This window comes from Fundulus heteroclitus, chromosome 2, assembly GCF_011125445.2.
Source record: "Fundulus heteroclitus isolate FHET01 chromosome 2, MU-UCD_Fhet_4.1, whole genome shotgun sequence".
Lineage (NCBI taxonomy): Eukaryota > Metazoa > Chordata > Actinopteri > Cyprinodontiformes > Fundulidae > Fundulus > Fundulus heteroclitus.
The window spans coordinates 7,648,647-7,881,990 of NC_046362.1; the positions used below are offsets into that span (position 1 = coordinate 7,648,647).

The 233,344-nt window shown below is 41.4% G+C and overlaps 4 protein-coding genes across 21 annotated transcripts; 2 read left to right on the forward strand and 2 right to left on the reverse strand.

Annotated features, from left to right (window-relative positions):
• The first annotated feature begins 5,794 nt into the window (after nucleotides 1-5,794).
• Nucleotides 5,795-15,111, forward strand: hapln3 (hyaluronan and proteoglycan link protein 3). Of its 2 annotated transcripts, none has more exons than XM_036146909.1 (5): nucleotides 5,795-5,901; nucleotides 6,622-6,761; nucleotides 9,117-9,506; nucleotides 13,834-14,136; nucleotides 14,208-15,111. In XM_036146909.1, exons 2-5 carry the CDS (start codon nucleotides 6,635-6,637, stop codon nucleotides 14,483-14,485), a joined length of 1,098 nt encoding a protein of 365 aa, XP_036002802.1. In that variant the 5' UTR covers nucleotides 5,795-5,901; nucleotides 6,622-6,634; the 3' UTR covers nucleotides 14,486-15,111. The 2 variants fall into 2 exon arrangements, with proteins under 2 accessions (XP_036002802.1, XP_036002804.1); XM_036146911.1 differs by having other exon boundaries at nucleotides 13,864-14,136.
• Nucleotides 15,112-21,610: 6,499 nt separating this feature from the next.
• Nucleotides 21,611-43,073, reverse strand: acanb (aggrecan b). The gene is made up of 18 exons (XM_036144905.1): nucleotides 42,968-43,073; nucleotides 36,861-36,936; nucleotides 35,544-35,918; nucleotides 35,150-35,324; nucleotides 34,853-34,980; nucleotides 34,447-34,740; nucleotides 34,042-34,224; nucleotides 32,032-32,206; nucleotides 31,758-31,885; nucleotides 30,696-30,989; nucleotides 29,362-29,547; nucleotides 29,184-29,273; nucleotides 27,510-28,487; nucleotides 27,215-27,373; nucleotides 25,611-25,693; nucleotides 25,357-25,501; nucleotides 24,104-24,286; nucleotides 21,611-23,663 (listed from the first exon to the last, which is right to left on the reverse strand). Exons 2-18 carry the CDS (start codon nucleotides 36,928-36,930, stop codon nucleotides 23,572-23,574), a joined length of 3,738 nt encoding a protein of 1,245 aa, XP_036000798.1. The 5' UTR covers nucleotides 36,931-36,936; nucleotides 42,968-43,073; the 3' UTR covers nucleotides 21,611-23,571.
• Nucleotides 43,074-56,741: 13,668 nt separating this feature from the next.
• ppip5k1b (diphosphoinositol pentakisphosphate kinase 1b) lies at nucleotides 56,742-131,973 on the forward strand. Of its 16 annotated transcripts, none has more exons than XM_036146917.1 (33): nucleotides 56,742-56,971; nucleotides 67,801-68,274; nucleotides 70,169-70,364; nucleotides 73,344-73,434; nucleotides 73,932-74,017; nucleotides 74,593-74,747; nucleotides 75,246-75,347; nucleotides 75,517-75,678; nucleotides 77,146-77,267; nucleotides 77,727-77,828; nucleotides 78,374-78,460; nucleotides 78,794-78,869; nucleotides 81,586-81,695; nucleotides 81,987-82,010; nucleotides 84,347-84,432; nucleotides 86,656-86,781; nucleotides 93,136-93,257; nucleotides 98,675-98,857; nucleotides 98,961-99,102; nucleotides 100,082-100,305; nucleotides 100,439-100,566; nucleotides 101,026-101,140; nucleotides 101,392-101,403; nucleotides 102,106-102,213; nucleotides 102,315-102,431; nucleotides 102,588-102,728; nucleotides 102,822-102,930; nucleotides 108,343-108,486; nucleotides 115,138-115,200; nucleotides 119,679-119,834; nucleotides 125,906-126,043; nucleotides 126,647-126,751; nucleotides 129,367-131,973. In XM_036146917.1, the coding sequence occupies exons 2-33, from the start codon at nucleotides 68,098-68,100 to the stop codon at nucleotides 129,462-129,464; spliced, it is 3,807 nt and encodes a 1,268-aa protein (XP_036002810.1). In that variant the 5' UTR covers nucleotides 56,742-56,971; nucleotides 67,801-68,097; the 3' UTR covers nucleotides 129,465-131,973. The 16 variants fall into 16 exon arrangements, with proteins under 16 accessions (XP_036002810.1, XP_036002851.1, XP_036002809.1 ...); XM_036146916.1 differs by lacking the exon at nucleotides 56,742-56,971 and adding an exon at nucleotides 65,208-65,504; XM_036146920.1 differs by lacking the exons at nucleotides 56,742-56,971; nucleotides 101,392-101,403 and adding an exon at nucleotides 65,208-65,504.
• A 25,570-nt stretch (nucleotides 131,974-157,543) lies between these two features.
• Nucleotides 157,544-232,711, reverse strand: map1ab (microtubule-associated protein 1Ab). 2 transcript variants are annotated; one of them, XM_036146984.1, is made up of 5 exons: nucleotides 232,379-232,711; nucleotides 225,088-225,189; nucleotides 166,055-166,137; nucleotides 165,643-165,780; nucleotides 157,544-164,009 (listed from the first exon to the last, which is right to left on the reverse strand). In XM_036146984.1, exons 1-5 carry the CDS (start codon nucleotides 232,635-232,637, stop codon nucleotides 157,719-157,721), a joined length of 6,873 nt encoding a protein of 2,290 aa, XP_036002877.1. In that variant the 5' UTR covers nucleotides 232,638-232,711; the 3' UTR covers nucleotides 157,544-157,718. The 2 variants fall into 2 exon arrangements, with proteins under 2 accessions (XP_036002877.1, XP_021172067.2); XM_021316392.2 differs by lacking the exons at nucleotides 225,088-225,189; nucleotides 232,379-232,711 and adding an exon at nucleotides 194,950-195,078.
• Between the last annotated feature and the right edge of the window lie 633 nt (nucleotides 232,712-233,344).

The window sequence follows — 233,344 nt, forward strand, 5'->3', positions numbered from 1 at the left end:
CTTTGAATGTCTTGTTACTGAAAAGTGATAAATAAATAAACCTTACCTTACCTCTCAGCATCCCACAATTTAACATGGTAGCATCTGCAAAAATTCCTCAAATCTGTGAAATTTAATCCACGGTATAGTTTTGGCGTAACACACCTGTTACAGTCATGGCTCAAAAATTCCAGTTTGGCTCCATAAAGCCATAAAACATTTTTTTTAAATGTTTCAGAAGATTGTAGATACAGGGGACTGATGTCACATGTAAAATACCACCAGTGCTCACCAGAAATACCTGCAACTCTTTAGCTTCCCTGTTATCTTTTCATGCATTTTGGAGAATCATCCAGATTTTCTAATGTTACTGTTGTCCCTTATATTCTCTGATTAATATAGACTGATTTCACTGTGCCTTGGTATTTATTTACTCACTCACTCAGTCAAAATTAACATCAAAAGACATAAATAAGACAGAGGCAACATAATACAGGAACAAAGTCTACCTCAAAGCTATGTGCACGTGTGCTGTGTATTCTGGTTGTATGTCTGAATTTTTTTCCACTTTACGTTTTTGTTCTGTGGAATTGTACATGATACACACCTCCACTCCCCCCCTCCCCCTAACACTGGTGGGCTGTTTTGCTGACAGGGTTCCAGTACCGTTAGAAGGAAAACGTGGCCGAATGCAGACACGGAGTCATGCTGGGACGGCCTTATAAATTTAACAGCAGGGGAAGATTTTTATGACCTTATTGCTCGCGAAACACACTAAAATTTATGTTTATGTTCAGTTCTTTAATTACATTTGGAAAGATATACCTCTATTAGATAAGAAATGCATGTTTCTTATCTAAGTCAAGGAAAAAAGCTAAGAAGCTCTCTTGTGGGATTGTGAAATTTTTTTACTACTACTGATGGGCTTCAACATAGTAAAACATAATATCCTTTATCTAAACAGAGGCATTTCAGTGATATACACTTAAGTCTGTATTAAGGACCTGTACATTCAGAGCCCACACAAACTGTTCAGGTCGGCGCCATCCTGAAGGTAGAAGTCTAACACCAGACCACAGACCACAGGCAGAGTTTCTTCCCCCTAGGCCGTCTCTCTGATGAATACCTCACAGTCTGATTAGTCCACCACATGGCTCTGAAACTAAACGGGTATATATTACTTTCACAACCTCTTTTTATTTTCTCTACACATAAAAATATATATTTTATGTTGTGTACCAAATGTCTGTACATTGTGAGCGTGGCACAAAGTCAAAATCCTTGAATGTGCAGGTAATCCCGGCCAGATAAAGATGATTCTGATTCTATGTAGCTAAACAAAATCAGTGGTTGTATGTCTAGCTGATACACCCCCCCCCCCCGAACAGGATTATAAAGAGAACACCAGTCAGGTGTTGGCCAAACGTTTTGTGTGGTGAGCAAAAGGTCAAAAAAGGGGTCAAGTGGGCAGACCAGACTGCCATAAATTCTACTAAAATGTGGAGAGCAGCTTCCATCTGCGTGAAAGGGGGCAGGAAATGCTGCACGTGTTGAGGTATTTGTATTGATTTGACTGGACTCAAAATGTAGAGTTGTTGTAAGTTTTGGAAAAAGATAAAGCTTTAGTGAACTTCCAGTGATGGAGAAAGCAGTCCCAAGACACTGTCTCTAGTTCTAGGTTGAGCCAATGTGTTGCACTGCAGGAAGAGAAATTTACTCTGCCCTGTGAGCTCTGGGTCTGCTCTGGTATCTGCTCCCTGTGGAACATACTAAGAAAACCTCCATAGGGGAGCGCATGGGAGGCATCCTAATCAAAGACCTGAACCACCTCAACTGACGCCTTTCGATGTGGAGGAGCAGCAGCTCTACTTCAAGGTCCTCCTGGATGATGCAACTCCTTGCCCTTGCCTCTTAGGCCTTATCCAGACAGAGATGGGTTTGGCTGTATCCGGCTAGCCTCTTGGTTTGGGTAGGTGGTCCCATCCAGACGAAGTGGACGCAAAACCGATTACATTTTAAACCTGCTAGTATAGTGGATGAGTCTGAAGTTTCCAGCCATGTCAGTCTGGACACCCCTATCTGCATAACAGGCAACAAACCGATGTGTTTGTGCATGCGATCCAATGTAGACACAAACAGCAACAATGGCGAACTTTTTGAGTTGCAGTTGTGTGTTAGACACAATTTATTGTGGATTTTAGGCGAACACATTTAGCTCCACTTTTTTCTCTCTCCTGCCTTGATTGTTTTCGCCCTGCTCTTCTTCCTTCTTTACTGCTGTAGGAGCGTTACCACCCCACTCACTGGTGTCATCCATCCATCCATCAATCCATCCATCCATCCATCCATCCATCCATCCATCCATCTTCCTACTCGCTTTATCCCTCATGGGGTTGTGAGGGGTGCTGGTGCCTATCTCCAGCATTTCCACTCACTCGGTGTGGCATAGGTATTACAACTCCCCCAGCTTTGTGCATTTTCATCTTTATGCTCAAACTTTGCAGATATAATATATTCTCTGCTCTGTGTGACTCTAGCCTTAAGTCGAGTCCAGCCTATGGAGAAAGCTGATTCCAGCTACTTGCATATGGGAGCTAGGTGTTTCGGTCAGGAGCCATGTCTCATGACAGTATTTAATGTCTGGAAGGTGGGTGAACTGGTACATCAACAGTTGTGATTGTAGCTATAGACAATCCCACAACATGTCTATAAATCCCTTGCTCCATACTATGATCATTCATGAACAACAGCCCAAGACATCTGAACTCTTTCTTATCAGGTAGCGATTGACCCCCCAACACCAAGGGGCCTACCTACATTTTCCCAGACCAGCTGATGCTCATCCTAGCCACTTGGCACTAAGCTTTAAACCACTCCAGTGCATGTTTAAGGACATGGCTTAACGACACCAGCAGAACTACGAACTACTATCTAAGAACTACTATCTTCAAAAGCCACTGTGCCTTAAGATCCCGTTCAACGCCCCAAACTGGATCTGTGACAAGAAATCATCAACCCACGCAGGGAACAAAATCGACTTTCTGCCAAAAATGTAGACACAGTTTTTGCTTTGGCTTTACACGGACTGGACAGCCTTTGAAAGAAAATGACCTGCATCCCTGACTCCTGTGGAACCCCCCCACAAAATGCCTCAAGGGAAATTGGTTGGAAGCCACAAATCCACAAAAGAAATTCAGGAGGATTATGGAGATCCTCAGTGCTTCTTTCACCGCCTGATAACATCTTCTGTCTTTGTCAGCAGACTCCACCCAAACTGAACACACCCTGGATGGTCTTGCGTATCCTTCAATGAGTTGAAGGATACGCAATGGTTTTCTAGAACTGTCTTGAGGCCAACCCAAAAATCCACATTGTAAGTCCCTGACTGCCCTCGGAACATGAGAGAAACTCTCCTGCAGGTATGACTTCAGAATGGGAACCTCTGTCAGACGTTCCCAGTTCACCACTCATTTGACTATCAACCTTTGGTTCAAAGTGATGTTGTACCAATTGAGACTTACTGACCACGTTAAGCTTGAACATAGTGTTAGTTATGGGAATCCAATGCCTAGGACAGAAGTCCATCATCACACAAATGAGCCCTAAAGTCCCTTGGAAGCACGACAGAAGCCCTTGGTGGCACCCTGTCCAGAACACCATCCAGAGACTCCAAGAAGGCTGGGTAACCCATTCTGCTGTTTGGTGTATACGCTATAATTTTACAATACACACTTAAAGGTTTAGAGTAAATTTTATGTAATTTGCTGAATGGATATTTAGGGCACTGCATCTTTTCACTTCTTCACTCTACCGTTAACCTTTCTAAATATTACATGTTCCTTTTTACTATGAGACATGTTCTTGGTGTTGGTTTTCACAATACTTTTAGCAACTGCAACTTAAATCTGTACAAGCTATTGTTGTCAATTCAATGTGTGAGCAAACAAAAACAAAACAACCAAAAAAAACAAAAAAAAAACAAGATAGCTTTCATTACTGTTGTAGATGTCCTAAATGCTTGACTGAAGATTCCCACGAGTCTGATATCTTTGTTGACACTTTGTCATTTTTTTGTCTAGAACAAAATATCTGGTCCATTTGAGCTCAAACAAATGTACTGCTCTGAAATCGAAATGCCACCACCCCTCCCCTTTTTGCTAATATAATCCTAAAAATGGGTAAGATGACAAAGAATAGATCATCAGCATTTCACTTGGTGTCAATGTAAGACTTCATTGAAACTGACTCTAAATAGAAAAGTAGATTTCTACACAGTTCTTTGTTTTATGTGTTTGTCTCTGCTTCCCTCTGAGGGATTGATGACTTGTCCAGCGTGTACTCGACTTTTCTAGGGTGTGCTCAGCCTGTGATCATGAATGAATGAATGAATAGGTGGGCTTATCCTGTTGTTCTTGGGGTCAGGCTAAGGTCGTAAATGACCCCACTCTCTTGACCTCTCTGCTTAATGTGACGGGTCTGGAAATACTCTGCAAGCAAGAAACTTTTAACACTGACACATAACGCCACAGTGCTTGGAAAAGGTCTTTGCCCCTCACAGATTTATTCTTTATTATTGTTATTATTATTATTACTACACTTAAGTGATTCAGATCATCAAATAAATCTAATTATAGACCGTCCACTTGCAGATGATTGTTGTGCTGCATAAACAAAATCCCTGCGTTAGCTTTAAAACAGGTTTAGCTGGCCACGCTTTTCCAAAATTTTCCACTTTTGTCTGTTTCACCCACAGTATTTACTTGCCAACATTCTTGAGGATCCCCAGATTTTTTATTTTTATTTTTTTTTTTTTTGTCAATTTGAGACAGACCTTTAGGGCTTCTTACTTTGGACAACAATGGGTTTTGGACTCAGAACTTACCCCATAGGTGCAACATTTTCCTAATTTCTTTGTTGTTGTGGGATCATAAACCTCTTAGACTACTTTTGGGAAGCTGCTCACTTCTGGAAAGGTTCACAGATTTCCCATTGTTTCTCCTTTTAATTCCCATATGCCTCGAAAATGGCTTTCTTGCGCTTTCTATGTGTATTGACGCCAATAACTTTGTTTCTCACCAGTCCTCAAACTTCTTTATTTTGGGCAAGACGGGCCCTTTTTTATTTATTTATTTTTGCCTACTTCAGATTGTCAGATAGGTTCTATATGAGGCACTTCTTCTGCAGTCCATGCATTGGTCAAACTGTGTCTAGAGAAACTGAACCAAAAGATACGGTTAATCATAATAAATCATTAAATACACAGATCAACTGTATTTTCACACTTGGTTAAATTGGTTCTGAAATGTAGCTTATTCGGATTTTCCATGTTTTGTACAAGCCAATTCTTCAATTCAATTTTATTTACGAAACATGTCATCTCAAGGCACTTTCCAAAGTCAAATTTAATCAGATTATACAGCTTGGAATACAATTGTTAATCTGAAACATTTAAGTGTGACTAAGAGAGAAAAAAAACTTGTTTTACCGGGCTGTTTTTTAAATGCTAGGTCACTTAATATGCTTAACAAAAAAAAAAAAAAAAAAACCTAGACATTTACAGTAACCTAATTTGTTTACAAGTTGAATCTTAAATTAGCTACCCTCAGGGTGCACTTTATGCACCTTAACTCCAGAAGGTTGACTGTTTATGGATTTTGTTCAGACTCGTTGTGTCAGCAACGAGATTTAAGGTGCAAAAAAACGTTTAGAGAAGTTGCCCCTGTGGGTTTCGTTCAACGCTTCTGAACGTGCACGGGCGCGTGAACGATGAGGTGTCCTCACTTCAAAAGGGGATGCCTGGGCTCGTGACGTCGGCGCGCGCTCCTGCTCCTGCGAGATGGCAGGACGGTAGCGGAGACTCAGCAGAGGATGAAGAGGACATGAAGTGAGCTGAAGTCGCTCAGGACGGACTGCTCCTTACCTGTGAGTGACATTTTCCCGCGGGAGGGACTTTGTTTTACGTTCTTCCTTTCATGGTTGGTACCTTTATGTGTTTTGAACTAGCTTTAATGTGGTTTATTACACCATTGAGGACTCAGGTAGGACATACCACTATTGCGTTACAAAAGCAAAATTTTATCTGTAGAAATAAAATGTTTATAGCCCTTACATTTGCGAGATATTTCTAGTATGTGTCCTGCAACAATAAATATATCCACCTTAAACCACCTTGAGCTGCGGCGTCTTTAAAGCATCCTTCTGTCTTGTAGTTTCACGAGCGTTACCTTTTTATTCCCGTTTATATCACAAATATATATTTACAAATCCTTATTTTGTCATTTGGGGAAAAAAAAATCTAAATAACCAATGCTGCTGTTTTTCTTTATAGTTACAAATTTGTTATCATATTTACGTTTTCCTTTTGGATTTTATTTTACTCACACAAATCGCTGTTGATCGACTGATAACCCCAGAGAACACAAATACGCATATTTATGTTGTTTCACTGTTTTTGGCAGTTTAACAAGCAAGACTGGCAACTTTGACCCTCGTTTTATTTAATTGTGCATGTTTGTTTTATCTGCGTGTCTGTTTCTATTGCATTGAATGTATGGTTAGCTAATGTCATGAAAATTATAAATATTAATCTGAGTTGAACCAGGAGGAATGCTTTTTTTTTTTTTTTGCCCATCTTCACCTCAGCGCAGACGGCGTCATGCTGGATCTTTCACGCCCCCTACTGGCCGCCTGCCTGTACCTGCTGCTGCCCTGCACCCAGAGCGGGATATTTGGGTACAACAACGGGTTTCACTACCAAAGCAACGGGAATGGAAACGGAGAGAGTACGTGTTTTTTTTTTTTTTTTTTTTACGAGTCTTTGATTAAATTAAATGACAAGGCTTGGCAGATTTTCGTCTATGTGCGGCTGGGAGTCAGATGAGCCGCAAGCAACCCTTGATTACATTATGAGAAAGCTGGCTGGTAATCACCTGGATGTGGGAAGAGGAGCGCTCTATAATTTATGGTGTTCAGGCAGTCAGTCAGCCAGTGTTATCAAAACAGAATTTTCCAGTGAGTGATGTTGGTGTCCTGTATGTTAGTGTGTGTCTAGGATGTTTTATGCTGCTTTCGCCTTAATTAGTGCCTGAGTTCACGTTTCTGCAACTTTTCAAGAGACATCGAAACAATTATTTTATGGCTTTGTGCAGTATCAACAGTCAACAAAAAGTTGAACTAATCATAAATATGTCAGACCATTCTAATAATTTCCAAATCACTGTAAGTATAGCATAAAATTGGAAACAGCTAAACACCTGGCAGCAAAGCAGGAAGTCAAAATCCAGATAGACTTTATTGTCCCGGAGGGGCGATTTGTTTTTGCAGCCAGCAATGAACAAATGCAAAGAAAATGTAAACAACAAAGTAATTCAGTACAATTCAGCACTGCAAATAAAAAATCAACCAACTACTTGTTATCAAATTGCAAACAACTAAATTTGGCTACCATTTAATACGTATTTACCAGTTTTACTAGTTGCAAGAACTAGCTCAAAGTTGAAAGAACACAGGTTTAACTACATTAGTTCATATTTTTTACCCCATTCTATAAGCTTCTCTAAATCAACTTTTTTACTAGAGATCTAGCCTTTTGCTGGTTTAACTCAACAACAGAGCAGAAGTCACATGATGGCAGCCTCATCGATATTTAGCTGTTTCCACTGCATGGACTATATTAAATCATTTAATAATGGCTTCAAACTCTTGCAAACGTGTTGCTTAGTAGACTCTACATGCATTGTTCTTCAAAGAAAATAGGATCTTCTTGAAAACTTTTTGAAAGCCTTTCTCATCAAAGGTTTAGCTGAAGCCATTTCTTTGCTTTAGCTATGTTATAGCTATGTTTTAGTATGCAGAGTCCTGGTAGTTTTTCCTCTTTTATCAGTTTCTTCCTTTATGGGTCACCATAACAGATCTTCTACCTCACTGTCACGCTGCCCATCAGCTTCCTCCCAAATATAACGACTTCATATGCTCTGTCGCTACCATTAACTTTTTTGTGATCTCCCTTTCTCCTTCCGCTCCGGCAGCTTTATATTGGCCCTTCTTCACCCCAGCATAACCCCGATGTCTCCTCTGCACATACCCAAACCATCTCAGTCCTGAGTCTCTGACTCCGGCCTTCAAACCACTCTACCTGAGATGTCCCTCAGAAGCCCCCCATTTCTAAACCCGTCTAATTTTGGTCAATTGAAAAAACTGAAAATCTCAACATCTCTTGTTCCTCCATCTCCATCTCAGCCTTGTTATCTTTCCGACTGTGCAATAATCCCTAAACCATACGTCCTAGCAGGTCTTCCAGGCAACTTGTCAACCTTCCCTTTTTACTGTCACAGATCACCACTGACAACTCTCTCTGCACTTCCCATTGCTTCCATTGGTTGAACCCAGGCGCTTGATCTCATCTACCTTTATGACCCTTATGACCTGTATGCCTTGCAGCTTCCATGTTCCACCTCTCCCACTCACTGACCTAAATTCCTCGTCTCTCTACCTCACCTTTCATCTTACTCCCCTCTCTCACTGCAGATCCCAGTCTCTTGGTGGTTCCTGGGGATGTCAGGAGTCAAGGCTACATTAGCACAAACAAGAGGGGGCTCAGAGCTGATCTCCACCATAATCACAGTCCAACTTTCAATCTGTCGCTTCTACAACACCGCTGTCTCGCTGTTCTCGTACATGTCCTCTATCTTCCCATTCCTTTTTCCCACACCTAACGTCCTCATACATTACTATAGTTTCTTTGTCTGCACTGATACATTATACGCAGATACGCAGAGGAGATCCTTCTCTATATTTCTCCGTCAAAGGCCACCAAATGAACATTGCATCTGCTGCATACTTTTTCTATTTTCTTGATCTAACTTCAGCATCTCCTTCCACTGTTTTCATGGGATGGCTCATAAAAAATCTGACTCTTTGCTTTGCTTACCGCTGTTGACTGCCACTACCAGCTGGATCTGTAATTCCCTTCGGTTAACCTTATACCTTTTTTCTGGTTATTTGATGGTAACTAGTTTAAAAAAAAGTGAATTTAGTTTAAAGTTACAGAATTTTGAATGCTGTCCATGAACGCAAACACATCCATTCCTTGTCCCTGAAGAACTCTCACGTTTCTGGTGTTATGAATCTTTTTGTAGTATATTTCAATGGGATTCGTCTCCTTGTGGACTCGCCCCAGCCTTCGGTGTCGGCCACCCGGGGGAGCAGTGTCACCCTCCCCTGCCACTACCGCTACGAACCCGAGCTGAGCGCACCACGCAGGACCCGGGTCAAATGGACCTGGTTGCCCGCCAACACTATCACCACGAACGAAGCCTTCGCCGAGGAGACTCAAGTTATGGTCGCCATGGGCAATCGTCATCGCAGCTACGGCAGCTTCAAAGGCCGCGTGCGCTTGCGTCGCTCAGCTCCGGGGGACATGTCCCTGGTGATCAGTGAGCTGCAGCTGAATGACACTGGGCGCTACCGCTGTGAAGTGATCGATGGCCTGGAGGACGTCAGCGTGACGGTGGAGCTGGAGCTGAGGGGTGAGATGCACCGGAGCTTTGGACTTACAGTTTTTCTTCTGATTGATTAGGCACAGTTTTTTGAAACCTTTGACTATTGTTGCAAAACTCCTCACCCAATTCACAAAACATCACAGATTACTTTGCTAAACTGTTAGCACTCTTTTCAAAATGATATTTTATGTACACGACAGTACACACAACCCATAATAAGAAGCAACAACTGAACGCTGACAGTAAGAATGGAAAACACGTCTGGCTTTTGCTTTCTCTGTGCACAAAGGTAGTCTGTCCGTTTGAGGTCATACTTTTTGTTGCAGTTCTGTAAACACACAGGGATCCAAATTCAGTAGTTCAACAACTGTTTTTATTCAAGGCGTTTTATGTATTTACTGTAAACACATCAAGATAGACACAAGTGTTTTTACACTGCATAATGAGAGAGAGAGAGAGAGAGAGAGAGAGAGAGAGAGAGAGAGAGAGAGAGAGAGAGAGAACATTCAATGTCTTCAAGCCCAAGGCACCAGGGAAAATACCTCCTGGAGAGCCGTATCCAGGCCTGACATGACGGCTGGTCAACATTCCCACATGCCTCCTCCATTGCCTGTAAAAGGGCTATACGTTGATGGGGATGACGGTCATAGACCTTCCAGCTGCAGGAAGAGAATAACTCTTCAATAGGGTTCAAGAAGGGTGAGTATGGGGGGGAATATGTTGAACAATGAAGAGTGGGTGATCTGTAAACCAGTCGCGGACTAAAGCAGCCCTATGGAAACGAATATTGTCCCATATCATGAACATTAGTGAACATGTCATGTAAGGTGTCCAGGAATGTCATAATGTGTGCAGTGTTATATGGGCCCAGGGTTGCATGGTGGTGAACAACAGCATTCTGAGTTATAGCAGAGTTATGTTGTCACTGCTTTATCCTGGGATATTGAATATGTCCAAAAATGTTCCTGCCACATCTCCTTGGTTTAGTGAGGTCGAAACAGACCAAGTCACTGTTTTGCAAGTCCCAAGTAAGTCTTAAATCTTAATCCTCATATCCCGAATCAAGTCTCAAGTCAAAACAGGTATTTCTCAAGTAAAGTCCCAAAAATGAAACTTCTTATTCCAAGTCGTTTCGAGTCTTTAATAATGTTGAGGTACATGTTAAATGTAAATAATAGAGCATGTGTTCTTTTTTAAATTAGTATTTATATCAAAATGTGATGGAACCAGTGCAACTGACCTTATAAAACAGTCAAATTAAACTTCGCTTCAAGAATAGTCCAGAATATCAATGCAAAATGCAGCAGCAGAACTTCATATTCAGACCCAAACAAAATTACCATTGGGTGTAATGGTCAGAGGAAGCGGACCCAGAATTCAGTCAGACCAGCAGAGGTTTCTTTAAAAAGAAGGATCTTTAATAACAGAAATCAAAAACAGAGACAAAATCCAAAAAGCTTGTTGCAACAAAAACGGCAGAAAAACAAACAGTCCAGTTGGGCAGGCAGGGCAGGAACAGACAAAAACAGGATGGCTCTGATCACTGGAGACAAGGGGTCAAAAATCCTAACGCAACCCAATAAACAGAAACTTTGCAGGAGGAGACTCACCCTCTTTACAACACCCCAGAGGAGGCAGTTCTCAGGCAAAATGCTCTTATGGAAAGACTTCAACATGAAGTGGATATGGAGAAGAACCACCCGATTCAAAGGCTACCTATCTTCAGCACAGACGACTTTGACGCGCTTCTACAGAAAATAGCTGTTATGGAACTGAAAATCCGCCGACCTAAAGTGAATTATGATGTAAACGCCGCGTATGGAAATGAAACAACGCTGCCTGTGATTCTGAACGGTGAGCACCAGCCCAGCTACTCAGTGAACAAACAGTTCCCTGAGGAAAATGAGAATCCCTGGACCACTCTGGGTGCAAGGCCAAAGGATCAACGAACCCCCCACCCAGACAAAGAAAACTGTCCGAAACTACAGAGAGGTTTCCCAAGACAAGTGAAACAACAACGGGCTGTTCTCACAACCAATGATAGGAGTAAACCTGCTGGAAATGTTGGAATTCCATTACGAAACAGATTCGCTCTGCTCCAAGATGTGACCCAGGAGGATCATGACAACAATCAAAGGTATGTCAACAACCTTCACTCTAACCCACCAGAGAAAAAACATGCCACAGGGCCAAGGACCCTGATATTATGCAATGGATCTGTAAGTGGGATTAAACATCTCTGTACAAGAAAAACACAGAGGTGTTGATTTATAACCCTTTAAACTATGGACTGGTGTCTAATGTATCAGACATCCTTCCAAAGATCATGAAAAAAACCCGCCCGACCCTGGAAAAACTCATCATACAAGCTGAAGCCCTGGGTGACGCCAACCGGAGAAAACCAGAAGTATTGAAAGAGGATTACATTCGTCTGCTGAATTTAGTTGATGGCTTTAATATCAAGGTATTTCTCAGCGGCCCTCATGTGCCCATTAAGTGTGGAGATGAGATTTTTTCCAGAGTTCTGATGCTAAACAAATGGCTGAAAAAAACATGCAAACAAACAACTGTAACCTTCATTGACAACTTTAACATCTTTTGGAGACATCTGTTCAACAGAGATGGTTTCTCTCTAAATAGGTCAGGTGCAAAACGGCTGATTTCAAACATCTTCTATTCTGTGAACCATGCACCATCAGCTTTGTCCCAAAACAAAGCTCAACCAGTGCCAAAACACATGATAGGCCCAGTACAGCCCGAACAAGCCAAGATAAAGATGGCCAGAAAGATGACACAGAAAGAGGCTACGTCAGAGCTCCAGGAGGATTCATCCCAGATCTCAAAAGGAGGACAAAAAGAGCACTCCCCTTTATCTTCCAAAGAGAACCAAAAATCTCCATCCCCACGAACACCGATCTCCCTCGCTTCTCCACAAAGCCCAGATGTTCCTTTTCTGGAATTTTCTCACAACATGAACAAAGTTTTTAGGATTGGCCTACAGCGGACATCCTCTCCACATAGCCTTTCTGACAACCGCAGCTCTGTGACTAAAACAGCATCTTCCAAAGGCCTCAGAGCCCCAGATCCTCCTCTACGTATCACGGAACATTTTGGTGCTCAGAACCTCCAGATAACTTCGCTGTGATACAGACCGGGCCCTGACAGCACGTTTATCAGACATGACAGTTTTCAGCACCAGCCTGAGCCTCTTGTCAGAGAATATGGAATATATGTGATGATACGTGGCAGAAATAAGAAAAACAAAAGCTTAACAAACAGGACCAAACACTTAAAAGTCATAAACAGTCAAATGCAACCTGCCACAGAGACATCATCAACCACTAAGTCATGTAAACTGGGTTTATTAAACATTAGATCTCTGTCAGGAAAATCCCTTTTAATTAATGACTTAATTGTTGACAATAATCTTGATGTAATGTTTTTAACAGAAACATGGTTACATGAATCTAATGAAGCAGTTATTCTGTTGGAGTCAACTCCTCCAAACTATAATTTTCTTTGTGAGAGCAGACAACAAAGGAAAGGTGGAGGAGTGGCAACATTGTTCAATGATTCACTAAAGTGTAAAAAGGTGTTTTTGGGAAAATTTGACTCTTTTGAACATTTGGCCCTCCAGGTAAAGAGCCCGATACAAACTGTTTCTGAATGTTTACAGGCCTCCTAAGTCCACATCAAACGTTTTTAATGATTTTAGTGACCTCTTGTCTGTGATATGTGTTGATTATGACTGTTTAATTATTGTGGGAGACTTCAACTTTCACGTTGACAACCCTGAAGACAGAAGTACAAAAGAACTGTGTGACACACTTAAAAACTTTGGTTTAACTCAACATGTTAAACAGCCAACGCACAAACAGGGACATATTTTAGGCTTGATCATCACTAAAGATTTAAAGATGTCTAACGTCAAGGTAACTGATGTTGCCCTATCTGATCACTTTTCTGATACCATTGAAAGCATAATTACCAGTGACTCATTTAGTCAAAGGGACATCCGAAGAAAACACAACTTTAAGGACAATGCCATGGAAACTTTTATTCAAGCTTACTCTGCTACCTCAACCTTGGGCTGCAACTCAGTAGATGCAAACACCTTTTTAAACAAACCTACTCCTCACTACATCGTTTGGGATAATCTTATTCTATGGGGTGTCAATATCGTTTGCTTCAGGTCTATTAACTTGAGAAAGTCAGAGACTCAGGAGGCTGTGTTAGTAAAAAATAAAAAGTAAACGTTTTTTTGCTAAAATTATTGCTTATTGTTAAAGTCAGATTGTTTTAGACTGCTTTGAATTGTAAGATTTCTTTGCTGTAAACTCCTTTTCCTTTGCAGGTGTCGTATTTCCCTATTACGCTCAAAAAGGACGCTACCATTTCAACTTCTTCGGAGCCCAACAAGCCTGCCTGGATCAAGATGGCACTCTGGCTACATTTGAACAGCTCCTCACGGCGTGGGAGGAGGGGCTGGACTGGTGCAACGCTGGTTGGTTGGCCGATGGCACAGTACAGTATCCCATCACGGTCCCGCGGCATGGATGTGGAGGGGAAAATTTAGCTCCTGGTCTTCGCAACTATGGACAGAAACAGCGTCTCTTGCACCGATATGATGCTTTCTGCTTCTCAGCCTCCATCAAGGGTCAGTATGAGTACCTGACTGGATTAAACCTGAAGATATCTTTGTTTACTGATCACTCTTCTCTGCTTTAGGGACCGTGTACTATTTAAACTATCCAGGAAAGCTGAACTTCACCGAAGCATCCCGTGCTTGTGCCAGAGATGGAGGTCAGATTGCCAGAGTGGGCCAGCTGTTTGCTGCATGGAAGCTAAAGGGATTGGACCGCTGTGATGCGGGCTGGTTGGCGGATGGAAGTGTTCGTTATCCCATCACAAATCCCCGGGCCAACTGTGGTCCTCCACAGCCAGGGGTGCGTAGCTTTGGGTTCCCGGCTCCACACATGAAATTTGGTGTTTACTGTTACCAGTAGATGCCGTGACTCAGAGAATCCAGACGGACAGAAAGACAGTTTGCTTATTTTTTTATTTTTAATTTTTTTTTAAACAGACATTGCATCTTTCAAAGATTATTTTATTAGCATTGACCCTGACTGTCGGTCAACTGTCGTGCTAAACAATGCGCACCCAGTTTGTGAAGCCTCTCCAATTTGATACAACGCCGCATGATAGAAAGGATGTGGACCCGCTGGAACATTGCAGGCTGAGGTTACAGCTAATCATCGGAGCCCGAAGGATAAGAATTGTTTTGCTACTGTTCAAAACAACTATGTGAAGATTTCCATCACAGCTTGAGCAACATGAGCACACATACTTGCTTTTATCCTTCATATTATTACCAGTCAGGGATAGCCGTTCAGTAGGATACTACTTACACTACTTTGCAAAAGTATGAAGAGTCTTTGAACTGTTGTTCACAGACACATTTTGTCACAATACAACCATGAACTCCTGTAATTTGTATGGCCTTTTTTGTGATAGATTGATGTAAAGTTGTGCATAATAGTGAAGTTAAACAACAACTATTAATGTTTTGCATTTTATATTTTCCATCCATTCATTTTCTGACTCACTAATCCCTCATGGGGTTGCCAGGGGTGCTGGTTCCTATCTCCAGCTGTCAATGGGCGAGAGGCGGGGTACACCCTGGACAGGTCGCCTGTCTGTCGCAGGGCAAAACAGAGACAGACAGGACAAACAACCATTCTCACACACTCTCACACCTAAGGAGAATTTTAGAGAGACCAATTAACCTAACATTCATGTTTTTGGACTGTGGGAGGAAGCCGGAGTACCTGGAGAGAACCCATGCATGCACAAAGAGAACACACAAACTCCATGCAGAAAGACCCAGAGTTGGACTTGAACCCAGAACCTTCTTGCTGCAAGGCAACTGTGCTACCCACTGCGCAGTGGCACATTTTATCTTTACCAATTGTGGCATGCGTTTGTATTTGTATGCATTTTGTTTTAGTCTGTAATTTTTCGAACTATCTTTTGCTGCAAGTATGTTTGTTTGCACATCTAGAGATTTTTTTGCCCATTTATTTTGGCAAAATCACTCAAGCTCAGTCAGACTGGGTGGAGAGCATCATTCAAGCTCTGCTGCTGATGCTGAATTGCTTTGGATTTTGACAATACCAACACAGGATTTAAGTATATGACACACTCCAGTCCTCTAGGACCAGTTTCCTGCAACTGATAGAAGTATCTCTGCTCCAACACACTTGACTCAAATATTTAGATCATAAGCAGGACTCAGTACAACTTGGCTACATTTTGAGGAAGCAAATTAGCTAATTGATTCAGATTTAAAGTTTGAGCACAGCAGCCCTTGAGGACTGGAGTTTGAAACCCCTGATCTGAACCATTCAATCGTTGCTCTGACTGTGGGTTTGGTATTGGTAAACCTCTATCCTAGTTTTCACATCTTATGGTGCCTCTACAACTCTTTCTTCCAGAATCGTCCTGTAAACTGGCCAGCTTCCCTGTTCCTTGCAGCATGATGCTGCCACCACCATGTTTTACAGGGTGGCAGCATCAGTATGTGCAGCAAGTGTGTTCCACCCCATATAGTGTTCATCTGATTGGAGAACTTTCTCCTACATGGTTACTGTGTTCCCTACATAGTGTGTTGTAAACTACACATGTTTTTCTCTTGCCTCTCCTCCATTAAAGCTAAATCCATGTCGTGCAGAGCTAAGATTCGCTGGGTCAACAGATTGTTCCGCTTAAGTTGTGCATCTCTTTCCTGCATCTTTCAGATTTGTAAAACAACTGTCTAACCCATGTGTCAGTTTTCTTACACTTTAAACTTATAAGCTACTTTGTTGGTCTATCACAGGAATTTCCGAAATGTAAAATAAATGTATTGAAGTTAGTGGCTATGACAGGACAAATGCAAACTAGTTTGAATACTTTTACAAGGTGCTGTGTATTATGTGTTTGCTCTAAACCGTCACAGGAGGGAGACAGAGAGGTCATCTCTCTGCAGGCCAGTCAGGTTCTTTGCACTAAGATTTGAAATCTTCTTGCTTTTTGCTAGGTTTAAGTATAAACTTGTTGCCTTATTGCTGGATGTTCTCTAAGTAATATAATACTAATGTTTGTCTCTGAAACACTGATGCTTCATCATTCAGTCGTTCATTTTTGTTCAGCAATCAGACTAAAGATGGTATTAAGACATCAAGCAGTTTTCTTCTTAGATTCCAGTTTTTGGACACTAAAGAAAATTTTCATGAAAAATGACTCTGAAAACTGGCGGACAGTTTTGATTCAGATCCGGCATCATTAACCACTCAGTTTCTCAGTTTAGTCTGGAAGATCAGTTGATTTCATTCAAATTCCATTCAAGGCTAAACCAGTGTGTAACAAAATAATAGCGAAACATTTTTTTTATCTACGTAAACTCATTAAGCAGTAACTTCTTCTACATTGTGGTCAACTGATAAATATCTAACATTCAGTCTTGGATCTCTCAGAGTTTTCTGGGTTTCTTGAAGGGTGACTTAATAATTTGGAAAGCTGATGAATTTCTGATCATTTTTGTCTTTCATCAGACGTCTACACTGTGATTGTCCTGTACGAAGCTGACGTGAGCGTTGTCTTTTAACAAAAGTCAAATTGACTGTTTATGAGTTGGTTACTGTGATGTATGTCTGTTGTAACGGTGTTAATGAATGGAGCTCAGCGAATGACAAAACAAAAAGGCTGTGAGCTATTGCTGTATATAAGACTACCATGTAAAAGAAGAATCAGTGTTCTTGTCAAATGCATGCCTTTTCTCTGATGTGTCTATGCATTTGTATTATTAATATTTTATATGAATTAAAACACTTCTGTACATATTTAAAGATTCTGCCAAACTCATTTGTCATACTTATGTTAATTTTGCATGCTTATTGCTTAGTGTGTTTGTTTTTGCTAGGAAACAAAGCAGCAAAGCAGAGATTTAGATAGATTGGTGCACATTACAGCATAAAGGTGCTTAATTCAATTTTATTTATATAGCGCCAATTCACTTATAATTCCTTATTTTGAAAATTTTACCTACAGGTTTTTACAATTAGCTGTTTGCTGTTTGAAAATGCTCCTCTATGTAGATGAGTGATTGTTTTTCAGATTTAAACATTCACGGTGTCAAACACACAGCCTTTTTTTGTCTTGGTGTTAGACATTAAATCAAACTAAATGTTTACTGTTTTAGGCCAATTAGGATTACCAAAGATATTTCTATTTGCCAAATTCCAGAATAATCAGAGAGATTTTTTTCTGCTTTCTTCAAAATCAAGTTTACATATATTTCCTTGGTATTTAGTAAAATTACTTTTTTTCCCGCATGGTTTGGGTCAAACATTTTGGATATCCTTCAACAACCTTTTCATAGTAATTTGCAGGAATTTTGGTTCATTGGTGCAGCTGAGTCCAGTTTGTGGCTCACCTTGGTCGCACACACCATTTCAACTCTGCCCTCAAATATTCTACGAGGCTAAGATCAGGACTCTGTGATTCCCACTCCAAAAACATGTTGACCTTCACCTTTTTAGCTAATCCAGCAGTGTGTTTGAGGTCGTGGAAGACCAATCTGCACCCAGGTTTACTCAGTTTTCTTAGTAGCTCAGGTCTTGAAAAAAGCAATTCCTCATGATGCCATCTATTTTGTGCAGCAAAACACCCACACAACATGATACTACCGCCCCCTTATTTAATATTTGGATGATTTTCTTAAGCTTTCAGGTGTTACCATTTTTCTTCCTCATTTGTTGATGGTCAATATGGCCACTGCAACTTGAGTTTCATAAGACCAAAAATCAAGGTCTTTATCTATGAGTTCCTAATTTTAATCTGGCTTTTTTGTTGCTTTTGAAGTGATGACATCTTCCTCTCCGATTGACCTTTCAGCCCATGTTGGTACAGGACTAGTTTCAGTGTTGATATCTGCGCCGTCTCATCAGCTTCAGCCAACGTCTTCACAAGATGCTTTGCTTTTGATCTAACTCTGTTCAAACTTGCACAGAATGATTTGAACCGATGAACGTTTGGAAATTGTTCCCTAAGAATAAACCAGACTTGAGTAGGTCCTCAGTTTTCCTTTTTCTTCACTGTTTGACCTGTTTTCCAAATATGGTTTTAGCCAATTAGAGGGAAGTCAACTTGGTAGAGCTGCATATCATTACTACTTCTTTAGAGAATTAACATATGCAGCAATATCAACTACATGAAATGGTTTATACAGTGATGTCATGGCACCTTTAACTATTATGTCACAGTATTTGCTGCAGAGCCGCTAAACAAGGTCCAGGAGGTTCGACTTACCAATGAATCCGCTGTTTTAGTTTTTTGCTGCAAGTATTTAGTCCAAGCTGAAGGATGCCTTCAAGTGGATGAGTCAAAATATTTGGTTGTTGGGTGTATTAACTCACACTATTCATTACATCGTCCCCCAGCATAATACAAAACCGTTTTATATACACCACAACTTAATCATTTCAATGTGAAAAGGAAGAACTTAAAATCAAGATATTTCCCCTTAAAACACTGGGAATTATCAATGATCAAATCCTCGGCTTCACCATTTGGACTTTCTCAAATGGTTTAATGGAATAGCAATCTTAGTACTCTTCTGAATTGGAATACAGTAGTAAAAAATTTCTTTATTCTGGAGTTTCACAAACAAAAATCTATTTGCTAACCCTTGCCGACCTAAAATGGGACAAAATTAATATGTTGTAATGTCAGACAGTGAGGAAAACAGCTTACGTTTTTTATATGATTTCTGTAGTTGTTCAGCTGAAACTGCCTAAACTTAAATTATATATCTGGGAGATACCATTGTTATCTGTAATGGCCACTGGGAGTGGTATGTAAATGAGACAGAGGGTGGTGGAAGCTGCAAGATGTACTTGCAGTATTGAGGGTTAACCTGAGCAACAGGCAGTGCACAGGAGACAGGAAGAGGTTTTGTGCTGTTAAGTGGTGAAGATGAATGGCAGCGGCGGTGGCGTCTCTGCATTTGGGGCCAGTGGGGCCTGGCCCCACCAGATGTCGCTGTAGAGCTCTATGTTCACATTATCAGTGGGAATTTTGGGTTGTGAGACTTGATAAAGTGCTATACAAGTACAAGCCATTTACCATTTTCTGATGAAAGTTTTGAATTTATTAAAGAGGCAGAGGTCTGAGAACTACTCAGATCAAAAATTACACTTTTTACATTATAGTTTTATAGTTTCCAGATGCTCATGGTATCTCTGGAGGAGCTGTAGAGATCCACAGCTCAGGTGTGAGAATCTGTTGCCTGGACAACTATTCTTTAAGGAAATTTTGTTTGGAAGACCTAAATGCAGAACATTCATATAGAAAAGCATTTCTATCCAAATGATGGCCAGCAAAACACAAAGACAGGAACTGGACCATGAAGGGATGGTCAAAGACTGAGCGAACCAAAGGGGGATTCATACTTAGTGGTGAACGGTGGACTAAGAGGCAGGGAGGAATCTCATAACCAGAGTGAGAGAGACACCAGAGAACAGAGAGAGGGGGGAATGACTAAACCGAAACAAACCCACAGAGACCAGAACCTAGGGAAAGAACAAACACAAAACACGAGACTAAAGTACAAATACATAAGAAGATAAAGGCTCCATCTGAAAACGTCTAATTATAGCCCCAGGCTCCTCTTCCTAGCTCAAGTTCTTTTACCTTCCATGGGGTCAACAGTAAGAACGCTGTCATGGGGAAGAAGGGAGCTTCAGACTGTTGTGCCGATTTCAGACAGCCTTTAACTCTGACATCATTACGAGATGGAAATTCACATGGATGATGAAGTCATCATCCATGTTCTGAAAATTAACTACAAAGTGCGCGCTCTATTCTCTCCGGACATTTTTCATTCATTTCTGTGAGGTGGGCTGTGCTTATGCTTCATGTCACGCAAAGGATTGTGGGATTGCTTATAGCTCCTTAGCGCCGGTAAGGGACATCGCAAGGTTTCTCTGGTAAAGTAGCTATGCGAGGAAGCATACAGGCTCCTTTTCCTACCTCCTTCCTTATTAACTGCGCAATTCAGACAGCAGTCATTGTAGCGAAAGCTGACGCACTTCCGCTTTGGCTAAAGAGTCCTTACCAAAAAGACGCATTCGGATGGAGCCCAGAAGAAAAAAAACAGAGACTGGAACAACAGGAAACAGGAAGTAAAGAGGACACAGACTTTCCAAAACAAAACAGGCAGCAAAAGACTGCAACTCAAAAACCTAAATCCGTTAGAACTCCACAACAGAAAGAAGAAGGTGCTCTAGTCACATGAGACCAAAGCTGAACGTTCTGGCTTACGTACCAAACTCTGATTCTGCACAGGACTCTGAACACATCATCCCGATGATGAAACCTGGTGGTGGCAGCATCATGCTGCGGGGATGCTTTCTGCAGCTGGGACATTGAAGCTGGTCAGAGTTGATGGAAAGATGACGGAAGTGTGAAAGGTGGGGTCCTTTCCAGTTTACAACCATGCGCTACTTTCTGTGAGTCTATCACACAATATTCCAAAGAAATACGCTGAGGTTTGTGATTGTAACGTTACAACCCGTCGGCTAATAAGGTGTTATTAGTTTTCCATGGCTCAGAGCAGAAACACCACAGACCTGTACAGCGTAGCCCTTCTTTTGCCCTTCAGATTACTGCGTTTAGCCCTCTGACGAGAAAGATGAATAAACGGCACAGATTGGTGTAAACATGCCACCACGCATGACCTCATCCTCTCAGCACAGCAGCACAAACGCACAGAGCGGCTCTGTTGAGGGCCGCTGCAGCCATCAAGGTAGTCACTGTAGCTGCCGATGAAGGAGCTATTTATTACGTGTTTTTTCACGGTTAAGTTGCGCAGGAAAGGCAAAAACAAACTAAAAGTCAGGGTTGGGCTTCTGTTTACCCGAAATGCTGCGACTTCAAGGGAAAAAAAAACGTTTCCAGGAAATGACAGAAAGTAAATAAAAACCTCGCGCGTGTCTCTCGCGGTTTCGGCCGCGCGCGGTCGGAAACGCTCCCCCTGTGACGGGGATTGAGTTGAAGTGTCGTGTGGAAACGTGAACAATAAGGCCACTGAGACAAATGAGGCCAACGTTTTATTTGGTGAACAGAGCTGTGGGGTCACATCAGGGGTCAACATCTGGACAAGGTCCCAACAGTAGTTAATCTATGTTTAGTTTGTTATGGTCTTTTATTTTATTAAAAACCAGGAAATGTCAAAACACGGACGCATACTTATTTTATGACCTCCAAATCCTCAGGGCATCCTCTACCCTAACCTTAACCCCCACCTTGGCTGCCCCTGGTGAAATTTCGCCATATTCTAAACAGACTTGTAAACCTCAGCTACATCAGAATAGACACTTGTCTTTTCTTTATTTCAAGCTGTGTCCCTGAAACACTGAAAGGTTTAGAGCTCCACTGTAGGAAACATGGATCAAATTATTGGTTTTCTCTGAGAGCTGACCTTAAAAGCCTCATCAAACCCACTTTTATGATGTGTACTTGCTCAACTTCTCCCACCTTCACAAGTGATCAAGAAGAAATGAACATTGGTGATTTCTCTAAAATACAGCACAAAGCCATGAAAACATGAAATTCTGCCCGTCCTCCGCTGCACAGCTGGCTCTTAAGGAATCAACCACTCAGCAAACTCGTCAATGATAAATACCGGAAGTCTAAAAAAAAGTTCAAACTGCCTGCGCTGTTACGGACAGATCCTGCTGTTCAGACAATTACAGAGAGGATATTTACAGGGAGAAACTCACTTCCACAGCAAACACTGATGGAGACAGAAACAAAGGCACCGGTTTGCACTTGGGATGTGATAAATAAGGATCAAGTGTGCAAAAGCAGATGCTCACCTTTTACGCTATTAGAATACCCTCCAAGGTGTAGTTCAGGGATATACAGTGCCTTGCAAAAACATCCGGTCCCCTTGAAGTTTTTTCACATTTTGTCACAATCCCAAACTTCCATGTATTTTGCTGGGGCTTCTCTGCCAGACCTAGACAAAGCAGTGCATCATTTTCCGGTGAACATCAGTTTTCTCGAGGCAAATGAATGGCTCATCTTCAGAGCTTTATTTGGAAATCATGAAAACACCTATCATGCTTTTTCCTTTTTCACAATTATGCACTGTTTTGTGTTAGTCTGACACAAAAAGTCACAATAAATACACTGAAGTTTGTCGTTTAGAGGGTTATAAGCGCTTTTGCAAGGTCCTGTTTTCCTGCCACTTCTCACTTGATGTGTAAAAAAAAAAAAAAAAAACAGCTACAGAAAAGTTATTCTTGCTTTTCGAACAGTTTTTAAGGTGCACTGGATTCAAATGATTAGCACAGACATGACAGAAGTCTCCAAAGTGCATACGTGCCCATTATTTCAATCCAGGTTGGCTGAGTCGTGTTTTCATAACGTATCAGTCTGGCAGCACGGTGGATGCCAAGCTTACTGTTGTGACAAGACAAAGTGTAACGTTTGTTTCCCCTTCATCTCTCAGAAAACAGATGAAACAACCATTCGGCACCGGTCGTCTGCGACGCAACCAGAGAGCTCGGTATCCACTGTGTCGCACCTAAAAGGAAGAAGCTAACACCTAAAACAATTCTAAGCAACACAGATCTAGAAAAAAAAAATATGGTAGAATATAATAAAAGTCAGTTTGAACTGAAAACACTTCCTAAGCTCTTTGCATGTTACTCTTCAGCCTCTTGAAAAAAACGAGCGTTGCATAGTTTCTACTTTGCGAACAGTGGCAACAGAAACAGAACAGGTTTAGCTGCAGGATGCAGAATCATAAATTAGGTTTATGTCAGAGGAAAACTGCCTTCAGAGGTTGCAGGGTGACATTCAAAGATCAGGGACATCCCTCGTTGTTTATTTATTTTAATCACTGTCTAAATGTGCTTTAGTGTGTGTGTGTGTATATACAGGGTAGGGCATGCTATCTTTTTGGTCTGGCATTTGTATTAGTGTCCATGCTTCTTTAGAAGAAGGCTCTTTTGTGGCTCTCTGTTGTATGTCCTTTCAGTCCTGCTCAGAGCAGTTCCCTCTGTTCCTGTTGGCTGCTGACACCTTTACTTCTTCTCCTCAAGGACCTTTTGTGTAGCCTGTTGCTGTTGGCTCCAGCTGGGGGGAGAAAAGGTACGCATACTGATGATATCATGCAAAAAAACAGAAAAGAAAGAGGAAAGAAAAAAAAAAGGTGGCAAGACAAAAATTGAAGCACCAAAACACTTTCAAATGACTTAGCAGCAACTTGTGGCTGCAGAGAGTGCAGCACAGAAGCCGCGGGATCAGAAGTGCAATACAGAAGGTGCTTTTTCCAAATCATAGCTGCATTTTCGATCCTGCTCATTTATAATTTGCATCCGATATGTTTCATCATCGTTGGGTTTCTAATCTACAATGACACCTCTGATCCGTGAGAATTAAGCCAAACCTGAAATGTTTCCGGCAGGGTCATGCACTCATTTTCAGTCACTGGCTTCTGTCGGCTTATATCTACATGTACAGATGGGATAAAATGTTCTAAACTTGTATTTTCCGGAAGTTCCTTTAAAACTCACCCTCTATGCACTGGACTTGTGGCTCTTCCCACTCTCCGTTTGCCATACAGTGTATGACCGACAGGTGGCGCTGTGTGAAGCCTGGGTTACACTGGTAGCGGATCATAGAGTTGACAGGGTAGCGATCCCTGCTGCCGCCCATCGGAATGCCGTGTTCCACCTCGGGGGGAGCTCCACACATGACTGACATAAGATGGAGACCAATGTTAAGTGTTTTCATATCAATACATACATACATGCATACATGCTTCCCTAGTAAAGATTAGTAACAAAACAAAACCTTAAGAAACTTTCATGCCAGATCCACCTGGACTGTTTGTTGCTAAAAGGCTCAAATTTAGGCACGACTTTAGCGAACGCTGCCGATTTAAGATTTTGATGGCAGGAAAGAAAAAATGCAAAAAAACAAAAACAAACAAATAAAATCAGTTAGCATGTAGACAGAAAATAATGGTTCTTGGATGCTGATCTTTGCTGCCGTTCTAAATCAGCTACTTTTTTTTTAACATATTTTTATAATAATTTGTCTGATTATTTATAGACAAGTTTAGTCAAGTAGGTATTTTCCTGTTGGCACAGAGAACAAACACACATCTTGAACCAAAACATGGCATGCTCTCTTGTCTTCCCTATTTTGTAGAGTAGTTAAAGGCCTCTCTGCGTCAGGTCATACAGGAAAGAAAACAGGCATTTGTGGATTACTGGTTTAAAATCAGTTTGAAAAAGTAAATTAGGCCTATACATTCCCTAAATGTTTCAGCTACTTCTAATTTAAATAGATTTTTTTTATTTTGGAGTGCAAGCAAATGTGTCAACAGGGATTTGGTCACAACGTAATTCAAATAAAATATGTTTTCTTTTAACTGTGTGAGATTATGGTGCTGCAGTGAAAGATTAATTTATTTTATGGCTATATACACATCTTTACCAAAAGGTGCTGATAAGTGTAAAGGGTGCTTTTAATGTAACATCAAAATTTCCTTAAGGAAAGTAGAGAATGGCGGCATTATGTTTAAACAGGTGTGCAAAAATATATTAAACAATAGTTGAAAAACTGGGAGGAAAATAATAACCAAGAAAGAATATGGCAACTCTAGATGAAATGGAGAAAAGTAAAGACTTATATATTTCCAGCAATGTTCAAAAACTTACTTGTGCAGCACATCTTTATACATAGATATAAAAACTAAAGAGCAGCTCTTAATCTAATAAATCTCAGCTTGTTCTGTGCCTGGGGGATTGTGGGAGCATACCAGGTGCCATTTTGCAGGTGAAAGGAAGGTGGTAGTTGCAGGGGACGTCGTTCCACTGGCCCTCTTCATGCCAGATCATCACCACACAATCCTCCCCAGAACCGAAGTAGTTGTCCGGCTGGTTGGGCCTCCAGTTCTCGAAGGACTGATCAAAGCGGCAGAAAGAGAGCTGCTGTTTTCTCAACGTTTACAGAAGTAAAGCTGATGAGCCAGCTAACAGTTTTCACGTGACGCAGCGGAGCAGCCGAACTCACCAGAGGACTCCCGTCTGTCCAGTGGAACTCACTCTGCACGTCTTTGTCATTGAGTCCGATCCACTGATAGTTCTCTCCATTGGCTGCAAAGCAATAAGCTGGTGAAAATCAGAACAAATGAAATATTGCATCCGTACAAAGTGCCTGAACTGAGTTTTATTTTTCCTGGTAGTGTTGCAGCCACAAAGTTCTTGTAGTGCTTAGTCTTAGAGTGGACGGAAAGGCATACGTGGTTTTCAAAATGTTTTAATGAACAAAAATCTGGGGCATGTGTTTGTGTTCCACTACTCTCAGGCAATACTTTAGATGGGGTTCCAGCTGCAAGGCCTCCTGGGTACTAGCTTTGCACATTTAGAGACAGACTTTGGTGACCGGATTGAGAGCATTTGGAAACTTCGATTTTTAAGTCGTGCCACAAATTCTCATTTGGATTGAGCCGCTATGTGATTTTCTACCCAGACTGCCCTGGAAACCGGCCAGCTTCCCTGTCTTCGCCTGAGCAAAGCATCCCCACAGCATGATGCTGCCATCACCATGTTTTATGCTGTCTGGGGAGATGTGCAGGGTTTGTTTTCTGTTTCACCCGTAGGCTAAAATGTTCATTTTGGGTCTCATCTTACCAGAGCTCCTTGCTCCAGATGTTTTGCTGGTTCCCCTACATGGCTTGTAGCAGACTGCATAACTTTCCTTGAACAATAGCTTTTTTTCTTCCCACATTTCCACAAGGGAGCGAAGTGAAGTGCACAGCTGACAGTTGTCCCGTCAACAGATTCTCCCACCTGAGCTGCGGATCTCTGCAGCTCCTTCACAGTAACCGTTGACCTCTGCTGTTGTGCCATACTGTCTCCATTTTTAGATGAATGACTAAACAGTGATATGTGAGCTGTTCATTGCTTCAGATATGTTTTTTTTAGAACCTAGCTATGCTTTAAACTTCTCCTCAACTTTATATGTGAACAGCTGTGTTCCTTACACTGCAAAAACGGATCTGAAAATAAGTAAAATGTTCTTAAAATGTGTGCTTTTGTCCTAGATTTGAGCAGGTAAATAAGATTATCTGCCAATGGAATGAGTATTTTGACCCGTAAAATAAGATAATTAGACATACCTGCACTTGAAATAAAACGATGGAGGTGAGTTGTTCCTATTTTAAGTGCAAAAGTCTTATTCCATTGGCAGATCATCTTATTTACCTGCTCAAATCAAGGAACATACACTCATTTGAGGAAAATATTACTTATTTTTAGTTGTGTTTTTGCAGTGTAGTACTTGTGTTTCTTCATCAAGGTCCTCTAATGCAGCTCTGAGGCCTCCGCAGAACAGCTGGAATTGTGCAGAGATTTATCAACAAGGTAACTTCTGAAGGCTATTCGTTTTATTTTGGAGTAAAAGTGCCTCAACATATTGAGGTTTTTTTTTTTTTTTTTTTTAAAATGTGGCCAATTTTAAGGGTTAGGAATACTTCTGAGAGGCACTACAAATGACACTGGGGCCTTATTAGCTTTGATGTACAATCTGGATTCAGACCCCTCTAGATTGCCCCGCCTCCAGACATCTTATGTGAAGGCTACGCTGATAGCTTATACTTTCTAAGAGCTACTCACAGTTGACAAAGTGCTGCTCTTCCAGCGAGCCGATGCTGACCAGGTGGCCGCCGAGCTCCCCGCAGCGCTGCTCTGCCTCGGACCAAGTCAGCCTCTCGTCAGAGTGGAGGTAACAGCTGCTGCCGAACTCCACCCAGTCACCAGGGCAGCCCTCCTTGGCTACACACATTTGGGGAAAAGGGTTGTTTAATGGAACACACCGTGACCGACGATGTGATGAGAGTTTATTTCAGCTGGTGTAGCAGTGCTCAGTTTTGCATGAACATGTAGGAAGTGTGACTCCCTGAGTACGTACCTTCATCCACTTCAGGATGGTCCTCAACGGCTGGAGTTACTAATGATGCTACTGGAGCCACGGTTGGCCTGGCGTAGATGGTGTCTGGGGTGAGGGAATAAGCTGCGGTTGCAGAGTAGCTCTCCTCAGTAGAACCTCCTGATCCTGACTGGTCAACAGTGGGGATGTACTCTGTATAGGCCTTCACAGTAGGCGCTCCGCTTCCCGACGATTGTCCTGAACTGCCACTGTATTGGTGGTGGATCCCTGACCCGCTGCCTTCACCGCTGATCTCTACCACACCCCGGCCTTCTTCGGCGATGTCTATGATCGCTTTAGCCTTTTCATCCTTAGTTATGAAGATGACTTTGTCATACTTTGGGAAAGGGTCTCCAGAGGAAGAGCCGCTGCCTGAAGCACCAGATGGATAACCGCTGGGAAAACCGCTGGGAAAACCGCTGGGAAGACCGCTGGGAAGACCGCTGGGAAGACCGCTGGGAAAACCACTGCTGTACCCCGATCCAGAAAACTGAGATCCAGATGCTTCTTGCTCCCCGGATTGCTGGGGCGTCATGTCAATGCCGCTGGGGTCGACAAACACGATGCCAGAAAACCCACCAGAGCCGGAAGCAGACATATCTCCTGATCCAGAGACACTTCCATCCACCAGGGGGACCTCCTTGCCATCGCCACTACCACTGATGTCCCCGCTTCCACTGCTGAAGCCTGACCCTGACGTAATGGTGCCAGATCCAGATTCAGCTCCAGATGTGCTACCCAAATCTCCAGGGGGGATGAAAACACCACTGCCCTCCTTCCCCTCCTGTGGGCTTCCAGAGGCGGACGGCTCGCCGGAAAGCACATCAGGGAGCCCGCTGAAGGTGACGGTCTGTCCTGAACCGGATGTGTCACCGCTGGAGGTGGATGTGGAAGAGTCCCCTGAGATGTCGCCGCTGGCCGAATGCTCAGCTGAACCGGAGCCCGACGCATCGACTGGTACTGGAAGGAAGACCGTTCAATGTATGAAGGGGTAGAAAGACAACAAAGATAAGATTAGGAGCTTGGCTTCTCAGAAGATTTCAGTTTTATCTTTAATAAGGTCAAACACGTTTTCAAAGTGGATCGGTTCAAAGCTTTGAAGAGCAGAGTTCAGTTTATCGGCATGTAAGCCTGAGATGCATGCTGGTATCGTGGTGTATAAAGGCTTCAGAAAACTCCAAACAATGATCAAATTCTGCAAAATATACACATACATTTTTAGCGAATGCTTATTGTATATTTTGGCTTAAGTTAATCCATCCAAAACAAAATACTAATAAATAACTGTTGAAGATAGCAATACCAGAACCGCAACAATCAGTGGGTTTAGTTCATCGGAACAGCAGTATGAATCCTCTTTAATGAAGAAAGTCTTAGGTATAAAATAATTAAGCCATTTAGTGTCAAATCTTATGCAGCTCTCGAAAAAAAAAAAGGGGCAAATCAATTATCAAAAAGAAATCTGATGATGCAAAATGCATATGGTAGCAGAACGGATCTAAAAAGTACTGCAATTCATGATCCTGTTACAATAATGCCTTTTGGAAGTAGTGTTGAGTTGTTGTGTCACCATGTCTTCTCTGACATTAAAAACATTCACTACGAGTATTTCAACCTCTTACCTGAATAAGGCTTTGTCATTTGCAGCCATCTTACCTGTAGTTTCATATGTATTGCTTGTTTTGTTGATAACCTCAAAGTCGATCGTTTTCACAGTCGTTTCATTGTAGCTGGCAGTAGGTTGAACTAAAAGCGAAAACAAAACAATACCAAAAGCGATGTAAAATTTCCAGCATAAACACCCGTGCTCATGAACATCACTGCAGTGCCGTGATAATCAGCAGGACAGTGAAAAGGCCAAACAGGTCAACATTATAAGCACAGATCAAAAATCCTTGTTTTTTCTCACCAGGGGGAGCAACGTGAATCGGTCTGACGGTTATACTCTCAATGGCATCTGTAATCTCTATCGTCTGATTGTCGGAGGTGACATTTTCGGAATGAACAACAGGAATGTGAGCTGCACAAGACAAAAACGAGGAAACATGTTATTTCTAAGAAGAATGACAGTTTTGAGTCAAACTACCTAAAAACAGCATATTTGTAACAGGATCCCCAGGGGTTTGATTACTTAATTTTAGCTTCCCTGGGGATGACTTTGGTATTGTTCATATGTCAGTTTGTCTGATGTGGGTCCCGTCATTAGTCAGTTTCTGTTGATTATTATTTCAGTAGTTCTGTTGGATCCTTATTCTCCTACCAACCTACACTGCATCCTGCACCACTTCCAGCACCCAGGAACAGTCACCAGGATCCTGTTTGTAGAGTTCAACATGATCAACCCAGACATCATCCACCAGAAGCTCGCCGAGCTCACAGTGCACCCCCCAGGGGTGTGTTTTATCTCCCTACTCATCTCTGTACACAAATGGCTGCCCCTCAACGAACCGGTCTGAGAAACTCACGAAGTTCGCACACTACGCCGCTGTCATTGGTCCAGGATGACGATGAGTCTGCATACAGACAGCCGGTGGATCCGCTGGTCCACTGGTACGGTCAGAACCACCTGGAGCTTAAGGCGCTAGAGACAGTGGAGACTACGGTGGACTTCCGGAGAACTCCCCGTACACTGCCTCCCCTCACCACCCTCAGTCCATCCTATGTTCATCCATCACTGTGTGGTTTGGCACCAAACACACAACAGGACAAGTCCAGACGTCAACAAACAATCATGTCTACACAGAGGATTGTTGGGGCTGTCCTTCCCTCCATTCAGAACTTGTGCCAGTGTCAGAAAGAGGGCCACTAACATCTCCGCACACACACACACACACACACACACACACACATGGTTTAGACTCTTATTATTAGGTCAGCACCACAGAGCGCTGCAGAGACAGTCTCTTTCCCCAGGCTGTCACTGTGATAAACACTCAATAGTCAGAGTACCCAGATCAATATCATGCTCATTTGCACTACTCCAGTCCACTAGCCACAGCCCTGGCTGATAAACCTAATTAGTGTTTAACCAGGAGGGGAAATGATGCTTTCTCTTTAGGCTGGGTAGTTTTGCATAGCCTTTTCCCATTATCAAATGAAGTCAACATTTGAAAGCAGTTTTATGTTTTTACTCAAGTTATCTTTGTCTGTTATTAAAGTCATTCCCACCTCTAAAGCAGTAGGCATCGTAGCGTGAGTGCTCATCAGGAAATCCCGTCTGGTTGGGGAACTGGTAAATGGTGTGCACCCCAGCCTGGCCGCCTCCGCAGTAAGACTTGGGGGTTGTGATGGGGTAGCGGACGCTGCGATCCATGAGCCAGCCAGGGGTGCATTTGTCTAGTCCCAGTTTCCAGGCGGCGTACAGCTGCCCGGGGTTGGCCAGGGTGCTGTTGAGTTTCTGGCAGTGCTGCACGGCGTCATCGTAGGCGAAGCTGTCATAGTCGGTGGTGAAGAAGACCTCGCCTGGCAGACAGAGGGATGCATGAGTATATTCAAAGGGGTTTAGGATGAGCTGAGTGGATTATTTTCTTCTAATTTTAAAACTGGTATATTGGTTTTCTAACCTTTTCAATAGTAAATTTGAACTTTTAAAAGTACCACCCACCATACTGGGAGACATTAATAAATAGAAGCACAACAGGATTTAGATTTTTTTAGTTCGAAAAAAAGTTATTTTCCGTAAGCGCCGATGGATTAAAGGAGGCTGTTTAGTTATGCGTTTCACTTTTATCTCAGAAATTAATATTTTCAAGTTTTGGGTTAAAACAATAACACCTTGGTGCCCCTTAAGGCAGATTTCTAAGTGTCAACGTTTGAGAGACCTCACCAACCTCATCCTCAAAATTTAACATGGCTGCCGCCTTGCATGTGATACATTGTGAAATACACTTTGAATTTATGATGGCAGGTTTGCCTGTTTACAGAGCATATCCAACCCACTGGTTCCTGAAGTGGGATCTGGAACAGTTGAATCCAGAAGCAGCGTCAACCTTCTGAGCTGCATGCAACCCAGTAGGGGTCGTCAGTTTTGAACGGATGCTGATGAAGCAATTAGCTTATTATGTCTGCTTTAGTCTTTGCTTCATTTTAATCTTGACTTTTTTCATATTTACCCGGGAATCAACACAGCTACTATTTTCCTCTGAGAACCCCTACATGCAGAGTGTTAGAACCATGGTGCTATTCCATTAATTGTTCATTTCTTTTCAGGATTTAAGCATTTGGGTTCACCTTTTAAACCATCCACGTAACAAAAGACATCGTAGCGTTCGATGGCTGGTCTCAGGCCGTACGATCTCACTCCCGGAAGGTTGAGCAGGTTACCAGCGCAGTTTTCTCTGGGTGACACAATCGGATACCTAAGCAAAAGAAGCAGGCGTCACATTTAAATCATGAAGCAGTTTTGTGAAAAAAAAAAAAAGAACATCATCACTGGCTACGCTGCCACTGATCAGGTCAAAGTAAACAATATAAATCAGTTTTGTGGACGCCTTGTCAAGCTCACCGCACGGTTTGGTCGCGCAGCCAGCCAGCGTCGCATTGGTGCAGGCCTCTCTCAAAGGCGGCATGCAGCTGCTGGGGGCTGGCGATGACGGCTCCGACACTCCGGCAAGCCTGCTGGGCCTCCGAGAAGGTCAGAGTATACCGGCCAGTGATGGGCCTGTAGTGGAACACCACACCTAGGACAGCAGAGGGAGGGAAGAAAGAAAGATAAAAGGCGTCTCACAAAGGACTGTGAAGTCAATTTATTTAGGAAGCACATTTAGAAACAAGATCTGATAGCAGAGTGCTGTACAACTTGTAGAATGTAGAAGAAAAAAAACAAAGAACGACTTAACAGACAGGGAAGACCACAATTTAGACAGGTTTGAAAGCCTGTGCATAAAAATGGCTTTTGAAATGAAATTAAAAAAACTATTTAATGTGGGGGCAGTCCTAATGTGCAAGGTCAGTCTATTACTCGGTTTGGAGCAGCTTCTGCAAAAGCCCAATGTTCTCTGCTTTAAACAGGATTCGCAACAATTATAAGATATTTTTCATCAGACCTTTGTGATCTAGCGGGAATATGTGGATATAGTTAAGAGATCACTGAGATAATGTGGTGCCACCTGTTTAAAGATTTAAAAACAAACAATCAAATCTTAAAATCACACAGGCAGCCAGTGCAAAGAAGCCAGCAGGGGAGTCATTTGGCCTTTTGCGTGTGCCAGATAAATTCTTGCTGCAGCAATTGTAGTCAGCCAACCTGCAACGCTCTAATGCCAACATAAAGACTGTGGCAATAGTCCGGGTGTGATGAAATTAGGACGTGGATGACAATTCAAGGTCACCCAAAAAGCAGAAGCAGATTTAAACTTTGTTATAATTCTTCACTGAAAGTCACATGACAGCATTTATCTGTTTGTTAAAGTTTAAAATGTAATCCAGGATGACTCCCAGATTTCTGCAAGAGGCTCTTATGTAATTTCTTAAAGGGAAAAGTACTATGCAGTGAGAAGCTCCAAAATGTAGTTTATTTATATGATGGAAAATGACAATAGATTTCCTCTCAAGGCACGACACAAATTAGGCCAAATGACATCCAGTTGTATATGCTACAGGTTGATTCAAATTCAGTAAGAAAAAAAATGAGAACTCCAATCCCTCGAATATACAGTATGTTATCAAAATGGCTTTCAGTGCAATTTAATCTTAGTTATGGTATGGTGCATTCAGTCAGTTAATCCTATGATGACAATTGGTAGAAAATTATCTAAAGTTTAGTCCATTGCTCTGTCAGTAATTTAGTAACAATCCCAAGCAAGCACTAGCAACAGTGGACAGGAACCACTTTAAGAGATCTACAGCAGAAACATACTCAATATGAGCGGCCATCTGCTGAAACCAACTGGGGGCTAAGAGGACAGAGCAGGCACAGGAAAAACACAAAGGCACCGTTTTATGATAAAGGGGGAAAAATAGAGTCAGCAACGCCTCTCTCAATGGCTTCAGCTGGGAGACAAATCAGTAAAATATAGAAGCTCTGCAGTTCGTAATGTCATTCAGTGGTGTATTTCACTGCCCATTAAGATATTTTTTGATATTGTTTGATCCAAGTTAATAATTTATTGTTTTCAAGTGAAATGGAAAAAGCAGAGAAAGCTGTCAAATAAAGTCCCTGCTTTAGTGCACATACAATTTACCTTAAAAAAAGTGTCTTGTCTCAGATGGACTGTTGCTTGTGCAAATTCCTAATACTGTTATAAATTTAGATCAAGTGACCATGGAAATCAGATCTCTGTCTGTCTGTCTATCTATCTATCTATCTATCTATCTATCTATCTATCTATCTATCTATCTATCTATCTATCTATCTATCTATCTATCTATCTATCTATCTATCTATCTCTCCATGAAACTTCACTACATCAGCTTGCGCCCTTGTTTTGCACACTTTGTGTTTTTTTTTCTTCTACAAAATATCTTGAAAATGATCAAAGGTTGTTTTCATTCATTAGCCATTTAAAAATGTTACCTGTGGGACTCATCTCCACATCTTCACCTGGCAGTGGGGAGAGAGTTACTACTCCTCCAGTCTTGATCTCTTTTGTCCCAGGGGGAGGCGTTGTGGCTGGGTACTGCTCAGGGGGCGTTACATACTGGATGAAGACTGGGAAAGGTGTGGTCCTCCCAGGCACAGCATCTTCATCTCCACTCTCTGAGGAGTCAGGATGGTATGATGTTTACACTTTTATGACTGACCCTTACCACACAATTAAAGACATAGAGTCAAATTTCTCATTAGTAAAGACAACTAACCTTTCAAAAATTATATAATATCCTACTATATATTTGATAGTATTTAATATACTCTTGTTAGATTATTTTATTTTCAGGCTCAGGACTCTTGAATATCGGAAGTTCTCAATCAACCACCGACCTTGGAAGCAGATCGCATCATAGCGAGAGTCTGGGTGGGGGTATCCAGTTTGGTTGGGGAACAACCAAACAGTTCTTACTCCTACAAGCCCCCCTCCACATTGAGGCCTGGGGATGTTGATTGGGTAGCGCACACTGCGGTCTGCCAGCCAACCGGCGTTACACACATCCATGCCGTTCTTCCATGAAAGGTACAGCTCTCCGGTGGTGGCCAGCCTCGCACCCAGTTTGACGCACTGGTCTTGGGCTTCTTGGAAGCTAAACTTGTCAACAGACATGGAGTAGAAGACTCTGCCTGGGAGGAGAGAGAGCAATGAAGAACAAAAATGAAAAAAAATAAATAAAACGCAGGTCTGTTTACACCGAAAAAGGTCACAGGTTACACTGTCATTGTTCACTGTGAGTACCTGACATCTTTTCAGCAAAGCAGTACACGTCATACGTTTCGTTAACGTCTCTAACGCCATAGGTTCTCACTCCAGGAAAGTTTTCCTTATCTCCAAAGCAAGGTTCCCGAGGTTCATGAATGGGGTACCTTGAGAAAAGAACAGAAAGTTTGGTCTCCTTGGTCGTCATATTTAACATTCTAAACATTTCTTTTTCTGATCTTTAATGCATTGAACAACTTAGTGGGCATTCTGAAGGCAGAGTATCGAACTAATCTCTCAAGCTCTGGTAATGGGACGATGGATGTTCTCCTCTACCTGACAGTTTGATCTGAAAGCCATCCAGCATCACACTGGTGGTATCCGTCGTCGTAAGCAGCTTGAAGCTGTGCGGGGGTAGCGATGGTGGCATTGTTCTGGATACAGGCCTTTTTGGCTTTTTCAAATGTTAGAGTGTAGCGGGTGGAGATGGCACGATAGTGAAATACAATACCTGTGAAAAAAACATGAATTAAGTCAATGTTATCGTTTTTGGTAAAACCTTCTATGACAAATCTTTTTTTTCTCTTTCTCTTCTTTCCCTGTTTCATTATAGCCAACAATCAAACACAAGTCAGTATCTAGAAGCATGCGGAGGGGTACAGAAAGGCCATCTGTGGAGTAATCAGAGTTTACGTTGTAATAAACAAAGCTGAATAAATATGAAGCATACCTTGAACCTGGATGTTTACAGAGTCCTTGCTTCCCTCAATGCCATGGACCACCTCACAGAGGTAGGTCCCAGAGTCTTTGGACCTTAGCTCTGTTATCTCAATGGTAGCGTCAGTAGGAACCTGCGGGTAGTTGACCAATGTCACCCTGTCCAAATACTCTGTCTCAACATGGACCTTCCCCTCCGACGCCACCAGGATTTGGGAGACCTTCTCCTTGGTGACATAGGACCATTTGATTCGATGGGATAGCGGGTTGATGATGGTTGCCTTGGGATCTTTCATGGTGAAGTAGCATGGCACCTCTACCTTGCCTCCCAGCAGAGGACGGAAAGGAATCATCACAGGGATGCTGACGTGCAATGAGCCGTCTTCATCTGCAGTGAAAATAGATTGATGATGATGCAATTCATGCAGTGATAGGCACGTAGTCATATGCACCATTAAAATGAAATGTTTTTGCAAGGGAAAAACTGCCACGGTGCCATTGGCCATGTGAAATAAAAAGTCAAGTTCAATCCACTTCCACTTTATGAAAAACTATCTTGATGGGTTATGGTTATAGGGGTGTATAGCCTTGGTTTCAACATATATAAAACCTTTCCAAATACTGTACTTGTCATAGACGAATACCTACCACAACTTTATTGATAGCTATGCGGATCTCCAATATACTTGAATATGTGCTGGCCACAATTCAAGGCTATACAAATATGGCCCAGCCAACACTGGCGGTGATGTCTATGAAAGCTTTAGAAACATTTTTAGGGTGAGATTTATTACTGACATATTAAAATCTTCCAAAAAATGGAAATGTGAGGTACAACACAAAGTATTCATGGTTTGTCAACCATGTAGCCTTAATTTTTATTAGATTTTTTAATTATTATTATTGCTCTTACGTTAATTTCATAGTACATTGGATCTCAAACCTCCAGCAACGTGTACTCTGAAGCAGACCTGGGCACACCCATTTATCATACTTGGCTAAATACAGCCACTTTTGATGGAGTGACCAATATCGCTAGACAAACACATTTTCTAGACTAAAAAAAACAAACAATCGCACCAAAAAAGTTTGCAAACATATAAAGGGTGAGACCTTTGATAAGTTTTGTCAAATGGAAATTGCTAGCTGACTGTATCGTAATGTATACTTATGTTTGTGAAAGGCTGATCTCATGAAGCACCTTGCAACCAAGACAGAAACACTTGATCCACTCTGCGTGGACCTCTTTAACTGTCTGGCAGAATTACATGCATGATTCACAGGCGATATATTGTTTGTTTCTTTTCTCCTTTTACAAAGGGTCTCTCACCATAAGGGCCTTTCACTGTTGTTCCAAAGATGACGGGCAGAGACACACACAGCAGAAGCAAGGTTGTCATTTTCACCTGGGAAAACAGAAAAAATAGTCCATAATGATTGTGTTTTTCAAAAGTGACAAAAAAGAAAAAAAGGTTTAACACATTCAAGGTTTTCGGTGATCTAACCTGTTATTTTTTCTCACAGGTCTCTCAATTGTCAAGGTAAAAATGAATTTAAGAACTTTTTAAAACCAATACAATCTTCCCAACTTTTCTATACAAATATAAAAATGTGTTCAAATGAACAATGACATTTTAAGGGTGTTTTTTTATATATATGCTTTCCTTCTGCCTCACTGTTTTTCCATTTCCTGTGTGCTCACCTAATATTTTCCTTTTGATCCAGAACATACTGTACAGTGTATTTGGATATTACATCAGGCAAATTATGGAAAATGGAAATAAGGCTTCAAGTATCCGTTGAAACGTTTGGAACGGTTTGTTATGGGATCAATGTCTCTTCTTTGTTTCTGGACATAGGAAAATACGTGCACTGTATTAAAGGACATTAAACCTTTATTCCCTCAGGTTGACATTAAATCAGACTAAACTTTTCCTGTTTTAGGTCAGTTAGGATAACCACAATTACTTCTATTTGCAGAAAGCCAAAAATAATGAGAGAGAGGTAATTGTATCACTTTCTTCAAAGTCAGAAGTTTACATACATTTTATTGGTTGATTGCTGTTTAAACTCTATGACTTTGGTTCTACTTCCACAAGCTTCTCTCAATACTTTACTTCTATTTTTGCCCAAATCTTCTGACAAAACTGACCTGAGTGAGTCAAGTTTTTGACCCACCTTGCCTGCGAATAACTTTTTTCACCTTTGCCTGCAAATTTGTTGCTCTTGAGCCACATAGTAACTAATTTGACAGCTTGCTTAGGATGCTTTGTGCATTGAGGGAGCCATTTTGTGCCCAAATTTTAACTTCTTGGCTGAAATCCTGAGATGTTGGTACAGTATTTGCACATGATGTTCTTTTCTCATGATGCCATTTATTTTGTGAAGCGCACCAGTCCCTCTTGCAACCATATACCCACAGAGCATAATCTGGCCACCCCGTACCTCAAAGTTCACCTGGTCTTCTCAGCTGCATTGCTTTTGAAGTACTGACTTATTTTTCTTTGAATGACTTTTCTGCCCATATGGGTGCCACAGTGGTGGATAATGATGCTCCCTACCAATTCAGCCAGCATTTTCACAAGGTCCGTTTGCTTTTGTTCTGGTGTTGATTTCCCGAATTTAACACCCAAAACACAGTCTTCTCTGGAACGTAGGACTATGATGGCTGAACATGTCCATGCTGTGTATACTTCTTTTATAGAGTCTACTGCCTATGAACGGACGGTTGAAAAGGATAGACACAAGGAAAAACTCTTGTGTCTCCATGTGGTTTACTCCATGTGATTTACATTTACAAATGCAGTTTTAAATTTACAAAGTTTGTCAAAACAATTTAAATAATAGCAGAACCTACTCCAATTTGACCTAATTTTCTGCTTTTATTCTCAGCTAATTAGCACACCTGAGCTAGCTTGTTCCCAGCTTACTGTCGATATGCTAATATCATGATTTGAATGGACTGTATTCAATAGGAGGTTCTAGTTTGTCTTGCTACTTTTTTGTGTTTCTTTACATTTAAAACTTAGCAGTCAGTTTAAAATTTCCATAAGAAAAGATTCCTGCTTATTTATCGTTCTCCTTTTCCGTTTTTATTGGAGGTGTTACAACAATCTGTCAACATGGCCGCCAGCTGACACTCCAGTAAACCTCCGTACCATGTGCCTGGTTGCCACACAGCTTATTTTCTCTCAACTTTCCACAGCGCTGGCGTGCAGCACACTCAAATATATTAAAACCGTTGAAGGTCCCAACTGAACACTCATTGTGCTGTGTTCACAAGGCCGCCGAAGGCTCCCAGTTCATTAACAGGCTCAGAGAGAGGTGTAAAAATCAACGAACCTGAAGCTAACATTCGAAGGGTGTTTGCCAAGATTGGCAAAGTGAGCCAAGAGGCAGCCATAGTGACCTGTCAAGGCTCATAGTACTTTAGTTCAATCATATACGTGACATTTAGCATGAATAAGTGTGTGTGTGTATCTGTGGGACACTAAGCATTCCCATGGTTCAACAGATCCAGCACATCCAGTGGAGTAGGACTAATATTTGCCCTGCAGTCTAAGTTTCTACCTGAGAGGGAATGTTGACCCTGTTTGGCAGAAAACTCTAAATACCACTTAGGACAAGGTAGACATATTAAGAACACGAGAACATTATCCCCCCCCCCCCCCCCCCCCCAGGAATAATTTAACTATTAAATTCTTTAACAAATCTCTGATTGTTGACACATCTATGACACATCAAGTCTGACGAACACTTTGGAATATCTGCCATCCTTTCCATGCACGCATCCAGCTCTGTGTGACTACTGCAAATCTACAAAAAAGTATGTTAGACCAGATGTTATAGATCAACATTCATATTTTGTAGTGGAAGGAAAATGTTGGCTTTCAAAAGCTTTTAAAAAAATAAAAATCTAAAAGGTGTGGTTTGCATTTGCAAGAGTGACTTGCCTCCCTGAATAAATACTTTGTGGAGCCATCTTCTTTGCAATATTGCTCATGTTTCATCAGATCAAATGGTTAGGCATGTGTGAACAGAGCCGGCATTCTTTATCAACTTGTTGACTTAAAAAAAAAAACTCAACCAGCTGTTGAAGAAGTCTGGTTCTGTTCTGGCGACTGCTCCAGAACCTCTGGAGTTGATTGAAAAGAAAGATTGTTCATAAAATGAAGAACATTGCGGAGAACCCTGGGCATCCTCTTTGTCAGACTATCCCACAACAACAGTGTCTTCACTCAGAGGCTTCTTCAGATAGACTGTAGTGCTAACAGCTACAAGAGAGCCTTCCTGCCATCAACATCTAAAACAACTTTTTGTTGTATAATATGAGTTACAACACCTGTTTTCCCTTTGGGATTAAAAAAGTATTTTTTAATTGGACTGGAACTGAGGGCTTGCCTCAGATTTCCATTTTAATTTAAGTCTGGACTTTGACTAGGCCACACACACTTTGATCTAAACCCAGGTGATCTATCTGAGGCTGGGTGTTTGACGTCCTTTACAGCCTCTAACAGATTTCACCGTTGTCTAATAAACAGATAAGCTTCTCCGTCCGTGCTGAAGCAAAAAATTATGCTGCCGCCACCATTTATCGCTATGGGAACGGTGCGTATGTGCGGTGCTAGCTTTCTGACACACAAACTGCTCTAATCTGACAAAAAAATGGCATATTTGAGGAGTGCTGAATTAATATTTATCATGTTAACAGACTCTCCCACCTGAGCTTTGGATCTCTGCTATCTGATTATGGCCCTTCTTGAAAGCCTGTCCCTTCAGGAGGACAGCTCTGCCTCTATAGGTTTCCCGTTTAGCCATTTATAAACTGACACCATTTTAAACCTTTCGACAGCTTTCTCCCTGACCTCCCCGTCTCGTGCAGAACTCGGTTCTTTAAGAGTCTGTTTGTTCACTAATGTTCTCTAACAAACCTCTGGAGCCTTCACAGCACAACTGGACCTATGATGAGACCCAAAAAAGACACGGTGAAGTTAAAGGCTATTCTCTGTATTTTATTTAAGGGTATCTGATTAAATGGAGCTTCATACAAATCAACAACATACTTTTTTTAATGTTGAGACCCAATAATTGCATTCCTTTGCACTGGTCACAAAGAAAATCCCAACTAAATACACGTGTGAAGGTTTTAAGGGGGTATTGCTAGTTTTAATACCTACGTTTGCATAAAACACAACAGACAATATGTCACAGTCAGAGTGGAGAACTAGCAGAGGTCGCCCAACCATCAAAGCTGTCTTTCCCGCATTCAGTAGCCAACTCCACCAAAAACCTTTGCCTCTACGGCTCCCGTAGCTGCTCGTTTACCACAGCTCGCAATGCTTTTTAAATGCATCATTTAAACTGAGACCACTGTGTGACATGCACCAGCATCCGTGGGCAAGTCTCCCCAGGTCAGGGCAAGCCAATCAGCTGCCGCCGCACACTGTGCCCATTCAGTCACCAGGGTGGCTGCTGCTGCTCCCCAGGTCCGCCACGGTGGTATGTTCTGTTCCCGACCGACCTGCAGGGCAATAAGGCCCCGGTCTGTTTCAGGAGCGAGCAGGGCGGGGCCTCGGGATGGCGTGACCCTGCCAAGGTAAACACAAGGCGGGCATCCAGAGACCCCCACACCCCACGTCCACTCGCCCTCCTCTCACCCTCCTGCATCCGACAGGCAGCAGAAACAGAGCGGACATTGATATGCGCGCACACAGAGCGGCACTCATTAGGTTGTCGAGGGGATGTGAGGGAGCTCACGTCTGATGCCTCTGGTTAGGAGAACGCCTGGAAATGTTTGTGCACACGCCGGAGCCGCTGACACATACTGTACGCGCTGTGTTCGGGAGCACACACAGACTGTTGTACAGTGAGACGGGCGGAAAACTCACACCGACCCTTAGGTGTGTCGGTACATGACAGAGCACTCCGCTGCATGTGTCAGGCGTGCGACACAAGCCTCGCCTTACGAGCTTAACTCTTTAAAGTCAGCTTATTTCAAGAGTTCAAAAGAGAAGAGGCGTCTGCTTTTTCACCCATCTCAGTCAAACTCAAGAGCGCGCGCTGTGAATTACAATTCAGCGCGCGCGCTCGTCCGGTTTAACGTAACCACGGCGACGGGACGTCGGTCCCTGCCAGTTGTGCAGCATTGCCCAAGTTAAAGAAATAAAAAAAAAAAAGGAAAGGAGACGCAGTTATCAGACAGAGAACCCCAAACACGGTCTGGGTCGGCTCAAAAGTTGCTGTGCAGAAGGAATGCGTCACCGACGTGGGGGTTCATGGGATAACAATGGGAGAGGAAAAAAAAGCACAACAAAAGCATCTTTAAGACACTTATATTTCTGAAGACTTTCCCTTTCTGGTTCTCAGTAATATATATTCATGTCTCAAGTAAGAGTTTTACTTTGAAACCAACTGTATAGAAAGTGTGCTTCCTGTAGCAAAAAAAAATGGTTAGTTTTACAGCCGCATAAGTCATGCAGGGAAGACAAACAGGGGAAAGGAGAAGAGATGACTGCGGGCGCTGACAGCTTTGTATGCAGTGCCACAGATGGTGCTCACATCGACACATCAGCACAGCATCAAGCCCAAAACCATTAGTGCCCCTGGCAGATTCAGACGCAAAATGTTTTTTTTTTATTTAACCAAAGTGTATGCTATTGACAGGAAATCTCTCAAGAGACAATAACACAAGTAAAAGAGTATCAATTCACATTAGTTGTTTTAAGTTAGATGAATTAAGGAATTTAGTTTTGATATTAAAATGTCATGCCAGAAATATTTTAATAACCTTCTTAATAATCTGTGGGGAAATCTTTATTATCATTCCAGCAATCAAGCTATTCTAATAATTGCTGATAGACGTTTTGCACGTTTCCATTCATGTTCTGATGACTTTTCTTCGGAGTTCCAAGTTTTTTAAGGTTGCGGGGGGCCTTCCTCGCCTTCGCCCCCATCTTTAGCTCCCTTGACTGCCTCTCCTTCAGATTCAAGTCAGGGCTCTGGCTGGGCCGCTCCAAATCATTAACTTTACTTCCAGTCAGAGGAAACATGCTGGTAAAATTAAAAGATTTCTATAAAACCTAAATCTGCCAGGGGTATGACTAATTTTGGCCTTAACTATAACCCTTATTGAGAATGAGGTGATGCTTGGAATAGAAAACTTTCACAAAAAAATCTAACCAATATAATTTTAAACTATCAACGAAACATAGATTATAAATGATAAAAACCTGCCTCCTCACAGAAACTCTAAAATGACCAAATGATTGAGCAGACCTCTCTGAACGAAGAAGCACAAAACTCTTCCTAACTATATGCAACATTTGTGTTATTTATGGTAATTATTCAAATTTAAAAATGCAAAAAATTACTTATAAGGGAGAATAACTCCCAATTAACCCTTTCCGAGGTGTCCGGTGAGGAGGACTGGAAACGTACCGTATATGCTGCCGCGCTCCCAGTGCCGGTGACTCCAGGGGCCTCTCACTCCTTCCTGTGTAGGAGTACAGAAAGAAGCTCTATCCAGCTACCACACATTTAGATGCTGGAGGAAGAGGGAGGGAGAGAAAGAAAAAAAGGGGGGGGGGAGAGATAGTCCTCAGCCAGTTAGTGAGGTCATGCAAACTGCCCCGAATTTCAGGGCAGGCGCTCAGAAAAAAAAGCCACCGAAGAAGAACATTTAAATGTATACACGCAGGAGTGGTTGTGAATTTAGCCCAAGATGGGGAGGTGGTAGGTTTATATGGTTCTGCACTTTGCAGGAAATCAGGAGCCGTCATAAATTATCCTTTAGATTGTGAAGGAATTAGACTGCCCTGCAAAAAGATTCATGACCCCTGAACTTCTTCCCATTTTCTGAAATGAAATTTTCAATCCTTTCTATGGCCTAACCCTAACCTTGAACCTAACCCTACATCTAAGGTTACGGGTACATACCTAACCCTAACCCTGACCTAAACTCAATTCACACTTAACCCTAAACCTAAGCATTAGCCCAGTTTGTAGTTTCGTTTACTTGTCAAAGATATAGAAAAAGTGAATGAAACTTTCATTACAGCATAGCTCTGGATTCCCACAATGCTTTGCAATTGCATTGCAATCACAAAGCAGACAGAGACTTTTAAAGCATTTTGATTTATTTTACTGCATTTCTGTCTTTCAGTTTTTTTTGTTTTAACTTGACACCAGCACACTTCGAGCAACCTTGGTTGTTTTTAGGTACGTCCTAAAAGAATAAATCCGATACTGACTGTGACAACCGCCACTGTGTAGATGGTGTATTTAGGGTGATGTGCAGTATTTACTTTTCCAGCTCTCATAGCGGTCTGCATGTTGCTCAAAATGTTCATTTTTGCTCTCATCGGACCAGATCACCTTCTACATATTTGCTGTGTTCCCTATAGAAGCATGCCTACAGAGATAGCTCAGGGTAACCTAAGCCACTCTAACCATAAGCTTTGTCAAAACGGAAAGTTTTAAGATTAGTCTTAAAAGTAGACAGGGTGTCTGCCTCACGGACCAAAACTGGGAGTTGGTTCCACAGGAGAGGAGCCTGATAGCTAAAGGATCTGCCTCCCATTCTACTTTTAGAGACTCTAGGAACCACCAGCAGACCTGCAGTCTGAGAGCGAAGTGCTCTGTTAGGAACATATGAAGTAATCAGAGCTCTGATATATGATGGAGCCTGATTATTAAGGGCTTTATACGTTAGAAGAAGAATTTTAAATTATATTCTTGATTTAACAGGAAGCCAATGAAGGGAAGCTAAAATAGGAGAAATATGATCCCGCTTGTTGATTTTCATCAGCACTGCCGCAGTTTTGGATCAGCTGAAGGCTTCAAACTGCTTTCTTGACTCTTGGTTTCTTCTCTCTGATTGATGCTCTCCTTGCCTGGCCTGTCCATTTCTATGGACTACCATGTCTTCCAAGGTCTGCGGTTTCTCTGTACCATTTCCATTTCATATAACGGATACAATAGTTATACACGTGAGACGTAACCCCCCTTTAAAGTTCTCTGCACGTTTTCCCTGACCTGTCTGCAGGGTTCCTCGGATCCGACGACGTTGCTATTCACATAATTTCTCTAACAAACCTCAGAGGCTTTTAAAAGTGCCTTAATTCCAAGAGAGGTCATCATAAGAAAGTGTTGATGGTTTCACCAGAACACATGCTTTGCGCTGGACAACGTAATTTTTTTGACTCCCACGCCTCTTGCATTGTACTGCAAATAAATCAAATTAAGACGTTCTGAATTAACACTGCCTAAACATGGCAGAGAAAATCAAAAGGCATTTGCAAACATGGGGGCCGTGATTGTGTTATGCCGATCAAAATGGAAAGAGTCACTGGGTTTATTTGTTTTAGCATCTTTTTGGATGCACGTGGGCGCCCCGTTCCTGCACGCATACACAGCGCACACTGTGTCCTGCCGCTGGTGTCTGTGTGCATTTAGTTTAAACTCAAACAGGCTAATGTTGGCCTGAGGTTGCGGAAAGGTGTGTCTCCCCCCTCGTCTCCCACCCAGGCTCTATTCAAAGGTGTAAATGCCCGGCTGTGTGCGCCGACGCACTGACACACGCCCAGCGTCGGCCGTCTTCAAAGGAGAAAAGATTTAACAGCTGATTTGCTGCCGTTTTGGGCTTGTTTTGAGGGCTGGGTGTTTTTCCTCCGCTGCTTGCAGATGAAACAGGAACATGAGGTTTACTCACCATCGCTCATGTCAGTCAGCTGTTGCATGGTGGCATATTTGAGGAAGGTAGGCGTCCCGGTAAATCACATTATGGTTTATGTTTGAGCTTTTTAATCGCCTTGGTTCTCGGTTCATATACTTTCTATAAGATCTGTCCCAAACAAAGAGCAATTATAGCTTCCTTTTGCGCGGCAGCAGGTATTGTTTGACGGCAGCGGGCCTGTCTGCAGCCTTTCTTTCTCCTGAAAAGTTTATTTTTCACTCGGTGAGCTGCAATTAAGTGTTTTTACTCTGTTCTTAATGACGATAAGATAAAACATCAATGACGTATGCACTCAGCAGAAATGTTGTCAGGCATTCCGTTCAAACACTGAGTTGCCCACCTTTTTCTTTCAAAACAACGTTACTGTTCATGGCATTGGTGTTGGAAACATTCCTCTGAGATTTTGGTCCATTTCGCATTACGTAGCTGTTGCAGATTGGTTGGTTGTACGTCTAGGATACAAATCTCCTGTTCCAACAACGTCCCAAAGGTGCTCTGTGTTAGATTTATGTCGGGGGGGCTGCACTGCACAAAACAAACCAACAGTAAATAAAATCTTCTTGAAATATTTGTCCTTGATTTGAGTAGGCAAGTTTAAAGGATCTGCCGATGGAATAAGATGTTTGTACTTTAAATAGGAACAACTCATCTTATTTCAAGTGCAGTGTATCTAATTATCTTATTTTAGGGGTAAAAATGCTCATTCCATTGGCAGATAATCTTATTTACCTGCTCAAATCAAGGACAAATAAACTCATTTCAAGAAAATCTTACATACTGTTAGTTCCATTTTTGCAGTGAGAGGCCATTGCAGTGCCGTGAACTCTGCGATATACAAGAGATCATTTTGAAATGATCTGAGCTTTGTGACATGGTGCACAATCCCAGCTGGAAGCAACCATAAAGGACTGCTTACTGACAAGATTAGCCATAATTCCCTAGTAGGCTGCGGTCTTTAAATGACACTAAGTTGACAATGAGGAGTCCAAAGTGTGCCAAGAAAGTATTCCCCACACCATGACACTTTTACCACCAGCCCGTTAATAAGACAGGATAGATCTATACATTCATGTGGCTCACATCAAATTTCTTCCCGTCTGCCTGTCGCAACTGGAATCAAGACTCCGCTGCTCATCTGCTACAAAGCCGGACATGTTGTACTGTCAGAGATGGCATTTTGAATACCTTGGTGTAGGAAGTGGTTATATGAGCTTCTGTTGCCTTGAATCAGTCTGCTCATTTCTCTCTAACCCCGAACATCTAAAAGGCATTTCCATCCACACAACTGCTGCTCTCTGGATATTTTCTCCTTTGGAGACAGTTTGTCTGTTAACCTGAGAGACGATGGTGCATGAAGCAGAACAGCAGTTTCTGAAGCGGTCAGAGCAGTCTGCCACCAACAACCAAACACGTTCAAAGTCACCTAAATCCTCTCAATTCTCAGTATTGGTTTGATCTTCAGCAAGTTTAGATGCCTAAATGCATTTGGTAGCTACGATGTGATTGGCTGAATTGTTCTCTTCTCCCCATTTTTTTTTGTGGACAACCTGTTGTAGGGGAGAGGCTGCATGGCTGAGAGGACAGACACCCTGAGTGGATTAAATGCAGATAAAAAAAATCTAAACTGAGATTTATTTCAACCATCATTGCAATTTAATTTAGACTTTTCTCTGCATTAACCACGAGCCACACAAATGGCCCGTAGATAAAGATTTTTGTAAACAAGGACTATTTAAAAAAAGAAATGTTTTTATTAACCAGAATATTCTTATTCAAGAGAATAGCTTTTAATTGACTTGGACATCAATCCTTGTTGAACATAAAGTGCAACCAACAAACAAGTCTAGGTAATAAACAGTTTGACCGCTACTTAACACTATGGTGAGATTCATGAAAGTTATTGATAAAAAAGTATGATTATATAAACGCTAATTCCCATCCATCCATCCATCGTTGCCAAATGGATGGATTACATTGTTGCAACTCCCTTCCCTTCCATGTGGAGGCAAACCCAAATTAAACATATTAAAAACACCTAAAGGTTAATCTTATCCATTAATTGTTACACAGCCAAAAGTTACAGACCTCTGTGATTTTGAAGCTGCGTTTTTAAAAATGTATAATATTGCAGATGCAATGAATTGTGCAGCCCTAGCGGTGTGCTTGGGGAGGGATGCTGGGCAGCCTAGTGCTGAGCTCCAGGTAACAAATACATCACTGCCTCTTCCAGCTGATACTCCATGCTACTTTATGCTCACAATGGTCCAAGCAACCACCCCTTGTGGTTAGGGTTGGGCATTTACCTTTCTTGCAACACTGATTACTAAAATGAAACCCCTGTGGACCTGGTCAGGCCCTTGCCTTCAGCTTTTTTAAACCCTGGGTGCCAACTAATCTCTCTCTGCTCTCCTCCACAGATAAGCCGCTGCTTTTTGCTTTGTAGTTCTTTGCAACTCTTCCACAGACATTCGCCACTCATGCACACCATACACCACTGATTTTACTCACTTCCTAGCTTCATAACAACAGTTTTGGGTTTACCCTTAATAAGATTTAAATAATTTGCTATTCTATTTGCTATTTGCTATTATACAATTCTTTAGATGGAGTGTCTCCCTTTTTTGTTATGACCCTTAAGCTAAGTCGTAACAACACGTTTAAAATGTTGTTTCCATCAAATCTGCAGGTTTCTGCTTGCTGATCCACTTAGAGAAAGCTAACTCTGAAATCATGAAATGTGTTTTTATTTCTCTTTTGAGCACATTTGTTTGGAATATTTCATGCTTGCTAAAGAAATGTGTTTTATACATTAAAAGCAAAGCTTGCTAAATTTCCACCACTTCATGCCTTATGAATGTCTTATTTGATGTCTCACATCAACACTGTTTCAGCTGGTGTGTAATGTTGAAACTCTGACAAAGTCAGGTCACTGAACCTTAAATAATTCAGTCCTGTGAACCGAGAAAGTAAACCATTTGCGTCTTTTCCCATAGTAGAAAGACCCTCCCTGGTATGTTATAGTGCCAGCTGTCTGAAATTGGTCTGGGTGTGTTAAAATTTCTTTGTAAATGTTTTTTTTTTATTCTGGAAGGAGTCTGCATTAAAGTCCATAGGGGCTCTGCAGAAGCAGAGAGGTGGTGTGTTTTCATAGTCTGGGTAATAAAACAAATGTATGTTTTTGAACGTGGTGTCGAGCTGACTCACAAAATCAATGCTATATTTACAAAGCGCTAAAAAACTAGGTTCCTTCTGTTTCTTCCCTTTGCCTAAAGCTTTCAGATCCTCAATCAAATTTAACCTGAGAAATTACAAAATGTAATTTTTAAATGGTGATTTCCCTTTTAAAGTAAAAAAAAAAAAAAAAAAGCAATCCAAACCACCCAGTCTTTATGTCAAAAGTAATTTCCCCCTGAACGTAATAATTGGTTGTGCTACCCTTGGTGGTGTCTTTAAAGTCACGCTACACCATCGCAATCTGTCCAAACTTTGTGGTGGACGTGTTGGTTTGCTTTGGGTCATTTTCTAAGTGAATAACTCAAGAGGTCTTTATCCTAAAGTCACAAACTGATGGCTGGGCGTGAGCGCCTACAGTGTTATCTGGCAGGGAGCAGAATTCATGGTTCCTTCAAATACAGCATGGGTACCTTGTCCTTGAGAGCTACCATCTTGCAACCTTTAGATGCATTCCTTCTTAAATACACCTGAATCAAATGCATGGCTCATTGGCAGGTCTCTGCAGCGCTGAATGACAGAATGCTGATGAGGGGATTCAGCCACTGGATTCAGGAGTGGGTACAGAAGAGACGCGTCTCCGGACGACTGGGCACCCCTGAAACACAGTAAAGTCACTCAGGCCCTGAAGCAGAAAAGCAGCAACAAATCGTCTCACTGTGGGGACAACCTCAGCATAATGGGAAGAGAACGGTGTCATGATTTGCTATTGAACCCAAACACACCACAACAGAGTAAATTTAAGTTCATTGAAATAGTGGATTGTGGAGGATGGAACCAAGAGTCCGTACAGAGCTGAAGCAGGAGGATGGTGAAGGCAGGCACTGGCAAGCAGGTAGGAACCAGAGCACGGAGGCAGCAGAACCAGCAGACAGGAGACCTTGAACCAGGCTTGACCAGCAGCACGACAGAGTGGAGACTAGAACCAGAACGACAACAGGATTAACAGCACGACTGGTGAATACTTGCAGGACCGGAAAGAGAGCAGGACCAGAACCACAGCAGGCGGGCGGAGATGACAGGAACTCGGGCTGGACAAGAACAGGTGAGCAGTTGTGAGCAGAAACCAACAGAACGAACCGACAGGTGGAGGACTGAATGCAGGGAGCTAAAATAGGGAGGCTGACAGGTGTGCTGAGTGCTGGCTGATTAGTGACTGACAGGTGTAGATGATTACTGAGGTGGAGAGGAGACTGAGGTATATGGAAGGTAAAAAGTGCCTAGAGTCTGTGCATGGTGCAGCAGACAGGCTGCATCATGACAAACGGCAGTTGTCTTGCATCCAGAAAGTCGCCGGTTTGATTCCAGCGCCATCACTTGTCAATGTGCCGCTGTGTCCTGATAATCAGGTGACATGAGCCTGTTTATCTGTCGGTTTTATGTTGGTTTTACTGAAATGCACTGTTAGTTTTACGCCACATTTAGTTGGAAAAGCCTCTTCAAAAAGTTCCTCCTTTTTTCCCCAATATCCAGAAAATATTTTCCTAAATGTTTTGGGATCAGCCAGATGTTTTTGGCAAAAAGTGAGATCAGCCACTGTGTTCTTTTAGTTAGCAATGGTTTTTACTTTGGAAATCTCCCATGCTGTAAAAGGATCAAAGGTCTGATCACCTTTCATGGGAACCTTTTATTGAACAGCTGCCGTTGCCATTACATGAATAGACGCATCATTCTCTTCTAGTATGTTCTTCCCAATCAACCCGCCTTCCTGACCTAGGTCCGTAAAGTAGTCCAGTGTCGTAAATCAGTGTGTCGTAACACTGCAGAAACAACCTGAACGGTAAATTCTTTGCAAGCGACATCTTTCCCCATTTCTTCAGTTTCTTTTTTGTGGAATTAAAGTTCAACATACTGGGTAATTTTTTTTAATATGCCCAGCTTTCTGGAAAATGGGCTTTTCCAAGGTGGGTGTTATTCATTTTTGCCATGCCAGGTTGCTTTGAATGGCTGTTTTTGTCCTTAAATGAAAATCCCTTTTGTATTTACTCAGGTAATCTTTGTCTGATATTAAAGTTTATGTGATAAACTAAAACATTTCTGTGTGCAAAAATCCAAGAACATAAGAAATCTGGAAGGAAAAGATATTCCAACAGCACTGCTAGTGACTGTACAAATCTGTGGCCCAATATTGTCAAGATTTCAAGAAAGTTCTATGATAATTATCAGGATTTTTTTCCCACCTAAAAACAAATGAAACAATGAGTTAACGTTAGTTGTCAAGTCAGGTTCTGTTGAGTTCTTTGTCGTCCAACCCAGGCTGTTTGGGAGTAGCGTTGGTTGATTTCAGGTCTCCGTTAGTACAGACTGTATCTGTTATAAAGACATATTAAAATGTCCAGGTTCCATGTGAAAGAGCTCTCTGAGTGGACGAGCTGGCCTGCACAGAGTTGCCTGTGTTCCTCAGCTCAAATGATCCAAGTATGAGAAGCCGCACGCTGGAAACAAGCTGGAAAATTGCTGACACGGGTTTTGAAAAAAGGATCATCTGTAAGCAGACTGAGGCTTTTTCTTGGGGGTGACAAATTTCAAGCATTCAGAAAGTGCTGAGGCATCTCTTTTCCTTATATTTGAGCTGATGGGCTTTCTGTGGTGATACAAGGATGCACACACAACTCTGAGCCCTCGCACATGCCCAAACGCCCCCCCCCCCAAACACACACACACACTTGCATGCTTGCTCACACACTGTGTGCTTAAGCATGTGGTGCGACATGGACTCTGCTGTTGCTCGACACATGGGAGTTTTCATTCCCATGCTCAGTTCTTAATTCCCACGTACACAGTGCATTGTAAAATATTCAAATCCCTTCAAATTAGTTATACATTGTCGTGTTGTTATCTAAGTGGGAAGAAAATAACACAGGACTGTCAACACTTGTACTACTAAAGATCTTAGTGTTGTGTACATTTGTATACTCTTCAAGGACTAGATCAGCAGACCATGCTGCTGAAAGTAAGCATTTCTACAGCATGATGCTGCCCCCGCCGTGCTTCATTATGGGATGGTGTGTCCAGGGTTATTGGCATTGCTACTTTTATGCTTCTCTCACTATGTTTTGCAATGAGTTTAAGTTTGGCCTCAACGATGCAGAGCACCTTCTTCCTCATGTTTGCTGTGTCCTCCACATGGAACACAGCAAACAGGACTTTTTATGACTTTTTGCCTCAATGGCCAGATGTGTGGCCTTGATTATCCCTTATTAGAATGAGACACTTTTATAACTTAATAATGTTGCTCATTAAACGAGTAATGAGGGGAAAAAAAACATCTTCCCCCATCCACCCCACTCATTCCCCTGGGTGGTTATATTTCTAAGCTTGGGTCCTCTGTCAGCGGCCTGGGAGCTAGATGGTCCTTTGTACTTTCTTTGCTGTTCCCTGGACTGCGTCTTTCTGGACTCTGATGTTTCTCCAGGTATCTATTGGAGTCACTTCTCCTGTGTGGAGGTCACTGTCCCGAGAGCTCCAGTGATCACGAGCACTGATGTACCCGTCACCTGCCAGGCTCTCGCTAGCTTTTCCCCGAGCCAAGAAGAGGGCATCCTATCAATTTCACATGGTCTGGCTGCAGAGTTTTGATTTGAAAAGGTGATCTTATTGAAACACATATCTATATGGATTATATTACCAAAGGTGTTCACTTATCTGCCTCCACAGAAACCTTGGTTGTCCAGCCATTCTTAATGGCTTAATGACGTCGCCCCACCTATTGCAGCTATAACAGCTTTAACTCTTCTGGGAAGATTTACTGTAAGGTTGTGGAGTGTTTCTACACATTTTAACCCCTCTTTTAGGAGCATATTTGTGAGATCAGACCCTGGCGATGGACAAAAAGGCATGGCTCTCAGACTCCACTCTAACTCATCCTAAAGGTGTTCTTTCGGGTTAAGGTCAGGGCTCTATGCAGGCCAGTCAGGTCCGTCCATACTAAACTCACTCATCCACGCCCTTATAGACCTTGCTTTACGATCTGGTGGGCAGCCATGTTGGAATCAGAGCGCCCAAACTCTTCCCACCGTGTTAGCAGCATGGCGCAACCCAAAATGCAGTAGACTGTTAGCGTATGACTGAAACCTGTAACTATGTGACTTTCATCCCGCCTCAAAGTCACATGGTTACAATGCAATGAAATTGCACAAAGAGTTTTCAGGCATAGGAGCTTTTTTGTTTGTTGCTTCTTCTTTTTTTTTTTTTCTTTTTTTTTTACAAATGATATAAAGATAAAGGTTGCTCTAATCCTGTGCCTAATATCCAATGCATTACAAGCAGGCCCCAGGGTGTCCATTGGTGTGTGTAAGTGTGTGTGTAAGTGTGTGTGTGTGTGTGTGTGTGTGTGTGTGTGTGTGTGTGTGTGTGTGTGTGTGTGTGTATGTGATACAGAATGTTGACACAGTCCCTTGCAGCCTATTGAGTAGCAGAGCAACATGTCTCACAAGCTCTGCTTAAATGTGAAGGGCTGCTTCATATCTGTCAAGGCTTGCAAGTTAAACACGTACTCATTTTATAAGCCACACAACCGAAAAATAAAAAATAGAAAAAATAAGATAAAGTCCAAAACCGGTGAAAAATATGGGGGAAATATCAGAGTAATCCTTGTTTTCTGACTCCCTTTAACTCTGAGCATTTCATCTAAAAATAGACCATGAGTGCAAAGAAATTTCACACTAAAATGCGAAATGTACAAATGCTTAGCTTATGTACAAGAGACTCAAAGAAAAAAATAAAACATTAGTGAAATAATCTGTGACTCAAGCTTCTATGGTGTACTTAAACAGCCTGTCCTGGGAAAAAATACAACATCTTAGACCTTCTGTATCTCACTCTCATTTAAAAAACAAAAACATCTTTGACCTTTCAACACTTGTATTTAATTGAACCATGAATTCTTCTCTGTACTAGAAAACCACAAGGACTTTGAGACCCTAAACTCGAGCAAGCCTGGGTTATGCAGCAGGACCGTGATCCGAAGCACGTCAGCAAGTCCATCTCTGAATGGTTCTAAAACAAACACAGCATAGGTTTTGGAGTGGCTCAGCCAACACCTGGATCCAAGTCCAATTGAGATTCTGTGGTACAACCTTAAGCGGACTGTTCATGGTTGAAACCCTTCCAGTGTGGCTGAATGAATTAATTCTGCAAAGAAGAGCGGGCCAAAACCCCACCACCGTGATAGAAAAGACCCATTACCAGCTATTGCGAGCATGGCACAACCAGTTACTGTATTTAGGTTAGGTATTTAAGATAGGGCCAGGACGCTTTGGATAGTTGGTTTTCTGTCATGATCTGAGATTTGAAAACAGCTTTTAGTTTTTATCAAGGGTACTTTGTCTGGCTTTCAAATGTAGTGGCTGATCTGAAACATGCAAGTGTGCCAAAAACAAATCTACGAGGAAGCAGAGGCCACCTATGAAATGGAATCATTCGAAAAGCTGTCTCAGAGATAAACATTTTTGGACAAAAGTTAATTTTCGTCAAGGGGTTTCCCTAAATGGCATTACTTTTGTTTTCAGTATCGGTATGGGGAGCTTTTGTTGTTTTTCACCAAGACATGTAGATTAACTCCTATATGTAACAGATGGTCGTATTTTCTTTATCTACAAAATACAACACAATGTCTTCAGATTATCCAAAGGATTTGGGAAACAACTGGGATGTAAATTAAAATGAGATAAATTGTTTTAGCTTCATTGCAGCCAGGGCTAAAACAAGTTAACCATGCTGTCGGAGAGCATTGATGTGTTCCTGAGGACCGGTTGGACTGGGCTTGACTCGCCCCCCCCCCCCCCCCCTTGATCTTTATCATAAAGTACATCTAAAATGTAAATTGTGAGTTTATGTGTCTACTGTAAATACAACCGATCCTTTTTTCCCCCCCCTTGCAAGTCTTTGGAAGAAAGCAGCAGCGACAAAGGAAAAAGAGTGAAAGCAGAACAGAGAAGACCTGAAATCTTAGTTTAGAATTGGCCTCCATATGGGGGACAGATTTCCTTGTTCTATATGTAATCATAAATGGTTTTGTAATAAAATGACAGCTGGTCCTTTTGCAATGTTTAGATTCTGCATAATTTACACATAATTCCTCCGTCTGTTTCAATCGCCTTGTGAAGTGAATGCAAAAAGGAGCTTTATTGGATGCTGCATATCTTGGGTGAATGAGAGAGGAGGAGGAGGGCGAGTTGGTTGCTGGCTTTTAGCGAACACTGCCTCCTTATGCTGCAGCACAGGCAGACTTCTCTGCTCCTGTTGCATGATGGGAAAGAGGAGCTCCACAGTTACCTGACAGGCTTCCAGCATCAAATGGGCTAAAAACCAGCTGTGTGGCAGCAGCCAGTTCTGACTTCATAGAGATCTGAGTGAGGCGCACCTGGACGCGAGGAAAAAGACGACAAAAGATAAAAGATACACAACTCTGCCTGTTGCAGAGGCAGGGTTGTGGCTATGAATTTGGATCAGAGAACGGGTCCTTTGCTGGTCTCTGCCTTACCTCTGAAAGCAGGTTATATTCTAACTCATATAAAGATAAATCACTGACCCTACAAAATCAGGAAAATTATAAAAAATAAAGTGAAGAGAAATATATGTAAAGAGTATTTTACACTGTTCACAGAGGGCTGAAATGTTCTACTTCTTGGTTTATTAAAGTGACTATTAGATTGGGCTTTGATGTGACAGGCCAGCAAAGAGCATTGTGCATCTGCTGGGCCTAACTACATGGGTGCAAAACCTTTAAACTGGAGCAAAGGTTCACCTTCCAGCAAGAAAACGATCCTCAAGATACAGACAGAGCTAAAGTGTGATGGTTTGAAATAAAACGTATTTATGTCTTAGAATGGCCTAGTCAAAGTCTGGAAGCAATCACAGTTAAGAGGACTTGAACATTGACGTTCACAGACATTCTCCATTTGAGATTGAGGTTAGTGTTTATGTTTAAAACCAAACTGTTGTAGTAATTGCACCAAAAAGTGCTTTTACAAAGATACAACACACTTTTTGGACTTTTGCTTGTACTTCTTTTTAAAAACTATCTATAATTTTCCATTAACGTAACATTTAGGCAAAAATTTAATTTGGTCTATTGTATAAAATCCTAAAACAATGTTTGTATTTTGAAAAAAAAAATAATTTTCCAATATAATTTAAAGTATTTTTATGTACCTGTAAGCCTAAATTATTCATGCCTATTAAACCTTTTTTTTTTTATTTTGTTCGGGTTACAACCGCAAATGCATGTGCATTTTATTGGGATTTAATGTGACTGATCAACAAAAAGGAAATCAGATTCTAAAGAGAGAGGTGTTCTTTTCTTCTCTTGTTTTAACAGAAATCTGAAAAGTGTGGCCTCAACATGTTCTCAGCCACTTGAATCAACATTTGCTAGAAACGGTTATGTGACATATTCTCAGCTGAATATGCTTTAAAAAAAAAAGAAAAAACTGAAAACAATTTCTGAATGTTTCATTTTTTATTTTTACTTTTTCAACAATAAGCATACTAAATTTTAGTGAAAGAAATAAAGTACTCTTATTTTTTTCTGGGAAAGGGATCTGTAAATCATTGTAGATCCAAAACATAAAGAGGCTTTTAGGTTTGCACTATTAAAAGAAAGGTCCAATACATTTATAACAGTGCTTCCCTCATAAGACTTTGCAACGTCCCATACCGGCGCTAATAAGCCTTTAGGTATCCCATAATCCTTTGCGTGACATGACGTATCAGCACAGCCCACTCATGGAAATCAACGAAAATGTCCAGAGAGAAGAAAGCTAGCGCTTCGTAGTTCATTTTCGGATGGGTGTAGGCCCGGATTTGATTTGCATCGTCCATGAGTGTTTTCGTCACGTAATGATGGAGTTAAAGACTGTCCGAATTAGGAACAGCACTCATTTCTTCCCCATGATAGAGTTACTGTTGACCCCGTGAAATGTCAAGGAAGAGGAGCTAGGAATAGGAGCTAGGAGGATGGAGCCTAAGTGAATGTGCAGTTGAATGACGAAGTCTGTCTCTAATTTGAAGAAAAAAATAAGTCAAAATCTATTGTTACATTTTATTTTAAATTCGGAACTATTCACCCGTAAAACACGTTTGTGTTTGTAATTTGTGAGATTGTGGGAAACGGAAGTAATAAAGCAGTAAAGTCCCCCTCTCGGAGGGCCGTGTGTTTCAACCACACGCAGCCGTCCTGTAACGCCGCCAGGTGGCCGCTAGATGGCAGCCACGATGCTGCTTTCATGAAACTTTCTGTTCGGGGGAAAAAAAAAGACAACAAAAGGGGAAGGAAGCAGCGCGCAGCGACAGCAGCAGTGACCGGACATGAACTTCGAGGAGCTGCGGAGAAGTTTACGGAGAGTTTAGCGAGACTGCAGCCAGACGGAGGCGACAGCCGCTGCGCTGTCAGCGGGAACGAGGAAGTGAGGAGCAGCAGACTCCCGGTTGTTCTCCCCGCCGGTGACTTATAGGCTCTGTGAGCCCCTCTCACGGTAAGGCTTGCTGGTCCCGACAAGGAAACGGGGGTTTGCTTTATTTGCTCCTGCAGGAGGGAACCAGACAAAGGCGGTGCAGCCTGTGCGCCTCTCTGAGCCGGAGTGGCTCTATGGGGAGTTGAGTGAAAGCGGACAGGCCGCGCTCTGCTTTCTTATGTTTGGGAGCTTTTGAGCCCATCCACCGGGCTATGGAGCCACCTGAGCGGTGACACACCTGTGACGGTGGGCTCTGATGGGCATGGAGGGATGAGCAGATGGACCCCTCCATGCAGATCAGGGGGACGGAGGACCTCCGCGTTCCCCGTTTGTTTCGATGTGTCCGAGTGCTTTTGTATTTGGAAATAATCGATCGTGACGTGTCTGCATCTGTGTTGGTCTTAGTGTGGAATGAGGATCGCTGGAGGCAGCGAGGCTGTAGCCAGGTTCACCTGTAGCTCCTCCACGTGTAGAAAGTTGCCTCTCAACCTCCTTTACATGTTGCATCCAGAGGCGGTGCTTGCATGACTGGCGTCCTGGGCGAGCCTCTCTTCCTGCCCCCCCCCCACCCCCCCCACCCCACACACACACACCCAGACGATGCATTTTAGACATTTAGTGCAGAAAAAAAAATCTATGGGTAGATTTCAACAATATGTTTATACAAACCAAGAATCCCCCCCACCCCCCTTTACATATAGTAGAATTACATCTGTAATTACTATAGAGTAACTCAGTCAAGGTCTCACTAGTCTCTAAATTTAAAGAAAGTGTTTACATTAAGCTTTTTGTGCGTCTATACAAATTGTATAAAGGTTTAATGAATCCAAAACTGTATTTTAATTTCTATCCTATTTTGTGGGACAAATGTAGTCTGCACTCCTTGTGAGAAAACACCCAAAATAGCCCTTTAATTCTCTACCATATCATAAGCTGAGACTGAGGTTTAGCTTCATCAGCCCAGTTACAGTGCATATATTGTGCACAAAACAACGATTGCCTCCTTCCCATTGACTGAACAAATAATTACCGTATTTTCCGGACTATAAGTCGCAGTTTTCTTTATAGTTTGGCCGGGGGTGCGACTTATACTCTGGAGCAACTTATGTGTGAAATTATTACACATTTTATATCATTACACCTGTTATTTTCACATCAAACCGCAAGAGGGCGCTCTAGGCCTGTGTTGAATCAGATGTAAGCGACGTAGAAGTGGAAGTGCCGCATCTTCTACCTCCGTAGTTAACGGAGTTATTTAAAATTGACACCGAGGATGAAGATTTCACTGGATTTTAGTTATTTGGAGTGACACGGGCGCTTTGGTTAACTTCTTCCCATGTTATTTATGCTATAATTATCTCAATAGCTTTTAATATGTTATGTTAACATACCAGACACGTTCTCAGTTGTGTCATGTAACGTAAGCTAACCGTACAATTATTCAGCCTGTTGTTGCCTCCGTTCTATTTTTATTTAAAATTGCCTTTCAAGATGACATGTCTGTTCTTGATGTTGTATATTATCAAATAAATTTCCCCCAAAAATGCAAATTATACTCCAGTGCGACTTATATATGTTTTTTCCTTCTTTATTATGCATTTTATGGCTGGTGCGACTTGTACTCCGGAGCGACTTCTAGTCCGGAAAATACGGTAATAGATTGGTTCTATATATAGATGAGATTTTTTCTTTCCTTTGTTTCGTCTTGTTTTTTTGTTTTTTTTTTTTGCCTCAAGATTCGCCCTGGACATCAAGCTGTGTCACCCAGATCAAAAACAACAACCAGTGGCATTTTAGAATTTCAGAAAACAATGACGGTGCCTAAATATGTGGACTCTTCTGGGTAGGGAGAATTATTCAAAATCTAGAGGAAGAGATAAAGAACCAATGGCGTCTCATAGAACGGCAACATTGGTAAACATGGCAAAAAGGTATTTTTATTTTGAGATTCACAGCAACTTTTAGGCCGATTTGTCATCTCCAATTTTTCTTTCTCTTGGATACAGATTTTAGCTGTCCTGCTCAGTGGGCTCAGTCAATATCGATAAAAAAGAAAAAAACAAGATCAGAATATATGGTTTATATCGATATGTTCTTTACTGTTAGGGTTATGGTTTTATGTATTCCACTAGGTTATTTTTCCGCTGTTTCTCATATTTATCTACAGCTGTGCCTGTGAGACATTTTGGATAAAGCTTTGCTTCAGCGATGTCTTTTTCTCCTTACTTTGTAAAAAAAAAAAAAAACATACTGAGATAAATATCGTATATTCAGCTTAAAATATCGCAATTTGTCTTTGCTCCATATCGCCCAGCCCGAGTAGTTGTTGTTTTAAAACGATGTCGTAGATCTGTGCCTCATCTGCCCTCATTTTAAAGGGGCCTAGTCACATATTTTGACCATAAAAACATAATCTTCAATAGAAATTCCTAAAGCCGTATTCTGTGACTCGGCTGCTTTCAGCATTTCACTGATACTGAAGAGCTGGAAGAACTTCCCCACCAAACACGGCAGCTGTCAGCGCAGCCTGCTAGCGCTTAGCGTGGCGCGCGCCCTGATGGAAGAAGATTCGGTTTTTCAGATCAGCTTGTAGCCGGCAGTCGTGTTCTCACTGCACGTCAACTTCTTTTATTTGTAATGTTTCTGTTGTATTTAGTTTGGAGCCGGATGATGATAAACCACTGATTAATTCCCCATTTTTCTGCCGTCTGACGTATTTACAGCCGTTGACCTGTTCTTGTCATAAAATTGTCTCCTTTGTACCACATGAGTGTTTTTTTTTTTATCTTTTTAGATTTTAATCCTGTTTGTTCTGGGCTCTGCGTTGCACAATCCTGACATTATGTGCTGGTCCTCCCAAAAGACCCGTATGCATTAGTCTCATTGTAACCTTGGAAGGCGTGAAAATGTGCAAAGTTAAAAGCTTCAAATGTTTTATGTATAAAAAAAAAGAGTTTATCCTGTAAGCTATTTCTGTGTATAAGCTAAAGCCTACCAGCTCATGTCATATAGGAGGTGTCTGTTGCTGACGTTAGCATCCTGATAAGCAGCAACTTATCATGGAGTTTGCTCACTTGCTTTTCTACTGCATCTAATTATTAACCGCTTTTTTATATAAATTGGCCTTTAATTAGAAGAAGATATAACAGTAGTAATATAATAATTCTGACTTTTCCCCCCCGGATTATTACCTAACCTTGTTGTGATGAATGTCCATTATGCTTCTGTTTCTATTTCTAAGAAGTTACCCCCATTTACTCGCAGCCATCCACTAAATTTTATGGTGGTCCACTGATGGGGATGAGGGCTAATGGCCGGCTCCTCCCAGTCATAACCCCGACACAAGCGAGCCGTGGCAGACGGTGTCAAAGGTTAAAAGCTTTTTACCGGTGCGGCGCGGTGACCGAGACATGGAAGCGTCTCTGGAGACGGACGCGCAGATGGCAGCTGGGGACGGCGTTGATCAGGCCTCCTGATTTATTCACGAGTGATTAAACAAGGGTTTTTGTTTTTCACAGGGACCGATCTGCCCGGCAGAGGAGAGCGGTAATGCGTTTGATTTTTCTCCGGCTACGTTTTCTCTTATTTTGCTCATCTCATTAAGGCGCATTGAAGTTGTTTATGACTTGGGTCGAGCTAACAGGTGTCAGAATGTTCTAGCATCTCCATTAAGCTGCTAATGCAGCTCATGTCGGTCCCTAATGGGGGAAAAATGACCAGCTATTTGGGATTTACTTCCTCCTGAGGCCACAGAATGAGCCTTTCTTCTGTTTTATTGACGTGAACTGAGTCGTTTCTGTGCATTTTAATCAACACACACACACACACACACACACACACACACACACACACACACACACACACACACACACACACACACACACACACACACACACACACACACACACAGAGATCATTTCCAGTTTAATAATCAAGCTTCAAAGCCATAACGTGTCTCCTGTTTGCTTTAGTAAGGCAATATAACGCCGAGGGCATGAGGGCACGGTTTAACACCATGCTCAGCCGTGTTCACACTGCCGAGCTTCTGAAGAACATACCAGGGTTCCCACGGGTCCTTGAAATCCTTGAAAGTTTGTGAATCTGGAAAAAATAAATTCAAGGTCCTTGAAAGTTCTTGAAAACAGCCAAAAAAAACACCTTGTCCTTGAAAGTCCTTGAATGCACTAAAATTGTCTTTAACAGAGGTAACAAAATCCTGAGAATGATTTAAATATATCTCTTAGCAGCTTTCTGGCAACCGTGGCACTTTAAAAAGAAGTCAAAAAATAGCTTAATCAAAGATGAAAGTAAGTGAAACAAATTGATATAATTCTCAATGCTGCACTTTTTTCCATAAAATTCCATGAAACGGTAGGCTAATGTACATCTTATATGTAATGTAGTATGGCATAGCCATGTACTGTGGATATAAATGTAGACTATGAATATGATCAATATCAATGTAGGCTATAAATTAAGTCCACTTTCTTGCATTGCTTTTGACCCAACAACTTCTATGCCGTTTAGTCTTTTATTGAATTTGCATTGTATTAAAATATGATAACCTATTCAGCGGTCACAGTAGGTAAATGCCGCCACGTGTGGTCCTTGAATTTGAGGAAATTGGTCCTGGAAAGTCCTTGAAAGGTCCTTGAATTTGATGTTCACCAAGGTGTGGGAACCCTGACATACAGAACAGGTCCAAGCTTTCTCCGCTGCTACTGTTCACACACGTACCTACCTGCAGGACCAATGTTCCTGGATCTCTCCTCCTGCTGTGGCAAAAAGCACAAAGAGCAGCAGGACAGACCGTCATGCATAAAAGGTAACGAAATTAGCTCGCCGTCTTGACACCACCCGCTTGCCGGGAATGTTCTGGCAGCGTGTGCAGCAGGCCAACATTTCACTCACTTTTTAATGCATCTTAACCTTAGTAAGTGAAGTGTTTGCATCAGTGTCCCAGATTCTTAGAGGTATGTATACCCACATACTAGAAATGTACTCATTTCTGGTATGTGGGTATACATTCTCTGATTTTTCTGGACAACTTTACGACTGCAAGAGGTCAGAAGGAAATGTTTGGGATTCAGATGTGTTTAAGTATGCATCCCCTGTGGAAGACATTATTTTATTTTATTTTTTTAGGACTAAAGTCCTGGCTTTCAGTGGCTGTCGTGCAACATTTACCGTTTCAGGTGCAGGAATTTGCAGCCGCAGGCAAACCCAGTGACCAACACGATGCTCTGGCTGCTTACTTTCAGCCGGAGGTAACCAGGTTTTTGCAGGACGTCTCTTGGAAACTAAATTTAGGTGCTGCGTAGCTCGACGTGTGTGATCGCAGACGCTTCACAGTATGCCAGTTTAGTAACGTGCGATGTTTGTCTTTGTTTCAGGAGCACTGTGCATTCTTTGCTGCTTGCTCACTGGTTTAACAGAAATGCTCAGGGGGACGGATGAGCTGTTGCATTGCTGTTAACTCGGTGATTCTTCAGAAAAACTGCTTCAGATGTTGACACGATTTCTGCAGGAAGTGTGAAGGAACTGCTATAGAGTCAGACATCTGTGTTTTCATTAGGCTCCCATTTGGAAAATGTCAGGAATTGTTTTTAGGGCTGAGGTAATTGTGCATCAGTTCCTGTGTTCTTTAGTTATATGGGCTGTTTGCTTGTTGTGTTCAGTGTCGAGGGGTGAGCTACTTACGTGTCATGTGCGGATGGGTCTGTAACAGCCTCACTGGGTGTAGGGGTGTACTGATGCATAAAAATCCTAAGACAAATGTTTAGTTCCTGACAACCTGATGAGACGAAGTTTAAGTAATACTTTCTGGAAATCCCAGTTGCCATTGATGATGTGAGCTGTGATTGTGATGTAGGTCACCGGAGCCGTAGACGGCCAGCCACCGGTCGTTAGTGATGCTTTCTGCCTCCATCAGTGTCTGAACAACTTTAGCCTTGGGCTCCTCACAGACATTTGGGGCCACTGTGCGAGCAAAATGCACACGTGGTGCGAGGCTGTACTTTGCTTCTAGGCTGTTAGAGCTCCTAAATCCCAGATTTTCAGGTATCAGTTGCAAGAAAAATGCCTCAGTCTCTGGTTGCTGCAGCTCTAGCACACAGATGTGGAAGCTGGAGTGCAAAGGCGTGTTTCAGCAGTTTTCTTCCTGTTGGTCTAGTCTGAACAGCTGCTGCTGATTCAAGCACTTTGCTGCGGCGGTTCTGTACGCGTCGTTGCACGGGGCTGGCATTAGCCGCAATGTACGGAAATGTACGTGTAAACTCTATTTTGCAGCGCTGGCGTATCGTTTGTGTCTTGTCTGTCACTCTGTCGCCACTTATTGTCTCTACTGGAAACCCCAAAACGCTGCTAAACGAATGATTTAAGAGGAGACTAGACTTCACTGTTGGGAGAAACAATTGATTCAGAAATTTCACCCCAGTAGCTGTGAGTCCATGATTTCTGCAAGAGGTCTATAGGAATTGTTTTTGGATTCATTCAGCCATGTCCTCATGTGCAACCACCTCTGAAATTGTCTAGATTTTACCATGGTGGTTATTGACATGTTTAAAAAAGTGTAGCTTTTGATTAGCTTTTCTAGTCATATTCCAGGTGTAGCGCGTTTTGATGCTGTAAGTAAGGTGTGTATATATGCTGATCAAAATCTTAAGACCCGTTAAAATATTGCATAAATTTACATTTTTGCGCTGTTGGATCTTAAGAAGTAGAGCTTCAAAATAAAAAAAGAAGAAATGGGAACAAGAGACAAAAAGTTGTGATCAAGCAATTTATTGAAAACAGCGATTTAAATCAATTAAGCTGTTCGTCAGCTGATCAAAGGTTTAACACCACAGCTTTTAAAAGCCAAAATCTGTGCAAACATTTGGATTTCACGTCATTTCCTGCCAAGCGATCACACTGAAGAGCTCACCGTCTTTTAACGCGGTAGGATTGTTGAGCTGCATAAACGAGGCCTCTCACAACGTGCCGTCGCTGCTGAGGTTGTACGCAGGGAGACAGTCATTTTGCATTTCTTAAAAGATACTCAGGGTTATGGAACAAAAGTGGTAGACCCAAAAAAAAATCTCTCCGGCGCTGAGCCAGAGGATCCAAATGGCTGTACGTCAAGATAAATTAAGGCCATTACTGATGCTGACTCAGCACAATAACCATCAGACGGTATCAACGAAGGAAGAGATTCAAAAACAAGAAACGTCTTAGAAGGCCACATCTCCTCCAACGTCACAAAAGTGTCCACTTGGAGCAACGTTCCCACTAGCTTTTTGGAAACACTAGCATCAAGCATGCCAAAATTAATTTTTAAAGTAATCAGCAACAGTGGTGGAGCTGCTCATTACTGAGTCTGTTTTTGACACTTTTTAATTTCTGTTTTAAGAGATTTTTTTTCTTAGCTGTAGTCTTAAACTTTTGATCAGCTGATGTACAGTCTACTTGAGTGAAATTGTTGTTTTCAATAAATTGCTTGCTCACAACCCTTGGTCTCTTCTTCCTAATTCTTCTTTTTGCATTTTGAAGCTCAACTTTATAATCTTTTTAACATCCAACAGTAGTACTTTTTAAGCGGGTCTTTTTGATCAGCAGTGTATGTTGTTTGTACCACCGAGCACTGCTTTGTCAGTTTGTCATGCGCTGTAGTAATGAACAATCGGTCCTCCCCTATCACGTTCTTGATCCTCTCTAAATATTATGCTGGGCTGCCACAGAACTACCCGTAGCGCTTCAGAGCGTGTAAAGGATCCCTAAATGTTTTGGTAGGAGTGCTGATGAGGTAACGAGCAAATGAAAGCTGAGAGCTTTTTCAGCAGCAGCTCTTCTCACTGGACAGTCGCTCCTGGTCCCATTCATTATCACAAGGAAGACAATGGCCCGGTGCAGGAGAGTAAACGCCGTTCTTCTTGGGTATCTTTCATGCGGCATTTGGCCGCTAGCGTTGCCTGACCTTTCGGCGTCTACTGTTGCATCTGCTTGGTTCGGTCCTGTCTGGGTTCGCTCTGGCTCCGTGTTCACATCAAGCTTAGGTATGTAATTTACGAGTTTATCTCTGCTAGGGTTCGGTGACCCCAGTCCTGCAACAAGCATCGGTACTTGAGTGTGGTCTGTCGTCGCCTGAGAGGCTGGTAGTGATGAGTTATGTTTGGGGGGGGCGTCGGTGACATCCAACACACCCCGGCTCGGGCTCCACCTCCTTGTTCCTGTCCTGCAGAGGACACGGTTATTTCTGGGTATCAAGGTTAGGCAGAGTGGCGTGTGAGACCCAGATTAGGTATGTCCGACCAGAAAGTTCAGAACACGGGGAGACTGCGTCTGCTCTTTAGCTGCCAGAATCTCTACTCGGCCCTGTAAAGTAATCTCCATGCGCCGTATGTGAGTGGATCCTTGCCACGCTCGCCTGCTCTGCTGTTTGAGGGGTTTTCATCGAAGCGGATGTACGCGTTTTGAAGCTCTTATTTATCTTTATGGCACTATGGCTTTGGCTCAGTGAGAAGAGATCAAGGCAACAATTAGCATTTATTTGTGCTGGAATCAGATTGTACAGCAGGTAAGCAGTTCCCCACTCTCACCTTTTTAATATCCTGATAAATGTTCCTATACAGCTAAATATTCCTCACTTCAGAGTTTTTGAAAGTAAGACTTTAGATGGTGAAATCTGTCGCACGCGACAGTGTGTAGTATAATTTGCCAGCTAAGCCTTTCGGTTTCTTTTTTTAGTTGTTCTATTGGATCAGTGCCAGTTCGTATATGTCTGTCTGTATGTTTATAGGTCTTACATGTCTCTTGGGGTTAGATATTGTAGTTGTCGTTGTTAATCTAGAATTTTGTTTAGAACCAGTAATCAAACATTAATCTGTATTATTACCTTCTTTGCAAAATGTGTCGTCTAACTAAAATGGGTTAATTTTGGGAATATTGGATGTATTTTCATTTCGCAATAGTAGACACATGCACACTATGTTGCCAAAAGTATTCGTTTCCCAGCCTTGATCCATAGGGTTCAATGTGTCGACCGTTCACCCTTTGCAACTAGAACCGCTCTCTGGGACGGCTGTCCACAAGGTTCTGGGTGTTTGTGGGAATGTTTGACCGTTGTTCCAGGAGCCCATTTGTAAGGGCATACACTGATGTTGGACGAGAAGGCTTTACACCACTGCATCCGCTGCTTTGCGTAGCGTTTGGTGATGTATGGTTTGGCTGCAGATGCTTAGCCAATGAAACCTGATCCATGAAGCTCTATAGGCACTGTTCTTCTGTAGGTCTGCAGTGATTGACTCAAAGCTGAAAGTTGGCGACCTCTGCACACTATACGCCTCAGCATCTGCTCCCCCTGCTTCATCAGTTTAAAGCTGCAGTGGGTAACTTTTGTGTAAATGTATTTTTTTTTAAATATATAGATATTTTGCTTAAACTCCCAATGTCCTGATGGTAAAATCAGGAGACACTTAATCTGTTGAAAAAACCAAGGGCCTCTGGCTCCTCCAGTGGTCTTACTGCCATATGCAGAAATGCACCGCTCCCGGTCAGAAACAACCAATCAGAGCAGGGAGGAATATCTGGCTCTGATTGGTAGTTAGTAGTGTCAATCACTCTTGTGTACGTGCTGCCAATTTCTGGAGTGGCACCAGGTCACAAAACAAGGACAGATAAACAGTGGAGCAGCAGGGCAGGCTCCGCTTCGTAGGGAGGCCTGTAGCGCAGCGGGGAAAGTAGGCTAACTTAATTTACCACAGATCAGTCTTTTACGTTGGAGGAGTTTTCACCTCCCTCATTACCGGAGGTTGAGAGTCCCTGTGGAGCCCAGTAGGTCTGAACTTCTTAAGTTTTCAGTTTGAGCTGCTGACATAGCTGGCTCAGGTATGTTTGAAGTGGGTGCTGCTGAGGCAGTGGAGGACTGGATTGGTCCAGATATAGATTATATTAATTTCCCGTTTTGTAATCCAGGACGGGATCACCGGCAGCTTTGTGCATGCAGACTAATCCCACAGTTTTCTCAAAACTCCCTACAGCAGCTTTAAGTGGCCACTCACTTTGTGGCCGAGTGTCAATCCCAATCCCTTCCACTTAGTTTTGAAACCACCAACAGTGGACTGGGGAATATTTAGGATGGAGGATATTTCACAACCGCACTTATTGCACAGGTGGCATCCTGTCACAGAACCACGCTGAGGTTCCCTGAGCTCCCGTTCTCTCACAAATGTTTGTAGAAACAGTCTGCAGGTCTAGATGCTTGATTTCACACACCTGCAGCCATGAAAGTGACTGGAACACCTGGTGTGACTGTTTGGATGGGTGAGCGAATACGTTGGCCCATTTAGTGCATCTTCAGGTTGAACTGGTGTTTTTGTCGAGGTGGATGAAACTATGAACAGCTCCAAACAGCAGTCAGTTTAAATCCCAAAAGGTCTTGGACTTGTCTCTAGATCTAAATCTGCATGCTTTAGCAAACCGAGTCAAATGGCTGCATTACCTCCTCAGCATTTTTCCAGAGGCCCTTTAGTGACCCATTCAGTCTGATTTAATATGGGATGAACCAGGAGAACATCTAAAACAATCAGGAGACCGTCCCTTGAGAACTGCCGTTGGACATCACTGATATAAATTATAATTAGTTGGAAGTATTTGGCTTGTTGGACCGCTGGATTTCATTCTAGTCATAATTCTGATCAAGTAAAACGTTTCCCGACCTCAGCGGTATCCTGGCCATATTTCAGGCGGTCTTGGGCTTCTTTCCTGCTGATCAAGTGTAGCAACCCAGTGGTTTCAGGGATGTTTGTTCAGCTGAATTGTTATTCAACCAGTTGCTTAACAAGTTTCTCTTTTGTCATTTTGTTTCCCTGCAGCACGATCTCGTGTGGCGAGCAAATGTTGACCTAAAGGAGGAATTCCTAGGCTGAATTTCCCTTCCAAAAACCTTTCTGCTGACGATCTACCTCAACGGTTCTCGTTCTCGACTTCCCCGACTACCTCAGCCTGTACTGCGCTACGTCAGCCATCATCAGCGTCCTCCTGCTTCAGCAGCAGCTCTCTGGTGTCCGTCAGCCGTCCGTCGTGTTCCTATGGTAGACTAGCCTGGCATCATCAGGTCCTGGTGAGGAGGGTGCCCCCCCTGAAGGAGTCATGTTTCGCACCCGTTTGTGATGTCCGAGCCCCACAACGGGCCAGGACCAGCGGAAGAACGAGGGAGGATTCGTGGAGGTGTGCCCTGCTCTGTGATTGGCTGTGAAGAGGATGAGCAAGACATGGGCCAAATGGAAGCCGGTATGAAGAACGAGATGCTTCGACAGGAGGACATGGAGGACGATGAAAATGAGTCGGTAAGTAAGAGGGGGAGCAAAATGGGGATTTTAGGGATTATCGGCATGATTAAATGGAAAAAGTCTTTATAAAGTTTCCAAAACAACGTAACATTGTTGTACGGTGTTAGTGACCTCATCATGCTGCTTCATTAAAACACAGAGGACTGCGTACATTTAGCAGTAATAAATCACTGGAAAAAGTAAAAAATGCATTTTGAAAAGGAGCTAGTTCTGTGAAAAGGAGGCAAAGAGCTTTAAAAACCAACAGAACTGTTCAAACAGGAGACTTGAGATAGAAATGGAAACGATAATGGATTTAACGTAGGAAACAGAGCAGTAGATGGATTATTGTAAAGCTACGGAGGGCCGTCTGTATTCGTCTTATACGTTCAGTCATAGACAGCAGTCTGCTTTCAGCATGACTTTTTTTTTTTTTAAACGAGTTGCAGAATTACATCAACAACAACCAGCACTTAAAAAAGGTCGGATCAGTGAAACAGTGGACCTTTCACCCAGTTACACTTAGAGTCGTGACATTTTCAGGCCTGACAAAAGAAAAACTGCTTCGTTAATGATTGGATAATAGCCAGTCTCCATTCTTCAGCAGCCGTGACACAGGGGATGACTAGATGAGAATGTTCTCATCAGATGAGAAGAAACTTATTTAACGTTTGGCCTCAGAGAAGGGTCACGTCTTGTGACCGGCTCCACTTTATGGTTTACTGCAGAAGGTCCAAAACCTACCAGACCGTCGCCATATTTAACCCTTACCTATTCTGACTGATCCCTACAATATGAGTTATTGCTGCCATGTTAATAAGTCTCTCTTGATAAATAAATTCAATGATTCTGCTCCACCAGTGCATTATTATTGTTGCAGCTGCAACCTTCAAATATGGACGCATTTCTAAGCAACACTGGTGATCACTGGCTGCAGCATAATCTCACATGGGAAAACGCAGAGCAAATCCTTTGTTTATTTAAATACATTTTGTCACTGAGGAAAGAAATCTAATAAACGTTTTTATAACAACATCACCAGTGCAGCACTCCACAAGTTTATATTTGTGATAGTGGGAAAGAAATCCTTTTCCTGGTATCACCGCAAAATACATAGTAGCCAAAGTCCAGTTCTGTTTTTCCCAACGATGATGAAAATGATGAAGAGCAATTAGCCAGCACCAGTATGAGCACAAACACATCTTTATATGATTGACATTAATGTTCATTGTCTATTGAGTTAAAAATTAAGTTAAAAAAAAGAGAGCGAGAGAGCTTTGAGTAATTAAAAATCTCAAAGTACAACTAAAGGATATTTAAAATGATTTTAAAGGATCCTCATGTAACAGTAACTGCCCTCTAGTGGTCACATTGGATATAGCAACCATTTCACATGAACTATCATCATAAAACTAATTTGTAAAGTCATAAATCATCTGACCTGAAAACATTTTGTTCTTTTAATATTAATTTGTGTTTTAAAATGTCACACTGTTTTTTATTGTATGATGAGGAATACACCTCTGCAGGCTCTTTATATAAAATAAAAGTAACAGAATCCACAAAACAAATGTCCTCCACTTTATAGTTTCTTTACTGGCTTTTGAACTGTAGTCGTCTTGCAGGTGTGTCTTTGCTGGTGATACGGCCATTTTCAGGTTTGTTAAAAAATTGCACAAAAGCGTGGAAATTGTTCATGATTAATAAACAAAATGTATTTTATATTGATGTTTTTCGTAGATCTTTATTACCATTACACACGTCTTAATGTAATTATCCATTCAAAATTAACCCTGAAAGCCATGAATGATGAACAACTTTTGATTGTATCTCTGCCAAATGATGCGTCGTCTTTTGTGTTTTATTTTACAAAGTTGTTTTTGACTATTATTTCCCTCATCCTCCCCACCAGCCATCCGAGCGGCAGATCCTCGTGGGCATATGTGCAATGATGAAAAAGTCCAAGTCAAAGCCCATGACAGAGATCCTGGAGAGACTTTGTAAATTTGACTACATCGACGTCGTCATCTTTCCCGAGGAGGTGATTCTGGAGGAACCTGTGGAGAAATGGCCGCTCTGCGACTGCCTCATCTCCTTCCATTCCAAAGGTAAAGTTTAGGATTGTTAGAACTTTCTCTAGTCTGAGTTTTGGGTTTTCAGAAGGATGAAAACGGTTAACTTCCTACAAGGCAATATTCAAGGCAACTAATGCTGGAAACCCTTTCCAGACTGGGGATCACAAGTGTAAATAAAAAAATAAATAAACTAGAGATCCCTGTAAAAACTTGGAAAGAAGCTTGATTAAGCGATGAATGTCTTTGTTTTACATTATTAGTTATTCTTAGAACCGAAGTGGTTTCAATAGAGAACAGTCGCAAAGAAAACAGGATTTTACTGTTATCTTAATATCAGGATTCAGGACAAATTAGTAGCAGACAGCACTGTTGGTAGCATCTCATTTAAGGGAATAGCTTGGCTAACTGTAAAAAAGCAGTCTCTGTGTATGAGAGAATGTATATATCGTAGGATATATAAGGATTATTATAATTTTTGAGAAAACTTTTTGAGAAAATGTAAGTATTTTAAGTGCGGCTTATAGTTTGAAAAATACAGTAAGTATACTTCTGTCTCATCATCTTCCACCTATGCTGACGTGTTATAAATCCATCCATCCATTTTCTAACACGTCTATCCCTATTGGAGTGGTGAGGGGTGCTGGTGCCTATCTCCAGCTGTCAATGGGCGAGAGGTTGGGTACAACCTGGACAGGTAGCCAGTCTATCACAGGGCGACAGAGACAGACAGGACAAACAACCATTCTCGCACCTAAGGAGAATTTAGAGACCTAACAGTCGTGTTTTTGCACTGTGGGAGGAAGCTGGATTACCTGGAGAGAACCCACGCATGCACAGGTAGAACAGTGCTACCCACTGGACCACTGTGTCGTCATAAATCCTGTCATGTCCAAATGTGAGGAAATGAGGGAGGTTTGGTTGGACATCATGTACAGTCACATCTTCTGAAGTATGTATGCTGTTTTTAATGTGCTTCGTTCTAAATAGTACGTGTGTAATGAGCTGAGTGGTTTGGTAATCCAGGTTCAACTGTGTCAGCACAGGGTGCTGGTACATCTGAAAAATACATGTGAATGTTGTAAGAAAATGTTTCTTCCTGTCACTCATTTCTGAAGGTGAAAGTATATTCCTTATGCATAGAGTGAAATATTTATATTTATTTATTGTAATCTTGATAGCTATGGCTTGCGCCTCACAGAGAAGTCTTGAGAGGATTCTCAAACGAAATGAATTCAAACATTTAGGGGAGCCTCACAAGGACCGAGGCTGGAGTCAGCGCAGCAAGAGCCGCCACGCACAGACCAATCTAACACACAGACTGCAACTGCTGCAAGTCATACCTGTACCAGGGACTGGACTGCTCGGTGGTCCAAAGTCCTCCCTTCAGAGTTTGTTTTTTTTTTTTTTTTTTGAGATCAAGGTCCCAGAGTCTGGAGGAAGAGAGGAGAGGCACAGCATCCATGTTGCTTGAGGTCCAGAGTGAAGTTTCCACAGTCTGTGATGATTCAGGATGCCATGTCATCTGCTGGTTCTGGTCCACTGGGTTTTCTGAGGTCCACAGTCAATGCAGCCGTCTACCAGGACGCTTTAGAGCACTTCATGCTTTCTTAAGCTGACAAACTTTATACAGACTTTATTTTCCAGCAGGACTTGGTACTGGTCCACACAGCCAAAGGTACCTAAAAGCTGGTTCAATGACCACGGTGTTCCTGTTCTCACCTGACCTGAAGCCCATAGAAAACCTATTGAGTATTGTCAAGAGGAAGATGAAATTAACAGACTACACAAGCCTGACATTTCCGTTTCAAATGTCCTATTTTAACAAACAAACAAAAATGATCATATTTGATGTTCTAATAATTTTTTATATGAAATAAAGGCTTGTTATATTTTACTATATATGTAATGAATCTATATAATGCAACTTTTACTTTCTGATAGTAAGATACAAGAAATATTGGATCTTTTCACAATATTAACATTTTTTGAGATATTCCTGTATGTTATTTTTCGTCTTGTATCACAGTCTAATCATGTTAATGATTAGCTCTGATCTTTCAGAGAGCAAGTCATACTATCAGGTTGTTTCAAGCCTGCTGAGCTGAGCATGGCGCTGCAACATTTAAGCCGTGTTTATCTGTAACGGTAACGCACATATGCAGCAAACATGGGAGAGCTGCAGCACTCACAAGGTGGGAATATTTCAACAAATCCTAAAGAAAATCTCTGCTAGCCTTTTAATGACCTGTTCAGTTTGTTTGCCACAGTGTCAAATGTATAGGAAGGCAAAATGCTATGAGACGGTATCATGTCTTCCTACACCATTAAAGCAAAAAGGCAGATTCATAATAGTGTGCCGGCGTTATTAGCTTAACTCTGTTTATGATGGCGGTAGAAAGCTCAAAGGGATCAAACAATGCTGGTATTCAGCCTTACTGTTATCTGCTGAAACTCTCACCCTCCCTGAATGAAATCAGGCACGTGTCAGAAAACACTTATTTAAAATGCTGTCTGCAGCATCTGTGCTAACTCTGACTTCACTTTAAACATCCCACTGACATGGAAAATGTCTAAATCAGTTTTCATGTTTATCCTATTTTTATTTCCTCATTTTTTTTGTGTTGATATAAAAGTGTTTACATAAGAGTTGCGTGACTCCCAGCCAGCCTTTACATACAGGTCCTGGTAATAATCCATAACTCATGTTGCAGTTTGTCACATGCAATGTTTTTCCACTCTATTTTTAACAACGCTTTGAACGATCATGTTCCCTTATCGCTGAGCTACACTCAGAAGTTATTTTTTCCAGGAAAGAGGGAAGCCAATATTTACCCAAAACATCTTCAGTACTCACAGGGTCAGAACCACATAATGGAGTGTGTTTTTTTTTTTTTATGGAGCTCTAGAAAAATGGAAAATGAAACCGTTAAATGCTGCTTCTGTTTATTTTAGCAAACATTCAATACAGCAACCTAAGTCAAACTGAAATATGAGTATTTTTGGGTTTTCCAGGTTTTCCTCTTGATAAAGCTGTGGAATATGTGAAGCTCAGGAATCCAATGCTCATCAATGATCTCAACATGCAGTATTTCATTCAAGACAGGTAAGACGGGCTCAAAATCAGTGATCTTCATATGTTTAGTTGCTAAATGTGTGTATTTGAACCAGGCTTACAGTGTTTTACTGGATTACAGTGATAGCTAGCTCAGTGTGGCCACCAGATGTGTGTATATCTATCTATCTATCTCTATCTATCTACCTCTCTATCTATCCATCTCTGCCCCCTCCTCCAGGCTAAGTGTCGTTTGTTTATCTTAAATGCCTCGATCTTTGAATGCAACATAAACCAGTAAATTTCCCATCTAGGAGAAAACCTCCTGGTCAACGTAAGCTAACGTTAGCTGTTATTAGCTTGACGCACACTATGGTACCAGATTACTTACCTGTGCCCCTCCTTAGAGCTGCATCACGCAGCGCTCATGTTACAGACATTGGTTCTTCTTTTTTTTTAATTTACCCCGTAGTCTTGGTAACTCAATGCATCACCACACAAATGTACTATATTATGGTATGATTGTCATGACTGTATTTTTATGACAGGAGGGAAGTGTATCGGATCCTTCAAGAAGAGGGCATCGATCTGCCTCGTTACGCCGTGTTAAACCGAGACCCTGACAATCCTGAAGGTGAGAATTGTATTTTAAAAAGAAAATCCCCGTTTCAGTGTCCATTGAACATGAAATAGTCCCAGCATAAAATCTAATAAAGCTTCTTGCGTGTATAAATCAAGAAGAGAACTATGGCGAAAGCAGTAAGGCTCCACTTGTGAAAGTAAAATCTGTTGGGCTCTTTTTGGCATTAAAACAACTATTCTTATTGCCACATTGCCAGATAGGAGAAGCTCAAAAAATAAATAAAAAGAACAGCCCTTTAAGTAAAAAAAAACTTAATAACAACTTGTCTAACGATTCACCAGATAGATTCTCAAGGCACCTTATTTAACATAAATTAGTTTTGTCTAAAAAAAACTCCAGCCTACAAGTCGTCACTGTTTCAACTAAAATGGATGTTTGCTGCTTACCAATAAAAATACACCATACTGTATAAAAAAAAATCATTAACAGATGTTGTAGCTAAATATGAATTAACTTCTTTCTAAGACTAATACGTTAGCATGGGTTATAACTTTCCATTCTGTTAGTTTCTGTCATGCATGCATTCCTGGTGCGCTGCTTTTAACTCTCCAGCTTGCCTTGTGCAGAGTGCAACCTGGTGGAGGGGGAGGACCATGTCGAGGTTAGCGGGGAGGTGTTCCCTAAACCCTTTGTGGAGAAACCGGTGTGCGCAGAGGACCACAATGTCTACATCTACTACCCGACATCTGCCGGAGGAGGCAGCCAGAGGCTCTTCAGAAAGGTAGCTGCTTTCAGGAAAAGAAGACAACGGAGCTAGCTAACAACTTTAGCGTTGTTAGCTAGCTCCGGTATTCTAATAGTCTGTCTATATTTCATTTTTTTTCTCCTGATTATTCAATATAATGAAACGAAAGTAGCTGAGACTTGTTCTGTTTTAATGTTAACAAGTGTGGACCAGACAGTCTGATGAAAAGCAGGGCAACTCAAGAACTGCTTCCTGTCTTACTTCAAAATAAGAGTCTTAAACATAGAGGGTGTGACGGTTAAAGCACTCCCCTTCATAACCAGGAATAATATAAGCAGCTTAGCTTTACCTTTCCAGATGAAGCCGCATTTTAACAGCTACCAGATGAGGCTTCCTGTGGTGTTTTATTATCACGAGTTCTTCTCATATGCTCTGTTACACTTTTGTATTATCAACCCAATAAACTTACAGGAAACTCCATTTGGGGTTCTCTGCTTTTTGATGAAACTCTCTTTATCGCCTTGTTTGCTTTAGATCGGGAGTCGCAGCAGCGTGTACTCCCCAGAAAGCAATGTGCGAAAAACTGGATCCTACATCTATGAGGAGTTCATGCCCACAGATGGCACCGATGTTAAGGTACTGTGGACGTTCCTCTGCCTTTTTAATTGCTGTACAGTGTTAGATCCACTACATTTATTCTCTGTCCTCAACATCAAATCCGCATCTGTCAGCTGTTAAGGATTAAAATAGCATCTCAGATATTTAAAGTGATTCTCTCGCCTCGTGGTTTCCCTGCTGGTCTCAGGTTTACACCGTGGGCCCGGACTACGCCCACGCCGAGGCCAGGAAGTCTCCGGCCCTCGACGGTAAGGTGGAGAGAGACAGCGAGGGCAAGGAGATCCGTTACCCCGTCATGCTGACCGCCATGGAGAAACTGGTGGCTCGCAAGGTCTGCCTTGCCTTCAAGGTACCTGGAAATGATTTCTCACTTTGTTACAACCCTTTAAAGTGGGGGTGTCCAGTGTGTGACCCGGGGGCCATTTGTGGCCCCTGTGCTGATTTTGTCCAACAGAATTTTAAGAAAGATTTGGTTGATCAGATGGAAACTTTTTATTTTTAATTAGTGTAAATTTATCATAGACAAGTTAAAATCTTACAATAGCATTTTTAATTGAATGTTCGGTACAACACTAAACATTTGTCTTTTAATAAGCATACTTTTTACATTTGCTTTAATTTCATAAATAGGGCGACTTTTACTCAAATGCAGATTTTGATGCCTTTAAAATCTGATTGGAATTCATTTAATAAAATAGGCTAAATAAAGTTTAATATCTTTTCTTAAAATTATGATATTTTGTTGGGCAGTGTTAGTATTTTTGGTTCTGTTTATTTTTATTCATTTTCTGGCCCTGGAGCGCTTTCGATTGAACGATTTTGGTCCAATAGTCGAAAAGTTTGGACACAGCTGCTTTAAACATTTGTCTTTTAATAAGCATACTTTTTACATTTGCTTTAATTTCATAGTATAAATAGGGCGACTTTTACTCCGGTTCTGCCGGAGGTTTTCCCTTCCCGTTAATGGGTGGTTTTTCTTCCCACTGTCGCTTCATGCTTGCTCAGTATGAGGGATTGCAGCAAAGCCATTTACAATGCAGATGACTCTCCCTGTGGCTCTACGCTTCCCCAGGAGTGAATGCTGCTTGTCGGGACTTTGATGCAATCAACTGGTTTCCTTATATAGGACATTTTTGACCAATCTGTATAATCTGACCCAATCTGTATAATATGATTGAACTTGACTTTGTAAAGTGCCTTGAGATGACATGTTTCATGATTTGGCGCTATATAAATAAAATTGAATTGAATTGAATTAAAGTGAAATCTTAGTGGCACAAGTTGTAACACTTTTTTTTTTTTTTTTTTTGTAAAGACAGCACTTTCTGTGAACCTTTTTCTGGGCAGCAGCCAATCTCAGTGAGTGCAGCTTCATCTGGGGCCTCATTTATTAAGCTTGCATATGTAGAAAATGGGGCCTGAAACTTGCGTTCATCACTTTGGTGGACGCATTGGTCCTGCCGGAGGACCTAACAAACGGAGAATTAGAAGGGAATGCAGTTTCACGGATCACAGATTTTTTGGCCAATGACGATGACTGGCGAATATGCAGCTTTAAACTCCAAGCGTTGCATTCTGAGTAGGGGTGGGCGATATGAAGAAAATCTAATATCACCATATCTTTGGGCTAAATCGCGATACACGATATATGAACAACAAATGTTTTTAGCCAAATAGTGCCTAAAGTTGCATTGGCATATCTCATATTGACGTGTCAAATTTCTTTTAGTTTTTTTGTTTGAAAGATTTATTATAAACGCTTGTCAGAAGTCAATAGTTGATGTACAGATGAGCGTGATCTTTTCTTTTTTTAAAGCAAACGGTGTGTGGGTTTGATCTGCTGCGAGCCAACGGCCATTCCTATGTGTGCGACGTGAACGGCTTCAGCTTTGTGAAAAACTCCATGAAGTACTACGATGACTGTGCCAAAGTCCTGGGGTAGGTGACGGTTTATTGAATTATGACTCGCATCAAGTAATAAAAGAAGACTGAACAAACTGAACATGTTCCCACAAGAAGCGATCTGGGGTGATCTGCAGCTCTGCCTGGTCTGTGTGTGTCTTCATCTTGCAGTGCGCCGTTTGAAACTGTCCCATCAGCATGCATTACTGAACAAACAAAGACGTATAATAAGCATTGTGTAAGCAGCAAGCTGCATCATAATAAAACAACATCTGCCATTGTTCTTCTTAGTGAAAGTGACTGTCTGAGGGATTTTATTCTCAAGGCCTTCTGAGTGTCAGACCCTACAGTTATTAGAAATCTTTGCTCTGCTTGCTGTGTTTTTATTATTTTTATTACAGTTTTCTGCTGCTTGGTGTAATTGTGAAGCGCTCTGGTCAGCAGTTGTATTTAAATGTGCTATGTGAATAAATTTGACGTGGGCATTGTGACCAGGAACATGGTGATGAGAGAGTTGGCCCCCCAGCTGCACATCCCCTGGTCCATCCCCATGGAGGCTGAAGACATCCCCATCGTCCCGACAACCTCAGGAACCATGTATGCATGCTACACAAAACACTGCAAAACCGGTGGCCAGCATCCTCTGATGCGTATAATTTAATCTTAACTAAGTGTCTTGAATCGCTTCGAGAAACATCAAAATCTCCTCTCTCATGTTAGAGGGGCTGATGTCTCATTAGTGTGCAATTATCCCATCTTGCTTCCACTTTCAGAAGATGAGCGAAACAGTCCTGGAGATGTTTAAAAGCATGGCACATTATTTTAAAACGATTACTTTCTTTGTCCTTCACAATTGCGTCTCATTTTCGTTAATCTGATGCATAAAATCGTCTTTTTAAGGCCGTAGTTGGACTTAAATGGAAAACGTACATATTTTTCCCCTGCTGTTAATTTTACAGACAATAATTCAGATTTGACAAATGGTCTAAAATAATATCACCTTTTTTAAAAATGTCTAAGATCGACATAACACAATCTTAGATTCACATAATATTTTATGTGACCTTTCCTGACCTTACTACTGACCTTACTACAAAATGTTTTGTGACATATTGTCTTTTTCTCCCCCTCTGTTTTGTAAGGATGGAGCTGCGCTGTGTTATTGCCATCATTCGTCATGGAGACCGAACACCAAAGCAGAAGATGAAGATGGAGGTCCGCCACCCTCTGTAAGTCTGTTTCTTTCCAACTTAAGAGCTCTGTTTTTTTTCTAATAGTTAGGCCCTGTGTTCAGTTTGTTGTTAAATGTCCTCTTGAGACTATGCTCTATAATTTACATAATTGCTCAACATCCGGTTTGAGAAATTTCCACAGAGAAACAGACTGAAGGATTTAGTCAGTTTTACCACAGAAATGTGATATTAGGGTCAGTTTCTGTGGTTCCTACTTTTAATTACTGACACTAACTTGCATTTAATTGAGTAGATATTCATTCTGAAGCTCTTTAAAAAACCAATCTGCGTTCCTTCATCCCAATATTTTGCTTTTCCTATCTTGAACAGCTTCTTTGAGTTGTTTAAGAAGTATGGAGGATACAAGACGGGCAAGCTAAAGCTCAAAAAGCCAAAACAGCTGCAGGTGAGTCAGTCTCTTCTGGCTGATTAGTTCTCTCTTTTTAGTTACATTATTCGTCAATACTTTTATTTAATGTTTTTGGCTTTTTATACACACTTCCTCTCTTGTGAGTCTACACATCCAGTCAAAAGTTTTTTATATACCTTCATCATGAGCATGACTGGCCTTTTGGTGTTTGGCCTTTTTAATGATTTATTTCAACTTTTACCTCTTGCAGGGTGGATGAATCAAACTTTTGATGAAGTTTTAAAAAACAGAATTAGGCTTACAACCGAGAATTATTTTGTAATTACTTTCAGACACACACATCTGAAGATATAAATATGTGGTCAAATGTAGGCATACGCTGACTAATATCGCTTTTTCTGACACATTCAGCATTATTCTGTGTTGATATTTGGCCACTTTTTTTGTTGCAGAATTGGTAGAGTTCACTTGATCTGGTTGTAATAATAACTATTTTTATCATAGTCTATGGTTTTTTAATAGGATTGAGGCTGGAGCCATCCAGTAGCATTGTGGCACTCTCCACTCCTAAATAGTTTTTAAAGCACCTTTGGGGTCCTTGTCTTGGTGAAACAGCGAGGCACGTCTGTAATTCAAAGTCACCTTAAGCAAGTCCACAGCAAAACTTTATTTTCTATCATGTCGAAAGTTTATTAGCAGCGGCAGCTTTTAGGTATTATGCATGCACATGGTGAGTTTCAAACAGCACAGCGAGGAAATTACACGATTTTCACGTTTCTACTTTTGCAATGTAAACAGAGATTGTAATTGGAACGTTGTCATGTAAATGTGTTAACAGGAACAGAAAAAAAAAATCCCATGTTCAGTGTATTGTCATGTAAACAGGGCCTAAGTTTCAACCAAAAAGGTGTTTAGGAGAAGAAGAATTTGGAGCCTGTCCTCTGTCTCCATTATTCCATCTACTGTGATGAACAACAACCCTCTTAACCTAAACTCATAAAAAAAACAATAATAATTGTGGCATGGTCAAATAAGCAATAAATGGCATAATGCCAGAGGCTGGCTAATCACTCCAAAAAAAACTTGTTTTCTCCTCAACTTGCTTATGGAGATTTCACCCAACATAGGTAAAGTTCATGTAATACAGCTAAAAATACAAATACTCCAGTTAATACGTCAAGTTAAGTCCCACAAGATTGTCGGGACGTTTCTCGTCTGCAGCCCTCTTCAAAATCTAAAACATTTTGTCAGATTTAGTTCTGGACTCTATCGAGGCCACTCCAAAACATTTTCCTTTCTGACGCCAATCTTTTGTTGATTTTTAAAGTATGCTTGGGCTGACAGTGATGCTGAGAAGTGAAATTGTTCTTTGTCTTGAGCTTTCTAGCAGACGCCTGAAGGTTTTGGCTGAAAAGTTAATGGTTAATTGATTAACTGGTAACAGAACATCATCCACCTTGATTAAAAACCATGTTTCCATTTTGAAAAAGCAACCCCAGGGCATGATGCTGCCACCACCATGTATGATTGTGAGTATGGCTTTCTTTTAGTGATGTGCTAAAACATACCATTTGCAATTATAGCCTTAAACTTTGGTTGGCTCCATCAGACTGTAACATGTTATCACACAAGAACTTAGGAGATTTTAATCAGGCCTGGTTGTTTTCTGTAGAAGGAAAAAATGTGTCTTGCAACTCTATTACTTAGTCCAAAATATGGAAAGTGCAGGAGAGCAAACAAACTAGTCCTTGTTGGAAATGTCTGGAGCTTCCTGAGTGTTTCGAGCAGACTCCTGGCAACTTCCCTGACCAGTGCGGCTCATCAGTCTATAGCTGCGTCTCCATTGACCATCAAATTGCGCAAATTGTAATTCTGGAAATATATTTGCTTAATAGAAACAGGAAAATGTAGGAGAAAAAAAATATATATATTTTTTTGATAAAACGTTTTTCTGCTAGGATGAGGTGGTTTTCCGGCCGCCTCGAATTGGTGTATTGCGCAAAACTGTAATGGAAAATACTTTTTTCGAATCGCCAGAGTCACGTGATCAACAACCGGATGATGCTACTGGCGGAAAAGACGACAGGAAGTAGTGGGAGGATGATGGTGCAGAATGTTTAGATTCATGAGGAGACGGCGTATTTTTCACATTCGGTCCGTGACGTGGTGTATTACCAACATATTAGATTCAAGATGGCAACGAAATGGTAGCATTTACCAAGATCTTGAAGTGGCCGATGGATGCTGGCGTTTCGTCTAACAGCTGATTGTTGGCACTAGTGCCGTGGCTGAAATGTGAATACATCTCATCTGAGGTTTTACATCAGTTTAACAGTAATTGATGGCTTGTGATTAAAATTATTCATCAAAGTCTTTATTTTTTTACATTACAGAAATGTGCAGTTTTAACAGGATTGTGTACACTTTAGAGAGTTACTGTATATATTTATATGTATGTATACGTGTATACCTACATTTGGATCCAGTTGTTTTTAATACGACTATTGAAGTCGTAGATGAGTTTGTGTTGGATGATGGTCATTTGTCAGAAATCAGATGGAAAATATTACTTGGGTATCCACATTTACAGATTTCAGCATTCTTTCTGTGTTTGTATCAGAGTTCTCCTGTGTTCTCCCATGAGAACATGCTATCTAATCGCAGTCAGGACCTGTGCAGAGGCGATGTTTGTTCTGGGCAGAGAACTCAGAGATAAGTCTTCAGTTACGGACAAAGGCCTCTGTGATTCCAGGAAGTGCTGGATATCGCCCGCCTGCTGCTGCTTGAACTTGGCCAGCACAACGACTGTGAGATCGAGGAGAAGAAATCCAAACTGGAGCAACTCAAGACGGTGCTGGAAATGTGAGTGACGTTTCACCTGAGACCCGGGCTCGCAGCGAAACACACACCATCCATCATCACCCTGCTGTTTTCTGGGAACACGGTTCATTAGACGGCTCTTCCACGTCTGCGGAGCACCATTTAACACGTCAGCAGGGCCCATCCATCTTCTTCATACTCACTACCAAACACGTATTTCACCATGAAAACACCATCCTCTCGTCTTGACTTTAACTGTCTGTTTTTTCTTCTCCTCCCCCTTTGCCCCTTTTTTCTCCGGTCTTCCCATCCGTCCTTGTCTTTCTCCACAAGGGAATCCAGCTTGAATGTGAATCAGTACGCACCCTCTCCCTTCTTACTTCAAAGGACGGGGTTTTATTACCCTCATGTCCTTTCGTCAACATAGACTGAGTGTACAAAGTATTAGGAACAGTGAAACAGTTGCTTTACCAGAGACCAGTTTGGCCAGTCTTGGCAAAAGCTGGATTGAGTTTAGATTCCACCCATTAAATCCCTTTTTTAAGTCTATATAGTTATAATTAGAATAAGGTCAAAGTGTCGTGATAAAATGTGGAGGGCATTCCTAATGTTTTGTACACTTTACTGTACCATTTTCTCTAATCTCCATTTATATTAGGCTTCAATAATTGACTCATACACAGTCAAATGATGATTTCACTGTGTTCCTGTGTGTGTAGACCAGTGTGTTTTTAGTCGTTAATGTGCATGCTGTCCTCACCACACATCAGCTGGACTCTAAATCTCCTAATGCGCTCTTCTTCCTGCCTATTATCTGCCTTCATACTGGTTTTGGTCTTCCATTGCTGGGCTTCTTATAGGCTCAAAATGTGGCAATGAATTTGGATTGAATGCCCGGTTTCAAAGAAATTAAAGAAAGTAGCATGAAGTCAATGATAATTTCTAAACTATTTAAAAACCATGAATTTGTTCTCCTCTCCGTCACTTTCATGTGCAGCTTTGGGGTCCATCACATTGAGTAGTAAGTGGTTGTAACATAAAAATGAGGAAGAGTCACCGGGATGTAAATACTTCTGCAAGGCACTGTGATATATGCATGTTCTTTTATGTAAATTACTGATGGAGGGGGGCATCCAATTCTCAAAGGCCAAAGTGTTGGTGAGACACGGTCCCTGTTCAGCATCTACATATTTCCTGGCTGACCAGGAAATATGTAGACCAGCTTAATGAGTTAGTGAAGGGTGCCAGAATCTGTCCTTAGCGATCAGATCAAATCATGCCACAGAATAGGGATTTAAGCTGAGCAACCAACAAGTCTGCAGATGTTTAACGGAACACGTTGGTTAAATTGTGAGAGAACAAGATGTCTGAGAATCAGCTGTGTGTCCGGGGATGGCTTGTGTTCAGACTGCTAAACTAATGCAGACATTGGCGTCTCAGGCCACCTCTGCAGAAGCTCTGAAGAAAAGCATCCTCAGTGCATCTTTACTGCCATCAGACCTGTATTTAGCGCTGTCTGGGTGAGTTTAGATCACTCAGGATGCACGTTAGTGGCAGGGGTTAATGAGGCAGTATTAGGACATATTTAACCTTTACATTAAAGCAAGTCGTAAACCACAAGAAAAACACTGGAAGAGGAGCAACTCAAGCCTCCCCACAAAGAGAGCCTTGAGTTAAAGAAGCAGTTTTTTCATTTATGAAGCAAACGGGTACTGGATGGTTGTCAAGAAATGACTGAAAGTTAGTTCTGTCTATAAATGGCAGCGAGCTCCAGCAGAAATAAACACATTTCCGCATAAAAAAAACATCCATATGACTTAATTAAACAGAAATGCTCTCCTGAACTTGATTCCTCTCTGATTCACTGAAATGGTTTTAGGGGCAACTTAACGAAAAACAATAACTGCATGGGTCCCCTTTGTGCCAGTTGTCTCTGCATCAGAGGCCATTAGTGACCTGATGTAATAAAAAGGCAAACTGCTCACACTGGCAGATCCTGATAGGCACGTTTTCACCAGCACACCTTTAGTGCCATTTCCTCTGCGCTCCTTTTGACTTTCTATCCAACATCTCGTTCACAAAATCTGGAGCTAATTTATTTATCTGTTCCAAGGTTGTTGGAGATTAAACGCCACAGTAGATTCCTGTTAAAAGGTGTCCCTTAGTTACAATGTAGTGCACATCTAAGTTGGCTGATTCACTTGTGTTCGAGATCGCACTTCTAATCTTCTTTACCTTTTTTTTCCTTACAAAAATCCCATTTTTCCATTAAAACCCAGCTTTATCTTTTGGCCTGCAGCGTTCTGAGATCCCTGCCCAGCTGCCTGACCTCTTAGCCAACACCAAGTAGTCCTCCAGCAGAACGTGCTAGAGTCTTAATACAAGCTTAACTCGGTTTGACTCACTGAGGCCACGACTGCAGTTCAGCTGGATCTACTTGGCCACAAATGTTTAACTCTGAAAGACCCAATGAGTAACTGAATTCCCATTAAACCAGCTGCTAATACCGGTGTTAGCCCTGCGTACCATCGGCTTGTTACATCTGCTCCTTTTATTGTTTTAAGCTTGTTTTGTAAGAAACCTGGAATGGAGCCTAGACGTGTGTTTAGTGTTGCACATTTAAACAAAGCTTGTAAAGCCTCTCCTCTCTGCGGGCAAAGCCAACGTTCTGCTCTGTTTCATGTTTGTTTCAGGTATGGTCACTTCTCTGGTATCAACAGGAAGGTCCAGCTGACATACCTCCGAAACGGCCAGCCTAAAGCGTCCAGCGAGGAAGAAGGTAGAAAACAAGCTGTTTATTGCTGGGTTTCTGTTGGCTGCATGATAAAGACACATTTTGAATGGACCACTATAAATGTTTTGTCAAAGTTGAAAAAGGATTTTAACCGACTAGTCAGACTTTTCTGTGAACTCAATCTAAATCTCTATAATTAGATAATTAGGTTGTCACCTACAGAACAAAACGTGTCTTTTCATTCGGCGTTTTTGCTGTGAATCATAGTTTAATGGTGAGTTAGTGGTCCGAGCAGGGCGCTTGCACCCTAGGAAGGCTGCGAGTTCCCTGGTTCGAATCCCACAGACTGCCGCTCAGGGTTCCTGAGCAAGACCCTTTGCCCAAACTGTTCCCTGAGGGGCGGGTCTAATGCAGAGGACATATTTCATGTACAAAATGAATATGACAGAGGAGGATGATTGCTATTTATTGCTCTGTCGCCTACTTGCTGAAAAGGCAACTTTTCATTTTGTATTTTTGTTTTTTTCTCTTTTTGGTTACAAAGTCCTTCTTCAAAAGTGTTTATTTGTGTCCAGCCGCAACAAAATTTTGGAGCTGTAAGTGAGGGAAGATTTCAGGGAAATTTGGCAACAGTAAAACTAATAAATCAGGTGTGTGAGGGAGGACCAGGGCAGGTTGAAATGCTCAGTGTTCACTTTTTAAAGGGATCATTTTTGAGCCAAACTGTTATGAGAACCATATAGTCCGGGCTCTGCGTCTTTTGTACGACCTTACTATTCTTCCTGATGGGCTGCTGCGCTAACCTGACCCTAGCCAAATGTATTTTGCTATGCTTAGCTCCACTCATCCATCTGGGACAGATCCACAGGAATGGCGTTTCAGAAGGCTGGGCCTAATCAAAAATCCTTGCATATGATTGGATAAGCCACTTGTCTGTCATCTTTATCGAGGTGCTATTTCAACCACTCACACCAAAGCTAACCCGTGACGCTGATGAGAGCGACGCAGGAAAAAAAAAACTTGCCAAATCCGGTCGGGAGAAGGGCGAAAACATCGTTTCCACCAACAAAAGCCTTCAGAGGCGTTCTCTGATGTTCTTTTAATGAAACAATATTAGGTAGATTGGACAACACGGACGAAATAGCAGCATCAATGTTAACGCTTGCTTCCTCGACGAGCCGCCATTGCTATCAAAACAGTCTCACGGTTGCTTCTCTACTATGTTACATCTATGAAACTCCAGCCCTGCGTCCTGATTGGCTGGACAATAAAATTGGTTGGAGAAATCACTTTCTATGGAAGATGGATGTAAGTGAAGCTAGGCGGAGCTAAGCAAAACGAAATTCATCTGGCTCGTCAGGTTACTGCAGCACCACAATAAATGATACTTATAATAAGTCCAGTCTTACCTGGAAGCTCCTGCCATGAACAAGCAGTTCAAGCTGTGACATCACCATCATTAAAGTTAACACTAGAACGGAGGTGAAGGGGGGGGGGGGGGGGGGGGTTGTTATCGCTGGGCACTTGCATAGAGCCAGTTAATTGGGGAACTTCAAACAGCAATTAAAGCAGATTTGTACCAGTCCAAGTTCAGAAGATGCTCATTGCCATTTTTACCATTTTGCTTTAGTTTGCCAATAAAGTTAATTTATTTCTCCAACTCAGTTCATTAAGGAAAACACAGTCTCTAGATTAACACTGAAAATGTTTTAAAGCTCTTATGTTATGTCTCTTAGAAATGCATATTCTAATTTATTGTATATGATGGTATGATTAAAAACCAACCCCTCACTTCAGGGAATCATGTTGATCAAATTAACTGGTAATGTTATTTAAAGGAGAGCTGCTGCATCAGCATAAAGCAGACATCCTTCAGAGCCATGTTATGAGTGATACTGTTTGTATTAATGATGATAATACATTGTATTTACAAGTGTCTTTGCATCTCATGGTGGTAAGGCGGCAGATAAAACAGAGAGGAGGAGGCTGTTGGTGGGGAAGGAGAGCCGTAGGTCAGATAAATATGGAGGGGCGAGATTGTGAACGACTTTAAAAGCAAGTAGAAGATTTATGAAGATGACGCGCGATTTAAGCGGGAGCCAGAGAGGCTGCTGCAGAACTGGAGAGATGTGACGCACTCAGGAACATGTTGATGCGCTCAAGGCAGCTCCATGCAACTTCATTACGTTGTCAGGTGATGCCGTGAAAAGGTTTTGCTAAACAACGATCATTTTCTAAGACGAAGCTTTCTGCTGCTGCTCCTTGCAGACTGTAAGAAGGACGGCCCGTCTCTGCTGCTGGTGCTGAAGTGGGGCGGCGAGCTGACGCCTGCTGGCCGGGTCCAGGCCGAGGAGCTGGGCCGGGCCTTCCGCTGCATGTACCCTGGAGGTCAAGGTAGCGAACAGACACACTTCATGTGCCGTCACACAGAAAAGGCCTCTTTTCTTGATAACTGTGTGTGTGGATCAAGTCCTCTGACCTGTGTGAAACGCTTCTCAAAATAATAGTTATTAGAGGTATACAAGTCGAGATCAGAGGATTTTTACCTACAGCTGCACATTCAGGTACAGCTGGGACTCTGGGTTGTTTCAATATCAAACCAACTATAAAGTGATTTAAACATGTTCTGTTCTCCAAAATGGCCACTATATTATTTAATATTTTTAATTCAATATTCAATATTATTTATTTCTAAACCTTAACGTTGAGAGTTTTCATTGTGACAACACTTTCCACCTTTTTTAAGCTTTAGAACACAACATCGAATTATTTTAAAAATTGAAAAAGATTTTTGTTTACTGCTGACTCAACTAAAAAGAAAATCATGTTGTTGTTTTTTTGTGTAGTGCTGCACTGAAAGGCAATTTTTATGCTGAGCTGACCAAAACAATACTGTCACAGTAGGGCTGGGCAATATATCAAGATTTTTAAAATATTGATATATATATTTTTTAAATATATATTAGAGGAGACTATATCGTTAATATCAAGGTGCTCAATGTTGCGTTTATATAAAATGAAACTTTTATGTATTCCAGTTGGTTATTTTTCAGCCGTTTCTCATGATGATCTGTAGCTGTTTCTTAAAATGTTTTGGGGTAAAGCTTTGATCCAGAGATGCCCATTTTTTATAACTACTTTATGAAAAGAGCTTCACAGCAATTCTTTTCCTTCTCCTCAATTACAGCCATAATATATATTTTTTAATTTTGTAGGCCTCTTAAAAAGTAATTTGAGGATGCTCTTTAGCTTATTTGGAACAACAAAAGATAGATAATAAAAATAATCAGATATTTGCGGCAGTACGGTGCAAATCCAGGAAAAGAAAACTTTTAATTCAAGTCGTTCACTGTACTTCATTTCTAACATTTCAGATATAAACAGATTGAAACTTAGGACCTGGCATAAAGTTTAACACATTTCAAGTTAAATCGCTATGATGCAGACTAATTTGTTGAATTATGTTGTATGAGGAATTATTACGGTAATTAAAATAACTGCATTAGAATAATGTAGGAGATAATTGATGGAAGGCGAGAACAAATTGGAAATGGTTTCACTTCACTAGAAGGTTTATTTTTTTCTCTTAAGTTATTACAGTTAAACACAATCGGTAAATAAAACCTGCCTCTTCTGATGTAAGTGTAGCTGTTTAGTGCTTTAATAACTCTACAGTAGAAACATGCAGTCTGTCGACGGAGAGGTGAACCTCGAGTTAAGTTTGCTTTGTCAACTCTGGCTTTAGCATCCTAATGTGCAAGATAAAGTAAAAAAAAGGTGCAATGTGAAAACTAAATTAAACATGTCCCTCCCTAAGAAAGAATTCATGCCCCTTAAACATTGTTGTCTTGTTGCAGCTGCAGGCCTTAATGGTTCTTATTGAGATTTCACGTGGCAGACCAACGCACTGTAAAAAGATAACTAAAAGGAAGTAAAAGTGTCTTGAAATGAGAGCATTTGCCCTTGAAAAAAGGCAAGTTTAAATGATCTGCCAACCGAATAGAATATTTGCACTTAAAATAGGAACAATTCATTTCCATCATCTTAGTGCAGTATATCTAATTATCTTATTTTAGGGGTCAAAATATTCAGTCCGTTGGCAGATAATCTTATTTCCCTGTTCAAATTGAGGACAAATGCATTAATTTTCACTTTTAGTTCCCTTTTTGCGGTGTACAAGCGGTGCATAATTTTAAAGACAAACGAAACAAGGTTTCATTTTCATTATTGATTCTGTTTTGTTTATCTCTATATAATACTCATATAGATTCATTACCACGTTTATTTATGAACAGCCTATTGAGATGAAGCTGATAAATCACTTAAGTTATCCATAAAATGACTTCTCTGGCAGATCAACCATCTCGAACGGTTCTGTGAATGCTTAAAGTTTCCCCAGAGTTCAACCTGTTGATGATCGGCTAAGGCAGAGGCCGGTGGCTGGGCTGGCCTAGAAAGTTTCAGGTTGCACGTATGTTTACAGTTTCACCGTCAAACTGCAAGCGAGCGTAAAGCTTGACGGTTTGCCTTCAGGCCAACTTCTGAAGGCACTTGATTTTATTTAGGGGCATCAAAGCAAAGGAGGCACACCGCACTTTTAACGTTATTGTTTGTAAACAACAAATGTAGAAATTGCTGCATCAATACCCTTCCACTCCTTTGTGTCTGTCATATATAATCTCATTCACTGACACCGCGGTCGGTGGCTGGGACACTTGCCAGGCAAAGTGCTTTATAAGGAAATCCACACTATGAGTTGCTACCGTATTAGTTAGACATGTTTTATTTGATGCTGCCCACTGCTTTGTCTTATTCTTACCTTTCGTAGAGGTAAGGATTGGTTTATATTTGATGCTGTGGTTTATTTGTCTGAGTTTATTCCTGTAAAGTTGCCAGTAGAAACACGTTGCAATTATCAGGAACAATCCATCTCAGTTCTAATTGTGTTTTGCCATACATTGAAGTGTATTGCAGTTGCTAATTTACTATTATTCCCCTGATGGAATTAGCACAAGAGCTATTATTGAGGATAAATAAGCTTACTTGCTGATGCAAACATACGCGTTGGTCATAATTGTAAGGAAAACTGGGGTGTTTCTCTATTATTGGTTGTCAGCCTGTACATGTTGCCCATGTGGGTAACTAGCTGCATCCCATGTGGTGGTGGGCGTGTAGCCTAGCACACTAAATAAGCCCTACGTTGTGGAGAAAATAGAAATATTGGGTTTTAAAAAGTCTTCCTCCGCATGAAGGGTTTTCTCTGGCCTTGATCCTTTTAGGGGTCGTTCACCGACCTGTCCTGCTCTCTTCTTTGCTTCGACTCGTCTTCCTAATGCGTTACTATAGTGCACGCAGAACGCTACCAGTACTCCTGAAACAGGACTAAAAGCGTAGGCAGTGGAACGTGATCTCCCCGTGTTGCCTCCTTTTGTTCCCACTGGGAGGAGGACACACTTCATCCCAGCCGCTGTTGTCATACCTCTTCTGTTCACCACGACTTCTTGTCAATTAACTCTGCTCTTCTCTTCTTACCTGTTGTTGCTATGTGTGCGCCGCTAGCCGGTAACCGCCGTTCCCTTGGCTGCGAGTCCCCTGTTGACTTTGGTAAGACGAGGGCTTACTGGCTGTCAGCGCTCCTCCTCCATTAAGCGCGTCCGTCCCGCCGTCCTCTCACATGCTCTGATTCCTTCTCACCTCATTGTGGTTCTGGTTGATCTCGCTTGGCAGCTTTTGGTTTGTTTTCTACTGAGATTGCTGTGGATTTTTTTGTGCCATTGTTAATGTGCCATTGAGGCTGTCCGCCACACACTTCATTTATTTTCTATGTAATTTGTTTGAGGGCTGGTCTATACTCTGCCCTGCAATAAAGGTTAGGACAAGACGGCAACATGCTCAAAGTCTTTTCAGGCATGAAAACACAAAATCTCTCATATTATCATGCTACTGGGCTGTACAAAACAGGAAAATGCATGAAGGATCTGCACCATGCAGACATGCAGTGCCTTACAAAAGTACCCAGAACGGCTGAATTCTGCATCATTTGTGTTGCTGCAGACACAAACCTGAATGCATTTTATCAGGATTAAGTAGTGCATAAATATAAAGCGAAAGGAAAATGATACATGGTTGTCAAAATGTTCTAGTTTGGACACAGATTCTCAGTTGTATTGAAGTCTGGACTTTGACTAGGCCGTTCTAACACCTGGCAATGCACAGCTCCACAACATTAGATCTTAGCTCGGGTTGTGTGTTCATGGTTGCTGTTCTGCTGGAGGTAAGTTGACTCTCAGCCACAGGATCAAGCCTTTTGCAGCTTCTAACAGGTTTTCTCCCTCTGGATTTAGCTCCATCCATCATCCCACTATCTCTGACCAGACTCCCTGCTTTTGCCAAAGAAAGGCATCCCCACAGCATCATTCTGCCACCAAGTGTCACTGTGGGGGATTGTTGGGAAGGGATCTGGGAGACGTGCCGCGTTTGTTTGCCATCAGCTGTAGCGTTTTTGTCTGCTGCTCACAAATATCTCGCTGCACGACATCAGGAAAACCCGCGATATGTGATTTTCGAGCTGGTATAAACAAAGCGCCCATGCCTTGCTGCTTTGGGTCCACAGATCATTAGTAGTCGATCCAGCTACTGAAAGAATAAAAAGTTTATTGTTTAAGTCTCAAAGTTCTATTGAAAAATTTGCTTGTGGCTGACGTCTGCTGTCAAAACTACTTAGTTGTAGTTTAATGGCTTCACCAACTTTATCAGCTCTTTACCTTCTAAAACCTGTCAAGCTGCGCTAAAGAAGTCATTAAGGCCTGGGCGCTATTTCATTTTTGGTAGATCTAGATTTTATTTTGCCAATGCACTCATTGGGCTGCCATGAAGAGAACAGCATGCTATGCTGGCTATGTTTAGGAGAATATATTGTCAAAATATTGTAAACATGAAACAATTTTTTTTACTATAAGATGAGGCACTTTCATTTACTCATTTACTTATTTATTTAAGTTACATAAGTGAAACCTGTTCTTAGCTCATTGTGTAAAACCACTAGCAGCAAACCTTTTGTTATATTTTCATGGTTTTCTGTGGCAGGGCCGCCATCTTGTTTTACAAGCATGTTTCAAAGCTTGTTTTTAGTTGCACTTTGAATTCAGGTCAACTCCAATACCAAATGCTTGAAATAAAAGCTACTTTTCAAATAATATCTTTAATTTCTTTTTGTGAAACAAAAAGGAGGAAAAATAATCAATTAATTTGGTTTGGTATAATAAAATCAGAGATTTTATTTTTAAGCTAAATTGGCCAACCTAAACAATACTGTAAAAGTAAAATTTCTAACCTCATGTGACCAGATCACCTTTTGCTCTGTTCCCATATGGCTTGTAACAGACTGTAAATTGGTCTTATTTGATTTTTTTCTTGCCACTCTTCCATGAAGACTAACCTTCCCTGCAAGACGAATTATTGCTGTATTTGTTGCGTTCACAAACACACGAGAACCCGTCTCGTACCGCTCCGGCTTCAACTGTTTGTGTCAAACCCAAAAACGGTTCTGGCCAATCACGTTGCAGTATTGAGTTTTAAGGCGGGACATACCAGTGCAACGACAGTAAGAGCTGCTGAGCCCACAGCCGAAACAACACAAACATGGCAGCGCAGGAGGACGCATGCATAGCTGCTGCTATCACATCTGATTTATCAGAATCCATGATTTCCTCCTTGTATAGTAGAACGGCAAGAAATGCCTTGACCAGCTTAGCTTGTGGTTTCTCATGACGTATGCTGCTAAAATTTGAATTTGATGCCAAGCTTTGGCAGGCGGGCAGTAGGTGCTGCTTCTCCCAATCAACTTGGAGAGTTCTGCCTAATGTGTTTCCCCAAATGGGTTTAATGGGAGGAGATTGATAACGAACAGAACTAGAGTGCTACACATAATTAATCTGCTGGTCAGGATACATGATGACCAGATTAGTGGGGTCTACTACTAATAGCCGTCTTGTCAAGAGTTTCTCGCTTCTCTGTGTTTAAAGGGATGTGCAGTGTTGGTCTAGGGTGCAGGTTTTTTGTACGCAGGCTAAAAAAAAACAAAAAAAAAAACATTTTGACCAAGTGACCTCAGAGGCCTTCACAGGATAGATGGATTTATGATGAGAAGGACTTCTAGAGGCAATAGGTTGCACTTGATTTTATTATTTTATTACGATTATTATAAGAGTAAATGCATCATTTTCCTTCCACTTTACAAGTGTGCTGCTTGTGTTGGTCTATCACAAAAAGCAGCAAATTTACATAAGTTTGTAGTTGTAAAAGAGACAAAATTGGGAAAAAGTTCAGAGATGATGACATTTTTGTCAAGGCACTGTAGTACATTAATGCATTTTAAGCATGAAAAGCTGTCTTTGCAAAAGAGTTAAAATAATCTAATCTGCAGGTGAGCACCGTTAATCAGGAGGTTTATTCGGCATTTATTCTCTTTCTATTCATTTTCTGTGGAGTTCAAACCTCACAGTTCAAGTGGAACAAGCCTTTTGAGAATCACCTGAAGTAGTTTAACGATGCTGCATGTGAACTGAGCGTCATGCTCTACCTGCTCAGGTGCTCTGTGTTCAATATTATCGGGGGAATCTTTGGTGCAATATGGTGAAATCACAAATATTGTTCTCTCTCTGATTTATCCCTCCTTGAACAACAACAATTTTCTCGTATATCTGAATGCTGTAAAGCAGGCAGGTAACAAGAAGCGTCTTCTTTCAGGTGACTTTGCTGGGTTTCCTGGCTGCGGCTTGCTGCGCCTGCACAGCACTTACCGCCACGACCTGAAGATTTATGCCTCCGATGAAGGCAGGGTCCAGATGACAGCTGCAGCTTTTGCCAAGGTAATGGAAATTAAAGATTCATCTGCGTTGCCAAAATGATGAGGTAAGTCTGGATGTCGTGTGGATGGTTGCGGCAGCATGCGGAGGGTTATTTCTGCCATTGGCAGCGGTGCAGTAGTCAGAAGGGATGAGATGGAGGAGGGAGGCTTTCTCTGAAGCAGCTAGATCAGGGGTGTCAAACATACGGCCCGCGGGCCGGAACCGCCATAGTGCTCCACTTGATTTATGAATGTGAATAGTTTTTATTATGATTCATGCGGGGAATATCTCAAATTATATGGACACTACAATGGGAAAGTAGGAGAGGAAAGGAAGAACAAGAAGAAAAAAGAAAAGGTGAAAGAAAGAGGTGATAAAAGGAAGAGAATGATAAAACAATTATTGAAGAACTTAAAATCTGCAGTTCCTATATTGTCCACAGGGGGCGCTGTGTTTTAATCAGCAGATGGTAGCACTGAGCTTCAGATGTGGACAATTGATTTTAAATTATTTCTTAATTTTTATCTGTTTGATGTATTTTGTCATGCAGGGCAGTGTTTTTAAGTTCCAAAAAATGTGAATAAATGTTTTTCAACATTGTACAATCACTGTGATCAGTTTTTATGCATAATGCACAAGTAAATGTTTAACTGAGTAAAAGTATTGTTGAAATTGCACATACTTTTCTTAAAAACGCTGAGGTTATTCATAATATATTGTGTAAAAGTGAAATTCATTTAATATAAAAAATCAACAACAAGTCCACTTTTATTAGTTCTATTTAATCTTGCAATGACTTTACTCGTGTGGCCCTCTTGAGATCAGATTAAGCTGTATGCGGCCCCTAAACCAAAATGAGTTTGACACCCCTGGGCTAGATGGATGAACGTTGGACACAATGGCGATGTTCTGACGGGACAATGATCCCCAACACCATCAAAATGACACCCATTTAGTATCATAAGAAATTAAATCTATAAACCCAAACAAAATTATATTTAGGTGCATCATTTTGCCACCAGGTTTGTTCTACCTGAAAAGTAAATTTATATATAAAAAAATATATAATTTTCCACCCTACGGTTTCAAGTTATTCTGAAATGTTTCAACATGTTTAGTGAGAATGCTAATCCTTTGCAGCCAGTCCATCATATAGACCTGGACCTCATTGGTTGAAATGGTCTGAGGTGCTGCCGCTTTCTATTCATTCTGTTGTCCAGGGAGAAAATAAAAGCACCTGTTACAATCAGTAAGGAGTAACTGCAGAGCTGTGGGGGCGTTCCGACTGTGGGGGCGTTCCGACTGGGGGCGTTCCGACTGGGGGCGTTCCGACTGGGGGCGTTCCGACTGGGGGCGTTCCGACAGAGCGGCCATCTTAGGTCAGACCAAGGTGCAGTCAGACACAATACAAGTCAATTCAGGAAAATGTACTTTATGTTTTCAGACACTGAATCCGGTGAATTCTCACCCGTTTTCCAGATAAATCAACTGACTGAAAACGTCACCCCTTTAGGGGCTACATAGTACCAATTGATTGAATTCAATTATTGTCTAACTTAATAAATTATTTCGAATTTGTATTGAAAGTAAGCAAACTTCCAGAGCTCCGTCCGAGGATGCCCGATTTTTGCTCCGCTTATGGGTGCGCAAATAAAAGGACACTTGTTTTTTATTAAACAAACCATACATTGAAAAATATTGCAGAGTTACACAAAAGCATCCGAACCTTTCGTCCGTTGAAAGGCAGGTGACAGTCCGGATTTTGAATGCCCCACACGCATATTTGTCCTTCTTTTTCAGGCTTTATGCTAGGAAGCGGATTTTTTTTTCCTGGCTCCATGCAGCAAAATGTCCAATCGCCTACTCGCACGGATCTGGTTTTTACCTGTGATTACATGTAATCAATACGCTGCGCTGCAGCTGTGTGACAGAAGCAGCGCTGTCAACTCTGCCTCTGTATGCTTTCTTTTTTTTTCTACAGTCGCTGGTACATTTCGTGAGTTGTTGTTTTTTTTTGTTTTTTTTTAGCTTTATTTTTGAACGTGCAGTCGCATATTTGGGGTGTTTCTCCAGTAGAAGCCCTTATCCTGACATAGTCATAATAGTCCTCGCGCTGTTGCTTTCTCCTGACACCGCGAGCCGGTTAATATCTGTCTGCATACAACGCCGTTATTATTACAAATCACATGTGGTCCCTAGGTAAAACTAATACCCTGCGATAGGGATTTTTTTCGTCGGGACGGATTTTTTCAGCGGGACGGACATTTTTCGTCCGTCCCGCTGAATGAAGGAGATGGAGGGAAAAAATATATGTATTGAAGTGGGCAAATCAACGAACCAATCAGCGTTTGCGTGGGCGTTCCGACAGTGGGGGCGTTCCGACAGTGGGGGCGTTCTTACGCTCTGCAGTTATACCCTTCTCGTTACAATTGTTTTATATACAGGTCATTTTTTAACTTTGAATCAGATTATTGGGGTGATCACACTGTAACATCTCAGCAGTGAAGCTACTTGAAGGCCGATCATAGACATCATATACGTAGACGCCTCGTTGTGTGCGGGTTCCTACGTCAGCGTCACGCCATATTAGATTTTTTTTTTATTATTTTTATTCTTTACGAGTATAAAGTCAGGAGAATGAAGCCAAAGGGATACAAAAATAAACTTGTAATATTACAAAAATAAAGTATGTTCTGAGATTAAAGTCCCCCTGATACAGTTTAAGTGAGTCTAACCACAGACATGAATACGTAGACGCCGCGTCCTCGGGTGAGAGGCGTGCCGACAGAGCGGCCATCTTAGGTCAGACCTAGCTGCGCTCAGAGAGAATACAAGTCAATTCAGAAAAATGTACTTTATGTTTTCAGACACTCTGAATGCGGTGAATTCTCACCCGATTTCCAGATAAATCAACTGACTGAAACGTCACCCCTTTAGGGGCTACATGGGACCAATTGAATGAAATTAAATTATTGTCTAACTTAATATATAATTTCGATTTTGTATTGAAAGTAAGCAAACTTCCAGAGCTACGTCCCAGGAAGCCTGACTTTTACTCCGCTTATGGGTGCGCAAATAAAAGGACACTAGGAACCAGATCCTGGGGAATTACTTTCCATAAGTAAGATTTTATAATAGATATTCTTCATGCTTTACAGTTACAGTTTTTCTGGCATAAACACAATATGTGCTAATGGGTAGCAGGGATGGAAGCAGAGAAAAGTACATTAAACACCAAAAACAAACAAAATGGTCCTAAATTACTGGATAGACATGATTTGTGGTGGGGGGGATATTATACAGTTTTTGCTATGATTTTGTAATGTATTTGATTCTTAGATGCGTAAGGTTTTTTGTTGATTTATTTCCCCCCAGATTGCGGTTTGTAATATATAATTTTTAAATGCTGTTATGAGCACCTCTGCTCTCACTTGTCTGTATATAGTTTTGCTCCTATGTAGATCAGTGCTGTTGTCTGTAGATCGGTGTCTGTGTACATAGCCTATACATACAGTATATATATATATATATATATATATATATATATATATATATATATATATATATATATATATATATATATATATATATATATATATATATCTATATATATATATAGGAAGAAAGAGAGAGAAATTTATGTGTGTATAAATTGTGTGTGTATATTGGATTAATATATAACTGCAAAATATGTAAGTGCATGTACATTTTTCATCCAGTTTGACTTCAATTTAAATAGTTTTGGTTCTGAATAAATATATGTAATCTGTCTAAAATGTCACGAGCGTTGTGAACATATGATTAAAATGAGATCTGAGCTGCCTCCTATTCATTTTGACAGCAGATGTCTGATCTGTGGTCTGACCCAAGATGGCCGCCATGTAGGCACGTCGGCCCAGCGGCCGGCAGCGTACAATGGGGCGTCTACGTATATGATGTCTATGAGTCTAACTGCAGATTTGCCACATTCAACATGGCGGATGCTCTGACGCACCCGCAGCATAAGCAGAACCCGCCCAATGCGTCTATATATATTAGGGCTGGGCAAGTTAACGCGTTAATTTCGCGTTAACTCATTAGACTATTAACGGCGATATTTTCTTTAACGCGCATTAACGCATGTTGGTCACATGCTTTTATTTTGTGAAGGTCTGTTGCTGCGGTGTAGGGTTTTGAATCAGAACAGTAGCTGGCGATAATGCGCCAATAACCTCGCTGTCAGCCCAGCCTCAGATTCAAAGAGGAAGAAAGGTGCTGGCCGGAAAAAAACACAGCTGACATGCGGAAGGCGGTGTTTCCCGCAGGTACCGCGAGCGAGCTTAGGCGGGGCGAGGCGGTGAGTTGGCGGCCGGAACAAGTTTTGTGCGGAGCGGAGCGGGGGGGGTCTGCATCGACACCGTCGGTGAAGTCGCTTCTCGTTCCATGTATTTTTGCCTGTTTTTCCCTGCCATTCACTATATGCGCGCGAGAAACCAACAACAAAAAACCGCGTGTCAACGTCAAATAAACGCAAGCATATCGAGTTAGCAAGCATTTCAGTTTAAAGTTCTTCCAGCATGGAATATGACAGAAACAAGTTAGTTGGAACCACTGCCAAGTTAAACTTTGGTATTGAACATAAAATGGTAATGCTGCTCCCTGCTGTTACCTCAGAAATTGCCTGTTTTTGGTAGATTTTTTCCCCATAAAGAGAATTCCCTGTCAGTGGCAATAAGCTTTAATTTATTATTATTGCTATTTTTTGTTTTACATGTTTAAGTTGAGCTTTACACTAAATATGTGTTACTGATAAGTGCTACAAATGTTACAACACTTTTGTTCATATGGCAGCAGAACATTAAAATAAAAGTGCTCTTTACACTACTTTTGAATTCATTCTTGGAGTTTGTAAATACAATGCGATTAATCGCGATTAATCGCGATTAATCAGTGCGATTAATCGCGATTAAATATTTTAATCGTTGCCCAGCCCTAATATATATATATGATGTCTATGGAGCTGATTGGTACCAGCAGCTCTCCTGGCAGCTGAAACGTGAAGAAAGAGAGCCGTATTTTTACACGACTACTTGCCAAAGAAGGCCAGCGTCTGTTGTCCTGGAGAGCCTTAAACAGCTGGGATATCATTTCCCTCTAGTAATTTCTTCCTGCCTTTCTTTTCATTCGAAATCTTTCATGTTTTTTAATCCGTACATAAAAAAACAAAAAAAAAAACCTATTCTCATCGCGGTCAATGAAATAAATACTGGTCCTGAAGCTGCATTCAGATCTTTTAAAGCCAACAGTTTTCATTCTGTTCAACCAGACCAAATCTTGAGAGGACTATTTTGTTTATATAGACTCACACTTTTCTTCTGGATGGTCGGACATTTGAAAGTGTTTTCCACCTTTCCGTCTCGTATGATATCTTCAGCGCTGTCTTTTTGCCTGTGGTGCAGGGCCTGCTGGCTCTGGAGGGAGAGCTGACACCAATCCTGGTTCAGATGGTAAAGAGCGCCAACATGAATGGACTCCTGGACAGCGACAGTGATTCTCTGACTGACTGCCAGCAGAAGGTCAAGGCCCGGTTACACGAGATCATGCAGAAGGACCAAGACTTCACTCAAGACGACTATCAGAAGGTACCTTCAGAAAATATGGACAGGCTTTTTGAAATGCTGCTTTATTTCTGCTAAGAGACGGCTTCATTCTTTGCCTTGATTCTGCGTTTCCCTTGTGGCCCAGTTGGCTCCGACTGGCAGTCCGTCGCTGGTTAACTCAATGAAGGTCATAGAGAATCCAGTCAAAACCTGTGACAAGGTTTATGCGCTCATTCAGAGCCTCACCTCGCAGATTCGAAAGAGACTGGAGGACCCCAAGTCTGCAGGTATGTTGGAGCGCCTTAAAGCCACATTTCTTGATTAGTTTCAGAGACACATACAGCCATCAGAGGTTTGTGGTGGTTCTTCCAGTCCCTGTGTTTTTTGTAAAGCTTCAACCTGCCTTTATAATTCATGTCAATTACAAGTTTTTACTATTATTATCTCTAACAAAGGACAAAATGATTACAGGGTTGAAATACCCAACTGTTTTTAGCTTTTTCATGTTAGCGATTAGCTCAGCTAGCACTTCTGCAACAGCCATTTGTATTTCCGAGACCCAGAGGATCTTCACCTTAACTTAATTTGTTTCCAAATCCAGCATTGTTCCATGGCAGAAAGGAGTTGCAAGGTTAAAACCTGCTTTAGCTGTAATAGGTTCAGCCTCACTGATTGCTGCTACGCAGGGTTTCTTGCGTAGCAAGCGAAAAATCAAACTTTTAAAGCGTTTAAAAAGTCCAGGATGAGTCCTAATTTTTCATAATAAGGTATAAATTGCCTTTAGTTGCATTTTAAATTTTGTTTATTCAGTCTTTGCTTCTTCTATTGACCTTTTTAGTTCAATTTTAAATGTATTTTCTCAAAAAATGCACCTGGGACATTAATTTATTATGTTTGTAGTTCTTACCCAGGATCTCACCAGAAACCCTGGAAAGTCTTTTGCATCACAAACAGTTTTTTTGGAGTTTGCCTAAGAAATTAAAATCATAATTTTATTTGTACATCCTCTAGAGTGACATATTGGTTGTTATTTATGTCAATTATTAAGTTAATAGCTAGTTCTTTTTTTATTTCTGTTGGGATTGATAAGGATCTTTAAAAGTCTTAATTTGAACTCCCTGGTTTTTACTCCTGCTCTCTCGCACCTTTACTTTTTTAATAAGATCAATAAAACACTAGGAGTAGAGGTTAAAAGGTGTTTGAATATTTCTTTCTGTGAGGCACCGATCTGTGTCACAGAGTGGTCGTCCTGCGTTTTTTCTTCAGATTTACAGCTGTACCACAGTGAGACGTTGGAGCTGATGCTGCAGCGCTGGTCCAAACTGGAGAGAGACTTCCGCACCAAGAACGGACGCTACGACATCAGCAAGATCCCCGACATCTACGACTGCATCAAATACGACTCGCAGCACAACGCCTCTGTTGGCCTGGAGGACACCTTGGAGCTCTTCAGACTGTCCCGTGCCCTAGCTGACATCGTCATCCCGCAGGTAAATCACTGTTATACAGCTCCACGTGGTGCAGTTTTACTTTTCCCTTTCTAAAATGCCTCCTGTTTTTGATAGAAATTAGATAGAATCCAGAATATAAACATTTAAATTTCTTTTGTGAAATATCTCTCAGGAGTACGGCATCAGTAAAGCGGAGAAGCTGGACATCGCTCAGGCGTACTGTGTTCCTCTTATGAAGAAAATCTACCTGGACCTGCAGAGGACCCATGAGGATGAGGCTGTCAACAAGCTGCACCCTCTGTGAGAATACAACATCCTGAGGACAAAAAACATTTGCCTTATTTAAGCTCATCTTCTATTGTGTCTTTGACTGGTCTGATTTTGAGTTGAATTTGAGTTAAACAATGAACGATTAATCAAAGGTCTAAGACCAGAGATTGGTTTTCTCTTCAGATGTACCTACTGAAGACTGAGCTAATAGTTTTAAAGAGCCACCTTGTTGGTACTAAACAAATATTCCGTCTTTTTTTTTTTTTTTTTTTCACAGCTGAACCCAAAGAAATGTAAAATAAACGTTTTTGTCACAGGCTGCCAGTAACAAAGAGCGTAAATATTTCACTGGTCAGGTCAAATTCCTCTGAAACTTGACGCGCACTACAGTGAAATAAGTGAGAAAGCAGGCAAAAGCCTGAAGTAACGGTGCCGTGCCGTACATGACTTGCTCTGTTCCCACGTCCTTACCCGTCCCCTGGTGTTCAGGTACTCTCGGGGGGTGATGTCTCCTGGTCGTCACGTTCGCACACGACTCTACTTTACAAGCGAGAGCCACGTCCACTCCCTGCTCAGCATGTTCCGCTACGGAGGACTCCTGGATGTGTGTACAGTACACATTTATTTAATCTTTTAAATCCTTTCATGTTTTGTCAGATTGTTTTGGCTGATTTTGTCAGGAGCCATTTTGGCCTGGACAGTAAATACCGTCTTTAATTGCTTTAGTAGTAAGCTAATAGCTACATGGCCAAATGAGACACCCATAAGGCTTGTGAAAGTGGTGTCATGATATTTTAGTCATTCTTTCTGAAGAAGTAGTTTATTTTTAGTTTATTTTAACACGTCTGTGTACAGTCCCTTGCAAAAGTATTCACACTTCTGACTTTTCCACATTTTGTCACAATACGAGCACAGACTCGGTGTATTTATTTGAAACGGCATGTGATAGACCAACACAAAGTAGAGCATAATTATGGAGGGTTTTTCAAAGAAAAATCTGAAAAGTGTGGCTTGCATTCGAGCCTTTTTCAGAAAAATGGGCAAGAGGCCCGTAACTCTGGAGGAGCTGCAGAGATTCACGGCTCAGTTCGGAGAATCAGACGACTATTAGCCGTGTGCTCCAGTTCTCCTCTGTTAATGGAGAGAAAGTCATTGTTAAAAGAAATCTTTGTGGGGGCCACCAAACATTAAATATTAAGAAATATAATAAAAATGATTGTTGCTGCTGTGATTGTCACTTAGGGAAAAAGACCTGAGGCAAGATCAGGACTGTGGGTTCAAGCTGGTCTCGAGAGCAACAATTATTTTTCTTTCACAAAGTCACCTTTGTGATTTTACTGTAAAAAATCATGTTTTCTTCATGTCACCATAGCTATTTTATGTGTAAGAAATCAAATTTCCTTCCACGTCACAGTGATGCTCTACTTTCTGTTGGTCCATGACATTAAATCCCCCAAGATATCCATAAGGTTTCTTGTTGCGGCGTCAGAAAAAGCGAAGGGCGTAAAGGGGGCGGGAGTGCTTTTGCAGGCGACTGTACGTGTGTTTGTGCGTCTGGTGTTTTGTAAGGAGGTGAAGGACCAGCAGTGGAAGCAGGCGATGGACTATCTGAGCGCTGTGACTGAACTCAACTACATGACGCAGATCGTCATCATGCTGTACGAAGACAACAACAAGGTCGGTCTGCCCTCAGCACCTTCACACCCTCATCAGCAGATCTCCAGCTCCCTTCATGGAAATGCCATCTCTTTCCCCGCCTCTGCTCCTGTGGTGCGAAGGACCCCTCGTCAGAGGAGCGTTTCCACGTGGAGCTCCACTTCAGTCCAGGAGTCAAAGGCTGCGAAGATGAGGAGAATGTTCCCCTGGGCTTTGGTTTCCGCCCGGCCTCGTCCGAGGTGGGAACATGTGTTTTTTATCCTTTACATCAGATGATCCAAATTTCCAGGTTTTACCACAATGACTCCATGACAAATCCGTTTAGGTGTTCATTAAAAGAACCACTGTGAGTTGTTGGGTGAAACTATGTCTTTATTTGTTCCCTGAACAACCAGAACGAAGACAAAAAACCCAACCAGGGAAGCTTGGAGGATCTTTCTCAGGATCAGACAGATGATGCACTTCCTGTCACAGAACTCATTAACCTGCAGAGAAGGTCCCCGATGATCCGCAATCGCAAGACGGGCTCCATGGAGGTTATCACGCCGTATTGCTGATTATTACAAGATTACATCAAAGTTTTAATGATGTACATGTTGTAAGAGCAGCCGTCCCATTTTTAATTGCAGGTCCTCTCTGAGACCTCGCCCAACCACTCCTCCAAAGCCTGCACATCCTATCGACTCTTCCAGTCGTGCTCGCGCCAGTCTCCTGAGATCAAACCAGCTGGTGGCCTAGGTCAGCGTCTAACTTTTAATGCGTGTCTGTTGTGGAGAGTTGGTATTTTTGTGTGTGTGTGTGTGTTTGCCATCAGGCCACCCTGTCCTCATAGCACATCTATTTTAAGCTGTCATCACCAATGCTGCTCTTCATCACAAGCCTTTTTTTTTTCCCTCCACCCTTCCACCATGTCCTCTTTCAGTCCCCTCCTCACCTCTCTCTGAGGGCCTGTCTTTCCATCACCACCCCTCCTGTTTCTGATGGCTGCATAGCTTCCAACTCAGCTCAGCTTAGCAGCAGCCAAACAGGATCAGACTCCAAACTATTCAGGCAGGAGGTCAGCTGGGAGTTGTTGACAGCTAGCAGCAGGATTTCTTTGTCACAGGCGTCCCGCTACTCCCTCTGATACAGAGAGAGCCTGCTTTAGGGTTGTTATCACACCATTGTTTTAATATGCACACAATAAGCAAATGTCATGTGATCAAACTAAGCCAGCTCAGATTAACGGTTACTGATGTAACTTGAAACATCTGTACAGTGCCTTGCAAAAGTATTTATGCCCTTCAAGCGTACCACCAGCTGAAACAACCACAAACCTCAAAGGTGGCGCATCCATTTCACAATTAGCTCGTTTCGGTCCGTCACGTAAAATATCAGTTGAATTATATTGAAGATTGGGGTTCTGATATTGCAAAACGTGGAAAAACGTTCAAAGCCTTTCAGTATTTTCTGCAAGATCTGTGATTTTCAATCAGTGACGCTGATGAGGCGAACTTGAACAAACCAATATGTACGGTATGTATTAAATCACTGTGTGCGTTGCTCACCTGCCATTAGAGAGCAGACGGATGACCACACCTCGGTGTCACCTGACACCATGCAACTATGCATAGTTTCTCATTTAAAGTGTTATGAGCTTTTTTTCAGGAATCTTTTTATCCTGCTGTTGTGGAGGTTTGCATTAAAGGACAAAAGTCATAATCAGCAGCACCGTGCCTTACAGAGGGTTTAGACATCTAAGCCAGGTTTTTGTCATCAGAAATTGAGAGCATAATACGTTAGTTTTAAAACTTTTCAATTCAGCATAAAATAATTGAGAAGGATAAAAAAGGTGAAATAAACAGGTACCATGTAAATGTGTTGAAACTAATAGTTTGTTGAAGCAACTATTGATTCAGATTTAACATTCAGTCCTCTTGGCCAGGAGTCTTCCAGCATGTCACATCTTGACACAGCAAGTTCTCAAAACACGCCTTTTGTAATGGCTGCTCACAACTTTACGTTTAGTTTCCCAGATAAATACAAAATAAAGGAGATTATTGTCACATAGAAAATAGCCGGAGCTTTTTGGAAATTCTTAAAGGCCCTTCAGCTGCCTCCTGGCAGCTTCTCTGACCACTTTCTGTCTGTTTAATAATTTTAGAGAAATGTACAGCTTATGGAAAGGTCACTGTCACAATTGTTGTTTTCCTTCTCCCGTGATATATTAATAATACCATGTAAATTTTGGGAGCCTTCTCCTGACTGATACCATTGTAGGATGAGGTCATTTGAACCCTTACCTCTCTGTTAACTATGGCTTTACCATAAGATATGGAAATGTTTGGAAACTCCTGCTAGGACCAAGATAGCAGGTGTAAACTTGGACTACATGCTGAGAACAAAGCGTTAGTTTAGGGAAGCACATTATACGACATTAAATAAGAGGAAAAAATTCCCCCCATGCCCATACAAACATATTCTTCTACATTTGACCAAATGATCTGCATTAAATGGCTTAGCCAATCTTTTTCTCCTCCCACAATAAACAGTTACTGATACAATTTGAGTCTGCAGTAATGTTTTATAATGCAGGAAACTCTCCAAAGCTCTATCTGATCTCTTTTTAAAAAAAAAAAAATCTCTTTCTGGGTCTATGCCACAATCAAAGAACACTTCAAGGGCTTCATTTTCCCTCTCAGCGTTCCCAGGGGAATTTAACTTCTAACAAGTCTCAAAAATGGCGACACTCACAGGCATGAGTCTGCTGACTAAATCTAGCCGTGTGGAGAAAACCATAAAAGCAGGAATGTGACATCAGAGAGACAGAAACGATTTCTGTCGTGTGGGCTTCATTAGGAATTTGAAAGCATGCTTAACGGCTTCCCTACTTACTGCTCAATGTCACCAGGACAAATCTAATTGCCTTTTAATCACCAGTTTTCTAATTCAACTTAGTCGTTTCAAACAAAGAAAAGTTTATATTAAGTCTCACTGCTGCTGTGCATTGTTACTCAAGACTATTTTTGAAGTTTATAGGGTATGCCATACCAATAATTATGGTATTGAGAGCTTAATCATCACACCTCTAAAAGCAGTTCAGAACTTCAATCTAACACCTTATACACCAATGTCACATGAAGATGGAGCACTGACTACAGACGCACCTGCTTCGTCTCCTCACTTCGACTGAGTCTAAACATATTTTAGCTCATTAACACCCTGCAGAAACAGTTCAGCTCCTATCTGGGGCATAGAAACAGGGGCAGCTTCTACAGGGCAAACAGAATCAGGAATTGCATAAATGTTTTCGCAAGGACACATTCAGAGTCTTTCAGAAGTATTCACAACCCAACCACAAACTTCAGTGACAGACCTGGCACGTTAGATCAAAATGGCTCCGTGTTCAGCACCGAATCTACAAGCATAAACCAACGTACTCCAGGTTTGACCTTGTGGTTCAGCCACTGCTAATCTTAAACACCAGCAGGACTAACGGCTGTTTTCAGAGCAAGACCGGGAAAGGGTTTAGTAGCAACAACAGTGTTGCCTTTACAAATCCAATGAAATCTCGCTGTGATTGTATATAATCACAGGCATTCATCTCTGGATTATGTGTGCAAACGTGCACAAATGCAGGCCATGCAGCTCAAATCATTGTTGTGTGAACCTTGAAACTGGCAAGATGGACTTCCTAGGAACAAACGTTAAAGCTTTAACTTGTTTTAATTCTTTGAATTTTGTTTCAAAACTCTTAGGACAGAATTGAAAAGAAAGATGTTTGTGATGTAGTTCATAAAGTGTCTTGTAAAAGCGTTCATACTCTATTTCCCAATGTTTTTCACTTTAAAGCTGCAGTGGGTAGCTTTTGTATAAATGTATTATTTATTTATTTTACATATTTGTTAAATCTGTCACCATGCCCTGACAGTAAAATATGAGATGGATAATATGTGAAAAAAAAATCAAGCTACTCTGGCTCCTCCTAGTGGTTATACCTCCATTTGCATTAATGCACCGCTCCCAGTCAGAATCCACCAATCAGAGCTAGGAGGAATGTCTGACTTTTGTTTTCTCAAAACTCCCTGCAGCAGCTTTAAATGTAGCTTTGGGGAATTTAATGTGATAGTCCTGGTGGCACAGTAGTTGGCACTATTGCCTTGTAGGAAGAAGGGTTTGAATCCTGGCCTGGCCTTTCTGCATGGAGTTTGCACGCCCAACACCACCACGACCACCACTCATTAGATTAAAGTTATAATGGCCGATTTTTATTTTTATTTTTTATTTTTTTATTTTTTTCCGTAAATGTAGATAAGAAACGCCCATGTCCCTTTTTGAATAACTGCATATGTGCAAAACCATCCTACCTGCTCTTCCACTCCTCAAGGGGGCTCACATGAAAAGAATCTCCCAAATCCTTGCGTCTTGCAACTGTGTCATTTTGAAAGCATACAGTGAGAGCAGTGAAGCTACAATGAACGGCTGTAACCGAAGCTAACTAGATACATAAACACTAGAAGGGTGCAGTCAGGAACGTCCACGCACATTGGCGTTAGGTGAGCGCCTCACAACGGTTGTCATGTGGGACAACCAATGGATACGGTGATACCCCCGAAACTCAAAGGCGAAAGAAGATCGTCCACTATACCTTTTAAGTTTTTACACTAAGTTGTCCTTAGGCATGTGTGTGCTTGTTTGTTCAGTGTTTCTGTGTTGCCCTGTGATAGGCTGACAAACTGCCCAGGGTGCACCAGACTTCATTATCCAGCAAGATTAGACGTTATAGACCGTGGATGGAAAGTGATGCATTGTTTTTTAAAAAAAATTCCAAAGAAAAATCTGAAAAGTGTGGCGCACATTTGTATTGTGCCCTTTGCAGTGAATACCTGATAGATTGTATGTTGGGAGTTTAGCTCCATCTATCATCCCTTTAACTCTTGATAGGGTTACTGCTTAGCGTTGGTGCAGATTTTCAGTAAATTAGGACATGTGCTGAAGTGAAAGGCAACTGAACAACTTCTCTGGTTTGTTGGAGACATTTCACCGCCCATCCAAGAGGCATTTCAATTCTTAACATGGTTGGTTATACGTTGTAGTCAGAACAATCACACTAAGCAAACTCATTGGGTCCAGACTCAGGAGTTTGCCTACATCTCGATGACAAGTGACATTTGTTTAATGCCAGCAGTGTGCACATTTTGTACAGGGAAGACAGTGTTTTGAGAGAAAGGAGTGAAACTATCTGTTTAAAGATGAGGAAAATTAGGTGGCTTTAATCGGATTTCATCTTTCTAACACCTACTTTGCAGCCCTGACTCGTTTCCCAAAGTGACATGTCACCAGAACTCCCAAGGCGCCGCTGGGGACATGTTTTCATTGTCGAGCAAATCAACTCAAACACGTAGCTAAATAGAGGGTAGGACCAGTCTGACTACACCTTTTTATAAGCCTGTTACTTCCAACCATATTCAGAAGTAAAGAAGCTTTTTTGATGAGAAGTGAAATGTCTTTAATAAACAAATAGCGCAGGTTCCCTCTTCTTAAGCGCTTAAGGTTTTCTTCTTCCCCATAGTGTTTTTTTTTTTTTTTTTTTTTCAGTTGGTCGACAGCTCCACCAGCTCGGCTGGGAGGATTTTGCAACAAAAAATGTGAAAAGTGTTGTGATCAGATGAGTAACATGGTGGTGGCAGCATAATCCTGTGGGGATTTGTTTCTGCAGCCAGGACAGGAAGCTGGTTAGAGATGAGAGGAAGTTGGATGAGGCCAAACTCAGGGCAGTCGGCTAAGATAAATTATAAATGGCTGCAAGAGACTTGAGACTGACACAAGGTTCACCTTTTGATATGGGCCGAGTACAAATGTTCACACCACACTTTGGATCTTAATTGTAAAAACAAATCCCAGATATAATTTTTTGTTCTCTCCAGTTCACAATTATGGACAACTTTGTGCTCATCCTGCAAAATGCATTGATGCTCGTGGTTGTAACTTCAGGGGCTCTATGGATAGTTTTGCAAGGCACTGCATTCAGTGTAAACACACTGGCCAAAAAAAGCGCAACGCTTTGTTTGGAACAATAACTGCATGGCGTGTAAATATAATGACTCACCCGTCGTACTTCCACTCCCACCCAACCCTCCTCCCTTTACTCCCTAACTCGTCCTCACACAGGCTCACTCTGCTCTGGCCTCTTCAGTGCCTCAGCCCTCGGGGTGTCCTCTAGCGCCCCCAACTTGCGGGATTACGTCCGCACCCACCACCACCGAAAACCACCTCTGTCCCCCGGCAGTCTGCCGTGCAAGATTGGCATGTTTGGTATGTTCACAGTGGTTTCTGTTCTCCTCCATGGGACAGGTGTTCATCTCTCCACCCACCTTTAAAAATCTTTTTTTTTTTTTTTAAAACAAAAAAAGTTTTGTTCTGCTTCTGCTGCTCTCTTCTGGGAATTATTGGCAGTTCCTGCCTGCTCTTTTTTTTTTTTTTTTTTTTAAACCTGAGACTTCCTCTTTTTTCATTCTTTTCCAGAACATCAACTTAAAAATATTGCATCCCGTTTCTAAAGTAATGCGTTGTGTCCAGAATGGCGACACTGATTTGACAGCAGAGTGATTGGCTGGGTGGGAAATGTTGAGCATGCATGTGTATGGTTGAGGTTCCAATGCTTTTGCACTAATCAGTCTGATCGCACCTCTGTCTGCTTGGGATTAAAATCTTTTTATATGTTCTCCATCTGTGCATCCTGTGGTGCTGTTTGCTGCCTCCTTTTGTGGAATTTTATAATCCGTACTAAGTGGCTTTGGTGGCTGGACGCCCAACGGCTGGCTGTTATTTTCCTTTTTGCTGTTTTGCTGCATATTTCACAGTAATCCTTACTTAAAGACACAGCAATTCACCTGAAAATAATCCCGGATGATTTTTATCTTTTTCCTCATGCTGCTACTGGTAAAGGCAGTACCTTTCTCTCCCACTCACCAAGATTTGCTAATTACCTCAACATTTACACTGCAAACCAACCCGTAGCTGGTAAGTTATGTAAGGTTTTGAGTTTTAATAAAAGATGAAACTGGCTGTGCACACAGAGAGGAGTCTGCAGCCCAGCGGGAATCTTTCCGATGTTGAGGGTTTAAACACACAAAAAAAACTGAATTGCTCATTTTATCCACTGAGTGTCTCTTTAATAGCAAAACTTCACAGCACTGGCAGTAAGAATGAGATGCTGTGGACTGAGAAACAGGTGAGTATGTGAACTGTATTGGTGCAGGTTGCATGAAATGCTGTGGAAGGAAATAAAACAGTTTCAGAGGTGAGCATTAGAGATAAAGTCACATGAAAGCAAGACAACAGTAAAACAATATGAAGCGAATCTACTACCATACTGACGTACTAAGGAGGTCTGGTACCTCAAACCTAACTCAGAAGCTTGGAGAGAGATGCTCACATTTCCTTCATTTCTGAAATGAGCCACAGAATAAAGGACCAACTCCAGACATGACATTGAGGCCTGTCTAACCATGCTCTTACACATTTTTGCCAAAACTATTTGCTGGACAGCCATCCTACCTCATCACAAAGGTGCTTTATTAGATTGAGATCAACACTTTGTGCAGACCAGTGAAGTTCTTTCAGATCTGATTGATGGACCTTTCTTTGTGCACTGGTGTGCAGTCACGTTGGATCAGGAAGGAGCTATGGGTCTTGAAAGGCCATGTGACTTTGCAATGTATTGTGGGATGTGGTCGCCATTTTCTGGGGCAACAGCTTTTGTTTAGATTGCTGATTCGGATGCCGTGCTGTGAGAGATAGAGATGCAAAGTACTTGGAAAATGGACCGTACTAAAAACATAAGCGATAAGCGATGGACTGTACCGAGACAAGCTTTGATTCAAACTGATCAGTCTGAAAATGCCCTGAACACATACATATGTTGGTCGTCTTAGGGCTGCTATCCAGGGTCCATTCGGCATCTATTTGTTAGTTCAGAGATACAAACTCCTAGGCTGTTATTCCACGCTGGTAAAAGGAAAAAATCTCAATCCATTGTTGTTTTTCCCGAAGCGATTGTGTGAACGAGTGTGAAGGTGCGTTCGCATTGGCAAGACAAAGTCTCCATTTTTGCATTCTGTTGCTCGCCTGACATTATCGCTGGCTGTTGGCAGGTGAGAGAAATTGCACAGCAGGCGACAAGCCAGAAAAACAGCAGTACAATGGCGCTATCTGGAGATGATTTCATTTAACTGCCACTCCAGTCTCTTCACTCACTTTTTGCCAGGCTCGGTCCGTTCTGGACTTGTCTCAGTAGTAATAATTGGTTGAGTCCAGAGGTGGGTAGTAACTAGTTACATTTACTGAGTTACATTTACTTGAGTAACAAAATGTACTTTTAGGAGTAGTTTTACTCCACTTTCCTTTTACTTGAATCATATTATTACTCAAGTATTGCTACTCTTACTTGAGTAAATCATCAGCTGTTATGATTAGTTACTCAGTACGTGAGTAGCCTTCTTACGAAATACTTTTATAGTCCTGTGTAATTTTTTGGTTGACAAATTTTTACTTTTACTTGAGTAAAAATATGTTGAAGTGGTGCTACTCTTACTTGAGTACAGATTTTGGCTACTCTACCCACCTCTGGTTGAGTCATACAACTCAGGCCAACCACAGACCACCACTATCAGTTTTTCTTCCATGTTGAATGAAAACTGCTTCATTTCCGCACCAATCCTTCACCGCACGTCGAGTTCCCGATTGGTTGTCGCAGCACGACAAGACACAAAAGTTCAGATTTTTCAAGTTCAACAACTGTCGCTTTGCCTCCCTCACAGCTTTCGTGTCGCTCTGGCTTTGCTTTAATCGGCAGAATCGTGTGTTTTGCGTCGCTAGAATTTCCTTTGTGGCCCCGCTTAGCGTTGCGTAATGTCACATAGCTCCCGTGTGGCACCTGTTCATGGAGATATCATGTAAATCTGTCGCTCAGCCCAACACATTCATGCTCAGTGTGAACGCACCTTGACAAGTAATGATACAGCACATTTGTGCCATGTTTTAAACTTTTTAAAACCAGAAAAAAAAGACAGTATTGTGGATGAAGGCTATGTAAACAAACAGAAGCTGGTTTCCCGATGCCCAGGTATCCCACAATGCAGTGCGGTTGTTTCAAGCCCCCTTCCTAAACCATCCAGACACTGAGCTTGTTGGCATTTATGGTTTGTTTGGATTATTTGAAGTGAGGTTTGGTAAAACTTTTCTTACCTATTGTGGAAAGATGTCATATCACCATGAGCTTGTAGCAATACAAGGTGTGCCCTTGCAGGCGGAGGAAGACCAACTGTTTAGTTAGACATGCGCTGCATCAGCCCAGCTGATTCTGTAACTCATACAACTACAGGAACCTTAGAAAACACATCAATATAAAATCGTTCATGCTTCATTGCTGGCTGAGCTAATATGCACTAGCAAGTGACAGCTGGTCAGAAGAGCTCAAACAAGATAACTACACATAGGATAACGGACGTTGTCCAACAGGATAAAATTGCACCAAATGTAATGACGGTATTTTGTAAAATTATAAAAGTGAATATCCACTTGCATTCCATTGTGGAATGGACTGAATTTATATTACACTTTTCTAATCATACTGACCATTCAAAGTGCTTTACACTAGGTGACTGACGATCACCCATATCACTCATTATTGCAGATAGATCTGCAGACCAGTTGTAGTATGTCCATTGCCCAGAACCCACAACTTTCAGATTGCAAGAGAACTACTCTATGCTACAGTCGCCCATGTAATCCCATTCATTTAAACATATTCATTGTATCTTGATTTTAAATGGTGAAAGTCAGCTAAAACAATCTATATACTACTAGCTGTTTGCCACTTTAAATATTTAATTTGCAAAAAAACTCATGGTGATGTGGCTTCCTCTGCACTAAACATTACACTGGACACAGTGCACGCAGATGAAGGCTGTTCTCCTGGCAACCTAAACGCAGACTCGTGCCCAGGATTACCAGACAAAGAGCCATTATTCGTCACTCCATAGAACAAGTCTCCACTCTTGTACTCAAGCAGAGGCAGACTTTCACCGCTGCATCCAACGTTTTTTAATGTGCTTGATGTAATGTGAGGATACCGCTGCCCAGCCATCAAAACCTATTCCATTAAGTTTATCCACTGTTATAAAGCCGTTGCCAATTGTCTCTGAGGTATTTTAAAATAAGGAGCTTTTACAACCAGACTTATTGCTCTGAAAGCATCCTTTTTCTGTACCACGCTGGGAGCTCGTCAGATTGATACATTCTTCCATCAATTGAAAAATGGTTGCTGCACATATACAAAATATAATTTGCATTTGTGTAGCACTCTTGTGTACACTGAGTGTTTTAGAGGGACCTAGTCACGTACTACGACTTTAGTCACACTGGTGACATACAAAGGTTTTCTCATTAAATAACCCCGTTGGTTATATTTTATTTCTATGTTTACACTTTGGTTTGGCCTCTATTTGTTAGTAAAAGAAACACTTTTGTGTATATTTCTCATAACAAGACCATGTGACCAGAGGTACGATATTGTGCATGCGTGCAATGCGTAAACAAGGTGACGCAATGGAGTAGAGTGAGTTAGCAATGCCCAGCAGAGATGTGAAAAGAAAGAAGAAAAAGTCCTAAGACCAAGTCTAAAAAGGCACAAAAAAATATTTGTCAACAAGGATAAGACACGAGTAGCCCTCAGAATGCAATATGAACATTGGTGTTCACTGAAGCAGGAGCTAAAGCTAGCTAGATTGATCTGCACAGAACAATAGAGTGGAGGACAGCGTTCTTCCCTAGCTGGTTAAATCCAGAAGATTATTCCATTATTCAATAATGCATTTACCAGGGGGTAGCATTTTATTGTTTAATTAGCATTTTCTGAAATGAAAAAGCGTGATTAGATTTTTTTTTTTATTCCCTTGTATTAAAGTATTTATTACCATGATGCTTTTTTCTCTGTTTACATTTGGTAGGAACAGCTGGCTTTTTCTTTTTTTTTCTTGTTCTGCTACGAGGCTCTGGGGAGGATTCACTCGAACTTGGAGTACACTGTAGATCGGGTTGGCCTTTCACCACGCCGAGCTGTCACTTTACTGTGAAGCATTGCAGAGCGGTCTACTGGGTCTTGCAGTAGCTGTGTCAAATGTCGCCATCTTGCTTTCTGATAGTTCTGCTATGCTACCAGTAGATGGTACAACTAAGTTTACTGCTGATCATGCCCGGTGCAAAAAATTATCTTCAGGCTGAAAAAGGACTAAGTAAACACTATCGGGATGAACGCTTGCCATATACTGTTATATTTGAAGATGATTATATGGTTTTATGTGTTTTCTTTTTATGGTCAAAATACGTGACAAGGCCCCTTTAAGGTGCTTTATAAACAAAGGTGATATGGGAAATGTTTACATGCCTTGTTTTATAGACCTGTCTGCCATGAAAGTGATTGGAATAACAGAATAAAAGGATTCGGATGGGAGAGCAAATAATTTTGGCAATATAGTGTTCAAAGTTATACAATAATTAACTTAGGATTTGATTAAAGTGAGGTTTTCTTGGAATTTTGTGGCACCACCAAAATCTACCAAGGGAAGTTAAGTCACTTTTACTTTTATTCCCATTAAATTTGAGGAAGTTCGAAGTATCATGGGGTCTAGAAGAACAGTGGAAGATCAATGTGAATCAGTAACAGAACAGGTAATATAATACAGATCTTAGGACCACCTTCAGCAATATTGGTGAGGGTGCTTCTGGGAGGCGATGGTTAACTGGCGTTGTTGGTTGAGGCGCTTCTGTGAATGCGTTTAAAGTTTGTTTATTTTGTTTTGATTGTAGAGATTTTATGATTGGGTATGAATTATTTCTATTCAACTACTAATCTTTTTTTTCTTTGATTTATTACCTTTTTTACCTTTTTTTTTTTTTTTTTTACTGTAGGAAAAGCACATCAGTCTCACATGTACTTCTTCAATGTTTTTAAAGCTAAATAACATCTTTGAATATAAGATCTTGGTTTTATTTCCCTACAGCTATTGAACCCTTGGAATAAAATCTGTGCCCCGACAACATAACTAGAATTTTTTTTTTTATTTAAGTTCATCCTAGAGGAAAAAAAAGGTATTATTATTCTTTGAGGACAAACCAGAACATTTCAATATGCATTTAAAAACTTTAATGATGCAGTTAAAATATGCATCGAGAGATTCCTTAATCAAAAATGCTTCACAATTTCTAAATGTCTGTACGTTTAAAATGTTGATGCAGTTGTCAGCCAAAATAAATATCTTATGTCTGTACTTTGAACTGTACAGATACAATTTGAATTGGATAGCCCACTCTTTAACCTTTTTATTCCTAGATATAAATTGATCCCCACCTACAGTTACCTTCCTTCCCTTTAGCAATTACGTGTGCGTCTGGTCTGCTGAATCTCCTGCACTGATAAATGGTCGATATTGACGTGTTTTTATCTGTCATTTCTGACGTCCAGCAGGTGGAAATTCCTGTAGTTTAAATATTAAAAGTTACATCATAAAATATTGTTTGGGAAATTTTCTCTTATTGTCCCTTGACTTGGCTTTCTTGTGTGCCACCCTGAGAAAGTGGTTTATGTCGGCACAATTTAGCAGATTTTATACTTGCAGCTAAAAACAAAGTTGGTAGTGTGTGCTAGCCTATCACAAAGAAACATCCCAGGATCTATTGACAAATTACCACACTTTTCCTCATCTCTTCATCCATTCAGCAGATACCCTCATCTTACTCAATGGTTGGCAAAATATGTGTGAATTAACAAGCCAACTGCCTTATTTCTGTTTCCTCCCCTCTCTTTCTAATTTTAAGTTCTTTAAAACCAAAGCACAGTGGCCGACAGGCTGACACAGATACCTGCAGCTCCAGTAATCCCAGGTACCTTTCTTATCTCCTCAGAACTGCTTTCTATGCCGGCAGTAAAGAGATTTTCTGTGTCGTTTGCCAGGCATCCGACCAACGGTATGTCCGCTTTTATTCAAGTACATTTCGACAATCCTCTAGTTCATCTTGCATGACCCTTTTGTGGGGGGAGAACACCTTTGGGGATGTGGAGATTTGGCTGCGTTAATGACATCAAATGAAAGTTTTTTTTTTTTTTTTTTCCATCCGAGTTTCTCTTTCACCACACAGCCTCGGTGTTTGATGAGCCTTGTGTTGTTTTCAGCCTGCACCGCTAACACCACCTGCTCTGCCTGTATCAGGTTAATTTACCTCCCTGATTCTGCCGTTACCTCACAAATTGTTCTTTTTCTGGAATATATCTTCTTCCTTGGATATATTTTCCGTACATAGATCATCTGTGTGCACATCATAATTTATACTCACTCAAACTTTTTATTTGTTATTTTTAAGTCATTTGTACTTTACAAAGGCTGCTGTTTCCTGTTTTATCTTGTATGACAGTACGCATGCTACGGTTGTTGAAAAGTAAGGGTAAAGTAGATTTTATGGAAAATGTAGCTCTGTCACATCTTTGATCCATCACTTATGATGTTCTGAATAGGCCATGTGTATTGGGATCAATGGTGTGCCTTCTGCTGCATCAGGACAAGGTACCTTACTTTTAATATAATATCACGAGTTGCGTCTCTGGGATAAGTTAAGTGGGGCACAAAAACTCAACACCTATTAGCAGCAACTCATTTTTTTGTAATGCATACAACCTGACTTTGATAAATTTTTAATTAAACAGATAAATTGGCATAAACCAACACACTAGAAATTCCCTTTTATATAAGCTAAATGTAATTACATGTTCATAGAGAAAATTACAAATAAAGGCTAACTTATAATGTTCTTTTATTGAACAGAAAATATTCACATCAATGAGCTAGCAAGACCAACCAACACTAGATGGTCGCACACTATCCTGCAGGACGTAAACGTAACATGCAATTCCAGTATTTTTGATCGGAGCCATAGTATTTGTGCCCCACAGCTGTCTGCTGAGAGCGTGTTGGGCATGCGCACTGCAATTTCAGACATCCAGTTTTCTGGCAGACTTGGATATATAGACACAAATGTTTATAACAGATTTTTATTGGTAATGGAATCTGTCTTTTTTACAATATTTCACTATAAAGAACGATTCTGTTCCACTGATTAGTGAGATCACAAAGCTCCACAGAGAGACGCCACAGAATGTCACTTTCTCATTTTGTGTGTGTGTTTTTTGTTTTGTTTACATATTTAAAGTGTAATTTACCCTAATGTAAAGGCTCAACCCAACACCCAGACACGTTTTGATAAAATGCCACCTAAGTGGGCAGCTCCAAGAGACACGAGTGGTAGGAATTTTAAGCAGCGCTCTTTGCTGCTATGGTCAGGATGAGGGAAAGTGACTTGTTGAAACATAGATTGACTAGGGAGACATCTGGTGGTCATGTCATGAACTATCTTTTGAGGTGGAGGATTTTTCACCCCTCCCACCCCCCCAAATTTAGGGCTATGGTGTCGAAAGCATGTACCATTCGAACCAGTAGGAAAATTCAACTGCAATTGCCACCATTCAACCGCAGGAGGGCAGCACTAAGACGGGTTTAAGACAAATATTGTAGAACTAAACACGTTCAGGTAAAAATTTAAAAAATTGTAAAACACTATAATGCTAAAGTAGCACCCTTAGGCCCAGTTTATACAGTTTATCTGCAAAGAAAGTTGATTTTGGGGGGAGTTACACTTTATGGATCAGCAGATTGTCTACAGAAGAAGTTTCAGTTGTTTGTGCCCCCAAGTTGGCTGATAGTCAGCCAAATGAATCAGAATAGGTAATTCAGTCAGGCTCATGTTCAGTTTCTAGAGTCTTGCATTTCAAGATGAGCGAAGCTTCTCCATAGTGTAGCGAAGGATTAACTAAAGGTATTACTGGGTCATTGCTGTGATATTTCAGTCACAGTTGTGTTGAGTCGTGTAACACGTGCTGTAAATATGGTGTAGATCTGTGGCCCTCCATGTTGACTAACATTTTTTAGATGTTTCAAAAATATCTGTGGCAGCTTGGCTTATGCCATGACTAAACTGTGCAGGAGAAGGTCACAAATGTAGTAATACGATGCGTTAATCTCCCATGATATCATCCCAATAACAAAAAAAGCAGGTACACAACAGGGGGAGTCACACTTTTAACCACAGAAGTTCCTTTTTGTTTCTCACTGTGCCTTCACTGGCATGTGTGGTTGACTGACTACACTTCAGATTACCTCTTTTGTAGCAAAGAATATTCACTTTTCTATTGAAGGAATTTATGTGAAATCACAACTCCTTAAATTACAAGTTGTTGAACAAAGAGTTGTTTTCTCCAGCGATACTGTTTGCAGTCCAGTAACATGGATGCTTTATTTAGGGATTTCCCATTGGCCATTGGTTTGTGGGTGTTTGCATCACATGTTGGGTGTTAGCTGTAAAGTGATGATATTTACTGTAGAGATTGTGGTAAACTAGGGTCTGAAATGCATGAAAATTATTTTATTTATTTGCACCAGTTTCTGGTGTGCCGAGTGGGATTTAAGGATTACACCTTGTTTTGGTCAGCTGGCTATAAATGATATGATTTATGATTTGTTCTCCATTTAAAGTAGACGTTGATTCATAAACCAGCGAGGCATTCAATATCAGGTCTTCATAATTTGTTCATTGTTTTGTTAAGGTTTGCTGGTCAGTTTTATCTTCATTGACTCATTATAATCGGTTGCAAGAATGTCATCGGCTTCACCTCGGAGTTCAGGGCTGACAAAAAATGTCTTAAATATAAAAAAACTTGTTAAAGCAAAACTAGTTTGTTCAAATATCACTGGTATCATCAACGGTAGGCTGTAATGAGGTTGTTTTTGTTTTAGGCCACATGATTGACTTCTGCAATATGTTAATAAAGATGTGACGCCAAAAGATTACGCTTATCTTTTAGCTTTTTGTTCTAATATTGAGCCAAATACCACTATGTTAGATATTTAAACCCAGCATGTGATCAGATTCAGATTTATCAACATCAGCCACAATGATGCTGTGCTTGTTGGAGATCTTATTGTTCTTGCTCCTGGCAGGCTGCTTCGGTAAAATATGCTGAGTGAACGGGTCTTTGTTGATCAGGAAAGTCAGAAATAAAAACAACAGAATCCCTACCATTTAGGATCGTAATCTAGTCTTTTATAGACCCATTTCTGTTTAAATATGTTTTTAAAGAAGCTGTCTTTACTCAGTCTTTTATTTGCGACATAAAAAGGGTAAATTTAAAATATGTTTTAGTTGAATGTTAACAAGAAGCAAAAAAAAAACAACAACCAGAAAACGAACATCAAGCACCATGGGCCAATTAGCCGATGTGTGGAGCAAAGAGGATTCAACCACAAACAAACCTTTTCTGTTTTTAGCTTGAACTCAGTTGACCAGTTGTCAAAGCTGGTGGACTATAAACATGTCATCATTTGTCATCATGTCACTAATTGAAAGATTAAATAAATATTATGTGAAAGACATTTTTTTATTCTTTCATTTTCATATCCATGCAGTCTAAATTATTAACAGCTTTTGCCATCTTTTAACTTGTTAAAAGATTATCCAGATTATCTGTTGTCTAAACTCTGAAGTGGAAGTCCTGTAAAATGTATCTGTCACCTCAAAGCTTTCTTGAACCTTTGCCAAACTTAAATTCTTTGATCATCAAACGGACGTTAATTTGGGATTAAATGCAAAATTCCTTTTTCAAATGATTATATCATGTGGTAAGGGATAATAGCTGTCCCAACCAACCTTACCCGAACCCAGGCCTGATTACCACCTGACCTGTGGATTCAAGAAAACCCTTAAATAGGCCGTGTTGGGCAACATAGAAGAAGGTTTTGTGTCCAAAATAATACCTAATCTGAATTTTTTGGCCTGCTTGCAAAATGCTGGCAGGAAATCAAATCCACTTCACTCTGAACACACGATTTCCACAAGGAGAGATGGTGGTGGCAGCATTATGCTGTGGGGAAAGAACAGCAAAGCTGATCAGCGTAGCAGGGTTGAGAGGATATAGATGGGAGCTAAATAGAGAAACGTTAAAACAGCCAGCCTGTTAGAGGCCGTGAAAGAGCTGAGACTGCTGTGGTGTGGATAGCTTTCTTCCATCCTAATAAAGGAAATCATCAGCTGACAGCTCTGTTATCTTGGTCTGAGATTAGTTGCTTGATTATCTGGAAAAAAATACTAAAGACAGGAGAAATCTGTCTTTTTTTTCCGGCATATTTCTCTGCATTAATGGGCTCAGAATCCTGAGTTTGTGTCACTCGACCTGTGTTGAAGAGCTTTGTTTTTTTAAAATCATGTTTTCCTGTTTGCAGTTAAGACGTACTGGTCTTAGCTTTTTGTGTCACAGCTCCTATCGCTCCTCCTGTTCCTCGTCCTGCTCCACTGTGCTGTCATCTTCCTCCTCTCTCTGTCCTCTGCCTCTCGTCCCTCAGAGCCCTCAGATGAACTCGCTGAGCTGGCGCTGCAAGGGTTTGACCCCGTTGCCCTGGATAGGTCCTTCTCCTATCACCTGCACCACTGCCCCTACCACCTCCACCTCCTCAGGACCCAGCTGATGTGTGCTCAGGAGCTCTCAGAGTGTCTCCACGGTCAGCCTCTGTAGCCCACGCGCACGTTTTCCCATCTTGTGCCTTGGAACTGGTACAGGAAAAAGATGGATGCTGTCGATGCCCTCTGAGCTTTGCATCAGCAGTAGTTTCCTACTTTGATTTTCATGGCTTGGTTTCCTGTCTGTTATTTTTCCCTGTATTGTTTGACTGGTTTTTATATCGGTGCCCCTGCACGATGCTCCATTCCATGTCCAAAGCGTTAAAATGCTTGCATGTCGGCCAATGATTGCAGCATTGGTTTCCTCTGTGCATTTAGCAAACCGTACATTTTCACATATACATTTTAATTGTTAGATTCATATAAAGAATAAGCAAATAAAAATTATCAAAATAAATGGGATTAGAAAAATCTACCACAACCTATTTGTGTAAAAGTACCATGATAAATGATTTCATACAAAAATATAAAACAAACATGTACAACATGGTGTGACTTATTTGAAACACAGTAGTATCGACTAATCCCTGAACAGCAAATGTATGCTTAAAATCTGAATACAGCACATAGTTCGGTCTACAATTTTTAGCTAAATAGTAGTTTTCTAGAAAGCAATGCCAATCAATCCTTCCCAGCAATAGTTTTAAATCACTTGTTACCATAGCATGAGTGTTCGAAAATATTTCCAGCTGTGAAAAACTATAAATATTAAAACTTAAATATTAATCTAAGTAGATGACATCGAAGAGACAATAGGTCTCAGTTTTAAGGTAGGGCTGGACAATTAATCGCATTTGCAATATACTCGCAATTTTAAAAGACGCAATTCCTAACTCGCAGAGGTCTGATATTGTTTGGCTATGTAACAATTAATGGACCGGACACCACCTTCAGGTGTCAGTAATATGTTTAAAGTGGGTTTGCCTCCACATGGAAGGGAAGGGAGCTGCAGCAGTGACATAATCTAATTTCATTATTTGTTTTAGAGTTTATATAATCATACTTTTTTTACCAGAAACTTTCAGGAATCTCACCATAGCAATTAAGTACCGGTCAAACTGTTTATTACATAGACTTGTTTTTTGGTTGCACTTTATGTTCAACAAGGATTGATGTCCAACTCAACAAGCTATTCTCTTGAATAAGAATATTCTGATTAATAAAAAAGTTACATTTCTTGTTTTAAATAGTCCTTGTTTACAAAAATCTTTATCTACAAGCCATTTTTGATGCTTGTAGTTAATACAGAGAAAAGTCTAAATTAAATCGCAATTATGGTTGAAATATATCTCAATTTAGATTTTTGGCAAAGTCGTACAGCCCTACTCTAAAGGTATTTTCACATCAGACACATTTAGTTCACTTTAAATGTACCAGGGTGTGTTTCCTCCGAGCTGAGACTGAGATTCAAACTACAGAGAAGAAAAAATACTTTTTGTACTTAATAAGCCACCGTAGCAGTTGACATAGTACTAAAACCATACTTGTTGCTTAGCAACGCTGCTGCGAGCCTACTGTGGGACTCATTATCTGATGATGTAACAAAATTGGAAATGAAAAGTTTAGAAACCTTCGTTACAAGAGCTGACCTTGCCACTCGCAGTGATTTAGCAGCTCTAATAACAGCACCAATATGCAAAACAGGTGCTGCATGCGGGATTTTCCTTGGTATATTTCTTTTGTGAAAATGAATGATGAAGAGCACCTTCAATGCAGTCATGTAGAGATAAACCTTTGCAGGAAAGACGGTAATATATTAAAAAGGGCTCCAGTTGAATGATAAATTCTAGCAGAATTGTAGATGCCTTTTCACTGTCAGCTGAGCTTATAACAACTTCAACGTGCCTGTGCAAATTCTCAGTTATCAGGGTCATCGTAACAGCAAACATGCTTAAATTGGAGGCAACGGGACTTTTGCTGAGTTCTTTCTGAAAACCTTTCGACACTTATCCATGAGTCTTTGTCAGTTCTGTTGGCTCGCTTTTGAGCAACCTGCAGTTGGCGAGCTGTGGTTTTTAAGGACATGGAGGCCCATCCTCCAAGACAACTTTTACCGACAGAAACATGGGTGTGCCGTGGGCTCCCCAGTGTCACCCATTGTGACCCACTGGTGATGAGCACAAGCTCTCTGTTATCAAAACTCTGGGTTACATGACAGCATTCTCTCTGCCACAGAGGAGAAACAAAAACAACACAAGCACATCAGGAAATCACTGCAAGCTTGTGGTTACCCAAACTGGCCTTTTTTTTTTTTTCAAATCAGCTAATGAAGCTGGCAGAAGAAACAACACAACATTGAACACAGAGGGGAGAACGGAGACATGCAGGAACATTGTCGTTCCCCATGTGTCAAGAGTTTCTGAGAAACTCTGAAGAATTTTCTCCAAACACAACATACCAGTAAATTTCAAACCTAGTAGCACTGTCAGACAAAAACTGGTTCATCCCAAAGACAGAACAGCCAAACCACAGCTGAGCGGTGGTGTGTTTGCGGGTCAATGCAGCGAGGACTGCTCAGACTCCTACATCAGAGAAACTAGACAACAGCTACTTAAACACATGGCACAGGAGGGCCAGCATCTCAGGGCAAGATTCAGCAGTCCACTTGCACCTCAAGAACTAAAGGGCACTCTTTTGATGACAATGATGTTCAGATTTTGGACAGGGAGAACAGATGGTTTGAAAGAGGGCTCACAGGATTTAAACAGAGGTGGAGGATTGAGCTTCCACCTCCCCATTGTTTACAGCTCGGTCCTCCAACACGTTCTGAAGAGATTACATCAGCAGTCTCGTCATGATTCAGGTGACAAAGTACTCCACTCACACCAAGCAATAGCTTCTAGCAACCCAGGACAGTGATGGGTGGGTCATTGATTTGCATCTGACTGAGAATGTGCCTAGGAGGATGGGCCTCCAGGTGCTTAAAAACAGCAGTGCACCACCTGCAGGTTGCTCAAATGTGAGCCACCAGAACTGACAAAGACTCCTAGATAGGTGTTGAAAATGTTTTCAGAAAGAACTGAGTGAAAGTCCTGTTGCGTCTGATTTAAACTAATCTTGGATCCCTTTAACTTCGTCAACATTCTTGAGTTTTCTACTTAAAGCTATAGTTGGTACTGTTAGAGAGCTAGCAAGACTTAAAAGTGCCACCTCTTCTAAGCTCCACCCCTCCTCTCCCTCCTGTCAATGCTCTATTTGAACCCCAAGCTTGAACGTGCTTCTGACAACAGAACTCAGCAAGCCAGAGGAGAGCCGACTCAGCCATTTGAGCGCATTTTGGACCTCAACCAAACTACCTATTGTCTGATTCACCTGTAAGTAAACTTGCTCTTCTCCTCTTTTCCCTTCTTCTCCTGCTAACATGGTATTTCTGGAGAGGGTTGTGCAGAATATTTCCAGCAATGGTGAAACGTGATGAGTGTTCACGGGGAGGAGGAGGGACAAAGTGGGGTGTGGGCAGAACGAGACATGAAGGCATCTTATTGGTTCTTTCCATTCGGACCGAATTGCAGGGATTGGTCAGAGTTTTTTGCAGGTCTGCAGCTCTCACAGAGGTCTGATCATTTATTTATTTTGTTCCTTTTTCTGAATGCATAATGTGTTGACTACTATCAGGATGGGAGGACTATTTCACCCAGTATAACAAAACGTGTGTCTGAACAGAATTACCAAAAATAGCTTGAAGACAAAAGAAGTAGAAATAGCTGAGGAGGAATGTAAGCTATGTACCGAGATAATGGCTTCACTTTTTCCATTGAAAGTGTTTAAAGCGTTATTGACTTGATTAGTCAATAACGTAGACAGAAATTAATTCACTGTGAGCCCTTTAATCTTGTTAAATGTAGTCCCTTCTTACATTTTATTGGATGTCTGCTGGCTGTTTTTGAAAATAGCAGGTCTTTGAAAAATTCATTTTGATGCCTTCACCAAACGTAAGAAATGCTAAAGCTACCTGCATGCTCATCAAATGAGAATCAAACCCTTCCTCAGCTTAGCTTTAGGCTTGTTTTGAATGGATGTAGTTTTTTTCTTCAAGCTGACCAGTCGGGAGAAAGACATATTTGTTCAGCATTGATGTCTTTTTGGTCAGTATTGTCTGGCATTAGTGGCACTAATTAGGACCTTAAGAAGGGATCATGACAGTACACTGCAGCTCCCCCAGGATTCACTAGACTTCCTGGCCAGCTGGCAGATGTTAATGTGTCTGTGGAAAACATTGGGTCAGTATCATCTGTCATTTTAAAGGGCTTTTATTTGGTGGTTCTCTGTGAATCATTTCTGAAGCTGGTGTCGACTTAGGACAATTACTGCCATTCTTTGCAGATACCTACTGGAGGGCTGTTTCTTTAAAGCACTGGCCAGACACAGTTTCCTACCAGCTTTGATAACTGACCCATTAAGTAACTTTCTATATTCAACTCACAGTCTAATGTCAGGAAATGAAGCTATTAGTAGGAGGTGACTCAGTAATTTTGTCTTGATCAGAGATTGGATCTCCTCAAAGTGTCAGCTGGCCCAGATGGAGATCAGAACCAAAATGAACAGATGTTATGTGCAATTAAATCTTATGTGAACTATGAACATTTTCATCTATTTTGTCTGTATAATTTATGGTAATGCTTAATTACAGAGGCAGTGAATCAGAACGGATTAAGGACATGGACACTAAATGCTTTGTTTTTGTGAACGAAAACAACAAATACTGTCAAATTGACTCACAGCAATTGGGAACTAGTGCTGATGTCAACAAACTCCAGAAACGCTTAATGTTTATGAATTAGTGAGTGAAGTTGAAAAGGAAAACACATTTACAGATATTTTTTTCCCTTTTTATAATTGTCTGCATAGCCCTGAAAAGGTTTTAGCTGCATGTAATTCTCAGAGAAAGCTGTTAATTTAACCGGCTTAGTAAAAGTACTAAGAACCCTGCTCCTCTGAAGCTTTTAAGAGTGCAGGGACCTGAAGTGATGGGTGGAAACTGTTTGCTGTGCAGTCTGGACAGCACACGTTGTTACAGCAGTGTCACATTTCACATTGTTTTAGCTATTTTTTTTTATTGGTTTAGCATTTTGGTCTACCTGTGGTGGTGGTGTTCCTGCTGATCTGCACCATTCAAAGGTGGGGGCAGGGAGGAGGCTTATGTTGTTTGGGATAGACTCAACAAGTTTTAGTCTGCCAGTCATGTCGCTATATTTTTTCCAGTATTGTCATGGTGTAGTCTTAACGGAGGGTTGGCTTGATTAATTTTGCAATTAATTTGCATTTGCCCTGCAGTTCCCAACAAAGACCAAAGATGCAGGAAGGTCATTACGTCTGTAGGATTAGTATTTGCACACTTCTCAGTTCTTTTCAGTTCTGAAGAATAAATCAGCCTTTTTAATTACATTTTAATTACTTTGACATTTCCTAGGAATTTTTAAAGGTCCGTCGTTCATAAACATAACTACAAATTCCAGGTTTCTTCCTGTGTATTCTGTGTGAGATGCCGGCCGCCATCATGGCCGCCCTGCTGGCCTTAAGCGACAGCAGCAGCTTAACTGGGTTATGCCTGGTATCTGACAGCAGCAGCGCTGTAGCGAAGGTAACAGTTTCTACTGTCTAATAACCGGCATGTTCCCCAGAAGCAGACTTAATAAAAAATAAATAAATCCCAACTATTGCTGTACCATATTATCATGCTGGACCGGTGAACCCTCGTTTATTTTCCGATCATTACCGTTAAAGTACATTCAGACGTAGCTGTCCGTTCAGAGAGGATACAACGCTGCATACGCACAACAAAACGATCCCTTTGATGATCGTGCTTTCCTATTAACCGCAGAGAGAAAAACTCACTCGTTTCTCCTGCAGGTTTTTTTGAAGCGTGGCTCTGATTAACTGCCAGGCGTTGATAATCTTGTTGCTGTGTGGCTTCGACTAAAACCTAAAAGCCTGTCTTGTCTCGCTGTAGTTTGTTCCTTTTGTTTTGGATTGGCACTAAATCATTAAGCAGCTACCTAAGGAAGAACCAGTTTGCGCAGAGTGCGTTGCTGTCGCCTCTGCTCCCCCTGCACCCAGTGAACTGGTACAGTGAAGCGTCTCTCTCTCTCTCTCTGTCCTGTTTGAACCGCAGGATTTGAAGGCTGCTCCATGGTGCCCTCTATCTACCCACTGGAGACGCTGCACAACTCTCTCTCCCTGAAGCAGGTGGAGGAGTTTCTCAGCAAGGTGTGCGAGAGCAGCGCAGAGGCCCAGGCCAAAACCATGGCAGGTAGGTTGATTCAGCGCTCGCTGATTACTGAGCTGGGGAGACATTTGGTGAAGGTCTCACACTTTTAGAGAACATATTTTAATATGTGATGTTGAGAAAGCATCATAAACCCAATTTTATGATCAACCGGATGACGTTGTGACGTTGACTTGTAGATGAGGACAAATCTCTTATTGTCAGATCTACTAAGAGTCTGACAGGGTGAGACAACGTTCCGTTTCCTTTTTCTGAAACAACAAATACTTGATCAAAAGTCATTTAGGAACTGCATCAGTTTTATAAGCCATTTTAAGCATGAAACGGTTTCAGTAGCATCTCATCTTTCTATTAAAACTGCCTTAACTAATTGACCGGGTTAGCAGTCAGCTGAGTAGTGGAAACTATTCCTGCGTTTCTTTCTAGTTTTACTCTCAGTTCAGTTGTCTCAAGATGGAGAGTGAGCAGCTTTTCCTGCTATCCAAAGTTCACATACTTCAATTCATCTCAGTCTAATTCAGCCCACGACGTTATGATCCACATCCGTCTGCCACAATATTCTGTTCTAAGTTTATGTCCTGTTGAAAAGCCAGCGTACAGAACCTCAGCGGGATTTTTGTGTTTCAGGTTTGTTTGACTCTCAGAGTCAGACGTCTCTGTACAGCCCTCAGCCGCCTCTGTCCTCCTCTGGATCAGAGGCGTCTCTCCGACCATCGGGACAGCCGCTGTGGCGTAAGTCTTACATTTAGAGGAATATTGTAATTAGCAAGTCAACGTTTTCGGGTCCCTGCTGATAAATGTCTGCACAGTGGAGTTTTTAGGAGATTAGGCATGCTCCCATCTAGAGTAAATGAATAACACAAAGTGATACATAATCCTTAACATTTTTTATACAAATAAAATCTGGAAAATATTATTTGGCCCCCTTTACTCTCATACTCAGAAATAAAACCCAGTGCAGCCAAGAAGTCTCCTAATTGCTAAAAAGGGCTTAATCTCAGCATAAATGTAGCTGTTCTATAATCACTTCTAGACAGCTATTGTAAAGTATTAGTGCACAAGTAGCATCATGGAGACCAAGGAGAACACCAGATGGGTCAGGGTTTGGTTATGAGATGCTATCCTAAGCTTCTAACATCTCACAGAGCTAGTTTGTAACATATGTATGCAAACGTGTAGAAGAATGTTCTGCACCCAAAATAACACCTTATCTGAACTTTTTGGCCTACGCGCAAAATGCTGGCATTAAACCAGCACCTCATCACTCTGAACACACAGTTCCCACAGTGAGACATGGTGGCGGCATCATGCTGTGGTCCTGTTATTCAAAAAGAGCCTCGAAGCTGGTCAGCGTAGCGGGGGTGAGGGGGTATAGAGGGAACTGGATAGAGAAATGTTGGGAGTGAGCCTGTGAGACACGAGACTGCTGGGAGGGCGACTCTGAGGCCAAACTAACAGGCCAAGCAATAATACAAGGCCTAGAATGGCCTAGTCAAAGTCCAGGCCTACAGATCCAGAAATGTCCACATTATGGAAACCTTTGCTGTAGTCGTTCTTTTCTGTTTGAAAGGAAAACTAAACCAAAGCTCTCTGACCAGCCTGCACTCTCACAATCTGAGCTTAGCTTTGTCCAACGGGGGGAAAAAATGCTTCCTGACCTGAGAAACAAGCCGTCCAGCAGCTTTGTTGGTGTTTGTGTGGCAGAGCCCTCTGAGGAAGCACCATCAGTAGGGGGCGCTGCCTTTAAATAGGACTTAGAAAGAGCAACACAACCCTTTAAACAACCCGGTCCACCTCTTACAGTGCTGACTCACTTTGTTTTCCTCTTCTTCCTCTCCTGTTAGGATGCTTTGTCCTGCTTGCTGTTGGTGGGGCTCATCTGCTTGATTGATTCATGAAGCATCTTTCTGCTTTATTGACTCCCTCTCCTTTCAGTCTCTGCTTGTATCGCTCAGAAAAGCCTTTGGTCTTCTTTTGTCCCGGGCTCATTAGTCTCGTGGAAACTCAGTCAGATCTGGGCTGCTGTATCAGCTCAGTGTCGGCTTTATTCTCAACAGGGTACAGAGCCGCGTGGAGACAGTCTAACAGCTAGTGTGGTACTCTGCTTTATTCATCGGCTGATTTTACCTGCTACCAGCCCATTGTCTGGTTATCTTAGCCAAAATTAGATGGAAATAGCTTTGCTGGTTGTGTATAATGCTCTTATCAGACACCGCTGTGGCTGTGGCTGAATCTGTGCAGCCCCTCACCCTGTTTATAGGAAAAATCTCAACTTTCATAGAAACGAGGTGGTGCTGCTATGGATCTCCAGTTTTTATACCAGGGTCCCTCCTTAGTTTCTGCCCGGTTTGCATTTATCAGAACATAAACAAGAAACATCCAGCTTATGGCTTTGTGTGGAGAGTGATGAGAGTATTTCTTGGCAAAGGTATCGACGTAGAACTCCAGTCCACAAGGTCCGGTATCCTGGAGGTTTCAGATGTATCCCTGATCCATCACATCTGAATCAAATGGCTGAATTAGCTCCTCCACCACTATACTTGACAGTGAGGTGTTTGGGCTGACGTCCACAGTGTTGTTCATACCAAACATCTCTACTTTGGTCTCATCTGTCAGAAGGAGGCTGTTCCCCAGTCCAGTGTTGTTTCATCCAGGTGCAGCTCTTCCTAACAACCCTTACAGATCAGCCAGAACTTGTTCAGTCTTTTCCTGGTTCTCCTGTCATTAAGTTAAGGATTGCCAGCTTTGACGTAAAATGTTGATAGTCTGAGATGGAGCTCTTTTTTTTTTTTCTTTTTTCACATCTTTCTTTATAATGATGGTGTTTATAGATGGTTAGGAAAGGGTCTTAACAGCCTTCCCAACTCGATGGGCAGCAGCAGTTTCTTCTTTGATGTCCTATTAATGTCTTTCTGCTTCTGGACTGTTAAAACACAGCTGTACCAGCCGCCTCGTGCTTTTATAGCACTTCTCGCACTGATGGCGATGATGAGCTAGCTATCTGTCTAACTGGCAGCACCTGATTGCCCTCTTGAGTCCAATAGAAGCGTCATCTGTACTCTTAGTTGTTAAGCTATCATAGCTTTTCCATGCGTGCTTAATTCGTTTTTTTGTTGTTGTTGTTTTTAAAATAATGACAGTGCGAAAAAATCTGGTGTTTGTTCTACATTTAAGGTTAGTTTTAAACCATTTCAGAACCTGTTCTGATCTATCAAACTTGGAAGTGGGTGACTTTGGTTTTTAAAGAGACTGAATACAACCACCCCAGAAAATATGTCTGCTTTTTTTAATACATTTGTACATTTCTGTAGTTTGAAAAGTCTTTTTTCTTCCTTTCTCCGGAGAAGATGGCAGCATCCCGTCCAGCGCCGTGTCCAGTGCGGGCCCCTCGTCCCCGACCACAGACAGCTCGGGGATCGGCCTGAACTTCAGCTTCAGCGAGTAGGACCGCCTCTCTCTGAGGGGCCACAAGGCAACGGCGGCTCTTCTGAGACCATGTGAAGGACATCGCTGCGTTCGCCGCCTCACATTTACCCTTCTGTAGGAGAGTCTGACTGTGGAGAGAAGACCACGCCCTGCCTCCAGTAAAATGGACTCATCTCACTGCACCTTCTCTGCTGCACAAGGAGACACAAACAGGCTGGTTTTGTGCTGACTACGCTGGAAGACGTCCTGCGCGCATCAGAGCAGCTTTCAGACCCCGTGCCTTTCAGTCCCGCCGCATCAAGTGCCTGCTTACCTCTTTTTCTGCTTTTTTTTTTTCACTCCAAATTTACCCATCGTGTTATTTCAAGCTAAAATGCTTTCAAACCTTTTTTTGTTATTCTGTCTGTACCGTCAGTAAAGAGTTTCCCCAGAGACTGGATGTTGAGGGAACCTCCTGCTGTTCAGCTTTCCCCGGTACAGAGACCAGAACCACAGACGATGAACCTGCAGTTTACACATAGTTTGTGCTAAAGTGGCGTTGCTCCACATGAACGTTGTTCTGTCAACACATCAATGTGTCACATTGGCCTCTTTGCAGTTGTTCTGACTTTCCTGACTTTACAATCCAGCTGAACAGTTGCTGCCCGCCTCCACTTCCTGAGCCAGAATGAGCCCATTTGCTGCCGGAGTTTCAACCTGTGTTCTGACATTATGGCCAACCTTTCCCTCTTAATCATCCCTTAAATTTTATTTCTTTTCAATGAAGGTGGAAAACATAACCAGGTTTGTGTCTCAAAGCTTTAGACTGAAAGCCAATCTGAGGTTATTGTGTAAACATCCAGCAGCATTCAGCCCCCATTGAAAGGCTGCTGGTAATTATTTTCTCCTGATCCAATCCGACAAATGTTTTTCGTTCTGTGTGTGGTTAGCAGTTTCTTCATATCGACCAAAGAGGCGTCAGTTTTCAGAGGTTTTGTTGTTTTCAGACGCAGGTTTCCTCTGTAATAATCATGCCAGGCTGATCAATCTGTGTTTATCTGCTGTTTAACGGAAGCAAGTTTATGTAATTGTGCCTTTTAAAAGACTTGAGATTCATTAACAGAACGCGTTTGTTGGTCAGAAAACGGTGTCGTGTTGGAGCTGAAGGAGGAAACCACTAGATTAGGAAAATATTAAAATTAGGATTAGCTTTTTTGCTGTAAAGCTGCCTTTATCTGCTGTCCTGCCAAATCAAAACAACATTTTTATGACTTTAAACATTTTACATTGCTGGTTTCTAATCACGCTCAGGTAAAGAAGCAATCCAAATAAGTTTCTCAGCATTTTGCTGGACTGGGGGTCAGTTCAGATTCAGTTATTTTCCGCTGGTAAAGATTTAAGTCAGGATCTTATATCTTACTGAGTTTTTTGTCTGGTCGTCTAACAGGAAGTAGAGCTGCAGAGCTGCAGCGAAGCGGTAATCCTTGTCAGGTGAAACCCAGTTCTATGGGGTCTTAGAAGTTATATCAGGTCAGCATAAATAAAATGTGTATTGTAGACATAACCAGCGCTCCTCCTCCCCAACCTGTTGCTGCACACTGCACATCAGCTGGCCGAAAGAAGGGTTTTCTCTGCCGTATGAGGTACAGTAGTTCTACCGCTTTCCCTGTTCGCCTTTCCCTAGTCTGTGTATCAGAATAACATTTTAGAAATTAAAATCTAATAATCTGTATGTTGCATAATTTTAGCCTCAGTAGAAACAAGTGTGGCTTTTACATGAAAGCAATAAGATGAGCATTTTGGTTTGCAATTTATGTGCCTTTATTGTCAGGATTATACTGTTAGAACGGGTTGCGGGCCCCTGCCTAGCAGAAGGGGCCTGTCCAATAAACCGGTCAGGTCCAGCTCCTTCGGTCACCTTATAAACGGGAGCAGCAGGTCAGCCGTTTTCTAATCAGCCGTCTCTGTACCCTGCTGGTTAGACGTGTAAGGGTTTGCTGGAGAACGGTAGTTTGACACTGACGTGTCAAACCTGCGCACACAGGAGGGCAAAAGTGTTGCCTAAATAGAAAAGGAGTAAAATAGCTTACTTTAATCTCTAGTTTTGCACTTTTGCGTCCTAGTGAATGAAGACGGCTTCGGTTTTACTCGGACCAGTCTTCGTTTGCAGGTGAGCTGGGCTGCATCCCGCTCACCTACAAAGCTTTAGGTTAGAAGAACCGTCCCTGTTTGTCTGGACTGAAAATGAACTGACCCCCTCCCCCTTCCAAAAAAAAAAATAAAAAATAAGAAAAATCTGCTGTAGAGTGAGATTATTTTTTTAATCATGACGTGCTTTAAATTTGTGTTAATTTTTGCCTATTTGTGAGTTTTATTGTCAGGTAGCTCAGTTATGTTGGCCAAAGATCCGTGTGTGTCTAGGTGTGATCTGCTTCAGAGAAGCAGGGTGACGCTGTATAAATCGCTAAATCTGTCCCAAAATGTTGCGGTCTGATTGTGATGGAGCGAGGAAATAATGTTGATAATAAATATGTCAATCAAACAGTAAAGCGTCTGTTTGTGTCATCCACGGTGCAGCAGACCAAATATTAACGTTTCTGTTAGGTTCTGGACCTTTGCCAGTGGTCCAGAGTCCAGACACATCAACCCGTTATTGCTCTATGAAGAAGTCCTCCTCCACCAGCACACAGTCACCGCTCCGTCCTCCCATTTCTAATCCCACCACAGCATCTGCATCCAGGCTGAACACCTATCAGAGGCAGCTAGACCTTTGGCGGTCATGATTGATGACCAGCTGACCTTTAAAGATCCCTCAGCCGTGCTGCTTCACACTGAAACATAAGAGAAAGCAGGCCTGACCTAACCCAGCATGCTACTCTGCTCCAGATGCAGTCTACAGTTATCCTCCACCTCGACTACTGCAACGGCCTCCTATCTGGACTCCTAGCCTGTGCTGTGAAACCTCTGCAGATGGTCCAGAACGTTCTGGACCATCTGCACTCAGCCTAAAATGACACGTTGAGCTCCACAGGCTACCTTTAGCTGCCCACATCAACTTTAAGTCGTGACGTTAGCCAGAAAAGGCTCTAATGGAACGGCTCCCATCTACTTGGGTGCTCTTGCAAGGGCTTGCGTCACGGCTCAGTCGCTGCGGTCATAAAAAGGTATGCCTGAACCACGCTCAAAACACTCCAGACTTTTCACCCCCCCCCCCCCCCCCCCCACTCTGTCAGCTTTCCTCGTTACACATCTTTGTCCCTTTTCTCTCTGGTTTACTCTTTGTTGCTTTCTCCATTGGTCTGATCCTCTCAAACTCCCCCCCCCCCCATATTCTCCTCATTTGACTTCAGATTTTAGTTTTTGCTTCCTCCCACCTTTTGTGTCTCACAAAAACTGAGTGGCCCTCCTACATCTTGCCTCAGCCCGCTCACCTCTTCCCCACTCCTCCTCTTCCTCCTCCTCCTCTCTAAATCTCCTTTAAGAGTGATGACTCATGCCTTCCCCTGTTGCTCCTATGCGTTGCCATGGGGACACCCCCACATCTAATTGACTCCTCCTGAGGCAGGCTGGCTGAACGGAGAGACGACTCGCCGGAAGCCACGAACCCGACGTGTCATTCTGTCTGGGAGACGAGACTCTACCTCCCACACCGACGCGCGGACAAACACGAGTTTGTCCATTCGGTCCCTCTGAGTTCGGCACCGGCGATTTAGCGCCGTAGCCTCTATAATTCACTCCCTTAACAAGATGGCTGCTGTTTTCCAGCAGGTAGCCTTGAATGGCCTAATCAAGCAGCAGTCATCTCTCACCAGGGTGAAGAACACTTTGTTAATGCAGAATAGGTTTTAAGAGGCTTATCAAAAGCTGATTATATTCGAGAAACACTGGCAGGGCCGGTGTCCCAGGGCGAACAAACACGTTACCAATAAAGACGCAATTAAGGGCATGAGCTTTCACCAATTTCCAAATCATATTAACGAAGCAGAAAAATATTTTGTGCTTGTAAAAAGTAGTCATGCAAAAATGAACAAGGTGTATAAGTGGAAAAATTGACACCCTAAATCAGAGTAAAGCAAGGTGATGGCAGCATAATGCTGTGGGAACTGTCGATCATCACATGGTTGTCTGACTAGTTTATCACAAGGGGTTTGTTTGTTTTGTTTTTTTTTTTGCTACCTTCCAGAAATTATTAACGCGTCAAAGCAAGACGAGGACTTTTGTTTGTTTTTTATTTTGGGCACTTTCAGAATTTTATGATCAGATTGGAGAAATTCTTCTCTCTTGAGAGTACAATATCTAAGTGCTAAACTTTATCCTTTCAGCTGCTTTAAACTACCATTGTTAAATGGTTAAGAAACACCAGATTTTTCCAAGACAGGGAGTTTTATAAAATGGCATTTTGACTGAAACTGATGGATAAAGTGGGACACAAAAATGCCAGACATGTCCTCCTTTAACCGTCAGCAGAGTCAACTAAAGGAGCAAACAGCGATTTTCTTTTTCTCTCATCTCTGAACCAGTTCCTTTCAGACTTCTCACACAGGATCTCAACCTGTTGTTATAAAGCTAAAACTTTCTTTTTCATCTATTCTATAACTCCACTATTGCAGGGTCACAGAAGGTAACACATTTATTTTCCTTTTTATATAAAATCAGTTATATAGTCATCTGTCTTGTTTTCATTGCACCTTATATTTTATTTTAGAGGCAAAAGTCTTGGACTCTTGACTTTCATTCTGCCTGGTGAATTAACTAAAAAAAAAGAGAAAGCTTTAATCGGTGGAAGTTCTTCGCCATTCTGATTAGAGAATTATTCTCTTGAACAATTAGGTCTCCGGCTGGACCTTAAGGGCCACCATTCCCAAAAGTCAATGCATAATCCAGGTATTGAACAGGACTCTCACAAACAAAGGAATAAGATGCCCGACTGCATCAATGCCTCTTTGGGGCATCTAGACAGGTTCAAACTCAGCATCAGTATTCAGAAAAAAAGGGACTTCTAAAGCGACACGGTTGTTGGCACAACATGGACTCATTTGATGGACCAGGATTCTCACACAACCATTTCTGAAGTTTCCAGCGGGTGGTCCATAACAGAGGGTATCCAACGATGGGACAAAATTTCCTTGTTGTCCGAGAAGAATGGGCTGATTGGTTCATGTTGCAAGGAAGGCATCAGTAGTCTAAATAACTACTCGAGGCTAGTGTTTTTTCACAGGGGCACAGAACAAAAGATGGGGGGAACTTGACAGGTCAACATTTCATCGTTTAATATATTAAGCCAAAGAGCCAATTGTGGCTCTGGAACTGCAGGTTACAGACCCCTGATCTTTTCTCAATATAGCGGGAAACAACTTAATTTTTAATTTTTTTTATATATATATATTTATTTTTTAATTATTTTGTTATTTTATTATTGGGTAAAAACATAAACGAAAAAAAAATACAACTGGTCCAAATGACCAGTCAGTCACGGTATCTTTGTCAGCATTTATCATCCTAAGAAATTTAATATCATGTTTTTGGTACAGGGGCCCTGTCTAGAACCGCCCCTGGTTGCAGCACTATTATGTAACTTTAAGCCACTGCAGTTGGCCTGTAAGTTTCAGGTTTAGCGCCACTGACAACAAATCTGGAACCCTATCGCAGAAAACTTTAGACCAGCAGTCAGAGTTTAATCTAGAGGGGTGAATGTCTCCTTGTCTTTACCAGTAACTGCATGACTTCTCAGAGTCTCCCACTGAAATGGAGAGAGAGGGGATGAGATGACGCCAGGGGGAGAGGGAGAGGGAGGGGAGCTCTAGAAGTCATGGAAGAGACAACAGGCGCAATCATCTGATTATGTAAGGCTGGAAGAACTTCAAGAGAGGAGAGCTGACATGCAGGTTAGTGAACTATATTAAAAGCATTTTGTAACAACCATGGCCATGACCAACTTTGATTTGAGGAGAAAAGTAGAGGCATGTAAGGTTAGCTCTCGTGTTTACGGGGAGCTCAGACTCCCGTAAAGCGGCGCTCTAGGTCACATGACCCACTCAGAGCCGGATCCACACCTCTCAAGTCACATAGGCGAGTTGTTGAGCACTTAGCATCCGTAAGTGCCTAGTGCTGTCTATTGGCCTGAAAAATCATTTAATATATTTCAAATTAAGCTAATACTTGAGTCAAAACTTACACAGTGGTGTTTTAATTTCAGCCTCCACAGTCAGAAATGGGTGTAAACGGCATGAAAACATGGATGCAACCCGCCTTCAATCAACAGTAAAGGACACTGCTGGTAGTGTAATGGTGTGTGGGCTCATTTATTTCCCCGTTTTCTACCTGAGTGTCTGTGCTGGCCGTGTTCATCCCATCTCAAACTGATGTCTTGAACATGACTAGAATTTTACTAAAACACTAAAATGACAATAACGAAAGTCTAAGTCTAAAAGTCCAGACTTAATTCAGCCAGACATGATAATAAACTTTGCAACTCCTTTTTTTTTTTTTTTTTTTTTTTTTTTTTTTTTTTTTTTTTGCTCTCCGCCTCTCTGCCTACTCGGACGCTCTTTTCTCTGCTCCCTGCTTGCTTGCATTTACCTCCCCTTTTTATCTCCTTTTTATCTCTTAACCAAAATTACAGAAAGTTGGATTTAGTTATTTTATTTTATTTAATTTCTGTGATTTATTTTTGAGTTTGATTTTTTCCCCGTGTGGACTCTTTTAGTTTTCAGCTAATCCACACAAGATGCCTCTTTACAACAGCCCAGAGGAGGCAGTTCTCAGGAAAAATGCTCTTATGGAAAGAATTCAACATGAAGCGGATATGAAGGAGAACCACCCGATTCAAAGGATGCCTACCTTCACCACAATGGACTTTGACAAGCTTTTACAGAAGATAGCTGTTATGGAACTGAAAATCTGTCGACTCGAAGTGAATTATGATGTAAACGCCACGCATGGAAATGAAACAACCCTGCCTGTGATTCTGAATGGTGACCACCAGCCCAGCGACTCGGCGAACAAACAGTCCACGGAGGAAAATGAGAATCCCTGGATCACTCTGGGTGCAAGACCAAAGGATAAACGAACCCCGCACCCAGACAAAGAAAACTGGCCGAGACTACAGAGAGATGTCCCAGGACAAGTGAAACAACAACAGGCTGTTCTCAAAACAAATGATAGGAGTAAACCTGCTGGAAATGCAGGAATTCCTTTACGAAACAGATTCGCTCCGCTCCAAAATGTGACCAGGGAGGATCACGACAACAATCAGAGGTATGTCAACGATTTTCGTTCTAAGACATCACAGAAAAGACATGCCACAGGGCCAAGGACCCTGATATTATGCAATGGATCTGTAAGGGGGATTAAACATTTCTGTAACAAGAAAAACACAGAGGTGTTGATTTATAACCCTTCGAACTTTGGCCTGGTGTCTGAAATATCAGACAACCTTCAGAGGATCTTGAAAGAACGCCCGACCTTGGAAAAACTCATAATACAAGCTGAAGCCCTGGGCGACATCACCCGGATAAGAAAATCAGAAGTATTGAAAGAGGATTACATTCGTTTGTTGAACCTAGTTCATGGCCTTAATGTCAAGGTGCTTCTGAGCGGCCCTCTCTCGCCCGTTTACTGTGGAGATGAGATTTTTTCCAGAATTCTGATGTTAAACAAATGGCTGGAAAAAACATGCAAACAAACAACTGTAACCTTCATAGACAACTTTAACATCTTCTGGGAAAGAAGACATCTGTTCAACAGAGATGGCTTCTCTCTAAATAGGTCAGGTGCAAAACGGCTGATTTCAAACATCTTCTATTCTGTGAACCATGCACCATCAGCTTTGTCCCAAAACAAAGTACATCCAGTGCCTAAACAAAAGATAAGCCCAGTACAGCCCAAACAAGCCAAGATAAAGATCGCCAGAAAGATGACACAGAAAGAGGCTACGTCAGAGCTACAGGAGGATTCATCCCAGATCTCAGCAGGACAACGAGAGGACCAACAAAATCCATCATCACGAACACCGATCCAGACTACACCCGCCTCGCCTTCCTCTCCACAAAGCCCAGAGGTTCCTTTTCTGGAATTTTCTCCCAACATGAACAAAGTATTTAAGATTGGCCTACAGATGACATCCTCTCCATATAGCCACAGCTCTGTGACTAAACCAGCATCTTCCAAAGGCCGCAGAGCCCCAGATCCTCCTCTACGTATCACGGAACATGCCTGTCCTCAAGACCTTCAGATTACTTCGCTGTGATACACAGCGGGCCCTCGCTGCACGTTTATCAGACAAGACAGTTTCGAGAATCAGCTTGGGTCTTTTCCCGGGAATTACGGAATATCTGTGATGATTCGTGGCAGAAAAAAGAAAAACAAAAGGATAAACAGGAACAAATACTTGAAAGTCATTAACTGTCAGATGCAACCTGCCACAGAGACATCATCAACCACCAAATCATATAAACTAGGTTTATTAAACATTAGATCTCTGTCAGGAAAATCCCTTTTAATTAATGACTTTATTATTGACAACAATCTTGATGTAATGTTTTTAACAGAAACATGGTTACATGAATCTAATGAAGAAGTAATACTGCTGGAGTCAACACCTCCAAACTATAATTTCCTTTGTGAGAGCAGACAGCAAATTAAACCTTGTTTAATGATTCACTAAAGTGTAAAAAGGTGTTTTTGGGAAAATTTGACTCTTTTGAACATTTGGCTCTCAAGGTAAAGAGCCCGGTACGAACTATGTTTCTGAATGTTTACAGGCCTCCTAAGTCCACATCAAACTTTTTTAATGATTTTAGTGACCTCTTGTCTGTGATATGTGTTGATTATGACTGTTTAATTATTGTTGGAGACTTCAACTTTCACGTTGACAACCCTGAAGACAGAAGTGCAAAAGAACTGTGTGACACACTTAGAAACTTTGGTTTAACTCAGAATGTTAAACAGCCAACACACAAGCAGGGGCATATTTTAGACTTAATCATCACTAAAGGTCTAAACATTTCACAGGTCAATGTAACTGATGTTGCCTTATCCGATCACTTCTCCGTTACCTTTGAATGTATCATTACCAGTGACTCATTTAGCCAAAGGGACATCGTAAGAAAACGCACCTTTAAGGACAATGCCACAGAAAATTTTATTCAAGCTTACTCTGATACTTCAACCTTGGGCTGCAACTCAGTAGATGAGCTAGTAGATAACTTTCAGTCTAAAGTCTCAGACATCATTGACTGCATTGCTCCAGTTAAAGTGAAAGTTGTTTCCGGGAAGAAAAAATCTCCTTGGAGAAATGCTCCAGCAGTTAGAAGTGAAAAAAGGGAATGTCGAAAAGCTGAACGCAGGTGGAGAAAGACTCCTGGTTCACTATGACATCTATAAAGAGAGACTTTACAGATATAACTTACAATTGAAAAATGCAAGAGAATCTTTCTTCTCTGAGATCATTAAGAAAAACATTAATAATGCTCGTGTCTTATTTTCCACAGTCGACAGGTTAACAAATCCTCCTGTGTCCGTGGCTTCAGAACTCCACTCCACCAGGGCCTGCAATGAATTTGCAAACTTCTTTACTGAAAAAATCCAAAAGATTAGAGGATCTGTTTGTACATCCATACTAAGTTCAGTACCAACGTTGTCTCCTACCAGAATTGATTTTGACCAAATGTCCCAATTCAGCCAAATAAACTCCAAAAGCTTAGAGCAGATAATTCAGCAGTTAAGTTCCTCCTCAAGCTGCCTTGATGTTCTCCCCGCAGCTTTCTTTAAAAAAGTTTTACCTGTCATAGCGTCTGATTTGACTCAGATAATAAACGCGTCCCTTCTGTCAGGTGTTTTCCCCCAGTCCCTAAAAACAGCAATTATCAAACCACTGCTGAAAAAGAACAATTTAGACAAACTTCTACTCCAGAACTACAGACCCATCTCAAACCTCCCCTTTATCAGTAAGATCATTGAAAAAGTTGTATTTCAACAATTAAACACCTTCTTAACAACGACCAGCTGCTTTGACATTTTCCAGTCAGGTTTCTGTGCTCACCACAGTACAGAGACCGCCCTTATCAAGGTGTTTAATGACATCCATATAAATACAGACTGTGGAAGAACCACCGTGCTGGTTCTATTGGACCTCAGTGCAGCATTTGATACTGTTGATCACTCCATTCTGTTAGAGCGCCTGGAGAACTGGGTCGGCCTTTCTGGTACAGCTCTCCACTGGTTTAAATCCTACTTAAAGGACAGGGACTTTTTTGTATCAGTAGGTAACTTTACATCAGAGATGACAAAAATCACATGTGGGGTTCCCCAAGGGTCCATCCTGGGTCCCCTCCTTTTCAATATCTACATGCTCCCTCTAGCCCAGATAATAAAAAATAACAACATCAGCTACCATAACTATGCAGACGACACACAGCTCTACATCACCATGTCACCAGGTGACTATGGACCAGTTCAGGCACTGAGTAAATGCCTAGAAGAAATCAATGCATGGATGTGCCAAAATTTTCTCCAATTGAATAAAAACAAAACTGAAGTAATAATATTTGGACCAATAGAGGAAAGATCAAAAGTTAGCACACAGCTTCAGTCGCTTCAGCTAAAAACCACTAATCAGGCCCGAAATCTGGGAGTAGTGATGGACTCAGACCTGAACCTTCAAAAGCATCTAAAGACAATTACAAGGTCAGCTTTCTATCACCTGAAGAACATTTCTAGGATTAAAGGACTAATGACTCAGAAGGATCTGGAAAAACTAATCCATGCGTTTATATTTAGTAGAATTGATTACTGCAACGGTGTTTTCACAGGTCTGCCTAAAAAGTGGGTCAGACAGCTGCAGCTGATCCAGAACGCTGCTGCCCGCATCCTCACTAAGACTAAGAAAGTAGAGCACATAACCCCAGTTCTAAAGTCCTTACACTGGCTCCCTGTATATCAGAGAATAGACTTTAAAATACTTCTGTTAGTCTATAAATCCTTAAATGGCTTAGCACCTAAATACATCACAGACTTGTTATCAGTGTATCAACCCTCCAGACCACTAAGGTCTTCTGGCTCCAGCCTTCTCTGCATACCTAGAACCAGAACTAAACATGGAGAAGCAGCAATTAGTTCCTATGCTCCACTTATCTGGAACAAACTTCCAGAAACCTGTAAAAGTGCGGAAAGCCTGAGTTCTTTTAAATCAAGATTAAAAACACATCTGTTTAAAATTGCCTTTGACTGTTCTAGTTAAACAGTTTTACTGTTTTTAATGTTCTTTTTTGTTACTACATTCTATCCCTACTTGCTTTTATTCTATTTTCTATCTACATTTTATTATTTTGGTATATCTTAATCATGTAAAGCACTTTGTATTGTCTTGTACTGAATTGTGCTATATAAATAAATTTGCCTTGCCTTGCCTTGCCTTGCCTTTGATGCAAACTCTAAAATTTTGTGCCACTGGCTTTTCAAGGTTGTATGGAAAAAAGACCTATTTTTAAAGATTAACACAATATAGTAGTTTTGCCAAAGGCGATCAACACCCAATATTAAGACGTGTGTGATTATTAGGAGGATTCTCTTCCTTGGGATGAAATGGGCCCATAAAAGAGACCTGACTTCTGAAAAGTCAAAAAGCGGAGGGTGGGTAAGGGGATTGAGATAGAGTCATATGTGATGCTAATTGGCTGAGGAGGCTTATTAAGGGGGCGGGTCATCAGAAATGTTCTAATTATGTCACTTAGCTCCTGTTCCCTGACCATTCATGAGGTCAGCAGTAAGAGCTCTATCATGGGAAGGAGCTTCGGACAACTGTGCTGATTTCTGACAGCCTTTAACACCGACGTTATTATGCAAAGGATGATTCTAGACAAATCTGGGCGTACAGCCTTCTGAAAAAAAGATCTACAAAGTGTTTGCTCTCTTTTCTCTAAACGTTTTGTTAATTTCCCTGTGCTGGGCGGTGCTTATACATCATGTCACCCAAGGAATTGTGGAATTCCTTAGGTCAAGGGTCAGCTACAACAAACTGAAGGTTTGGGTATTTTATGTTCGCTCAAGTCAAATCAAGAATGTGCAGAATGGATTAATAAATAAGTGAATGGAGAGTTACTGGTTAATATGGAGTGCTTAGATTTTCAATGAATGCTCAGATGTAGCTTATACTTTTTTTGTTATTGTTTATGTTTACAACTTGGGCGCCTTAGTTTTGCACTTTAAGTATTTTGTGAATATGACAATAAAAAAATAACAGCATACCACTGAAGAAGTAAAGTACATTCTACCTGGAGTTGGGGGGGAACCCTACTTAATGTTCTTACAAAGTGTATTCTATTTTGTTATATTGCTATTTTATTGCTGTACCCATTGTATGGCCAGTTGTAGCCTGTTAATCTGCAACAATTATGAAGTTCTTAAACATCTAGATTGTTTTATTTATCCTTTATTATTAACATTGAACAGGATAATACCTACAAAATTTAATTGATGGGTGTCTTGACTTACTTGCCCCACCACACACTTAAATTGTATAGATTACTGTGCAATATTTGTACATATTTAGTCAATTTATTTGACTATTATGCATTTTATATTTGATCATTAAACTCGGTAGTATTTAAATTTCCAATAACATGAAAGCCATCCAAATTTTTATGACATCCATTGCTAAACAGATATAATTTAAAAATAGCTTATTAATAAAGATTCAGTGTTGTAGTGTTTTGAACCAAAACTGAAACACTTCTAAAAATGCAAGATCAGGGAAAAGTATAAACTTGTTTTTTTTGTTGTTGTTGTTGTTTGTTTTTGTTTTTTTTTAACTAAAATGGTTTCCATTGAACTGGCCTAAAGTTTGACAGGACAGAAGTTTCAGGACCAGGGTTTCTGATCAGGGGTTTCACAGCAGCATGTTTAGAAATATGTTGCCCAACCCAGAGGCCAGGCTGTCATTAATGTAGCGACCCAAGGTAGGAAAACCCTTTTTAAGGTGTTTGGAAGGTACCATATAACTAAAGTGGAGAGTCTGATGGCTTCAGATAGTAGACTAGATGTTCTGAGTATAAGAACCGAGCTTCAAGGGATCACATCTTGCCCAACAAGGATCAAAAATAAAACAACCATGACAGTGTGTGGCATTACAAGGGCTTTGGCACTTATCAAGTTAACTAAAAAGAAATTAAAAAAAATATCAGAATTAACTTTATTTGCCTAGTATGTGGGTACAAACAAGCAGTAGCAGAGGAACAAGTCTGCATCTTTTAAGAAGGCCATGATTGAATGAGTGATAGCATTCCAACACAATCATTGGCATAACTCCGCTGTACGGCTGGAAGGAAAGGGATTAAAGATGGCCGCCTGCGTCACCTGTCGGAAACTTGCGTATGATTCTAAAGCAGGAGATTTACAGTAAGGGAAAGCGGTCCACCTGTCTGAACTCTGTCCGGCTGTGGTTGTTGCTACACAAAAGGTTGGGGGGGGGGGGGGAGGAGGACCTCACAGATTTTATGAATAATACATTTTTCACTGTTGGGGGAAAAAAAGGCTATGTTTACTGGTCACAGTTTTACTATGTATGTATGATTTATTTATTTGTAAATGTTGAACGGTTGCCCTATTATTTTGACTTTAACAAATAATAGTAAACCAGAGACACGATAATTTACATATTTCATTAAGTTTCTTGATAACCCTACACATAGTAGTCATATAATTGCGCAAATTCCTCCAAGAAAGCCAAAACCTCACTTGAACATCAAAGTCTGAGGTTTTATTAAAAATTTGGATTGACTGAGAGTGCTGTTAAATACATAAGCACAGACGACACTGATTGTGGTTTTGTACCTCTCCACAACAAGGCTGAAAGTGACGGTGGAGACGCAGAACCCTCCCAGATGTCTCAGGAACAGGATGGCCCCTTTGGCAGGACAGCAGAAGAACGATTACCTTGACTGGAATTATATTTTCCAGGTTTCCCAAGTGTGAACAGTGTTTAAATGGTCATGGCAGTCTTGGTGCAAACTGAGAGAGTTTTAGTCCAACGGGAAAAATGCGGGCCTAAAGAGTTGGACCACCTTGTCAGGGAAGCTGCAGAAGACAACCGGACTCTCTTTCCACCTTTTATAACTTACAATATTTCAATTACTTGTAATGAGATATTTATGACCTCTATTTAAAAGTATAAAATGAAAAGTATAAAAAGAGACGGAGACTCAGATTAGATTTCAATGTAGTTTTAATTGATGATCACCAGGCTGGTTTCCCTTTTACAATGGATCTGCAGTAGTTCTAGTTTTACCAGTCAGATTTAAAGAGACAGAGAGATATTTTATATTGCACAGAGGAAGAAAAAACAGAATCAAGATTAATACAATGCAAAAAAAAAAAAGGAGAGAAAGAGAGAATCAAACAGAACTACTAATACAGCGTCTTCTTAACAACATGTTATAGGGCAAACAATAAAAGCACAGCCCAAGATTATATTACTGTAGTTCATGTCAGTACCAGTTAAGACAATAAGCATTTTTCAAATATACCTCTTTAAAATAGCGTATGTTTTTTTTTTAATATATCTTCATGTTAAACAGTTACATTCAGGATTATAACTAAATAAATCACATGCAGAGAGATTAGATGGACCGATGACACCAGATGCTGATTCTGAATGATATCGTTACTTCTAACGCAGCTATGGACATGGACGTTGAACTGAAAGTTGCACTTTTTGTTTTTTTTCCTTTCTGTAGCTTGACGGTATTTTGTGTTGTTTCAGCAGTTTGGATGAGCTTGTCGCTAAAGTTGGTTCCACAGGACAGGGTAGCGTGTTTTCTGTCAGGTTTGTTCTTTCGGAGCGATATGTAAAGATCTGGGTTCAGTCGGTAATAGTACGTGAGCCGTTTGTTCCGGCTGTGTGGGTTTTGAGTCTGCATGTGTTTCAAGTCATATTCAGGAAAAAGTTGCAGCTGAAGTCTGGTATTTTATCTTATATTGTTTACATGTTTGCCGTGGAATCTTCAGGAATCATAAGAAGAAAAGAAAAATCTGAGTTTTGTTCTTACCGAACCAGAAATATTATCCACCTTCCTTTTATCTCTAAGTTAATGTAAGTATTTTCTTTTTTTGCCCGTTTTTTTTTCCATTTTTGTTTTTAATCCAGCAGCATTCATGTGGTCGTAACCATCTCTACATTCAGAAAAATAGTTCTCCTCATTTAGCTCCTGTGAGGATGTACAGTTCATTATTGAGTGATTCACAGCCTTCTCTTACAGCCTGGAGTACCCCAAGGCCGAGTATTTGGAATCTGCCAACTTAAATACAATATTAACACAACAAATCATAGCAACAACTCAAACCATCCATGGAATCTAATGCACGCATTCAAAAAGCAGCTTTCTGTATCAAACTAATCGCATTATTTTAAAAGCAATGAAAACAGCCATCTCTTAGAGACATTCAGATATCATTCACTATGCCCTCCAGTAAGTCGGCTCCTTCTAGACTAAGACAGTTTGTGCGTTCCCAGCTTTTTGTTACATTTTTTATTCAACGGGCATTAAAATAACAAATTCTTCAAAAGTGGGCTAAAAGAAGCTGTATCTTCTTCTGAAGCATCACAAGTTGATTACAATGATTAGAAACGAACAGGCGTGCTTATGCATCAGCCATCTTTGATTTAAAAGTAAGAGACAGTAAATAGAGCACAGAGGTTTGGAAGATGAGGTATACAACTGTGTTATGAATCAGTTTTACGGCAAAAAAAAAGAAAAGGGAAAAAAAGAAATTGGCACTGGTATCTGGCTGGCGTGAGGTAGCAACAATTTGTTGCCGTCTGTGAAGTTGTTTCTATATTTGTCTGTATGTCCGTGCCAGTAAGGAATAGTTTCCTGTTTCTAAGACGGAAATGTCCAGATAATAGCAGGTTTAATCATCTGCTTAAATAATAGTTCTTGCTGGTAGTAGCGTAATTCTTCAAAATCAGGACAACACGGCTCTCCACCCCGGGCAGCACGACCCGGGGTGGAGAGGGTGCCAAAACCACAAAAAAAAAAAAAAAAAAAAAAGACAGTTCCAACCCAAAATGAGTTTTCTTGTGCTTATTTGCTTGTCCAGTCAAAGGAGAGTGGCACCCCCCCTCCCCCCCCACCAAATGTTCTACAATATGTACGCAATGCCAGAGAATATGGTTGTACACAGCAACTGTTGAATGTCGCTGAAGCTTACAAGTAAGCACTACATTAAAAGGTTACTTCACTGGTTTTTCAAGACTGCATTTGATCATAGTTCAAAACACTTAGTCTGGTCAACCCTTCTAAGAATATAATTTTAGATTTGTGAAACCTTTTTTCATTCTCTGAAGAAAAGTGCCCTTCAATTGCCTATAAAGAAGAAAAACCATTTAGCGCCATAAAAAAAAAAATCTCCACCCTATGCTCACGCACACAGTCCTACATTTCAACAGTGTCCGGTACAGCCACAGAAAAAAAATCACTCATGCTCAGGCTTTATATCATTTCCTGGGAATAATAACTCAAAGTCACTTCATATCTCAATGTTAACTAATGTTGTTGGGGGAACGTCTCGTTCTTGCATATTTTTTACTTCTATAAATTAATTCTCTGCTGCGACGCTGACGATCTGTACCTCAACGACAAACACGACTCAACATTTAAACTCCCCCGCTTCAGAAAAGTGCATCTGTATTTGGCGCGACGTTCCTCTCGAAGACTTGATTTAAACCTGACATTTCAGGTTCCAAAGGTGAATGTTAGGTTGGAAAATGCAGCTCTAATGTTTTTCTTTTAAAGTTTTGTGCAGTCACAATCAACTCCCCCTGATATTTTCCAACTGCGTCTTATGTGTGTGATTTGATTAAGCCTCCATTTATAGTTACGTCAGTCTGACTCCCCTTTGTTTGTGGTTCTGCTTTAAAATGGCTGACAAGTCCCCAAAATACCCCCCGCTCTCCAAAACCACCACCTAAAGGCACGTAGAGTAAGAGCAGCCTCTTGCAGCACGCTTCACACATCACTCATCCCCCCCCCCCCCCTCTAAAATAAGTCCAGACCTACAAATATTGAAATCTCCAGCACCGTGTTTTTGCTTGTGAAGGGCCGCACAGAAGAGCCTTGCTACATTTGTCACAGGTCACTGCTCGATTTTCTTCATTTTTTTATTCAATCGCTTTGTGTTGACAGAGATGGCTTAACGAGGCTAAACATAAGGAGACGATAACGCTTTACCTTCTTCTCAAAGCACAAAACACACTGCTTTAGTTGCAGTTCGCTGCATTACCCCAAGAATTCATTCGAAAGACTCTCTGTGCTGATAAACAGTGATCCTAAACGTATATTGGTGGGAAATACGGCAACAAAGAACGGCATGTGGGTTTAAAAAATGAAACGGGTCGAAGCGTTCCTTCGCCTGGGGCCTACGGATTTCACGCGAGTATAGACGGCCAATGATTTCAGCAATCTATCGACACTAAACTGCGTTCCACACCCGAGGGCTGACTAAAGAGAGGAGGAACCCTACGCAGCTCGCTGACACCGTCTGACTGAGCCACAAACGCAAGCATCATGCAGCGGCTAAGCTGTGAAAGCCAAGAAAAAGAGAGAGCACCTCCTAGAACTTCACCACAAAGGACGGGCAGGAGCAGTTTTAGTCACGAAACATCTATTTATGTTGTTATTAAGATCATACAAATGCTACTGAGCTGAGATCTAGACTGGAAAAGGATGCGTTTTGTTATGTAGTGCTCGACGAGAGAGCTTTGAATGAAGAGATGTGGTCATATCACCGGTGGCTGGCGCGGTCCGACTGGATAGCCGCTCACCGTTTCAGCAAGTCATGCTGGAAAGATTTCATTTAGACTTCACCGGTGTTTTAATCAGGAGTAGGTTACCAATCAGTGGTAGTCTGTGTTTGAGTCGTTGAACGCTCTTAAATGGGACTGAATTTTGAGCAAGCTCCAGAACCGTGTTAGGGTCAGCGAAGAGACTGACAAGTACAGCGTTATGTGCGTGCTATAAACCCACTATTACACATCACAGGCCTAGCGTTTAGAGAAGCTTTGAAGGAGCGTCGAGTGTCGTTTGATCTCGTTCTGTTTTCCGGATGATGAGAAGGACGGCGGGGGGTGAGAGGGAGGCGGGGAGCGGGGGTGGAGGAAGCGGAGCTGTGCTCACGGAGCTCAGAACTCGATCTTGCAGGCCGGGAACGACTCGTCCTGCATGACCACGGTGCTGCTGGAGGCCAGAACCATGATGTTCAGGTCCTGCTGTCTCTCGTGGGTCTGCTGGTACCAGTCCCGGGTCACCTCTGTGTCATGCGTGGGTATCACTGTCACCTGTCACGGCACAGTTGAATCGTTTTGTCAAATCAATGGGAGGAACGAATAATGCTTGGCATAGTATTTGCACCTTTTAGCACATTACAAATGTCAAGGACTTTTATTGGCAGTTCATGTGAAAAACCAACACAAAGAAATACACAATTGTGACACAAAAAGACAAAGATTTATTTCATAGTGTAGCATACATTTCTACACAACACCCCTGAGTCAGGCAAAGGGTTGCCTGACTCAGGGGTGTTGTGTAGAAATGTATGTATGTGATAATACAACTACAGATTTGCACATCTAGAAACTAAACGTATTGCCCATTCTGCTGCCAAGACAGCTCAAGCTCCATCAAACTCAACAGAGGCCATCCATGATCATCACTTACCACATATTCTCAATTGTATTTAGGTCTATACTTTGACTAGGCCACTTTTACATGTGAAAATGCGTTGCTCAGTAATTGCTTTGTAGCTTCTGGTTGCGTTTTTAAAGCTTCTCTGGAAGGTGAACTTAGGCTTCAGTCTCAAGTCTTTTTACAGACTGGAATAGATTTTCTGTGTTTATTTGCGTTATCTATCTGTCGACTCTGGTCAGATTCCTTGTCCATGTGAAAGAAAAGCAACCCCACAGTATGATGCTGCCACCACAATCTTGTTTCACAATGGACTCAGTGTTTGTTTGGTCTTTAGGTTAGATTAGCAACCAGGCCAACCATTCAGGTATTCTCACATCTGACCAGAGCACCTTCTGCCACAGATCTGCTGCGTCTACTACATGACTTTCTTCTTGCCACTCATTCATCAAGGCCAGTTTAGGTAGATGACCATGTCTTGGTAGGTGTGTGCCATATGCTTTCCATTTGAGATGAGGGATTAAATGAGATGTCTAAAGGTTGGGTGTTGTTTTACCTAATCCTTTTTGAATCTCCTCCACGGCTGTGTCCCTGACCTGTCTGCTGTGTGTTCACTAATGCTCCCTAGCCAACCTCTGAGGCTTTCACAGATCAGCTACATATATCTAGAATAAATATGTTAATGTGGAACATCTACGTTTTTTGGCCAGTTTAGAACTCAGTAAGCTGTTGACATGAATCTGTTCTTGTGGGAGTCCTCATTACAAGGATTATATGTCAGTGGACCTTGAGCATGAACTGCTTCCCCCCACTGATTGCTTGTCCAGCTTTGTTTTGGAGCACATTTGCTCAGATATGTAAATAATTCATATTCATATTCAAAACCACACCTAAATGAAATATGGTAAACCCAAAGCAGAAACCCAAGTTAGTCCTGAATAAGTAAAAATGGCCATCTGAGCCAACAGCAGGCAATCTCTTGTCCTGCTCTAGGTGGGTTTCTGGCTTCTGGACCCACTGGACCTTAAAAGCCCTTTATCCTTTAAATTTTTCTTTTTTTATCATGTCTTCCAGTCCTTTCTTTAAAATGTATGGTGTTTCAAAGTTTCAGCCAGAGAAACCCTTTTAAACCTTTGATAAAGTTTGACCTTCAGTCAGCCATTAGTACTGTTTCGCCTGTCCCAAAAAATGTCACTGTGGCGACGCATGGTGACAATAAAGATTCTTGATTCTTCAGGATTTCTCTTTAAGCGGTTAGAGTCAATTTTTGTTTATGTGGTGTTCTGTTTCTTTGTTTAATTAACCGCAGAAATATACTATTTTACCAAAAATACTTGCTCATCTGTCTAAATGAATGTTCCCATCACTTCCATGGCAACAGATGTAGGAAATCCAACACCTAGCCATGGAAACTGTTTCTACAGACATTTTTGACAGAATGGGTCTTTCTCAGCAACAGCTCAGTCAATACCAGGTTAGGACCAGTGCAATGATAGGATGTCACCTGGGCAAAAAATCCAGCTGTGACATTTCCTCACTGTCAAACAACACACAGTCAGCTGTTAGTGGTATTATAGCAAAGGTTAGGAATGAGAGCTATTTAGCTAGAAACGGGAAGTCCATGTAAAATCTAAAAGTTGGCTAAGGTATAGAGTGTGCAGAGGTAAACAACTTTCTACATCGTCAACAGCTACAGATCTTGCCCCATGTGTTCTGCATAGAGGAATCCTTGATGCTTCAGCATGCCAAGACGATTTCATTCTCCCAACATTGTGAGAACCGTTTGGGAAAGGCCTGTTTCTGTTCCAACGTGACGCAAGGACATGAATGAGTGAGTCTGCTGAGGAATAACTTGACTGGTCTCACAGAGCCTTATCCTCAACCCTATACAACATACCTTTGAGGTGTGCAAAGGCTGCAAGCATTACTGTCTGACCTCAGAAATGAATTTTAGGTAGAATGGGCAAGAACTCCCATAAGCACTAACCCAAACGTTGTGGATCATCTTCCTAAATGACCGGAAGCTGTGTAGCTACAGTAGGTGTTATTAAACCCCATGGATTTAGAATGTGAAGTCACTCAAGTGTGCTTGTAGGCACGCAAGTGAATATTTTTGGTAATATAGTACATATTGGTGTGATTACCAATAGGTTATTTACTGATTCCTGAAGAAACTAGTCCTAATACAATCATTCATTCCTTTTTTGATAAAATGGCTAAATTGTGTTTCTGAGAATAAATGTGTTTTTGTAATACGTTAGTTCCTCTTCATTTTTGTAAAGTGCACAGTTAAGGCTCCCTGATTTGGAAAAAAGAATACAATATTTTAGATCACTGATAGATTTGAGATTAAAAAAAAAAAGTTTTAATATTGAGACTGATAAACTCTGTTTCATAAATAATTGGGTAACCTTGGAAATATCCTAATTTAATGTTCCCCCATTTGAGGCGTTATGACTCCCTAAGTAATTTACACACAGGTCAGCTCGATTCACTTATAAGACGACTTTTGAAGATAACTGTATTAGAGTAAAGGGGATGCATATGAATGCATGTGACACTTTAGAGTTGTATTTGCAAAAAAAAAAAAAAAAAAAAAAAAAAAATCCTTTCAAGTTTAATTTATACTCTATTTTGGTTTATCACAAAAAAATCCTGATATAATACAGTGAAATTTGTGCTCTTTACATGCGATAATGAGAAAAACGTAAACCCTTTTGCAAGGCAGTCTACATGTTGCCTTTGATAAAAGAAAACTCCCTTTTGTGTTGACGAACATATAAAGGTTGCGGGTACCTGTAAATTGGAGCCCCACTGAGCTTTACCCTCCAGCAGAGCATCCAGAACGCCACGGCTTGGCTCTCCGCTTCCCGGGTCATTCCCGCTCACCACGTAGTATGCAGCCCGCACTCTCTTGAAGAACTCCTGGTCCACATTCTTGGCACTGCAGTGGTTGGGCACATAGGCCAGGTCTACGTACACAGGTGGTCCTGGGGGAACAGCTGCACTAGTTTTCTGGGAGCTGTTTCCTGGAAATGAGGAAAGATACACATTAGTGGGATGAAGGTGAGCAGCCCATTTATCAACTGAACTAATTACCTCTAACAACACAAAAGTATTATCAATTTATAAAGAAAAAGAGTAGCCATTCTCAGTTAACTTCTTTTTTCCAATGTCATATTGAAAATTATTGATTTGCTTTCAGTGTCAGTGGAAAAATGCATCTTTCCACTGGTATTTATCTAATTTAGTGCAAGATTCCAACCTTCTCACCTGGTTGCTACAGTAAAGCTTTAAAGTCTTTAAAGATTCACTGAAGTCCTTCTATTATTGGATTCTTACTCCAATAGATTTTACTTGAACATATTGAACCTTTATAGACTTTGCAGAGGTGGTGTGGCAGCATTCAATGCTAACCAAACCCAAAGACTGATGGTATAAGTTAAAAAAACAGAAATTACCATATTGTTGCCTTTATTGCTGCTATAATAATCGTTACTTTACAACAGTAGCTACGTTCTACATGGACAAAAGAAATCGGAATAAACGACCAATTGGAATAAAAATGCATCACGTAAACAAGCCAATCGGAATATTACGACTGGATTAAGCTCAATCGGGTTTAAAATGCAATCTGAATGAGAGGGGTGGTTTATGCCAATTGACATGATTGATAATCTGATCGACATACATGTAAACATTTGTATGGATCAAGTTATTCTGAATGTGGCAAACTGACCCGAGTACGCATGTGTGCACAACGTAAGCGTGACATATTTCCGCGTTTTTTGAGTGGTGGAAATATGTCGGGAAGCAAAGCTGTCGGGGCTCCTGATACAACCTTTCTGTTGGAAACAATAACAGATCTCAAAATTATTATTTATTCAGTATTGTTTCAACCATAAATAGAAGCTGGTGCAAGTCCATCCTGGACGCTCGGAAGACAAACAAACCCGTATAATACTGCTTTGTTTACTATTTATTTGTTGTTCAGCAAAGAAGGAATTTCTTCTTCTGTGGTTTCCTTTTTAGGGAAATGTGATCACTGCGCATGTCAGAGTGGTTCAATTCTGAATAAAATCAGGTAAATATTCACACACATTATGATTGGATTAATTAATTGTGTGCCCATACAAACTGTGCAGTACAATTATTTGTTTTTTAATCCGAATATATTTCAATACGATCGAGAAATGTTGTGCATATTAACATAGCTATTGTTGAGGATTTCTGGTGAAAGGTTTGGCTATGTGAGACCTAATCAGTCACAAGCTTTGCTACAAACTGGATTCATTTACCAAAAGAGGTGAACGGCAAATAGTATTCACCTTCCAATCTGGAAAATTATTTTGCATGTTCGACATATCTATCGTAATTTGAATTCAGTTTAAATTAGTCTGCGATCTACAAAGTTTGCAGGGTGATGTTGTGTTGAAGGAAATGAGGACGATACCCCACCTGAACTGCTCCTCGTGCCGTTGACCAACCCTTTCCCAGGGTTGAGGAGTTCACTCCTCGAGCCTTGCATCTCAGACATTTTGATCAGTTTAGAACTTCTGTCTGCGTCCTTTCTCTTGAGCGAGGCGGATCGAGGTGAGGCGGAGTCCTTGGACTTGACTGGAGTAGAAGACCTCTTCCTGGCGTCACCCTTACGAGCAGGCGAGGCTGACTTTGGTTTGCCCTTTCTGAGGCCTTTTTTCTTTAGTAGTTTCTCAGTGCTGCTGTGGCCGTTGACCAGAGCCTCTGGGTCGACCATGCAGACATCCGGATGGGGAGGGTGGGGCAGGGGGTCCTTCATAGGGGTTGGAAGGGGATCATGGGGTTTCTGAGACGAGCGTGGTGAAGATCCATGGTGGCTGCTCCCAGCTCCAGAGGCGGATTTGTCTACTGGCAGATGCTCTGCGTCTTCGTCAGAGTCCAGATTCCCCTCTGCAGTTATGGATGGACACTCCTCGGTTTCAGGAGGGACATCAGAGTCTGACTGCGAAGGTAATGACTCGCTGACTGATGTCGGAGGTGTTTCTTCCCCAGCTAACGTGACAGCCAAACCAGAGGACATAGCCCCGGTCAGCTGGTGTGTCCCTTGTCCAGCGTCACCATGATGAGCGTGATGGCCCCTGTGCTTGTGCGACCTCCTTTTTACTGAATGTTGTTCGTGATCATCCTCATCTCCTTCCTGGGAGCGGTCACTGTGTCCCTCCTCTTCACCCTCGTCGCTGGAGAGCTGGTGAGGACTGGGGTTGATGAAGGATGGAGAAAGCTCGCCCTTGCGGTGTTTGTACTCGCAGGAGGAGTAGGCCTCAGCGCTGGCAGAAGAGGTTGCTCCGGTGTTAAGGTTAGAGGGGCGAGCAGTCTTTATGTCTCCTTTGCTAGGTGCATCTGTGTGGTAAGGGTCTGCTGAGGTGGACATGGACATAACATGAGAAGTGGCCCTCGATTCCCTGGTTTCTTCTTCTTCATCTTCTTCCTCCTCATCGTCGTAGTCTGGTGGAGGGGTACCTGGATAGTCCTCAGGCCTATGCAGAAGCTCCCAGTCAGATAAACTGCTCTTTCTCCTGAGCTCTAACCTCTCTGATTGCTTCCCCAATAAGCTTCTGTCCTCCCCTCTTTCTGCCTCCTCTTTTTTCCCGGTTGCTATTTTCTTGCTCACCTGAGCGTCAGCTGTTTCTTTATTGTCTTCTGTACTTCTGCCTTCACAAGTTTTTTCATCCGGTTTCTTCTCTTCTGTCTTCTGTTTGGTACCCATGTCCCTGATTGTCTCTGTCATGTCATCTTTTCCACTTTTTTCTTTTTCCTCTCCGTGGACATCTTCCTTTATAAGGGCTGTAGCTTCCTTTGTTTTTTCATCCTTTAGGTCTGGCGGGGCACATGAGGTTGGCATGGCTCCACTGTGACTGGGTGAAGTTATTGAGGCTGCATGTTGAGTTGCTTCTGTCGTTCCACCAAGTTTAGACTCAGTACTGGAAGAGGTGATGGTCACTGCCTGTTTCTGTGTGCCTTTGCTCTCTGCTGAATGTGATTCAGTAGCTGAGGGGAAAGCTTCCTTTGGGTCAGACACTTGGATTTTGTGACATTCAATGCGACATGGTAGGGTGCTATCCTCACATTCAAGTGTTTCAGGCTCCTTCTCCTTAGACCCTTTGTCAGAGGTGTCAGCCCTTTGGAGAGGAGTTACATCACAGCGAGCTTCTGATGTAGATGGACTGTCAGGGACACTTACTGGTTTTAAACTTTGTAGAGAACTTGCAGGGACGTAGGCCGGTATCTCAGAACTCGGCTTTTGCTCTTGATCCTCAGGCTGCTTGGGAATGGTGGATGAGCACAGAGCTGGCGGTTTGGACATTTCTTCTGCGGGCTTTGACATCACCTCCATGTACTCATCTCTTTGGATACCCCCAAAGCATGAGCTTGGAGATGGTGCTTTGAACGGAGGGTCCTCTTTGGCCAAAGGTACCTCAGAGGTTGGTGTGAAAGCTGCCACCTTCTCTCCCAAGTCCCGCCTCAAAAGAGCAGAGGTTGACGGAGAAGACGAGTAACTGTACGATGTAGAAGAGTATGCTGAAGAAGAGTATGTTAGGGTGGTGTAGGAGCAACCCGAAGAGGTGTCTGTGGTCTGGCGAACTTTTAGACTTTGGCTGAAATATTTGACGTCGCTTGGCTTGGACTGGCTGGAGGCATCTGAGAGGTCAGATGGTTCTTGCGTGTCCAAATTCAGCCCGACCTGACTATCCTCACCTTGAACATGCTCAGATAAACCTTCTGATCTGCTCGGCCCGACATCAGCCCCACCATCAGAAAACGGAGGACTAGACGTAGGCTTGGTTATTACCTCAGAAGGATCAGATGTCAGAGAGCTGGTTATCGATGTGCTCATAGATGTTGCTTCTGTTGTTTCCTTTGTCACACGCTGAGACTCTGATGAATGTGAAATGTTGACGTCCTCCTCTTTTATCGCTTCAGATGAAGAAATGGGATCTGTTGTGGGTGACCTTGTTGTTGTTGTAGGTTCAGGTAAACAATCTGCTTTGTCTTTGGGTTCTACTTTTGATTCAACGGAGTGTTTTTGAGCATCTTGTGCCGTAGAACCGCATTCATCCACTCTAGTTGTTCTGTCTGCACCCTGACTCTCTGTGTCAGGAGGTTGTGAAGCCATTGTGTCTCTAATTATACTCTCCTCTTTGTCATCTCCGTCCATTTTGCCCGTATCTCTGTCTGGTACAGCTGAGCCATCATCAGGAGTTGTTTTACAGCTTGACTGCTGTTTGAGGAAATCTGATTCAGACAACTGAGATATTTTATTTGAGTCCTCCGTCTCCTCCAACTTAGCACCGTCATCAGGACCACGTCGGCATATTTCTTTTTCAGACTGCTCCCTTGCTCCTTTTTCCATGTCTACATCACTCAACACGTCCTCTTCTTCCTCCTCTTCATCTTCCTCTTCATCGTCATCGACGCTGAAATCTTCTCCCTCTACCAGGAGCCTTTTGTCCATCAGGAGCTCTTTTTCCTCTGGAAAATGTAGGGCTTTACAAGCAACAGAGCTGCTAGTTTTACTGTAATCAGATGCCAGAACATTATCATCTATATCATGTCCTATGCATGTGGCTGTGGCACCGCTCCTCGAGTCACTTGGCCTGTCCTGGCTCACTGAAGACGACGCGTGTTGAGGTAAAATGTCCTTTTCAGCAGGTGAACGCCGACCAGATGGAGAACCGTCCTTTTCCTTTGGGCCATCAGAACCTTCCTCCTTGACTCTGAATGACTCAGCAGATTTTTCATCCCGTTTTTCGGTCCTCTCCTTCTCTGTGATCTGTCCTAAATGTCCACTGGTTGACCCCAGGTCTGAGGGACCTCTCGATGCAGAAATCGTTTCTTGTCGCGATGAGATGGCCGCTGGCTGATTGGCAGCACTGGAGGAAATTCTCTCAGCGTCTTCTAATGGTCGGATCTGAGAAGTTGAAGCATCTCCTTCCTTCATGTCTTCTTTCTCTTTCTCGGATTTTTCAGGTTTGTCCACTTTGGGACTAAATGAAGATGATTCAGCAGCTTGGGATGTCTTGTTGTCTTGCATGTTTGTGGAGAAATAGCTCTTATCGGCACAAGGTGAATCTGCCCTTTCTTTTCTCTGACTCTCCTCCTCTTGCCCTTTCTCTCTGTCTTCGTCTCTCGGGGAGGCACTTGGGCTGTGGTGGCTGCTCTTTTCGCTCTCTGTGAGGGACACTGGGCTGTAGTCGACTCGGCTGAAGGACAGGGGTTCCTCCTTGTACTGATCGTCTAACAGGAACATGGCTCCTGCGACCTCCGCCTGGCTTGCTCTGCGGTTGTCATCAATGCATATATCAGAAGTGAGATCGAAGCCAAGGGAAACCTCAATATCTTCTCTCCTCTCCAGATCTTGGTCCTGTGGGATGGGCTTTTCATCTGGCTCATACTTAGAAGCACCAAAGCCTTCTGTCTCCTCTCTGAGGCCTGGACTTATAATCTCTGTCTTTAAGGTAATTTTTTCACTTGAATCTGTTTTTCCAGTTCCAATGGAGTCTCGGTCACCTGCATATTCTTTATCGATCATGAAATATGAACAAGGCTGTGATAGTCCTGGAGATGCCACCTCCCTTTCTCCTTCCATCTCCCTTTCTGCTTCTTTAGCTTGTCTCTCGTCTCGCTCTGTCTTTTCTGCACCACACGCACCCGACCTCGCCTCAGACAGTATATGTTTGTCTTGCAGAAGTGTTTCCTCCACACTGGATTGGCTTTCTGTGCTCGAAAGTGTGCCGCTCCGTGGTTGGCTGTCAGTGCTGGATATTATCGACGACACAGGCTTTGTCTCGGCTGTTTCTGATGCCGGTTCTGCTTTGACGGCTGTGGCACTGCAAACTGCTTCCTCCTCCTTTGATGTCACCATATCAATAGTCGACTCCGGCTTGGCGAGTGGTGCAGCTGTGGCATCTGTTTTCACAACATCTTTGTCAGCCTCGGGTGAAAGTATGGTTTCTTCTGTTCCAGAGTCTTTGATGTCCTCATCCAGGGAGGGCTCCTGCATCGTCAGAGTGGGTATGATCCCTGTGGGAAGCTGAGACGTAAGTGGTTTAGCTGGGTCACTCTGAGTTAAAGTTGCACACACCGAGGAAACGTCATGGTCAGATTTTCTCAACTCCACCGACAAAGGCCGGGAACCGGCTCCTCCCATACAGAAGTCCTCCTCTTCCTCGTCTTCTCTGTCTTCATCTGATGACTGGACCACAAATGCAGGTTTGTAATCTGACTTGGCAGCTAAAATCGTTTCTCCAGATATTTCCTGTGTTGGCTGTTTGACGCCTTTCTCCAGGTCTTTCTCCTGCAATTCCTCTTTCTCCCATTTTTCCTCCTTGGTTTGATCTGCCTCTGGGTAGTCAGGCTTTGCTTTCTCTGCGACATCGTCTACTTTTATGTGTGCAGGATCCTTTTCTGGAATCCTCTTTACATCCTCAGCCGGTTTGGTCTTTTCCTCTTTGATGTCCTCGTAAGTGTAGTCCTTTTCTTGTTCTTTCTCCATTTTCTGTTCTTTGCTCAATTCGGCAACGTGTGCATCGTCCTTTTCCCTCTCCATCCTCTCTTCCTGACTAAAAACTTTACTTTCTTTATCTTCTTTTAGTGGCTCCGCCTGGATATCTTGAAAGGACATACCAATGACATCTTTCGGCACAGATCCTTGAAGTATTCCTTCTGAGAGCCGTTTCCTTCCCCGGCTGGACTCCAGACAGTTTATCAGAACCTTCTCGATCTGTACTTTCATCACTAACACTCGTTTCTTTTCTATCATCCATCTTAGATTGGGACTCAGTGGGATAATTGTCTTTGCCAACTTTCTCCTCTGTGATGCTACTTGTTGGAATGTGTGCCTCCTTTACAACCTGACCGTCCGGCTTCACTTCACCTTTTTCCTCTTCACGCGTTTCAGCCTTTGACAGCTCCTTGTCTTGTGTGCCAGGGGATGGTTCAGTAGGATCCCCTTCTTTCTTGTCTGTGGTGTCAGTCCAGTCAAGCTGCTTCATTTGCTCTGTCATGGGTTTTTGGTCAATAATATCCTCTTCAGGGGGTTGTTTCACAGAAATGTCTCTTTTTTCCTGCAGCTTTCCATCCGTAGAGGTTTCAGCAGAAGTATCTGTGTCCTTTTCCTTCTCGGTACCAGATACATATTTAGTAACATCGATCTTTTCTTCCTCTTTCGTGACGTCAGGTTCTGCAATCACTGTCTTCTTCGTCTCGTCTTTGTCAGGTTTTAAATCTGATGTCTCATCATCCTTGGCTTCAACTTTCTTCTGCTCCTCTGTATCTGAGGAAACACCAGTCGTTTCTTGTGTTTCCTGCTCTTTGCAGGGTTTTATGTCTGAAATCATGTCTTTAGATGTATCTTCCCCCTCCTTGGAGTGCAGGATATCCTCACTGTGACCCTGAACTGTCGCGTGTTCTTCCTCGGACGGCTTGAGAGCTGTTTTTTCCTCCTGCTCTGCTGCCTTCTCTTTTGCTCCCTCTGCGTGGAGCTCTTTACTGATTTCTTTGTCTTGTTCAGCTCCTTTTGTGGGAGAGGCCTCATTACTGACATCCTTCGGGGCTGCTTCATCTTTGGTTGTTTTGACAGCCGGTACACACTCACTTATTACCGCATCTCCTTCCACTATTGGCGCTGCTTTGAAAGCAGACATGACATCTTCCTGTGTTTTATGCTGCTCCTCTCCTCCATCCGTGGTTGCTTTTTCAGTTTGAAGTGGTTCTTTTACTTCTTTGCTAGTTATGGTATCGGGGGATTCAGTATCTTTACGTATGACTTCAGGCTCTGTGTCCACTTTGCTAGCTTGTACTGCACCATCAGTGTCTTTACTTTCTTCGTGTTCCCTTTTTCCTTCAGTTGTTGGTTTGCCACCAGGGATTTCCTCCTTGCTAAGCAGCTGCTCCTCTTCCTCAGATGTCCCTGACTGAAGAGCCGTAGTACCTCCTTTCTTCATGTTCTGGTTATTGTCTTCATCAACAGGAGGTTTAAATAGCGATGCATCATCTTTGCTTTTGGTTATATCTTTATCTTCTTCCTGGCAAGGTTTACTGTGTGGGGTATCTTCTTTCTTTGTGATGTTCTCTTCCTGTTCACTTGGCATCCAGTCGGTAGCGATCTCCTTTTTACTCACTGTCTCATCCTTCTCCTCCACTTTGGCGTGGCTGAGCGTCCGGATTGCATCTGGCCTCATTTCTTGCTCATCATCTTCTTTGCTGGCAAAAGGAGCTTTAAATGTGTCACTAATTTCCTCATCTTTTTTTATCTGCTCCTCTCCATGATCTGTGAAGGGTTTAATGGCCGACACATCTTGTTTTTCCACTTCTTTTTCTTGCAGTTTGATTTCCGATGACTCTTTCTCCTTTTTCTTCTCATCTTGGGAAGACTCAGAAATTGGCACGTCATCTGTCTTTTCCTCACTCTGGCCCTCTTCTTTAACATCCCTGACATCTGATGTTTGGACCTTTTCAACATCTTTTTCATGGGTCTTGATATCAAATGTATCCGACTTTTCCATCTCTTTCTTCTCATCGTCTTTTAAAATCTTCTTATCAGATATATCATCCCTCTCCACCTCTGTTTCCCTTATGTCACCGGTGGTTTTGAGGTCAACTTCATGCTGTTGTATTCCCTCTTTCTCTGTCTGTTCATCTTCGACTTGTTTGACTGCAGAAGGCACAGCTTCTTTCTGGACTTGTTCATTGCTTTTAGTCGTATCCTCCTTTTCTGTCTCTTTGTGCTCACCCTTCACAGCTTCATCAGCAGCTATAGTGTCCTTTGCTCCTTCTGCTTTAGTAGGTGTAGTGTCACAAACATCCTCCTTTATGGAGATTTTCTCTACCTTCTCATCCACAACGGACGCTACGGCTGAAACGGCTTCCTGAATGACAGATTTCTGTTTTTCCTCCTCCTTCACTTCTTTCAGACCCGAAACCTCTTCATCTTTTTCATACTCTGCACTGGTGGCTTTAATGGCAGATTTATCATCATCATCATTATCTTCGTCATCGTCATCTTTTTTATCATGATCCAATAAACCCTTCTTCTCCTCTGGGAATTGACCTAATCCAGGCACTTTAGGTTCCTCCTCTCTGACACAGCTGTGTGGATCTTCTTCATCGGATGATGGGGTGGAATCCTCTACGGCCCCAATGGGTGGTTTAGTTTCTTTTAAGGTTGATGCAACAGCAGGCATTAATTCTGCCTCTTTTCCTTCATCTTTTGGCACTGAGGCAATCTCTTTTTCGTTCTCTTTCGTTACTTGAACCTCTTTAATGTCCTTTTCCAACAACTTGTCCTCAGATCCCCCAGACACTTCTTCAAACTGGCCTACTTTCTGCCTGTCAGCTTCTTTCTGCTTCTCACCTTCCTGGTCATCCTTGACTTTGGTTTGGCTGACCGTTGTGGCGACTTCCCCCGGAAGAACCGCCTCCTTCAGCAACTCCGACTCCAGGAAAACCTTTATCTTGCTTTCATCCGGAGACTGGTGAATGGGAGAATGAGCTGCACTCGAGGGTCCGGACTGCGGAGGAGAAGCCATTTTCACTGTGATGTCATCCGGACTGAAGCAACGCTCCTCGCTCTCTGAGGTCACGGAGTCGGATCCAAAGGGTCTCGTAGGCACAACCGATGAAATGTCTTTGGGTGCTACTGCATCTATGTTTTCCTCCTCCACTGGGAGATGGACTGGTTTGATGTCATGGTGAGTCTTCTCAGGAGATCTACGGTCAGAAAGCTCCACAATGTCCGCCTCTTTGCCCTGCAAGATTTGGGACGCGGCATAGCGCTCTTGGAGTTTTTCAAGAGAAATGTCAACATTAGGGGTTTGGTCTTCTTCCTCGTCTTCCTCTTCTTCTTCCTCTTCTGACTTGTCAGGCACCTCAGCTGCCATCTTCTCCTCTGCGATGGGGAGATGTAAATCACTGGATGGAGACTTGGACACCTTGTCCTCTTCCAAGGAAGGTGGTGATAGGCTTCCTGCAGAGCGTGGCTGCTCCTTGCCTTGGCCGGCGCTTACTGCTGTCGAAGAAGAAGGCGGGGTTTTAAGTGGTTCCTCGGCAGGGGGCGCGGCCACAGACGCCACCGACTGATCATCCGCAATAGACGTAGGAAAGGAGGACATTTTGTCGTACTCTGTGATAGAGGTTGCTGAGGACACGTGCTCTTCTTCCGCCAGAGGAGCGGTGATGATGTTGGTGAAAACAGATACTTGTTCCTGCACGCCTGGAATGAAAGCTTTGTCAGCCATGGCAGCTGCCTGCATCTCCCTCATGCCATGGATGTCTACAAAGGAGCCCGTCTTGTCTGGAACAGAGATGTCGTAGACACCGACGTCGTACTGGAGATGAGGGATTCTCTCCTCTGCCTCTTCGTGAATCTCCTCGTCAGAGATGGTCTGCTCGGTCTCGGAGTACCCGGGAATCAGCTCGTCCTGGATGTAGAAGACGGGTTCGGCTGCAGTGGCTCCTTCTGTGGCCGCCGCAGTCACAATCCCACTTGTTTTGGTTTCAACTATATCTTCAGGCTGGACTTTGATCTCTTCATCTGCTATCACGTCTAAGTCCTCCACCTCTTCCAGTTCAGGTTTTTCCAGTCCCTCCTCTTCCTCCTCCTCCTCCTCCTCCTCCACCTCCATCTGAGCTTCTTTCTCTTTCTCCACTTTAGATGGAGTCGTTTGGAGCTCCTGTGCTGTCAGAGCTTTAGTGGACAGATATTCTGATTTCTCCATTTCTTCTGTCTCGTGTTTCCTGTCAAGTCCATCATCCTTTGCCTCCGTCCACTTCGACTCATCTTCATCCACACCTATCCCCATATCCTCCTCCTCATCTTCCTCTTGCTCCACTGCTTTCTGTACTGCAGCAGGGGGCTCTTCCTCCACCTCTTCCTCGTCTTGAGATGCAGCTCCCTCATCCTCAAATGTCTGAGCTTCTTCCAGTTCCCTGTCCTCAGTGGACGCCTCGTCTCTTACTTCAGTTTTTGCTTCTGCCTCTGGGGCAGGTGCCTCCTTTTCAGGGGACTTTGGTTTCTGTGGGAGTTCTGAAACTGCATCTGGAGCTTCGGTCGTCTCTTGGATTTGGCTCTCTGCTGTCGGCTCAGGGGAATCCTTTTTACTCGCAGGTAGCTCTGCTAATACAGCATTACCTTCATCCTTTTTCAGTTCATCAAAATCCTTGGTGAGGTCTTCAGGTGTGGAGACAGCTGTTGGAGCCCCCCGCAGTACTCCCTCGATGGGCTCGGGTTTTATAACTTCAGGCTTCGCTTCGTCTACTTTGGGCTCAGCAGGTTCAGCCTTCGCAGCTTTGCTTTTTCCAGTTTTGGTTTTACTTGAGGCTTTTGCTCTGTGCAAGGTCTTCCTGACTTCAGGGGTGAGTGGTTTCAGGTCGGGCTTGGTGATTTTCCTCAGCTCAGGTTTGGATGCATCCTTCTTCTTGTCCTCTTTGGACTTGGCCTCTTTCTTTTCATCTTTTTTGGCAGAATCGTCTTTCTTCACTTTCTTTATCTCTTTCTTCTCCTTGTCTTTCTTCTCGTCCATTTTCGACGGCCTTTCCTTGGAATGCTTTTTCACGGTTTTCTCTTTCAGTTTTTTCTTTTCTGGCACTTCAGTTTTGGATTTTATGGTTTTGGCTGGCTTCTTCTCCTCTTTCTTCTCTACCACGTTTTCCTTCACAGAGTCGCTCTTTGCCTCTGTGGTGTTTGACACGTCGTCTTGTCCATCGCTTTCTTTCTTTGGGGTCTTTGCAGTAGTTTTAGGGGATGATTTGAGACTTTCTTTGCTATCTGTTCTTTGTTTTAGCTTGGTTTGCTTAATAACAGATGGAGGAGCTCCTGAGGCTATGTCCTTTTGTGTGGCTATGGGATACCTCAAGTAGTCAAGGTGCTTCAGTTTTTCCAGCCCCTCTAAGATCTTGTTTTGCGGTGCATTCCCCGGGAACAGCACTCTGATGATCTTTTCTGTAGGGTTGGCTGGTAGCCACACGATTAAGGCAGTGACTGATGTCAGGTAGGGCACAGATATTTCTCCTTCCTTCCCATTGGGAAGCACAATGCCAGTTTTGGCCTTGCTATTGCCAGCCCACTTCTGCATTAAAAACTGCATCTCTTTGCTGTCTTTGACAGGGTTGAGAATGTACATGTCTAACCTCCCCACTCCCATCTTATGAAAAAGTGTGATGGGCTCGATGTTGTTGCTGACCACTCGATACAGGGGGTCCGGCTTGATTCCTAGTTTACTAAGGTACTGCAGCGTAAGCGAGGCCTCTTCAATGCTGCGTTTCACTTTGAGATTGGATTCTGGCAGACGGAGCTTCTCTGGCACGTTGAAGAAGACGACGCCAAGCTCAGGAGAAATCAGGTTTTTCATCCAGTCACTGTAGTTTGTGGAGCCTTGTGACCGCTCCTCCTCCTGTTCTGCAATCTTCCTCTGAAGGAGCCCATTGATACCTGGGAGGTTGTCAGCTCCGATGTGAGTGAGCAGAATTGAGTCGATGCGGTCCAGGTGACGGACCAGTTTCCAGAAGCAGGACTTTCTCTCAGAGCCTCCGTCCACTAGGATGTTGAAGCCGTTCACAGCGAAGAGTGCCGAGTCTCCCCGTCCTCCGGGGAAGATGTAGCAGCATGGCTTGGACAGCTTCAGGAAGCCTCCGGAGGTGGGGGGCTCCAGCAGGTCGAAAGGCGAGGGGACGTCGACGGTTTCAGAGACGTACTCTGTGAACTCTGTGACGCCCTCCATCTTGGGGAGAACGGGCTCCGGGTTAAGTTTGTATTCCAGGAAGTCCCGCAGGGTGGGCTGCTGTCCCACCGAGCTCCAGCCCACCTCCCCACGGCAGGACACAGTGAGTGTTGCCTGCTGCTTGGGGGCTGCTGTTCCCAGCAACTCACTGACCTGCAGAAAAGAGACGACAAAGCATGTCTTGAATGTTGGTATCCATTAACATGAAACATTTGGGGAATTAAGATGTATAAGTGTAGGGATGGTAGTTCTAACAAAGGCTCTAATGGTTACTGTGACACACAGTGTCTGACAAGAGAATCCATTCATTTTGAACCACATTTTTCCACATTACAACCAAAACCGCTTTCATTGGGATCTCATGTGATAGAGCAACACAAACTATTGCATTATTGTGACATGAAAGTAAAATAATGTACGGTTTTCAAGGTTTTTTAAAAACACAAAGTGTGGCAAGCACGTCTGTTCTGCAGTTGCAGCTACTAGTCTGTTTGGAGTTCGTTTCTACATGCTTTGCCCATCTAAAGAAAGAGCTCTTTGCCCATTAGTCTTTGCTAAATAAAGCTTCTATAAAGATCCCGTCTTCAAGTCTCTGCCCGGATTCTTTATTGTATTTAGGTCTGGACTTGTAGTGGGCCACTCTGATACATGAATGTGCTTTAACTTCAGCCATTCCCCAGCATGCTGCTGCCACCTCCATGTTGCAGTGTGAGGAGGGTTTCTTCACGGTGACGTGCAGTATCAGTTTATTTCTCTGCTTATAATATGACAAAATGTGAAAAAGGTTAGACGAGAGTGAATACTTTTGCATACGGCTGTAAATATTTTTCATTCAACCGAAGCTAAGAGCCTTAATTTGTGTTTTCATCGGTAACCAGGGTTTTGGTTCACCATGGCACACCTGTTCTGGTAATATTTCACCAATACAATCTGCTTAGCCTCTGATAAGCCTCTTAAAAGCAATTTTTCATTAATGAATCTGCCAGTAAATCCCTCCACTGATAAGCTTTTTGAAGACTACACTGTGAAATATGGAGGTCACCTTGTTACGGGAGTGACTTAAAGAGGCTGTGATGCTGAGAGTTGGTGCTGAAGTCCGAGAGGCTGAATGAACAAACACATGCCTGTCATTGTGTTGGTTTTAGGAGATAAGGTCTCAACATGCAGACAGAATGAAAATAGGTATTTGTTTTTGGTGAGTGAGGTTACTCCTTTTCAGCTAGCCTCCTTTGGGGAGAACCAATCAGATGTGGCTGCGTGGCAATGCAGAGAAGCTCTTTCTTCCAGGCTTGTATTATTTAGCTCCATCCATCCTCCTATCAGTTCTTTACAGTTTTTGTTGCCCCTGCTGAGGAAAGGGAGTCCCACAGCAATGTATTGCCACCTCTATGCTTTAAAAGCAATCTCTTGAAGTTGATGTGAGGTGAAAGTTTGCCACCATACATGACGTTTCCAGTGTAAACCAAAATGAGTAATCTTGGTATCATTTCATCAGAGTCCCTTCTTCTACACATCTGCAAATAGGACTTCTCAAGGGTTTCTTTCAGCAACCGCTTTCTTCTTGTCACCCTCCCATAAGGGCCAGGTTTGTAAAGTTCAGGACTGATAACTGTTCTGCTGACAGATTCTCCATCCTCGTTGTTGGAGCTCCTCCAGAGTGACCATGGATTTACTTTAACCTCCACTTCCTAATTTTGAGCTACCTTGAGTTTGTCTATCATATAGAATCTCCCAAAAAACACATTGATGTTTGGGGTCGCAGTAGGACAATTGATGAGGGACTCACTGCAGGATCAGCAAAGATCTGGGAGAAGGTTTGATGGGTGAAAACTCCTGTCTGAAGAAGAAGGCCACCGTGATCTGAGCTCTGGCCACTCAAGACCAGAAGTTTGTGTCCTGCGGAATCTGTCACGAGAGACTGGATCTGGGACAAAGAGAGAGAAACAGACAGAGACAGAGAGGACAGTTAAAGGAGAGGCGCCACGGTCAGGACAGAGCAGAAAACACTCGCATCACGGATGAAGAGGCACAATAATTGTGTCGAGATTAACAAGAAAATGAGCACTCTTCTGCTTCATCCTCCGAACCAGAGAGACGGAGCTGCTTCTGATGACCGTGTAACAATCAGCAGTCCTTTCAAATCCTTTTTTCTTGCTCTCTACAAAAACAGGCTTGTTGACAGAAAGCATCCACCTCACCTCTGATACGACAGTGTCCACTGACGGGTTCACAAGCACCACAATCTCTAGGACATCGCTTTTATGGTGCAGAGTCCTTTCCCCTGTAAGATAAGAAACAAAACATGTTGTTATTAGTTTTATTTTTTAGAATAACAGAGTCCAAGCGGCTCAGCCCTGACGGCAAACAACGATCTGACCGGCATGTTGCCAGACCTTAGCCTCTGTGGTGCATTGACTTCCTGCTGGATCACGTCCAAACATGTGTTTAAGAAGAGTGTGAGGGTGGGTGTGAGGAAGAGTTACTAAACCGCCATCTCCACCTTATGTGGGGCAATCCCTATAAAGAGACGATCAGCCCACTTGGGCCTCAGGGCTAGAAACGAAGCTGGAGCAGGAAAGAGGTCACTGGTTACCCCAAACCAGAAAGCAATTAAACATTGTTTTATACGCTTTAACTCCTTTTAATCTCTACCCCAAAGCACTGCTGAATGCAGATCAACCGTACACGGTATCATTTTCAAGATTCTACCCACGTACGGGTAAAAGAGCTATGGAGAGGTACTGACAACAAAGAAGAAAAAGTTTACACATTAAGGAAGTCTAATGATAGGAAGAGCTCAGTGGCTCCATTTAGCACATTCCCTAAGTTTGCAGCTCTAGATTTCATTCTTATATTCTGCTACGTCAATTCTTAGCATCAACATAGACAGCATGTGGTGTTCATCCGTACTTTATTTCATTGGACCAGGCGCTTCCAAAAAACAAAAGCTAATGATGGCAGCCTAAAAAAAGAAAGCATCTGAGTCTCTATCAGTCTCTAGATTCATTGAGCTCAGTTAAGCAACATATAATTTCATACATGAAAGAAATTATTTCAAATGGGTACCATCTGTTAGTTATAAATGTCTCAGTAAGTCATTGATTTAGAGATGATAATCAGAAGTATATTAGCAGTTTTCAACAGATCTTGTTTTTTGTTAAAACGGCAATGCAAAAAAAGGCTGAATGCCTTTAAATCCTGTAGCCACATTTCTGTCTTTTCTATCAGGGATGATGTCATGTAATAATGATGTACAGGAGATTGCTAAGGTATTCACTCTTGTTTTTCACATTTTGTTTACGATAGAGATACTTCAGCGAAAATGACTTCATTATGTTCTATTTGGATTTTTAGTGATTGACCAAATAGCAGATAAATGTAAATTCTGACCCGTGTTCTCTGGTACCATTAAATTAAACCCTGTGCAACCAATCACCTTCAGCTGTCACCTAATTAGCTAGCAGCGTGCGCCTATATATTATTTAATCTCAGCATAAATGCGGATGTTCTTTGAAGGCCTAAGGCATTTGTTAGGAAACACTGAAAAACAAAGAGTACCACAAAGAGAAAGGGGAGCATTACACGCAGCTCAGAGGTTTATGGTGACTCTGGAGGAGCTGCAGAGATCCACAGCTCAGCTGGGATATTCTGTTGCCAGCGCTGCTATATTAGCCGTGCACTGAGCAAATCACGCCTCTATGGACGAGTAACAAGTCAAAAGCTACTGTGAAAGAAAGTCATAAAAAGTCAGAAGAAGGGAAGATGGTGCAAAATTTAACTCCATGCAAAAATGATATTTATGGTGAAAAACTCACTCTTCACATCACCCTCAGCACACCATAGCCACTGTGAAACATGGTGATGACCGCATCATGCAACAAGTAAACCCTTTTCCATTACAACTCAGTTATGCACTGCTTATTGTTGGTCTGTCACATAAAACCCTAATAGAATACATTCAAGTTGGTGCTTTTGACGCACAAATACCTTCCACAAAACGTGAAAGGTTTAGGATAACACCCTTAAAACTGCCTTCTCACTGAGCTGAACTGGAGGATGTAGCTCCCTGTTGATGTCACCATGGCAACACAGTGATGAGCAGATTTTCTCCCCGATGGACACATTAAAGCTGTCTTCATGTCTGACAGATGAGGGTTTTTTTGACCAGCTGGCCTGTGCACTGTGTGATCACTAAGAGGTGACCTAGTCATGTCGTTGGTCAAGGAGCGACGCCCCTCCCTGTTTCAAAGAAGAAGCTGGAACGACAGGCAACAGGTCAGAGTCGCGACACTTCAGCAGATCCAGCCGCAGGCCTGTCTGGTTTCACGTTATGAAGACTCAGCTGTGAGGCTGCAGGGTTGATATGCAAGCAGACTGTAACACTGACAACAACGCAGAGCTTTAAGGACAATGAACGCAGGCGGCGTCCAGCTACACAGGGATCTGATTCATTTCCTTCCTGAAGAAAGTGTCCCAGAGAGACGGTGTCCATCTGTCCATCTCTTTTTTTTTTTTTAAGGTGAACTGAAGGAGAAGAGACTGCATTAGCTTCTGCTGATGGCTGCCTGCAGGGCGGCTGCTCGGCGACACTGAATGACTGGTACAAGAAGATACTAAAGCAACAAAGGAGCTCTGTCTGGAACGCTGCTGTTTCCACCGGGGCGTGACCTCGGAGAGGAGCACTCGGGCCTCTTAGAACAGCTTCATATTCACTTGTAATTACAACTAATGTTCACATTTCTGTGAATCCGAATGACGCAGAGCAATTTCAAAAGGTCTAGTAATTTTCTTTTTTTTTTTTCTTGACTGGTCCACAAGAGTGTAAAACCATCGTCTTTTGACCTGAGGATGTGAAAAAAGTGATTATTTTCATTATTCTATTTTTTATTTAAACAATACAAGGTTATTTGGTAAAAAAATCTTATTTTTCATTTATTTTATAAAATAAAATAATTATATGAGGTTGAAAGTAATGTTTTTCAAAAAAGAAAGAACAAAAAATACTACTGCAAAGGTTTTCAGCTCAACTCTGTGTCATCAAAAGCACGAGGTTCTTCCATCCCTATTAATGAAATCTGTCCCCTGGATGTTCAGCGGTCCACAAGTTTAGTGATAAGAATCAATCAAAGTGATATAGCTACAGTCCATCAATCTGTAAAAAGGTTGTAAGGCAAATTTCTGAACCCACCTTTGCTCCATCATTCTGCCGTGAGAAAAATGATTTACAAGTGGGAAATAGTTCAAAGGGTCGCCAATCCTTCCAGGAGTGGACATCCCATCACATTCACTCCAAGGTCAGATCATGCAATGCTCAGAGAAACTGCAAACAAAACGTAAGCGCTCAATACCACTGTCTACAGAGCCCAGTTAGCAGTAAATATTAAATCTGACAGCAATTAGAAAGAAATACGGACCAAGTGTGGCTTCTTTGAAAGGGTTGCAAGAAGAAAGCCTCCCTCTTAAATTATCTTGGCAGCTTCCCTTAAATCGGAAAAGTTGCATGTCGCTGAACCACAAGGTCTCTGGAACAATGACCTTTAGACCATCAGATCAGATGAGACCAAAGTCGAGACATGGGATAAAATGTTCAGCACCTTGCTGCATGTTTGCTGTAAACTAAACACAGTGTAAGCAGCCCAATCATATCAAACAGCTGTCAGGCCCGGTGGTAACAGGGTGGTGATTTAGGCCTTTTTACATCTGCGTCACCTGACCACCTCACAGTTGCTGAGTCATGAAAGTTTTCTAAAGCCAAATGTGAGGTCGACCGTCTGACAGCTGAAGTTTGACTGAAACCGAGGCATTTAACAGGACAATGTCTGGACTGATTAGAGAGCTCTGCAGAAGGCATTGCCCCCGAACCTGTCTGAACTCACAGGACCAAATGAATTCATAACAATGTGAGAGACTGAACATTTCCTGATTCAAGTTATTGCTGCTAGACATGGTTCAACAAGCTATTAAATCCCGTTGTGTGGTTAATTCTTTCACAACCGCAAAGGCAGCACAGAGACTTTCAGTCTGACTGACTGCATATTCACAATGTGTTACTTAAAAGCCCTGATGGCGCTGTTTGGGCAATCCATCCGAGGAGCAATCAACCAATTTATCATTTAAAATCAAAATGTCAACCTCATGGTGGTACTACCAGAGAATCCAGCCAGATCCTCTGGGTATAAAGGCCCCCTACACCTAATTTTAACTACATCCATTCCACATTGTAGAGATACTGCAGTGGAAATGATCATAACTAAGAGCTGATCAGAGGCTTTCTTCCCAGTTTTAATGAAAAGCATCAGAAACATGCAATAATACCATAATCTCAGTTAACGCTTAATCCATCCACAAGGGTTGGCAAGAGTCTCCCCATAATCTGTTGAAGGTTCACACTGATGCTTTTCTCATTGACCCACAGGATGGTGGAAATCGGCTAATCTACGCCGTATGTAGGGCTTGGCCCAGCTGAACAAATGTCATAGTAGCAGGTTATCTGTTCATGGCGGACTCCAAGTGATCAAACATGGACAACAAAAAGAAATAAAACGTTTTTTATGTCATAGTCTGAGGTGAAGCATCGGATTGATGATATGAGGCTAATGTCGGCTCCTTGTTTCAAATGTTTGCTTCAAACCGTGCTGGCATCACCCAAAGCTAAGAGTCATCATCGAATTACATGAAGTAAGATGGAAATGCGCCGTGTCTTAGAACCTCTGAGCTATTTCTGCCTCTGAAGTACATCTCCCATACTAGTATGACTTTTTTAAAATCAGACAATAACAGCCTCTCTGTTTTAGAATTTTACACATTATTACGATATTAATAAAAATTCAACATTAAGCACACATTGATTCCTGGATCAGTGTGCGCTTCTGTGCTTTTTGTGTCGGCCGAGGCAAAGGACCGTTCATACTGAGCCTGGTTCTGCTGGGAGTTTTCCTCCCTGATAAAGGGGAGTTTTCCTCTCCACTGTCGCTTCATGCTTGCTCAGTATGAGGGATTGCTGCAAAGACATGGACAATGAAGACGACTGTCTACTGTGGCTCTACGTTCTTTCAGGAGGAGTGAATGCTGCTTGTAAAGACTTGATGCAATCTGCTGGGTTTCCTTAAATAGGAAACTTTTTACCAACCTGTATAATTTGACTTTGTAAAGTACCTTGAAATAACGTGTTGTGAATTGGTACTATATAAATAAAATTTAATTGAATATTAAACAACTGATATGTACAGAGCCTTGAGAAGGTATTAATGGCTTGTGATGTTTTTCACATTTTGCCAGGTTACAAGACATGCACAAACCTTCATGTATTTTCGGGGTATATAAATTCTACCTGACAGCTTGTTTTTTTTTTTTTTGTTTGTTTCGTTTTTTAATCCATTTGAGCTGGACAACCTACTTTGAGACATGATGTACTTCAAGTATTAAGAATGCTGATAGGTTTAATAAATGGCCGTTGGTTTTGACACAAATTGGCAAAGTGAAATCTATTTCAAAGCCGTATGAAAAATCTTTTGTCCTAAGTGTTTTATTTTTTTGTTTATGTAGGGAATCTAAGCCTATTATACACAAACATCAATTTAGGTCTTCACTTTGAATAATTAGAACGCATATGGAGCAGTGGATCTCTGCAGCTCCTCCAGAGTTACCATAAACCTTTTAGCTGTCCTTCTGATAAATGCTCTCTGAACACTTTTGAGATCTCAGTTTCTACAAAATGGAAGAAACATATTTATTCCATTTCACATTTTTGCACTGCTTTGTGTTGCTCTATCCCGAAAAATCTCTGCAAAACCACGTTGTAATTGAAACATGATAAAAAGGAAGGAAAAAAAAGCGCTAGTTTCTCTGAGGTACGTTAGAACATCTCCATTAAGTTTGAGGTGGTTGATTGAAATGTTAAAAATGTCTTCTTTTTATTGTTGTTTTATGTGGACGTCTTATCAGAACGTCTGCAAAGATCAATCTTTCTTGTAATAATAACTTTTGTGACACAGACGATTCTGGATATCATTTGCCCCCGTTCTGTCAGCAGTGCTGAAAATCTTGTGAGGTGAACTCTTTGCTCTCTTTCTGGTCCTCTGCTCTGTTCGTAACGGCGAGGCGGCCCAGAGGAAGAAGGTCGTTCGTCAGATGGAGCTGGGTGTCTGTGCTCATTTTGGCTCTCCCTCAGCTGACCTGTTTGATATAAATACCCACGTCTGAACTCCCAAAACGAGAACGCTCGATTTAAAAACGACGCTAAAACAGAGCACTGACTGAAGGAGGCCCAGCCGCTGTGCTGCTCCAGATAACATGTTCCAGAACGAGAGCAGCGAGGTGGACGGTTCAAGGAATTTTAAGATGACAGGTTAAATAAATTCATACAGAAAGCTAAATCTAGAGTCACAGGAGAACTGCCATTCAGGGCATAGTTGAGATGCTGTTCAGTGAGGTTTGACTGATGGTGTTAGAAAAATGGACGATCTAGCAAATTTCTCATTATAAGAGTTTAATAACAACAGGGAGGCAGAACGACAGCCAAGCTGTTGTAGATGTAAAACAATGGAGCTTAATGATGCATCTCATTTTGCTAAAGTGACACTGATGTCAGCCCGTGCACAAGGTCGAAGCCTGTGTGGGTGCCGTAAGGTTAGTGTTAGCCTTGCAAAATCAGCAATATAGGAAAGGTTATGTTACAGCTAAAATAATGGCTCTCTTAATTTGCTGATAAATGTATTTCACAAGGGTCAGGAGCAAAGAGTTATTCAAATGATCCAGTCTACTGGTAGTGAATGCATTTCTATGGCATGGTGATGTTCTAGTTTAAGGGCAGGTGGTAGTAGGAAGCCCCGTATGGATCATGTCATAAAGTAACAGCCGATATCATAAGAAACATAACACACTTTGAAATACGAAGGTAACTTCATTATACACATTGTATCATGACAAAGGGCTTTTTATTTAAGCTACAGAAAACAAGAAAATCAAATCTGAAGCAGCAAATGAGCCTAAAACACTACATCTATCACCCGTCGTAACAAAAACATGTATTTGCTCTAAATTGGAGAAGTCAGGATTTTTTTGTCACCGAGACCGATCCAAGTCAAATAAGACTAATATTTTCCTGATATCGTCCCAGTCCGATATGTAAATAAAATCAATGCCATGTAAGGTATATTTGACCAGACACATACAGCTGATCAGGATGGATGGATGGATATAGAGCTACTGTAATTTTAATGTGAGACACTTTGCTAAAATACTAGGCTACCATTAGAACATTCTCTCTCTGTTTTGATGTGATGGTTGATCATTTGGCTAACCCAATCATTAGCTAACACCAATTCACAACACCTCATCTCAAGGCACTTTACAAAGTCAAATTCAATCAAATCAGACAGATTGGTCAAAATGTTTCCTGTCTAAGTAAAACCCAGAAGATTGTATTGAGTCTTGACAAGCAGCATTCACTCCCCCAGAAAGAACGTAGAGCCACAGTGGACAGTAGTCTGCATTGTCAATGGCTTTGCAGCAATCCCTCATACTGAGCATGCATGATGCGACAGTGGGGAGGAAACACCTTCATAAAATGCCTCTAGTGACAGCTCAATATGATATAGATTCTAAAGGAAGGGTTTAGAAAATCTAATTTTGTATAATAGCACTGGCTTGGTGTCAATTTAATTGACCTAAAGACACACATTTAAATGGCCAATTTCTATAGTTTAACATAGTGCAAACCTGTGAATGCTATACACTTTAAAAATAAAGCTCAGGCTAAACACTTGCAAGAAGACTGTAGATCTATGCATACACTTACTGGCCACTTACTGGCCACAACCTGCTTAACTGCACAAACAGCAGATCAACCAATCACATGGCTGCATGTAGTCATGTAGACCTGGTGAAGACCACTTGAAGAAGGACAGGGGCGAAAGGGGATTTAAGCTGTCGGTGCCATACCGGCAGTTTTAGAAACTGCCAATCTACTGGGACTGTCACACGTAACCATCACTTAAATTTAAAGGCAATGGTTGGGGGGGGGGGGGGGGGAGGGGGTTGGGGGAGGAAATATCCAGTGAGCCACAGCCTTGCTGATGTCAGAGGTCAGAGGAAAATGGGCAGACTGGTTCAAAATGGTGGAAAAGTAACAAATAACCATTCATTAAAGCCAAGGCAGGTACAACCCATCAAACCTTTAAGCAGACAGGCTGCAGCAGCAGAAGATGACATTGGCTGCTGCTCCTGTCAGCTAAGAACAGGAGACCCAGGCTCCAGTTCATTCAGTGTCACTGAAATTGTACAATAACAGATTAGTCCAATCCAGCTGCACTTCAGCTATTTCATTCCTCTGAGAATTTTACAAAGACAGCAAAAAAGTATAGCTCCATCATGCCTTGCGCCAATGCTTCAGGCTGCTGGTGGTGGTGCAATGATGAGTGCAGCCACAGCCAAGCTGATTATTGTTGTCGACCTTGTCAGTCCCTTTATGACCATCTTCTGATGGCTACTTCCACTAGGATGTTGCATCATGTCACGAAGCTCATATCATCCCATGCTGGTTTCTTGAAAATGTCAATGAGTTCACTTTACTCCACTCCAATAGAGATCGAGTAACTATTGACATGCTATCATGTCAATATGGAGCAAAAGGGAATGTTTCACTTTACCTAATCTTTACCATGAAGAAGGAAAGCAGTTCTGAGGACAAAGAGGAGTCCATCCTGATAGTGGTATGATGTTCCTAATAAAGAGGCTGGTGAGTGTGTAATAATCTCTACATCACTTATTCCACAGAGGTGGTCCAAGAACGGGAACATTGGCCAAACTAAAAAGCAGTCGCTGAATGATCCAGAACATAAGTCAGAAGAAATATTAGTGGGTCGTAGAAAAAGGGTCAATAAATAGATGGGTCCATGAACCAGCCCTGACTGACAGGAGCCCAGAGCCGGGCAAAAGAACGAGCAAACAAATGACTGTGAGAAATAATTCCAATGACGCATGTTTTTAGTGGTAGCCCCGATGTAATGTGCTGAATATTAGCTCCAGCTGTCAAATTATTTGATCAAGTATAATACTACTAGCCTGGCCAGCCAGACTGACTACCACGGAGGATAAGTCAGTCTGGTAAGGCTCCGTAGCTCCTAAAACGGAACGGACCAATCGCGGCGGTACTTTACGATACGTCGCTCCCAGCAGCAGAATTACCCATAATGCAGTAGCGCTTTTTGGTAACCGTAACAGTCAAAACACATAAAGAGGTTTTTCTTTGCTTGGTGTCTTGGAAGATAAAGGAAGTGCATGTGAGAACACCATGTAGCCTCTGATTTTTTTTTAGACAAAAGCGGTAAAAGAATTGTTTACTGGAGAGTTTGCGTTATGGCATGACATGTTTTGCCATAATGCAAAGTGTTTAAAAACAGTGTTTTAAAAAACAGAGCACGTCACATGTTTTTTTTGTGTGGCATCCATAGTTATCTGATTGGTGCTAACCTGATGACGCTGACCCTGTTAGTCCCGGCTCTACCAGCTCCTCACCAGACTGATGCGCTTGTGTATACGCCGCTAGTCAGTCTGGCTGGGCTGGCTATAAAACTACAGGCCAGAAAGAAAAAACAGTGGCATCTATTTCATCCAATCAACAGCCACATTGTTAAACATGGACAGAACAGTAAAAATAGAGATCTCCATCTTGATCAACATAAAATATTGTAACAGGCCTTTTGGAAATCCTCCTAATTTAGCAGTTTATTTTCCTTAAACTTAAATCCCATAAAGCGAAGTTAAGTTAACCAATCTGTGAGTCAGTGAGGGTGAACTGATTTCTTTTTACACCCGTCAGATCAATAGAGGTTGACAGGGGCTGACATGAAAAAGTTCTTATCCTGTTCCCAAACTCATTTGCCTAATGTGAGCTCATTCCTCTCCTAGGATGATAATATTGTGTGCGCTTAGGAGATAAAACAGGGTGAAGTGACTTGGAAAATTAAAGAAGCTAATGCAGACATGACTGTCTCCATCCTCATTTCAGCACCTCGTGGCAGAGGAGAGCGAATCAAATTGAAAAGTCTTTTAATTTAAAAGTGTTGTGACTGCCGAGGCACTGTTCCAGACAAGCCCGTAGAGCACTCAAGGCAAAGTAATTAGTGCAACAAAAATATATTTACGTGTTTCCCCATATAGCACTATAATACATTTTACATTTCCATCTGCTGTTTGCCACGGCTGTTCAACCGAGACCATAAACACCACATCTGCTGCCATCGGCTGCTGCCTTGATTATTGTCTATTTATCTCTAACACAAATAACGAAACGAGCAGATTCTTGAGCTGCAGCTCGTTCACAACTGCAGGAAGCCAACGCTCAGCTCCTGACGCTAATCCTGGTCCTGTGATTTAAAACTCTAAGCTGCTAGACCGGCTAAAGCTCTGTTATATCAGTAACAGCTAGCTGTCAGCCTCTCTGGGAAAATAAAACAAAATAACCGTATAATATAATACCAATACTGTATCGAGACCCTGCTGTGTTTAAACTGGTCAAAGAGCTTCCCAGTACTTCTTAGTTCATTTAAATAATGTAATAGGTCCCCGTTGGTCGTTTTAAAGCAATCTTCCTGGAGATCATAGATTGTCATAATTTAAATAGACTAATTCATTTCCCCAAAATGGCATAAAAAGAACAGCAGAATGAAAAACAAAAATCCTGAAAGAAAAATGTACTGTAAAGTCACATTTTCTATTCCAGTTTACGACTTTTGGTAAAGCGTTGGCCTGCCTATACTGATTTCCTCTTCTTTCTGTTTCCCTTAAAGTGAGTTGGGCATGGCAGGAGGGTAAAAGCGAAGGAGGCCTAGTGAAAAGGCCCGGGTGGAGGTACATCATCAGCAGCAGCAGCTATGCTTTCAATCTGTGTGATCGTTCCGGACTTAGACCTGCCTAGTTAGATGACAGAAAGAACTTGAAGGACGCTTAATATGTAAGCGAATAATATTTCTGTTGCTCCAGTTAAGCTACTATGTTGGTGGTCACGACGAACCTGGTAAACAACAAGCATGGTGGCGCACTCCCCTCTCTGTTATTTAATCTAACCATTAGACAAACACCTACACAGTAGAAGTGCTATTTTATATTAGCTAAATGTAATTACATTTTTATACATAAGATTACAAACAGCCTAAAGGCTCACTCATATTGTCCATTTATTGAACAGAAAATATTCACTTTGATCCTTCGTTGAGTTAGCAAGGACAACCAACACTAGATGGTCGCACACTATCCGGCAGAACGTAATCGTAACGTGTGCAGTTCCAGTGTTTTGACTGGACGGTCCGAGTATTTGTGCCCCTCAGCTGTGCTGAGCGTGTTGGGCATGGGCGCTGCGAGTTCATATAATAATAATAATAATAATAATTGAACTTTATTGATCTCACAATGGAGAAATTCACTTCTGCATCTTAACCCATCCCCTTGGGGAGCAGTGGGCTGCCACTGTGCGGCGCCTGGGGAGCAATCGGGGGTTAAGGGTCTTGCTCAGGGACCCAGAGTGCAGGCAGTAGGGGTTGAACTCAGAACCTCTGGGACCCAAGCTCAACACTTCTAACCACTAGGCCACAACTCCCCTCAAGGCACCTCAAGAGGATTCAGCCTACTGAGCTTGTCAGTATTCTGGCAGAGTTAGATATATAGACACAAATGTTTATAAGCGAATTTTATTGGTAATGGAATATGTCTTTTTTTTTTTTTTTTTTTTTTTTTTACATTATTACTCTATAAAGAATGATCCTGTCCCACTGATTATTGTGAACATGGAGCTCCATAGCGACATCTGGTGGGGCCCACTGGCCCCAAATGCAGAGACGCCACAGGTTTTATTACATTAGTGTGTTTTTTTATATCGCAAGTCGTTTAGTCTGCAGCTGCAGCCTATTTTTATTCCTAGTTACCGTGTTTATCCTGATTGCATGTAGACGTTGTGCTGGGTTAGGTCAAAACTCTGAGATTTTTTTTTGTACTTGCTTTGCTTTTTGTTGCCTAGTCGCTACGGTGACGTGTGCCACACCAAAGTGGCAATTACACATGTTGTTTTGGGATGATTTGATTGCTGACGTGATAAATCCTTTCTAGCTTGTTTGGTGAATGCGTATACAAATCACTGAGAAGCCCTAGCTGCACCCACTCATTAGCTCCAGTGTTTTCCTAAAATAAATCACACTACAAAATATGCATATGCACGCATATCGTTGTAAAGAAATTGTGCTTTGATAATGTAAATAACCACCATAAGGATAGCTTGGTGTAACTGGCCTGTTGTTGATAGAGACATAATAAATGCAAGTCATACAACATGACACAGTGGAAACTTCTGATTCAAATCTAACAAAGGTTGAAAGTTCAGCACACTGAGCAGATTTAGATAAATGTTCTTTTACATTAAATCCTATAAGTGGGCTCTGTCAAAGCTCCACTTCGTTATCTCTATAACAGCCACAGCCGCATAAATCCTGACCGGGAAGGAACAGTGTAAGCCTAAAGACCGCCAAGTGCTTTACTAAGTTTTTTAGTCATTAGTGAAGAAACTTCCACCTGGCTTAACAAAAAAGTCATTATCTTCAGTTCTGACACATTTAAAGAGCAAAAGAGAAGGAGGGAGACGAGGAAAGGACAGGGTAGCAAGAACTGTCATTCAAAGAGTCAGAGCGCTTCAGTGTTTCAGAAAATCAAGCTTTATACAAGGCTGGGGGTGGGGGGGGGGGTGGGGGGTGTTGGGTTACTGAACAATTACTGAACTTACTGAGTGTTGTTCAGAATTACTGACAACCCCACCGGTTTGGGCCTCTTTATTCTTTTAGGGGGTTTTCAGCTACATGTTTGTCTCTGTGTCTATTTCTGCCGACCTCGACATCTACACTCAATGACACAGACACCTTTATGCTTACACTTTCATATCGATCACGCACCAGAGCTCAAAACATTACTGCTGCGCATGATATTGAAGCTGGAATATTATACCAGGGTGATATCATTGTGTTGCATTAACATTTCATACTTATACAAAATGTTTTTGTTACGGTAAATCCTTAAGTTCCACTTTTTCAAAACATAGGTTTTGCATCATTAAGCGAGAAATAAAGAAGTTATCAAAGATGATGTTTAGCCTTTTCAAATGAAAGCTTAAAGACAATCTTCAAAATAAAACCCAAATAGTCTCCTTGAAGACATTACTGTAAAACCAGGCATGAAAAGGCGATACAACTGAGCTTTTAAAATCACGCTGATGTTGTGAAATAATATGTTTGCTTTGGCAATGAAGTAAGGGATAATACATGAACAACATGGAGGTGTGAACCGGCCTCCGCCTCGCACCAGACGGTTGCTTCCGCGAAGTTCATTGCTGATAATAGACGCCTCGTCGGGCAACGTTACAATCAGAAGTTTTTCACAAGAAGCGGCAGACAGAACTTTCTAATGTCTCTTGTTGTGACGCATTGCCAAGGTAACCAACGTCAACTGTCTTGCCATTACCAGCTAATGTTTGAGCCAGCGCAATAATTTAGCACAATCCGGCAAAAATAACAAAGTTGCAGCATCTCTTGATTATCAGGAAATAACAGCCAATCAGCTCTCAGTCTCTGTCAGGTGTTGTTGCCTTGCACACCTTCCGCTGGCGTCAGCTAGTTCCTTTGGCAACTCCTGCGTCCCGCTGCTCCCTGGTCCCAGATCACCCTTAGCAGCTATAACAGCTTCAAGCCTTCGTAAAGGATGTCCACCAGGTTTTGAAATGTGTTTATGGGAATCTTTTGACCATTTTTCCAGAAATGCAGTCGTGACCCACTGATGTTGGACGAGAAGGATTGGCTCTCAGTTCCGGCTCTGATTTATCCCAAAGGTGTTTTATTGTGTAGAGGTCAGGACTCTGTGAAGGTCAGTCAAGGTCATCCACACCAAACTCCCTCATCCATGTCTTCTTGGACCTCGCTTTGTGAACTGGTGCACAGACACATTGGAAGAGGAAGGGGCCATCTCCAATCCGTTCCCACAAAGTTGGGAGTATGGAGTTGTCCAAAATGTCTTGGCCAGCTGAAGTATTCAGAGTTTATTTCGAGGGAACTAGGGGGACAAGCCCATTTCATGAAAAACAACCCCGCACCAGAAGTACCGTTCTCCTGGCAACCGCCAAACCCAGACTCATCCATCAGTTTGCCAGAAGGAGAAGCGTGATTCGTCACTCCAAAGAACAGCCCTCTGGTGCTCTAGAGTCCAGTGGCAACATGCTTTACACTGACGCTTTGCATTTCATTTGGTGATGTGTGGCTTGAATTTAGCTGCTTGGCCATGGAAACCCGTTCCATGAAGCTCTCTACACGTGGTTCTGGAGCTAAACCAAAGGACACGTGAAGTTTGGAGGTGTGTAGTGACTGACTGCAGAAAGTTGGTAACCTCGGCACACGCTGCCACTGCTCCATGATTTTAATAGGCCTAGCACTGTGTGGTTGAGTTGCTGTCCTTCCCAATCGCTTCCACTTTGCTATGCTACAACTGACAGCTGACTGAGGGATGTTTAGCAGTGAGAAGATTTCATAACTGGACTTGTTGCATTTGTTGAGCCTATCACAAAACCACATTGGAGTTCACTGAGCTCCTGACAGCAACCAATTATTTTACAAATGTTTGTTGGAACAGTCTGCATGCCTGGGTGCTTGATTTTATACACCTGTGGTCATGGAAGTGATTGCAACACATTTAGACTATTTGGATGGGGGAGTCAATACTTTCAGCAGCACACGGTGTATTTGTTGCATGCTGGTTAGTGAGAGGAGATGAAACAGAAACGCAGATGAAAAAGAATAAGCTCAAATTGCCAGAGTAAAGGGACCCTTTACCAGTCATCAACAAAAAAATGTGTAGCATCATGGCTCAGTGACCTTGTAGCACTCAAGCAATAAGCATAACAAACTAAGAAAAACACAATGAAAATATAAAAACGTTTTTCCCTTCACCGGCCCCCAATTCGGTCTAGGGTTCATTTGAAAATTTCATTGCTGGTTTTTAATGCTCCTAATGGTTTGGCTCCATTGTATTTGTGCAATCTTTTAATTGTTCATGTGCACGGCTGAGTCTTGAGGGCCTCAAATTAGCTCCTGTTGGAAAAGCCAAGATCTAAATATAAGCACCAGGATGATGGAGCGTTTTTCTGTGGCAGCTCATAGACATTGGAATTAACTCCCAGGTGATATAAGACTTATTCCTCACCTCGTTCTCTTCAAAGACCTAAACAGTGTGACATTTTTTACGTCTATTCTATTGCTATTATGCTTTTTTATCTGAATGCTGTTTTATTCTTGTGTTTTATGTGGGTTATTTTATTTTATTTTACTTACTGTAAAGCACTTTTGTCAACCTAGTGGTTATTGTAAAGGGCTATAAAAATATAGCTATTATTTTTAGTTTAGTCCTTTTTCTTCCTCCCATGGCTGAGCCCAACACTGATGAATGCTTTTCAAAATAAAGGTTTTGCTTATTTATGGTTCACTTACTTCACAGATAGATCCCAAATCTCTAATGTGTTTTAACTACCTAAAAAGCGGTATGTCAGGCCTAAACAATACAGCTAATATTATTATATGCAACCAGTAGAAGAAACCATGCCTTTATGAATTCTTCTATTTTTATTTTAAGATTTGAAAGAGTAGTAAGTTATCTGAGCCACAATGAGAGAGGGACACACACTAACAGGCTTGACTGGCCACCCTGAAAGTAAGGAGAAACATAAAAGTGTAGAAAGGACCGTCTGTAAGAAAAAAAAAAAGGGGGGGGGGGCAGCATGAGATTATTGGCAAAGTGTCATGGTCTCTTAGAGTCTGGTCCATAGCATGCCAAGTATGACTTCACCAGTATCCCACGTTCTCTGTCCTAACACAATCTAAAAGGCCCAAAGAAGGACGAAGGAGGTTAAATTGACACACTCAACATCTGCTGCCAAACACACCACACCAAAATGCGTCAGACCTCCTTTTTAAACCCTCAAAAAACAGCTCCTTCATTTCGTGAAGCCCAACATTCGTTTTAAGCCCGTCATACAAAGTCTCTGGTGTCATATGCCTTAAATTTTCTGCATTTCTCTAAACATTCTCTTCTGGGGGAGCAAATTCACAAAAGCAATTTTTCCATATTTGGTCTGCCTGCTGTAATTTCTTTTTTACTACCACGATACAATACACACCCAGACCCATTGGTAAAAGGGACTGTTCTTCTTTTCACGAGGCAGAATTATTATAAACCGGCTGTCAGAAACACGGCGACAAACAGAAGGACCTCATTCATCACGGCGACAGAGACAGGACAGGGTCTCTGGGTCGACCACATCCAGGCGAGGGAGAGGACAGGTCTGAAAAATACCTGTCTGACCCCCCGACACACACACATCCACACCTACACACAAGGACAGCATGTTCCTTCAGTGTTGGGGTGACATGAAATGATGGACGGATAGGGCAGGAAGCAATTTCCCTTTTCAAATATTTCCGAGCTTTAAAAGGACATCTTTACTTTAGGAGCGAGAAAAAGTGGAAATGTGGAGAAAATGCCCTTTAAAACTCACAGGCTGATAAATTGGCAGGATTTTTTTTCCCTCTTTCAGTCCTGTGGGCTGCAGCTCCTGAGGTAGACATATTGGCCTTCAGTGATTTATTTACAGCCTAAGGTGTCGTTTGGGGTGACACTTTGTGTTACTGGCTGCTTGCTACTTGCTTGGTAATACCTTATTGAAAAGCAGACAGAGAGGCTGAACTGAACATGCTATAATGAAGCGCCTGTGCATTTTGGAACTGAAACCTGAATATTTCTTCAGAGCCAGAGAACCAAAAGAATATTAAAAATATAGCGCATAAATAAGTTACAACCAGCCTTTTGATTGTTTTTGCAATGCAGTAGATATAAAATGCACTTTTCTGACTCAAAAGACCCTTTGAAGCCATGCTCTCTTAAACAAGAAGGGACTGCTATATATGGACGGTAATACGGGATATTGCGGAGCAGGACTGCCTTTTGTGCAAAACAAAGAAGGGGTCATTTTCTTGAAAGAAAATACATTTCTAATGAGAATAAGGTAAATAGTTTTGTGGATGCAAAAACAAGAACAACTTGAAACGGAAGGACAAGGACCCAACACAGTTCATACCATGGCGAGCAACACCCAGGTCACCATGGGTTCGGGTGACCAAGTAACAACTAACACTAAACAATAGAATCCAAAGACTCAGGGGAGGTTTGTTAATTTGTGCCTGACTTGGGTTTCTCCTAGGAGGATGGGCCTCCAAGTGCTTAAAAACAGCAGCATCCAAAGTCCAGGTTGCTTAACTATGAGAATAGACAAATACTCCTGGATTACTGTTGAAACACCACCACATGTGTAGCATGTTGTGAGAAGAGTAACTGTGGATGTACTCACAGTTTAAGTGGCTTGACAGATGATGTCATTTGAATACTCTTTTGCCACCTAACTTACAGGTAAACTCTCAAAAGTAAAGCATGTAGGCCTCCTGATTATGTGTAGAAAAGTGAGACTTTCAGCTGCTTCCTTTCATTGCTGTTGCGTTTTACAACAATTTCAGCGTAGTCTGCTATTGCAAATTATTCTGGTGACGCAGTGGAATGGAGAAATGCTACGGCTAGCACAGGATTGTGCACAACAGGCTAACAAAGCATATCACATCTTGAGACATGTTAAATATGACATCTTACCTGCATGTGTGCAGCTATTGTCAACATTAGATGGTTTGTTAAAATCTGCTAAAAGCCAAGTTTCAACGGTCGAGCTATGGCAAGCTACAAAATCATAGAGGCACACGAGAAGATGCTCACTCCTTCACTTTCTCCCAATGGGCAACCTGGACAGGTCATCAATCTATCATAAGGCAATGCAGAGACAAACAGGCCAAATATCAGTGCAAGCACATATTCAATACTAAAGCCAATTTAGAATGACTTGTTATCCCAACATGTATGTTTTGGGACTGTGGAAGGAGATCAGTTGCTGCACCAGCAGCAGCTCTGAAACAGATCCTGGACAGAAGGAAAGGAAGTAGTCAATACATTATGTATTCAGAAAACACAGGTTGAGATTTTAGATCTCTGTGGGAGCTACAGGCCTGTAAAAACACTGCCATTCACACCAAGGGGCACAGATTGGTGAGCATTTTGATCCTGCTGGCACACCCCTCTGTCCCCCAAGTTCCGGGGGGAATCGTCTTATCTATTGGTTTTCCCACACGGCAATCATTCTGACGCACTCCTGTAACGCCGGTGTCCATGCTCGTTCAGTCTGAGTTTCCACTTGCTGGCTGCGCATGCAGACTTCTAGTGTTTACAGTATGTATCCGATTAACTTAGCAGTTAGCTACAGTGTTAGCCGTTCCTTGTAGCTCCGCTCCTCTCACCGTAGACTTTGAACATGGCTGAAGGTCACAAGAAGCAAACCGTGTACAAGTTTATGAGAAGTAGAAGAAGGCCTCAGGAGAAAGAAATAAGACCAGAGTGGATTTGGGAGATTTTTAACGCGATTCCTCGCAGGTAAGAAGGTCTTGAGCATGTGCAGTTATTCAAAAAGGGACGAAGAAACTTCCAGAAAAATCATTCTAAAAAGTTAATAATAAAAAGAAAATCTGAAAAAAGCAACGATAAAGACATTCATTGCAAACAAAGTGGTCTTGTATTTACCTGGGATTTGTGCTGATAAACTAACCCTAACCAGCTGAACAGCTTACGCTGCTCAGCAAACAGTGCACACCATCTAACAGATCACGAATATCACAATTCTTCTTGCCAGAGTGATTTCCTTAAAGTTGCACCCTGGAATGCCAAAGGTAATTGTAAAATGTAAAATAAAACGAATCCATTCTGACCCGCTTTGCTTATCCTGGCTCTTTGAGACCCATCCCTTTGAGGGCTGGGTGTGTCGGGGACAGCGGATACATACCAATGAGACGTCCCTGTCAGCAGACGATGGTGGCTATAGGGATGGAGGATGGGAGTTCTGGGAATAACTCCTGATGAAGCGATCAATATTTGTTGCTGCTCTGCACCATCAGAAGGGAGCAAGGGTAGACATAGAGTCATCACCCCCTCGCTTCGGTTTAATATGGCTGCACTCAGCACAAACTGCCTGTCTGCTGTGTGACTGCTTTCTCTGTAGGCTCGGCGTTTTTATCATTTGGTGTCTGCCTGTTCAAGATTTTTGTCAGACATACTCTCTGCACATTTCGCTCTAAATCAGATTTGCCGTTTTTCACTCTTCGTTTTATCATGCTAGCTTTCATTCAGTAGTATCAGTTTGTATTTTACCTGCCTTTGTGTTTCACACCGTCGCAAGCTGTTTCTGTGGATCTTTGGAACAACACAGAAACGTTTCAGTGTCCTTGTCGCACTCCGTACCACTTGTATAACTCACAATTTCCCAACAGGAAGGGGGAAAAAAATTGTTTTTCAACCATCCCTGAATATGAAATCATAGGAGACAACGTGCACACCTGGGCCCTTACAAAATAAAAATGTTTCCATTGTCAGGAAGACAGAGAGAACATCTGCGGAGAAGGAGACGGAGACGGAGAGCTCGCCATGCAGAACGAAGCACAGATAGAAACCGCACAGAGGCGCAGACTGTGGCAGAGCTGCTTTGCCACCTCATGACTAGATTTTGCTCTAAAAAACACAGTGTGATCTCAGCTTAGGGGGGTACATGGCTGAGCAGAGGAGGGGCTCATGTGCCGAAACAGTCCTGTTCCACATAAATTTATTTCCAACACCGCATGGATTTGTTTTGCACACATCCACCGTTTCTCCCTCTCTGCCACCATATCCAGCACTAGAAGAAGATGGGAAAGGCAGCAGAAAAAAAAAAAAAAAACAGGGAGGTGCAAAAACACCGCAAAGACAGCTCACTGCTGCATTCTCCGAGCCGGAACCTCCCCACTCCCCTCTCCATTGTTGTCGACCAATCCCAGAACTCTCGGCTCAGCAGCCGCTCTCTCTGTGTCGTTCCTGCGACTGGCTGACGCTATCCTGGGTATTTAGACAAACTGAACATAAATATCAGGAGACGTAGTTTTACATCATAGCAAAATATGAAGCTATAATGCGGTAGATGGTTGCTGCTCACACGGATTTGACTATGAAAGCTTTTCATGTAGTATCATTGAATAGCAAGGCAACGCTTTAGGTAACTTTTCGTTTATTAGCGGTCCCTTTCAGGCATTACTGGGGGCGTTTTAGAAGACACTACCCATCTGACTCAGCTCATACAGCTAATTGATAGTTTCATGCAAAATCTCAACAGCATAGCATTAAGATCAAGTCTCCCATGTCTTCAAGAGGATGTTTGATTGTTTTATTTAGTTAATAACAATGACCCGTACATGTTTAAAAATATAATTCTTGGAACTAGGTGCTTACAGATTCAGTTCTATACAGATAAACCCTATCATTAATAACAACAATAATAATGATGATAATAATAATAATAATAATAATAATAATAATAATAATAATAATAATAATAATAATAATAATTTTATTTGTTTAGCACACTTTAAAATCTTGCGACACAAAGTGCTTCACAGTTCTAGAATAAACAAGGTTTAAAACAAATAACAAATCCTAAAGTAATCAAGATTAAAAACATCACAAATCTAAAAAAAAAAAAGAAAATATTAAAATATTGCCAACAATTGCAGTTAAAACTGCAGGGGTATTAGAGGAAGAGGGCTCAATACAAATGCCCCTATGATTTTTTTATTTGTAAAAACTATGTATTATTATGAACGCACTTTCACATTATGCACAGATTTGTGTGGTTCAAATCATATAAACTTCCTATAAAAGACTTCGTTTTTATAGGAAGTTGTTTACAACTACAAACAACTACAAACTACTTGTTTGTAGTTGTAATGCAAGAAAATGTGAAAAACTCTAGTGGGTGAGATTAGTTTTGAAAGGCGCCGTATAAGCCAAGAAGTTTGGGGGCAGTTTCTTGTCATATGTGCTAATGGTGCTAAATGCTGCTAAAAAGTGGGAAACACTGAGCCACGTCAGCAGTTCGGAGCAAAAAATGACTCTACTGTACAAGAAAAGGAGGAATAAGTCTTTTCCTCAAAACTGCAGAGTATAACAGTCTAGCTTCACCACATAGTAAAAAAAATATAAGGGATTTGTAGGTGGTATACTGTACATAGCAGATATCAACTCAACAGGGTTTTTGCTAATCTTACTCTTTGCTTATTGTTTATCTTAATTGTTATTGTAATTTAGGTTCTAGCAGACAAAGAGTTATCAGTCATGCCAGGAACTCTATTGACGCACTACTTTAATTTCATCATCATAGTGACCACAATCATACAAATGTTCTTCTTATTTAACATCTTAGATGTTAATCCATAAATGTATAAGCAATAGATTAACATATTACCCCCCAAATTATTTTTTATTAAAAGTTAATAAAAAAAATGTAATTGCCTAAACAGCATTAAAATGTCTAAAGATGTTAGCATTGCATAGATGCGCTAGCCAAGCCTAATTTTTCATGCCTTTGTGTAGGCAAAAGTTTTAGTTAGAGCTAAAAACTCTAATTTTTTCCATTATTTCATGGGCTAGATACATAGAAGCAGAAGCTGAGCTGCAATAACCAGAAATGAAAGCTGGTTGTAGCTTGGCATATTGTTAACTAGGGTCATTGAATTAGTCAATATTTAAATGTAATCCGTACAAAAAAAATTAAACTACAACCCTACTGAAGCTTCTTAAAGATCAATTATCTGATGTTTAACAGGTTTGGAAAGGACATTAAAGCTTCTGTATCTGCAACCGTTTGTAGCCGATGATTTAATTTTAATTGCTGCTTAATTTTAGATGTGAAGGGCAGGGCCGTGACAACTTTTTGAACAAAAACTAGAAGCATCTTGCAGACGGGTTATTGCAGTAGCACTGAGCAGACAGCTCAGTGAGGTCTGTTTCTTAAATAGTTTTTTGTTCTCCTGGCCCATCTTACAGCGCAACCTGTTCCCTGTGTTTCTGGCTGAGGCGATTCTCTTATCTGAACTGAGCAGGTAGAGAACTCACCGTCTGGTAAGGAACATGGAAGCTGTCATCAAAGTCGCGACTTTCCTGCTAGATGTCCGCCTTTAACGAGTCGGCCATGCTGCTGGGTGTGCGGAGTGCAGATAATGGCCTCCGGACGCTTCAGTAAGTGACAGGTTTAAGGGAGGAGTGAGAGTGATTACGTCTGTATGTGAGGAGTGATGGAGTAAGTATATTTGTGCTGTGAGCAGGAGTCGTAGTACTCCTAGCACTAAACAAGCTGATTAAGGACCTTTGTTACCTAGTAAAATGGCAACTTCTTTTCAATGGTAAAACTGTTCCTACAGCATCAGTTTAAGCCTGGAACGTTAAAGATGCCGTTTTCAGCAGATTTGCTGATTTGCAAGCCATCTAATGGTGCTATTCAAGTGTTTACCCCATGACATAAGTCTGTTAATACTTTAATGAGACGGCCTAATGAAGAATGGGAACAGTCGCGGGGGTCTGTAATCTCAGACTAGTGGTCCTAGGAGAGTTGTGAGAGTGGCAATCTCTTTCTAATGGTCAGCGGCTTCACTAGAGAGTAAAAGTGTGCTTGTGCTGTCAAAGCCCTGGATTTGTAATGAACACCAATTTCTCTCTAAACCACTTCCTCGGCTAATCTTTCAGAAATGTATTTTCTCTTTTGCAGCCCCGAATTCTTGCAGTTTCAAAAACAAGCTTCTGGAACAGTTCAGGGAAAAGGATAGAATAACATGCAATTAGGTCTGCTATTGCAAATGGTAAATGTATAACTGAGCAGAGCACGAGTCTGATTGAATTATTAATTGAAAAGGGGAAAATCTCCGTGGACCGGGTCTATAGAACCACTGCTTTCCAGGTATGACCTGGTGTTCATCTGAACTGTTATTCAGCCAATCATCTGTAAAGTTGTCCCTCTAATGTCCTTTTAGTAAATTGAGAAAATGTAATGCTTCGTTTTGAAATGAAGCCAACCAAAACAAACAAACCAAAGCCCAGTCGGGGGAGGGGTCCTCGTCCTCCTACATCTGTTAGATTGGTAGCTCTATCCATGCGCTCTCTTTTTGTAGTGTCTCTGTTCCCCGTTTGCTGCCAGAACAGCACAGACCCATTCAGGCATGGCTATCTCTGGAAGGTGTGCAATGGTGTCTGGCACCAAGATGCGAAGGAGCAGCTGTTTTATGTGCGCTAAGTTGTCAGGTGGGGCCTCCGTGGATCATTTCTGCCTTATGGCAGGCTGCATTCTCCTGCTGAAAGAGATGCCAACCATCAAGGAATACCTAACCAGGCTCAATGGGCTACAGCTATGCTGCTCCATACTCAACAAACTATGATGAACTTTGTATTTTGACACCTTTTTATTGGAATCCATGATGAGATTTTTTGTTAGTTGGGACCTACAGAGGCCAGTCCTCACTCCCCAAGTTGAGCGGTGAGACTTGGTGACTCCAGTCCATCGCTGCTCTTCCCTTAGACCACGTTTGATCGATACTGACCAATGCCGGTCAGGAACAACTCACAACAGCTGTAGTTACCCTGAAACAGTCACCCAGCCATCATATTGTGGCGGTGGTCAAACTCGCTCATATTTTGTGCACTTGCCTTAATTTCCTGCAAGTAAAGTGTCAACTTTGAAGACCCACTAAAAGATGCCATGATGAAGACGATGTACGTTATTCACCTCACTTTTCAGAGGTCATAATGTAATGCCTGATTGGTTTATGTTGCTATATATTGCATCAGAGCGATCATGAACAACTAAAATAACATCACATATGGCTTAGAGTGAAATAAAAAGGTACTATAAGTGAAGATCGTGTATCAAAGCTGTCACTGGTTCATAATGGCTAGTGCAGAACATTTATCTTATTTTGGCATTTAGGGAAACAAAGAGCTGGTCCTAGATGGTAAATGAGCTGAATCCATGTTTGTACAAGTGTGCCCTGTTATTGTAATCAATCGTGTTCGGCTGAGCTGTCAGTTAAACTAGAATACTGATCACAGAGGCCTGAAAACTGTCCCAGCATCTACAGTACAAAAGACTTGTGAATCTTAAGAACCGTTAGCCTGAATTTAACACCAAGGAGTGTCTCCCTAAAAGGCCACCACCCACAGAAATCGCCGCATTTAATGACCCTCCTGGTTAAGTTGTGCAAAAAAAAGCCTTTCAATAGCTTTTATCTCTGAGGGTTTCTGTAGGATTTAGGTCTGAGGACTGAGATCACCATGGAAGATAGTTGATTTTGTGCCCTGTGAACCATTTCTGTGTGGGTTTAGCCATATGTTCTGGAACGATTTCCTGTTAAAGGTAATTTTAAACATATTCACCCCTACAATCCTCTTCATGGTGCATAGTGCAACATATTCAAGGTAAATCCTAACAGAACTGTACCTCAGTGTCACAATATATGTATCCTCCAGGAAACAGAAAGTCACAGATTACAAATCAGAAGTTCCAAGAAACCCAGAGCAACTTAAAAGATTTAAATATGAACACAAAAACGCTTTAGCTACATTTATTGGTGGTTAGGGGTACAAATTTGTAAAACAGAATCATCATATTTTGTCTGTTGTCATCCATTTCCAGAGCAAAAGTCAAACATTTGTAAGACTTTTTTTTATTTTTACAAAAAACGAAATGTTTCCCCAAAGATCTAATTTTTCTGTTTTATATTTGCGCATAGACGCAAGTCTCATCCAGCAATGTGAGAACAGGCCACAGCAACAGATAACTACAGTGACTCAGCAACATCTCCTGAGCTGCTAACAGGTGATTCGCTGGCAGCTGTGCCAGAAGAAGATTAAGCCAGAGTTTTAATAAAGAGTCAAGAAAACCTTAATATGAACTGCCATTCACAAAACACATAATTTAGTATATTATCTGAGGATTGCTCTGTCAGTGACACTCGCTCTGATTAGATTCATGTCAGAATGAAATTTTTGCATCATTAGTGAACATGTTGCCATAAACAGGATTTTTATTTTGAGGACTGAAGGCAGGAACAGTAGACATGTTTAGTGCTGAAGAACAGCACTGTGCTCAGGGAAAAGCAGCTTATAAGACATTCATTCAGTTATCACAATGCACCATATCGATGGGTTCAAAAAAGAAACAAGATGTTTGAAATGCCTTAAAATGTAGTCATGGTGGTTAAAAAACACATTAAAGAAATTATGCTCAGTCTTTAGCAACTTAAGACATATTAACAATGAACATTTAAAAAAGTACCCACACATTTTACCATGGTTTTCCCTTTTCATGGCAAACACAACACAAACAGCAGTTTAGGGGAAGTCAAATATAAGATAAAGACAAATAATAAAATAGTCTTTCTTTGAACAACAGATGATCAAATGCAGTTCAGACTCATTGAACAACTGTTAAATAGCCCTTAAGTTCAGCGAAGACAAGAAGTCACAAAGGGGATGCAAACTCTGAGGGCAATGCATATCCCACAAGAAAAAAGACTTTAGCTCTTTGGCTTTAAGGTGGCAATAACAATGTTATTTCTGGCCAGGACAGTTTACATTTCACCAGAACTTTGCTGCAGAACTATTGGGTTGTCCCCATAGGTTCCTTTCACCGCTATCTTCAGTGGCCATTGGGTAGATTCTGGACAGGTCACCAGTCCACTATAGGCACCCACTACACCCGTCACGCTCATCTTTGTTGTTCAAAAGAAAGGCGGTCGGTGTTAGCGGTTCTTTGGAAAGCCATGACGTGGAAAAAACAGGAGTGCTGTCCAGTACTGTTACTGAAGCAGTACTTTTTTGAAAGTAAAGTTAGCATATTAAAAGTGCACTGTGTCTGTTAAGGAGAGTTAGCTAACCAAGCTAACTGCCCGGCTAACTAGACAGCTAACATTAGCTTTCAGTGTTAAAGAGCAGAACTACTAAAGACATGACAATAATATCCCGTTCCAAATGCAGGTTTATCTAAATGTGCTTCTACTAAACTCCGCAGGTATTTACTTAATATTTTTGCTTCAGTTTTTCAGCACCGAGTATATCTGCTGAAATAATATTTTAAAATGACAATGACTTTAAATTTGTCACTGCAGGTGGCTAAACTAAAATGCAGTTTTTGATTTTTCTAAATTGTTTGAGCCAAACAACTTGTTTGTACTATACTGTTATGCGTATATGAAACAACTGATAGTCAATCAATAAGTGTCATAGAAAATATTATTATATCTGTAAAAACCAATATATTACTTGACCTGCAGCAACAATGTAATAATGGTTGCTTTCCTGTAAATTAGACCAAGTTATAGATTTTTGGTTTACGCTTTTGAGTTAATACATAATCTAGTCTCATGCTGACAGCAGCTGAATAGAGATTCCTGAAACAGACAATCCAAAATTTAGATGAGAAATATCACAGTGTTTATAATTCATACACGATCCCCTAATCCTTGACTAAATAAAATTGGACCCTCAAATTGGAAGACATCCTCCTAATACTTAGTTCAGAGCCTATTTTTGTCCAAAATGTAAAACAAAGACAAATTTTCTCCAAAGGAAAATACCACGAGCACCGCTCATTCATTCACAGTTTACATCAGAGATTAAAAATAATCCTGCGCACAAACAGACGCTTATTTAGATCCCCAGCAAACACACAGAGTCTGGGTCGAAACACCTTTGCTGAGTCACTGGAAACATTTGCTACCAGCAGACCCTGGAGCAGCATTATTACGCGACCATAGCTCGATCGTACAGGAGGAAGAACACTGACTAATATGGAAAAATAGCAGCTTTGCTCGACATCAATCGTCCTCTTGCAGACATCCCAAACTAACACACACACACACACACACACACACACAGATGAGGATGGTGCAACAGCAGCGGCATCCTCCTCAGCATGAATGAATCATCAGAAAAACAGTGATCTGTTTTAGAGTGCATACGATGGCTGCTTGCTTGTTTTGACCAAATTACATACCTCCCACCCTCACACTCCCACACACACCGTCTTCATGTTCTCTTGCTGCACTCAGGTCCGGATTTGCACAGTAATTCGTCCTGCCCCGGATAAAAACAACCACAGGGAGAGCGACTTCGTCATTATGTTGCCAGCATGCCGAACGGAAACCATGGCGATGGTAGAAAAAAAAAATACACTGACTGTGGAGGGGGAGTCAATGAGTTCGTCTGCATCACCTGTATGTGAGGTAGTTCCAGAGCCGCTACAAGATTGTAGGGGGGTCCTAGGCAGTATTAGATATGGGACGCCATTTCCAGTTAAGTTTATCGACCACCAGCCCCCCCCCCCCCCCCCCCAATACCATCAGTTTTAAAATGTCCAAGCTTGATTGTTTGCTTGTTGTTCATCAAACATCCCTAAAGTCATGTTATGCGTTTCAACCGAGACATTAACTGACCTAATCACAGTATGTGTTTCACAAATCATTAAAGAAATTAAAGACATTTCTTTACTGTCCCACAATGGGGAAATTTCGGGACATTAAAAAATATAAAATTATGGTTGTAATATTAACAAACTGGCAGCCGTAAGCCAGTTAGTGGTACAACAGATTAAAAAAAATCATGGATTGGGGTGCGCCGGTGGCGCAGGGGTAGCCGACCGCCCCATTTACAGAGGCCTTAGTCCTCGACGCGGCCGTCTCCTTCAACTCTGGCATGTCGACCTTTGCCACATGTCTTCCCCCTCTCTCCCTCAGCCCCCCTTCATTAAAGACTACTGGTGCAACAAAAATGCCAAAAAAGTAGTTTTTTTGTTTTTAAGTTTCACATTGTTTTACTTTTTTTTTTAAATGCCAGAGAAATTGGCAGATTAACTGAAGTTTTCTCTGTCGTCTGGACATAGAGAAATAATGCTTGCCCCCTCCCTCACCTGTTGCTGCTCGCTAACCACTGGGCCACCACTTCCCAGACTGTTATACTTGTGTTATTTAATACGGAGCAGAACAGCTAAAATGTACAATATTCTAAATTTATTGTGCTTTATTCTGTATCTTTATTTGTTCTATGTTTTTAACAGTCCATATACATTCCACAATCAAAATAACAGTAATAATCAATATAATCTATTGCATTGGTAGGTGCCTTTTCTGCTTTAAATAAAAGTAGTCAAACCAGTTTCCTACGCTGATTAAAAGGTTTAAATAAAAAAAAAAAACGTAGTGTTTTCACTCAAGGTAATCATACTAAAAATCAGACTATAAATAATTTTGCTAATGTTAATGCTACATAAATTTAAATTTTAATAGCTTTGTGTAAAAACCTAATCTAAAAGTGGGTCATTTTTAGGACATCTCTTTGAGAGGTCATTAACTCTTCCCCTGCTGGCCTGGTTGGAACAAACAAGTGGCTTGGTATGCTTGTGCCTTGGGCAGGCTTGGTGTATCAGATTTGTCCAGTGACAGCAGGATTGACTCGTTTCATGGAATCAAATGAAAAAGTCATAAAACTGTATGATTTTTGAATGAATGTCCCCCCAAAAAAAGCAGTTATGCTTATGCAAAAGCTTTGATCACTTGTCGTGGGTCTGCTCCGTTACAGGCCCGGTCTTTCTCGCATTTTTTACAGAGGAAAAATGGGTTGATTACGCTTTGCTTCTCTATCACCTGCATTAAGTGGATGAAGACGCGACCTGACTAAATCCCCATGGCTCAACCTTATTTGTCCGTCCTTATGTCAGGGTAGATTTAAGAGCGCTGATTGTTTAACGACTTTGTGCTGTCTCATGCCCCAATTTCCTCTATCCTCTGTGTGTGTGTGTGTGAGGGACAGAGCGAGAGGAAGAGAGAAAAACACTGCGCAGAAAAGTAAAGAATCTGTCTGCTGGATGCTGGGGAATGTTGCGCAACACAAACAAGCGAAACCCGACTGATGCGCAGTGCTGCGCGGACAGACGTCATGTCTGTGTGTCAAGCTGGGAGAAAAATCTGGGCATAAATATGCAGAAAACAAGGAAAGACCGGGGAAATCGTACAGCAGTCCCACCGCATCACCCCCCACGCGAGAAGCTTTCACAATAAAGGCGCAGCGGATTACGTACCGTTAGATATGATGAACCTCTTTCGGCGGAGAGTTGTGTGTGTGGAAACCGGAGAGAGACGCCGCCGTCTCGTGTGATTGTCTGTGAATGTGTGTGTGTGTGAGAGAGAGAGAGAGAAAGAGAGAGAGAGAGAGATGTGTGTACGTCAGGCTGGAGGCAGGAGGACAGAGGAGGAGATTTGGCACCTTTGGAGAAGAACGCAGCGTGGTGGCACAGCGCAGCGCGCCGGGATGCGGCAACATCCGTCTGCAGGCAGCCGGCGTGCGGACCAGCCAGGGAGGGGCGCACCGAGCACTCTCTCTCTCTCTCTCTCTCTCTCTCTCTCTCTCTCTCTCTCTCTCTCTCTCTCTCTCTCTCTCTCTCTCTCTCTCTCTCAATCTCACACACACACACAGACACTGCACCAGCAGTAACTCATTCACTGCCGGGGCGGTGAGGGTGGCTGCACCGCCCCTGTACACACACACACACACACACACACACACACACACACACACACACACACACACACACACACACACACACACACACACCGAGAGAGAGAGAGAGAGAGAGAGAGGGGGGGGGTTATGTCAGACGTCATTGTTGCGTGTTTATAACTTCATAAAAGCACCTGTCCTCACTTCCAAATTAACATCAGAATATTAGCTGCAACCATCAGAAACTGTTGCAGCGCCGCAAATTGCATGCAAATTGTGTGAACTTAAATCTGCAATCAAAAATGTGTCTAGAGTCACATGAATATGAATGCTCTTAGTCATTCACATGTATTAACTTGACTTCAGGTTAGCGTCCATAAAATCCACCAAACACACGTTAGAATATTTCGGCAAATGTTTATAGTGCAAATAAAAGTCAAATGTGATGCAGAAAAGCAAAATGCAGGAAAGTCCGACTGACACTGCTATGACTCAGCAGCATAGCTACTGTGCTAATCAAATTCCCTGACAATGATGACAAGAACAAGCACAGGACATAATAAAGGAGAGAGCATCAATAAACGAACTATCCATAGAAAGGTTGCAGCAAGCTCCTCCAATTTAAACTTTAACAAAGCAAGAAACCTTGTCACCATGTGTGACCAACAGTGCTTCATCTCAGTCGTGTAAGAACACATTTGAAAAACCATCCTCTCTCAGGCTTTCTGTCAGTGCGACCAAAGATGAAACAGATTGAGCTGTTTGGCCACAATGGCAAGAAGCTATGGAGGAGTTAGGAAATCAGCTGCTAAGCACGGTGGTGGTGACATCATGCTAAGGGTTGGTTTATGTGCCAATAGAGCACATCCCTCATTAACTAAATATTACTACATTTTATAATACCATTTTTATTACTATCAGACATTAAACCAACCTGAAATTTCCCTGTTTTAGGTTAGGTAGGCTTACACAAATGACTGCTGTTTGCTGAATGACAGAAAAAGGTGATAGACTTATTTTGGAGAAGTTCAGAAGTTTATAAGCACCAACTATAATATGGCTTCAAACACAAGCCAGTCTACCTATGGGATTTAAAAAAGTAACCTTAACTCATCAAACCAGTAGATGATGTCATGACTTGCTAAGCTTCTGATAGGTGGAGTTAAATGGAGGCACATTTGTGGATATATTTTGTGCCGCACCTCTAACACAACACTGTGTTGAAAAGTCAAAGCAAGATATAGGAGAATTGTGGTCTTCCACAAGTCCAAACAAATCTGTAACAAAAACAAATCTGTTTTAAAAAAAAACTTAATAGAAAACAGAGAAAACTGAGCGGCTTGAAAAATATGACCCAAACAGAAGATAAAGATATCAACACAGCACCTGGACAAGCTACACTAATTTTGTCTGCACTTCTGTAAACTTAACAAAACAAACAAAATGTATTTGAGCACTAAAAAAGGAATTTTTTACCTGCACCCAGGTAAAGGGAATGTGTCCCATTTATTTAAGGCAAATGTGGATCTTTTTAACACTGACTTTAAGCATAGTGTTTAAATGGCAGTTTTACAAAACATCAAGGAAATGAAGATCCCACAAAACTACTGTAGAAAAAAAATGTGTCCTTTATTATTCTAGCATTTAGCAAATTCTAACTGAAAAACTATAAAAGAGCAAAATATTATTCTGTATTGTCTGACAGCAAGAAAAAATAGTTAAATATTTGTATACAGTATATGTAAATATCTGATTTTAGCAGTAAATCTTTGCAAACACAGTGAATGAGATACAGCTTTTGAGGCAAAATATTTGTTGCTGACAAGGGAAATAGTTACTGCAGGACTGGAATGTCACTGGTTAGTGAGTGAAATGGGACCCGGTTACACTTAAATAGACCATGTAATATTGATTAAATGTAGTACATTACATTGATTATAATGCAGTATCAGACTGGGACAAGATATCAGCATATGCCTATTTCAAAATGGCTTGGAACTGTTCCAGGGACAAAAAGAGCATCCATAACATCTTGTAAACAGCAAGGGTTTACTAGGGAAATTAGACTTTTCCAAAAATTATCAATTGGCATTATGTGTTAGTTTTCCCAGTTTAGGCACAGGAAAGGAATGGTTCACATTAAGATTGTGGCTAAACTAATGACCACCTTTATGTGAAGGAGCTGCAGATGACAGATATGTAAGGACCTAAAAATCTTATTGTATTGTGAGCTTGGTTTGTTGTGTGAGGAAATGTGTGGTTTTAAGGTTTAATGTTTTTGGAGTAATTTGTGTTCCAATGTAAGTTCTCGTTAAATATGGATTATTGATAACAGCCACCCCCTGTGCAGCAGGAAGAAGAGGATGTCGGTAAGGTCCCCTCATGTTCTAAAACTAAACGCTGCGAGCAGATCGAGAAAATAACACGGTTCAATGTTAACCTGAAGCCTAAAACTGCAATGGAACTGAAAAAGTATTTGTTCTGATTTTGCCTTTTGTCACACCATTTTTTTTATTCATAAATTAATTAATTTCATTTATTAAAAAATAAATTCAACAAACCAAACCTATGTTTAAAGATTGCCTCTCTAATTAAACCACAATTTAACTATAATTCACCACATTTTTTTGGTTCAGATTCTCTAGCCACACCCATGTCTGATTACTCTCTGGGTCATGGAAACCTGTCTGATAGAATCTATCCGATGACAAGAAGAAAGCTTAAAAACATCCCAAAAAGCATTACATCTCATCCAAATCTAAGGAATGATGAAAAACAAAGTGACTGACATCTGCCATGTCTGTCTAGAAAGGGTTGCAAAGCTGTTTCTATGGTTTTGGGATTCCAGTGAAGCACCATGGTAATGCACAAACAGAATAGGTACAGCATCCTGACATAGGTGTTGTCCCTCTGCAGGTGGGTCAGGGCTGTGTGGAGAGCTGTTTTTACTGCATCCTCTGTTGACCTCATTGCTCTGTGTGCAAACTGGTCGTGGTCAGCAGGAAGAGCAGGTTAAATGTGTGGGAGGAAAGGAATTGCACTCTTCCAGATCCCAACATCATGTAGAAGACTCACACAGGAGAGCAAGGTGTTCTTTATAGCCCTGGAATAAGATATTCACCATTGCATGAAGTTTTATTTAAAGCAGGTCTGTCGTAAACTAAAGAGAGGAGGCACAGAAACAACAGTGCTCCAGTCTCATATACAGAAGCTTTAATCATTATGCTGTTCAGAAAATGTCCTCCCACAACACAGTTAATTACATATTTACGAGCCTAATTACTATCAAGTTGTGTGACAACCCAGAGCAGCCCACTAAACTTCTCCCAATCCTCCCAGGGCTGGTTTACATTCTACTCTTAGAGTGATTTATCTAGATTTTCTTTTTTTTTTTTTTTACTGCCAAAGAATTTAGATCATGATCATGCCACTTAGACAGAGCTTTGATGTATTTGCAGTAGTAAGTTGTGCCTGTGTATGATTACTACTCGGATGCTGTTTTTTTAGGCCTTTAGTGTATGCTATAGGGACCGAACGTGTGCTTGTGTGAGCATAAAAGCAGCATCGTGTGTGCACTGCACCACCTGCTGCTGTTTTATCCGGCGACGCGGGCGCCTCTCTGCGCACAAACACAAACACACCGTCTGCTTTTCTACTCCCTTTGCAACTTGAATGAACCCTGTCAGCTGATCAGGGTCCATTCAGGGCAAGTGGCTCCACCCACTAACCGTAAACTGCCAATCAGGAGGAGCTGCAATAGATGTCACTCACAAACAGCTAGCCCAGGGGTGTCAAACTCATTTTGGTTGAGGGGCCGCATACAGCTTAATCTGATCTCAAGAGGGCCACACGAGTTAACTTATTGCAAGATTAAATAGAACTAATAAATGTGGACTTGTTGATTTTTATATTAAGTTAATTTCACTTTTACACAATATATTATGAATAACCTCAGCGTTTTTAAGAGAAAAGTATGTGCAATTTCAACAAAACTTTTACTCAGTTAAACATTTACTTGTGCATTATGCATAAGAACTGATCACAGTGATTATACAATGTTGAAAAACATTTATTCACATTTTTTGGAGCTTAAAAACACTGTCCTGCATGACAAAATACATCAAACAGATAAAAATTAAGAAATGATTTGAATTTTTCCACACCTGAAGCTTAATCTGCTAATTAAAACACAGCGCCCCTCGTGGACAATATAGGAACTGCATATTTTCAATAAAACAAAGTACATGTTTTTTTTCAACAATTGTTTTATCATTCTCTTCCTTTTATCTTGTCCACTTGTGAAAGTCAAATCTGATGAGCTCTTTGTGGCATCTTATTGCCACATTGCCAGACAGGACACTGAAAAAAAATAAAATAAAATTTTTATAATGATAATGCATTTAGCTACAGGGCCGGACTAAATTGTTCGGTGGGCCGGATCCGGCCCGCGGGCCGTATGTTTGACACCCCTGAGCTAGCTGGTTATAGACAGGGGTTGTTCTCTGTCAATGACAATGAATGAATAGAACTAGACTGAACATATCCTACATTTTTTTAAAATCACACAGGTATTCTTGTTCAACTTTAATTTCAATAATCAAGAGGATGTGAGCTGCACTGTGCAGATTTATTTGATGTTTATCATTCATGACTGATGCTACACTGGCTATTTCAAAAGGTCTGCCATCCTGACCTGTCCTGCCAATAAAACATATGGTTTGGCCTGCCACAAGCCGATCTCAGTTTGGTTTTACGTCTGTTTAACTTTTTTATGTGCTACCCTTTTATTCTCACCACTTGAGGCGACATCTCTCCAGCCGGTTTCATTTGTTTCCCCCCATTTTCCTTTTCCACCCTCATGCCTCTCTTCCTCGTTTCGCTTTATCTCTCAGAGCGCAGTGATGACAAACTCTGGGATCGATATCAAAGCTTTGCATAATTTAACTGCCGCCTTCATTACCTAAGCCGCAGCAGACAGGAGCATCACTCACTTTCCCTTTTTTTTTCCTCGGCCTTCCACCTCTAAATGCAGTCGAGCCCATGTGTGGTATTCAAACACTGGAGGTAAATCAGATCATGAATGTCGAGAAGTTGCTTGTTAATGATCCACAGGGAAAGAGTAAGATGTGTCCCTCCTGTAGCTAGAGTAATATGTTGACTCAGCATAATTTCAAGGCAACAAAATACTTATTGGATTATTCAAGTTGTTGTCTGACCTCAACTGTTGCCCTTCGAGGAAGATAAATTAGTCAACATGTTCTGGACCATTCAAGGAGCCAACAAGGAACTCAGCTGTCACTTTCCACGATAAATTCATTTTTACATTACCATGTCCTGATTGGGTCTCAATCACGATAGAGGCGCCTCCTACAAAACGGGAGCCTTCAAACTTCCCTGGCATTTGCAGTTGCTCATATGGACAAGCTAAATGCAAAGTTCTCTGGTCTGAGGAAACAAACAGTGGCCTATTTGGCCACATGAGAAAAGCACTGCTTGGAAAAAATCTAGGTGAGGCTTTTAAACCTGAGAAGAACATATCATTTATTAAACACTAAGGTAGTATCATGCTAAGGGTCAGTTTTCACTGCTAGTGGTACCAGTGTATTGCACAAAGCCAATAGAATAATTTAGAAATATGAAAACCCTTCAAATTCTTCAACTTACTCTCAATTCAACAGCTAGATTGTTGAAAGCTGGAGACAATTGGATGACAGCAAAGATCCCGAGCACAGGTCAAAACGCCCCTACAAAGCAGGCTAACATGAACCTACCCCAATGACAATGACTTTGACCTTTTGTACATTTTCTGATTCATGATAAAAGTCTGGATCCAGTTTGAATAAACTGCAATTTCTTCCAAGATGAGAGGTCAGACGTATAGACAGTATACCAGAAGCTAGCTGATAAATGAATAAAAACGTGTAGTTAAGGTTCAACTTCCTAGGGCACATTTTACCAAATAGCTGTGTTTACTTGAGCCTGTTTGTATCATGATGTGTGTAGGAGGGAGCCCCAATCATGAATCCAGTGAACTTAAGAAAGAAAACCAAAAGATTGTGGGGAAAGATCTGATAAGTGAATAAAAACAAGGAGCTAAAATCATGGTAAGAATAACTGTTAGCTGCAAATCAGTTGGGTCTGATTAAATGGCCACAGCTGTGGGGAAGGCTGCAAGGTAGCAATAACTAAGAGAACAGGCTGGGAATGTGACTAAAAGAAGACAAAAGCAAATATAGGCCTAAGTAAGAATATTAGTAGCAAAACATGACTGGACCTTAAAGCATCACAGCTTCTAACACGTAGGACTTCACCCCAAACCAACGCAACACAACATGGCCCAAAACCGACTATCAAAATCCTTTAACTTGTGATTTATGTGAAAGATGTTTTACTCTGCACAAACTAGAAAAAAATCAACAATAAATTTAAACTTGTGTACCAAAATCTATTTAATCTATTTGATGTAAGATGATTCTTCAAGAACAGTTCACTTGTGTTTTTTTTTAAAAGCTCATGGAAAAACTCCTCCCTGAAACTATGAATGGAGTAAACCTGCCCTAGTAGTAGCATTTAAAGTGTAAAGTCATGCAGCCATGCAGTAAAGATTGTAACTGCACAGCGTGATAACCTGCCCATCCCATGGTTCCTTTGGACAATTTAACACCAGCCATTTGGTAAATTGAACAACTGTGTTCAATCAGATCATCTTCTTGCTGAAATACGGTAAACCTGGAAAGAAGTTTTACCCAGGATTGTTAGACAACCAGGGATATAGCCCCTTCAAGTTTAACCCAGTACAAGAGACTTAAGGAAACAGATTCAAAGCTACTGTGACAAGCAGTAACAACAGCACTACGTTTCCAACTGATCACAGACAGCGAAATGGGAACTACTTAATTAAAAGTTAACACGCTTAACAAAAAGCAAAGCACAAAATTCATTTCTTTTTACCTGAGATGCCTCTTTAAAATGTTTGCCTTCTCCAACAAGCCGTCCTGGACGGGGTTTAAACATAAGTGTCGAGAAAAGCATAAAGACATTTTTATAGGAGGCTAATAAAAACAAATATTGTTTGAGCCCATGGGAAGGGCTGAAGCACCTCAAAGAGATTACAGGGGAGCCGCGCATGATGACACTGCAGTTTAGGCACAGGTGGATTAGCAATGGTACGCACGCAACCCTTGCCTAGAGTTCATTTAGCACGCTACAGTGCTTTAGGAACACCTCCAGAGATGTTGCTCTTAAAAAAATGTAAATTAAAGTTGGAAAAAGGATGGATCGCAAATGGGTAAACCATAAAACATGTCCCCGTAAAGTCAGCATCACATGACCTGAATCATAAATGAATGTAAAGGTGTGTATGGCTGTATTCACCCTGTTGAAGAACATCAGTACTACAGCATCTTTTTGCAGCTATCTTCCACACAGGAATGACAATGAAACCATCAACTGGTACTAATCTCAAGGTATACCGCACTTTTAAATAGCTCCAGTTTCAAAACCATTCATATTTTCCATGATTCCACTCCCATGAGTTAAAATGCTAGAGAGTTTAAAACAGAGTTTGGAGCGGGCATGCCTCTTACTACGAAGATTGTGCTCTTTTTGAAAGCAAATTTGTGCTAAAAGTCTAAAAGCAGAGAGCAGGCTAGCTTACCAAGCTAGGATAATTAGCCAGTTAAAGTCAATGAGGAGCGTAATGCTAACATCTGATAATATTCTGCGTAACAAACATTTAAATGCTGTGGAATAAATTCTGCAGGAGTTTCTTTCATGTTCTGCTGTGGTCCACCACTGTCTATACCAAATCATCTTTTTAAATGACTTTTGTTTTTAGCCGACACTTTGTAACTGGCTACATGTGATTGAAGTAGCATTAATTCTTGACTCTTCTAAATACTATATCAACGGACCAATCAGCATACGGGGGGTACTTGCTGACTGGTTAAACCAGTGCCCAACTATAACCTTGCCTGCAAGCTGACTTGTCGCATTTTTTGTGTGTTCACAAACACGAGAATCATAATGTGCTGAACGTAAAGTGCTACACATTATCAATTTGAATTACTATGTTAAAAAAAGTAATTTAAAAGGAGCAATGAGCAACACTGTTAAAAGTTTATTTCCACATATTAATACTCTGATATCAAACTGAATTAAAACGTAAGAGTAGGGTCAATCACAAAAACTCGGAAATAGATAGATCCTCATTCATACCTGTAGGAGCTAAACTCCTGAAGTAAAATATCCAGAACACCTTTCTCTTTTTCCTAATAAAATTGATATTACCCTGCCTTTGGCTGGGTTTGATAGCTTCGATCCCTATGAAATATAACAATGAAGGTGAGCTGCAATACTTTTCTTTAAATGTCTTGAAACCAGACTAGCTAGATCATTCTTCTTGATAGATCCTCTTCTTTGTTCATTGTTCTTCTAAAGGACAGGATGTTTCTCTCATGTATATTTTATTGCATGGGCACTGTATCATATAAGTGTCATTTATAAGATGTCGTTTATATGATATAGTATTTGCTCCAAATACTTCAAGTGTTGCTTAGGTTTCCATCTTACCAGTTCGTTGACCCTCTTCATGCACCTTGGAAGTTGGTGAAGTTGTGCCAGAAACTTTTGGATCTCCAGAGTCAGATTATTAGACGCTAAATACTGCCACGTGCATTGTAAATAGCATATGTCATTTTTATTTTGTATTGACAAATGCTTCTTTAACTGGGCAAAGGGAAATCTGATGATTCCATTCACAAATTTCTACCCCCATTTCATACCCACACATTGCCATTTTGTACCTGTCAAGAACCACGTGGTTAACGGTTTTGTATCATTTTATTTATCTTGGTAGGTACGTAATTTGAAGAAATTGCATACATTACAAATTCAAGAAGCTCTTTAGATTTAACATAGACTTGTATTGTACTGTCTTTGAAAAGTTTATATTATGCCCTATTTCCATTGTTTGGTTCTGATCCCTGTTTGGGTTAGCTGACTCAAATGACTATGGAAGAATAGGATCCCAAATCAAAGTGAAATAACTCTGCTGGAGTTGCATATTCACATTTCTTTCCAGGGGACTGTAAGCAGATGATAGAACCTGCTCAGCTGTCTGAGCAGGTAAGCACAACACCCCCCATGCCACCACTGCCCCCAGATGAAATGACCTGCACCCAGGTAAAGAAAAAATGCAATTCATCCAAACCTCAGCGCATTCCTTTTCGGGACAAATCTTACTATGAGTGGATAAAGCTACAGTATTCATGAGGTCCATTCAGTTGGTATCTAGCATCAAAGTCAGCAATCGTGTGGAAGTGATTCTAAAGGAACAAGTCAGCTACAGATTCAACAACAAAACCCTCTCAAGACCCAAACATGAAATTTTAATGTTCCACTAAGCGAGGGAAAGCAGCAGCTCTCATAAGCTCCTTACCCCGCTCCATGTCGTGGGGCACAGGGGAGCGATTGCTAGAAAGCACAGGACAAGATGATGTGCAAGGAGGCAGAAGAAGCGTGTTCCTCTTTTTCGTCTCGCAGCAAGAGAAACCAAAAGCTTCTTAGGGACAGAGTGTTGGAACAGAATCAGTGTCAACACCAAGCTATGTGGTTGTGAGAAAGAGGTGTGGGACGGTGGATGTGTGCAAGATAAGCCAACATCTAATAAAAAAGTTCAAGAAGTGTGCAAACTCAGAGACAGAGGAAGGTCCACGATGAAGGACAGGCAATGATGAGGCAAACACAAGAGTCAGCAAAAGAAACCACACTTAGAACTAATCAAAGCCAACGTAAAAATAAAGATCTTAAACTGAACAGATTAAGAGAATACGAAACATCCCTAAAACAAGAAGAAAAAAAGGGATCTTGGAGTTAAAATCTAAAAGATAAAAAACAACAATAAAAGCTACAGGGCATGAATGGTAAATGGTAAAAAACTATTTTTTTCAACCAAAATAGCTTCTTTAATAGTCTTTTTTTGTAGTTAGTCAAACCACATCTTTAAATGAGATAGAGTAAATGTTGAAATAACCCGGTTAACAAAAAAAAACAAGAAAAAGTTGCAGTTGCTTGTCTTATTCTGGCCAAATCTGCATGTCCAAAGGAAACATTTTATTGCGTTTATTTTTTAAGACTGCATTAATTACATGGCTGCAGATTTCTTACTTGTTCAACAATATTATTACTTAAATGAGACATCATCTAAATTATTCCTTTGCTTCAATAAATCCTCTCAGTGAGCGGAGTAATGGTTATTAAAATATTAAGCACCAAAAAGCAAAGTTGATCAATTCTGTGTGAAAGAAATACTCCCACTTATGTGTGCTAAGATAAAAAATGCACACATACTATCGTAGGAAAATACTTTTGCTGTCTAATAGCGAATTAACTACTTTTTGTCTAATAAGGTGACTTCAGGTGCAGAGGGATGAACTCTGCAGTAATAGAGACCCAGGATAATATCCTGTCGCTGGACAAAAGCACTTTAACATTCCCAGTAATAATATCTGCGCTGGCTGGGCTCAGTCACTTTGCTCCAAGCAACCTAGATGAGCTGTTCAGTGATGAAGATCTCTCCTTCCCTGCTTCCAATATGGAAGATAGAGACACTAATTGTCACAGGAACTAATATTTTAGAGGTTGAAGGTGAATTCACAATGTGAATAAAAAAAGAACAGTGGTGCATTTAAAGTTAAATAGATAAATATTAGGCAACCCTTTACAACTGGGAGTTCACAAATTTGAAATTTGTCCTTCAGTTGGAAAGATTGCTCTGACTTTTCTGTGTGTGTGGTTTCTGTAAGTTCATTACAGCCATTATCTATACCTACTTATTTGTGCAGCGTCGATGGGGGCTGGTACCCATCTCCAGCAGTCATTGGGCAAGAGGCGGGTACAACCTGGTTAGGTCATCAGTCCATCACAGGACACACACACACACACACACACACACACACACACACACACACACACACACACACACACACACACACCTAAGGGCAATTTAGATAGACCAATTAATCTACCAGTCATGTTTTTGGACTGCGGGAGGAAGCCGGAGTACCCAGAGAGATCCCAGGGACGCACAGGGAGAGAACTCCGTACGAAAGACCTCAGGTTGAACCCAGAGTTCGAACCCAGGACATTCTTGCTGCACGTGCAACAGTGCTATCAACTGTGTGCCTGTGTGCAACCCAAGTTGATTAGTATTTCACTATTTATTATTGCATTAGTGGTGTTGTGCTGCTGGTAGGAGCAGTTTTCAAAATGGTAAAATGGCTCTTTGTCCAGAGAGGAACATGAATGCAAAATAGAAAAAAAAAAACTTTCATATCTTCCTCAAAAGGAGTTTTCTAGTTTTTGACTGCATGTTTAATTATGTAAGATGGAGTGTGAAACCTTTATTCCCTAGGTACTGAAGGAGTAGCTTTGTTCATACAAACTATACCATGATCTGCTGGTAAAAGCAATAGAAGAAATTCAAGAGGAGACCAAAAGTGTTATGTTCAACACAACTCAATATATCACATATATATTACATCTAGCAAAAGCACAAAGATTAATCAAAGCCCAAATAAAATGTGAACATAAGGAAACATTAGTATTCCCAGCTTAATGAATCTTTGTTTGTGCAGACTGAGCATCTGCATATTACATTATTGGATTGAGAAACATTACCAGTGTGTCATTAATGTGACAATTTAGCAGTTGTAAACCATTTATATCAAACTACTTTTATTATAAATTCTGTAAACTAGAGCGACTACGCTGTAGCCCTTGTGCTGCAGAATTTTTAAACATGTCCAAAACGCCTAAGCTGGCTAAGTAAAGGTTACAGCAAGGAAAGCACACTTTAAGAGGTGATTTGGTAGCGTATAAAGTTAAAAACTGCTAACATGTATTTGGCATAATTCATGCCGAAGTGTTCATATAATCCAACAATTATAAATCACTTTTTAATTTGGAGACTAATCTAAATGAGCGACGGACCATTTGGTGAACCTTTTTAATATTAAGACCAAATTCAAAGCTTACACTTAGAAGAGCTTGAATGAGCAGAAAGACAAAAAGTGTTTGATAAGTCGGTAAGATATTTGATAAAATTATGAAATTAAATACCACAAGAGCTTGGCTGAAGATATGGTTCTAATCTTGGTGATGTGCTTCCCTTTCAAACACACTCTTTAAAAACAAAAGGTAGCTAAACATATCATCTTCAGTATAGGTCACACCCAGCTTTTGCATTAAAATAATCTTTTGGAATTCCATCTTCAGCACCTTTTCTGTTACATATTTATGATAATCTACATTTAATATGATGTAAAACTATTGTCTCTTGTATGGGCATATTTCCAATCTTTGCAGAGAGTTTTACACCATTTTTGATTTAAAGCCATGCATTCGGTGCTGAAGTAGCAGCTGCATGAATACTTGATATTGTTGCTCTGGCAGCATTGTGAAGGAGATAAATCATTCCACACTGCAGCTGACAAAGCACGTGTTGAAAAAGAACAGGGTATATCCGAATAACCTACTGACAATAGATTTTATATAGTTGATTTGGAGTGACTAGTCTTAAAAGTAAGTGATTGGATTTCTACACAAAGTTTTGGAAGAGTCCAAAAAAAGATGAACACTGATCTTTTTTGGAGAGTTATCAAGATCTAACAGCCATGTTATTGATTGTAAAAACAACAAATGGATGGATGGATGGATGGATGGATGGATGGATGGATGGATGGATGGATTCAGATCTTTAAATTGTTTTAGGCCTGTGCTATAACTAACGCCTACAATTAAGTGAAAGACGATACAGTTGATCAGTGTTATTATATGACAATACATCTGCTGAAACTTTACAACTGCAGAAAGCCTTTATATGATATTGAGCTCTGGAGCTCAGAATCTGTGATTTGGTCATGGGTAAAGAATTAGGACAACCTATTGAAGTCTGTCTGTTTCCCATATAACATATTTGGACATATGGATATTTAATTCAATTCAATTCAATGTTATTTATTCAGCGCCAATTTACGACACGTCATTTCAAGGCACTTTACAACGTTGAATTCAATCAAATCAGACAGACAGGTCAAAAAATTTCCTCTCTAAGGAAACCCAGCAGACTGCATCAAGTCTCTCCAAGCAGCATTCATTCCTCCTAAAAGAGAGTAGAGCCACAGTGGACAGTCGTCTGCATTGTCCATGGCTTTGCAGCAATCCCTCATACTGAGCAAGCATGAAGCGACAGTGGAGAGGAAAACTCCCCTCTAACGGGAAGGAAAAACCTCCAGCAGAACCAGGCTCTGTATGAACGGTCACCTGCCTCGACCGACTGGGGGTTACAGAAGACAGAGCAGAGACACAACAAGACAGACAGACAAGCACAGAAGCACACATTGATCTAGTAATCTGTTCTACATTAGATGGTAATAGCGGGTGATCTGTCTTCCCTGGATGATGTCACAGTTAACAGAACGCCAGACCAGGTGTACCTACTATGAAGAATAAAGAGAGAGAACAGAAAGTTAAAAGCTGAAATAACAACAAACAATGTCAATTGGAGAACAGTAGGAGAACTCAGCAGAGTGATAGAAAAAGATGTTAATGTCCTCCAGCAGCCTAAGCCTATAGCAGCATAACTACAGAGGTAGCTCAGGGTAACATGAGCCACTCTAACTATAAGCTTTGTCAAAAAGGAAAGTTTTAAGATTAGTCTTAAAAGTAGACAGGGTGTCTGCCTCACGGACCAAAACTGGGAGTTGGTTCCACAGGAGAGGAGCCTGATAGCTAAAGGATCTGCCTCCCATTCTACTTTTAGAGACTCTAGGAACCACCAGCAGACCTGCAGTCTGAGAGCGAAGTGCTCTGTTAAGAACATACGGGGTAATCAGAGCTCTGATATATGATGGAGCTTGATTATTAAGGGCTTTATACGTTAGCAGAAGGATTTTAAATTCTATTCTTGATTTAACAGGAAGCCAATGAAGGGAAGTTGAAATAGGAGAAATATAATCCCAGAGAATGTGTTTTAATTGTGCTTATGTGTTAGAAACAGGGGAAAGGACACAGCAAAGAGATCTAAGATAAAATTTAGAGAGTCTGGAACACCAAACCCCAATCCCTGCCACACAACACAGCAACAGAACACAGGAATGACGCAACACGCCATACCGCAATCTCAGGAGCTCAACAGCGTCTCGACAGCCTTGAAATCAATATAAAAACATGAAAGGTTTATTTTTATTGACTATAACTTTTAGGTAAAAGATAATAAAAGCAGAACAGAATCTTTCTGAGGCTTAAAGCACAAAGACTGGAAGAAAACTAAGAAGGTCGTAGGCAGGGTCAAAGCCCAGGTCTTGATCTCATTGAGATACTCTAGGGTGACTTCAAACATGCTGTATGTGCAACAAACTTCTTAAACATCTCACAGCTGAAACTGAGGAGTGGTGCAAACGATGTCAGACACTGGTAGATGAAGTTAATCCTATCAACTAGATAGCTAGTTAGCTAGGTAACACTAACTAGCTATGGTGTCCTAACCTGTTCCTCAGTAAGGACACACATTACATTTTATATCTTTATCAGTTACAGTTAGATACCACTGTACCAGATGAATGAATGAATGAAAACTTTATTGTCATTGTCACAAGAACAACGAAATTTAAAAAAGTGCCACCGATCCGTGCATATGTTTAAAAAAAAAAATCTCTGTCCCACAATTTACACACAATATAAGAAATAAATCACAAATAACTGATAAAAAACAACTAATAAATAAAAAATAGCACATTCTTACACACATCATCCATGATAATTAATGGTTATTTTTGGTTGCATTTAGTTTTGTTATTGCTGTCAGGTAAAAACTGTCTCTAAAGCGATTGGTTCTTGTTCTGATTTCTCTGTATCGTCTGCCTGAAGGCAACAGTGTAAACAGAGAATGTCCAGGATGATGTATAGGAGAGCAATGCTGGAGCGTTGTTTACTTAAAGCCACATATCTCCATATGCAATTAAGATGAAAAATGGATACAAAATAACACGAAGAGGGTATCAGAAACCCGTTCTCGTGCACGTACTGTAAGATGAAACTTTAATAGCCTATATAGCCTGTTTCTGTTAAACATGGCAACACGTCCATCCGCTGTTATCTTATCTGGCGGCGACCCCATCCTTTATAGTATGAGACAGACCTGTTAGATTTAGATATAATGTGGCTCTGAAGAGATGGATACATTATTTTTAAATTACATAAAGGGCATATATTGATACAAATGTTCTGATTTCAATGATAACTCTAGCTTATCTTCAGTTATACAACATGGCAAAGTTTCTCACACATCGCACTCACCCTGCCCGTCCTCCACCTCTTTAACCTCCCATCTTTCACACCTTTAAGACCCCCTGTGAGTCATCCCACTGCAGCAGCTATGGTGGGGGTCTCTACGGCAACAGCCATGAACATTACATAGGAGCAAATTGGGTCCACCAGTGGTTGTGAATCTTTAATCATCCTGTGCTACCCCCCAGGGTCTCTCTCATCTCTAGCGCATCCACGTCAGCGGGCGCCATGGAGACAACACCCTTTTATGTTTGTGTTCATAAACATAAAGTGGCTGAAGGTAACTGATTCACCATCTTTGACATTATACATTATTTGTTTAATTGGGGAAAAAAAGCACTTAAATAATCCCTATAAACTTGAAAACTAGAACACTTTTTTTTTTTAGAATTCTTTAATTTAAACACAAAAGGTTTTACGAGCAATTTTCTCCTGAAATAACATACCAATATAAATCAAGTACCGCTCCATAGTTATAAAGTATAAATGCAAACTTTTGTTACTTGCGTAACTGTAACACATAAAATAATATTTTTTCCAGTGGAACCACTATTACAACTGTTACTGTGCCTGATTTATTGGTAATTGAACAAAGAAAAAAAAAAGAAAAAATGTTCAGCCTTGCCCAAATTCTTTTCTAAATAAACATTACAAAACACTATGAAAACCCATCAGATTTTATAGAGCTATATCTTGACTACAACTGCAGTAGATTTTAGGTGAATCAGCTAAAGCATATGGTTTAGTGGCCATTGTGCCAGGGGGAGGTCTGATTTTGGCACAATTTAGCCAAATGGCACCAAAGCTGTGCCAAATGTGTTTCTAACCTCAGAATAAGGACTCCCTATACATGTGAAAGTCTTCGGTCAACACATTTACCCCTTCTTTCATCAAAATGTACCATTGTGCACAGTATTAGATCAATATTGCACAAAGCAACGAGTAAAGTCAAATCATAAGCCTGATTGTGCACGAAAAATAATGTCAGCGAATATGCCGTTACAAAGACGAGCTTTACAAAACGGGAAAGGGGAGTTTCTCTAGTTTCATGTGATACCAGACATCATATCTCCATGCTGGTAGATGTGTGTTTTATGTAGTGTTTATTTATGAATGTCCACCATGTTTAGAGGACCTTTAAATCACATCAGGTATGTTAAAAAGTATGTGAGCAAAATAAAATCGGGGGATTGTTTTGGGAAAAGAAAAAAAAAAGTCACATTTCCCATTGTTTAGAGGCGGAGTTTAATCACCTGCCTCATCTGGGCCCACATGTGGGCCCGCCAGGCTTATTGATAGAGGCAGAAATTAATCAGTGTAATTGAACATTTTATAGCAATGAATGCGCTTTTTTTTTTTTGTTTTTTTACAATTTTTCAGGTACATGGCCAAAACCTAAAGTGCCTTGAAAAAGAACTTCTATGTTTTTGCAATTAGCAGACACCCCCCAAAGACCTGTAGGTGTAACTGTGAGGGGAAAGAGCTGATTTTACAAAGTATTGATTTAGGGAGGCTGATTATAAATGCATGCAGCAGTGTTTGAACTTTAATTTGTACAGAAAAGTAAAGAAGGGGGGGAATAAAATTTTACTTCCGTTTCATAATTATGCATTACACGTATGGGTTCAGCATGAAACACCAACACAACACACTGAAGTTTGTCGTTGCAACATGATAAAATGTAAAGAAAAGTGTAATGGGTGTGAATACTTTAAAAAGGGACTGTAACTGTTAAACACTTGACTTCAGGAACGTACAGAGGTTTAACAAAACCACCATGCTGCGGATCGTTTTGGAGACTGCATCGCGCCTATAGCCTTTTATGAGCTGCCTGCCTGACTCAGCCATCTTACTGAGATCAACCTGAGTGCGTTCCCACATCCCACATTCCCACATAGTCTATTCCTCTTCCCTCCCTCTCCGCCCGCCCACCCCCCTCCCAGAGAGACGCATAAAGATAGCAGGAGAGCCTCAGAAGAAGGGCTTGATGTTATTTTGCTTCAAAGGATCCCTGACATTTGGGACATTTAGATCTCCCTTTTTCCCCCATAAACCAATAGGAGTCGACTCAGAAAAATTGCTGCCCTCAAATGCTAACATAAGAGCATGTGGAAATATTAACGGTAGTTTTAAGGGACAGATTTTCCATCACTGAGGAGTTTTTAGTCATTTTCCCTGTGCTCTGAAACAAACTGACATGCACGTGCCCCATAAGGGGCTTTCAAAATGTTAACAGCTCGTGAACAATACTGTTTTTATTTTGCGCATATGAAATAATGCTTTGAAGGTAATGCAAAGACCAACCCAGCATTTAAATCAAGAGCAAAAGTCCTAAACATCTGCAAATCTTTCTCTTTCATTCACCTTTTCAGTCTTTATGCTGCCTATCCCCCAACACATGAAAATAGCGCAGTTCTGTTACAAAACAGTTTTTCAGCAAAATACACACACACACACACACACACCTGTGAGATCAGCGTGCGAGGGTTAATCAGAGTAAAGCGCTGACAATAATCCCAGGCCTGCCTCACCTGCTCCTCGCCTGCTTATCTGTGTGGGCTGCCTGAGCGTGCTTTTCAGCTTAAAGAGGTGGGCTGGTAAGAAAATAAAGGGCTCTTTGGACAAAACCATGAAGTCATCGTTGCCATACACAGTTTCAACACTAGGGGGGCAGACCAGTCTACCATATTTGTAATAGTGGGATGTTAATGAAACAGTAACTGAACCATTGCCAAACATAGTAGCCAATGCCTTTATATGGCTTTCTAAAACTAAAGCTGAAAGCTGCATGATGTAATTTACACAGTCTTACACTGTTTCTCATTATATATATATATATATATATATATATATATATATATATATATATATATATATATATATATATATATACATATGCATTTGCAGACAAGCCTTGTGCTCTTTGAGGCTTTGGCTGTCAATTATAGAGGAAAATAATGATAATATTTCTTTCTGTGAGGCTGTTTCACTGATCAGCAGTGTCACCCCCACTGACTGACTGTGCTCATTAAAAGAGATGTGATCATAAACTCCAAGAGGAATTTCAAACCTTTAGATCGATAAACACTCCGAGTGCACTTCTCTGGCTATATTTGTTTCTGATGTTTTGCAGTAACTGCATATGCAAGATACATGCATGCATCTAAATAATTTGAAAAGAGAATATGCTGGTCTTGTTTTGGTCTTGTAATGAGATATGAAATCAGAGCATAATCTCATATTTTGATGTCATTCAGCACCAAAGTGCCAGCCAAACTGCTGAAATATGACTTTGTGCCTCGTCAGGAACAACCCCATTAATATCACCCTATCACTACCGTCATTATTGATGATTATTACCATCAAACGATAATGACCACATTATCATTTTGATAAACTCCAGTCTAAAGCTAAAGGCTAGTCTTCATGGGTCCAAGATCAAGTTGGATTTCTGCTAACATACAAAATCTCTAATATCAAAAATGTCAGTGGTTTATGTGAACGTTATATCAAAAACAGCAACCCATGTCTGGTTTCTAGTGTCCAGTCCTCAAAGACAGGTGTCCTGTGTGTTTTAGGTCTTCGGCAGGTGACCCCAACCGGCTGACGTTCAGCTGGAAAGATCCGGTCAGTGAACGCACCATACCGTAACACTACCAGGTTCTATTAACAACAACTCTTTTGGGTGAAAGTTGGTTACTGTCAGAAGACTCAGAGTTTGCAGTTTTGGTCACTACTGTGTACCATTACATTTTTTGGCTACAAAAACAAGATGTCCCCTAGAGATGTAGGTGTTTTATCCTGGTGAGCTTTCCAACTCGGTCTGCTGTGGAGTATGCTGAAAAAGGAATGTTTAACAAAGACCATGTTGGGTTGCCGACCGTTGTCATTGATCTTTCACGTAAAATTGATCAATATGTTAAGAGCAAGGAAGAATCTACAAGGATTCTCATGGTGTGCTGGTGGGTTATATTATAACCACATTGTAAGAAAAGTTTTATATTCAAGCAAAGGAAACAGGAATAAGAGACAAACAATAAAGTTGGCACATTTTTTTGAAAGCTGCATTTCATCTCAAACGGCTTTTTTGAAAGCCATTCACATTCACCTCATGAGGGCAAAAGCAAAAAGACTTTTTTGTGGTTGACTGCGGCAGAAATGTTAAGCTGGCCAAGCGAGAGCTCTAGCAACCTGCCATCCCCGCAGTGGGTGGAGAAAGTCAGACGGTCCTTCTCAGTTTCCTGAAAGATCCCTGGGGTTATGGGACAACAAGCTCAGGCAGATCCTCAACCAAAATTAACGTCTTTGATGATCTATGAAGAAAAATTAAAAAAGGGTTTTTAAAGGTCATTTCCCCCTCACAACAAAAACCTATTTTTTCTCGGATGAGAATGTTCTTTTTTTACAGACTGGACATTAAACTCCCGCTGGACTCCAGACATTGGAAGAGGCTCCATCATGCGCTGGGAGCTTTTTTTCCTTCAATGCAGGGCCATAAAACCGGTTATATGCTGTTTCCCCCATGTAACCAGCTGAGTATGTGGGGAAGTTGCAATGGGCATCGCTCTTGGCTGAGGGTCCTCACCACGTCTTTCAGCAGAACAACGGTAGTGTCCACATTGCAGAGGAAAATAAATCCTTTTTTCTGACTCACTCTGGATGTTCTCATGATTTCCCCTGAATGCATGGCAAGGATGGTTTATAGAAAGACTTCATTTACAAACGGTGGTTGGCCTTCATGAAGCCACCCACACCACATGGAGCAAGGCTCTCTCCATCCTACTGGAAAAGCACATTGCCAGCTCCAAAGGTCCGATCTGAACTGGGAAAGAAGGGTTTACAGTTTGCTGCATGGAGCCTACTATAAAATGACTTTAAGAGACTATTAAATGACAGAGATGCTCTCACGTTAACATGTAGTTGTTTTAACTGATTATTTTTAATTATATTGTAAAATCTGTTGCTTCTGACGTTTGAAATTTTCACTGGTTTGAAATTTTCACTGGTTTGAAATTGTTTATTTTGTATGTGTGGATGAATGTTTGACATGTAACCCTGCTGCCTGTTTTGGCCAGGACGCTCTTTTAAAAGAGATCTTTTAATCTCCTTAAGACTTTTCCTGGTTAAATAAAGGTTAAAATAAATTAAAAGAATGTGCAAACACATTCCTCAAGTGATCAACAACAGCAGGCCTGCGAGAATGGCCGGGGAAGAGGGGATCCTTTGCTGTGGGTTCTCACAACAGAATCCATGTATGGACAGGTTCTCATTCAGGGTTTTTGGGGAGGCTATGATCTTAGACTTTTAATGATGAACAGCTTGATAAAGTTTCAAAGCCATTGTGAGAAAAAACACACTTTCTGTCTTGTCTGTTGCTCCTTTTTCTTTGATACAGCAGAATGAAACGTGAATACTTGTAACTGTTTCTTCTGGTCTTGAGATTTTGATTGTGGCCTACTGTACAGTAGAAGTAAAAAATGTAGAGCAAATTCATGTAGAGAAACTCTCTGGTCAAACAGTAAAGCAACCGAAACAGCTTTCTCCTAAACCAATTTAATATTTGTGACTCTTCTTTACTCCTGCATCAGCAGTTCCTTTGAAGATACTGTATGTTCAACCTTCCTGTTTTGCAGAAATAACTGAGATAGACTGTGACACACAACGATCTTCACGATAAATTACCATAGACCTCTCCTGGATAACCCCTCAGTAAAAACATGGTAGCAGATTAAAAACTTTATGAAAACTATTGACATGAATTGCCAAGACACTTTTTGATAGTGAAGTTGTGTCAGGGTATAGGCTTTTGTACTGGCTCTGCTCTAACTAGCTGTTAGCTTTAGCCTGTGGGCCACATGAGAACCTGCAGGTAAGCTATTAACAGCTCATGATGACTTAACATGACCCTTCTTCAAAAGATCTGAACAATCCCATTAACCATAAAAATAGCATAGCTTCCTTTGACAACTGCACATCCAGAGCTCTATCCCCAGATTTTACATTTTACGTAGAATCAACAAAGCTCTTGTTTCATAACTTTACTTTACAGGCCTGTATATTTAGAGACTGCACGAAGGACTGTTTCTAATTTCTCAGTTAAAAACCCTCCTCATGCTACAGATGGCAAATAACCTCAGCGAAACAGAACATTTCTCTTAACACAATCATCCACATTTCCTGGAAACCGCCTTTGAAGAGAAAACACAAACACGCCGCACATACATACCTTTAACATCAGTAATCGAGGACAAGCTGTCAGAGATAGCAAATCAATGGGTGCAGCAGAGATGAAAGCTAATAGAGGAACAGTGCAGTGTAGTGGGTGATGAGAGCAGAGCGAGTGATAATAGATGGCTGGAGGTTTTGTTTGACTTATTTCTTTAATTTGAGAATAAAACGGGGCTCTAAAACCTGCACAGAGCACTAAACAGCTGCCTCACGTTTATATAGAGGTTCACCAGAAGTCACTTGGAGTCTCTGAGAGCGTACAGCCTAATAAATACCTTCTATTCACCCCTACCTTCCCTGATAAAATCAGTGAACCCGTTAGTTTCTCCATCAACTTCTCACCATTGTTCCAAGCTCAGCCAAGCCGACCGCCGGGTCCTCTGCTGCAGGTTTGCCACAATGGAAATTTCGCCGTCACCCCAACAGCAACATGATTCCCTTATCTATTTCTGCACTGCAGCCAATGGATTTTCCTCCAGTGAAGAGCTATTGATCTGGGTTGTGAGCTGAGCTGGAAGTAGGCAGTGGGGGTGGCAGGGTTATGGGGGAGATGGGAGATCAAAGATAATCAATCCTGTCAGTCTCCGTCCCTGTTTCTTCAGCCTCAGCTGCCTACAGAGCTAGACAGGAAGGATGCACGGTGGTTGCTATTATCAGCTGGAGAAGGCACATCGAGACTTTTTGAAATAATGCGCGAAAAAAAACGGCCATCTCAACTATCTAAGTATGATATGGAATAAAGGGACATTTCCCACTTTTCTGCAGAAACTGTTGGGAAAAAAATCAACTTTTCCATCTGGAGGAGCCTCACACCGGTGCTTTGTCCCTCCATCCAAAACAGAAAGGAAGGGTCTGGTTTTCCTTCTTTGTCTGAAGTCACAGTATTTACACTCTGTGATGTTGTGCATTAAAAACAGTTTACACCGTTTATGACCTGCTGGAGGTATAAACCCCTGAGTACCAAAGATTTTTCCCAATCGTATTAAATAATAAACAATATATCTATCTATCTATCTATCTATCTATCTATCTATCTATCTATCTATCTAGATAGATAGATAGATAGATAGATAGATAGATAGATAGATATATATATATATATATATATATATATATATATATATATATATAGATAGATAGATAGATAGATATATCTATATATATATATATATATATATATATATATATATCAGTAATATATTGAGGTTTGGGCTGCTCAGTGGAACAGTGGGTAGTGCTGTTGCCTTGCAGCAAGAAGGTTCTGGGTTCAAGTCCAACCCTGGGTCTTTCTGCATGGAGTTTGCATGTTCTCCCTGTGCATGCATGGGTTCTCTCTGGGTACTCCGGCTTCCTCCCAGAGTCCAAAAACATTACTGTTAGGTTAATTGGCTTCTCTAAACTGTCCTTAGGTGTGTGAGTGGTTGTTTGTCCTGTTTGTCTCTGTGTTGCCCTGCGGGTGTACCCTGCCTCTCGCCCAGTGAACGCTGGAGATAGGCACCCCCGTGACCGCATGAGGGATTAAGCGGGTTAGAAAATGGATGGATATTAAGGCTTTCACAGTTCATATCGCCATAGAGACATTTTCCTGGATTCATCATCACATCTGTCAGGAGGAGGCTCGCAGTTATTGGATTTAATTCTCCCTGTAGGACATTTGGTCCCTCTATGCCAGTTTTGTTTATGTGGTAATCACCTTTAAATGAATACACTGTCACCAAAACCAATATGATGATAATGCTACAACTGCCTAAAATAATTTGCCTCTGTGTTTGATTTATTGAAAGCCTTTCTAGGTTTACCGCGCTTCTGAAGGAAGAAAGCAGAGGAACACAATCGGCAGCTGTAACAATGAGCATCTTTGAGACAGTGCATGAGGAAATGTTTCTACACCAGTCATACACTACAGGCTCTTAAAGCACAGGAACAGGAAGATGGTTTTCAGACAGGTATGCAACTGGACTCTTTTTACAAAGAGTCGTGGTAACAGCATCACTAGACAACAAACGTGGAAGCAGTGACTGTGAAAAGTCTCACAATTAGGTATTTTCAGTATCAATGAAGTGTTTAAAGTGGAGTCACAGGAGACACAGGGATGTTGGCTACTCAAAGGAAAACTATTTTCAACGACATCTCGCAATATCTCTGTGGTAGTCAGGCTGTGACAGAGCGAGAGAGAACGAGATTTAAGGCAGGCACCAGTGAGGCTTGATTGAGTAGAGCAAAGTCGCTCTGTTATCTCCTTTTCGAGGTTTCAACATCTTTCACACTAACCCTATAACTTTCAGAGTAAAGTTTAAATCATTGCATTTATGGAGAATAATAAGAAATTCACTAAACATTGACATTAGATATCAGACTAAATTATTTCTGCTTTAGCGCAAAATAAATTTCCCTCATACCGATGGTATGAGGGACAAATGGGCGGTGAAGGGCACCGTCTGCAAAGCTGGCATGTGTGTTTCTTTGCATGACTGCAGGGTCCTCACCAGCGCGTTTCAGTGTAACGGGCCGTTACGTTGACCAAAAAATCACAGAGAGGACCCTGGAGAGAAGTGCCATAGATATGTTTATGGGTGTCTTCCTATCTCTATATCCTATGTATGAAAAACAAAAATAAGAACAGGAGACTGTGCAGTAAAGGCAAATTTGCAATGTAAGTAAAAAAAATACTGTGCGGTTATTAGTTGTTAAAAAGCGTATGTGTATGTATATTTATGCATAAAGAACTACAAGAAAAAGAAAAGATTCTGAAAAGTAAGAGCAGCTCTACAGCAAAACGGATGAGGAGATGAGGAAGATGAAGAAAAAAATTAGGATGAAGAAGAAAACTAATGACTGGACTATACATGCTTTTGTTTGTTAAATGAGGGTCCTTGTAAGAGTGCTGCTTAATTATTTTTACAATTACATATAAGAGAAACTATTAGAGGTGTTATTTTCCCAGAACATAATTTCAATTATTTGTTTATATAATTGTTCAGAATGACTCGAAAAGTGAGCTCTTATTGTTACAGTTAATTTTCTAACCCAGAGGAGTCATTATTTCTATCGTTATTTAATTCCAGTGATTTTCAAGTCATTTTTGCAAATATTGACTAATGAAACTGAACTGTGTTATTTGACTATTCTTTCTTTTTAACCACACAGGGAAGGGAAGTTTTAAAAATGTTAAATTATAAGTCTTAAACAGAGTATCGTTAACATGTTTCACAACCGCATCAAGTATCCTCTATTTGAAAATCAAAATATGGTTACCCTAAGTTTATAAATTATTCTTTTTAACCCACTCTTTAATAGCCTTCCCACCAGTTATTTGAACCTGAAAAAGTGTTTTTAGATGCAAAGCCTAACACAGTAGAGCAGATTTTGGGCAAAGTAAGTCATCATGAAGACAACAATCAGCCAAAAAAAAAACATGTTTTGATGTTTGTTGAACTCCCTTCAATCCAACCCTGGAATAAACAGCTCTTCAGTCATGCCTTTGTGTCTCATGTCTGTTCTGAAGGTACATTTTATAAAGGTGCATGATTTCATCAAATATTATGTCCCTTCTGTTTAGTTGCTTTTTTTTCAGTTTAACAGATGAGTGGGAAAATGCTGTGTCATTTTGTGCTTACTGCAGTGTCTGCATAGCAATGTCTTTCTAGTGCAGTTACAATCAGAGCCGAGCTGGTCTGCTCTGACGCCTGTGTGTGTGTGTGTGTGTGTGTGTGTGTGTGTGCGTGTGTGTGTGTGTGTGTGTGTGTGTGTGTGTGTGTGTGTGTGTGTGTGTGTGTGTGTGTGTGTGTGTGTGTGTGTGTGTGTGTGTGTGTGTGCTCCAGTTTAAGCATCAGAGTGAGGACCATTTTCCCGATTTCACCATCAAAACGAGGACAGTTTGTACCAAAGTGAGGACATTTTGGTGGTCCTCACTTTATATTTTGTTAACAGGTTTAGGTCTAAGGTGTGAACTGAGTTTAGGTCAAGATTAGGGTTAGGTATGCACTGGTAATAGTTAGGTTTAGGGTTATTGTCAGGGTTAGGGCATAGAAAGGGTTGAAAATGACTGAGAACCAATGGAAGTCAATGGGAGTCAACACCTGGTTCTCACTACATGTTGCAAGATGAATGTGTGTGCGTGAGTGCGTGCGTGCGTGCATGCGTGCGTGATCCCATCAAGCTCTTTTCTGACAGATGATTCAGCATCTTTAGTATTAAAATATTCCATCCATAGACAGAAAGCTTGCCTGGAGACAGGGCTCACACTGCAGGGCTCATTCAGCTTTCCTTGTTCAGCTCAATGAAAATACTCTGGAATACCGTAAAGAGGGATCAATATTTTGGTCTCTGTCCTTTAGCATCATTTGTTTGTTCAATCTTTAACTGATAATTGTTTTATTTGTTAGAAAATGCCATGCTTATCAAATTGCTTACAGGCTAAACTACTTCCTGTTTGCGTGTGTTGGCTAGGCAGATGTGCCATTACCTCTTCATTCACCTCATAAAGTGCTAATCAATATAGAAACCCAGATGATGACACTTTTATATCACTTTCTCCATCACTGCCTCCGGGTTTATAAATATTAAAGTCTTAGCACAGTGACCTCTCCAACTGCTAATTTCCTGCTGCAGAAATTTCTCATCCAGACATAAAGTGAAGGGAAACAACTGAGGCAGCAAGATAGTCAGCAGCACATCCGAACCAGACTTAGACTTAGACAACTTTATTTGTCATTTTGTATGCACAGAATGCATACAGAAGGAAATTTTGTTGCATACAGCTTGTAAATTGCAGTAAACCCAGCAGAAAAGCCATGAAAAGCTTCTCTTGCCTTAGTACAATAGCTGACATTCAGCCACCAATCACAATGCGCAAATCACCGTTTATGATGCAGCTGTACAGATCTAGCAAAAGTACAAACACTCTTTGAACTTTTTCCCTTTCTACCATAAACATATAACCACAAACCTTAATGTAGTCTATTGGGATTTAACACAAAGTACAAATAAGAAGCGGAAGAAAAGCGACTGATTCACAATTATTTCTAAACTGAAATTTAAAAAGTGGACGGTGTGTTTATATTCAGCCCCTTTTTATGCAACTTAATCTTAGTACAGCATAAACACAGTTCTTTGGTGAAGGATTCAGAAGTTTGTTAGATAACTTTCACAAACAGCTTTAAAAATCTAACAGAGCACTGTTTAGTCCATCATCTGAAAAATGGAAAGGCTACTGGACAAATGCAACCCTACAAAGGCGTGGCTCCCCACTCAAATGACGGAGAAGGGTCGGAGAAGATGCTAAGAAGCCCATGGTGACTCTGGAGGAGCTAGCGAGATCCCACAACTCATGTAGGAAAATATGTTGACATATAAACTGTTTGTCTGTTCTACAAATCTGGTCATTATGGAAGAATGGCAAAAAGAAATGTGTTGTTAAAAGAAAAAGAGTTTTCTTTGTAGTTTGCCATGAGCCATGTAACATACACAGCAAAGATGTAAAAGATGGTGTTCTGGTTAGATGGGACCAGGATGTTCCTTTTCTGCCTATGTTCAAAACAGAGTGTGTGGCTAAAGACTAAAGGACTTCCTAGACAGTTCATGTCTGATTCTACCTCTAAAACTCAGTGAGGAATAGTCAGCAGTAGTTGGAGACAGTCAGGAGGGCGGGGTGGCCCACTAATCTGTTAGTGTGAGAGGCAGTAGAGCTGCGAGTCTGCAAGTGTGTTGAGGAAACCCTCCCAGTCTCAGTCAGATAAACATATTTGATTTTTTTTGGCTGATTACCGATCCAACAGCAAACGCTTCCTAGTGACAGCCAATCAAAACTAGATGGTGGGACATGGCATCAGCTGCGAGCCATTTGTCTTTTTTTTTATTTATGACACGAACAGAAATGCAAAACAACAGTTGGCACAATCCAAAAACTCAACTAACTAAATGCAATCACAAAGTGATATTGAAGCAAAAATGAGAGTCAGCCATTTCATGTAATCATGACAATAATTTATGAATCTTTTGTTTTTCAGCTAAACATATTCAGAAAAGTAAAAAATTCAACTCTGCTTCAGTCACTGACAGTGGGATACATTTAAAATCAGCGTCAGCTAAAACAGGAGGTAGTTTTAATAGAGTTTTTCTAAGGATGTACACATTGGTGGAAGAAACAAAATATGGACTAAACATCTGCTGCATTTAAATAGCATTTATACAGAAGTAAACAAGCTGAGGGAAGAGAATAATGTTGCTTCTCGACGCTCAACTCCTAGTAATGATGATAGTCTAACAAGTTGATATTAACTAGTTAATTATCCGGACTGTGGGCTCAGCTGGCTATCCTGATCTCTGCTGCCTGAGACACATACTGTTTCAGCTTAGTCATATCCTAAACTGCACCTTCAATAAAGCCTTACTTTAATAACAGTCCTTTCATTTCCACACCATGACTTTTCAAAGTGCAGATTTTCTTGTAAACAAGAACCACGTCTAGCAGCATGTGGTAGTGAGCTGAATCGAGTTGGGAAGGGACAAGTGCCAAAACAACAACACCATACAGATGGAGAAAACTCCAGAACTTTCCCTGGCATTTTATTATACACTAATGTGCTCCTAGTGATCAAAGGAGATAAATTAACCGATTAGACTGGATTAAGAAAGGTGTTAACGCGATGATGAGACTTAGCTAAGTTAAATCATTTTCACACAGAATCAAAATGTTTGAACGCACCTTATTTACATCCTCATCATCATTTTGATTTACTTGTAATATTTACCCCCCATACTGATCATGTTACTACTTCATCTCTTTGATATTAATGCGCACTGACCTGTAAGCATTTTACTGGGAATGCCTGCTTGTATAAAGCGGTCGTATTCGGTAAACTGATCGATAAAATAGAGAAAAAAGATGGAGACAACCAAGAGGAGCAGCACCTCTGTCCTCACAGCTCTGAGAGGAGAATAGAGGAGTGTTGAAAGGTAAATTGGTCTCTGGATCACAGCGCAAATACATGGATTAGAAACACAGATCAGTGCATCCTTTTCTCTCTGTGTCTTGGTGCTATTACGGAAAGCGAGAAGCGCGCCGTGCAGCGATCAAAAGCCAGAGAGGAGGAAACTTCACATCACCATTTAGGTTAGTGACATCATCACGTATAACACAGAAAATACTGTCTCACCACTCTTGTCTAGAGTGAGTAATTAAATATTCATGTTTCTGCAACTTTTTCCATTTCTTCAAAAATGTTTATTACTGAGAGCATTTCTGTAAATAATACAAAAAATTCCTCTGCGCTATATTCTTTAGACATTTCCCCATTTTTATCAATGATAATTCAATATTTTTCCTATTTTATATTTATCCTCAAGATAAAATGAACTTTATCCTGTCTACATATTAATAAGTGTATGATTGTTAAATAAATGTATGTGCTCATTTCCTCCACAGTTTAGGTGGTGGATCAGCCAATCAGCTTTCTGTGTTTCCACCATCTTCCCTGCTTAAGACACTCTTAGGCTCGCTAAAAGTCCTCCTCACTACTCCTAACATTTGATCACTTTAGGGGCTCTCTTAGGGACTATGATCATTTGTGAGCAACTTTTATCTTATCGATGTAAAATTCTAAGAAAAGTCCTAAAATGACGTCACTAAGAGCTACTTTTAGTCTTTGGACTCTTTGTGAATACGTGCACTGTTTCATTGGAAAGGTAGCCTCAAATGCCTTCTTTTATAATCTGGTCCTATGTAGAAACTAAAACTAACTTCCCCTTCAGTAGGGTGGTGGGGGCACCAATTTAATGTATCGGTAGGGGCTAACACTGGCATCAGCTTTGGAAAGTTAAATACAAATGACATGTCCCATATTTCAAATTTCTATTTGTAATAGCAGATGTAATTTTCTTCCACCACTGTATTACATAAAATCCCCACAAAATGCAGTGATGTTTTTGGATGTCACGCAAACAACAAGTGGAAAACTCCAAGGGTCTTAAATACTTAAAGATGCTTGAACCTTTAAACTTTAGATTCCTGCTGACTACCATTATCACAGTTATTTTATTTGAATCATTGCTTCTTTCCTAATCCATCATAACAAGCAGCCCTTAGTGGTTTACAGCAAGTCGTTGCCAGTTTCCAAGCTTACAGGGTGACCATTCAACTGACCTCTGACCTTGGAGGAGAAATGGGCCGAGTGGCGAGTTATAAACAGCTGCAGCTGCTGATCAAGGTCACAGCACTTCAAATCCACGTCCCAGGATCGGATTCCTGCAAGGAAGGGGGAGAAAATAGCCATAAGGACAAATAGGAGGTACTGAAGATGTGAAAAATAAATTTGAAAAACATCTCTGGCCTATTTTTAAATGATCCTGTACCAACATAAATAGCAAGCTATCAGGGAGGCAGTCTTCCTTTTGCTGTTTTTGAATACATGAGGTAACCTTTCACCATCTGTTGCTGCAGCTTCTTCACCTTCCGCTCATTTTCTCCCTTCAACAACATTAGATGTTGGCAATTTCAATATTAATACAGTTTCCTATAGTAAACAAAGATCTTGCTGAATAAAATTTCACACAGTATTTAAAGTTTAACTCACCCTAAATCAACTTTGTTTGCAGATAAACTGTAAACTGGGCCTAAGGGTGCTACTTTAATGTTACATACTGTGGATTTTGTTACATTTTCACGTGAACTTGTTTATTTCTGCCATATTTGTCTTAAAACCGAACGGTGGCCATAGCTGTTGAATTTTGCTACCGGTTCAAACAGTACATGCTTTCGTCATCATAGCTTTGCATTCGTGCATAAAAGCATCTCAGTCAGATACATCCCAACCTACATTCAGTTCTGCAGAGGCCAAGTCACAAACCACTCGCTGATTCAGGAGTGTTGGGGAATGGTTGCATCTAAAACTGGCATGACGATGGCTCCCTGGGACTGAGTTTAAGCATCCCTTGATTAGAGCATAAGGTTTCATTGTTAACATACTGCATGCCAGGACACACAAAGTCATCTGGCCAAGCATGGTGGGGGAAGTATTATGAAATAACAGATCCTCTCAGTGGCCTAGCCTACGCCCCCCTTTCAGATCATAGTTTTGCAATACCTCTACAACTACAAACAAGGGTCTCTTTGTTCTTTCCCATAATGCAAGATGATCTGTTGAGATTAAAAGCCTTGTGTGCTTTTATATTATGCAGCTGGGGTTGCCGAACTAAGGGGGGGACCAAGGACTTTCCCTTGGGAGAACCTCAGAGAGCTGTGTCACAATCTTCATGCAGCTATGCAGACTGAATGCATTCACTGTTTTAGATGCAACGTTTTTGTGCTGCCTTCTTGACATGTTGTCATGTGTATCAGATGCAGCTGATCACCACATTTCTCAGATCAATCAGACACTGGAGGATGACGCGATGTCTCTGTTCTATGCACATCCACTGACTGCCCTGCTGCACCTGCTGTCTTTGCTTAGTACCGTGTCCCACTGGTCCTGTGATCACGCAGGCAGCACCCCTTAAGGTTCATAATGACGATGGGTTTGTAACATGCCTGGAGGTGGATCAGGGGTGTAATGTTGCTGGGTTGACTTCAACCCCACTATTAGGTGTTGGGATCTTTCATTGGAGAGTGGAGTGTAATGAGCCGGACTGATCTGAAAGGAGCTTAAATGGTTTTTCTAAAAGCTAAGGGAGGTGTAAAAGCATATTAGATTCTTTAAGCAAAATAGCCTGTGAGCTGAGATCAGGGCTAAGAATAAAGGGGGAACTGGCAAATAGTGCAGCCTCAGTGCTTAAGTCAAAATCTTTACAGTTTGTGGAAATCTACCAAAAAAGTCTAATAAACGTACAAAACGGCCTACCTATTATTAACTTAACTGTATGATATTAATTGCTGATGCTGACGCAAATGAATGATAAATGAGTGTTTACTATAGAAAAATCAATGAGTATGAAACAGTTTTCCTATTATTAACATGTCTTCAGGGGAGAAATAAGAAATAAAAGATCCAAAAATGTTAAGTGATGGTGTAATGTGAGCATTCTGAGCGTTTTGAGCGGCGAATACATATCCGATTACTTTGTTTACCACGTCATCCTGACCGTCGGCATCATCTCATGAGAAATCAGACATGATTCAGCAACTAATCATAAATCCCACTTCCCTGTTTGTGTCAAACACACCAAGAGGTTCCCTGAGATTTGCACTGAACATTTATCCCTTCTATACATCTGCAGACCACTTCAACAGCAGCAAATGCAGTTTTAAATGACCTATGTTAGGTTAGAAACTTTTTCACTTTGATGTAAAAATCTTTCATCTGTGAGTGTAAGCGTGCATCTTGTTATAAAATATGTTCACCCAAAGCAGAACTAGGTGTGAAAAGTCACAGTTTCACATCCTCACATATGCTGATGGATCCGCTTTCATCTTCCTAACTTTAAAGTAACAGAGCTCACCTTGTGGTACCTTCCACATCCCCGGTTAATCCGTGAAGATGCTGTATGCATAATGGTGGAGATTTACATTTTCTGACCTGACTTTGTGAGAAAAAAAAGGAGGAACATCACCTTAGAAGGTTTAATTGTTGAAATATTTAATAACCATCGACAAGACTGAAGAACAGCCTCTCCTGACAGCTGGTAAGCTGTTAAGTGGACTGCGATGCTATACACGTGCACACACACACAGACACACACACACACATCATGTCCCCCAGACATGCATACATACCCCCTACTTTTAGGTTCAATTTATATGATGAGTATATGTGCAGTTCCTTTCTAACCAATGTTCACTACTTACATTATACACCTAATACTGATCTCTGCCATATTTATTTATTTATTTATTTATTTATTTATCTACAGTGTCCTGATTTCATGCACAGTTGCCTGTTTACTGTCACTAGTTGCAGTCATAGCTTTATCTAGTTCACTTTCTCACCTACAACTTGTTTATAAGCGTCCATACCAAATAGATACGGACTCATCAACGGTTTTTAAACTGCTTTTTCTCGCATTCCTATGGTACTGTTGTTAAATCTGCGACTTATTTACTTATTCTATTATTTTTGTCTTTGTTCGCTTTATTTCTCGGTCCAGGAACCAACGTGACTTCATTGTAATGCTGACAGCAGTGGTGCAACGACATATAAAATTATGATGTTATCTCGACAATGACACCAGCAATAGACTTTTAATTGGCACGGCTCGAGGCTGTTTTGGTTTTAAATGAGTAAGGAGGTAACAGCTGCTTAGAAGATGAAAAAAAACTGCTTATACAATTTACTGATGTGCAACTGAATTGTTTGACTTTGTCAGTCTATATCAAAATAATGTTTAACACACAACACATTTTACACTGGCGCCTGGACTGTTAGCACTGTTGTCTTGCAGAAAGAAGGTCCTGGGTCAGACTTTCTCTCTCTATCTCTCTCTCTCTCTATCTCTCTCTCTCTCTCTCTCTCTCTCTCTCTCTCTCTCTCTCTCTCTCTCTCTCTCTCTCTCTCTATGTGTGTGTGTGATGGATGCCTGTATGGATTTCCCATTGGTTACAATATATCCAAAGTGAGCACAACCAGACTACCGTGCTGGTTTTGCTTTAAGTCTCCAGAGCACTTCCACCCCCAGATGTCTTGGGAATAACCAATCTGAGGCGTATAAAACATTCTAATTCCTCAGGGATAGTTGGTTGTGATTTGCTGAGATGTATTTGTGAACAAACAGAAACACAAAGAAAATATTGATCATAGCATCTGAGTATTTGTTTTCTATTAAAAATTAAACTCATAGCATTTCATTGTAATTATGTTATCAAAACTTTAACACAATGAAAACTGTTCTTTGTATTCTTAAAAAGGAAACTTGCAAATTCCCCTAAATCTTAAATTTGAATTTTAAACTGTTTCAAATCTTTTAATTTAACATAAGCCGAAACCATGAAACCAAAACTACCAGTGTTCCCATTTACTACAAACAATTGTAAGGTATTGGGTCTTTGGTCTTTTTTTTTTTAGAATTGAAGCCTTTACAGGAGACCCCTGTTGCTTTTGGGGCGCTAAGCACCCAATGCTATCTATTGTTCATTATACTTTGGGTCTGCTCTGACTCTAAAGAATAAGAAATGTATCAATGTCCAAGTGATGCTTTCCACAATTTTCAGATTTTTTACTAAAAAGTCCGAGGTAAAAACCCAAATAAGTATCAATAACAATAATTGAAATATGGTACTTAAGTTTTTTTACCAATAGTCGCCAGAAAATTGTAGCTTCATGAGGAGTAGGAGTCCATGGAAATCAAATCAGATCTATGAAGAGATCGATGTTTGTGCAAATCCAACAGAAAATTGCAGTGATGGAGACCAGCCTGAGGTCCTCACAAGGACCCTGCAGAGGTATAATGCAAACTACATATGTACGTGATAACAGCCAATGGCAGGTCATTCACACAGTCACTCTGAAAACACCAGCCTGGGGAAACTATCCATGCTTCAATAAGGTGAGTGGGGCTGAGTCTCAGCCTACCATGCAGCTGCAGGTCTGTCAGCTCCCATGGGTCCGCACAGTAACGGGAGGTCAGAGGGGACAGAGGGAGTTGCTGCGGCGTTGCACCGCCATCTTAAACCCTAATCTGGATAAACAACAACTAGCCTGTCACAACAGCTCTGCAGGAAATTGCTGATAGGCATTCTCCCCAAAATGCAAGCGTTGTGACTGATCTTGCTAAGGCCTGAAATCTATGCAGTTAGCTTAGAGCAAGTGTCGGTGGCAGGACGGAGACTTGCTGCCGGCTGCAGTTCTTCATGAGCAGAGCTTCAGCTCCCACATTCAGCTGAGTGACTGAGCTTTGCTCATTTAACACACAGCCATGGAAGCCATGTTGTCACACTTGAACCCTGTGAAGACTTGACTTCACAACCAGAAAAAACAATGCCATGAAGTTACACACAAGGAAATAGTTGCTCTGAGTACGAAATTATGAAAAATATGTATTTATTGTGTTCACAAATACTATTTGAACTCTTTTTCGGGAAATATCCGGGTGTGCTTTCTGCAAGATCAATCAAACTCCCTTTAGTTACGGTTTGTCAGCTATAAAACAAGTAATGATCAATTTTACTTTGCTGCTTTATTGTAAATCATTATTTAATCAGGATGAGATCTACAACAGCAAAGCCCAAGCTTCCATGCACACTTATCTAGTGACCTCACATAAGGCATGAAGTGACCAATCAGAGCTGTTCTGAGTACATCTAGTTGTATTTTTACTGTTGTTTCCACCTCTTTAATTACATATTTCCAATAAATCTCCTTCACCAAAGTGTTTTCCTGTATTCTAAACAGCATCAGCAAAACATTTGACCTCTATGGGAGAACTCCTCATGGATCTGAGGAAAAACTACCAACAATAAGACGCCTGGAAGTAGTTTGAAAAGAGGTCTGGAGCAGACTGGATTGGGTAGATTACATTATCAAACCTCTGCGGTGATCATTTTAAGTCAAGTTGTTCTAAATCTCATCTGGTCTGGCAGATGTCCTTTGATTAGGATGATTTTTAAACACCAGCGATGTTTCCTGCAGTCCTGCTGCATCACTGCTGTATAATGGGGCCAATGCTAACAGATATCACTCCACTTGCAGCACATCCTCCACCATCGCAATAATTTCTCTCAACACCAGAGGAAAGATGTGGAGGAGAAATCATAACCTTGGCATACAGAAGAGAAGTTGTCAAGGTAAGTTAAACTAGCATGAGTTCAGACACCAAGCAGTGCTACTAGACAGTACCTACAAATTATGCAACTCCTGACTCCAGGTGAACGAGGGGTCCCACATAGATTTTGCTCAGGTGAGATGGATGCTTCGTACGCCTATTTTATTGGGCCCAAATAGGGGAAATAAAGTTGGGCACCCGATGGGTCCTAGCCGGTCCTGAAGTGGTTAAAGAGTGGTTAAATCACGTAAACATTGACAACATATTTAGAAACCAACATGGCCCCCATTTCTGGAGGTCACCTAGATCAAACCTTTATAGGTAATTAACATAGAGCCATCATGTAACCTCAAAAGATTCTCTCCTATGGGCCCCATAAGTTTATTTTATCTGTAATAAGATGGTACCGGAAGAGTATGGCCTTTTCTCGTTGTGTGAGTGGTGCATTTGCACAGAAAACCAATCAAACTGGACAGTTTCACACTGTAATATAAAAAGATTTCATTAACATATCAGGTAAAGCTCTAGAAGAGTTCTCACAATCCATGTCATTTCCCATCATTGCTCTTGGGTCACCAGAATGGTCCAAACACATGAGATTTAACCCTTTGCAACTCAAATGAATCTTGAATGCTTTCAGAATTGGAAGTCGCCAGAAGTCCTCCACAGTTCTTGACAAATGCCGGGCTGATCGGCTAACTTCAGGTCCAACTCAGTTTGTCTCTTCGCCAATTCACTCCCCGTTTCATAGCTGTGTAATACTATTTTGTAATCATGCACTTAAATCGTTGTGTATCTGTTTATTTTTCATTGCTGTTAAGTATTTTCATAAATCATGGATATGAAGAGTCACGAGAATCTCACCCATAATTTAATTCAATTCCATTGTATTATCTGAAAACTCAAATAGTCTCTGTTCTCATTTATCTTTGGTTCTGATCTCCAGTCAGTCTCAATGACTCCTAACACCATGGATCACACTAAGTGACCTCCTGGTGGAAGACATTTTGGAACCACACAAGCACATTTCTTTACAGAGGTCTATGAGTAGATTACAGCTGCTTTAAATCGTTGGGTTACAGAGCGGGTCACGAAGCAAAATCACGGCTGGTACGCATTGGCACATGGTCAGTACAGAACTTCCTGCAGTAGGTAGCGCCACTTCCTGCCGCAAAAACAAAAGGGGCTGAGATCAGCAGAACCCAGCTCATTTTTGTCCCTCTTCTGATTTCATCAGCCCGATTAGACACACATAAGGATAAGCATCTTTTGTTCATTTAGTGCACTTTCTAACAACTTTGGAAACAGATACTATCAGGCTACTCGGCTGTGTTTTTCTTGTCAGTGTGCATGTGTTAGAGAGGAAGCATCACAGCCTTTGATAGCATCTTTAGGGTAATTTACTGATCTGGTTAAAAAAGTGATCATCTGTTAGCACTGTAGAACCGGTCCTATAAGACAATAAAAAACACATTGTGTATGTCATAGCTTGAATAAGCAGCATTACATTTGGGAGAACTGTGTGTGTTTAGTCCCATGGTGCAATGCTGCAGCAACTGCCTCTGCCTTTGAGTGCCATCCTGTTCAATGCGTCAAACCATTCCTCTCCTGCTGATGTCTCCAGGTTCAGATCTTTTCCTCTTGACTCTTAATCCCCAGCTGTGCAGCAGTGAAGCCAAGCTCACAAACCAACGATAAAAAGAAAAAAAAAAGTGACTTTAGGCTACCTTCGCTCCGCCACTCACCCCGCTCTATCTGCGCTCTGGCGGCGTCCAGCTGCTGCTCCGTGCCGATCTGCCCGATCACTATCAGCGTGTAGTAGCCGCTCCGGTTGAACGGCAGCCCGCGTCGCTGTCTGCCTCCTCTCCGGCGGTGCTGTAGCCTCTCCTCGGACCCGGGAGAGCCGGAGTCCTCGTCCTCCTCCACCACCGGGAGCGCAGCTCGCACGGGCATCTCCATGGCAACAGCCCCCGGAGCCGACGCCAGGGCTGACTCCATCGCCATGACAACTAACTAAGCGGCGTGTGTGAGCAGGGAGGCGCGCGGAAAGGCTGGAGGAGGCGCGAGGAGGTGTGGGCAGATGCAGAGAGGCGAGGGAGGAGGAGGGGGTGGCCTTAATGGGATACACGGGCCGGAATGTCATAAATCCGCATTATTTCCAAAAAAAATGCTTTAACAATAGGTTTCCGTAAATTTAAGGTGTTTAAAAGAAACATAAAGTTGAATGGTGTAGAATTATATGGAATGAAGGAGGAATCCACCTGTACAGCCATTTGTGAAATTAATTGCAAATAAACAGTAACACGTGATTACATGCAGCGGGGAAAATAAGTGTTGGAGGATGCTAACGGGTTTCTTTGTTGCTAATGAGGCTGTTGAGGAAATGCACATGGTCGGTAACAACACTCCATCCATCCATCCATCCATCCATCCATCCATCCATCCATCCATCCATCCATCCATCCATCCATCCATCATCCATCCATCCATCCATCCATCCATCCATCATCCATCCATCCATCCATCCATCCATCAACACGTTTATCACGTCTATCTGGGTACACCCTGGACAGGTTGCCAGTCCATCGCAGGGCAGACAGGACAAACAGCCATTCACGCACACACTCACACCTAAGGACAATTTAGAGACCTAACATTCATGTTTTTTTGGACTGTGGGAGGGAGCCGGAGTACCCGGAGAGAACCCACGC

What these genes read in the sequence shown, in the direction of transcription:
- hapln3 (XM_036146909.1), top strand. Translation starts at nt 6,635, where the DNA reads ATGCTGGATCTTTCACGCCCCCTACTGGCCGCCTGCCTGTACCTGCTG. An exon ending in CGGGAATGGAAACGGAGAGA is followed by an intron (nt 6,762 to 9,116) that starts GTACGTGTTTTT and finishes ATCTTTTTGTAG; the next exon opens with TATATTTCAATGGGATTCGT. An exon ending in CTTCTCAGCCTCCATCAAGG is followed by an intron (nt 14,137 to 14,207) that starts GTCAGTATGAGT and finishes TCTCTGCTTTAG; the next exon opens with GGACCGTGTACTATTTAAAC.
- acanb (XM_036144905.1), bottom strand. Translation starts at nt 36,930, where the DNA reads ATGACAACCTTGCTTCTGCTGTGTGTGTCTCTGCCCGTCATCTTTGGA. An exon ending in CTTTCAGATCAAACTGTCAG is followed by an intron (nt 34,981 to 35,149) that starts GTAGAGGAGAAC and finishes TCTTTTCTCAAG; the next exon opens with GTACCCCATTCATGAACCTC. An exon ending in TTTCACTGTCCTGCTGATTA is followed by an intron (nt 29,274 to 29,361) that starts TCACGGCACTGC and finishes TTTCGCTTTTAG; the next exon opens with TTCAACCTACTGCCAGCTAC.
- ppip5k1b (XM_036146917.1), top strand. Translation starts at nt 68,098, where the DNA reads ATGTCCGAGCCCCACAACGGGCCAGGACCAGCGGAAGAACGAGGGAGG. An exon ending in CTCAAGACGGTGCTGGAAAT is followed by an intron (nt 81,696 to 81,986) that starts GTGAGTGACGTT and finishes TTTCTCCACAAG; the next exon opens with GGAATCCAGCTTGAATGTGA. An exon ending in TCCGCCCGGCCTCGTCCGAG is followed by an intron (nt 102,432 to 102,587) that starts GTGGGAACATGT and finishes CTGAACAACCAG; the next exon opens with AACGAAGACAAAAAACCCAA.
- map1ab (XM_036146984.1), bottom strand. Translation starts at nt 232,637, where the DNA reads ATGGCGATGGAGTCAGCCCTGGCGTCGGCTCCGGGGGCTGTTGCCATG. An exon ending in CAGAGCGCAGATAGAGCGGG is followed by an intron (nt 225,190 to 232,378) that starts GTGAGTGGCGGA and finishes CCTTCCTTGCAG; the next exon opens with GAATCCGATCCTGGGACGTG. An exon ending in TTTCTCCTCCAAGGTCAGAG is followed by an intron (nt 166,138 to 225,087) that starts GTCAGTTGAATG and finishes CTTATCTTACAG; the next exon opens with GGGAAAGGACTCTGCACCAT.